Raw genomic sequence first — 288,358 nt, 5'->3', positions numbered from 1 at the left:
GAGAACATGGCCCTGTTGTTACTTCTGTTTCTGATATGTTCATTCTTTCCTGCTTCTCATGAAGGAAATTAGAGATAAATAGGACTGTAAACTTCAAAAGTACAGGAAAACAAGCCACCAGGAGGTCCGAGAGTTGAGACCAAGCTGGCAGACGATCATCAAGGTTCAAAGTAATAATGTTCGGTACCCAGCACAATTGGACTGACCCATCAAACAGTGATGCAACATTTGAACTTAAACTTGTTGGGACCAAGGCTATGTAAAGTATGTGTGAATTCTGAATCCAATCCCCCCACTCCCCCCCCCCACCAGGGATGGAGATAGTATAAAGAAGAGTATGTCACTCCTCCCTCCAAACATATATATTCAGGTAGTGGTAGGAAGGAGAGAAATTCTTGCTTTATATGCAAGGTAAATATCTCTTTCTAAAAATTAATCAGAATTAATTGGATAAATGAAACGGGGAAGAACAGTGGAAAAAACATAACAGAATGGAGGCTCAAGTTAATAGCATTTGATAAAAGCATTTCTAACTTCTCAGGGACATACCTAGAACACTAGAAGGAAGATTTAGCTGACCTTGATCCATCCCTACATAAGTATGTGCAAAAAATACATTCAATAAATGTGAGATAATTTGACAGGGAGAAATTGGAAGGTGAGGGAATTAAGAAAGACTTCTTGGAGAAGGTTGAGATTAAAGCCTTGAAGAAGTGAGGAAGAAGAGCATGACAGGTATGAGAAATATGAGAAGGGTAGATTAAATGCTGAGTATGAGGAATAGCAAAGCAACTAGTCTAGTATCCTTTATAACATTTTTTTCTTGCTACATCTTGCCTGACAAAACATTTCTACCTCTTTAATTTTTCCTATCATTCTTCAGGTTGCTTACAATTTTAACTCTCCTGAGATTAGTATTCTGTTTGGTTTTTTTATACTGGTTAGAAAAAATAGAGTTCATCAGTGTAATAGACTTGATATATAAAATACAAAAGCAAACAAACATAATGTCTGATAAATCCAAAGACCCCATTTACTTGGGTAAGTAACTGCCAAGGAAACTGAATAGCAATTTGACTGAAATTAGATTTAGATCAACATCTCACACCACACATCATGGTGAGATCCAAATGGATATATGACTTGGATATAAAAATTCACATCATAAGCAAATTAGAGTGGCAAAGAATAAAATTCCTTTTGAATATATAGATACAGGAAAAGTCCAAGTCCAAATATAATTTCTAAGCTGTGTGCTAAAAACAATAGGTGTATTATGAATACCAAAGAAAAGACAGAGAACAAGTGATAAGATCACATAAAATGGACAGTTTTCATTATGTAAAATTTAAAACTTTTTTGTATAAATCTAATGTAAGAAAAATTAGAAAGGAAATAGGTCATTGAGAAAAAAAATCTTTGCAACAAGTATCCCTGATAAAGGTCTCATTTCCAAGATACAGAAGGAATTGATTCAAATTTATAAGACCATGTACCATTCCATAAGAGATAAGTAAATGAAGAGATAGCTTTCAAAGGAAATCTAAACTTTCAACAATTCTATGAAAAAATATTCTAAATTACTAATAATTAGAAGAATTCAAATTAAAGCAACTTTGAGGTTCTATCTCACCCTCATCAAACTGGCAAAGACAACAAAAGAGTAAGTTGGAAAGACTATGGGAAAACAGGTACATTAATGCCATTCTGGAAAGCAATTTGGAACTAAGCCCAGAAAGTTACCAAATTGTGTATAGCCTTTGACCAGCTTTACCACTACTAGGTCTATGCCTCAATGAAGTCAAACGAAAAAGAAAAGGATCTATGAATACAAAAATATTTATAGCAGTTCTTTCTATGGTAGCCAATGGGCATGACTAAACAAACTGTGGTTATATTATTGTAATGGAATATATTGTGTCATAAGAAAAAATGAAATGTATTATTTCAGAAGGAACCAGGAAAACTTTTATGAACTGATGAAGATGAGGTGAGAAGAAGAAAATATTTATATGATAAAAACATGGTCATGAATATGGCCTTTTGTTTTTAAGAAAAGCTAAATTATTCTTTGATACCCTCAAGTCAGGGGAGGAAACAAATCACAATTTAAAAAGTCTTGGAATGGGGGCAGCTAGGTGGTGCAGTGGATAAAGCACCAGCCCTGGAGTCAGGAGTACCTGGGTTCAAATCCAGTCTCAGACACTTAATAATTACCTAGTTGTGTGGCCTTGGGCAAGCCACTTAACTCCATTTGCCTTGCAAAAACCTGAAGAAAAAAATTTACATCAAAAAGAATTTTTTTATTTACTTATCTTGTGCAAATTACATATGCTCAGAAAGTATTATGCATCAATATGATAAGAGGCAAAGTGATGAAGGAGCTCACAATCTGAATGAGAAGAGAAAAATTAGGATGTGAAACAAATGAGGGAATAATCCAGGTCAGAAATATAATTTCTAAGCTGTGTGCTAAAGACAATAGGTGCATTATGAATACCAAAGAAAGGATAGAGAGATCAGCTTTGAATGGACTGATTAGGAATTTCAGTCTTCATCCTTCATTTCTACTTTTTTTCTTCATATTTTCTTTTGATAAAGAAAAATACTGAATATAGTTATGGTGACCACAAATCCCAGGTTTTCCAGGGCAAAGTTCAATTTTAAGAAAAGAAAGTATATGAAATTTTACAAAATGATTTTTTCAGGTCCTAATTTGGGGGTTGGAAAATATGATCGTTGTAACTACAGCAAGAATATAGGCAGCTCAAAGCACATTAGTGCCTGCCAAATTATAAAGGGGAAGAGAAGAAACATTTCAGCACTACAAAGGCAGAGATAATTAGTGACTCCATCTTCTTTTTCCCTTCTACAATATTTCCTTGGTAAAATAAAGTTGGAAAGTGATCATCATTTATCTTCCTCTAATCAACTGCTGTAATAAGCAATTCTTTTTTGAAAGATCTACTTTCCAGGTTTGTTGTGAGATCAAATGAGGGAATGGATGTAAATAATTTTGCAAACATTTTTTGTTATTATTCAGTCACATCTTATTCTTTGTGACCCCATAGACTGTAGCATACCAATCCCTTACAGTCTCCTTACCTCTCAAAGTCTATGCAAGCTCATGTTCATTGTTTTTTTTGACACTATCTGGTCATCTCATTGTCTGTCAATCCCTTCTCCTTTTGCTTTCAATCTTTCCTGACTTTTTTCCAAGGCATTCTGTTTTCTCATTCTGTGGCCATAGTATTTAAGCTTCAGCTTCAGTAGTTGACCTTCCATTAAATAGACTTTATAAAACTTAAGAAAGATTGACTTAGACTAACTAGGGCACCTTTTATAGATATTTCTAGTCAAGAGAAGTCAACAACCATTTATTATCTATATTGTATAAGACATTGTGCCATACACACCCCAAAGATACAGAGTCTCTTTTCCTTGACGAGCTCATAATCTAATTAGATGCTACCCTCTTATCAAAGCATCATCTCCCCATTCTATTACAACTACAGGATATTGTAAGAGGTGATGTACATTGAGGAAGGACCCATTTATGAAATAATGATAATAACAGGGATAGAGATTGGACCTATGATTTCATTAGTAAACTCCCTCTATCAATCAGCCCTTTCTCTCCATGTTATAGACACAGAATTTCTTAAACATTTCAGAGGACCATCAGTTTAAACAGACCTTTGGCAGAATCTTTGTCAAATTTGCTTAAATTATTATTTTAAATGTCTTTTAGCAAATAACATACAGTTCATTTAAAAAAAAAAAAAAGAACATAGGGTGTTTCAAGTCCCATTGCAACAGTTTGAAAAACTCAGACTTAGAGCAAGAAATGACATTGACCAGAGACTATACCAGGAAAAGGTACTGAAACATAGGTCTTTCTCTCTCTCTGAGATCAAGCTATTAATGTCCTATTAACTCTTTAAAGTTTATAAAGCTCTTTACACTTATTCTTTCATAAAAGCACAATTTATGGGGGGGGAGAAATAAAACCAACTGTGAGATAAAGATGTATTAAGATAAGATTGTTATGAGGAATAAGAAAGCAGAGACAAAAGAATAATTTAGAGAGAGAGAGAGAACAAACATTTAAATGTTATTCTTGCTGAGTTGTTTTTCTGTCATGTCTGACTTTTCATAGCTCCATTTGGGGTTTTCTTGGATAAAATCCTGGAGTGTTTTGCCATTTCCTTCTCCAGCTCATTTTACAGATGAGTGAACTGAGGCAAACAGGGTTAAGTGACCTGCCCAGGGTTACAGAGGCAATAAGTTTCTCAGTCTAGACTGTAATTCAGGTTTTCCACCTCCAAGCCTGGAGCTCTCTCCATTGACCATCTGGTTGCCTCTTGATCAGTCAACAAATATTTATCAGAATTCAAAATCTTACAAATAATTAATGTTGAAAACTATTGGTTGTACATATATATGTACACACACACACACACATACACTATATATGTGTGTATATATATATGTATATATATATATATAAAATCAATACCATTACTCACTGAATGGGGAGGAAGGCAGAAAAATGTGGAATCCAAAACCTTACAAAAAAAATCAATGTTGAAAATAAGTATTTATCAATCAAATATTTAATATATTAATTTTAAAATTATTAATATACCAGGCACTGTGATTGATGAAACAATCCTTTTTGCATGGCCAGAGGTAACTTCTGACTAGAAATGGACTGGAACACAGATCTTTTTAATTTTAAGGAAGCTCCATCACTTCTCAAGACTGGCCCAAACAATCTTAAACTATCTGCATAAAGGGTGAGCTAATACTTGATTAGCAAATGGCTAAAGATACAAGGTACACTTTTTTTAAAAAAAATTATTTGTTTATCTCATTAAATATTTTCTAATGACATAGCAATAATTTTTTTTAAATGTTGAGTCATGGCATAATTTGAAATTTAATCTGCATTATTAAGATTTTTTTCATTACTTTCTTAATTCCAAACAATCAATAAAACAATAGATCAAGTCTTGATTTTACTTTTGCCAATTTCTGAGGTATAAATGTTCGCCTTGAAAATTTAATAATCAACTATTATGCACAAAGAGTTTTCCATGTCAGAGAATTTTTAAAACTAATTAAGATTTGTAAAGCACTTTTAGATATCTCATTTGCCCCTCACAACAACACAATAAGGCAAGCTACTCCAATTTTACTGTTGGGGAAATTGAGGCTCAAAGACATTGTTCAGGGTCATGCACAGCTATAATGTGTCTGAGGTAGGATTTGAACTCAGATCTTCCTAATTGCAGGTCCATCAATATCTCTACCATTCCTTCCCAGCTGCCTCTAATAGAAAAGTAGCCTGTGAATGACTACAAACAGATTACAGATGCCTGGCCAGTTCATCTCTAGGTTCCATTATAAATCTAATATTTTTGGTTGATTGAAAGAACTGGAAAAGGATCCTCAAGGGAGTGATGATAATTCCATTACAATTCTGATCATTAAACCTCTGCTCCCAGTGTCTCGACTCTTTTTTTTGTACTGATTATTCAACAAACATTTGTTAAGTTCTCTGACCTCATACTAGGAAGGGGAAAATAGAAACGAGTTAGAACAAATGCAAACATCATGTAAAAATCTACCTACAGAATAAATTGTAAATAATCAAAAGAGAGGAAAATATTAGAATGAAGGGGGATTAGAAAGAGCTTCATGTAGAAAGTGGGATTTTATTTGGAATTTAAAGGAAGACAGGAGGTTAGCAGTCAGAATTGGGGAGGGAGAGCAATCCAGGTGTGAGAGACAGCCAGAGACAATACCCAGAGTCAAGAAATGGAATGGTCTTGAGGCCAGTGACACTGTATTGAAGAGGACATAGGGAGGTATAAGATATAAGAATAATAGAATTGTGTTATTCCCCTGCCCCCAAGGCAGGAGACCAGGCTGGATGGCATTTCTCCTTGATAAATGGTGTTTCTTCTCTCTTCCAGAGGAAAGCAGGACATCAGACAGGAGACCTAGCCTTTGAATGGCATCCTTTCTTCCTTCCTCCAAGGTCAGGAGACTGGTGGATGATGGAATGACATTTTTCTCCCTCCTGAGGTAGGCTGAACTCCACACAGGAGACCTGAACCAAAGGAAAAGCAGTTCTTTTCTCATTGAAGAGGCTGAAGATTAGATAAAAGATCCTGATTGATGGGATACTGCATGTCCTCCCTCATTACAAAGACAGGAGACTTGATAGAAATAGAATGGTATTCCTCCTCTTTCCCTGGAAATTTGGAGAACAAACAACCAATCAATATACCTATTTTTAATGATACTTCTTTGCTTACACAAAATGTCACTTTCAAATTGCTTCTAAGATAAGTTCTAGAAAAAATTCCTAAGAATTTATCCTAAGAACTAAGGTAAGTTTTTAAGCAGTCAGCATTTGTTGCATGCCCATAGAACTATGCTATGGGGAAATAGAAAATAAATATATTACCAGGGTCTTTTCCTTAAAAAAGCTCATAATTTTAGAAGAAACAGGACAAAACTCATGAAAAAAGCATAACAGTACCTATCAAAAAAATGAAAGCTAATAGCACTATGTTCGAAATAATTCACATTCCTATGTGTAAAAATTGCATTCCTGTCTGCAACTCCATGAGTTAGGTAGTACAAATACTATTATCCCCAACTAGATATTAAAAAAACACAGCTTTTCAAGATTAAATGACTTGCCCAAAGTCACTAGTAAATGTCACAATTGAACTCAAACCCAGATTTGATGACTCTAAGTTCAAAATATTCCAAGTTCACTCCATCATGTTACTTGAGAGTTCAGAAATGAGCAAAAGGAATAAAAATGACCAATTTCTTAAAAGTAACATAATTTGACCTAAGGAGGGGGAAAAAAGAAAAATAGATTAAGGGAATAAAGGAAAATTAATGTTTGCCTACATTCAAGGCAGTAGAAATGATAGTGGGTATATATGGAAGAAATTATAACCAGAGAGTCCAAATCACATTAAAAACAGTATGAGTATGCATTAAATTGTCAATGTAGTAGAAATAGACCCTTTCTCGAAATAATATTTTATAGTAATAATGATTCTTTGATCCCAACTATTTCAAAGCAGTCTATAAGCATTAATTAAATATTGCAACAGCCCAGAAGGGAAATACTATGATCCTATACTTAGGAGACAGGAAAACTGAGATATGTTAAGGGAATTGTCTGAGTTATAGATTGGATCAGAAAACTAACCAGGAAACAAAGACCAAGGGTTAAAACTTGCTGGTTTCCCCTATAAATACTAGAGTATATTTCTTCCTCTCAGAATAGGTCCTATCATAACATTTTCTAAAATAGAAGCAACAGTTCTGAAGGATAAAAGTATTTAAGTTTGCATCAACTAAATTGAATTAAGAAGAGATAACCTTAGATGTTTGACCTTGATCAATAAGTCATGTAACCTCTTTTTTTAAAAATCAAATTTAATTCTATTTTCACATAATCCATCAACTTTAGTTTCATCATCCACAAAAGAAAAAGTTGAGCACTCAAATAAATTTTATACACAATACAGAGAAGTAAACAAATGTAGAACTAGCCAAAAACTACAAGTACTGGGATAAGAACTCAATATGCAACAAAAACTACTAGAGAAATTGGAAAGAAATCTGGCAGAATTTAGGTATAGACCAGTATTTTATACGTTACACCAAAAATAATCTCCAAATGGATACATGAGAAACATAAAGGTCATATGATAAAGAAGTCAGAAGAACAAAGAAACAAATACCTCTGGAAGAGTTCATGACCAAATAAGAGATAGAAAGGATCACAAAAGACAAAAATAGAGCAATTTAAAAGTTTTTGCACTCACAAAATCAATGCAGTTAATATTAGAAGAGAAACAGTTAATTGGGAAAATATCTTTAAAGCAGTTTTCAGGCCTGCCTGAATAAAAGGGCAATGGTTCACACAATAGCAGGCCCTTTTTCACTGTCTATGAATCAATAACTATGAATTTTGTATATTGAGATCTCAAACAATATTGGAAGGACTGTAGACCCACCTTTGTTTCTCTTAATAAAGATTGGTTTTCAACTATGAGGTTGAAACCACCTCACACTTATCAGATTGGCTAAGATGACAAAAAAAGGGAAAATAATCAATGTTGGCAATAATGTGGGAAATTTGGGACATTTAATGAATGCACTGTTGGTGGAGTTGTGAACTGATCCGGCCATTCTGGAGAGCAATCTACAACTATGCCCAAAGAGCAATAAATGTAATCACACCCTTTAATCCAGCAATAATACTAGGTTTACATCCCAAAGGAATCATTAAAAAAAAAAAAAAACAAGAAAAGTCTTACATGCTCAAAAACATTTATAGCAAGCTCTTTTTGTAGGAAAAAAGAACTGGAAAGTATGTGGGGGGGAGCCCATAAATGGGGGAGTGGCTGAACAAGTTATGATTTATGAACACTATGAAGTATTGTTCCATAAGAAATCATGAGCAGTCAGACTTTAGAGAAGCATAGAAAGAATTACATGAACTGATGCTGAGTGAAGTGAGCAAAACCAAAAGAACATTGTACACATTAACAACATTGTGAGATGATCGACTATGATAAATGCAGCTCCTTCTCAGCCAGTTCAGAGATCAAGGACAATCCTGAGAGAACTGCTATGGACAATGCCATTCATATGAAGAGGGAAAACTATAGAGTTTGAATGCATACTAAGTTTGCTTTTTTAAAACTTCTTTTATGTTTTTCCTTCCTTTCTCTTGATTTTTCTTTCCCCTTAATTCTAATTCCTCTTTCACAACATAACTGATATGTAAATATATTAAACAGAAATGTACATGTACAACTTTTCCCAGACTGACTGCTGTCATGGTCAGGGGAGAGGGAAGGGAGAGTGATAGAAAAATATGCAACTCATAAAATTGCGAATGGATGAATACTGAAAAACTACCATGGCAGGTAATGGAAAAATAAAATTTCAAATGAAAAAAAAAATTTTTTAATTTAAAAAAAAAGCAATTTTCTCTTATAAAAGTCTGAGAATCCAAGACAACTATTCCAAATATGTCAAAAAATTGGTTCTTTTTTTTTTTAGATTTTTTCAGGGCAAATGGGGTTAAGTGGCTTGCCCAAGGCCACACAGCTAGGTAATTATTAAGTGTCTGAGTCCAGATTTGAACTCAGGTACTCCTGACTCCAGAGCCGGTGCTCTATCCACTGCACCACCTAGCCACCCTGAAAAAAGTTGGTTCTTTAATAAATAAATAAATGGCTAAGAGATACAAAGAATCATTTCTCAAAGGAAGAAAGTCAAGTACTCAATAGTTATGTGAAAAAATCCAGATCAATAATAATCAGAAAAATTAAAATTAATACAACCCTCAATTTCTATTTTACACCATCAGATTAGCAAAAAAGACTAGGGGAAAAAAAGAGACTGGAAGAAGTTTGAGGAGTTTCAGAAGTACATATTAATAATTATTGATAGAATTATAAACTATGAATCTAAAAACCATTTTGGAATGAGATTTGCAACTGTGCCCAAGAAATTATTAAACTATGCAAGACTGTGGGCCCAGTGATAGCCCTACTAATAAAAGAAGTTAGAAGATCATATATGTTTCAGAGTTTGAATAAACAAGGTAAAAAGGTAATTACAAAAGATAAAATAGGTCATTTTTATTGTATATATATATATATTTTTGAAAGCTTCGGAATGAGCAAAACTGGGATAAGTTTATATCTAGGATAAGAAGGAAAATGATCAACTGGAGAAAAAAATCTTTTTTATCAAATATCTTTTACAAGGGTCTAACATTCAAGATACATACATATTATATTTTAACCACACACACACACACACACACAAACACACACACAAATGAACATATGAAGTTCCCAGAAGTCTTAAGTGTTGTTTTCATAAACTTCACTAAGGTTTTTGAGATATCATGTCTGTATCTATGTATATATATGTAAATATAACTTTTATAAATAACAAAAATAGATAAAACCAAAAACCATTCTCCAAAGGACAAGAGGTCAAAGCATATCAACAAACAATTCTCAAAAGAAGAATTATAAATTATGAATGACCACATTAAAACATGGTCCAGATCGCTAGGCAAGAGAAATGAAAATAAAAAGAATCTCACATCTGGCCAAAAAAAAAAAATGACAAAAGATGGGAATAGAAGTTAATTTAAGGAGTTATGGAAAGACAGGCACACTACAACATTGCTAGCAGATCTGAAAATTGGTCTGATCATTCAGGAAAGCAATTTGGAATTATGCAAATAAAATTATTATACTGTCAGTACCATTTGATGCAGAGATTCCATTGCTGGACAGGAATTCACTGGTTCACACAGGTTTGGCTGAACTGATACCTAACTTTAAGTTGAGTTTGGCAAACTGGTTTGAATCCCATCACTGCATATATACCAAGGGTATTATTAAAAAAAAAAAAAAGAATAATTCCCTACATACCAAAATATTTATAGCACCCCTTTTTAATAGGCAAAGGAGATAACCATTGTTAGGGAAATTGTTAAACTGTGATACAAGAAGATAACTGCTGTAAGAAACAATATGATGGCTTCAGAAGCAGGATAAGACCTATGATTTGGTGAAAATAAAGTAAGTAAAACCAGCAGAAAACAATATTACACAATGATTACCAAAAGGTAAATGAAAAGAACAACTATAAAACAATCAAAGCTGAATGTTGTAAAATAACAAAGAACATCCTTGACCCCTAAGAAGAGATTTTAAAAGAAATACCACAGTCTTTGCAGAGATGGGAATCCACTTTGGAGAGTTAGGGAGAAACACTATCTTTAATCCTTATAGAAACATAATTTCATTGATTAGGGGCATTCTAAAACCCTTGTCCTTCTATGTGGATGGTTTTTATGAGTTGAGGTGATTTTAAAATATCATCCTTTGATAACCACCTACCTACTGATAGCCTCAGATAATAGCCAGTATATGAACCTTAATAGGACCTTACAGCTTTTTAAGTTTGTGTTCCATTGACATATTTCCTAAGGTAAGATATAGAAAATTTGGAGAAGTTTTTCTCCAGTTATACAACATTTCGCCTAGTTTCTAGCTATAATAATAGTGTTTGTTACCAGACCCTTGGCAGTGGAATTATCAACATCTAATCAAGCCAGATAGCCACTCCCTTATCTGTAACTGCCCAGGTACCTACATGACTATCTAGGTTGCACATAAAAGGTTTTGTCTTGTTTAGGTTCACTGAAACCTCTATCTAAATAGATTTGGTAACAATAGATAAGAACTTCTTGGAGAGTTGTTAATGGAGTTTCCCTGCTCCATGAGTCATGAGTTTTCCTTATTTAATCTTTGATCTCCATCACCTTTAATAAATGTTCCTATTGCTATGTTTTGGTTTTCACTATCCTGGGGCTACTGTGATTTGAATTTAGGCTCTGTATGGGTTCCACAGTCACATTCCTAACAGGATGAAACTAGAGAGTAGAACTTTATAAGAAGTAGACATATTTTTAAGGGGAAAAAATGGTGGGAATGTCAGCTAGGTGGAGCAGTGGATAGAGGATGGACCCTGGAATCAGGAGGACCTGAGTTCAAATCTGATATCAGACACCATGAGACCTTGGGCAAGTCAGTTACCCCATTGCCTTAAATAAGTTTAAAAAAAAAAGAAGTAAAGTTATGGGGGCAGAAAGGTGTTATAGTGGATAGAACATTAACCCTGGTGGCAGGGGACCTCAGTTCAAATCCAGTTGCAGACACTTGACACTAACTAGCTATGTGACCTTGAGCAAGTCACTTAATCCCATTGCCTCACCGGAAAAAAAAAGTAGTAAACATCCAACCACTTAGGGGGACTTATAAATGAGTTTAGGTTCTGGTATTATAGCTAAATTAGTATGATACTGTCACTACAGCAACTCTACTTGTGTATACCTTTACCATAAGGATGCTATCCTTGCAAGATGTCTTTGTTGTTCCTTTTCCCTTTGTTACTAGGGTCTTCTGAAATGTGTGGTGCTTAGGAACCTACCACCAATGTACTCTCTGGCTAAGCAACTATGGCTTCTTTTTATCCTCACATGTTCTCCTTTTTCTCTACTTTTTCCAAGTTCATATGCATAAATGAAACTAATTTAAGTGGTACATGGCTAGAACACCAGCCCTGTATTCTAATTTTAATCTAGCCTCAGATATTTTACTTTTTTTGGCTGTGTGAACTTGGGCAAGTCACTCAATCCTGATTGCCTTGCATCCAGGGTCATCTCATTCATATCTACTTGACCACTGGATCCAGATGGCTCTGGAGGAAAAAATGAGGCTGGTGACAGCACAGCACCCCCTCACACAAATGCAGTTCATATCATGGCATCACCTCCCTGATGTCATGGTCTTCTTTGAGAATAAAGAACAAACATCATCATCATCATCATCACCATCATCATCATCTCAGGTATATTTGTCTTTCATTTTTTTGATTGTTGTAATTTTGTTTAAGCATAGTATGTATATAACATGGCCCCTCATCTCTGCTTCTCTTGGTTCCAACTCCCAATTAAACCCAACTTCACAAAATGTCTCACGTCTAAAAAGAGAATGTCTCTCTTTTTTATGTTATCCCTCTATCTGTACATTAAATATACTTTGGATTTTTGTTGACCAACAAATTTATCATACTTGAAAGGCTTAGAGGTAAAAGTGAAATTAGAAAAGACTGAAGATTCCAGATACCCAACTGCCTTTCATGTGGCCTAACAGACACAGATAGAAGTAGAGAGTAAAAACTGGATATATAACCCAGGAGAACATTTAGTTCCCTCTTGGGGAAAGAGAAAAGGAAGAGAAGAGAGTATCGCTGTCCCATGACCTGGATTAGCAGTGCAGATTTCAGCTAGTCCATAATTCATAATCATATTGGCCCCAGATCAGGAATTATTGCTCCACTCATATAAACAAGCATGACTCCCAGATCCTCTAATAGCTACTTTTTCACCAACCATCCACAGTGCTCCTCTCTGGCATCTTCCTCTTTACCACAAGCCTCTTCAGCTTCAAGATCAGAGTCAAAGAGAAACATGCTACTGCTCAAGACTGTTGGGTTCCTGGATCCCAGGTACAGGACAATGATACCTGAGTTCTTTAAACCTCGCAAGTCAATATCATGATATACAATGACCTAAAAGAGGGTTACATACATATTTTTTTTACAAGACAATGGGGTTAAGTGACTTGCCCAAGGCTACACAGCTAGGTAATTATTAAGTATCTGAGGCTGGATTCAAACTCAGGTCTTCCTGACTCCAGGGCTGGTGCTCTATCCACTGCACTACCTAGCTGCCCCTGATCAGGTGTTTTTTTTTTTTAAAAAAAAACTTAACCTTAAGAGATGAAGCTATGTTTTAAATTTCTGATTTACTTCTTCCCTTTCCCTCTGACATACTTAAAAGCCTTATATGTAGCTAGGGATTCCAGGAAGCTGGTTTTTAACTATTCTGTTGGAAGCAAGAGTTGTAGAAAGTGTAACAGGAAAACCAATCTTTCCATTGTTACCCTTTTTGTTCATTTAGTTGAACTCATCCTTAGTAGGGATGCAGAATCCTTGCACATCAGTACAGGAAGATACCAAGGTAATCACCTAGACCAATCAATCCTCTTACTTGTCAGATGCAAAAACTAGTCTTGTCTAACAACCTTACTGTGAAAAAGAGATGTTCCTAGTTATTTCCAAGTAATCATAAAAACTCTGAGGACTACCAAGAATCCTTCAGACCAGAAGCACGAGAGGTCATTTCTTGCCTTGCTTGGAACATTATTTCCTCATCTGGAATAAGCAGAAAAAGGATGGTTTGCTTCAGTTTATTTCACCCAGACCCGGAGATCTCGTCCTCCTACTGAGTACTGGGAATGTACCCTTTAACAAACCAAGTCTCAGTCTAGTCCATCTCAGAATCTCAATATATAAAGTACCACGGAGGGCCTCTTTGTGGCTAGGAGAATTTGGTGTGTTGTTGTTTTTGTTATAAAGATTTATAGAGCCTGTTTATAATACTGTATTCTTAATTGTACGGTTAATATATTTAAAACACATGTGGTTACTGCAGCTCTGGTTCTATTTTGAATGGCTTAGTGAGTTCTCCCTGTCTATTCACAGAAGCACCTACATCTGGAAACTATCATAATATCCAAAAGACAACACAACGAGTATGGCTAATTAAAAGGCATAGACACCAATTCGACCATAAGCAAGACCCTTGTATTTCACCATGGTGGGCCAAATAAGTTACACTGGGGTTAGTGAGACCCTGTGTTCTTATGCTTCTATGCTTAGGGATGGACTTATTGAATGAATAAAAAAGTATTTATTTAAGTAGTTATTAGGTGCTAAGCATGGGTGCAATTTCATAATAGATATAAAAGTTATTTTCAGAATGAACAAACTTTTGCAGCCTCAGATGTCTGAAAATATTTTGCAAAAAAAAAAATTTTAAGTACTTTGTATCTGAATTAATTTTTAAAAATTAGAGAATACTTTTGAACTTTCCGCCCTTTTTCACATCATGATTATACCTTAAGAATTTTTCAAATTTTTGATTAAAAAAAATCCAACATCCCTGTCACAGAACCCAGCCTTATTGTTTCCTCTTAGCCTATCTAGCATACAAAATACCCACCTCTGGTAAGTAAGTAGTATAAGACATAAAATGATGGTGGGGTCATTTTATGCACTGATGAGATTTACCTTACCATTCAACTATCAGAACTAGAAATTCCAGGCATAGATTCTTTGCCACCTACCTACTCACACTTACCTAATTTACCTCTCATTGCCCCAAGTGGAGGTTTCACAATCTCTGGTCAACACAGTAGCCTTCAGAAAGTCTGAAACACCTTGGGATTTCTGTGTACAGTGGAACCTTTTATAATAAGACAAATTCAAAATTTGGGTGGTATTGAACAGAAACCAGTGTTGTCTATTTTTGCTTTTTGTTTCTTTGTTTTTTTTTACAGAAAGTTTTTGTTATAGAGTACCTTATTTTCTTAGTTCTTCCTATACTTCATTTGCAGTTCAAAAGTCATTTAAATAGGATGCCTTTTGCAAAGAATTTTTATTTTTAGAGTACTATAAGTGGCAAATGGGATCACTCCTGAACGTGGTTCCAATATGACTGACTAAATGAATGAAGAATATTTATTAAATGCTTATTCTACAATAGGTGTAATGTTACTATAAAGGAAGATACTCTGATCTTTACTTTGTGTTTTTTTAAAGTTTTATTTGTTTGGGGGGAAAGGATCATTAAAAATGAGGGGCTGGGAGATCAAAGAGGGAAGAATTTGAGGATTCTTGTTTGTCAAAAAATCTTGTGCATTCCAAGATATCAATTCTTTTTTGTTAGAAGCACATAAATACACTATAATCCAAACTACCTATAGTTATATGAAAAAAGGTTTCCAAATCACTAATAATTAGAGAAATGAAGAGTAAAGCACTCTAAAGTTCTAACATCACATCCATCATATTGATGAAGTTGAAAAAAAAAGGAAAAAGGCAAATATTGGGAGGAGAGGGAAGAGACTCATCACTATTGGGGATACTATAAATTGCTTAGCTATTCTAGAAGGCAATTTGGAATGATGTTTTGAAAGTTACTAAACTGTATATGCCCTATGACCCAGAAATACTTCTACTTAACCTATATCCAGAGATCAAAAGAAGAGGTAAAAATGTACAAAAATAACTATAGCAACTTTTTTTTTGTAGTGGTTAGGAACCGGAAAATAAAGGGATACTCATTAATTGGGAAATGGCTGAGCAAATTATGGTACATGAAAATAAATATTATTTCTATAACAAAGTTAGTTTCAGAGAAATCTGTGAAGACTTGTATGAACAGATGCAAATGAACAATTTTTACTATAACAAGGTTGTAAAAAAAGAATTCTGAAAGACTCAAGAACTTTAATCATCATAATGATCAAAGAGAATTTCAGAGGACTGATGATGAAGAAAGAAGGCTGCTGATCTCATGAGAGAAAAGTGAAGAGCTAATATGAGACATTTGTGGCCAATGTGGAAATCTGTTTTGCTTGATTAAATTTATTTGTTTTAGATGGTTAATAATTCTTTTTTTTTTCCCAAAAGGAGAAGGGGAAAGTGAGGAAGAACAAAAATAAACAATTCAAAACAACTAAAATTTTTAAAAATTAAACATATGCACAGATGACAGAAGCAGATAATCATTTTTAAGAACATGATAAGAATGGGATATCCTAGGGAAAGTATGCCCACATCTATTGTAGGTAATTTGTTTTGTTGGGGGGGTTTTAGGTTTTTGCAAGGCGGAACGGGGTTAAGTAGCTTGCCCAAGGCCTCACAGCTAGGTAATTATTAAGTGTCTGAGGTCAGATTTGAACCCGGATTTGAACTCAGATACTCCTGACTCCAGGGCCGGTGCTCTATCCACTTCACCACCTAGTCGCCCCTATTGTAGGTAACTTGAATCACCAAGGCCTAGCAGGATGTCTCACACAAAGTTGTTGTTGAAATGAAAAGAATATATATTCATATTTATATATAAATATATATTTATATAGAGACTTACAATTTTAAAGGAAAAAATTAATACAAATTAAAGCTAAAACAAAATATTTCCCATGACCATCTTTGCCCACCTCAGCCATGGTCAGTTTCAAATGGACGGTATGATAGCTTAAACACTGGCAAGGGTACCCTTATCTACATTTTAAGCCTTAGTCTAAAAATCTAGTGTGGGACATCTAGGTAGTGTGGTGGATAGAATACCAGCCCTGAAGTCAGGAGGACCAGAGTACAAATCAGCCTCAGACACTTAATGCTTACTAGTTATGTGACCTTGGGCAAGTCACTTAACCCCATTGCCTTGCTAAAAAAAAAAAAAACTGGAAATGCTCTACCATTAGATTGTTTTAACAGATGCTTAATAGATACCTGTCAATATCTAACAGGTTATTTCTAGAGTCTATAGTCACAGTATATTTGAAAAGCATTTTCAAGAAAACTAAAATAAAAAAAAGATATTTTCATGGTCATTTTTCTGACAATGAAAAGGAAGACAGATGATTTTAACTAGTTTATTTTCCAAGTCTACCACTCCTTTTGAAATGTGATAGAAGACACTCCTTTTTAAAAAAAAAGGAATATTTTTGGGAGGAGAAGGGAGAAGGAGGGAGAGAATTTGGAACTAAGAATTAAGTTTATCAAGAAAAAGTAAATATTATTTTTTTATAGTTTAATAAAAAAAATCTATTTTCTTTCTCCTACTTTTCCCCCTCCACTGAAAAGGAAAAAGAAAGAAAGAAAACTAACCCTTGTAATAAATATGAATAGTTAAAGAATAGAAATTCCTACATAGCCAAAAATATCTGCCTGTTCTCTATCTTGAGCCCCTTAGTATGGGTTGTATACAACATCATTGGTCCTCTGGAGTATTTGGATAGTCATTGCATAGGTCTTTATTATTTCTTCTGATTCTACTCATTTCACTCTGTATCAGCTCATATAAGACTTACCAAGTTTCTCTGAAACCATCTCTTTCCATTACATTCACAGATCATATTTGTTTAGTTATTCCTCAAATGATGAGCAATTCACTCATTTCCAGTCCTTTGTCATTTCAAAAAGTTGCTATAAACAATTTTGTGTGTGTGTGTGTGTGTGTATATATATATATATATATATATATATATATATATATATATATATATGAAACCTTTTCCTTTTTTTTTTTTTTGATTTCTTGGGGTTATGGACCTGGTAATGGTATCTCTGGGTCAAAGGTGTAGTTTAAAAAGTCACTCCTTTCTATAAGAGTCCATAGTTTTAAGAAGATAGGACTGGAAGCCAAGTAATCTATGACCACCCATCGTCATAAGAACTCCTCTCTGCCTCAACAACAATAGAAACCAACCCCACAAATAACTTTGGGTAAACTTTAATGATCTTCCAAAATAGATAAGATGCACCCTCCCTCCTTCCCTCTCTTCCCCCTTACATAAACCTTATCCCTGGCAAATATGAGGAAGCAACATTTGCTTGAGAGCTGGGGGCAGGCAGGGATGGTATCCCAGCAGAACAGCAGCTGTGGTTTCTGAAGTTGGGGAAACAGTGAGGCAGCAGTCCCATAAGCACAGGCTCCTTTGGTGTCAGATAGCAAATATGCAGGCAGCGTCCCAGGAGCAAGCTTGTCCAACACAAGACTATAGGTAAACTAACTTCCCTGGGATACCATGAAAGGAAGGTGAGGGAGAGGAGAGCAGGCAACAGAGGAGGGTACCAGCCCCTCCTTTTTCTTTCCTGCCTCAGCTGCAGACTTGTGGAAATGTGAGGGCTTTTAGCTTAAAAGTTAGAAGCATGCCTTGAGAACTGGCCCCCTGCCAGTAGCAAAGACTGAAACCAAGATCTCCCAGAAAACTAAGGCAAGGATGCCTCTGCTGTGCTCAAAATAACTGTTCTAGGGGTCTATGCTTGGCCCCTTCTACCTTTAGAGCATCACTTTGTAACAAACAGCATTCCCTCCAAGGCTGGCAGAGTGGAAATAATCCTGGTGACCTTCTAAGTTTCAATGTGATACTTATCTAGCTGTGTCTGCTCTCTAACCCTCATTTCTTTCATTTGGAAAATGAAATATTATCCATAGATTATGAACTCTAAGTATGGAAAGGGTAAATGAACTCCCACTTTGAAGAGGACCTGCCTTCCAGTTCTAATCATCTAATTACTAATGGTGTGGCCTCTCTAGAACTCAGTTTCCTCCTCTTTAAAATAAGGGCAATGAAGTTAAAGACCCTGGTGTCTGCTTTCAGCCCTCAATGGATGATCTTTTGTGGAAGAGACTCTTGGATTTTTTTCTTTATGTTCTCCAGAGCTTGGCCATTAGAAAGTGCTCAATAAATGATGGTGAAATTGACTATATCATGGAGAAAATATTTTTGAATGAGTTATTCATCTAAGTAGGTAGAATAAGTGATTTTCTCTTATTTTTGCACATAAAGTTTATAAAATAAAATGACTAAAAATGCTTTGAATTTGTTTAGTTTTGTTTACATGTCCAAAATGAAGTCTGTTGAATTACAAATTCACAAAATTAGGATCCTTTTTTGTTGTGCAGAGGTAGGTAGATGTTGCCCTTTCCTTGGCATATTAGGCTCTTGTCAGTTGTACATTGATTTGTTATCACTACACATGTCCCAGGTAACGGTCTCAGATGGTCTCAAAATAGTACAGGCACAGATTGCTGATAAGATCCCAGTGTTCAGAATGTAATGACACACCATCTAGGACATAACCTCCACAAGGATCACTGCTACTCTTTGCTCTGGAATCTTTAATACATTTAATTATTTTTTTTAAAAAAAGGAAAAGTATTTAGTTGGTTGCTTACCCTATATTTGCTTCCTTGAAGTTGGTAAATTTTCATTCCCATAAAGAAGCAACATGGTAACCCCCATGCATTCTATTTGTTTTTCCTTTAGCAAAGCATCACCATGCAAACTTTCTGATATCAATTAAAAAGGTGTTGGGAGAGGAGGTTTCTCCCTTGAAGAATATGCCAGCATTTTACTATGTATAGAGCATATAGAAGAAACCTTCTTTACAACTGAGTTTTAAAAACACCTGTAGCCCCAAGGACATAAAATACACCATTAATTTGTATGCCACACTGCTCTAAAACTTGTCTGCCAGGACTTGTAGGAACTGATGTAAAGCAAGTAAGTGAAACCAAGAGAATAATTCATATAGTAGGAAAAATATTGTAAAGAAAACTAGAGAGTACTAACGATGAATCATACTACCCATTTCATATGGTACAGTAATAATTTGTTCAGGCAGTCCTCAGTTGATGGACACTGACTTTGTTTTTCATATTTTGCTATCATAAAGAGAGCTGCTTTAATTATTTTGGTACATATGGGTCTTTTTCCTCTTTCTCTGATTTTTTTTTTTTGGAGGGTATAGACATAGTAGGGGAAATAAATCCCTAGTGATGCTCTGGTCTTGAATCCAAGATGTTTTCCAAAATGGTTGGACCAATTCATAGGCTGACTAAATAATGTTCTAGTGTGCCCATCTTTCTGGAAACCCTTCAAAAAAATAGGCTTCTTACCTTTTTGATGATTTTTGCCAGTCTGATGTGTTGGAATGGAACCTCAAAGTTTTAATTTACTTTTATCTCTTTAATTATTATTGATTTGGAGAGTTTCCATTTAGATACTGACAGAGCAGCTTTTTTTTAAGAACTACCTGTTCATATCTTTGGATCATTTTCTATTGGGGAATAACCCTTGTTCTTATCTATTTGAATCAGTTTTTTTTAATTGCTTGGATTCTCAGACTTATTTAAAGAAAATTGCTACAAAGACATTTTCCCAATTGTTAGTTTAAAAACTTTTCAGTTTAAATCCCAAAAACCCAACTTCTACAAGAAGCTTTCTCTAACCCCTTTTAGTTCAAGTGCTTTCCCTCTTTTAAATATTTCCTATTTATTCTAAATATAGTTTGCTTTACATATATATTTATTTACATTCATTCAACTGTAAACTCTTTGAGGACAGGGAATGTCTTTTGTCCCATGCTTAGACAGTGCCTGGACCATAGTAGATGTTTAATAAATGTTAATTGAATTATTATTGAATAAATGTATTAAAAATTTTCCATTGAAAGAAAGGTTAGGATTTTTCGGGTTTGTGCATTTTGTTGCCAAATATCACAGTGCCTGGCTGATATGGAAAAAAATGAAACCAATTGAAGACCAAGAGACTCCCCAGCAGCCAAACTATCTCCAAAGAACCTGGTTCCAATCAATCAGGCCACAGGATGGAATGATTCTGATAAAGGTAAGTGAGAAGGATGCCTTTGCACAGCATACCCCTCACTATAATAAGTATAATTGTGCAACTCATGCAACCTATCATGTGGTTGGTTGGTGTGTTCTTCTTTGAGACGGAAGAACCAGTAATAGTAACTGAATTCATACAAGAATTGAGTGTGCTTTGATAGATTGACTTCCAAATATATTTTGTATATATTTTTAAATATTTTGAATGGGACTTTCCCTTCTATCACCGACTTCTGTTTTTTTTTATCAAATAGATATTATACTTATTTTTGTGGGCATATTATTTTGCAGAAGTTATTCAATCTTAATTATTTTCTTTGCTGATTCATTAGGATTTTCTAACTGAGCTATCATGTCATCAGCAAAGAGGGATAATTTTGCCTTTAATATCTATCTCTGGTTTTATTGTATTAATATATCCATGTATTAATCATTTTTTGTAATGGGAACATATGTTGTGAAAAAACATCTGAATTTAGAAGCTTAGATTTTAATCCTAATTTTTTTGCCACTAATTGACTATGACATAAATTACTTGACCTTCGAGACTTCTTTCTCCCCACCAGTAAAATCAGAGTTTCAAGTATAAGTCTACATGTCTTGGGTTAATTTCAGCTCTAGATTATTAATATAAAATATTAATTTTATGTTTAGAAATTTATAAATTTCTTTGGTGGTGATAATTAGCAAGAATAAAGGACATTAGTTCAAGCAGGATAACTGATTCACATACTGCCCCTAATCTTTGTTTTGATGCACAGAATTGAACCTCATTTGTCATCTAATCAAACCTATCTGAAAAGAGTCTCCATTATAAAATATCTGAGAAATAATCTTTGAGTCTCTGCTTGAAGCTCATCAGTGAGGAGAAACCTACCACTTTTTTTTTTTTTTTTTTTTTTTTTTAGTTTTTGCATGGCAATGGGGTTAAGTGGCTTGCCCAAGGCCACACAGCTAGGTAATTATCAAGTGTCTGAGGTAGTCGTGACTCCAAGGCCAGTGCTTTATCCACTACGCCACCTAGCCACCCCTGAAACCTACCACTTCTTGAGGCATCCCATTTCCCTTTTATAGTTAAATTCATCTTTGAGCTCATTAATTAGGGAGTTCCCCCCAATGATGCAAATTACCATCCTTCCATTCTTTTTAACTCTTGTCCATGATTTCTTTGATTTGTCAGAGTAGATCCCCTAATATGCTGGAGAGCCTTCTCAATTTCTCATGACATCCTGAGGATACTAAGGAGCATTCTGACTTTTTTTTTTAATCTTTCCTTGCCCTTACCATATGGTTAACTGATTTTTTTTTCCAATCACACATTCCCTTGATTACTTCTTTTACTCATATCTTTCTTCATTGGTTAAATGTTGCACCCTGTTCGTGCTCATCATGGGTTTCTTCATTGCTTTTTGTGAGATATATTTGTTTTTAATTTCATATTTATATAAAATACATACTTTTGTACATTTCTTAAAAAAATGAGAATCAGAGAATTTTTCCATTTATGCCTTTCCTACAACTTCAAGTAACACTAGAGCACATTTTACCTAGCTGTGTGGCCTTGAGCAAGCCACTTAACCCCATTTGCCTTGCAAAAAAAAAACAAAAAAAAATTATTTTCTGTATCAGTCTTTTGGTAATCTTATATAAAGCAACATGTCACTGAAAGGTCATTTTTAAAACCACTGTAGATAGTTCAATAAACTGTTATATTAACTATCTAGCTCCATAAATAAATTCATGTATAAAGAAGAACTATATAACAGTGGCTATGTGATCAAAAAGTTTTAATTTCCCAGCTTGTATTAAATAACACACTGGAATCTATATACTCTAAATTAGCTTCTTTCATCTTCAATCTGTACAATGGAAGCTTTAACATTTCCTTTAATAAGTATGGAATATTATCAAGTGTAGCTCCTCACAAGCTTTTGCTAGGACTACTATGATGTCCACCTAATTGATCTACTTCCAGTCTCTGCCCTTTCCTTCATCTTTCATATTTCCCTAATTTTATGAATACACAACAATTATAGCTTACTTTTATATAGATCTGCAAAGTGCTTTTCAAATATTATCTCCCATATAAATGCAGAGCAAAGCTTACTATCTTCAATTTTTAAAAGTTGTCATATATTATGTCATATTTTTCTGTTTTCCTTTCCATCCATTTTTACAAACATAGAATCTATATTAGATTGCTTCCTGTCAGGTGGAAGAGAGAGGGAAGATGGAGGGGCAAAACTGTAAAACTCAAAACCTTGCAAAAAAAAAAATGACTGGTAAAAACCATCATCGCATTTGTTAGAAAAACAAATAAATAAAAATATTAATAAAAAATTATTTGCATTGCTAAATCAGGTATTTTGCTACCCTCCCAAAACAATGGTATATTACTATGTAAATACTTCCATGTCATCTTATACTTTATTTGAATGCAATAAAATATTTTTAATAAGATTTGAAGTTTTCTTTTAAAAAAAGCAAATATTGAGTGGCTAGGTGGAGTAGTGGATAAAGCACCAGCCCTGGAGTCAGGAGTACCTGGGTTCAAATCCAGTCTCAGACACTTAATAATTACCTAGCTGTGTGGCCTTGGGCAAGCCACTTAACTCCGTTTGCCTTGCAAAAACCTAAAAAAAATAAAAGCAAATATTTTCCTTTTAAAATAGATGTTATTGATATTGTTTAATTTTATATTACCTGCATTTCCCAATGTGTGCCCCAGGTTGCCACATTCAATTGGATAGGCAGACTACTGAATTAGTCCATTAGCACTTTTAGCTAGAGAGAAAACAGAATATAGTGGAATAAACATTAGATTTAGAATCAGAGGACCTGAATTTGAATTCTATCTCTGTGGCATACAACCCAGTGTTACATTGAGGGAGTCAGGTGACACTTCTGGACCTCCTTTTTCTCATCTGTAAAATTAAAGGGATTCAACTAAATTAAGAACTCATTCAGTTCTAAATCTAAAATACCATGATCATGGATAAGCATTGCAAATGAACAGTGACCTGGGCCCAGGATAGGTGGGAGGTCCAGAACAGGGAGAAGTGGACCAGCTCACAAATTATCCAATACTTTCTAATTCCTAAATTGCTTCTTGACACTTTTGCTGTTCAGTCATTTCTGACCCTTTGTGACCCCACTTGGAATTTCTTGGCAAAGATACTGGAATGGTTTCCCATTTCCTTTTCCAGCTTTTTACAGATGAGGAAACTGAGGTCAAAAGGATTAAGTGACTAGTCTAGGATCACCCAGCTGGTAAACTGAACTTAAATTTGAAATCAGGGGTGGCTTGGTGGCATAGTGGATAAAGCACCGGCCCTGGAGTCAGGAGTACCTGGGTTCAAATCCAGTCTCAGACACTTAATAATTACCTAGCTGTGTGGCCTTGGGCAAGCCACTTAACCCAGTTTGCCTTGCAAAAACCTAAAAAAAAAAAAATTTGAACTCAGGAAGATAGGCCTTCCAGGCTCAGCACCTATCCATCACCTAGCAGTCCCTACTCTTTGCCCCTAAAGCCCATCTTTTTAATGCTCATATTTTCCTAGTAATGCTATGTAATTTCAAATCAGAGAACATCCCAATTTCAAAAGATCCTAAGGACAATTGTAAAACATAAGAGTGGGACAAAAGTAGGCTCCAATGTATTATCACTTGTACATGAGAAATACTCAAGTGACATGATCAAAGGCCTGTTTGACTAGAAAAGGAGATGAGGCTAAAAGAGAAAGGAAGACAAATTTCAAACATTGTACTGGTACAGGTGAAATATAAAATGACCAAGAAGGGCTCTAGTGCATGGGAAGATCTTTTATGAAGGATTCATGGAAAGACATGGATAAGAATTGCAGGGATGTGAGCACAAGTGCTGGAGTCAGAAGAACCTGGGATCAAATCCAGCCTCAGACATTTAATAATTACCTGGCTGTCTGACCTTGGGCAAGTCACTTAACCCCACTGCCTTGCAAAAACCAAAAATAAATAGACAATATTATTTTTAAAAAAAGAATTTCACAGGATGGGAAAAAAGAATGAGCTGTGAGCCATTTTGATGGATCATACCCTCCCCACACTGATAATCATGGAGCCATTGAAGTATCAAAGCATCCCAAGTCTAGATGTCTTTTATCCACATACTTATCACTATTTTATAGAAGTTTCCTGGAGAGCAAAGACTGTATTATTTTTATGTTTATATTCCTAAAGCTTAGCATTGCTCTCAGATTTGTTGATGAGTATTTCTGCAGTGGGTCATTCTTTTATTTTGTATCACTGCATCTTATTTAAAAACTACTCTATTGCTTAATTTCTAGTTTATAAATATGTGATTGCTAGTTAAACTCAATTGTTTTTTAAATGATTTTCCATGATTCAACTGGTCAATCTTTCAATTCAATTCAGCAACTATCTAATAATTTTTTTTTTTTTAGGTTTTTGCAAGGCAAGATTTGAACCCAGGTACTCCTGACTCCAGGGCTGGTACTTTATCCACTACACCAACTAGCCGGCCCCCTAATAATTTTCTAAGATAAAGTATTATTCCAGGTGGTAGGGATACTCAATCAATGAGTATTTATTATGCGTAAGCTTTGTGCCAGCCATACTTTCTGTCCTCAAGGAATATACATTCTAATTTGGGATACATTAAGTATTTACAAGTACATAAGTATTTACAAGTAAATGCTAAGTATAAAAGGTGGACAGAATGTTGAGTTAGGGGAACCAGTAAGAAAGGTCAATTTGAAGTAAAATTCACCAGGGGAATTAAAAAAATTTTCAGAAATTGAGTTGTGGAGGAGGGGTGGCTTTTGAAGGAAATTTGAGTTGCAATTTGTATGCTTAGAAGTGGTAAAATCTAATGAGGAGATTAGGGCTGGATATGTAGATCTGGGAAACATCAACCCAGAGATTGAGCCCTTGGACAAGATTAGGTCAGATAATGTAAATTTGGGAAGCATCTACATAGAGGTGATCTTTGAACCCAGGAGGCTGTTTGAGTCACCAAAGGAACTAGAAAAGTAAGAGACTCAGGGAGGGGAGACTGGGAGAGGGATGTTACATATTCTTGAGATGCCTCTTCTCTCTGCCCCTTACCATAACACTGTGGTTATAGAATTGCTAAGGAGCTGGAGGTCCTACCAATAGCAAAGCATTAATTGATTTCATTTGGATGGATGAGATTTAGGCGTTCCCTTTTATGGTTAATGCACACTGAAACAAACTCATACTCTAAAATGATTCCAAGTCCACACCAGAATGGAACTATTTAGTGAAGGTCCATGACCTTCTATTTCTAGTTAAAATAATTTGCCGTAAAATGAAATTAAGAGAGTGACAAGTCTAACTTCAAAAAAGAATAAATACACTAGAGGCAGAAGCATCAGAAGGAATGGACCCTCACACCTTTCCTGGCTCGGGATTTTATAACTTCAGTGTTTTAAACCCAAACATTTCACAGCAAAGGGGGAGGGGAGAAGGTGGAGTTGGTGGTTCCATCTCTTCATATAAATGGAAAATGGTTGGGCCAAAGTGGCCCTGGGCGGGGGGCTCTGCTTGGCAGCATCCTCTCTTCCATCCCCCGCCGACCTCGGCTCCCGAGTCGCCTACGCAGCCGGGTGGCTGCCGCAAGCACGTCCCCCGGCCTCGAGATGCTCCCTCGGTCAGACCAAGGGGCTGGGCCGAGCGCCCCAAAGGCCCTCTTCTCTTCTGAGTCCGCGGGTCTAAGGGTTGGCAGCGAGTCCCGGGAGGGACTCTCCGAGGCCACGTGCAGGCCTGCTGTGGCCCCGGGCCTTTCCCCGCGGCTCCCCGGGGTTGGAGCCAGCGTGGCCCCCGATGGCGGCCCAAGAGCTGGAGATTGTCGCTGCCCGGCGGTGCCCGCTCCAGGGCTGGCCCCGGGCCGCATCCCTAGGCAGAGCAGCCCGGGCTGCCCTGCGGGCTGGGCCGAGCCGGCCTGCGCCTCGCGGACTCGGGCCCGGCTGGGCCTCCTTCGTCCTCCCCAAGCGGGGCTGCGGGGGACACCTTTACCCATACTTCTGCCCACCCCCGGGGCGGCTCTTGCACAAGCCTCTGCCCGGGGCCGGGCTGGGGGGGGCGGGGCCGCTCTGCCCGAGGCGCCGCCCCCTCGGCCGGCTCTTTTCTCCACAAGTGCAGTTTCCATGACTCCGCGCACCCCTTCCCTCGCTCCCCCCAGGTCCGGGCAGCCTCGGGGTGCGCCGGGACCCCGAGCCCGGGGGGGGGGGTGTCCAAACCGTGAGAGGCGCGTGCGCCCGTGCTCGCGCATCCCTCCCCCCCCACGCACCCCCACGCGGAGCCGGGCTCCCGGTGGTCCCCAGCCCCGGAGCCGCTTCCCGGGGGGCGCCGGCGACACGCGAGGGGAGGAGGGCTGCCTCGCCGCGAGGAAGTCCCGGCGGCTCGGCGGGACGCCCCCCGCCGCCCCGCACCCTGCCGGAGCCCGGGGGACCCGGCCCGAGCGCCGCGGGCGCCCCGATGAGCAGAGGTTTCCACTGCTGCGGGGGGCGGGGCCGGCGCCTCCCCGCCTCCCCCCGGGCTCCGGCTCCGCTCTGCGCGGCTGGCCGGCGGCTGGGCTCCGAATGACCGCAGGAGCCGCCCCCCGGGTTCCCCTCCCCTCTGGGGCGGCGCGGCGGGCGGGGGGAGGTCGGGGGTGGGCAGTGCCAACAGGTGCTCGGCCGCCGGCCCGCGAGACGGGGAGCGGGGCAGCCCCGGACCGGAGCCCCGGAGCCCCGGCGGAGGCCGCTCCCCGCGGGCCGCCGGCCCCCCCGGGAGGTGTCTATTGGCGTGGCGCTAAAGCCCGGCGGCCGTGTCCTTGCCGCTCTCCCCCGAGTGGGAGGAGGAGGAGGAGGGGAGGAGGGAGGGGATGCGAAAGTGGGTCAGGAATGTAACTAGACCCTGCCCCCCCACCCCCGGCTGAGGAGGAGGAGGAGGAGGCGGCGCTGCCTCCGCTGTGCAGAGCGAGCAGTTTGCTGTTGATGTTCCCCGGCATTATCGGTTGACGGTTACCAGGGGATCCTGAAGGATGTGTTTCCCTGTGACCCTTTGAGAAGAAAACTTAGTTGCCTCAGTAACCAAGTTTGGCTTGGATGCAATGATGCAGTAAATATTATAGGTGAACCTTGGTAATGGAGGAGGCCACAGTTGCATCAGGCTGTAGATTAACTTTCAGCATTCCTGAATTCACACATAAAAAGGAATGGGGAATTGGAGGATGAATAGTGTTTTTTGGAGTTTTTGTTTGTTTTTTATACGTTTTGAATGAATCCAGGCCTGAACTAACATAAATTTAGCAAGTTTTTTTTTAATAAGATGCTGATTTTGTTGCTAAGGAAATTTAAGTGGAAGTAGGGAGGAAGCAACAAAGATACCTTTACTTCCATCATCAGGAGGAGGAGGGCCTAGTGAAGCTTTCACCCTCGGGAAAGGTCTGAGAATGTGAAAAACAAAAACATGAAAGGAACATTTTGAAATGTTTCTATTCTTTAATATCACAGTCCCAATGACAATAGCATTGCTTTCCCCCAGGAGAGCGGTCTCATGAAAATTCCTATTAAAGCGGAAAAACTATAATCATCCCTGAAAAAGGACCAAGCTTTGAATTTATGAACGCCGTCATGTAAGTTAAATCTGTCCAAGTCATGGGAAAAATCTGGAGTAGATGGATTCTTTGCCCATCTACTTATTTTGCACTCTTCATTTCTTTTGTTCAATCAACCTTAGTCACAGGATGCAAGACAGTGCTTCCCAACTGAGACTGGATGGGCAGTGAAGCAGCAAACTCAGAAGAAATGTGTAACTGCTACAGTTTTATTCAAAAATCAAATCAGAAGGGGGAAAGAAGAAGGAAGAGAGGGGAAAAAGAAACCGCCTCCCCACATCTTAGATCAGCATTTTCTTAGTTCTTTATTCTCCACAATGTAAATAAGAGTTTTATAAACAAATTCTGATCCTAGGGATTTTTTTTCCCCACTCCAATAACAATGTAAAATTCTTAATGTTTCCTAAAAATAGGAGGTACAGCAATTTTTCAGTTCTAAAATGGGCTTAATTTTCCCAGCTTTGATACCAAATTTCTTATCTCAGGAGTATTTTGTATACCCATTTATAAGTTGAATCAATATATTTCAGACCCAACTCTGTACTGGAACCAAATTAATTGACAAAACACTACCTTAGATTAGAGAGGAAAATATTACATTAGCTGAGAAAGTTTGAGATACTTTTGATGCCCATAGCATAAAATGTAAATATCTGTTTCTAAAGACAATGTTCATCCTATGTACAGATATTAGAATAGAGGTATGCTGAATTAAATGAAAGAAAAAAGATGCTATTCTTGGAAGTTGACTGTATAAACAAAATCATAATTTAAATAAATAGGGGCAGTTTGCTATTGAAGTTATTCTGTGGTGAATCCTTTGTTGAAGGGAATAATCATTTATATCTTTAAAAAACCATTAGCTAGCTGATCTTACAGAACTTTTGTTGCATTGTTTTTAAAATGGGGACAATGGTACCCAAACCCTCCCTAAGTCAGCCTGCTAGATTGAACTTTTTTATTCATTTCAACAAACATTAGGAACTGGAGATGCTAAAGTTTTTTAAAACAGCAAATCAGGGAAAAAAAATTCCTACCTTCAAGGAGCTTGCATTGTCCTACATTTTCTTCTTGATAAATCTAGAATTTCATGTATCATTTTTGCTTAAGGTAGAGAGCAAATAGTTGAAAACTGATATATGTAAATTTCATTAACTGAATGGCAATATTTAAGAATTGGGTGCAGCCATACTATATATATGTTACATATATATTATATATATATAATAACTCTTCTCTGAACATTTTAAAAGCTTAGTCTTATCTTTTCATGATCTCAGATTTTTCTAGATTGCTAAGGAATCTGACTTCTTTCTTATAAGATTCTTGACCAATAACATTTGGGCTCCAACAAAATTGGGACTAGTAGAATTGAAGTAAAAGGTACTCTCTAAAAGTTTTCAGTTTTGAATTCTTAAATTACTACTTAAATATCTCACTTTAGATGATCCAATAAGCAAAAATTCACATAAATAGAATCACAGAATTTTAGAATTAGAAGCTACTTCTGAGGCCAACTAATCCAATTCATCACTTAAAAAAAAGTCCTCACTATAAAATAGTTTAGAAATGATGGTCTAGGCCATGGGTATACAACCTTTTAGCTCTTCTGGGCTGTATTGCCCAACAAAAAAGTTGACAAGAGCTGCATTTAGAATTTAATATTTATATATGACAGCAATGTTACCCATATTACAAATAAGTATAATAATAAAATGTAATTATGTAATAAATGGGCTTTGCAGGCCCTGGGTACAATACACTACTAGTCTAGCTGTTCAAAGATCTCCATTGTGGGGAAACTCATCACCTTCTAAGGAAACCTGGTCTACTTTTATAGATTGTTCTAAATGGTAGTTTTTCCTCATACCAAATCTAAATTTACCTTTTTTGCAACTGCCTCAAATTACTCTTGATTCTCTGACCCCTGGGGCCAAACAGAACAAATTGAATCTCTTTTCCCACACCCTCCAAAACTTCTCTCTCTCTCTCTCCCCCTCCCTCCCCATTCCCCTCCCTCTGTCTCCATCTCTTCCTTTCTTCCTTCCTTCCTTCCTCCCTCCCCTCCTTCCTATCTTTTCTCTTTCTCTCTCCTTTCTCTCTTGCTTTCTTTTTTTCTTTCTCTCTTGCGCTTTCTTTTTTTCTCTCTTCCCTCTTTCCATTTCTTCCTTCCTTCCTTCCTTTCTGTCTTTATTTCTCTTTCTCTCCAACTCTCATTCACTCTGTCTCTCTGTCTCTCTCTCCTAAATTTCCTTTTCTCCAAATTCAAAACTACCAAAAGTCCTTTAATAGATCATTTGCCTTTTTCTGAATACTCCCCAGCTTATCAGTGTCTAAATAGGCTAGAAAAAAAATTATTAAGAGGTGATCATTGCTATTATTGAAGAATTGTCACAGAATTCCTTTGGATAATCTAGATTGTGTTAAAGACTGTGATTTGATATACAAAAATTTGATTTCCACCTATTCACATTTTCAGGAATGCATGAATTCTTACCCAGTCTTTAAAGGCTACCTCTTCCAATCAGTCAATCAATCAATCAATCAACAGGCATTAAGTACCTATTGTATACAGGAAACTTTCCCTGATTCCTAAAATTATTAATCACATTGGGGTGGAAAATGGATTGGAACAGAGAGACCCCAATTAGAAGAGTATTACAAACATCTGAGCTTGAAGACCTGGACTCAATAGAAAGAGAGGTCTATCGATTTTTCTTTCTTAATTTCTTCCAAATATATCCCCTTCTATTCCAATCTTTTGCCAAACCTCAAGCCTAGATTATTAAAATAGGTTTCCAAATGGTCTCCCAGTCTTTGGTTTCCATGAGTAATTAGAACTCAATGGAAATCACTTGACCTCATTTTGCCTCAGTTTCCTTGTCTATCAAATGGAAATAAGATCTACCTCCTAGTAGTGTTGTAAGGATTAAATGGGGTAATATTTATCAAGCACTTAGGTCAGTGAGCAGGCACTTAATAGATATTTGTTTCCTTCCTTTATCAAATGATTATTTTGATGAAAATAATGAGGAAATCCAAGAGCTAATAAATGAAAAATGAGAATGCCACAAGGTTTACCAGCAGGATAGTTTATCCATCTCTAAGAAGGCAGCATTTAATTCATCAAAAGTACAAGTGAAACTTAAATGCAGAATTCAGTTAAAAGACAGATGAAATTCTGTTTTTTGTAGATAATAATCCAAAGCACTTTTATGATGCCCTCAAGGTTTTTTATGGATCAAAGTGGGTGTATCTCAACTACTCAGTGCTTTTAGAGTCATTGATTAGTAATAGGCTAAACACTTCCAAAGTGTTCTTAACAGACCATCATCAATCAATGCTGATTAATCTTCCTAAAAGTTTGCTTTGCTCATCTATAGACCCCTTTCCTTTAAGACCTTCATTGATTCCAAAATTTTCTGTGTGTTAGCCTGGTATGTAAGACCCGCCACAAATTGGACTCAACCTATCTTTTAAATCTATCTCACCTATCTCCCACTCCTTTCCTTTTGGAAACCTCCACTTTAATCAAATTCATTTTTTTTCTTTGTTTCTTCAAACATACTTTACCATTTCTTACATTGGCACTTTTACCCCATACCATCTCCCTCCTCTAAGATACCCTCTTCTCTGTTTTTTATGTATCAAAATCCTGTCTCCTTTTCAAAGGTTGGCATGAGTTCTTCCTTAAAGGCTTCCCTTAATGATTGTATCTAGTTCAGTCTCCTGGTTATCCAATGACCAGTTCTTTCAGATTCTCCTTATGATGATTTACTTAGAATATTCTTGCAGTCCGTGATACCTTCTTGGTCTTCTTCTGATTCAAATTCTAGTTATTCTAGAAAGCTCAACTCAAACCCCAGCTTTAAAAGGAAGCTGTCCCTAACCAAAAGAATTCATCACCTTGCAGCCAACCTTATCTTACAATGAGCCTTTTCAAACTTAACTAGGCTAGTCCCGGACTAAGAGATCTAAGGTCTGTATTTCCCTAATCCTTTCCAACTTGGTAGGTCCTGCCAGAGTCTATGTACTCAGAGAATCCAAAGTGACCTCCACATCTGGATGAGTTATTACAACAGGGTTTCAGTAAAAGAACCATTTATATAAATTGGTACCAAAAGTAGAAGTTGTACAGTTCCATTTTAAATATACTGAATTTGAGGTGATATATGTGAGAATACCCAGTAGACAGAAATACAAGATCCGAATAATTCAGTTATTCCAGGTGTCATATATAATATATGAAGATGAACAAAGAACTTAAACCTTTGGGGGCTTCAGTTTCCTTATCTTCAAGATAATTCACACAGTCTAATTGACAGGGCTGTTCCAAAATTAGAGGTAATGATTTGAAGGAGGTGACAGTAGAAGTGGAGAGACAAACATATAGTGGGAATAAAAGCAAATTTAGATTTAAGCATTAGGGACAGTTTAATTATTAGCTTTGAACAATACCTTAACTTAAGATGCTGAAAGCATTTACCAGTAGAAATAACAGTGCTCAGCATAGTAAACAAGGAATAAACTAAAAGGGATGGTTGGAATGACCTCCCCTCAGCCCCACCCTATCTTCCTTGCCCTGCCCTTCCTTGCCCTTCAGCAGAGGATTCATTTACTTCCACTGGCCCTGAGCTTGGTTTGTGATCATTAACCTAGGTCTTTTGAAATTTAGTTACTTTGACTGATAACAAGTAGGTTTGTAACTGTGAGCAAATCACTTACTTGCTAAACTTCATTTTTCTTATGCATAAAATGGGAGAAAATAATATTTGTACTATCTACCTTGCATAGCTGTGGGGAGTAAAGTCCTTTGTTAAGTTTAATGTGCTGTATAAAATTGAAATAGTACTGTCATGAATGTTCCATGCCTTAAAAGAGATCAAGAAACTCTATTTAAGACATCACTTCAAAATGTATTTTATAGACTTTCTAAAATTTTCCCACTTCTACATGAAACATGATGCAAAAACCTCAAACATTTGGCCAATTATTCCAAGGCTCAGGGTAAAGGAAAGTGTTAAACTTAGACCTAGCTTTCAGTTCAACTGCTCAATAGCAAGTCATTAAGCCTCAGTTTCAGCCATTGTAAAATAGTTTAATAACAACTCACTGTGATGCTGTGAGCATCAGATTAAATTCCTATGCATGAAAGTGATTTATAACTGTGAGATGCTATCTAAGTGAAAGTTTTATTATTGGTGAGTTAACTCAATAGATACAGAGCTATTGGAAATCTTCTAGCCCTCCTTCTAGCATCATTTGTCCAGGAATCCAAAAAAGGGTACGGTCTGAGAATCCTTGTAGATGAAAGAAGATAATCTTAGTCCTGATTTCATCATGGTTTTGTTTCTTATATTTATTTTGTTGTGCAAACATAGATGAACTGCTTGAAGTTCCTCTATGTCCTGCCAGCCAATGCCTTCCAGATGTAATAGTATTTACATGCAGTGGATTATGACAGGAACCTTCTGCCCTGCTTGGTAGGAGATGTGGGCTTAGGAGCTTTGTGTACCATATTTAACCACTCAAACAATAATGTACATCAAATATGCTAGAGGTGATTGATTAACTCTGGCTTGATGAACCTCCTGTACCTTTGGATGCTCAGCCCCCTAGAATAGCATTTGGCATTGTTCACAGGAGATGGCATGTTTAGTTCCTCTCCTTCTAGTTAGGCAGTTTGAGGTAAATGACAGTATTCCTCAGGAGCACAATGGACCATGGAATGAAGATATGGGCCAAAACCTTAGCTCCTATTTTGGAGGCAAGAGATTTAGAAAAAAGATTGATAAAAGACAGTAACTTCTCCAAACAAACCCAATTCAACTCAACAAGCATTTAGTAAGCCCCAGAAGTCTGGCAGGCAATGGGCATTTCCATATGTAAGTGTTAAACAAGAGAAATGCAAAGAAGAAAATAAAAAAAAAATTTGTCCTTAAGGAGCTTATATCTTAAGGAGAAATATCTTCATAGATAAATAAACAAAAAATACATACTAAGTAAATGCAAAATCATTTGGAGAGGAGGGAAGGCAGTCCTCTGTCCAATGGGAAGAATCAGGAATAGCCTAGTGGAAGAGGGAGTATTTAGGCTGAGGCTCACATGGAGCCAGAGATGAGGAAAGAGAGCATTCCAAACATGGAGACCAAGAATTGGAGAATGGAATGTCATATTGTGGGACCAGCAAATAGTCCATTTTTACCTAGAAGGCAGTGTGTGACAAGTGAATAATATGAAATAAGTCTGGAAACAGGTTGTAAAGGGCTTTAAATTTCTATAGCAGGGGGTCTTGACACAGGGTCTAATTTCTATTCTCAGCTCTTTTCCCAAGTATTGGGAATTATAATGGTCTTTGGGGATTGAATAAAGAATAAGACAGAATCCCTGCTTTCATGGAGCTTACAATCTATAAGTAATGAAAAAATAGAGGAAGTCTTATAAGTAATAATGTGAAAGTGAAATGAGATCAAAGATCTTCTGGAAATTACTTCTAGTTTGGGAAATTAGGGAAGGCTTGGAAGGTGACTTTTGAGCTGGGCCTTGAAGGATGGGTAGAAATTGGATATAAGAAGGTGGCCAAAAAGAGCATTACAGGCAGAGGTGGGAAGGCACACCTAATGTTAAGGAATAGCAATTAGTACAATTTGATTGAAGCATTGATTGTTCAAAGTGAAGTAATGGGCAATATTCAAATATTGACCATTTCTTCTAAACAGCTTCCTTGATCCCCCAGCCCAAACAAAAGGACTTTTTTGTTCTCAGAACTATTATGACACTTTGTTTTGTAGTCTCTTAATATCCTTAAATTAAAATTAAACATCCTTAAAAAAAAATCTTTACAATATCTGCATATGGGTCATGTTTCCTATTACATCATAAACTCTGTGATGATAAGGACTGTGTCTCCTCTAAACTTGTTGAACAAAATCAATATATAAAGTTAGGCTGAAGCCAAATTATGAAGGAGTTTGAACATCAGGCATAAGAAGTTTCAATATTTTGAAGGTGTTTGAAGAAGATATAAAATGATCAGAACTGAATTTTAGCAAAATTAATCAATTATAGTAGATATAAGGGATTGGGAAAGAGAGTCTGAGGTGAGGAAAGAGAAAGGGAAAGGCAGAATTCCAGTTGCAACAATACAGAGGAGAGATAAAGAATACCTGAACTATGGGAATATGTAAGTCAACTGGCAGAAACAATAGAAGAAAAGGTCATAAAGATCTGAGATTCAGAGCTGGAATGTATCTTAGAAATTATCCACTACAGCCCCTTCATTTTACAGATTAAGAAACTGAGGACCAGAGGGATTAAGGACTATGGAAAGTAGTAAATGATAAATGGGATTTAAACCTAGAACTTCAAACTTTTAAGCCAAAGATTTTTCTACTTCACCCAAAATGTATGCTCTAAATCCACAATAATGAAGAATTTCTAAATCTGTTGCAGTATATAAAGTAGTATTATAAAGTTAAATTTTTTTATATTAAATGTTCAATTACATTTAAGAAAAACAATACTGTACACTGAAGCTCCGAAGCAATCAAAGACAATTTCTTTTTACACACTGAATAACTCATTTTCAAACTCACTTGCCATTTGGACTCAGTCACTCATAATACCTACAAAACAGGTTTAAAGGTAGACAGTCTAACAGGATGTAAGAATACTGTTCCAGAAAAACTGTTCACTTATGTATTACAGGAGAAATCTCTTTCCTAGTTTCAAACTATTTGGGATGATTAAACAGTCCCAAGTTTTAAAATTGCTATCTACTTGAACAAACTTCTAGGATGATTCTGAATTTATCCTATTCAACACTACCTCGTCAAACTCTTGCTTATCGGTCTTGAAAAGATGTGTTAAAACCAGTTTGACAACTTTTTTTTATAATGCTGTGTGCTAGAGGGCCTTGAGAAAACAGTTTTGAAACAATATCAGCATTGGAACTGAAACTGAACACTGTTTTAAACACAAGAATGTTCATCACACATGTTTCTCCAAGTTTAGTAATATCCAGCAGACAAACTCAAGAATTTCATTATGGGAGTTCATAATCTTCACACTCCAGCAGGAGAACTGACCTTAGGCACAAGTATTTTATCTTTGCAAGTAAGAACATGAGGAGATTTCAATCCTGGTACAGTAATTCTGTATTTGTATTCCCTCCTACCCCTTTCCAATACAGCTTTAGTGAATGAATTTATTAGATTCTCTTGGAAAAGATCTAATGCAAATTCTAATTCCCCATATAACTCTACTAATTTGAATACTCTAGAATAGAATGTAATTGCAGTATTCCTAAGGAGACTCCCCAGCACAGGACAAACTTTGAAAGATGCTTTTTGTTTAGTGAGTATTTAGCAAGAAACAACTCTAGGAATATTTTCTTAATACATTATCAGAACAGACCCAAACTTATTCTTTAAAAAAATGCTTCAAAAAGGATTGCCCAAGGAAAGAAGAGCTGTTAATTTTATAGTTCATAAAAATATCAGGTTGAGAAAGAACTTGGAAATGAGTTCACATTGCTCATCTTACAGTAGCAGGGAGGTTAGTCGACTTGAACAAAGATAACTGGTTAATTTGGTAGCATCATCAGTAGTATATTGCTATTTAGCTAGAACTTGAGGAAATGGATTTTTAGGGTGTATAGAGAGGCTGAAGGGAGTTTGGGAAAATTTTTTAAAGAAAAGACTAACCCAAGTATGGCATATGGTAACTTCTTCACAGTTCCCTTAAAAGCTCTAATGCTTTGTTGCAGAAAAAATAAAATATATTATATATGTATATGCATATATAATATACATATAATATATATATATACAAAATATATAAAGTTCAAAGTCAGAAATCCACAAAAGAATATTTTTAGAGAAAAAAAGGTGATGATAATGATGATCTGAGAAAAGACCCTCTTTTATTTCACATGTTTACTCTGTATAAATTTATTATACTAAAACCATACCCCTTGTTTTGTCAGGACTCTCTTTAGCCAAATCCTTTTGCCTCTTCTAATGTCTGCCCATCTCTTGAGCTTACCTGTGTTGTGTTCTGATTACCTTGATATTCAGCCAGCCTCATAATATTTGACACATTTCTGTCTGGGTAGTATATTTGATTCTTGATATTTAGCAGTTAATCTTTTCATTATTTCCTGTCACTCTTCCTTCCTTATGATGGATATTTGGGAAAGTGGGGAGCATAGAGCAATAGGTAGTTAAAAATAAGACTTTGAAAACAGTTTTTGAAAAGAATAATTAAAGATGGACTTATGTGTTATCTGGGACTTGTATAACTGATTTTTTAAAAAAGTACCAGGTTTGGTAAGTCAAAGGAATCCTAATGTTATCAAAGTCCTTATGGTTCCAGTGAAGTAGAGCTAAGCATCAATGATGTTAGTCCATCAGTTAGAGAAGATCCAAGAACTGTAGTAGTGAGTGTTCAGAAAATGCTTATACAAACTAAAGTTATATGTATAAAATAGTTGGGAGCCAACCTAGTATAGAAAGCCGGGAGAGACTTGAATTCAGATCTTATCTACCTTTAACCTTGAATAAATCTGAGTCTCCAACAATTTCCAAAACCTTACTTTTACTAAATTATAAAAAGTTTGAAATTGGGAAACATATGGAATAGTTATGGAAAATTGAAGATATTTCCTTTATGAAAGGGAAAGCTTCATAGTAAAAACTAAAAAAAAATGTAATTCTTGAATTCTTGTGATGTTGACTATGCTAAAACTCAGGCATTTACATTCCCAGCCCTCTCTGCTGATCTCAATTTCATTTCTCCAACAATCTATTTAGACATCTTGAAGTGGACATCCCTTAGGCATCTTAAATGCAACATGTCCAAATTGAACTCATCTATCCTCCTCCAAACTTCCCTATTACTTTCAAGGGCATCACCATCTTCCCTGTCCTTTTAGCCTCAGAACCTATGTGTTATTTTCAGTTTTCTCTGTCTCTCACTTTCTCTTTTTTCTCTTCCCCCCCTCTCTATCTCTTTTTCTCTCTCTTTCTCCCTCTCTCTCCCATTCTCCCCTCTCTCCTTTTCTCATCTCCCTCTCCTTTTCTCCCTCTCCCTCTCTCCTATTCTCCCCCCCCAACATACACACACACACACACTTTTCTCCTTCTCTCCCTCTCCTATAGCCTATCAATTTCACCTTTGTCCCATCTCTTGAACAAACCTTCTTCTCTGAGAATACTACTCCCTTGGTCAAGGCCCTCATTTCACACCTGGATTATTTAAATAGCCAGCTTTCCAGTTGTTCTGCTTGCCACAAGCCTCTCTCTACTCCAAGCCATCCTCCATTCTATCATCAAAATGATTTTTTCCTAAACACCAGTCTGACCATGTCATTCCCCTCCCTACTCCTCCCTTACATACCCAGTAAACTTCACTAGTTCCTATCACTTCCAGAATTAAATATAAAATCATCCATTTGATATTTATTGCCCTTCCTCCCCACCCCCAAGGCTTTCCAGGCTTGCCACACCTTATATCCCTTGTCCTGGGCAGGTACTTTTCAATTCAATAGTACTGGCATCCGTAGTATTCCTCAACAAGACACTCCCATCTCCTGACTTTGGTCATTTTTTCTGGTTGTCCCTCATGCCTGACATTCTCTACCTCCTTAATTCTCTCTCCTGCTTTCCTTGGATTTCTTTAAGTTCCAGCTAAAATCCCATCATCTACAGGAAACTTTTCCAAATCCCCCTTAGTACTAGTGTCTTGCCTTTGCTGATTATTTTTTCTTGATCTTGAATATAGTGGGCAAGTCTATTTTTTCCATGTTTTTGTAACCCCAAGATTTACTACAGTATCTGGGACATAGTAGATGTTTAATAAAAATGCTTATTGATTGAGAGATTGATTTCCCCAGTCCCATAATTACCCATTCATAATTCCAATACATTTTCCTCCTTGCCAACAGTCAACTCATAAATCAACCACTGAGTGCCAGTGGCTTAGGAAGTCAGTTGGAGAGGTAGGAAAAATATACTCTTATTACAATGTTCTAGCCTATTTCACTTTCTAGAGCAGAGATTCTAAACCTCTTTTGTATTGTACCCCTTTGGCAATCTGGTGAAGGGTATGGACTCCTCAGAGTAATGTATTAAAATATACAAAAATACAGCAAAATCCAAAGAAAACCAAAGATTAATTAAAAAAACAAAGATTTGTCTTTTCTTTTCTATTAAAGTTCACTGATCTTTTGAAATCCATCCAGGAGCCTTGGATTAAATACCCTGTTCAAGAGGCTTATTCTTACAGTAAATTAGTGACTTAGATTTTTTAATTTAATTTTAAATTTTAAAATAATTTCAATTAAAATTTTAATTTAATTAAAAAAATAAATTTTTCCAACTACTTACAATGATAGTTTTCAGCATTCCTTTTCTAGTAAGATTTTGATTTCCTCATTTTTCTCCCTCTCTCCCTTCCCTCCTGCCTCCCCTTGACAGAAATTAATCTGATATAGGTTATACATGTATAACCTATGATAAGCATATTTCCATATTTGTCATGTTGTGAAAGAAGAAGCAGAACAAAAGGGAAAAACCATGAGGGGGGAAAAAAGAAACACAATGCATAAAATAAATTTTAAAAATAGAAAATAGTCTGCTTTTGGTCTGCATTCAGACTCCATAGTTCTTTCTCTGGATATGATATCACAAGTCCTTTAGAACTGTCTTTGATCATTGTATTGCTGAGGAGAGTTAAGTCTTTCATAGTTGACTTAGGTTGGTTTTTTTTTTTAAGCTTTCCTAGAAGCAAAAGAGCTCTAGGTCCTGGGTTTAAATCATGACTCCCTTATTTGGTCAAATCTCTTACTCCATCTGGGCCTGAGTTATTTGATTTGTGAAATATGAAAGTTATATTAGATGATCTTTAAAGTTTCTTCTATCCCTGAAAATAACCTCATTTGTTTAAAAAAAAAGTTTGAAGTTGTCCTTCTGGTAGTTTTCTTTGTTTTTGCATTATTTTTTTGGCTTCCTGCCTTAGAACCTCAGGTTTTGAAGAGAAACCCTAAGAAGATATGTGTATAGGTCATTGCTATACTTTGCAAGGTGGGTGCTCTGTTTTCTTTGATCCTGGCTTATTTCATCACTGTAGAGAAATCCCAGGATGAAAACTCCCTCTTTCTGAGGGCAATTTAGTGTGTAACTTTTCATTTTAGAGTCACCTGGAGCACTGAAAGATTAAATGACTAGTCCAGGTCCCATATAATCTATCAGGGACAGGACCCCGAGTTAGCCTGTCTACAAAACTAGCCCCCTCCTTCCTTCCTTCTCTCATGCATAGACAACATTCTTTGTGTTAGGACATATTTCTCAGTGAGGTCCCTTAGCACTTAAGTGATAGAACCTCCCAGTTGAGTTTCATGATAAACCTGCTATAAGCGAGATTCAGTTATCTAATGAAAACTTGATGATTTTTGAGGCCTTCCCCCAGCTTTAACATTCTACAGGTCCCTGAATAATGTTACATGACGTTTTTAGTTTATTTCAATAACAGATGGAAGAGGTACTAACATCTTTCATTTGAAGTTTTTAAAACACATTCAACTTAAAGAAAAGTTTATCCCTACAAGAAATTGTTTTTGTGTTCATTATAAAGTGGTTGTTCTATCCAAAGAGATGAACTTGCAGAAGAAGTCACTGTTATTATTTTAAAATAATTTATTAGCTTCTGGTGTATGTAGTCATTCTGTTGAATGATCCTGTAAACAGAATTGAATTTGGGGGAGAGATTTTGTTTTCTATATTTTTCTGATTTTAGAACTTCTGTTAAATGCTCCAAAAATGAACTATGAAAAAAAATTCTCAGAATTATAAAAACATAACACTTACCTTATAGGCCCTATAATTGCCAGCTCTCATCAAGCATATGACATCACTATCCCAGTACATCCTGGTGTGTTACTTGGATAGCTTCCACACTGGCAGAAGTTTTCCAAATAAAACATTTGTTTCAGTAAACAACTGTTTTATCCAGAAGCCCAAGTAGAGAATTTTAAAACCAGAGTTTGTTTTGTCAGCCAACATTTGGTTCAGTCTTTGCAGCTCTTCCCAAGTAACTAAGATCTAAGAAACTTCCTGGTATAAAGCAAATCAAAAAGGATTTCTAAAACCAGTGGCTAAGCAAAAATACTCCTTTGTTTGTCAAACCCCATGATTTTGAACATTTGGGGAAATAGCTGACACTTTTTTCAGAATCCAGTTTGCCAATGCAGATTGATGTAAAATGTCTCAGATTTTGATGGAAACTTTAAAACAAAACTAAAGCAAAATATTAAATATGGGAATAAATTATTGAAGAGGCTATATTACTTTTAAGTTTACAAATAAATTAAAACCTTTCAAATATATGAATATACAATATCATCTGGCATCAGGTTGATCTAGAACTGTTACATCTTTTTTTTTATCATTTGCATGCCATCCAACTCCTTCCAACTAAGGCTTGTTAACAAACTTCATCCTTTACCTCTCAAAAAGATAGAAGCAAAAATTCCACATGGACGGGCAGTTTCTGTTTTACCTTATCTGTGATTCCTCTGTCACCATTGGTGATGCTGTCTTCATTGTAGCCAAAGGTTTGACTTGAGTGCCAAACAGGGGACCCTTATAGATTATTTATTTTGTGGACCTAGTGAAACCTTTGGACCCCTCCTCTGAATATTTTTAAATGCATAAAATAAAAAACATAGAAATAAAAAGAAAACGAATGATATTGAAATAAAGATGTATTTTTTTCCTATCCAAGTTCATAGAATTCCTGAAAACTTTCTATGGACCCTAAGTTAAGAATCCCAGACCTAGTTCAAATTTTTAATTTTCCAGCTGAGGTCTGAAGGTGAAATGGTTTACCCTAGGTGATATAAGATAGTAAGAGGTAGAGATGGAATTTGAAGCCAAATCCCATTAACTCCAAATCCAACATTCTTTCTATTAGGCTGCACTACCTCTCTCTTTAATGCCATTCTTATCTTTACACTTGGATACTTTGTTTTTTGTATCTTCATTCATGCAGCATCCTTGACCCTGGGCAATGGGGTACCATCCATCACAGCTGTTCCTGTGTTTCAGTTATGATGATTATTTTACACTTTTCACATGATGTAAAACTACCTGCTTCAGACAAAGCCACTGTAACCAAGATCAAAAGAAATATAGTAAATTGGGAGTAAAATGTAGTAAGTGTAGTAAATTTTACAACTGGTATTTCTGACAAAGGACTCATTTCTAAAACATACAGAGAACCAAGTCAAATTTTCAAAAAAACAAAACAAAACAAAACAAAACAAGGGGCAGCTAGGTGGTGCAGTGGATAAAGCACCGGCCCTGGAGTCAGGAGTACCTGGGTTCAAATCCAGTCTCAGACACTTAATAATTACCTAGTTGTGTGGCCTTGGGTAAGCCATTTAACCCCATTTGCCTTGCAAAAACCTAAAAAAATAAAAAAAAAAAAACAAGCCATTCCCCAACTGACAAATGGTCAAAGGATATGCAAAGGCAATTTACAGATGAGGAAATCAAAGCAATTTATAGTCATATGAAAAAGTGCTCTAAATCACTACTTATTAGAGAAATGCAAATTAAAGCTTCTCTGAGGTACCACCTCACACCTCTCAGACTGGCCAATATGACCAAAAAGGACAATGATCAATGTTGGAAGGGATGTGGGAAATCTGGGACACTATTTTACACTGTCGGTGGAGCTGTGAACTCATCCAACCTTTCTGGAGAGAAATTTGGAATTATGCCCAAAGGGCAACAAAAATGTACATACCCTTTCATCCAGCAATACCACTACTGGATCTATACCCTGAAGAGATTATGAAAAAAGGGTAAGAATATTACTTGTACAAAAATATTCATAGCAGCCCTGTTTGTGGTGGCAAAGAATTGGAAATCAAGTAAATGTCCTTCAATTGGGGAATGGGTTAGCAAACTGTGGTATATGTATGTCATGGAACACTATTGTTCTATTAGAAACCAGGAGGGATGGGAATTCAGGGAAGCCTGGAAGGATTTGCATGAACTGATGCTGAGTGAGATGAGCAGAACCAGAAAAACACTGTACACTCTATCAGCAACATGGGGGTGATGTTCAACCTTGATGGACTTGCTCCTTCCATCAGTGCAACAACCAGGGACAATTTTGGGCTATCTGTGATGGAGAATACCATCTGTATCCAGAGAAAGAATTGCAGAGTTTGAACAAAGACCAAAGACAATTTACCATCAATTTAGAAAAAAAAAACTGCTATCTTATGTAATTTTGCTATCTCTTATACTTTATTTTTCTTCCTTAAGAATATGATTTCTCTCTCATCACATTCAATTTAGATCAATGTATACCCCGTGAACACTGTAAAGACTAACAGACTACCTTCTGGGGAGGTGGGGGGAGGAAGCAAGAACAGGGGGAAAATTGTAATATTCAAAATAAATAAAATCTTTCTTGAAAAAAAAATAAATGAAAAAAACACCAAAACTACATGCCTATTTCATTGATTTCTCTTGTTGAAACCCTTTTAAAACAAAACAAAACAAAAAAGCATTTTAAATGTTTCTCTCTTTGCTCACTCAGATAATGTTGCATTTTCAAATAAGATCATGTTGCTATTTAGTTTTAGCTTCCTAATGATATCATGGCAGGTTAATATGTTATTTATTTTCCACCCATCTGTGATAGATGGCCTTATAGAAGCCCTTTTCTTATTATTTGTTTCCATTCTGGGAGCCACAACCTTTGAGACAATATCATTAGATGTTTATTAAAGTCACTGTATCATAGAACTGTGTTGGGGATGTACTGAAAAACAAAGTCACAAAGACAGTCAAAGAACTTAAATGCAATGGAGAAGACAACATGAATCTAACAAGGTATAGTCAGGGTAGATAGATGCCTAATCAATAGAGTGGCTCTAGCCACTGGAAAGAAAGGAAAAGAGTCACAGAAGGCACTATTTAAGCTAAGCTTTAAAGGAAGCCAGGGATGTACTTCTAAGGTGAATCAAATTCAAACAAAGTAGGCATTTTCTGATATAAAGATGAATTGTATCTTTGGCAAATATGCCTTTAGCAGCCCAGGGTTGACTCCAAAAAGCTATCATTATAGATTTATTATGTCACATTTTCCTCTTGGTTGGTCATTTAAAATTAATTTCTATATAAGAAGCCTTTAGTTTCAGTATTTTAACTTTAAAACTGCCAAGTGATAGTTTATCACTTGTGTCAACAAGACAAGGACACTGAACCACTTACTGAATTTACTTTGAATTGTTACAGTGAGAAACTCAAATCGAAACCATTCAAAACCAATGTGTTGTTCATGGTTTTCACCCCAAACCATAAATCCTTCTCTAGGAGGAAAAGGGAAATCACCCAAAATTGAGTCCAATTTTATAATGATGCTCTAGGGCCCATAGTGTAGGCAAATGTGGGCCCAGATTTCCTGTTGATAATCAAATAAGGCTTAAAGGTAAATTATATGGAGTAAAATGAACCCACTGTGAATGAAAGTGAATGAACGAATGCATGGTGACATTGAAGATAAATTGAGGGATATCTATCAAACTTGGTGGTGAAGAAGTCTACTGATTGGAAATTTAAAAATTAACTCATAGTTCATGTACAAATTGTAAAAGATATAAAGGCAAAAATTATCATCCCTCATCAAGTCTCTAGCTAGGGGAAGAGAGTAAATGATAGGTATATGACTATATACATATATACATGTGCATACATATATGCATATCTTCTTTCCTTTCTATGCCTGAATTTCTGTTCATTCTTTAAACCCCAACTAGAATACTTCTCTTTCATTAAGCCTTTCCTCATTTCTCAGTCTCTAATCACTTTGCCCTCCCATGATATAAATCTGATTTATACCTCTCTAATGCACCTATAATATAATATTGTGAATTGTACTAGATGTTTCATGGACAGAGACTATGTCTTTTTTAAACTTTATTGTTCCCCAGGTATCTATCAGTGCTTTGAACATAGTAGGTACTTAGTAAATATTTATTAAACTAATGTAACAAAAGTTTTCTCTAAAATATTATAAAAGGGCTTTGAAAACAATGTGTAGGATTTACTTCATAGTTTTTTTCTTCAAAGTGAACATAAGGGCCCTCTGCCTCTCTCCTCTGAATCCTGCAGAGCTAGCCTCATCCAGAAATTCAACATGTCTATTTTGAAGATCATTGCAAGAGAGATCTTTGACTCTTGTGGAAACCCCACCATTGAAGTTGATCTCTACACTTCAAAAGGTCTCTTCAGAGCTGCTGTGCCCAGTGGGGCTTCTACTGGCATCCATGAAGCCCTGGAGCTCCGAGACAATAATAAGACCCACTATATGGGGAAAGCTGTCTCAAAAGCGGTTGAGCACATTAATAAAACTATTGCTCCAACCCTGATTAGTAAGAAACTAAATGTTGTGGAGCAGGAGAAGATTGACAAATTGATGATAGAGATGGATGGTTCTGAGAATAAATCTAAATTTGGAACAAATGCCATATCGGGAGTGTCTCTGGCTGTTTGTAAGGCTGGAACTGCAGAGAAAGGTGTCTCCTTGTTCAACCATATTGCTGATCTTGCAGGCAATGAAGAAGTCATCCTGCCAGTTCCAGCCTTCATTGTGATCAGTGGTGGTTCCCATGCTGGTAACAAGCTAGCAATGCAAGAGTTCATGATCCTCCCTGTTGGAGCATCAAACTTCAAGGAGGCCATGAGCATTGGAGCTGAGGTCTACCACAACCTGAAGAATGTGATTAAGAAGAAATATGGACAGGATGCCACCAATGTAGGAGATGAAGGTGGCTTTGCTCCTAACATCCTGTAGAATAAAGAAGTTCTGGAGCTGCTGAAGGAAGTGATTGGCAAGGCTGGCTATACTGACAAAGTTGTAATTGGCATGGATGCTGCTGCCTCTGAATTCTTCCGGTCTGGGAAATGTGACTGTGACTTGGACTTCAAGTCTCCTGATGATCCCAACAGATGACTCTCACCTGCCGAGCTTGGGGACCTTTACAAGAGCTTCATAAGGGACTATCCAGTGGTGTCTATTAAAGATTTGACCAGGATGATTGGGAAGCTTGGAAGAATTTTATTGAAACTGCAGGCATCCAGGTTGTAGGGGATGATCTCACAGTGACCAATCCCAAGCACATTGAAAAGGCTGTGATTGAGAAAGCTTGCAATTGCCTCCTGCTCAAAGTGAACCAGATTGGCTCCATGACCGAATCTCTCCAGGCATGCAAGCTGGCCTAGTCCAATGGGTGGGAAGTAATGGTTTCCCATCATTCTGGAGAGACTGAAGATACCTTCATTGCAGACCTGGTGATGGGTCTCTGCACTGTCCAGATCAAGACTGGGGCCCCCTGCCGATTTGAGCATTTGGCCAAGTGTAACCAAATTCTCAGAATTGAGGAAGAATTGGACAGCAAGGCTAAATTTGCTGGAAGGAACTTCAGAAACCCTCAGGTCAAGTAAGCTTCATGACCATGAAGCTTCAGAGCTAGTAGGTGACCGTCACCTCAGTAGAAGTCCTCCAAAGAATGGGCAGCACCAATTAGTAGACCAGTTTTGTTTTGGGGATGGGGGCTCTGCTACATAACTCCACCCCTCTCTCTTCCACCTTTCTGTGTTCTCACTGCTTCTTCTGGTACCTGATCATTTGATCCTTTTTTTGGAAGACCTCATGTTGTGACTGGGTAGAATGATCTGTTCTCACTCCCACCCCCCCGTGTTGATGTGCAAAGTCATATACTTGTGATGCAGCTCCCCAACAAGCCCACAGGCTAGATCCTTTAGTGGCTTCTATGTGCAAAATAATAGTATTTAGTAAAAAAATAAACAAATAAATAAATAAAGTGAACATAAGGGGTGGCTAGGTGGCACGGTGGATAGAACACCAGCCCTGGAGTCAGGAATACCTAAGTTCAAATTCGGCCTCAGACACTTAATAATTACCTAGCTGTGTGGTCTTGGGCAAACCACTTAACCCCATTGCCTTGCCAAAAACTAAAAAAAGGGAAGAATCTGAAACAGAAATTCATGGTTAAATATTGAATTCTCTATGCTGTACCGGAAATGTTCTTTTTTTTTTTTGTCTTATATTTAAGTTCAAGTAATAAATAAATAGATGAATGAATGAAATACAGTAAAAGGATTCATACCCAGCCCCAGTCAAAAATATAGATATATATGAATAACAATTGTTATGTTAAGTTAATAAAAAGATGCAAAATGCTTTGATATTTTTGAAATTTTTTCCCGTTCTTTGCTATGTTTATTAATATTAAGCAAGTCAGCTACAAGGAACAGATAAGAACAATTTATCAATAAAATGTCCTTCCTATTGTTCCTCCTAAAGCAAAAGTCTTCAGAAAGCATTAGCTTATTTTTTATTAACTATCAAAAGAACTGACTTCTGCCATCATTTTTCCCTTCCCATTTTAATAAAGGGGCAGCATAGAGCAAGATGAGCAGAACCAGAAAAGCATTGTACACCCTAACAGCAATATAGGGGTGATCATCAACTCTGATGGACTTATTCATTCCATCAGTGCAACGATCAGGGACAATTTGGGGCTATCTGTGATGGAAAATACCATCTGTATCCAGAGAAAGAATTGTAGAGTTTGAACAAAGATCAATATTGGCTTCAATTTAGGAAAAAAAAGTTATCTTATCTTATGTAATTTTGTTATCTCTTATAATTTTTTTCTTCCTTAAGGATATGATTTCTCTCTCATCACATTAAACTTAGATCAATGTATACCATGGAAACCATGTAAAGACAAACAGACTACCTTCTGTGGGGGGTGGGGGGAGGGAAGCAAGAATATGGGAAAAAATGTAAAACTCAAAATAAATAAAATCTTTCTTTAAAAAAAATTAAAGGGGCAGCATGTCAAATGCTCATATCCCTTATGTGTGATGTCCTATGATATATTATTTGTAGTCAATATGACTAACTTGTTGATTCATTCAGTCATCCAGCAAGCTCCTGTTTGTCCACTTAATTTAACACTTAAGAGATATCAAAAAAGTTGGGGGCGGCTAGGTGGCACAGTGGATAAAGCACCAGCCCTGGAGTCAGGAGTACCTGGGTTCAAATCCAGTCTCAGACACTTAATGATTACCTAGCTGTGTGGCCTTGGGCAAGCCACTTAACCCCATTTGCCTTGCAAAAAAAAAAACTTAAAAGAGATATCAAAAAGTTGAAAACAAACTCTCTGCCCCTGAAAATTTTGTTGTATAGTTGGGGTGATAAAACACTAGAGAATGTTGAGATACATATTTAGAAGTGGATGATACACAGATGAGAGAACTTTACAAACTCTTCTATCTCCTCTTTTTCTCTCTAATTTATTCTTATATTATTTTATTTTAAAATAATAGAATAAAACATTTTCTTAACATGCTATAATAATAAAAAAGATGATTGTACATAAATAGCAAATCTGCTATCTATAACCCACTATTCTTTTAAAATATACAACAAAGTTATTGTGTAAATTTTTTTTTGCTTTTTTCTCCTCTTTCCTCCAAATTTCCCTAGAGATTATTGCCATTAGACACAAAATAAGTGTTTGTATATGTGTGTGTGTGTGTGTGTGTGTGTGTGTGTGTGTGTATGTACAGGTAAAGTTATTCTATACTTTTATTTGTCAGTTCTTTCTGTGGATGCAGATAGAGTATTACATTTTAAAAATTTTGACCTAAACAAACTACAAAGATCAGAAAACTGACCTTGCTCCCTATACTTCATTACTTTCTTTTTTCCTAAGAAAGTATTGACAGAAAGTCTAGTCATCAAGATCACTTTTTGGTGTTTGGAGACATTTTAATAGCAAGTAAAATGGAAATTATCATGCTCTGTCAATGATTTCCTGATCACCTTTTTGTTTTTTTTAAATCCTGGCCTGATACCAAGGACCAGGTTTAAACCATTGGCCTGCTTCCTATTTATCTTCCTATTTAAGCCTCTCCAGGGAACTAAACCAAAGGTTAGCCCTTGAGAAAGCCAAAGAATTCTACTGCCACTAGATCAGTATACACTATTATTTAACTCTAAAAACAAACATCTAAATTGACATCTTCAAAAATAACTTATTTTTTTGCAGGTTATAAAATAAACCCTCATAAATCCTTAACTTTTCTATATATGTCTAGCAAGATATAGCAAGAAGAGCTAGAGAAATCCCATTCAAAGTAACCTCAGGGGGCTGCTAGGTGGCCCAGTGAATAGAGCACCTGCATTGGAGTCAGGAGTACCTGAGTTCAAATTTGACCTCAGACACTTCATAATTACCTAGCTGTGTGGCCTTGGGCAAGCCACTTAACCCCATTGCCTTGAAAAATCTAAAAATAAAAAACAAAAAACAAAAACAATCAAAGTAACCTCAGACAATATAAAATACCTGGGAGTCTATTTGTCGAGACTGACACAGAAACTTTTTGAAAACAATTATAAAATACTTCTCACACAAATTAAATCAGATTTAAATAACTGGGCTAATATCAACTGCTCGTGGATAGGTAGAGCTAATATAATAAAAATGACAATTCTACCAAAACTAAAGTACCTGTTTAGTGCCCTACCAATCAAAATTCCAAAAAATTACTTTAATGAGTTAGAAAAAAATTGTAAGTAAATTCATATGGAGAAATAAAAAGTCAAGAATTTCCATGAATTTAATGAAAAACAGTGTAAAAGAAGGGGGCTTAGCCCTACCTGATCTAAAATTATATTATAAAGCATCAGTCATCAAAACTGTCTGGTATTGGCTAAGAAATAGAGTGGTGAATCAGTGGAATAGACTAGGTGCAAAAGCAGGAGATGATTGTAGTAATCTGCTGCTTGATAAAGCCAACGAGTCCAGCTATTGGGATAAAAACTCTGTCTTTGATAAAAAAAACTGCTGGGAAAATTGGAAGTTAGTATGGAAGAAACTTAGATTAGACCAATACCTAACACCCTTCGCCAAGATAAGGTCCAAGTGGTTACAGGATTTAGACATAAAAAAACAATACTATAAGCAAATTAGAAGATCGAGGACTAGTTTACCTGTCAGATCTATGGAAAGGGGAGCAGTTTATGATTAAGTAAGAGATGGAGAACAACACCAAAAAAAAAACAACTAGATGATTTCAATCACATTAAATTGAAAAGCTTTTGCACAGATAAAACCACTGTAAACAAGATCAAAAGAAATGTAGTAAATTGGGAAACAATCTTTACAACTAATGATTCTGACAAAGGACTCATTTCTAAAATATAGAGAACTGAATCATATTTTTTAAAAAAAATCCATTCCCCAATTGACAAATGGTCAAAGGATATGCAAAGGCAATTTACAGATGAAGAGATCAAAGCAATACATAGCCATATGAAAAATTGCTCTAAATCATTAATTATTAGAGAAATGTAAATTAAAGCTTCTCTGAGGTACCACCTCACACCTCTCAGACTGGCCAATATGACCAGAAAGGATAAGGATCATTGTTGGAAGGGTTGTGGGAAATCTGGGACACTATTACATTGTTGGTGGAGCTGTAAACTCATCCAACCTTTCTGGAGAGAAATTTGGAATTATGCCCAAAGGGCAACAAAAATGTGCATACCCTTTGATCCAGCAATACTGAGTCTATACCCTGAAGAGGTAATGAAAAAGGGTAAAAACATCACTTGTACAAAAATATTCATAGCAGCCCTGTTTGTGGTGGCAAAGAATTGGAAATCAAGTAAATGTCCTTCAATTGGGGAATGGGTTAGCAAACTGTGGTATATGTATGTCATGGAACACTATTGTTCTATTAGAAACCAGGAGGGATGGGAATTCAGGGAAGCCTGGAAGGATTTGCATGAACTGATGCTGAGTGAGATGAGCAGAACCAGAAAAACACTGTACACTCTATCAGCAACATGGGGGTGATGTTCAACCTTGATGGACTTGCTCGTTCCATCAGTGCAACAACCAGGGACAATTTTGGGCTATCTGTGATGGAGAATACCATCTGTATCCAGAGAAAGAATTGCAGAGTTTGAACAAAGACCAAAGACTATTTACCATCAATTTAGAAAAAAAAAACTGTTATCTTATGTAATTTTGCTATCCCTTATACTTTATTTTTCTTCCTTAAGAATATGATTTCTCTCTCATCACATTCAATTTGGATCAATGTACAACATGGAAACAAAACGAAGACTGACAGATTGCTTTCTGTGGGGGGGGGGGAGTAAGATTAGGAGAAAAATTGTAAAACTCAAAACTCAAATAAAATCTTTAAAAAAAAAATAACTTATTTTTTAACCCAAAGATCTCACTGGTAGGCACATACCCCAAGGAGTTAAACTGAAAAAAGCATCCTAGGATTGAGGTCTATACAGAAATAACTATTATTATTATGAACACTAATGCAAGGATCTTACCTATAAAATGGAAGAGGACATCAGAATGCATTAGACTCCAATGTTATATGAAATTAGGCCAACTAGTTGGTAGAGTGGATAAAGCACGAACCCCAGAGTCAGGAGGACCTGAATTCAAATTTGGCCTCAGACCTTGAAGTTATGTGACCTTAGATAAGTCACTTAACCTTGATTGACTTGTATCCAGAGCCACGTCCAGGCATCTTGATTGATATCTGGCCACTGGACCCAGATAACTTCGGAAGAAAAAGTGAGGCTAATGACTTAGCACTTAAATCCAATTCACCTTCAGTCATAACATCACTTCCTTGATGTCATGGTCTTTGAGAACAAAGGACAAACATTATCATTATTTACATGAAATATATTTGAGACATACAGATTCACAAAGAGTTAAAATAAGAGTCTGGAGCAAAATCTTTTATGCTTTGCATGAACAAAAAAAAGTAGAGGTAGCTGTCTTGATTTCAGTTTAGACAGCAATAAAACTAGATACAATAAAAATATATAATCAAGGTTGCCACACTAAATATTAAGACATAACAGAGATATCAATTCTACATATTTGTGTATATATGAGTATGCTAAATGACATAGCATTGAAATATTTTATGGAAAAGTTAATCAATTTTCAGGGAAATATAGACAGTAAAATTATATTAGTGGGGAAGCTTCATATATCCCATTAAGACCTAGACAAATCTAAGAATACAAACAAGAAAGAAATTAAGGACCTGAATAGAACTTGAGAAAAGATAAATGTAATAATTCACTAATGATTTTTGAATGGTTCTAAAAAGAAGAGAGGTATATTTTCCATATTTCTCAGCTAGGCATATCACCTTAATAAAAACTCAGAAAAATGTAGAAAAGCAAAAATATTAAATATATTATTTACTGAATATGATACAATAAAAATGTTATTCAATATAGGGCTTTTGAAAAATGGATTAAAAATTTATTAAATACTAAACAATTTAATCCTAAAGAATTGGTAGGCAAAAGGACAAAGCATAGAATAATAGAAAATGGAAAAAGTGACAACTATGGAAATGTATGGAAATGTTCACTTAGGGGAAGATTTATATCTCTAAATGCATTCAGCAAAGAAAGAGAACATGAATAGATTGCATTGGGCATGCAACCTAAACAAGCAAACAAATAAAATAAAACTGAGTTGAGCACTATAATTTTTAGATCAATCAAAAACCAAAGTAGAAATTCTGAAAACCTAATAAGAAATTGAAAGAAAAAAGCCCATTAATTGATAAATAAAACAAGGAGTTTGGGGAATAGAGGAAAATCATATTATTGGTGTGAAAAAGGGAAAAACACAATTGAAAATGAAATACAGAACCATCAGAAACTTTTTCTTCTCATGGCAATAACTACTTTTTTTATGAAATGGATGAAATTTTCAAAAAATATAAACTACTTTAACAAAAAGAAAACAAAGAATGTTTAAATAACAATATCATTTAAAAGTTGAATAAGCAATAAAAGAACAACCCAACAGGACCAGAAAGTCTTATAAGTGAATTTTGCTATTCAAAATATTGATTCTGATATGGTGAAAAATTGTTTTCAAAAGGATCTTCCTTTCATTCAAAGTTGCTCTTGATACCTACCAAGGAGAGACAAAGAAGAGAAGGATAACTTTAGAAGACTACCTTTAATCAATAATAACAATAAAGTTGGATTCACAATCAGGAATGCAACACTGATTCAATATGATGAAATTTTAGTATAATAGAACATAATAGGGCTTCTAGGTGGCGTAGTGGATAAAGCACCGGCCCTGGAGTCAGGAGTACCTGGGTTCAAATCCAGTCTCAGACACTTAATAATTACCTAGCTGTGTGGCCTTGGGCAAGTCACTTAACCCCGTTTGCCTTACCAAAAAAAAAAACCTAAAAAAAAAAAGAACATAATAACAGTTACGCACAAATATAACAATAATTGATCCTAAAGAGATCCTACATAAGCTTTGGACAAAAATCAATACCTTTTCCTGTTAAAAACACAAGAAGGCAAAGGAATAAACAGAACTTTCCTTAATATAATGAATGGTATCTATTTTTAAACCAGGAGTCAACATGATAAAATAAAGGAAAAAGGTTAGAAACCTTACCAGTAAAATCAAGGTTAAAATAATAATGTCTATTAATGCATTATCAGTAGAATTGTGAACTGATCCAGACTTTTGGATCTATTTGAAACTATGCCCAAAGGGTAATAAAAGTGTGCATACCCTTTGATCCAGCAATACCACTTCTAGGTCTGTATCACAGAGAGATCATAAAAAAGTGGAAAAGGACCCACATGTACAAAAATATTCATAGCAGTTCTATGCTCATCAATTGAGGAAGAGGTGAACAAGTTGGGTCTATGAATGTTATAGAAGACTATTGTTCTATAAGAAATGATGAGCAGGCAGATTTCAGAAAAAAACCTTGAAATACTTGCATGAAATGATGCTCAGTAAAGTGAGCAGAACCAGGAGAACATGGTGCACTGCAACAGCAACAATGTGTCATATTAGCTATGATAGACTTAGCTATTCTCAACAATATAGTGATAAAAGACAATTCTAAAAGACTTGTGATGGCAAAATGCCATCTGTTTCCAGGGAAAATACTATAGAGTCTGAAGGGAAATCAAAGCCAAATATTGTCACTTTTAAATTTTTTTTCTTTCTCATGAGTTTTCTCTTTTGTTCTAATTCTTCTTTCACAACATGACTAATATGAAAATATAATTAACATGATTATACATGTGTAATTTATCTTAGATTGCTTGCTGTCTTGGGGAGAGAGGAGGGAACGGGAGAGAGGGAGAAAACTATCTCTACATGTAATTTGGGGAAAATAAAATACAATTAAGCTAAAAAGAAAGAAAATAACAATAATATCTGTTATCACCACGATTATTTGATGTAGTTCTATAAATGCCAGCAATAGTAATAAGAAAATAAAAAGAAATCAAAGGACTATATTTGTAGAAAAAGAAAGAAAACAATCACTTTTTGAAGATATGATGATCTATGTGAATAAGACAAAAGTTACCTAAAAAATTAAGTGAAACAATTATTCAGCAAAATTTCAGGACATAAAATAAATTTACATAAATATCAGCATTTCTGTATGTTATTAACGAATCCCCGAGGAAATAAATAGAAAAAAGAAATTCCACTAAAAATAGCTATAGAATGTATAAAATATTTGGGAGTCTATCTACCAAGACATCAAAACAAGAATTATGTGAATCAAACTATAAAACATCCTTTACAGAACTAAAGACTGATCTAAATAATTGGAGAAATATTAATTGTTCATGGGTAGATAAGGAAAATATAATAAAAGGTAGTACTATCTAAATTAACTTCAGTATTTAGTACCATAAAAATCAAATCCAGCATTTCAAAGAAAATCATTTTTTTAGGTAGGACTATGTATCAGATCTCAAAATTTGATATGAAGAAATCCTTAAGACTATTTGGTAATAGTTAAAAAATAGAAATATTAATCAGTGGAATTAATTGGTAAACAACAAAGAGAAACAAAAGTAATATGACTCTAAACAACTATAGGGGTAAGAACTAGTCAACAAAAACTGCTGTAAAAACTAAAAAGAAATCTAATGTAGAAATTATGTACAGACCAATATCTCACCTCATATACAAAACAAATTTCAAATGGATACATGACTTAGAAATGAAAGTTCATTTCATTATCAAATACAAGGAACAAGGAAGAAAATGGCTCTCACAACTAAAGGAAGACTTCACAGCCAAACATAGACTGGAAAGGATAAGCAAATTCTGATAACATAAAATAAAAATATTTTTGTACAAATCAAACCACAGCAATATTTTTAAGCTTAAAGGGGAAATAATTAATTGGGGTGGGGAAGGAAATCTTTGAAAATTTTTTTTCTTATTAAGGTCTCATTTAATTATCTCACAAGGTTATCACCTCAGGATATTTAAAGAATTGATTTTTAAGAACTATTTATAAGAACCATTTCCCAATATCAATTGCCATATAAAAATGCTTCAATTACTAATAGAGGAAATGCAGATCTGAAGTTCTACCTCATATCTATCATATTGGAAAAGATAACAAGAAAGGAAAATTACAATTATTAAAAGAGCTGGAAGAAATTAAGCATAGAAAATCTCTAGCACTGAAACTTTGAATTGGTCCAGCCATTCTGGAATGCATTTTGAAGCCATGTCCCCAAAAATATACTACACACAGACCCTTTGACCCAGTGAGCCATTATTAACCTATAGCTAAAAGAGATCAAAGAAAGGGGAAGCACACTCACATGCACAAAAGTATTTATAGTAGCCCTTTTTGATATAACAAAGAACTGAAAACAAAGGAGGTACCAATCAATTGGGTGTGTTCTGAATAAACTACACCAATATAATGTAAGAAATGGTGAAAAAGAAAGTTTCAGGGAAAATTGGGAAGAACACTATGAAGAGATGCAGTGTGAAGTAAGTAGAAATGGGAGAATAACTTTTACAATATCAACAATAATAAATAAAATGACATTAAAAGACCTGAGAGATCTAATCAATACAATGACCACCCATAATCCCAATGAAATGATAAGGAAGCATGCTACCTGCCTCATGACCAAAAGGCAGTAGCATCAAGACAAAGTATAAAACATACAACTTTGGGCATTACCAATGTAGGAATTGATTTAGCTTTACCGTGCATAAAATACTTGGGAGTCTATCTACTAAGACACAAAGACAAGAATTATATGAATCAAACTACAAGGAATTTGTTTCTCTCCCCACTCTACCACAATCGGAATAGCAGTATTAGAGAAGAGTGAAGCTAGGACTAGGATGATCAAAAAAAAAAAAGAAGAAAAGAAAAAGTCACTGAGCATTGTTAAAATACACATAAAAGGGGGGAATAATATTTCTGGACTCAAACTACATAATTGAGTAGTCAGCATCAATACCATTTGATATATTAATGGAATTAAACAAAGAATTAGAAATGCTGAAGGAACTCATCAGGCAGAAATTAGGTTTAGACCATCAGTTCCCATTTCGTGGTTCATGAAGCCATTGGAGTATTGCAATGATAGTCCAAGGAATTTGATCTAAAAAATGTTCTTTATTGTGCCTTATGCAGTAAATAAAGGCTTAATTATGTAATAGATATATATTTTTCATCTATGACAACTATGCATGTACATGTTTAAAACTTGTTTGTTTCTGTGCCAATTTGAAACCCTCATGATTACATGCAGAACAATTTTCATGTTCATCTAATTTCTTCTGACTGAGCACAATATATTTTTAGTTTCTCAACCTGTTGTCAAATTGTTTTCAAACCATTGTTTACTGTTGAGCACAAACCAATTCCCAAAGGATAGTCAAACACATGGGTATATATCCTCATTAACATTCTGTACAATGCATGCATCACAGTAATTCCCTTGTTCCCCTCCATTACCTTGTTCATATCTCATTAGCTGTGTAATTGTATGTTCAAAATGCTATAAACATTTGGATTCTTATTGTACAAATGTCAGGCTGTTTGAAAACTATGATAATTGAATCTATTCATTATAAGCTCTCTTGAAGACATTGTGGACCTTCACAAAGGTTCTATGGAAACAAAATTTTTATCATCTCTCATTTCAGAAGTAAGGTTATTTCTGATTTAAAATTACTCTTCCCCTCATATTGGGTGTCAAGGTGATTCAATGGATAAAATGCCAGGTCTAATGTCAGGAAGACTCATATTACTGAATTTAAATTTTGTCTCAGTCATTAACTAGCTGAGTAACTAGCAACATATCACCTCTGTTGTCCTCAGTTTCCTCACCCGTAAAATGAGTTGGAGAAAGAAATAGGAAATTACTCCAGCATCTTTGCCAAGAAAATCCCAGAAAGGGGTCATGAAATCAATCATGACTGAAATGACAGAACACAGTAACACTTCATATTATTTTTGTTCCATTTGGTGAATTTTTCAAGGGAACTGGTTTGCAACAGTAGTCAGAGTGCCAATGGTAAAAAAAAGAAGAAAGTCCTGTCTGAAAAGATTATTTCATTATGGAGTTTAGTTTATATATAAATATTGTTTAAAATGAAGCATTAAATCCAATTGAATTTTAAATATATTTATAATTTTGTGCTTGTAATAAGACTTTAAGAAAGTATTAATATTGAGGGGTGGCTAGGTGGTGCAGTGGATAAAGCACCGGCCCTGGAGTCAGGAGTACCTGGCTTCAAATCTGGTCTCAGACACTTAATAATTACCTAGCTGTGTGGCCTTGGGCAAGCCACTTAACCCCATTGCCTTGCAAAAAAACAAAACAACTAAAAAAAAAATAAAGTATTAATATTACAACTAATTATTCACTTTTCTTGATTGGTAAGATGGCTAAAAAGCTTAAAATTTAATTTCTATCTCTCACCAAAAGATCTTATAAAATTATCCTATTTTCTTCCACATATTTGTGTGAACAAGAATTTGTATTCTCATTTTAAATCAAAATACAAAATTAAACTTTATTTGAAACCAAACACAAGACTGTACTTGTCTCATGTTGAACCAAATATTGCCAACATTTGTTAAAATAAAAACATCCAATATCAAAATTAAGTTTATATGTGATTAGTATTGTAAGCATCCTCTAAGTTGTAACTTTATTGAAAATGTTATTTACATTAAAAAAATTTGTAAAATGAAATTTAATATGAATTCTTACAGATAATAGTAAACATATATGGTCTTGCTGGATTGCTCCTTTTAATTTTTATAGGATAAACCACGTAAAATATTTGTAAGTGTTTTAGAATTTTTTTATCTACAGTTATACCCATTACATATAGGATAAAAATTTACATGTTACAACTACATTGCATAATATAAATTTTAATCTGGAGTTTTGAGGGGCAAAAATTAACATTGTAATTATTATAAGCACTTAATGAATAAACCTAAAATACCAATATGAGTAGTATATTAAATTATACTAGAATTTCACAACACTTTTTTTGTTGTTGAATGGGGGGTCACAGAACATGATATATTGCAGACTACTGACTTAGACCAATATTTTACAATGAACTCAACATGGATATATTAACTTGGTACTAGAAGTCACACTATTAAAAAAATAGAAAAGAAGATCATGTACCTTTAACAGCTATGAGTAGATGAATTTTTTAACCAAACAATGTAATAGAGGCAATCACAAATCATAACATAAATAATTTTAATTATTTAGAATGGAAAACTAATGCAGCTAAAATGAGAAAGGAAGCAGTTGCTTGGGGAAAAATCTGAGATTTTTTTCAAATATCAAAAATCTCAAACATCTCTAAGAGGATTTTATATTCAAGATATACTGGAAACTAACAGAAATATAATAACAATAACCACCATTTGTATAACACCTTTGCAAAGCCCTTTTACATGTAATCTATTTTGATTAATAATATATAATATCTGCTAGTTGTATTGTCAGGTGAAATAGAATGCAAAGTTTTATAACCTTTTGGAGTAGATTGTTCTTCAAAATGATTGGATCAGTTCATAATTCCACCAAGTGTATACTAATGTACCAGTTTTTCTACATTTCCCACAACATTTGTCATTTTTCTTTTCTGTTATACTAGCCAATATGATAGTGTAAAGTAATACTTCAAAGGTGTTGCAAATAGTGATTTAGAATATTTCTATATGACTATTTTATCCTTTGACTAGTTATCATTGGGAAATGGTTAGTATTTTTATAAATTTGACTCATTTCTCTATATATTTTAGAAATAAGATCTGTATTAGAGAAACTCTATAAATCCCTCCCTCTTGACTCTAGGTTTCTTCTTTCCTTCTTATCTTGGCTCATTGCTTTTTTTTTTTTTTTTTTTTTTTTTTAGGTTTTTGCAAGGCAGTGGGGTTAAGTGGCTTGCCTAGGCCACACAGCTAGGTAATTAAGTGTTTGAAGTCGGATTTGAACTCAGGTACTCCTGACTCCAGGGCCGGTGCTTTATCCACTGCGCCACCTAGCCACCTCAGCTCATTGCTTTTTTCAAAACTTTTTTAATGTAATCAGAATTATCTAGTTTTGATCTTATTTGGTCATAAATTCTCCCCTTATCCATAAATCTTGCAGAGAAAATATCCAATGCTCCCCTAAATTATTTATGTTATCACCCTTTATTTCTAAATTATGAATCCATTTTTGACCTTATCTTGATGTATGCATTGTGTGAGATATTGAAAAAAAATCTTTGAGATTTTTTCAAATCTCAAAAATCTCAAATATCTCAGAGAAGATTTTATATTCAATATATACTGAAAATTAACAGAAATATGACAATAACCATTTGCACTTTTATATGTTATCTCTTTTGATTAATAATATATAATACCTGGTAGCTATATTGTCAGGTGAAATAGAATGCAGACCTAATGTCTGCCAAAAACCTTCCTAGTTTTTCCAGCAATTTTTGTCAAATGGTGACGTTTTGTCCCCAAAATTTGAATATTTGCATTTATTAAATGCAAAATTATTATACATTTACTACTGTGCATTGTGTACCCAGTCAATTCCACTGATCCATCACTCAATGTCTTAGTTGATATCAGACTGTTTTGATGATTAATGTTTTGTAATACATTGTGAGATCTGATTCTGCTAGTCTACTTTCCTTTATATTTTTTAATTGATTTCCTTGATATTCTTTTTTTTTTTTTTAGATTTTTCAAGGTAGTGGGTTTAAGTGGCTTGCCCAAGGCCACACGGCTAGGTAATTATTAAGTGTCTGAGGTCAGATTTGAACCCAGGTACTCCTGACTCCAAGGTCGGTGCTCTATTCACTGTGTCACCTAGCCGCCCCTTTCCTTGATATTCTTAACCTTTTGTTCTCCCAGATGAATTTTATTATTTTTTTCCTAGTTCTATAAAATAATTTTCAGTAGCATATCCTTTGACCCAGTAATATCATTCTAGGTCTGTGGACAAAGAGATTTTTTTTTTAAAGGAAAAGGACCTATATATACAAAAATAGTATGTTTTTGCAAGGCAAATGGGGTTAAGTGGCTTGCCCAAGGCCACACAGCTAGGTAATTATTAAGTGTCTGAGGTCGGATTTGAACCCAGGTACTCCTGACTCCAGGGAAGGCGTTTTATCCACTGCACCACCTAACTGCCCCACTCCTTTTAATTTTTATAGGATATACCACATAAACTGGAAATTGAGAATTGGTGATTGAATTGATGCCCATCAATTGAGAAATGACTGACCAAGTTGTCTCTGTGTTTTTGTTTGTTTGTTTGTGTGTGTGTGTGTGTGTGTGTGTGTGTGTGTGTGTGTGTGTGTAATTATGAGGGAATACTACTGTGCTTGCCTTCTCAGGGAGAGGAGTGGGGGGGATGGACTGAATTTGGAATTATTTTAAAAAACAACAAATTTTTTTTACATGTAATTGAGAAAAAATAAACCAAAAACATTCATAGATAGATGGTTTGTGGAGTTATGAATTGATATGATCATGCTGTAAGCAATTTAGAATTATGCAAATAAAATGACTAAAATATTCATATCTTTTGACCCAGACATCCCACTGCTAGATTATGACCAAAGAAATTCAATGACAAAAAGAAGGCACCAGATACACTAAAGTATTTGTGGCAGCTTTTTTATAATAGAAAAAAATTGAGAGTAATTACCAATTGATTAGGGAATTTCTAAGGAAACTGTAGTACCTGAATATAATGAAATATTACTTTTCTGTAAAAGTGATACATACAGAGAAGTATGGAAAGATTTAAAAGAACTAATTTTAAAAAACTAACTAAAGTTGAGTCAGAAATATATTCAATTTCTACATCATAAATAGAAAAAACAACAAAAACAAAAATGAATGTTGTGAATTATAAGGAATTAGCTTCGTCTCAAGAAGAGATAAGTGAAGACATCTTCTCCTGCATCTTGGTAGAGGAAGGAGTCCATGGGTGACCTTATTCTGTATATAATATCTTTTTTGTATTTATTTGGTAAGACTTGTATTAAATAATCCATAGGATTGTTTAGCAGGGAAAAATAAGATATGCCATTTTAGTTAATAACTCATAATAGCTTAACAATTCAGGAAAGACACTTTCCTCAAAGGGTAGAGTAATGAAGCATAATAAAAATGTGGCATTATTATTTAATAAACTATTTAGAAGTAGGCATTTCATGTACAGGTTGCTACTTAGGAGAAGGCTGAGAGTCAATACTATAAATTTATATTAGAGAGGAAAGCCCAAATTTGATAACTGGGAGTCAAAAATTCAAAAATTATTTATATCATCAAAACCCCCAACAGACATTAAACTTTCATCTGACTCAGGGGTTCTCAGGGGGTTTTTTGGTGTGTGGGTGGGTATCATGAACCTCTTTGGAAATATGATGAAGCTTATGGACACCTTTCTAGAATAACATTTATAGACTATAGTTAGAATTGTAAGAAATGCTAAATTTCAGTTAAAAGTTAATGAATATAAACATATGTTTGCTTTTTTTGGCTTTTTTTTTTTCAGTGAAGTTCCCTAAAATCTATCCACCCATCTTTGGTCACCAGGTTAAAAAATCTGATTTGGTAGAATGGACCCTAGCCTCAAGTTAAAGAACTGATGAACCTTTTATTCTAGGTCAAATAGGGCATCTAGCTCTAGACCCTCTATTACAAATACCCATTTCCGAAAACTTTTATATATATAAATTACATCTAAGCACATTAACAGGTGCTTAAATATCACCAAATGTCAATTTTATTTCATTTGCTACCAATGGCTTAAAGTTTACATAGTTCTTATATTTATTCATAAAGATATGTAAGCAAGAGTATCTTGCAGATATCTCCTGAATGAGAGTATACATGAAAAAACAAAAGATAAGAAAATACAGGTTAGTGCTGAAGCTCAAGTTAAGCATTGCTTTGTAAACTAAAACCACCCCCCCAAAAAAAAGAACAAACTGGAAGTTATTTGTGACCATTTTATGTTCATCAAAGGTTTACTTGACACTTTTAATAAGTGATATGCAAAGTAGGCCTAGTTCTTCTGTTCTCCATCATAATCTAATGTAAAACACTGATTTGGCACAGACATATAAATATATATTCATGGCAGAGAAAGAGACAATTATGCACAAACAAATAAACTTAGATTTAAAATTCAATATTTTTTTTTTGCAAGGCAATGGGATTAAGTGGCTTGCCCAAGGCCACACAGCTAGGTAATTATTAAGTGTCTAAGGCTGGATTTGAACTCAGGTACTGCTGACTCCAGGAGCAGCACTCTATCCATTGCACCACCCAGCCACCCCTAAAATTCAATATTTTACAGAATGAACAATGCAATGCATTTTTGTGAATCTGGAATTTACAGAACTGGGGAAATAGTGTAAGGTAAGAATCCCTGACTGCCTTGAGTAACTTATTTTACTCATTTCAACATTAGTTTATTCATCTGTAAAATAGGGACAATAATTCTTATAGAGGCAACATGGAGTCAAGGCTAGAGAACTGGTTTTAGAATCAAGAATTAAATAAGAAGTATTTATTAAATTCCCATTATGTGTTACACATTGTGTTAGGGACTGAGAATAGAAGTACAAAGAATGAAGCAATCCTATTCACAGGGACCTAATGAAAGAGATAAATATAAAAAGATATGCAGCATAAACAAGAATGTTAATAAATACAATTATATATAAAGTAGTTTTGGGAGGGAGGGTGGATACTAGCAGTTTAGCCAGGTTAGAAAAGGTTTGTCCTGAAGATGGTGCCTAGGAAGAAAAAAAGGGAAAGCATTCATTATAGGGTTAGGGGATGGCCAATGTGAAGGGATGGAAACAGGCATGTCTGTCTCTTAAAATATATAGATTGTGTGACCCTGAGCAAATCATATAATCTCTCAATGTCCCAGGCAACTCTCTAGGATACTAAATTAAAGAGGTGCTAATAAATAGTTAATAGTAGAGGAAATTGATCACCAAGAACTCTTTTTTTTATCTTTTATTTTTTAGTTTTTTTAGTTTTTTGCAAGGTAAATGGGGTTAAGTGGCTTGCCCAAGACCACACAGCTAGGCAATTATTAAGTATCTGAGGCTAGATTTGAACTCAGGTACTCCTGACTCCAGGGTCAGTGCTCTATCCACTGTGCCACCTCAAGATCTCTTTACAATGATGTAATCGAAGTCCAAAAATTTTTACACTATCTAGCTCACAGGCTTGATGTGAGGGCAAGTCCTTTGTAAACTTGAAATTCTTATGAGAATGTGAGTATCTATTATTTCCATAGCATGGAGATTTTTCAACAGAGTAGTAGTTAAATTTTAAAGAACTGTGTAATTTGAGGGCCATTTTGCCTCTCTTTTCCTTTTCCTCACTAAGAAAACCTATTATAATAAGAAAGAAATCATAGCCCCCTAAGAAATATATTATTTAAGAATCCAGGGATGTCTTTTCTGGACCCTCTCCTAAAAAGATATACAACATACAGTCTCCTAAGCTGACTTTCTATGGGTGGGTTCAGACTTCCTCTAGAAATGTCTCCTGATCTAGGATTTAGATTTCTTGTATTAAAATCTTTACTAAACTCCAATGACCTTGGACAAATCACTTTTTAACTTTGGACAGTGATTTCCTCATCTGCCAAATGAAAGAGTGGAACTTCCTTTTACCACTAACATTTTAAAAGCCTATGAAATCATGGTGATTGTAGAAACAGGATGAAGAGGAAGACGCATTCAGAATAATTTCATACCTCATTCTTGTCTGCCACTGGTCAGAAGTAGGAGAGAGGAATTAAAATAACCCAAAAAAGAATGATTTGAAGATCTATTTCCTCCTCTGCCTCAAGTACTAAATAAAAGGTTACTGAGGTAGGTGAGTGGCAAAGTGGATAGAACACTGGTCTTGGAGTCAGGAGGATGGGAGTTCAAATCCAGCCCCAGACACTTGCCACTTATTGTGTGATCTGCCTAGACCCATTTTACAGATTAAAAAAAAACTGAGGCTGAGATATTTGTTGATCTATTTTTTACAGAGCTGAGACTAGAATCCAGGTGTTTTTATACTCCAAGCTCAGAGCTCTTTCCCCATCACACTAGAATATGAACTATTTAAAAGGTAATTAAACTTTTACAAAGCACCCAACTGATACTTGGAAGCAACCCTACAGATTCAGTAGTGTAACTTTTATCATCCCCATTTTATATCTAGGAAAACCAGAGACTTAGGGACATGAAGTAAATTAACTAAGATCATGAACATAGTCAAAGACAGATATAGAATTAAAACTCCAAATACTATGTTCTCTCCATCATGTTCCAATAGTCTTTGTACTCAACTCTTTCAGGTAGACTGAGACCTTAGCAGATACTGATGTTGATATAGTCATACCAGAGTAGGGATCTGTCACCACAAAAGCAGCTAGTAGAATCGAAGTGATTTTATCTACAAAGTAGTTGGCAAAACTCCAAGTACATAAAGGTTTGAGGCTGGGAAATGTGAAGAACCCTGGTTAACCAAGTTGCCCGTTATCCAAGAATCCACAAGGTGAGTGGTGAGCCTTGGCTGATGAACTGATGGACATCAGTTTTTAAAAAGACAAAACTTTTCTTGGCCTACCACTCTATTAATATTGAGATTTCCCATCACTCTCCTTACTTGTAAGAGTAGAAGCTAGTTCCATCATCTCTCTCCCAGAGTCATCCTATCAAGATTTCTAAATGGTTTTGATTTGAAGTCTGCCTTTTAGACTAGTTGCCTTCAGAGGTTATTGAGTCATATCTAGAGATACCTAAATAAGAAGCCAATAAACTTTGTCAATTCATTTGGTTAAAAATAGTTAGGACCTGAGTTCAAATCCAATATCAGACACTTAATAAATACCTAGCTATGTGAATTTAGGCAAGTCATTTAACTCATTGCCTTGCAAAAACAAAAACAAAACAAAAGATATAGTAGTCACTTCTATATTCTAGACAGCTTGGTGTACTGGGCTTAGCAGCAGAGTTCAAATACTGTTCCTTAAATCTCTAGCTGTGTAGTTAGTTATGTGATCCTGGGCAAGTCACAATTTCTATTTACTTCCGTTCTTTTTTTTTATGTTAATAAATATTTATGAATAAAACAAGCATTTCCATAACATAGAATAATAAAAAAGTGATTGTACATGAAACTGCAAATCTACTAAGTATAACTTAATATTCCTTTCAAACATAGCAAAATGTGTTTTTTTCCCATCTTTTTTTCTATCCTCCCCCCTACAAATATATTTACACACACATATTCTATACATTTATCAGTTCTTTCTCTGGATGCCGATAGTATCATTCTTCATATGGCCTTTATAATTAATTTTGGGGTTTATAATAGTCAAAATAACTTATTCGCTCGAAGTCATTCTTAAAACAATATTATTCCTGTCACCATTAGATATATATTTCTCTGGGAATAACTTGTAGAAGATTGGGATCTGTTTCTTGTGTAGAGAGCTGTCCACATAGAGGAAAAATCATAGGTCTTTGCTGGAAATTCAAAACTAAAAATGACTCAGTCTCTGCCCTCCAAATGTTTACACTCTACCTTAAGGGATATGAATTTCCTGGAATCATTGGTTCTGAATGGTTAGCTCCAGGTATATACCCTTACTTCCCCTTGGAGGACTGAGCCTAGAATTTCAATGTGTTTGCTAACTGGAGTAAAACTCAGTTAAATACAGCAAAGGGCCTAGTCCTCTGGAGAACTCGAAGAGCCAACCTGGAGAAGACTCAAAGACTACAAGAATTAGAAATAAGACTTCCCTGACTTCTTTAAATATCCTCAAACAGATCTGGTTCTTAGGAAAAGGAAAAGGGCCTCTCTGCTATGACACTTGAATGAGAAGGTGGCTTCCTGTCATCTCAAGATCTGCAACATTTATTCTAGGGGAAGCAGAACAGTAGAGAGCCAGCCTTTTTTACCACAGAACATCCAGGAAGGAGTAATCGTTTGGGATGTGTTGAGGTTCCCAAAATTTAGTTTTACTCTGGTCAGAAATGGGAGTTCGGGATTTGCCTGGTGAAAAACAAATCCTCTTAAACTGTGGATCAAGCCCTATCTCCACTACAGAGTTCTTACTGGCTGCAGCTCCATCTTCCTGCATTCTCCTAAATCTACCTCCTGGCTTCTCTTTTTAGAACATATATTTAAACATCCACAAGGAAGCAAGTATGCGGCTGCAAATCTCTTGCCCAATTTGCCAGCCTCACTTTGACCTTTGTCTTGTGTGTGAGCTTGCTGCTTATAACTCATTAGCAGGGCAGACCGGAAAATAAAATACCTCCATACGGGTGAATACTCCTCTTTTTGCACTCCAGAACTATTTCCCGTTTGCATTCAACCACAGCTAAAAAGAGAATCTTCAATTCTGGCTAAGACGGTCCCCCCCCCCCCCCTTAGGTTTGCTCTCTTTTTTTTTCCTTAGTTGTTTTGCATTTTGGGGGAGGGGAGAGGAATGATAAAGAGTGAAGAGTTGGTAGGGAGTGAAACTGGACCCCCACATCCTTTTTCCAACATGGGAACCCTTGCAACTCCTCTCTTCCTTTGTCTCATCTAAAATTTCCGAAGCCCTCTTTCCTTCCGTTATCATGAAGGTACACCCAGAGCGATGGAGCTGAGAGAAGTGTGGAGAGCTGAGTGGTGCATGCACAGGGCTGGCTGAACCAGGTTTCCGCCCATGTGACACAGCCCATTAGATTTATTTGCACGTGTTAACCACCATAGTCCCTTCTAAGGGAGTTAAAAAATCAGTTCATTAATTCACTTTGAAAATAAGTTAGGTAGAGTTAAGCGGGATTTCCCATGTTTGGTGTGAGTTCTGGATTTTTAATCAACTTCTGGTGTGGTCACGCCACTTTCTCCTATTGCTCTGTTATCCCAAGGCATGATTTATAGCTTTTACATTACAGCTAGCTTCCTTGTGGCGTCTCTAAACCCTGCCCTCACCCCTAAGCACACCACTCCTACCACCTACTTACTTAGAAAGTCTAGGAGGAACACAAACTCTAGTGGAGATGAAAAGGGAAAGGAAGAGAGGAAAGAAGGAAGGAAAGAGCAGGGAATGAACTTTTGCCTCAGGTTCTTTGTTGGTTAGAGAGACCAGGCTCTTTTAAAGGTTCAGTTTCTCTATCCCCAAACCTTTAACATCTGAGACTGGGGAATTTGGAAAGTAAGGGGGGGGGGGGGGAAATACAATAATATTGCACTTCCTAAAAAACACAGGACCTTGGGTAAGGGTTAGACATCATCATGACATCAAATGGTATACTTTTCTGCATTTTGAATAAAACTTGTGCACAGTGGTTTATTTTCAGACAGGGGCTGTCAGATCTAAATCAGTCCACTCAGAGTAGTACAATCAGAATTAGCATCCAAGCTTCAGAACTTCAGTGTTTGAAACCGGTCATCAATGAATCTTTCGTTTTCAGTGTCTTCCTGAAAGAACAGGAACTCTTATCTTTGGCTATCAGATCTCAGGCACCACATCTAACAGAGCTCACATGAGAGAATTTTTTTTTCTCTTAACATCTCCGTTTTTTATTAATCAAAAAAAGCTTTGTGTAAATGCAGTGCACAACGTTCATTTTTTTTAAATCAAGAGAAAGTGAAAATAGTTGGTCATCCTTTCATATTAAAAGGCTAGCTAGTTATTTAAATGTTGGGTCCTTCAGGAGAAAAACCTGTAAACTTAAAGATACCTAGCTTCCGAAGTTTTCTTTGTCCTCTGAAAGGCCAGATTATGTAAAAATGCTATGTTAGCTCTCTTTTATCTTACACTCTTCAACTAAACTCTTTAGCTAGTACAAATAACCAGTTTCTTCCCAAGAGAAGAGGGTAGTAACATACTGAGTCTGAGCTATTCTCTTGTAAATCTCTCTGGGTAGCTGAATAATCAACTGTCTAGCTTGCTGTCTGCTACTCCAGTCCCTTAGCCTGAGAACAAGGATAGCAAATTGCTCTTTTTTTTTTTTTTTTTGCCAGACTCTTGCTACAAAATCCAGTAGGTGGGCAAGGAGTCTGACGAGGACCGACAACTCTAGAGAGCTAGACCCTTACAAAAAGAATTATACTTGTACCTTTGTATTTGAAACAATGATGGTGGAGTTGAATAGGGCCTTGGGGCATTGACTTAGAGATGCAGGTGACTACTTAGACTAGTTGCAAATTAACAATTGGCTTTCAGTAGTTAAATTATGCCCTTAAAATAGTTCCTGAAAGTTGAATTCTGGCAGTTGAAGCCTACACTTTGGGCTAGTTGGCTCTCCTTTTTTTAACTCAAATGCAGAGCAGAATAAATGCATCATTTTTAATTTGATGAGATTACCACTAGTGTGTTCTCAGGAGATAAAAGAACTTTCCATTCAATTCAAAAAAACATTGATTAAATAGCTATTATTATTCCCTAGAAAGGCATTGTGTTTACAAGGCATCAGATACAAAGACAAAAGTAATCACACCCTGCCCTCAAGGAGCACTTCTCTGTAATGAATTACTCTGGAGTTCCTTAGGCTGAGAGCTTCCAGTATAGTTGGGATTTCCACAAGTCTTACTAAAGCTAGGAGGATCACTGTTAATTACCCTACCCCACCCCCACCCCAAGTCTACATCATTTTAAGATACTGGGAGAAATAATTTCCTACCAGCTTGAATATTGGGGTTTTTCCCCTGATCATCTTCCTGGATCTGAGTCACATGAAGTAAACAGGCATCTTTGTTTATAACAACAAATGGAGGATGGAGTAATGGCTGTGGGTCTAGATATATCCTAGACTTAGAAACTTGTATTTGAAAGCAAAACTATATTGGTTGCTTATGGCTAGGTCTTTCAGCATTAAAGAGGCGATGGGATCCTTTTAATGATTCCGAGGAATGAATTATATAACAAAGGATCATAACACTTTCCACTTTGTGATGGGGGGAGGGGGAAAGGGAAGAACCAATTTGCTTACTAATTTACTTCCTGAATGCTAGGCGACTCAGTTCAACAATTAGCTTCTAGGTGCTAGGCTAAGGTTTGTAATCTGAGGTCCCACGGTTTTCAAAGATTTTTTCCAAAACTACATACATATATATATATATATATATATATATATATATATATATATATATATATATACATATATATGTACATATATATGCATGTGTGTATACATATATACAATTTAACACATTACTGTCATTTCATTCTTCGAGTCAATATTTTAAATGGTAAATTACATGGTTTGATTTTGGGTTTTTTTTGTTTGTTTACCCTCCACAAATTCTTACTATGCTAATCCATTTCTTGAACAATATAAACTCTGGAAGGTGTTCTTGTGATGCAAGGGTGCAGTTCCAGTGACAAAAAAAGGCAGATGTCTGAGGAACAACCTAAAGTTAACAAACAAAAGAAGTTGAGAAGTTCTATAAAGAATTTAATCAAATAGAATTTCAAACAAAGTCAAAACATATTATCAAATTCTTATAGACTTAGAATACGGAGGATTTTCCAGTCCCAATCCCTTCTTCAAGTCTTACAGGTAGGAAGGCCCAGAACTGATCCTGCACCTTCAAAACTTGAACTCTTTTTCACTGTACCATGCAGTCTTTGATTCTTGGTGACTTCAGTATGAATATAGGTACAGAGGAAGATGGAAGTATAATGGAAAATATGGTTCATGTTTTAGGAAACAAAAGATGCCAAAGGTTTTATATACATATATATATATATATATATATATATATGTATATATATATATACACATATGAGAATTTCCTTTAGGAAGAAAACATGGAGGCTTTGGACATGACAAGCACCAAACAATATCACATAAAATTAAATTGACTACATTTTAACAGCCAGGAAACAACTGGTTCAATAATGAGGGATTCACTTTCTAATTGTTGTTTGGTTGTTTTCAATCCAGTCTGACCTTTCATTACCCCTTTGTTTTCTTGGTAAAGATACAATGGTGGTTTGCCATTTCCTTTTCCAGCTCATTTTACAGATGAGGAAACTGAGAGCAATAGGCCAAAGTGACTGGCCCAAGGCCATATAACTAATAATTATTTGAGGATGGATTTGAACTCAGGAAGTGCAGACAAGCTGACTCTTAGTCTGGCACTCTACCCACCATGCCACCTAGCTGCCCTACTTTCTAATTAACTGGCTGGATATAGCCAGTTAATTAATACCAAATTAAGAAAAGTGAAACTATAAGGAAAAAAATCTCCAACCTAATCTGTTTAAGAAGCTATTAAATCAGAAAATATGGAAATAGATGAAAGGCATTGATAGTATCACCTTTTCCTATAAAAATTTAACTTATGAAAAAATTTTTGTCACAACAAGAAACACTAAAAAAAATCTAGAAACTACTTAGCCAGCAAATACTCAAGTCTCTTTGCTAGGAAGACTCTATAATACTTCAAGGCAAAACTGTGTTAGAATTTAAACCAAGTTTATTATTATTTTTTTTTGCAAGGCAATGGGGCTAAGTGGCTTGCCCAAGGCCACACAGCTAGGTAATTATTAAGTGTCTGAGGTTGGATTTGAACTCAGGTACTCCTGACTCCAGGGCCGGTGCTCTATACACTGCACCACCTAGCTGCCCCCAAGTTTATTATTATTGTACCAAAAACTTTTATGTCTAAAATTGGAACAATTAACATATATATGTCAACATTTTTCACATTTTTTCCATCAATAAAAGAGCCACCAGATTTAGACTTATAGTTCCCAAATTGTCACATGAAGACAGAGAAAAGTCATAAATAGGACAAATATGTGAAGAACAGCTGAATCAGATCAAGAATATATGAAAGATGAATATTAGAGATAGCACAGTTTTAAGGGAATTGGCAGAGCAATTCTCATGATATCTGAAAGAGGAGAAGATACCAAAAGACTTGGGGGAAGGGGAAGAGGGGAGGGAGGGATCACAGATGTTATTATCACTGAGAAAAAGTGAATGAAAGAAACATCAGTAACTATAACACATACGCCTATTTTACCATCTTTATGAGAATAATATATACAGATTGATCCTTGATGAGGTCATGAAAAGGCTTTTTTTTACAGAAGATGCCAATTTTGTCATCACATAATTTACTGAAAGGTTCAATCAAAGACTAGAAGTTCACACTTTGTTTATTGTATAATGATCACAAAAATACTTCATTAAGTTGGACAAAATGCTCTATTAAAGGATCTCCTCCAAAAATGTTCTTCGGTGTATATGTTAAAATCACAGAAGATACTTTGAAAGATGTAATCATAAAGATAACTTTTGTTTGATGATCTTTTGATAACATGAGATGTAGAATAAGAATTCAAGTCTACTTAAGCCCCAACTCTCTGTTAGGCACTACTCAGGGAAATACATATTAATAGAACAAAATAACTAATATAACAAAATTAAATGATCAGATCAGAGAGTACAGTGTCAGGCCAGGAGTCTGAAAGACTCATCTTTCTAAATTCAGATCTGATCTCAGATACTTAGTTACTGTGTGAACTTGGGTAAGTCACTTACATTGTTTCCTTCAGTTCCTCATCTGGGAAATGAGCTAGAGAAGGAAATGACAAACCATTCCAGTATCTTTGCCAAGAAAACCCCAAACACAATTGAAAATGACTGAAACACCTCAAAAACTACAAATTAATTTTAGGCGTGGGTAATAATGGGAGGAGGAAGGAATCAAAAGTATTTGTATAAGAGGGTTCGATTAAGCTAAGTACCAGATGGAGCTAAGGATTCCCAAGAAGAGGAGGTGAAGAGAGAACATTATAAGAAGGGCATTTGTGCAAAGGAATATCAGGTATAAAAAAGAGCAAATAAGTAGGCAATTTTGGCTAAAATGCCTGAAGGGGTATAACATGAACTCAGTCTGGAAAAATATGTAGGAGTCAGACTGTGAAGGACTTTAAATGCCAAACAAAATAGTTATGTTTTATTCTGAAGTTTCTTGAACTGGAAATAATGTGATAGTACCTGTGTTTTAGGTCTCTCAATTTAACAGATTGGTGGATGGATTGGAAAAGGGACAATTAATAGGCTCATACAATAGTTCTGGCTAGAGATATTCACCTCATTGAGATAAAACCCCAAGTGAATACTTAAGTATGATTTGTATTAGATGACTGAAATATTGAGATTCAGTACCACATAACACTTCCATGTGAAGTTCATTGAGGTTTTTCAACATAGTGATCAAAAATATGAAAATACAAAATGGAAAAGGAAATAGTTGGTAGACAGGAAAATCCTAAATTATAGCATTAGTGCCAAAGCAGTGAACCAGTACTATAAATGTACAGTACTGATGTACTCTAGCATTACTGTGACTAGAGAGGCCCAATCCCTTATACTCAGACCATTTCTCCTAAACAACTGGTTCCTATAATTAGACACTTGCTATGTATGTGACATGATGGAGTCTCAGCATCCTCACTTATAAAATAGGAATAATATTTTGCCCTACCTACTTCATGGAATTATGAAAGGAAAATCCTTTGCAAACTTTGAAGCACTATAGGAATATGAATAGTTATTTTCATCATTGACTTTTAATGATCTGAGCACAAGACAAGAAACTTGGTCTATGGAGGAAAATTTTTCAGAGTAGCCTGTCCAGTTGATTTTTCTTAGAATTTATGTGTATCCTAATATCATCTTGTGATAAATATATCTCTTCTTTTATCATTCATTCTTATGTTAAGAAGAGGACCAATGAACATAGGGGATGATGTCTTGACTTGCTTTGAATTGGATTTAAGTGAGACAGTTGCAAAAACTCTCTCTCCCAGAGACATCAAAGTCCAGTGGCAAGACAAAAGTCAAGACAACCAACAATAGTCCTGGATTCAGTGGATGCCCTTGACTTTTTTGATATCTGATGAAGTGATAAATGCTCCACAGGACTAAGTGCTCCCCTTCTTCAGCTGCCCTCTTGACAGATCACCTGATTATTCTGCCAGGGAAAGTCTTCACATCTTTAGGGTAGACTTCCCCCTAACTCACTGAAGGGTCTGAGGTATATCAGTTCCCCTCAACCTGGTTTGACTTGTCTGCAAGTCATTTTTACTGGGGTGTAGCTGCTGGACAAGCTGTAGCTTCTTGAAGCCACAGGTATGAGTTGCATGAGAGGCAGACACCAAAGTTGGATGAATCGTCTTTGGAAGGACTTGGCAAGCCTTTCACCAAAGACACAAGACCTCCTGGAACAGCCCATATACTCCATATCATTAATTTGATCATTGGTATAACATACATGAAAGATACATTATAGCTTAGATGTTTCTTTGCCATTTGAACTATTAGGGATATTTGGGACATAATTTTAAAGAAAAATTCATATGAAGCTGCTTGTGCCTTATGCAACTTGGGAAATAGTTTAATAATATGAATATTTCTTCCATTTTTCAGGGACATTTAAACCTCTTTGTGCTTCTACCTATTCTTAAACTCATTTTGTTCTTCCTAACTAGGACTATATATGGCATCCAAATTGAGGATTTGAACAATTTATTACTCACTTGTTGTACAAGGATGACATCCATCTGTATAATTTCCACTGAGAAACACACTAACTACCTCCTTCTTAAGATCACCTCTTCTCCAATGATATCAAAATATCATTTGGACTTGTTAAATATGAAGACATTAATATGTGCCTAGGAAGAACAAAGACTAAAAATTTTGAGATTGAATCAATGGATGAAGATTATTTTTAGAAACATGTTGGTCTCCTCCAAGTAAGACACATTAAATATAAAGCAACAAAGAGAAACAAAGGACTAAATATGTTAAGAGACTTATTGGCATCGTGAAATCAAAGCTATATGGGAAGAATAGGTTTAAAGCAATTAACACTTATCCAACACCTGTCTTTATGTATGTTTTTGGAGTTGTAAAATGAACCATAACAGATTTGGGAAGCATCCTAACAAACATCACTATAATATCAGTAATGCTAATATATAATAATAATAATTGGCCTTTCATTACAAAGTATCTGTTACTTTCTGACTAAATATGGGAAAGAGAATTGCTAGGTATTCCTAGAGGACAGGAAAAATTTTTCACAGGTCAAAATACTAGAGAACTATTTTTTTGAAGTAATGTAAAACACATTTCCATATTAGCCATGTTACAAAGGATAACAGTCAAACCTAAGAAAAATAAAGTTAAAAAAAAGTATTCCTCAATATTCATTCATTGTTCTCTCTCTGAAGTTGGATACAATTTTCTTCATGCATCCTTTAGAATTGTATTGAATCATTGTCTTGATCAGAGTACCTGAGTTTCAGTTGCTCATCTGCAATATTGCTGTTACTGTGTACAATGTTTTGAGAACAATTTTTGAAACAAGCATATAGCATTTAATGAAGCAATAGTAAAGGCTGATGTGAATTGAATTTATTGAGTATACTGAAAGTGGTTCATCTCTGGATGGATACAATCAAATGACTAAGAGGTTTTCTCCATGGGCTGTATCTGAATTAACTCAGTCAACAAAAAACAAAGAAGGGTCAAATAAATGACTAGGTTCTGAAGATTCCTGAGTGGGATTGGAAAGGTTTACTACAGCAGTTTAGGGCTAGCTCATCCCCACCAGAAAGTACAGAAAGGTTATACTAAAGGAGCCTAGACCTAATGATCACCATGGATTATACCAGAGAATAAGTTTAAGAGATCATGCCTTTCCTTGGTCACAAAACTATTAAGTTTTTGAAGAATGAAAACCATTAGTTTTGGGTTTGCTTCTTAACTGTGAAAAGGGTATTCTCAGTATTCTTACTGAGCTACAGTTTCTTTTTCTGTAAAATCAGGATGATAGCTACACCACTTAGTTCACAGGATTGGTTGAGGTGATCAATTAAAATAATTTTTGCACAAGTGCTTTGTAGATGATAAAGCATAGTAGAAATGCTATCAATGATAATAATCTAAGATTCCATATCATCTCATTTCTGAAGTTGTTTTTGTTCACTTTTTTCCTGTTAGAGCCAAGCTTTATTTCATCCATTTGAGGAACAAAACTGTAGCTATAGAGACCAAGAGGAAATGCCTACCCCTTTGATAGTGTAGGATGCAATTTCGTTTTACATTATATCACAGAAGGTATCTCAAATTAAGCATTTATTAGTCATATACAATGTTCTAGGTACTATATTGAGAGTACAAATAGAAAGAAAGCTTCTAGAAGCTTTCTTTCAAATAGGGGAAGACTGAACATAAAAAGAAGCTGAAAAGGGAAAGAGGGATTAGAAGGCATGAAAGAGAAAGATGTTCTGAATCAGGAACAGAACTGGGAGAGGAATGTAGATTTGTCTTCCAATAATAATTTCAATGTATCAATCAACATTTATTAGACACCTAAAGCACATAATGGATAGTGTTGGGTTTGGCATCTGGAAGATTCATCTTCCTGAGTTCAAATCTGGTCTTAGACACTTTCTAATCGCTTCACTCTATTTGCCTCAATTTCCTCATCTGTGAAATAAGCTGTAGAAGGAAATAGCAAACCATTCTAATATCTTTGCCAAGGAAACCCCAAAAAAGGCTTATGATGAGTTGGAAGGATGCAACAACAAAATGAACTAAGCATTTTTTCTCAAAATGTTCCTGTGTAGTTGTGTGAGCATTATTCTACTTTTACATAGGAGGAAACTGAAAGTTGAGTTACCTAGGATAAAACAAGAGGCAAGTGTTAAAGCCAGTAAACTAAGCTGCCCCTAAGTCCAACATTTTCTTTTATACTGAATTATCTTTAAATTCTGAAACTCCATTTTTTCAAACTGATCTCAAGACAGAAAGTGGATCGTGGGAATCATATAGCAAAATAAGTTTCTATTTATTATTCCTGTGGAAGGAGTTTTTTAAAGCATAACATTTCATTCTTCCAGAGACATGCATGGTATAATGTTTGCATTAAAAATGATCCTGCCTTGAAACATAATAATTAAGACTAGGAACTGCTAAAAAATGAGAAATTCTCTAATTTTTAAATGATCTCTTGAAAAACAAATGCAAAAGAAATGGGAGCATCATTATTGTTTATATATAAACCCCCACTATAGCATGTCCAGGCATGCGTAGTTAGCATTAGAAGAGTCACGGGATAAATGCTTATGAACATACTGTGTGTGAAGCAGAAACAAGAGAAGAAGGTCTCAGGGACTATAATGATGTACCATGAGAACAACATGAAAAGACAGCCAGACTTGGATTATATTTTGACCAGTCTTGGATCCAAAAAACAGATAATAAACTACACTTATCTTGTTGTTGTTCAGTTGTATCTGATTTTTTGTGACCCTTTTGGGGTTTTCTTGGCAGAGATCCTAGAGTGGTTTGCCATTTCCTTTTCCAACTCATTTTATAGATGAGGAAACTGAGTCAAACAGGGTTGATACAGCTAAAAAGTGTATGAGGCTACATTTAAACTTGGGTCTTCCTGACTCAAGACCAGCATGCTAGCCACAATACCACCTTACTGCCCCGTATATTTACCTCTAAAATTAGAAAGACCATAGGATCATTAGATTTAGAGCCAAAGGACAATGCAAAGATTATCAAGTTTATCCTTATTTTACAGATGAGGAAACTGAGGTCTAGAGAAAGAATTTCCTTTCTATCACACAGGTGCCAAGAGGAAGAGCCAGGGGTGGAATCCAGATTTTCTAACCCCAGATCTACCCAAATCTACCCTCCCTTCCACCCTGTCATGCTATCAATTCGCTTTACACCTTTAATATTTTGACTTTGAAGATTCCCTGTGAAGGGAGACTGACTAGTCCCTCTGGCAATCAGTTCCATTATTTTGATATCTCTAATTGTTAAGAAGTTTTTCTTTCTATCAATCCTCAATTTGGTTAAGCATAATTCTCATACATTGTTCTTCATTCTACCCCCTTCAAATGTTTGGAAATAGTTATCATGTCCTCCTCCCAACTACCAAGTCTTTTCTGTGTCAAGTAGTACAGTTATTACAACTGATCTTTGTATTTCAGGTTTTCAAGTCCTTTCATTAGACACTATTTTCTAGATATCCTTGTTGGCCTTGTCCCACTATCTCACTTCCTTGTTTTCTCCAACTGAAATGAAAGTGAAACCTAGGCATTTAATGCTCATTCTACTTATTGGTAGTGATACATTTTCCATCCAAGAACAAAAAACACTAGTGTGCCCAGAAGTCATAATGACCAGGATTAATGTTTTAAAAAATGTTTTGATGCTCACCTTTTCTTTCCAACAATCTTATTTCCCAATGAATATGCCCCCGAAACTCTCCCTGTAAGAAATGAGTCAAATGAACCAAAAACAAATCAAAATTTTGAAAATATAACCTTCATTCTGTACTCGTAAGTCCATTACTGCCATGTGAGAGGCAGAAGTCATATTTCACCCTCAGTATTCAAGTCATATTTGGTCAGTGAACTGTTGAAAGTTTCAATAAAGTTTTCTTTTATATTAGTGGGATCATCACTTAAATTTCTTTCTTCATCCTGCTTACTTTGTTTTGCATCAGTTCATATAAATCTTCACAAATTTTTCTGAATTCTCATAATGGTCATTTAAAAACATTGTACAATAATATTCCATTACATTCATATGCCATAGTTTGTTCAAGTCATTCCCCTATCAATGGACACTCACTTTACTTCCAATTGCTTTCTGTGTAATAGAAAAAAAATATTGCAGCTCAAAAAGTAGTGTTACAAATATTTTTGTGTACATGAAAGCAAGGTCTTTTTCATGGACACTCATGACTCATAGCAGTTCTTTGAGTCACAGCAGCTTTTCTCTTGACCACAGCATCAGGCTATCCTATCTTCAGGGTTAAAAGTAAAGGTTGTATTTCCTGATCCTTTTACCTCTTATTTGACTCAGAAACATAGAACTCCCATGTTTCCATGAATAAGATAATAGTGAGTCAAGAACATCTGAGGAAAGGACAGATCCCTCTTCCCTACTCTTACCTGGGAGTACCATCTTAGGTAGAATATTTGTCCCTGGATCCGTGTATCACCTTTGCATATTTAAAGGTAGGCAGATATCTTCATATGTTATTTATATTGTTTAGCTATAGTTTGGTTCATGGACGAGGAGCTATTTTCTCACCTTGTACTCAAATCAGCCGAGTCAATAAAGATACTTCTGGAAAGGCAAGGTTCTTATACTTTTTCTTTTGTGATTGCCTTGATTTCTTTGATCTTAAGATTCTCTTAGGAAAATCTTCTTAGGCCAATTTACTTTCACTTTATGCAAATTATAACCAATTTGACTACTTCTTTCCTCCTCAAGAGATTAGAAATAAGGAGATTAGAAGTAAAAAGAGGGGTTTATAGTTTTCAGAGAGGCTCTTGGACAGTGGTGTGAAGTGATAGCTAATAGTGAGGGAAGGGACATGGAATCTATTAAAAGGACACAAAAACTCAAGAAGCACAGGAATCTGTGAAAACACACCTTAGAATTCTGTGAAGGGATCATTATATTCCAGCAAAGTACAATAACTGATTTTTATAATGGTGATCCTGAGTCACCAAGAAAAAAAGGTTAAATCATGTATTCTGTTTAAGAAGTTAAAGGAATCTGTTATACTTTTTTGGTAAAAGAGTTACACTTAAAATGGCTATTTTTTTTAATGGTTTAGTGTTTATAAGTGAAAACCTTGATTATTTGGGGAACTCAGCAGTAGGGGAGAACTTTTCTTCCAAGGATCCTAGACAGGAAAGATTCTATAGTATTTCAAATAGTAGGATATATATGACTGTAAAAGGAAGTAGGTTAATGTCACATGGAAAGAATGAACACTAACACAAAGTGGAATTAAAAGAACAAGAGGAAGAAAAAGAGAATTCACCAGTTTGGTAGATTCATAATGGAGAAATTGTGGTTAAAAACAAAACCCCAAATCCAAGGATGAAATAAAGGATCTTTCAAGGTATTCAAGGTAGTACCACTAAAAAAATTGTAATGTTTTAAATGAACATCTGGTAACTCATATTTGAATGTGTTTGATTATCTTGGAAGAAGATCTAACTAGCTATATATATTATGAAAAATTTGACAGGCATTATCTCTAAAAGTTGTGCCAGTCTATTTTTCTTTCTCTTGGCTCATATCCTACTTCTCTCATTTCACTTATCCACATTTTTTTTTTCCTTCTTGGAAGACCCCTCTCATCCTTTTCAAGTCTCATCCTTTTCAAATTTATTCTAGAACCTAGGGTTCTACTAATCCCTTCCCAGATCTTCCACAGCATCCAGGGTCATCTACAGTCATCTTGATTCACATCTGATCATTGGACCCAGATGGCTCTGGAGAAGAAAGTGAAGCTGGTGACTTTGTACAGCAACTCCTCATTAAAATCCAATTTGATTGCATGTCATGGCATCACCTCCCTGATGTCAGGATCTTCTTTGAAGGACAAAAACAATAACCTTTTGTCTAGTAGAACCTTTGTTCCATTATGAACAAATTCCTCTTTATCCTTGACCTTTTTAAATAAATGGCTTTCCCTTTAGGACACCAATACTCTTTCAAGTCTTTCCAGTGAAATTGGGTTTCTTTCCCTCTCCCTTTGGAAGACCAGGAGGGAAAATTTTTTTCCCCTTAGTTCCATTTCTAGAACTCCTCTTTCTCACCCAACCTTCCCCTCTTTTGAATTTCCCAATCTTGGTTAAGGGTTGCTATCAACATTCTCCCAGTCACCCAGATTCCCAACTTTGTCATTCGAATTCTTTTTCACTCTTATATATCTTATCTGTTGCCATATTTTTTCATTCTGTTTTTCACAGTGCTTTTCCAATAAGTCCCCTTCTCTTGAGTCACACAATTTCAACTCTGTTTCAGGGCTTCACCGGCTGAGATTATTCTAAAAGGCTCCTATCTGATTTCTCTACTGCAAGTCTCTCCCACTCTAGTCTTCCAGGCTACACATTTCAAGACTCTTTACTCAGGAATGCCTAGAGTATCTTTATTACCTCTAGGCTAAGAAATAAAGCTTTTTGTTTGGTATCTTGAATTCTTGTTACCAGGCCCTTTCCCATCTTTCCAGGCTTCATACACTATACTCCTTTGTATGTATTTTATAATTCAAGTAATAGCAGTTCCCATGCCTTTTTACTTCTGCATCTTAGGAATCCTGACTTCTTTTAAGATAGTTAAATTGGAACTTTTCAGAGGAAGCCTCACCCCCCCCCCCATCGAAGCTAAAACTTTTCCCTTTAAGGTTATTACCTTTCCATATATTTTTATTTATTTATATGTTGTTTGCACCATTAGAATGCAGTTGTGTGGGGGGCAGGAACACTTTCTGTTGTTCTTATATATCTCCATGTGCTTATCCAAGGTAAGCCTACAGTTAGCACTTAACAAATGATTGTTGATTGATTGATGTAAACACCAATCAAATAATCAACAAGTAGTTATCAAGCACATATTAGGTGCTTTCTAATTTCTAAGTACTGTGCCACTGGACTCTGATGTCTTGGAGAAGAAAGTAAGACTGTAAACATATATGCATTCAGTCCTATTATATGGCTTATTTGGGGAAGTAAAAACCCATGACTTTTTTGAATTTCTTCCAACTAAGTTGATAAATTAGTGATTTCATTCCTGAGAAACAATAATTCGTAAGTTGCATCCCTTTTGATGTCCTCTTTTACAAGCAAACTTAAAGTCTTTTTCAAGGTAAAATGTCACCTTTAGTGTTGTCTATCTTCTGGTACAGTAGGAACTGTGGATGAGAGGCACAAACTCCACCTTCCTCTACCTTCACCATAGCCTCCTGAGGCAGGGTGATTGTCCCCAGTCCCAGAGAGGCTATCCTTTTGCCAATAGCCAGCTACTGAATTTGCCAGTCCAACCCCAGGAACAGCCCAAGATTGGCTGAGGCTGTCATTATTTATTGTCATTTTTAGGAATTTCTTAATCATTTAGTATGTATAAAACTATGGTACTATCTTAATTAATTAGATTCCTATTTTTATGTTACTGCTGAAGTTTTTGAGAATTCTATCTGAATTCCATTTTCCACATTTAAGTCCTGTAGTTTTTATCGCATAGTGAGATGATTTTTAAGACTGTGTAAGTCAATAGCAGAACTGATTGAAATAAGGGAAGAACAAGGGCAGAGAAAGTTCATTATTATCCCCACTTAGACACTGAGACAAACTGAGGTAAGAATAAAAAAATATCTTAGGCTTTATTTAAAGAGAGGAATTTTTGATTCCAGGTCTATGATCTATTCATTTCACTCAACTGCCCAATATAATTATCAGTTAGCATTCCTTTTCCACATGATATCCCTTTGAATACTTGAGGACAGTTATATTACCCTTAAATCTTCTCTTCTTGGGCCAAATATCCCCAGTTGCTTCAACTGAAAGTAGGATTATCATCCTAATAATATAGCAAATTAAATGGTATCCTAAAATGACTCCTAGAAGGACCATTTTAAGAGGAAACAACCAAGACTAGGCCCACTGGGAACTCTAGTAATTCTCATCCTCCTTATCATTGTAGCTAGTTAGGGTACACCATGGTAGAGAGCTGGAATTCCTAAGAGAAGTACACTTAGAAGTAACCTGGCTTCTTAATGAAGTTGAAACAGAAGAGCTTTGAGAGAACAGATATTACATGGGGCTTTCCTGATGGGATGAGGAGTAAATGAATGACATAACACCATTCAGTTCCATCTAAGGATAGTGACATAAAGGCCAGTTTGCATTCATCATCATCTATGTTTTTATTTTAACTGCCTTTCAGGGGGTTGAAATGGGCCAAGAGGCAGCAGGTTTCATTCAGTAAATATTTATCAAAGAAAAACACTATGTTAGACTATGGTTGGGAATTTAAAAACCAAAGCAAAAAAAGTTTTTATATCTGCTAAGTTAAACTTTGGTGGGAGATATGTAGTTAGATAAATCAATACAAGATAGTTTGAGAGGAGGGAGAGAGAGAGAGAGAGAGAGAGAGAGAGAGAGGTCTTGGGCAAGTCACTCTTCCTCTGTGGGTCTTGTTCTGTCCTGTGTAAAATGAGAGGATCTAGACCAGATTGCCTTGGAGGTCTATACATATCTATATCAATGTGGAAACAAGGAAAGGCTTCCTGTGGGTGATGGCACCTAAGCTGAATACTTTGAAGCAAACCAGGGAATCAATGAAGGAGCAAAGGTGAGGCAGGGAATAAATTGTCAATTTAGAGAATAACTAATAGTGCAGAGTACATGAAAGAGTAAGATGAAAAATCAATCTGGAAAGGATCCAGATTGTTGTTTTTGTTTTTTGGGGGGGCGTTGAAAGGCAATGGAGTTAGGTGACTTGCCCAAGGCCACACAGATATGTAATTATTAAGAGTCTGAAGCTGGATTTGAACTCTGGTCCTCCTGACTCCAGGGGTGCTCTATCTACTGAGCCACCTAAGCTGCCCTGGAGGTGGAGTGTGAAAGACTTGAAATGCCAGATGGAGGAGCTTCATTTTTGTAAGGAGGACCATTGTTACATCCTAAAGGCAATAAAAAAAAATCTCTAAGATTTTTGAGTGGGGGAATGATATAATAAGATCAGTGATTGAGAAATATTAATAATTAATATTTGAGACTAAATAGAGGCTAAAAAGAAGAGTAGTAGGAATTGTTAAGATTTGTTATTCATTATCAATGGGGGAGGAATAAGAATTAAGGGAAGTGAGAGATTCAAGGATGAATTGAAGTTGTAGAATGGAATGATTAGAAGGATGGTGGGTACCTTTAACAGATAGTAGAAACAGGTTAGGAAACAAGTGGACTTAGGGAAAAGATGCCAACCCTCCATTTGGACATTTTGAATTTGTTAGTCGGCTAAGAGATATTCAATCAGCAGCTAGCAATATGAGATGAGAGAGCAATCAGGTGTCTCTAATATATAGGTTTAAGAATCATCTGCATAGTGAGGACTACTAAACAGAGCTGAATTTCTGAGATCACCGAGAGAGAGAGAGAGAGAGAGAGAGAGAGAGAGAGAGAGAGAGAGAGAGAGAGAGACTGAGACTATATAGAGATTGGTAGGAACCCATGCCACCTAGGAGGATACACCTCCCTTCCCATCTCCCCACCCCCGCTGTTAGTGAGAGAAAGATAAACTTTGATCCAGCCAAGGAGGCTGAGGAGTGGCAGCATAAGGGAGAGTAGCATCACTGGCTCCAAAGGAGGACAGAGAACATAGTGGTCAATGGTGTCCACAGTACAAGTTCTCAGCTATTGAGGAGAATGAGGGCTGAGAAAAGACCATCAGAGAGTGTTGTTCATCCTGGAGAGAGCAGTTTCAGGCAAGTGTGGGGAATATGAGGTCAGATTGCAATTAGAGGAGAAAAACGGAGAGGGTATAAGTGTAGTTTTTTTTCCTTCCTCCCAGGGATTTCGTAAGCAAAAGGGAGGTCGAAAAACACGCTTCAAGGGATGTTCACTCTGGTTTGTGCTCCCCGGCCATCTACTCCAGTCTGAATATTATTTTCCTGTGCTGTGAGCTGACAGGAAGTGTCAAGTTAAGAGAGAGTCAGACAGTACCCCCACAAAGCGAATTCATCTGGGAACTTCCTCCCACTCTGAGGTGTGGTGGGAGGGCCTAGTGGAGGTGAACTGACTCGAAGGAGGGTGGGGTGGTGTTACTATTGCCTTTATCTCCCGTTCCATCACCTCCAGACTCTTCCTGGAGTAAGATGGTGAGCAGGATGTCCCGGGGAGGCGCTGCCGGGGGGCCGGGGCCGCTGGCCGGGGCTTCCTGAGAGCCTGGAGATGAGCGTGCGGCGGGGCCGCGGAGTCCAGGTGCTGCGGCGGGGCCGCGGAGTCCAGGTGCTGCGGCGGCGCCGGGGACCGCGGGCCGGGGAGGCGGCGGGGCAGCAGGTGGCCCGGGAGGGCCCGGCGGCGGCTCGGTCCGGATGCTCCCCGGGCGCCGAGGAGCATCCCGACGCCGCTGCCCCTTGGCCCCGGGCAGCAACGCGGCGGCGGCGAGCCGGGGGGCCCCCCCCGGGCCCGCGCCCCTCCCCGCGGGGGTGAGGGGGGGGTCCCCGCGGCGGCGGCCCCGGAGCACGGCCCCGGGAGACTCGCGGGAGCAGCACGTGATGCGTCTACTTATCAGGGAGAGCCGCGGGGGGGGGGGGGAGCGGAAGGGCCGGAGGCGTCGCCCCCTCCCAGCGGCCGCGGGGCCAGGCCGGGCCGCCTCCGAGGCTGTGCCCATCTTCCTCCTCCCGGGAGAAGGGGAAGGAGGGAAGTTACTGTGGAGTTGATGAACTTTGCACATCCAGAAACGCCATTTTGATTCCTTTTCCGGAACAACTTTGCATCTCTCCTTCTCTCCTCCTCCCTCTCCGCGCCGCGCTCCGGCCCCTCCGTCACCATTAAGTCACGCTCCTGCCCGGCAGTCACCCACCGTGAGTACGAGAGCGCGGCGCTGCCCGGCGCTGCCCGGCGCCGCCCGGGCGCAGCCGGGAGTTTGGCAAAGTTGGGCCGGGACCGTGCGGCGCGCTCCCTTCACCTTTAGCCAGAGTCTGCGAGCGGCGCCTCCTTCCCCCTAAAGTTTGGTTGGCAGCGGCGGTGATGAGTCTGTGCAGCCTCCCCCTCCCGCCCCTCCTCCTCCCCTCCCCCTCCCCTTCCTCCGCTGTTCCCTTCCCTGTTGCTGACTCTCCACCAACCAGCTCCCGGGCAGCGGCGGCGGCGGCGGCGGCGGCGCTCGGGCCGCGGGACCTGATGCTCCTCCACGCTCAGCCGGCCGAGCTCAGGAATCCGGCCGGCCCGTCCGCCCCGGCCCGCCGCGGGCTGGCCCCGTAACCGCCCGCCGCCTCCTTCCAGCGCCGCTCTCCATCTTCCGCCCACCCTCCTCCAACTTTTTTTTTTCTTTCCTGAAAGGGGAGGGGAAACTTTTCCCCCCTTCCCTCCCCCCTCCACATAGCCGAAAGTCATCCTCCAGAGCCTTCTCTCCCAAAGCCCGCAAAGTGGGGATGAAGACGGCCGCTGCCAGGTACCGAGGGCTCAGCGTCGGGGCGGACCGGGGCATCGCCTCTCGCCCCCCTGCATTCGGCCTGTGATCCCCGGCTGGGTGTCCCCCCCCCCCCAGCCTCGGAAGCCCCACACTGCGGGCCGGACCGGAGGGGGAGGGGAGGGGCAGGACCCACTTGATGGAGGGGGGGGGGCTTTTTTCTAAACTTCTCTCCCCGAAGGGAAGCGTTGCGCGTGAGTGTGAGTGAGTGTGCGAGACATCCCGGGGAGGAAGGGCCACCCCGCGCACACGCACCATCACGAGCACGGGAAGAGCCGCAGGAGCATCCGAGCCTGGGAGACTTGTGGAGATGGATGATCCTGGCCCCGGGGGGCGGGGAGGAGGGGAGGAGGGGAGGGCCGCGGCCAGCGCCCGCTGGACCAGCCGCGCGGCGTGGGCTCCCGGCGCACCTTCTCCCTCGCATCCGCGACTTCACGGCTCCCGGGAGGGAGGGCGAGGGCCGGCGGGGGCGGGAGGGGGAGGGCCGGCGCTAATTGAACGTGGCAAGATGCCTTTTGATCTCCGCATCCACCCCGCCACTACCCCCGAAGTTTTCCTGGCGTCTTCCTCGTCTGCCTCGCCCTCCCCCCCACCTCTCCCCCACCCCCACCCCTTGGTCTCTTAGGAAACTGCGACCTTAATGGTTGCTAAGAAGCAGGGGAGGTCCTTCCCGTCCCCAGGCCACCCCCGCCCCCACCCCTCCCTCCCTCCCTCCCTCCCTGTGGATCAGCACTTTTTTTCCCCCTCTGGATGGGGTCGCCTGAAGGATGTAGCTCCTCCGCCCGTGGGCCCGGGAACGCTGGCCCTGCCCTGCCCAGCCCGGCTCGGCGGTGAGTACCAGCGGCAGCAGCCCGTGCCCTCGCGCCGCCAAACTTCGCCGAGTTGTGAGTGCGTGAATGTGAGTGTGTGTGTGTTACTTTTTTTGGCCCCGGCGAGCTGGGGGTGGGGTGGGAATGCGGCGGCCCCGCTGCCCCGGGGATGCGGCGCGGGGCCCGGGGGCCCGGACTGGCCCGAGCTGCCGTCAGGCAGGGCCACGGAGGTGGCGGACTCGGTGATGGCCAGGAAACTTTTGTGTGTGTCGTGTGGGAGTGCGTGCGCGCGCCCGCCCGCAGGGAAGCTGTGCCTCCGTGCGGGACTGCGGGGGGCAGAGCCGAGCCCACTTTGTGTGGACCTCCGGGGCGGACCGGGTCCCCTCCGAGTCCTCCGGGCGCCGCTGGCGTAGACCAGGGCTGGGTCCTGCCAGGCATCCTTGATGGGTTATAAAAAGAGGAGGAGAGAGTTTCTCCTTGCTCAGCAGATTTGTCCTCCCCGGCCCTCACTGGTTAGGAGATAGAACGTGAGCCCAGATCCGGACGAGCAGTTCACATTCCATTACGAAATTCTACACGGCTTCTGGAGCAGCAGCAGCAGCAGCAGCAGCACACAACTCGTGTCCTGGGGAGAGTTTGGGGAGAGGGGGGAGGAAGAGTAGGACCCAGCTCAGGAAAAAGCCGGACTCCAAACTTTTCTCATCCGTGGAAAAACGATCCTCCTCCTTCTTTTCCCTGGAGAGTTTAAAGTTCAACCTTCTCAGAAAGCTCATGGAAATAAAGTTTGTTTCTTGGATGGATGATGCTGGAAATAGTAAGGAGAGGCTTGAAATGATTGCACGTCTCAGTGTTTTTCAGGTTTGCCCTCTAGATAGATAGATAGATAGATAGATAGATGCAGTTCCTGTTCGGGAATTAAACTGAAATTGTTGCATCTGATGTTTTATTGAGAGATGGAGGGGGGGAGGAGCTGTTTTCATCCAATATATTTCTTTTAATGGACCTACATAAGGCATCCTCTAGAGGTGACTACTTAAAAAAAAACTCCAAAAAGTCAAAGACTTAGTTTGATAAGGTTCTGAAGTTACAGGCTTTGGCTAAAAGCTAGGATTTTAAAAATACTTAGTTCCTGCTATTCCTTGGAGACTCCCACAGAGGTTTTGGTTGAATGACTTTAAAGGATGCTTAAAGTAATCCATGCTTACGTGAGCCATGTTAATTTTAGAGTCTTTTAGCTTCTCAACTTTATATGACTTAGATACAAAGTCCTGAAATGCACTGTTTTAATATAGAATAGTTTTTAATTGATTACACTCCAATCGAGTGGAAATTCACAACTTTTCTATTGAAGTGGAGTTTTCACTTGAAAAAAGCATACTGATAAATTAGAAGGGCATCACTTAATCCATTTTAAAGCAATTAATGTTTTCTATTATTTACTTAATTAGTATAAGATGAACTTCAGTTCCATATCTTATTTTGGGTGGTTTAGACAACTTAAAATTAACCAGATCTTTTCCAATCATTGAAAAGATAGACTTCCTCTTGTTAATTAAAGTTTACTTTTTGCATTTTTCTTGTTAAGAGGTAAGTTAATGGGAGATGCTTATGGGGTTTGATATGTTATGAAAAAAAATGACTTCTTACAACATTGTTTCAGAGTTTTTTTACTCAACACTTTTTTCATCAGTCTCAAAATGTAAGTTGTTTATCTGAAAAGTTTCTGTACCGTGTGGTAAAGAGTGTGTGTTAGACTCGGCAAATTGGTCCAGGTGGTGCATCTATTCCTAAGTTTTGCACATCAAGCAAAGTGACCTTTCTTCAACTGGTCTTTATTTAGATGTGTGTGTGTGTACAGTCGAGTTAGAAAGTTCCAAGACAAAAAAATTCCACTAGCTATGATGGTATGTGAATTGTCATTTTGGAAGTTTTTTCTCATGAGCTAAGATTTGCATATATGAGATCCTAACAAAGTTTTTCATCTAACTAGGTTTTTTTTTTTTTTGAGGAACTCCAGATGACATTGTTAAGTAATATAAATTTAAGGCATGAGAATTTTTGTAGAGTCCTTAAAATAAAGAGAAATGTGTGTAAATTTTGGGAATTTTCATTATTATTCAGAGTGATTCAAACATGGTCACTAGAGACTCTGAGGTGAACCCTTTGATGGTTCTATTCATTATCCTTTTTAAAAGTAGGTGGTGCTTAGAAGGTCATAGGATAAGTGTTGCTAAGCAGCTAAACAGAAGGATGCTAAAATTAACCCAGCATTTTTGTCAGAGCATTCACTCTTAATAATATTTATTACATTTAATTTCTTTACTCTGTTTATTTTTTGATATTAGGGGGAAAGTTATTCGTTTTTTTTCAGTCATTACATTAAAATAGCCTTTTCTCCTTTCTAAGTGCCTAATTGATGTTTATTGCTCTCTGACCATGGGAGAGGTGTCAGATGGCAGCCTCTTCAGACAGGCTCCCTAAATAGAGATAGATATTACCAAAGTGTTGGGTTTATTATGTGTGCAATAACATCCTATTTCATGGAGTAGTCGACTATTTTATTTGGATCTTTCACATAAGCCATAAAGTGATCTTTCCTTAAATAGAAAAGATGTGCATTCAAAAGGAAAAATGCAGTATATAGCATCAATATGGACAGTGTCTCTGCTGATAATCTGACAGTAGTTTTTCTCCCTTTTAACTGTGATAATCATTTATTCTCTAAGATGAAGTCTAGACCTAGAATGGCTTTCCCTCACCTCCTTCCACCCTTCTCCCCTTCCACCTTCAATCTCTCACTTTATTCAGAACAAAGATTCATAGATAACTTTTCACATCTAATTTTCTTAGCGTCGCTATATTAGTCTAAATATACCTTTCAAATAAGACCTTGGATCTTAGGGGGAGAAATTTGTAAAGGATTATTGCCAAAGGTTAAATTCCATCTTAAATGTCCTTGCTGAATGAAATGTGGAACCTAATAGAAGCCAGAGTTGATATGATAGCCAGCATCATTTCTTGGTTGAAAGGTAAGCCCAAATCATTGGGTGGTGATGTGGCTTAAAATTTTAAAGTTTCTTAATAGGACAACAACCTCTTTGCTCCTATCAGGTGAAATTTATTAACGCCTTTAATTTCTAGATATAGGCAGGAGTTGAATTATATGATCTTAAGACTCTTAGGATTTAATCTGAATTGGAGATCAGATTTGTTTTCACACCTATTGAAATTTCTTTTCGTGGAGAAATCTCACAAACCAAAGGGAACAATTTCTGAAGCACAGAGACATGATCTCAGTTTCTGCAAATTAATTAAACACATAAGTTTCCCCTCCACCAGGAGGGCAAAATTCTCTGGCTTTATTTTCTTCACTGCTGAAGGGAGAGTGAATAAAGTTCAGTTTCCTAGGATAGGGGTAGAAAGACCTGTTTGAAAGTAGTACCTATCTTGCCCTCAGGGAGCTCCTATTCTGAGAATCTGATGGGAATGTTTTTCTTACATATTTGCAATCCAATAGATGCAAGGTAAAACAATTGAGTTTATCTGTCTCATTTTAGGTTACCTTTGACATGGAAATAATTCTCTTCTAGTCACTCAGCTTTGGTATTTTATATTTAATTACACAGTCTTTGTGAGTTTTCTGTGTGTTCCTCTTGGAGAATAAGATGGAGAGAAAATAAATCTCTTCTCCTTTGGCAACCTAGGAAGCATTCCTGAGACTCTTGTTTTTGATGCTGCTTCTCTATGGTGGCTAATCAATCAAGGTGGTTCCCAGTGAAAAGGTACTTCAGACAAAAGAAATAGGAATTGGGTGGAGATGTTTGTTCTGTGTGATTCAAACAAGTAAAGCTGGGAGAATTTGAAGGCCTAGAGACTAGGGTAGCTGAATAGTTCTGGAAAGATTCACCTGCAGACTACTCTCAAGAGTGGGTAGTACTGATAGGGGGTGGAGAAAGCAGAAAACAGCCCGAACAGCCATTTGTCAGACTTTAGAGCACCGGGAGAGGAAAAAAGTCACTGGAGTGTTAACTAGATAAAGCCCTTGTTCACTACTGTGTATGTTTTCATCTTAGTTTGTTTAGTATTCCATGACTTTTTTTTTTGCAATGGAATAGAAAAGTTAAGTGGTGTAGTTCTTTAAAAGGATTCCTTTTTAATTTGATCATTCCCTAGTTTCAACCTGGAAGATTCAGTAAAGTAATTCTGTCATTCCCCCTTTCATTTTGTTGAGCTCTTTAGCACATATTCTAGCATATCCTCACCACCACTCTGAGGTGGGGCTGCCAGCATTTTACAAATGTGTCCAAGATCAGTTAGAACCTCAGTTCTTCAGCTCTGACCCAGGTTTACCCTTGTTTCCTAGTGCTGCAGACACTGTACATTGACTTTTTAGAAAGTCAGCTTTGATTATTAGTATACATATTCTAGGGATTAAAACTTTCTAATGACTTAAGGTTCTATTGAAAGTCATTTTATGTGGCGCAGTGGATAGAGCACCAGCCCTGGAGTCTGGAGTGCCTGAGTTCAAATCTGGTCCCAGACACTTAATAATTACCTAGCTGTGTGGTCTTGGGCAAGCCACTTAACCCCATTGCCTTGCAAAAACTAAAAAAAAAAAGTCATTTTATTAGTTGCATTTGATGCAATTGTATTTTTTTAAAATTTCAGTTTTTCCCATCACTTTTTTATTGATGAGTATAAAGCAGAACCACATTTAGTTTCCCATTTCATAATGTTTTAAGTATAAGAGAATTTATATAGAAGCCTTTTAAAGAGATGTATCATTTTATTTTTAGGTTTTTGCAAGGCAAACGGGGTTAAGTGGTTTGCCCAAGGCCACACAGCTAGGTAATTGTCTGAGATCAGATTTGAACCCAGGTACTCCTGACTCCAGGGCTGGTGCTTTATCCACTACTGAGATGTATCATTCTTTGATAACTATATAGATTTAGGTGGGGTGTGCATTTTTATTTTTTATTATGTGTGTGTGTGTATGTACACACATGTGTTTTCCCCTTCAGGGGGGCTTTTCAGCTATCCATCTATTCCTTAAGCAAAAACTGCCCTGATGTTTTCTGGTCCAGATTGGGGAAACTCCAAAATTCCTCATTAATTGAATGCTAGAGCACAACTTAATTTTGGCAGGCAAGTTGCTAATGAGAGACTCACTTAGGTATTTTATTTTGAGAAAATGGAGAATCAGAAAGTATATGGTCTAAAATTCCAAAAGGTAACCTACAGGTGAATTTTTTTCAAACCTAAAAAAATGGATACTTGTTTAGCTTCTCACTTCATTGTTTTCTATCTAATATATTTAAAAGCCTGAAAGTTTATAAGGAGTATAGCAAGGATGAACAAGTTTTTTTTTTAACCTTTGAGTGATACCATTGTTCCCAGGAGCCACTTGAGAGACCAAGTTAAAAAGGTAGCAAAAAGAGGAGAAAGATGAGAAGGAAGTAGATCTGAGAGGAGGGCATGAATTAGCAACATTTAGATTTCTTCTAAGCCTTGTTGAGACGGATAGAAGTAGGCAGCTAGGTGGCGCAGTGGATAGAGCACTGGGCCTGGAAGCCTTAGAAGACTTGAGTTCAAATGTAGCTTCTTTGTGACTAACTGTGTGACCCCGGACAGCTCACTTCACCTCTGCCTCACTTTCCTCATCTGTAAAATGGGGATGATAACACTTCCCAGCCTTGTTGCAGGATCAAACACAGTGTCTGTCACATAGTAGATACCATGTGAATTTAGCTGCTATTATTACTCATGATTATTCTCTAATTTTACAGATGAAGAAGCTTATTTACCCATGTTCTCATAGTTAAATATGACAAGAGATAGTCTCTCTTCCAAAGTCATCCCACCACTCTGGAGTTGTTGATCCTCACCTATAATTGGTGACATACCCCTTGCTACAGATCTGTTGTTCAGAAGTGTGATTTTCTTTTTTTCTTTTTTCTTTTTTTGCAAGGCAAATGGGGTTAAGTGGCTTGCTCAAGGCCACACATCTAGGTAATTATTAAGTGTCTGAGGTCGGATTTGAACCCAGGTATTCCTGACCCCAAGGCTGGTGCTTTATCCACTATGCCACCTAACCCCCCCCATGTGATTTTCAAAAACAAAAACAGCCATTTATGTTAGGGAGGCAAATGAGAAGCAGCAGCTTTTTTATATTTATTCAAACCAGTGATAGAGAAGTTTAAAGTTATCCCTTTAACCAATCTGAAAAGCTCCCGATGACAGATTACTTGATCCGGAAAATCTAGAATAGTATATAGAGAGTTTGAAAGAGCTACCAGTTTACGTGTGAAAGCATAAATGTGACCCAAAAGTCATCAGACTTGATTGGATTTAAACATTAGGAGGTTGTATATTTGACTAAAGGAGTTTTAAATTGTAGGATTAGGGATTGACCTGTGATTTCATTTATAGGAAATTATGGAAAGGTTAAAATAAGAGTTTTACTAGATGGGTTTTTTTTTTAAATTAAAAAGGGAAATTTTACACTGTGTCTAATTACCTTGAGAGTTGTCACACTATGGTCTTTCCTAATTAGAGCCATGTTTCATTGCTCTCTGTTTGAAGTTTACATAAATTGGGAGAGATGGGCAGGCAGATCAAAGGCAGGGAATTTCATAGCTTCCAGTGTGTGTGCCCATTTTGCTATGCTTACAGTTTTTATTTCATTAATGGTATGAGTTAATAGGAGTCTTGACCTGCACACAATTTGACTTCTTTCTGCTATCTGGGTTTGTAAAAAAAATCCACAAAACTGTTGGTATGCTTTATTTTACTCATTATATAATCAAAATGGATGTAGTTGCTTTTTTATAAATTGAGTTTTCTTAAGAATCTGGGTGGAATTTCTTAAAGGATTTTATGCTGAATCTCTGGAATACAAGCAGTTACTTCAAATTAACTTTTAAGCTTTTATGGCCATCTCAAGTTTGGATCAGTTAGAAAAAGGAAAGATGGTTTTAAGTGGCAGTGGATTGTTAAATGTATAATTGTATATAATAGTATATTTAATGGATTGTATGTAGTACAAAATAAATTTTCGTATATTGCTTGAATTGTAAAGGACTAGAAATAAATTGAAGATTTGTTGCTAACTTTGTGGTTTTATTCTTTATGCAGCCATTAACTAGAGGTTGGACTTAGCAATATGTAACTAGCCACAGTTATATTGAAAAGTAATTTTCTGTTGTAGAAAACTGCATCAATTTTGTACTGATGTGAAAAAAAAGTATTTTGAAACAAGTCATTCTTTTGCCCTGGGGGGTAGGGGGGTGAGGTAAGAATTTGGCTGCATAAATAATACCCATGGTTTATGGATATGATTAGATTTCAGGGTAAATGTACTCAGCCATTTAAGAGTTGTAATAACTCATTTGTAAATGGTACAACAACCCTTTAAAAGTGGTAATGGAAGTATTCTTTACAGATAAGAAAACTGAGACACTTGAATAGTAAATATACCACTTAAGTTTTTCAAAGTAATATCTTGTCAGTCAAAATCAACTTAATAATTATTGACTAGGACCTTGAGAATGTAAAAAGAATAGCAAGACCTTTTTTCCCAAAACCTTCCCATTTTCATGTCTTCCTTACATAAACAGGATATTTAACACTATATACTGTTTGCTAAGGGAATACCTCAACAAATTTCCTGGGTTGAGATTTGATTAAAACTAATTTGTCTTAAAATCTTTTTTTCCCTCCACTTACCTAACACTTCAAACAGTGACATCACAATAACTTGTTCTTAAATGTAGCAACCTTGCTTCCCCCATCCCAATTCTTGTTCTCTCACTACCACTGACTGATTGCCCATGGGCAGTATATGCAATTCTTTCTAGCATCTTACATATTTCATGTTTTAGAACTGCTTTATCGTTATGATTGACTTAAAGTTTATATTCATACTGTAATTTAACCATAGATTTATGATCAAAAGTAATTAGTCCTATGATTACTTTTGATTATAAATCTATGGTTAAATTATAGTATGAATATAATGTATTTATGAGAGGAAATGTTACCTGTAGATAGAAAATAAGATGTACAAATAACATGTAAGATTCTTATTTTGAATAATTTTCAGGTGAAGTATTAAAACCAGTTTTAGCAAGTAAGGGGCTTAATTGGCATCAGGAAGCTTAGCCACTAGCTTGCAAGTGATTATGTTTCAAAGCAGTTATATAGCAGACAGTTAATTGTCTATGTAATCAATATACAAGTTTTTTGGCTAAATTATCCTGAAAATCTATTTATTCCACAATTACCACAATTGAAAATTGCCCTAACCTTGAACCTTGATGTCAAGAATCTGGCATTCCAAACAAATCATAGCCTGTCAGCTGGAGGTTAAGATCATAAAAGGCTTTTGGTGGTAAAAATGAAAGTTGGCCAGTCAGTGGGCCCCCAGATTCAGTCCTCTTTTCCAGTAGACCAGATTCTTAATTTCTAAGATTCTTGCATTCTTTCTACAGTTTCAGATATATTTTAGTCAAGGTATAACTAATAGTTAGCTCCTATACTCCCTTGGTATCCTTGTGATGCCAGGAGGAAGGGAGGCTCTTCAGTTCCTATGGGAGAACACTGACAAGAATCCCATGGGTTGGGCAAGCAGAAATATAGATTGTGATGCCCACATTGACAATATCACAGGTCCTTTTGAATATTGGAGAACTTGTTTTTATATGTGGCAGGCTAAATCTATAGGTATTTGGGTCAGACACAATTCTTAATTGCTTAGTGCTTTACAGTTTACAAAACTACTTTCCTTCAAAACAATCCTGTGGAGTAGGTGGTTATAAGTATTATTGTTCCCAATTTACAGATAAGTAATAAGCCCAAAGACACCCAGCATGCACTCAGTGTTGGGAAAGGAGCCCAAGCCCTCTCTGATCAAGCACAGCAGCCATTTTCACTACACTCAGTGGTGAACCCACCTCCCTCCCATAAAATAAAGCTTCTTGTGGTAGAGACTGGATTTTTTTCCCCCCAGGCTTAATAAATGTTCATTTTTCTGTATGATAGATAGCTTAGCTTCTGGAATGATGAAAGATAATACTGGTGCAAAGATACTCTTTTAGAAATTATTTGGTGAAGATGATATTGAGATGTGGAATTGAGTTTAGTTCCAGACCTTGGGGTCTGGAAAACCTGTGTTTTAAGAGACTAACTCTGACCCTAGGTAAGTCACTTAACCACTTGATGCCTCAGTTTCCTCATCTGTAAAGTAAAGGGGTTGGACTTAAAGATTTCTTAAGCCCCTTCTAGTTTGTTATAATTCTATGATATATGTTAACCTCTAGTCTTTCCCCAGCTGAATTGTTTTAATGTATTTGGTTTTCATTTAGAAAGCATAGTATTTTCTGAATTCTCTCCATGCTTGCCCATCTTTGATGATCCAAAGACAAAAGTGAAAGAGTTCAGTCATCCATGGTGAAATTGAGTAATTACTTCCTATAAAATGTAAGGAAACCATTAGGTGGCCTCAGGAGGAAGTTTTAGTGGTGCCTCCTGATCAGGTTTGGTTAATAGTTGCTTCTTAGATTTTCCTGACTCACCTTAATCTCAGGTGAGCTTGAAGCTTGTCCAGATACAGGACCTATGCCATTTGAGCTCAATTGACTAAAGTAAATCACATCTATCATTTGAATCGCAGATAATTGGCTTTTGTTCAAATTGGGGAATAAAATAATTAGATCATTTTTATGTATATTGAAAACTTGGGACATAAATTACATGAGATAAGCTAGAACTTACAGAATCTGTACTAGTCTGAATAATATATTTGATGAGGCAAATCCAGAAACTTGGACAAAGTCATTCACTTGTTTCAACCCTGTTTGGGGACCTCAGTCTCTCACCCCCAGCTCCCCAAGCCCCTTGCAGCTCAATGGGATAGTGTTTTGAAAAGAGAATTCTTTTAGGTAATTAAACTTCCCCTCCACCCCTCTCCCCATCCCCATTAATTATTGAAGTGTGCTACACTGGTGTTCAAGATATCCTAGAATGTTCTTATTTAACATTCCAACAAACAAATTCATTAGATCTCATCTGACCCTTGACATTTTGCAATTCTTTTTAAGGGGGTTGGGGATCTGGTTTGGGACCCTATCGAGACAGAAGGTGCCAGAAAAATCATGTTGGATGAACAGGCCCTTGTTAACCGGTGTTAGAGCTAATGTATTGTGTACTTTGTAATGAGTCACCAAACAGTACTCTTATACCTCAGACACATTATTATACAAGAGAGCAACATTGTTAAGTTTAAAAAATTCTCAAAATATATTATTTTCAGTTACTTTTACTTTTTTCAATGTATTAAAGTAGTTGTGAGCCAGTGTAGTTGCAGAGCTGGTCTCCCGATTCATATTGCTCTGTGACTTTAGATAAGTCACTTTTTAAAAAAATAAAATTTATTTATTTAAGGCAGTGAGGTTAGGTGACTTACCCAAGGTCACAAGCTAGGCAGTTATTAAGTACCTGAAGTCAGGATTTTGAACTTCCAGTCCTCCTGACTCCAGGGCCAGTGCTCTGTCCACTGCCCCATCTAGCTGCCACCCTGGACAAGTAATTTAACACTTCATTGCTTTATGCAGCTCTCTTAAAACTATAAAGCATAGACAGATGAGTCTTGGCAGAAGAAGTTAGGAAAAGTGAGCCTTGCCAGATTTCAAGCTATTCACTGCTCTAGGTTATTATTCGTTAATTTGTTTTATGGTGCTTTGTTTTTGACTTTTTCTTTTTGGTAAAATGGTGTCCTTTAAAAACATTACAGGAACAAATACTGAATTTGAAGTCATGTGACCATAAGCTCATAGATAGACTTGGAAAGGGCCCTCAGAGAACATTAGTTCAATTACTTCATTTTACAATTAGGGAAACTCAGGCCCAAGGTGATTCAGTTACTTCATACAGGTAGTAACTGCAATATTCCATTTATTTAGCTGTGTAACCTAGGGCATCTCACTTTGACATGAGCAGAGATGAATTACATGATTTCTAAAATTCTTTTCAGGTCTAGTTCTATATGAACTACTTAGATAGAACAAGTCTATGATATATTTTGTTGAAGCTGAAAAATACAGAAAAAATTCAGAATATAAGTTATGAAGTAAACTAGTAGATCAGTGATAATCATTATTATAAAGCATTGAGCCAGATTTCAAAAGAGTACAGTGATAGTGATAGTACAGATGAAAGAAAGGTCAAAGGTTGCTTGCTTAAGGTAAGTTGTCCTTTCCCCCCCAAAGCCCTTCCCAAATTGCTAAAAAAAAGTGTGGTATTGTGACACATGCTGTTGAAACTGCTCTACCCTTAGAAAATGGATGCTCTCCTGGAGATTAAGTGTACTAGCATGTTTGATCTTGTTTCTGTAATAAGCACTGAGAACAGGAATGGGTCACTTCCCCTCCCACATCCCCCCAAGATCTCCATATAGATTTGAATGAAGATATTTGACAGGTCTGTTTCTCAGTTTCTTTCTTAAAAAAATAGGTAAATTGTGTACTTTTTTTAAAACAAAAAATGGGAGTGTTATGTGCTACACTAGGAACTGGTCAACTTATCAATGGATAGAAAATAATTCCAAAGGGGGCATAGATCTCATTTCTGTTACTTTTATGTGATGACACCTTGGTCTTCAGAAAGTTTTTTGTGGTTGGAATTCCTGGTGTCTGGATCTCAAGATTGCAGATATATTTATGTCCCTTTCCTTTTTTTTTAATAGATGAAAATTTGATTTCTATTACGTTCTGTATTTTAGGAAGAAAACGGTACATAAATTTGCTTTCACTCAAACTGATAAATCTCATGTTGTGGTTTTTTTTAATAGTTTCTCCTTTTTTTTTGTTGGTAAGGCAGATGGGGTTAAGTGGCTTGCCCAAGGCCACACAGCTAGGTAATTATTAAGTGTCTTGAGACCAGATTTGAACCCAGGTACTCCTGACTCCAAGGCCGGTGCTTTATCCACTACACCACCTAGCCGCTCCAGTTTTTCCTTTTGTAATGATAAATTTACCCCCCTCCCTTTTTTTGGTTAAATGTTTATGCCAATACAGTATGGATCATAAGACTGCAATTAGGCAGTTTGAAGAAACAAGAAAATAAAATTAATATCTAACACTGATGGGTGAGGTGATCCATGGAGCCTAGGCCTAGTTTCATTATTACATTCCAAATACAGAAGAAACAGAAACATGAAAAGTTACCTATAGTTTGACATTTTTTCGAAGTTTTTCTGTTTTCTCTTTTTCCTGAGAGTCAACCTCTTAAAGAATTTAAAAAAGTAAGGGTGGCTAGTTGGTCCTGGATTCAGGAGCCACCTGAGTTCAAATCAGGCCTCAGACACTAATTACTTAGCTCTGTGGCCTTGGGCAAGCCACTTATACCCTATTACCTTGCAAAAAAAAAGAATTTAAAAAAGTGAGAATTTTTTTGTATTGACAAAAGTCTTAACATTATTTACAGTGTTTCACATAGTTCCCATAGAAGAACCAGGGAGGGTAGGTGCCTCTTATAGCTATACTTTGGAGCCAAATTTAATTGTTAAAATTTCTGAAGCATGTTTTGTTGTTTTATTTTTTTCCATTTATGTTGTTGGTGATTGCATCTTGTTTTCTTGGTTCTGTTTATTTTGCAAAACTTCATAGAAGTCTTCTTGTGCTTTTCTGTAGTCATCATACTCATTATTTCTGACAGCCTAGGAATATTCCAATATAATTTTGTGCCACACTTTTAACTATTCTTCAATTGACCAACATCTTTGTTTCCAGTATTTTGTTGTCACAGGAAGCAGTTTATTTGTATTTTGGTGTATGGAACCCTTCTGTTTTGTCATTGACTTATTTGGGGGTGAAGAGAGGGTAATATACCTAGCACTGATCAAAAGATATGATTGTTAATAGGTTTCTTGGAACAGTTGGGTCATCTCCTCTTACCAAGAAGCTCCTGGAGAGCAAGGACTAGATCAGTTTTAGTCATTTAAAATATTTTTTATCACTTATCTTATACCATGGGAACAATTCACAAATTGATTCATTCAACAACTAGTTATGGTATGAGTCACTGAACAAGATGTTGAAGAAATGTGACACTTTTGTCCTACCAGATCCTTAGCTGAGGTTGGCACAATGCACATGTGAAAATAATAGGTAATAGTGTATGTGTCTGAGTTGTCAAAGTAAATGGTCGAATTTTTAATCTGTGTCAAATAACACGCTTTCTCAATGAGAGGGATTGGGGTGGGAGGAAGGGAGAGAATTTGGAACTCAAGGTTTTATTGTTTTAGTTTTTTTAACTGATATTTTATTTCTCCAATTACATGCTTAAGGTAGTTTTTCAACATTCCTCCATTTGCAAATTTGTAAGTTGCACATTTTCATACTTCCCTCCATTCCCTCCCCCTTCCCCACATTGGTGAAAGAACTCAAGGTTTTAAAAATAAATGTTAAAACTTGTTTTTGCATGTAACTGGGGAAAAAACAAAAGAAAATAAAATTTTTTAAATGGTTGAAAAATAGTGAGAAAATGGAAAATCATTTTCCTCCCTCTACTTATTGTTGAGGGCAGAACCACCAGTCTCATAAGCTCACACACTTGGAGACATCCTGGAATCCTCAGCTATCTCTTTCTGCCTCTTCCCACCATGTGCAATCTATTGCCAAGACTCTTGCAACATCTCTCAAATTTGCCTCCTTCTAGGTCCTCATTACCTCAAGTCTAGATGACTGGAATAGCCTGCTTGCCTCAAGCCACTTCCCACTCCAAATCCATTTCTCCCTTCAGCCACTAAGGTGATTTTTCTTTCCTAAACTGAACACCACCCGCCACCTCCACCCCCCCAATCCTGAGTAAATTCCAGTGCTGCCTTCCTGTAGCCCCCAAGATCAAATGCAAAATTCTGTTCCAAGTATTTCTACCTAGCCTCCTTGTCATTTCTTATCTTTGTACACCTTCCTCTCCACTTTGTTCTCTAGTCCTATAACTGGCTTCCTAGATGATCCATGAACAAGATTCTCCATCTCACATTCCATCCCTCAACTTGGGACATTTTTTCTGACTTCCATGCCTGGAATGCTCTTCCTCTTCATCTCTTACCTGTTGACCCCCCCCCCCTTCCTCCAAATCTAAAGTAAAAAAAAAATCCCATTTTACAAGAAGTTTTTCTAAACCTTCATAATAATGCCTTCCCTCTTTTCATTATTTCCTATTTATTGTTTACATATTTGCTTATTATCTTTTCCATCAGATTTTTGTCTTATCCCCAGTGTATATAGCATAGTATCTGGCACAAAATAAGCACTTAATAATTGTTTATTAACAAATAAATCAATATGGGTGAGATTTGGATTGGAGGAAATTTGGGTCAGCTAGAGTAAATTTTTTAGGAGTAAGTGGGGAGTAGGAGGGAGCTTATAAAATAGTAATGGAAGACAAGAGTTAAGGTTTAGCCACACTATAAAGAACCTTAAGTTTTCTTGGTGATATAAGGTACAAGGACCTATAAGATATGCCGCAAATTTTCAGCAGAAGGACCAGGGAGATTTGAAATTATCTGGTATCAAGTCATACCTCATCGGTCCCTGTGAATGGGAGATCATTAATCAAAAGCAAGGATGATCATCAGGTGAATTTAGACTGTTTCTTTTTTTTTCTTTTCTTTTTTAGGTTTTTGTAAGGCAAATGGGGTTAAGTGGCTTGCCCAAGGCCACACAGCTAGGTATTAAGTGTCTTGAGACCCGATTTGAACCTAGGTACTCCTGACTCCAAGGCTGGTGCTTTATCCACTACGCCACCTAGCAGCCCCTTTTAGACTGTTTCTTGAAAAAATTATATTCCCTTAAAATCTGAGGATCTGAAAGCTATTTGAGTTAGAAGAATTTGTAGAAGGGAAATGGTCTTGCTGAGGCCCATTGTTAATGTGTTTGAAATATTTCTTTAGTAACTGATTGTTGACTTGTTATTTATATAGTAGCTGTAGTTGGACTGCTTTGAAAATAAAAGCAATGAAATACAGAATCTAACTGGTAATCTACATTTGCATAATACTTTGCATATAATAGATAATCAGTCAATATTTGTTAAATGAAATACAACTTTTAGCAATAGTGAATGTTACAGTCATCTAATTTTTTCTTCTCTTCTCCCTTTCCATTTCAAAAATGAGTGACTTACAGAAGAAATTAAGTGGTTTGCCCAAGGTCACACAACTGAGTTAATTGGAACAGCCGAGAATCTCTCCTGGTTCTCAGGCCCATATTCTTAATTCTTTACTTGTCCTTATTATCACAATTAGGAATTGACCTTTTAAAAAAGTGTCTTTTTTTCCTTATTTAGCTTATGGATTGATCTTTGTGGAGAGAACATGCCATCTTCCTAGAAAGCTATAGGAAGGAGGTGTTAATGGGCCACTGTCCTTTCACTATCCTGTGCCTCCTAACTTGGAGTAAAGGTAGCACCTGGATAACCAGCCCATTTCTGAGTTCCTCTTTCTAACAGGAGTGCTCCCAAGGATTGAAATGAGCAATAAACAATCTGTAAATGCTATTCTTTATTTCTTTCAAGACCCGTTAATTTATTTTAAACATGTTGCTATTTTTAATTACCAAAAATCTATTTTTGCTTTCCCATTTGGGGAAATATGAAAAAAATCAATACCTATGTAACAAATAAGCATAGTCAAACAAAACAGATCACCTGATCCTCACATTGGTAATGTCTCAATCTGCAACTTTTCCATCTGCAGTTGGTCAAGAGATGGATGTCTTTATCATGCTTTGGAAATTAGTGATTGATCATGGTATTGAGCTCCTTAAGCTTCTAATTTGTCTTTTCATTGCTCTTATTATCACATAACATTTCCTACTGCCTTTTCTGGGCTTCAATTGGTACAAATCTTTCCAGGTTTCTCTATGAAATAATCCCCCCCTTTTTTTCATAGCACAATGTTATTGTTACACTTTAATTTATTCAATATTTCCTCAACTGATGGCCCATCTCTTTTCAGTGCTTGTCAGTATGATCAATTTTAGCAATAGAATAGCAAAGTAGAAAGGAAATTGGATTTGAGTGGGCAATAGGAAAATCCTGGCTTTTGTATTTCAGCAAGTCCTCCTCAGTCTCATACCTGTTCTAATTGGCTTACCATGAGCTTTGGATGAAGCAATATGTGTATAAGTTCACTCAAGTAAACTTTAGTAGATCAGATAGAGTTCTGCACAGAAGTTCTTGTACTTGGAAGCTTGGAGCCATATTTAATTTTTTTTTAACTAAGAATTTTTAACTAACTTCCCCCCCCCTTTTCCTGAAGATGTTTTAAACCTAAAAAGTATAGCTAGAAGTAGGTTTTCTGAAAATACAATAAGAGCAGTTGAAAAGTGGGAACACTTCTAGCAAACGGTATTGAATTAAACACTGTTCACACTTCTTTTCATTGCCCTTACCTACACCTAGGAGGCTTGAGACTGCCTCTGACAATTGTGGCCTGCCGGGTCCTAATGTTGAGATGACTCACTTTTCCCTCAGGTAACTTGACACAGCATTCAGTAATTGGAAATTTTTTGGTAATCTCAAACTCATTTTAGCCTCTATTGCCACCAAGCTTTCTTAAAAAAATTTTTTTAAATTTGATTTATTTTCTTTATCCATCCCACCTTTAATTGAATGGCCAAATACATTAATGAATGGATAGCAGAAACAAGATCCGTTGGATGACTAGATATTAGCTTATAAATAATAGTGATTCTTTGTTTGACCATACAGTCCAACTTTCTACCTGTCCTTTTTTTTATGGCATACTCATTAAGAACCTTGGCTTACTAACTAGAATCTGCCCAGTGACATTGGCTCATTTGTTTTTTTCCTTCCTCTCTTTTAAAGTTCTAATTTTGAAATAGAATTGTAAGGGAACCTATATTGCTTGCCACAAAACCTGTATTTGTTCCTTGAATTTGGATGCTGTCTGCCCCTGTCATTTCTACTCTGCACAGAGTAGACCCAAATGACCAACCAAGTCAACATTATTTTCACTTAATATCTTAGAATCTGCCCCTCTCCAGTCATTCCACTTGACAAATCCAAACCCTGATAATTCCTTCTGTGTGTTTGCCTACAGAACATCCTTAAATGTGCTGTTAGGATCTATTATAAATTATTACTCTCTTATTTTAGTGGTAGTTAATAATACTTAAATTGATCTCTTTCTGATTTCCTATGACCTGGTGAATATTATTGTAAACCCTTCCCTTTGGCCTTTACCTACTCTTCCCCCTCTCCCCTTGATTTTCCTCAGCAGATGAGTGGTTCCTCCTTTCCTGAGTAGATCCAACAACATATACCCTCTCATTTTCCCATCTGTCTCAAATTGTGTTTTACATATTTTGCTTTTCTCTTCTTTGCCTCTTCATTTTGAGAAAGAACTATACCTCCTGCTGATCAAGGCTTACCCCCTGGACCTTGCTTCTTGATCTCATTTATAATGAATCCCTTTCCCCTTCTCTCTCCATCTTTTTCTCTCCTACAGTTTCTTTATCTAGCATTGGGACCATAGGGTTTCCAGTTAATCTTTATTCCCTGTCTCTGCTTTTTCTTTGATATTCCTTAACAGTTTATCTTTCAATTCCCTCTTCTATCAACTTTTCAACCCTTAGTTGAAAACACAGCCATAGCAATCTAAATCATTAAACCAGCTGATTTTCCATTCTTTACCTTCTGCAGCTTTTTTGGCATTTGACATAGTTGCCCATCTCTCTTCTTCATAGGATTTAAAACTGGAGAAGAGTGTACAGGTCATCTGGTCCAATGCTTACAGAAAGGTAAAGTGACTCCAAATCCAATAATTGTTATTATATACTCCTTTTAACTATTCTCTTGACTTGTGTGACAATGTGGCTTGGAATCCCACTTCTTTGGCCATTTTTCTTTGTCCTTTTATAAATTCTCTTCTTGAATGATTCAAAAAACAAAAAAGAGCACCTCCTCCTCTGCTCCCAAGAACTGTTTTACTTCAGGTGGATCCTTTCCCTTTAACTAATCTCCTATGGTCACAGTTTTCCACTATATTTTCAGAGGTCTTAAAATTTGTATGCAGCTCTGACCTTTCTTCCTAACCTAGCAATGCATGTCCAACCATCTGATTTATGTCTTTGCCAGGTTGCCCTGTGGCAACCAAACTCATCTTGTCCAAAACCCAACTCTTCATTCCCTTCCCCCCACCAAAGAAAAACCGATTCTCCTAACTCTTAACAGTCATTCAGTTATCTTTGTTTGAAATTTAACAGTCATCCAGTTATCTGTACTTGAAACCTTAGAGTCATCTGTGTCTTTCTTTTCCTTTCTCCCTCTTCTTTGGTGATACTCTGGAATATTATTCACATTAATCCATTTCTTTGTATTGGTAGTGTAGCCAAATTAATCTTCCTAAAGTATAGTTTGAATAATGTTACTTTTCTTGGATAGAAAGTCTTTCTTAAATGATTTTTGCCATTGCTTATTGAATCTTTGAACCCTTCATTCAGACTTAGACAGACCCAGGCTCTTGCAGCCTGGACAATAACTTGTCTTTCTAACTTTATTACCAGTTACTCTTCAACATGTGTTTTATGCCCTAGCCAGCTGACCTACTTAATATTTCTTAGACATGCTTAATGCTTTCCTACCTGCTTACATGGCTCTCTCTACCAGAAATGAGTGTCCTCTTTTTGCTCATAATCTTCACCCATTAACATTTTCATACCCCTCATACAGTTATTACATTGTCCATTGTCCTGTCTTAGATGTTAGCTCCTTTATGAAACCTTGGCTGAGTTCTTGTTTATCTACAATCCAGCTTTGTGACCTTGGGCAATTCACTGAATTTCTCTGAGTTTTCGTTTTCTCATTTGTGAAATGAGATGAGGTGATCTGGAAGATTCATTCCAACTCTTTAACTTCTGTGGTACATCTTTTTGTGGATGTGATCTTATCCTGTTGAACTTCTGGTAGTGCAGATTGCATATAACTTGGTTGTCTCCTCTCATCCTCTCCTGAATTGTAAGCTTCTTTAGGGCAGGGACTGCTTTGCTTATCTTTATTTTCTCTGTGATAAGGCATCCAGTTGGTGCTTTCTGCATACTGGTACTCAAAAGAATGTTAACTGAATAGAATTAACTTCTCAAAGTTTTTTTCGTGTTTTAGAAAGAATAAACCCCACTGCCTTTTCATATGTTATTCATTAAGATTTTTTAAAATGCTTTTTGTTTGTTCCAGAATAATTAACTTTTGCTTATACTTTCATTTTGTGCTATGCCAAAGCTCCAAGAAAATAAATCTTATATCCATTACACCCTCTTCTGTTGTGTTAACCCCCCAGATAGTGAAACTAACATAAATTGTCACAGACCTTGAACAAATGAATAATTTTGCTTTGCAAATTGGACCAATTGTTCATTTCTTATATTTAGTATTGTAATATTTAATTTTGCTTTAAATGTATTTTATACTTTTGGCATCTAATTTAGCTTTTAAATTTTGTTTTGGATAGATTAAAGGAAATTTGCATCTATTGCCTTAATATTGCTGTCTGTTAACAGGAAAACCATGAGATGCTTTAGATTTGGGATTAAAAATGCACTATGAACTGTCCACAGCCAGATAATTGAGAATTGACTTCATTCTGATGGAAAGAGGTGTTCACTTAAATTCATTCTGTATCAAATTTGTCTTGAAGAGATATGATTGAAAATTTAAAAATATGTATTTAACATTCATAATTAATAATGGGCGGGGACATGGAGTACTTTTCAAATATACAGATACTAAAACCAAGAAGAATCAGTCTATGATTTTAAATTTAAAAAAAAAATTACTGACATTTCCCATTTAGCTTTCTTTATTCAATAAATAGTAAATGTTAGGTATAATATGTTATTCAGATTTAGAAAAAATACTATGTTTGAAAGTTATTATTTTTCTTGTTAACATCATTCTTTTGGCCTGTAGTTTCTTTATTTTGACTCCCATATCCCCACGTGACGTAGTAACTTCAGTTGGTTTATTTCTGTGTTAGAGAAAAGAAGGCAAACACGAAACATGTCAAATACAGGAGCAACACTTTGAACATATGAATACTACTACCCTTCTACTCACTGGTTGAATGAACCAGGATTTTAAAATGAATTTTACTTTGTGTAAAACAGTCTGTAGCATGATACACCTTTCTCTTTTCTTTTTCTGTTTCTTTTTCCTGTTTAGTTAATTTGCCTTGATCTTTTTAGAAGGAGTATTGAATTTTAAGTAAAGAGATGGAAGGATCACAGCCTGGGAGTTGGAGTCAAAACCTATTTTTAAAATCTTACATAGACATTAGTTGTGTGACCAGGAGCAGTTCCCTTCATTCCTATACACTACAATTTGCTCATCTATAATAGTTATATTACATGATTAGTTAATCCTCAGGTTATTTATTAAATGCCTACTATTTGTCAGACTCTACTAGGAGCTGAGGATGCAAATATAAAATTGTAGTAATCCCTTTCAGCTCTAAAATTCATTGGTAATATGAATCCTAATACTAAGTCTGACATTGTCTGGTGCCTGTGTGACAATGAACAGATTTTCACATCCCCTGTCTCTGTCTGTAAAATGGCTTTCTCACTTTAATGCTTATACAAAGCTCTGTAATTAATAAAATACACTATGATTGAAGTTACTTATGTTGTTAGTTTTGAAATTGAATAAAAGGAAACTTATAACCATATTTTAAATTATAAAAATTTAAGGTAAGATAGTTTTAAAAGAGGAACTGTGAATTATACCTAACTTGAATGAACTTGCTCTCAGAGTTAGTAGTTGGTATTAATTCACATAAGATATGAAATAAGCTTGCATATTGTATTTATAATTTAATAATAAACACTCACTATATACTGAGAACTATACACACACAGTAGGATTTGGTAGTGTTCTGATGGACCTTGTTGGTCTTGAAATGGGTTAGGACACAGATTATTTAAAATATACAACATTATGTGTTCATTAGGAAAGTTTTCACCTCTGGTAGATGGAAGAGAAGTTTATAGAAGAGCTCTTGGATGTTGGCAATATGTAAATTGAACTTAATTTAAGCATAAACTCAAACTGGAAAATGTGGAACATTATTGCCATAAGGAATAAGAGACTAAAAATAATCATGATAATAGCTATCATTTATAAAGCATCTACTTTTGCAAAATACTTTACAGATAACTTTTTCTTATATCCCAATTTATAGTTGAAGAAACTGAAAAGTGCAAATATAGGTTAAATGCATTGAACAGGGTTGGATGTCTAGTATCTTGTTTGAAATCAAATATGAACTTTAAGCCCAGCTACCTCCTAAGAATAGGGCATCCTCAGAGTGAAGAGAGTCCAGTTGTTTGGTTGGATACTAAGGACTTCAGAGAGGAATATTAGGAAGATAAATCTTTATAGAAGTAATTCACTTTATCCTTTCCTCCTCCAGTCCTGTAGTATCCCATCACATTTATATTCCATAACTTCTTAAGCCATACTCTAGTAGATGAGTATCTCCTCCAATTTCAATTCTTTGCCACCAGAAAAAAAGAACTGCTAAAAATACTGTACTTTTGGATCTTTTTTTTAAGCTCCTTTTTTTTTGTTTTTTTGTTTTGTGCAAGGCAAATAGGGTTAAGTGGCTTGCCCAAGGCCATGCAGTTGGGTAATTATTAACTGTCTGAGGCCAGATTTGAACTCAGATACTCCTGACTGCAGGGCCTGTGCTCTATCCACTGTGCCACCTAGCCATCCCTTGATCCATGATCTTAATGATACTCCTTGGGACATGGAAGTTAGTGAGTTTATGAAGTGCCTGCCTTTTGGGAGAGACAATATGCAACTATTATGTACCAATAAAATACAGGATAAATTAGGGTTTTACGAGAACTGGGAGAGACCCCTTGTTAGAGGGGTGGGCCTTTAGTTGAAATTGGTAGGAGCTGAAGTTGAGGAAATGGTTCCAGATTTGGGGACTGCCTTTGAAAATGCTAAGAATTACAACTTGGAGTCACTGGTTGGGGGGGGGATAATACAAAGTTTAGGTTTTGGGTATGTTTAAGTTTGAGGTAGAGATGATCTATTTGGGAGTTAGGAATCTAAAATTCAGAATTGTCAGGACTTCTTTCTGAAGGGACATATTTGGAAGTCATTTGAATACTATTGAAACAATGACATTATTTAATAATACTCATTCTAGTCATTTGTGTTTTATTTACCTGTATAGACTATAAACTCTGAGGACAAGGACTGTTTCTCTCCCAGGACCCTTGGACATTGTTCAGTGCTGTGTAAACTAGAAGAAGTAAAAGGATAGCTGTTGAGGGGCTCATCACTGGACTGGCATACCAGAATAACCTTTATGACCCTTTCTAGCTCTGGTATTATTTGAAGGGACTAGATATGTATGTATGTATGTATGTATGTGTTTTTAAACTGTTTTCAATTTGTTGGAATTTGACAAGCATGCATCAACTCAAAAAAGAACAGAAGAGCATATATTTCTATACATACATATTAACACTTTTAATCTATTAGTGAAAGATTGATTTTGGAGACCTATTTTTAAAATAGAGGTGTAGTGGACAGAGAACTGCCCAGGAAGCCAAGAAATGTAGGTTCTCACCCAATACTTGACTTTGTGACCTTGGCCAAGTCATGTATGTTACTTTTCAGTTCTCTGGGCAATTTTCTAAAACTGTTGTAGAAAAGTGCTAATGGGCATTGATAAAGGGAATATCTTTATGAATGAAAATCAGATCTAGACCCAGGTCTTTATAATTTTTTTAAACAGATTGTTTTATTTCACACTTAATAAACTTTTCAAAAACATGGAAGTGTTTGTATTTTACAATCTTCAATATGATAATAAAATCAGATGGGTAAGTAGCAGTAATCTTCAACTCTGTTAACTAAACTGAAAGCATTGGGACTTGGGGTAGAGGCAATTCATGATTCAGAAAGGCAAGGAACTATTGATATAATGAGAAAATGAATGTTTTTCTCTAAACTGATGGTGCATTTTATGATGTGGTATTTTACAAAGCTTTCCAAAAGCTTCATAGGAGTTCAAAGTTATTTTGTAACTAATTCTATTCCGGGGGAAAGAAAAAAGCAGCACTTCATCAGAGTCCTCCTTTGGGGGGGGGTGTCTTTTGTAAGTATAATTCCTTAGCAGCAATCTTACTTATTTGGATAAGACAGACATAAGATTGATGTTGTGACCAAAATTCATACTTGTTTAACCCTTATAATTTTCTTTTCTTGAAACAATTACTTGCTTCTAGCACTCTTAAGACTTTTGAGGAACTTGTTTTCAATCTTGCAATCTGGATATTGTGATAAATAATTGAGTTCATTCTATCAAAGATGCTGGTAGAGAGGAATGGATGGACATTTTAAGTGTAGTTTTCTTTGAAATGTTAAAACCAGGTGCAGCTAGGTGGCGCAGTGGATAGAGCACCTGGTCTTGGAGTCAGGAGTACCTGGGTTCAAATCCAACCTCAGACAATAATTACCTAGCTCTGTGGCCTTGGGCAAGCCACTTAACCCCATTGCCTTGAAAAAATCTTAAAAAAAAAAGAAATGTTAAAACCTTTCATATATTATGAAGTAATTTATAGAGCATAAATATCACAAGGTTAGAAGTTGAAATGAAGCTAAGTAAATTTCAACAAATCAAAATCTAAACAATTCTGATTTCAAAAAAAATTGTAAAGTTTAGATGCTAAAGAATGTTTCAATCTTAACAAGATGCAAAAAGACTTTATTTATTAAACCTTTTTCCCCCCTCTACGGTTGCTTTGGATGCATATAATGATGCATAATAGCTTCAGATCCTCCTTGTGTGAAATGAGGAAAAGGATAAATTAGGAGTGGCACCAGAGTTGTCTCTTACTTCTGTGGCTTCCTTTTCCAAAGAGCATAGGCTGACACTTCCTTATTTGATCTTAGGGAAGATGAAAGGAAACTGTTAAGATCCAAGCAATCATTCTAGACTTCTTCATGGCCAACTTCCTCTAAGAGGGAGGCTTGGTGGAAGGCAGGGAGGTCCATGGTGTGGAGGGTAGGGAGTTCACTTGAACCATAGTGTCTCCTCACACAGAAAGTGAGGGGAGTACTTTCAAAACATGTGCAAGGCCTGTTGGAGGGAACTTTTGGGAGGATGTATGATACATGCATGCCCAGTAGGGAGAGGCAGTTTTCTGGGCAGGCAGATGGCTGCCGAGTACCAATAGAGGAGGCATGGGGGGGGGCTGGTTCTTTTCTCTACTGACTAAGCACTTAGGTCAGCTGACAGCTCTGAGACCAAGGAGTTTCGATAGCTTCTGAAAGGTGGGAGTGGTTGTAAGAGGGAGTTTGGAAGGAGGGACGAAGGAAGAAGAGCTAGCAAGGGCAAGAGAAGATTGATGAGCTGCGACTGTGGGGCTAACTTCCTCTAGTACCTTAGCTCTAGTTCAGAGAAACTTTTAGCTTTTTTTAAAACCTGAATTATTTTGGCAGGGATTGAAAGCATGTGATGACTATATTAATATTATATGCATAATATATATATGTCTAAATGTTTCAGATAGATTAAACCTAGAAGTTTTTAGTAGCTTACTATCATAATTTTTGTTGTATTTTTTTTAAATCATATTTTGAAATCCATTTTTGTTCATCCTATAAGGTGGAGATGAAATCTTTAACTTCTGCTTGGGTTTGTGCCACCTCCATTTCACAGCTCTGTTCACTTTAGACCTTTCACACTATTTCTGAACCTAGACTCCCTGGCTCATTGCCTGGCCTTCCATCTCTCCTTCAGTTCCCTGCCTCCTTTCCCCACAGAAAATTTTCTCCTCTCTACTTTGCAGTTATTGTTCTTCCCTTTGCCTCAACTCCACAAATTGTTGGCAAGTCTCTATTTGGGATCTCCCTCCTGAACTCCAGACTTTGAATCTCTAACTGTACCTTCCCAGAACCACATTTTCCTGGATATTCATGGGACACCTCAAATTTAAAATAGCCCAAATCTTAGAATGAAAACTTCAGAGTAGGATTTTTTTTTCTTGAGTAGGCCGTTAAAAAATACTTATTGGTGGGTCTCTTCACAAACTTGTTCCTCCTTTTGACTTTGTTTCTGTCTGTGGTATCACTATTAATCCAGTATTCTTTGTTTATAATCTTAGTGTACCCATTTTTGATTCTTTCCTCTTATTTCACCTCCCACATTCTGGTGGTTCTTCATATTAACTTTCCCATCTACCTGGTTATGAGACCCTCTTTTCTCCCCCCCCCCCATTTATCTTGTATGAATCCTGTTTGAACATAGTCATTTACATATCTTGTCCCCCCCCCCCAATAATGACTGAGCTCCTTGAGAACAGGGATCCCTTCCCCCCCACCTTTTTATCCTCAGGGCTCAGCATAGTGTCTGGCTCATGTGTCAGTAGGCATCACTACCCTATGCTGTAGTTCTAGAACTTCTTCCCTACACACCTTTTATGTGCTTTATGTATTAATTTTCTGTGTGTCATTTGCCTGCTGGTTGACGAGGGCAGGGATCCATGTGTTCTTTAAAATTTCTCTTTGTTAATCTGGTATTCTGGGAGAAATTTAAGAAACCCTTGTTGGAATGATTTTTTTTTTAATGGACAAGCATTTATAACTTAGGCAAGCTTATCCCTTTTCCTGATTGCTACTCAGTTACTATTATCTTTATTTCAGAGATATTAGACTGTTGGACTTTGAGCTTCTATCTGTCACCATCATCAGAGTCCCTTTACACTTCCAAAGACAACTGAAATAACTGTTCAGTGCTTTGAAAGTAGTTCTCACTTATTTGTGCTGGCTCTCAGAAAGGCATAGTAATGTTCATTGTTCTGTGGTCATTGTAAAAGAACATTAGTTAATTGAACTTTGATACTCCAGTCCAATGGCATTAATTTACTCATTCTTTCTGCTGTTATGCTAAGGGGATTTCAAGACAGTTATTTTCCCAAGCAAGTTCTATGATGGTCCTTATTGATGAAAAATTTGTTCTTTGGCCTGAAGATGAAATCAAAATACCAATTATTGTAGTACTTAAAATTGACACCCAATTGTTCTCCAAAATGATTCAGTTGGGCTCAGGTTTTTTCCTTAAAGGACAACTCAGGCACACACACCCAATGAGTAAAAGGAGGAAACTAGTATTTAAACCTAACATGAATGTACTCTCATTTGATGACTTATCAAATGCATTTGCTTTGGGGGGGGGTAATCTTTTTGCTTTTCACTAAGTGGATTACTGTCCCAAAAACATATACTCTTTCCCTCCTTCCAGAATTTCTTAAAATTTATTCTGTTCACCCTTCTCCAAAAATGATTAGCTTTTGTAAGTATCCAGAAGTTAAACAGCCAGTAGCTATTGTTTCCAAGGTCAAGAAAAGTAGTTTCTTATATGTTCATCTGCCTACCCCACAATTCTCCACTAAATAACAAGTTTAGAAAATTAGACTTGTTCTCAATTTTCACACCCTCTGGTTTTTCTTTACTGGTATCAAAAGTTATTAAGTAGTCTGGTTTAAGTAAATTTTAAGCTAGCTATAATAGCATATTTTTAAAGATCCTATATTTCTATGAAATTTCTACATATAGAAAAAGATGAAATGCACTTTAACATTTTTAAGAAGTTTTTTACATTTTAAAGTTTTAGTAGCAACATTCCCTGCTGCTGGAAAAGGAAAAACTGATGGGTTGGTATAGTGCACCTATATAGTGCATAGCAAAAGGTGTGTAAAACAATTAAAAAAAATAATGGATGGTTTGAAATGATCATTTCTCACTAAGTATAGTCTTATTTGACCTTAAACCTTATGAGCTTTGTCTCTGGTTTCCAGCCAGGGGCTTTCACTATGAAAGCACATCATTTTTAGTGCTGAACTATTTTTTGACACACTGAATGAATGCAATATGTTAACACTCCTGTAAGTCCCAGAATTGCTTGGCTGCCCCTTGCCCTGCCTGCCTGGTACTGGCTGAAAAGGTACCATTGTTTGTTCTGCAAACACTGGGTGATGTTTGTTTCCAAGGTGACTGTGGTTCTATTGCTGCCGTTTAAGCAAGGGGGGGATGGGGAGAGAGAAAGTTGGCCTTAAACACCTGAGAGCATCCTGTTCTGACTAAAGAGTATGTATGTTTGGGGAAGTTGGAGTTTTTTAAAAAAACTTAGATGATGTAAATTAGAGAACGATGAGTACTTTGAAAATAGGAAGAGGAGGCATTTTATCAGTAAGTCTAAACCATGGGCTCTGCATGTATAATTTAATGTACTCCAAACAAAATGAAATGTCTTTAAGAAACATTAAGATAAAAGAACTATTCGAAATTGTTATGCAGGTTTTCTGTTTAAGAATGATGAGATTCAGGTGATGTAACATTTTAGGGAAGCAATAGCTGTGAAGTGTTATGTTCTAAATTTTATTAGAAATAAGGTTATTTTATATCTTGATGACCTGTAAACAAATGTTTACATGAAAGAAAAAGGTCTAGAGGTATTTCTGAATTAGCTAATATGAACATGTACTTGTGTCTTTTAATGATTTCAGGGAAATAGAATTCAAGGTAGCATCAAATATATTTAACTCACCACTACTGAAAAAACTCAACTCTGGATGTAATTGAAATTCAAGGGTTCAAATTGTGGATCACATTTTTAGGCAAAGTAAAATAAAGTGATCCTAGAAATCTATTCACAGGAAATTAATCTTTCTGTTTAGTTTTTATACCTGTGATAAATTTCCTTTTCCCTCAAGCTTCTAATATTTTCATTTAGTCAGTGAAGAAATTTAGTTGCAAAATAAAATTTCTTTTCTCTTCCCCCTCCCCACCTTTTTTTTTTTATTGGACATGGATGCTGTTAACAGAACTTTGCCTTTTCGGTCCTATCAGGTTTAGTACAGTTCATGCGCAGGTTTCAGTAAACATTAACTACTTTTATCAGGGCTTGCAGTATGCTGAATGGTTAGCAAAGAGAATGTACTGCGAGACACAGATGAAAATGAAGTCCAAGGTCAAAGGGATGATAGAATTTTAAAAAATTAACATGGGGAGGGCATAAGTTACATATTTTAGGATTTTTATTGTAGTGAGACTATGCAGGTACAAATGAGAATTGTTGATTCTTCCTAGAATTTGAGAGTAAATTAATTCAGCATTACATCTTATAATAACATAATTAGTGAAATGGTGTTATTTGAAAATACATTGTCTTTTTTTAAATTACACTTGGGTTTGGATGAAAAGTTTGCATTCTCAGCAAAGAGATAATGTTAAGTCAAGCAGTGTGGTATATGGAAAGAATGCTAAATTTGATGTTTTAGAGTTCCTTGATTGAATCTCCCCTCCCCCCCATCTTGGGCAGGTCATATAATGACTTGCTCTATATCTAATTTTTTGACATCTATAGAATCAGACAATTCAACTAGATGAGTTCTAAGTTCTCTTCTAGCCTAAAATTTAGGTTCTTAATGGTAACTTAAATTTTTTTAGAGGATGTGGGGGTAAAGATTTCCTTTCTCCCCTTCTCCAAAATTACTTGTATTAGTATGTGATAACTGATTTTTATCATTCCTTGAGATAGTAATTGCTGGTTTGAGATAAAGTCAAATTTTGTGTTCAGTATAGCTTAAGCCAATTTACCTGAAATCATCTAATATTCTAATATATTAAAAGGAAGAACAGAAATTATTGGCATTTTTTGTATTTTGATCCAAAGAAATTCATGTTTATAGCCTTCTTGGTTGCAATTTTAGAATATTCTTCCATAATTTATCTTGCCTTTAAAAGAATACAGATTGTTTAGTCAAAAACTACCACCTTGTGCAATTTTTAAAAAGCACCCTTTCTATTCGAGCCCCACATTGGGTTGTAGAAAGAGGAAAAGAAATGAAAGCAACAACTGCACCCGCAACGTTTTGGATATCTTCAGACATAGTGCCACTTGCAAGTCTGCCTTAAGTACTATTAGCAAACAACTGAGAAGTTTAAATTTGTTGAGGGAGGAGAGAAAATATTTGTTCTTTTAAAAAGTACTGCTGTTTAATTAGATTGGTTATTTAAGCCGTTAAATTTTTTTCCCATTTAGCCATATAATCTATTTAGCCATCCTAAGACTCCTCCTGCCCAGGTATGTTTAAAGTGTCAGTATGTATGCATGAATTTGTTGATTTTTAGACAGAAAACACTTGGGCAGTCAGCGAGCATATTCAGTAAAGGGTTAGCTCCCTCACTCAGCTAATGTATCATTTATCTTCAGTACTTTTTGAGAAGAAAAGGGAAAGGACCAGAAGAAGTGGAGGTTAACTTTTGTTTAACTGGGCCTACTCTGAAAGGAGGGCACATCATAGGTACAGCTTGCTTTCATACTAAGTGCAAACCCATCTGTTGTAATATGAAACCTGAAGGCTTGAGGCTTCAAGCTTTTCATTTGCTTTTCCTATTCCCTTTTCCTTTGGTGTAGTGGGGTGAAGGAAGAGCTGGAGAGATAAACTGCAGATGTCAGCTGAAGTTGTCCATGGCTAAAGTTTCTGGTAGACCAGGAGGGCCTGGCGCTTCTTTCCCGGGTGCGCTAGCTTGTTCTCCTTCACCCCTCCTGCCTCGGTCCCCTCCCTCCTCCCTCATGATGGATAACACCTTCTGCTGTAACAGAGAGCGGCTGTCAGTCAGTGGAGTGAGACTTAGGCTGAACAGCTGGGTGGAGATGGCTGATTGGCTCCCCAGCACCACATGGGAAGGGGGAGAGGAGGCTACTGCTGCGACAGTTGGCTAATGTTCTTTCCTTGTACTTTGGCCTGCATCTTCATAGAGGGAAGGAGGGAGGAGCTGGGGAGGAAGAGAGATTAGTTAGAAAGGCAGTATCCCGGCCGTCTAATGGGGCCGAGCTCTCCCAGTTGTTACCTAGCCTGTCCTAACAACTGAACTCAACTTCCACTTGCTACCAAAGTAGTAAAGCCTTAACAAAGAGTCAAGCATTTTTTTTTAAGTGCTTTCAGGATCCTTCTTGATCCCTCCCACCCTTATTTGGCTAAGTTTTAGTTGAGCCTTGGAAGAAGAGAAGGGAGTTTTGCAGCCAGAACATTAAACTATTGGTTTTAAATATTTTTGTTTTTCTTGTTCTTTGAAATTTGACCCACTTTTCTTTGGGTCTATTTTAAACTTGCAGGAACATTGCCTATAGAAAAGCTTGCTCCCTTCCACTTGTATTTATTTTTCAAAAAGATCAGAAATTTCCCTCCCTGAAACGTTGTAATAAAGCAGATTGATTTGTGAAACAGTAAAACAAGCCTGAAAACAACAAAAGTTCCTAAGATGGACACATTTGTAAGTATATGCAACAGAAAAGGCATTTGTGCAGGAGAAAGGGAAGGGTAGCTTGTCTGGGAAGCCCCCATCTGCTTGGAAGTAAGCTCAGCCCTTTCTGGACTGTTAATTCTTCTTCCTTAGGTTTTGGGGGTGACACACCTGATCATTCCTTTGGCTCCAGGGTTATTTTCCCCTCCATAAAGGCCAGTGATAGTTACTGGCCTTGTGGAAGGTTCCAGAGAGGCAGGACAGATTCAACAGGCAACTTATATATGCTGCATGACAGGCTTACTGTTTTCTACACCTTAGGTTAAGTCACAACTACAGCCGATGTCTGAGCTTTGCATTTTGATGCATCTCTAGAAAAGTGGAGTTTTCCATGAATTTGCCATATTTTATTGAACTATTTTACCACAGCCAGCCTCATGATACAGAATAAATCCATGCTAAGCCTTTCAGCTGGGATGCGATATCTTGATGTTCTGTATTTTTTCAACTTCCCAAGTACCACAGGTTGTAGTTTGGTAAATAGTAATGCTTTTCTGAATGTCTGTTACGGTGCCTATTCTGTGTACTTTCTCTATTCAAATACAGCCTATGTGGCCCTGGTTTTGGCTCCTGGAATTATAGCAGATCCCCTAGAGCTGAGAACCAAACACCTGTGTAGAGAGAGCCATGAGACTTTTAGCTTCTCATTTACAGATATACTAGGGAGACTAGGTGAGCAATACAGAACAAACTGCTTGCTTTGTCTATTGGTCAGTAAATCTATGACATCCTGACTGGGGGGGGGGGTCCTTAGGAAAATTATACTTATAGGGGCCCATGTGGTACAGTAAAAAGAGAATTGATTTTGGAATCCTGGGTTTAGAGCCTGCAACTTACTATTTGTGGGACTTTGGCTACACCTTAGTTTCCTGATCTACAAATTGAGATGGTTGACCTAAATGGTTTCTTAAGGCCCCTTTCAAATCTATGATTCTATTATCCATAGAGAATTATTTTAACAGAAGGTGATTTGTTTTAAATGCATAGCCTCTTCCACTTCTTTATTTCTTTCATACTTTGGAGGTGTTTAATATATTTTTATTTGGCCTGCTTTGAATTTAATACTTGAAAAACTAAAATGCTTTTCAGAGCTCCTAGAAGTGATAGGCTCTCAAGCTTTATGACCTTTAACCCAAAAATTTTGAGGAGGAAATTCATGGGTCTTTGAAGGGGGGGAATCAAGGCCAAGAAAAACTAAATGATTTTGCCCAGGGTCTCAGAGGTAATATTTGTCAATATGGAATTCAAATCTAGGTCCATCTTCTTCTTCATTGCCAGTTTTCTTTACACTTTTTCATTAGCATTCAAAAACTTTGAAGATGGGGCAGCTAGGTGGTGCAGTGGATGGAGCACTGGCCCTGGAGTCAGGAGGACCTGAGTTCAAAAACTTTGAAGATGCAAATTGATTCTTTTAATTCACTTGGAATTTTTTAGAATGGTTAAGCATGAGTCTGTCTACCCAAGGGTCACAAATTATGTTCAACCTAAGAATTAACTGGTAGTACAGATCTGAACTTAAATTTTTCTGTGAGCTAAGGTAGTGTGGTATCTATGGTGGAAGGAGAATAAATGCCAGTGATTAATAATTTATGAAGTGGGAGCTCTTTTGGGATTGTCTGGGATGATACATAGCTGGTACCAGATGTTCCTTTTGTTAGTGGGGTACTAACTGAAGTGATGCCACAGGCATCACTCAGGAGTAGTATCACTTATTTGATCTAAGGCTATGGATCTCTTTGTGTTAAGGATTTTTTCCAAAATAAAACGGGGATTTACAGTCCCACTCCTATATCTTATAATATCTTGAATGGAGATGTTGATTGCTCAGTCATCATTGGGTCCTGCTCATATAAGAGGAGTATGGTTGGTATGCAATGCCAGTTTTGTAATTCCTTTTATTAACTCACCGTTTTTTCCCCCCAGAGTGACAACTCCTGCCTGAAATGTCAGCCCTTTCTCTCTCTATCTCTCTTCTCTATAGCCAAACAACAAAAAAGTCAGCCGCTCATCATTTCATTTGCAGACGTTTACAACCTCGGAACAGAAGCTTTTGCAATTTATGAATGCACCATTTGTTGCTTGGGGCACAACTGTTGGATATAACTGGCTGCAGCAACCCACTCTGCTGGTTGGGCCCCACGTGCATCATGACAGACTTCTGCATAGGCCAGATTTTTGTTCTAAATGGCACCATTTTATCCCTAATAGGGTCTCCCTTTTTTACCCAATTCACATTTTTTCTGATGTATATTTTCAAAAAGAAAGAAATTTGATTTACTTTTAATTATTAATGTAGATACTATAAAAGAAATATGGGTTTGTTTTCTCTTCCCACTCCTCCCATCCATGAGAAATGGCTGCTTTAGTTGCTTAACTTCTTGGTGATTATCTTGAAGTCTCTGTTGCTTCTTGATTTTGAAATAATTTTAGACTTCAACCTTTTTTTTCTGTTTGAAATGAGATTATAGCTGAAAACTAATGATTTTCATTTCCCTGCTTTCCCTTTCCCCCTTTCTTGTATTCAGTCGATAACTTCTCAAAAGTCCCCTTCATTATTCTTTATTTACAGTATATAAAGCATTAATATCTTTTTTTTTTTTACTTTTTTTTATGTTGCTGTACCTTTCTTTCACCAATTGGGGCACAATTGTCCTAATAACATTCAGACCATATTCTAACTCAGGAGACTAATTTCTGTGTACATGGCGGTAAAACTCCTAAACAAGTAACATCTAACACTTACAGAAAGGAAACAGATCCATTTGTTAGAGAGGAAGATTCTTTTGAGTTGCATTTTAAAATGGATGTTTCAGTTTCAAGGAATACATGTTATTATTTTTCCTCCTTTCGAAGTAGTTTTCGGGAAGGTTGATTAAAAACCACCAGACTCCAAGTTGCAGTTATTTCATTGTCTCCCACAGGCTGTTTTGGTAAAATTGAGATGAGCAAATATTTTTTTTGAAAATTTAATTTTATGCTTTGAGCTCTCCTCTTCTTCCTCTCTCCTACTCCTCCCCTCTTCTCCCTCTTTCTCACTTCTCCTTTCTTCTCATTGTCTTATGAGTGGGAAAATGTGATTTATTACCAAAAAAAAACCCCAAACCGTAAGACTGTCCTAGGACCATAAAGACTGTTAAGAATGCATGTAAAAACCAAACAACTGAAACTGGAAGCATGAAATTCTCATGTTTTGCTGCCTCCATGCAGTGTTTTACATACATGATGCTTCCTCATGTTGAGACTTGGAAATCTACAGATGTTATTTGGCTTTGTATGCTCTTAGTTTGTACTTTCTTATCCTCTTACTGTTATTCCCTAATCGCTATACTCTCAGTAAAATGTCTGTTGCTTAAAATGGCCACTGAAAACGGCACCAACTTTTCTCACTAGTCAGAAATTGTTTTTCTTGTATCAAAACAACCAGCACAGCCTAGTTGATGCTTCTATTGCCAAGCAGGTAAATTTCTGGTCCGCAGGCTATCTATCTATTAACCCTGTAAACTCCCAAAGTAAAGCTAAAATGCACCCAAGCCAGGATACTAATGTTTTGGCCTGCTGAAAATTAGAAGTAGCTCAAATTCTTTTCTATTTGAGGAAATCTTTATCTGTTTTTTAATTCAGGGTGGGGTGAGCTGACTAGAAGATGTGGAGAACTGGGGAGGTAGTAATGTGACACAATGAGAGATGGCAATCCCAAGCAGCTGATAGTGACTGAAGATCCAATACCATATAGTAAAGATGCTGTGAGTCTGATTCCAATCTCTGATAGTCCTAGCTATTATCTCTTGTGGTTTCTTTCTTCAAGTCTGTCTGCAATTAGGGTGTGTGTGTGGGGGGGGGGAGAAGAGAGTAAGAGAAAGGAAGGGGTTGTTTGTATCCATTTGCCAGAAAGGAGTTAAACAGAACATACCACAGAACAGGTTAGGCAAGACTGTTAAAACCTATGATGAAGCTTTTCGTTTGCCAGGCTTGGAGGCATCTTCACTAAACTGCACTCCCCCCACCGCACCCCACCCACCTCTACAATATCCTTTACTTCTCACTCCTCTCCATTCTCCCATTTTCTTTTTGCCCTCTCCCATGAATTTTTTTCCTCTTCAGAAATTGAATTATGAAGATGGGGAGTTTGAATATGGAGGTGTATTGCTCGAACATGTGCCAGTTAAGAAACTGTTAATGTCGTGGTCTGTGTTGTACGTACATGTGAAATAAGGGAATATTCAGCAGTAACATTCTCGCTGTGCATTCATGCCCTCTATGGGGCTTCTATGCGAATGGCCTTTAGGGGGAAAAAATGAGGAAAGAAGTTTGTCCTCAGAAGAAAGTATCTGTGCTGAGAATCAATCAGAAGGGTGTAAAGGAGCCTGTGTGGAGTTAAAAGACTATTTAAAGTCCAATGTAGCTTTCTTGAGCTATCTTGGCAGATAGAAACCAGTTCATCCATTCAGAAGCAAGTTTCCGAATAAGACTGAACAGATATTTCTTCTGCAACTTGTTTGTGTCTAATCATTCAGTAAACACACCATATATAGTAATGTTTGTCTTCACCATATAACATAGCATTGCAGGCAGTCTTTTGTAATGTACAGATTCCTTTGCTCTTAAGAGTCAACTGACATAGGCAGTGTCAGTGTACAGCATAAAAACCCTGCAAGGTTTCAAAGATTTTCTTCTTTGGGGAAGCATTTTCTTTTTCTCATTATTCTTCTCCCCCCCCCCCCCCCCATTCAAGCTACCATCATTTGAGACAATGTTTTTGATACCACTATTTTAAGTCTGTCAAAAAAGAATAAAGAGCAAAAAGAAAGGGGAAAAAAAGTTTTGTCCCTCCCTGAGATACTTAAGGGATGTGGTGTCCTCATCTTCTGGCTGTGGTGGTGTAAGACCCTTGATAAAGGAACCTTTGTGGTTTTCTTACTCTTTAAATGGATATTGACTGCATTTTCATCTCAGACCATTTTATAGATATATAATTTGCTTTGGAAGAGAAAGGTAGCTTGCTCCTGCTGGGATGTTTGTTTTTTATTACCATGTAAAAGACAGGCACGGCATTTCCTCTAACTTGTCTCTTCTCATTGTCCTAATCATAGTGAATTATATCTGACTGTATGACAGTTAATTGGACCTCATTCCTTTTCCTAAGCTGATAAGTCCATCTCTGTCTGTCCTGATCAGGCCTCTTTATTTGAGCAGTTGCTAATGCTGGAGGAAAACACTACTGAAATAAAATGATTTTCTAAGACATCCTTTTTTTTTTAATAACAGCTTTAAATAATTGGATCTCTCTGTTCATCAGTGCTGTTAAAGTTTTAACAGGCACCTATCCGAATGTAGTGAAGCAAGGAAAATAATTCAGTAATTTATAGGACATGAGTGTGGAGGATCTTAACTTCAGACAACTTATAGTACTTTAGGTTGTCTCAAGGTCTTTTCAAGGAGAGTAAGAAGATATCATTGAATGGAAAGTAAGATATCCTTGAATGTAAATCGGTCTTTTGGGTATAATTTCATTGAGGTTAATAACATAATAATAATAGTTCCCAGTTGTAACTCTTGAAAGTTTACAAAATGCTTTTCCTACTACAGTGCTGTGAGATGAAAAGTCTTAAGTAGTTGTATCCCTATTTTATAGTAGAATAAATGGAAACTCAGAGAGGTGTCAAGGTCACACATCTTTTAAGTATCAACTAGAATTGGAAACAGCAATTTATTAGCTGGTACCCTGCTGGCCCAAAATAATTACATTAATATCTCACTTATCCCGATTTATCAGACAATCTCTGCCATCTGGAATACAGCTGAAATTCAGAGAAAGGGAAGAATGTCTCTGAGCAGCTCTAGTAGCTGGAACAGAGCCTGTCTGGTGAGTTCCAGAATTTTACCCCTCAAGAATCCTTTAGGTGTTTTTTCTTAGATCCCACGTACTTCAGCATTCCTCTCAGTTTCAATAGTTGTGGTCCATAGCAGATGAAAAACTAGAAGATCAGGAGGAAAAAGGCAAAGTAATATTGCCACCAGTCATTTAAACTGCATCGATATTGAGAAAGAATGATGTACAAAGTGAGAATACTATATTCTAGGAGCCCTTATATAGTAAGATTCAATCCTGCAAACATTCTTCATATATTTTACAAGGCACTATGCTAAGTCTTGGTTCATTCTCTTACAGTACGTGAGAATAATTGATGCTCATAATGATGACCCTGAATCATAAAGAGGATTCCATCTTACTGTTTAACAAATGATTAAAATGAGAATTTTCAGATTTTATAAAGTATACTGATGCAGAATACCTGGTAAGCACAGGTATTGCTATATTGCAGTATTCTTTCAACTATTTATAAGATCAGAGGCATTGCAGCTTGAAGAAGGCACTTTATTTCACCCGCAAAGAAACTCAATCTTGGAGAGGCTCCTATGCCAAAGGAGGAGAGAGAGGGAGCAAGGGCTGGGCCAGGGCAAGGATGTTGGTAGTAGTAATAGTTGAACCTGAATACAGTGTATAGTTTACACTTCCTTGAGGTATATACTAGGTCAGAAATTCTAGGAAGTAGTTTATTTCACCCTTATTTATGTAAGCCAAAGGGAGTTAGTTATTCATTAACAAGTTTGAAGGTTGTTTGTCTTTAGTCTTCAACTATTCATTAGTATTTAGAACAAATTAAACAAAAGAGAATTACTTCTTAATGGACTGGATTTTTTTTTAAACCCTGGGAATTAAAAAAATATCATAAGGTATTTAAATACTATGGGTAGAACGCAATTAGGTGCTTTGCAAATTATACAGAGAATAAGTGTGACTTGGTCCTTGCCTGTAGGGAATTTCAACAGTAAACATTAAACCAACAAATGCCAGAAAAGGAGGGAACTTGTTCTTCCATTGTATAATATTCTATTGAAATTTTTACTCCAATATTCATGATGTACACCTCAGAGAATAAGGCATGCTGAGAACCATTGGCAGCAGGGAAGAAGCCAGTCCATGTTGCTGGCATTGCCTCTTGTAGAGATCACCTTCAACACTCTATAACCATTAGTATTTAGACTTAGGTAACCCATCAGAAAAAGGACTGTTATAGTTCTGTCCTGAATTCTTACTCCTCTAATCTGTGAAAACATTTCAGATGTTTGAAGATAGCCTTCTCTTTTTTATTTTAAGCAATAATAACAATTGACATTTATGTTGCACTTATTTTGTATCAGGTACTGATAAAATACTTCACAAATATTAACTTATTTGATCCCCAGAACCACTGTGTTGCTAATAGTCCCATTCTCATTTATACTGAGGCAAAAATTAAGTGACTTGTCCAAGGTCACATGTCTCTTACTAGATTTGACCTTAGTTTAGTTTCTTCAAAGAATCATTGTCTAAAACAATCTTGATTACCTTACCATCTTGGTTTTCATCCTGTGGGTAGATATATAGCTTGTCAGTATATCCTTTTTAAAATATGGTACCCAGCTTCCTAGTAGCAATAGCTCCCATTTTACCAACACTGATGTTGTAACTTAATGCCAAATCATAATCTGTAGTTCTCAGATTACATTAGAGAAATTCATATTTTTGGACATTATTATAAAAATTCTGTTTTGGAACCAATTAGATCAAATTTGGAATGGAATATTCATAATTCCTATGCATTTGGTTTTCAATACAATGAATGCCCAATGGAGGGTTGCTGGGTCTTGAGTTGTAAAAACTGAACACATTAATAATTAATTAGGCATAGCTTAGTATAGTTGAAAGTAAGGGGAAACTTGAAAGCAGGTAAATCGCAGTACCTTCTGAAGGTTGGGTAGTGTAGTGTAAGCAACATTCCCATATATAACTAAATGTTAGATTTAGACTATGAGGCCAATGAAAAGCATCCTGGGAAAAGTGTTTGTATGTGTATGTGTGTGAAAATATGTGCTGTGGGATGAGAGGCGGTATAGAATGGTAACTTGTAAATGCTTTCATTCAGTCTTTGCTCCAGTTATTTTTGATAACCTGTGGAAAATGACCTAGAGTTTATTTTTATTGTAGCTCAGTGTGAGTTGGTGTTCTTACAACATCTGCTGTATAGGTAGAGAGAGCCACAAGGTCAGTTGTCAGAGAAGAGAGGTTGGCACGAGGAGGGAGTAAGCAATCGAGGGAGGAGGGAAGAACTCCTCCATGGGTTTGAACAGCTGCTGGCAGCCTTGAGTTCAGCCTCCTTGATCAAGGGTGCAATGAGCTTATCTGCTTTATTGAAAGCCAGCGGGGTGGGGGAGAGGAAGGAGTGTGACTTGAGTTAGATAAAGTGACTTTAAAATTGGTTGTCTTCTCATTTTGAAGCTAGGCCTTGCATTTAATGAAGATTATTAAATATTAGCTTCATTGTTACTGTTATTTTTGTTTTTTTCTCATCTCTCCTTGGTATTATTGATGTTGGCCTTTAAGAATTGGGCAGATAACTTAGTTCATTTATTGGTACTAGAGGGAAAGAGGGGTAAGGGAAATGGTTACATTTGAGTTGTTGTGAATTGGAAATTTGATTGTTGGTTTCAGCCAGGATTTCAAGGAATACATGGACAATGACAGCTTTTATTGGAGGATTACAGCAGTCATATGATCCTTGTACTAGCCCCTTGGGAACAGTAAGGACTGGCTGCCTATGTCCTGTGAGAGAGCTGAAAAGGAGAAGATTCAAAGAAGGATGTGTTGCTTTTAGAGTTTCTTTGATAAAGAAATAGGGCTGAGCCGGTGGCTATATTTGTTTTACAGAGCAAGGAGGGACATACATAATACATGAATTACCTAAGATTTGTTTGGGTGCCCATTGGTGGGGGGTTAAAGAAACAAATTATCAGTGATGCCCAAAAAGATGAACCTCAATGATACAGAACCTATGGAGAAAGTGAGGTTTCTCTCTGCAAACTTGAGAGGGAGAGAGGAAAGGGAGAAGAAAGCTTATAGATAGTTAGGCTGGGTTGTGGATAGAGAATCCAGCAGTTGTTTTAGAACTCTCTTTAGCCCTTGAAAATAAATGACTGCCAGGTGGACAGTCTAGAGTGATATGCAGAAGTAGACCTAAACCATAAGAGGCTTTGGGCATAACTGAGGGAGTAAAGTAGTTAGTTATTCACTATCTAAAGCTTGTTTGGGGATCTTCAAATGGTTTTTTCATATAAATGTTTCCCAAACAGGAACTATAGTAGTAAGCTGATTGATTAAATTTGTACATACAAAATACAGCATTTGCAGAGATAAGTAAATATTAGTTAATTTGGAGAGTAAAGACTACTAAGTAGAAAGAGATCAGGAAAGGCTTTCAACAGAGGGGGAGTGAATTTCAGGAGAGGACAGGGTTAAAGTAGGCCAGTCCAGGTTGAGTATGAGGGGTAGTAATATGCCTTGTATGCATATTGTCATTTGTTAGGATAGGAAATGGGGCCTGGGTTCATTCATTCATTGAGAGATTGTTTTAAAGCTTGTCTTAATTTTTCAAGTCTCATGAACAAAAAAAATTCTTTAGTCTTCACCTGAAGAGAGTAAAGAAAGAAATGTAGAAGACACCATGTATTTTGTGGCAATTTTTTTGGAGGATGAAAAATGGAGATTAAGATTTTTTTACAGCTACTGTTATCTCAGGAGTGTTTACCTTTTTTTGTCACATAGCAGAAGCACCAAAGGTGTTGGAATGTAACACCTGGCTGGCTCTAAGGAGGTTGGAGAGCTGTGACCTTGAGCAGGTAGTAAAGTAGGGTGTCACCTCATCTTTCATCTCCCCTCTCCCAGAAAAGCTCAATCAAGAGAAAAGGGGTACCTGCACCTTAAGCCTCCTCCTCCTTATAAACCTGTACACTTAGAATCAGGAAGATGGAGAACTTAAACTATCCTGAGTGGAAAGTGATAGGAAAAACTCCAGCCCTCCTCCTCAGCTCACCCTGAGAAGTCCCAATAGATCCCCACATGTGTCTATCCACAGAACTTTCTTTTCTTGTTTCATGGGCTAGTCTGATAAAAAATACAAAATGTAAGTTCCTAATCAAAATGTGAGTAACTTGACTTCAGGTTTAATTTGTGTAGCTTTTTTAAAAGAGGGAAAAGAAGTTGATATCCTTGTTCTGTCCACCTTTTCTTCTCCAGTGTAGAGAGAAAAGGGCCTGTAGTGGGGTTTGCTTTCACACTGGCTGGCTGACAGCATGTTAAAGCATAGCATTTTCCTAGGATAAAAGCTATGATCTTTTTGCAGGAACAGATCTTACTGGTGTTTTTCCTCCTTAGTCTTGTAATGAAATCTTTATTTCATTACCAGGAGGGAAACTAAATCAAATCTAACCATTTTCCCAACTTTGGAGAGAACCTATGACAAAATAAATAAAACCAAGTCTCTATCATGATTCTACCCAATGCTCCTACCACCATCTGTCTGTCCTATATGAGGCTGGATTTAGCTTCATCCTTGGAGTCCCTGGATGAGGAGCATGCTTGCCTTTATGTCTTTGTTACTCTGTGGATTCCTTGATCTCTGTATTTTTGAGCAATTATTATTAGGATTTATTTTGGAATAACTGTAGAATTATCGTTTACAGTGAAGAATTTCTTTGCAGAAAAACCTTGACATTAAATGGCAAAAAAAGCTAAGAAAACTACTCTAGAGAAAAGAGTGATAAAAGCAAAGCAGAATTCTTTCTAGTTGTTTTTAGGCATCAAAAATAATTGCCTGGAACATATTATGATCCTATGGAATGTGGTGTAAAAAGAACTAGAGAGTTAAGCTTTACTATTGTTTGTTTGCATAATGACCTTAGGCCTCAGTTTCTTCCTGTGTAAAAATTAAGGGGTTGTAAGAGATTTCTAAGACTTCTTTCAGCCATTAAGTAGAGATGAGGTTTGTTGTGCCTAAGCCATCCACTTTCTCACTTAGTCTCCAAAATGATTCAGGGAGGGGTTTGGGCTAAGGAAGAAATAGTCAGGAGCCAAGGAATACAAAACTAACTGCCCCACAAGGGAACCTCGTATAACCAATTAAGCTGATTGGCCAGCTTAAGGAGAAGAGCTTAAGAACTGGTTTTTTTCATACATGGTACAGAAAAACACAAACTTATCTTGTTTTTGTATTTTTCCAGATTTGGGAGCAAATTATCAGTCCTTTAAAAATTTCAGACTGTAATTTTGGAGCTGTGTAGTTAGTTCATCCTTGTGTAGTGGACTAATGGCAGAATATTTGCTTTGGATGCATGCATGGTCTTCATGAAGCAGTTGCTGTTAAAATTATACAATAATTGTATTGTTGGTGAATGGCAGAGGGTGTAGGGTGAATAGAGATAATAGAGGTGGTTTTCAGAAGCAAGGAGTTCACTTAGACTAAAGAATCTTCCCAGTTAATGGGAGTACAAATTTTCTGCCTGTGAGGAATAGTAAATACTACCTTACTATTACTGACTTGATTCTTTCCCTTTCTTTGTCCTTGCACTTGTCCATCTGTATATCTGGTTCTAGAGTGGTTTTGGGAGGGTTTTTAGAGAATCAAATGTTCAATGAGATGCATACCCCCCCGAAAAAAAAAATTATAACATTCAGACAAAGAAGTTGGTTGTAACTGTGGAGACAAGGAATACTTTTTTGATCTTTAACTTCTTAAAATGAAAATTATTGTTCAGTTGATACCCAGAATTACTTTTCAAAATAATTTTAGTTCCTTGATCCTTTTTTTAAGAATTTTCCATTTTAATATCATATTTGAGGTTTTTTTGAGTCTTTTAGGTAATTTTATTTGTTGTTGTTTAGTTCCACTTTGCTGACTCTATGCATCTGCTCCTTTGTCTCTTGTGTGCAGCAGACTAGAACTGAGACAGCTTCTTGGCAGTTATGCCCTGGATAGTACCAGCTTTGACTTTAGGTTTAGGAGGTAGAGGATAAAGATAGCATCAACCCTTTTAGTTTTCTTGCTGGAACAGCTGTTAAACCTTGTATAGCTCTGAACCTAACATTTCATTCCAGAAAAAGTATGAATTTGCTAAAATTTTTATTTTCATTTCCTGCAAACCAGAACCATTTTAAGGTGTGTGTGTGTGTGTGTATTTTGCATCCATAATTCTTATTTCAATAGATAATACTTGTACTACATTGTGATCAATTTAAAAGAAAATTGAGAAAGAGGAAGTCCTGTTTGTATTAGTTGTCTAATCACTTCTATTCCCTAGTTCCCATCCCATCCTCTCCCGCTGTTTTAATTTGGTTAAGTATTCTAGCAGATCATTGAAATGTATTTTGAGGCATATCAGAACAAAAAAAAAAGATGTGACTTTAAAAGAGCAACCTAATACAATATTGAATCGAATTGCCTCTTTATGCATATTTACTCTGACCAGCTGAACCTATGAGAAAGTTCTGTAATTGTTTGTAAATTCATCATGGCTTAGTTCCTTGAATCGGAAATGGAAAAGTAGACAAATATATGACTACTTTTTAAATTGATGTTTTCCCCGGTTTTTCTCCAACTTATTGAAATACTAGGTATTCTATTCAGGCACAGTGTCCATCCAACCAGTCAACATTTACTTTCTGGCACATTGTAGACACTTAATATAATCCTTATTCTAATGATGCTTACATTCTATTGTGAAGATAATATGTATATGTAAATGTATAATCAAAATAAATACAGGGTTTAAATTTGGGAGAATCAGGATAGACCTTATTTGTAGAAGATTTTGCCTGTATCTTCAGGTGTGAGGTTTTCTGTGAAGCAGGAGGTGAGAAAGGAATACATTCCAGGAATTAGAGGCAGACAACCTAGTCAAAGGCTATATGTAGAGAATGGAGAAGGACACTGGATAGGGTTGTGTAGGACCTGGAGACAAAAAGGAGTTACGAGATTTTAATGAGTATGAGAATGACATAGATTAGCTCATCATATAAGGATATATTTTGGAATAGTGTATAGGCATACTCTCTTTTAAGGAGAGGGCTCTGCAGAGACAAATTGTAATAGGGTCCTCAAATGAGACCCTATGGCTCTCTATCTGAATAGTGTAGATGTAGAAGAAACACTATTTATCAATATCTGACTGAATAGGTGATATGAGACAGGGCAGAGAGTAGAGAATTATGCTGAAGTTACTAGCCTGTGAGGTTAAAAAAAAAAGATGATGACCTCAAAACTAGAATTTATGTTTTGGAGAAAAGAATCAGATTTATCATCAGATTCAAAATGTAGAGTATGTGGTTTGTGATTCCAGCAGAGAGAAACTAGGGCTGAATATATTTATGAATCATCTACTTAAAGATGGTCATTAGAAGGTAATAGAGAGAGAGAAGGGGGCCCAGGACAGAATCTTGGGATATAGTTAACCATTTTAAGAAGTATGCCCAACCTAAACTAAAGCACATTCCAAGAGAGCATCTTGAGTTAAATCACAAATTGAATTCATTTTCAAGCTCTTTCTTCTGTTGATAGAGTAGGGTGTCATACATGTGGACCATAATAAGTGCTGTCCAAACCAGATTAAAATATAATTGGGAAGTAGGCAAAAAAACGTGGATAATGTTAACATCTGATTTTATGATATTCTAACTTTGAGGATCCTTTTTGACTCCTGGTAAACTTAATCTTAACTGGAGGTTCTTAAATCTTGAGTATTGGGAATTTGGGTTTTTAAAAATTTATATATTCTGATAACTTAATATAGTTTCCTTTGTAATCCTATGTATCTTATTTTTATGCAGTTAAAAATATTCTTAAAGAGGACTCTTGGCCCTTGTGTGAAGCCACTTTGGGGGTGGGGTGGGGCCCAGAACATTTAAAAAAAAATAGAAGCTTCCCCTTTCCCATGCCTTAGGCTCCTAGTTAAAATTTTTAAAGCTCTGCTCTGGGTCACTTCCTGGGGAAACCTTCCCTGATTCTTACTGTTCTCTGCCTTCTCAATTTTCTTTTCTCCTCCTCCTTCTTTTGGACTTTACAAAGAAATGGGGTTAAATGAGGCATAATTTGATCTCAGATCCTCCTGATTCTAGGGCTAGTGCTCTTCCATTGTGCTACCTTGCTGCCCCCTCAATTCTCTTTGTATTGTACTCATGATTTATATATATTGTAACTGCCCAAATTGAATATGAGCTCTTTCAGGACTCCAGGGAATATTTTCTTTGAGTATTACTGTCTTAACTGGCATTTAATAAATGTTGAATTTAATTGAATCAGTTGAACCCACTCTGTTCTGCTTATATATTTCCTTCCCTTCAGCATATTTCTCTCTCTCTCTCTCTCTCTCTCTCTCTCTCTCTCTCTCTCTCTCTCTCTCTCTCCCTTTAGCACAAATCTATCCAGTTGCATTATGACCTTTCAACACCTAGCATCCACACCTTTCTGCTTGTTTCTCCTCCCTCCCATTCCTTATCCCCTGCTTCTTCCTCCCCCCTTCATGCATGTGTCTTGATCTTGTTCACTTGAAGCTACCCTCTATCCTTTTCTCCTTATGTATTCTAACTCTTGGAAGTGACTTTTCCCCAGAGTTGCCCCAAACCTCCCAACCAGCCTTTCCCCCCTGAATCCCCTTGTTTCTATCTTCACCATTTCCTTTTAGCTCCTCTTTTGAAGGCTGCCTCATAATCTTGTGAAATCTGGTAACTTTATCATCTTCCTTTGACATGTTTTATTTCTTGAATCTCTCTGCCCTTGGCTTTCATGACATTTTTATCCCTTCATTTGGGTGGGGAGTGGGGGAGGTCTGCCCCCAGGGTTTTACTCTCCTGCCCTCTGGTCTTTTCTCACTTTTAGGTTTAGTTCTTGACTATGTAAATCAAAACCTAACATTAACACCTTTAGCCCTGATCCTCTTACATTCAGTTTAGTTTCTTGCTTCTAACAGTGAACATAATATCTTCTGGATATTACCTCAAATTTGGTGCATCAAAAATACAGTCCATTATAATATAGTTTTGTATAATTTACTTTGGTCATTCCCTGAATTTCATGTATTTAAAAACTTTTCTTTGGAATCTGTAGGCCCTGGTTTTGTGCCACATTGCAGCACCAAATATTTTGTATTTGAGTGTCTTAATATTAGCCCCCTTGCACAGGGCGGGGGGGTGAGTGAGGATTGATTTGAATCATTGATATTTTTTTTTGTCCTATTGTCACAAAGCCTTGGCATTGCTTTCCTGAAATATCTTTGTCTTTTCCTCTCCTTTTCACTCCTATTATCACCTCATACTTAAGATACTGTAATGACCTTTTAGGAGATCTGACCTTGCACCACGATCACTGGTAGGCTAATTTTGATAAAGCCCCATTTCATATTATTTACTCCCTTAACTATGTTGACTATTATCTAAAGTTTCTAAATTCTGTATAATCTGATCCAGTCTATCCAGCCATTATCACATCCTTTTCTATCTCTTAACCACCTAATCATAACACTTGATCCTCAGCTATAGCAGCATGCCCCTGCAAAATCCTAATTTAGAATCCTAGTTTAGTGTAGAATCTTCTCAGATAACTGCTACTAACATATGTAGATTCCTAGCAATCCATTTGTGCAACATTGTAATGTTTGGAAAGGGCATTAATTTTCGCCTTAATTTGGGTTAAAATCCCAGTTCTCTTGTTTTTATTCTGTGACTTTGGGCAAGTCCTCTGAGTAATTGAAGCAGGTTGGACTAGCTAGGTCTAGATTGATGTTCTTTGGAGAACATTTAAGGAGAGGGACTGGATCTGTGATTTCAGTGGTTCCCAGTAAATAACTCTGCCAAATATAGGTTAGCACTTTCTCTGTTTTTTATATAATCTTAGAGAGTTGCCTGAGAGTTTATGTGAGACCCTGGGAAGGTTGAATGATTTACCCAGGTTTATAGGAGCAGTAAGTGTCAGGCTGGATTTGTACCCAGCTTTTTCTGATTCTATGGCATACTAGCTATGCTGCTGCCATCATTATCAAGCTAAGCCAGGTTGTGCCTGCTGTTTGATAGGTAGTGTGGGCATGGCAGTAATGACTAAGGTGGGAGCAATCAAGGCGGCTTAGCCTCAAGTCAGTTACTTACCTGCTTGTTACTTCCCTTTGTACTTTGAAACTATTGCCTGGGACTGAAGAATTGTGGATCAGGAAGCTAATTAGCTCCAGAATCCTCTAGTAGTCCAAGCTCATCCCAGTTGCCTTTGAGCAGGACCACACCCAAACCCTTGGTGGGGTTTTTTTTTTGTTTTTGTTTTTTTGCTTCAGGCTTTTAAAACTTTAAATAATGGTGAAGACTTATGGTCCAGAAACCTGAAATTCAAGCATACAGGATAACTAAAAACCTTGGTTGGGGTCAACTAAATTATATTTTTTATTCTATTGAATGCTGGTTAAATTTATGTTTGTCTTTTAAATCTCAAGTTGTGACTGCCTTTTTGAACATTTGTCGATTTTCCCCCTTCCATCACATTTTTTACAAACCAAATTTATGAAAGCATCTAGAGAATATATACAGATGACTGCTTTTGCATATTCAGCAAACAAACTCATTTATCCATCTCCTTCAGATTATTCCAATTTTTTAGTCGTTTGCAATTTAAAACTCTCCCACCAGAAATTTCCTTTCTTCTTTGTACTCAAGTTCAAGTGCCTGCCTCTTATCCTCAACTTTCCTTACACTTAGAATTGCCTTGTCACCTGGACTATTCTAATGAGTCATCTGATACTTCAAACTTTTGCTGACTCTATGGCCCTAAGCAAAATTTTTAACCTCCTCTTAGCCTTAGTTTTCTTTATCTGTATAGAAATGAATAATATTTTCTTGTAAGGAAAATCCGCTATTATTCTAAAAGTACTATGTAACAATGAAGAGTAGTGATTTGTTCTCTAAGCCAAATACCTCCATTTTCTCATCTTTCATTCATTCCTTAGCCACTTAGAAGTGAGCATTTTCCTTGACTTACATTAATTTAATTGCACTTGTTTCTACCTGTTTTATGCATATTGTCTCCCCCATTAGACTGCTCCTAGAGAGCAGGGATTGTCTTTTTATCCCTAAGCACTTAGCACATCATAGGCACTTTATCTGGTAGGCAGATTTTAGGTATGTAAGGACATGTATATAGATAATTTTTCAGAGTTTTAAGGAAACAACTTACAACTCTTTATGTTGTCTGAATTTTAATTGAGGGGGTAGATGGAGTGTTGAAACCAGTGTTGCATCACTAGGTTAGGATTTATGGGGGGTGGAGAAAGGGACAGAGGGCAAGAGGAGGAAGAACTCAACTTGCCTTCTAGAATTGAAATGGAGCCCTCTGAGATGCCTCCGGAAAGTTTCTTTAGACATTCACTAAAATATCCTCGTGTGAGTACCTTGGAAGCCGTTGTTTCAAAAGTCTTCTGTTTTCTTTGTCTGTACAATCTGTTAGAACCTCTTGAACAACCTGTTCTAATTCTAATGGCTAAGAGGAAATTGAGGATGCTGAAGGCTACTGTTTGACTGATGGAGTTAGACCAGTTAACCAGCTCCTGTTCTTTTTCTTGCCTCCTGGGCAAGACAGTAAACTCAAGGCCTCTTCTCAAAAAAGATTTTATTTTCACCATTCTTTTGCCTTGAAATTTGAGTTCCAAATTTTCTTTCTCATTCTTCCCCTGCCAACAGAGGTAAGCAAAATGATAACTATATAATACATGTGGAAATCATGCAAAACATTTCCATTAGCCATATCACCAAAAAAATTAAAAAGCAAGTAAGTTTAAGCTTCATTTTTTTTTACTCAGAATTCATCGATTCTCCTCTCTAGAGGTGGATAGCATTTTTCATTTTGTGAGTCCTTTGGAATTGTCCTGGATCATTGTGTTAGAGTTAATTAATTAGGTCTTCCAGTTGAGTACAATACTGTTGGTATTTACAATGATCTCCTGGTTCTTCCAACTTATCTTTACATCAGCTCATAGGTATTTTCATGTTTTTTTGTTCCCTGAAATCAAGTACCTCTTGTCATGGGAGGACAATGGTTTGCCATCACAATTATTATAGCCATTCCCCAATTGATGAACATACTCAATTTCCAGTTCTTGACCACCACAGAAAGAACTTCTATCAGTCCTTTTGTATGAATAGGTAATCTTTCTTTTTTGATTACTTTGGGTTACAGACTTAGTAGTGTGATATTGTTGGGTCAAAGGCTATGCAGTTTTATAGTCCTTTGGGCATAGTTCCAGAATGATTGTACTAGATTGAACTGACAGTTTATTAGTGTACCTATTTTTCCTCAACCCCTCCAACATTTGTCATTTTTCTTAGGTGTAATGTGTTACCTCGGAGTTGTTTTAGTTTGCCTTTTCTAATTCAGAGTTGTTTTAGTTTGTCTTTTCTAATTTAGAGTTGTTTTAGTTTGCCTTTTCTAATTTGGAGTTGTTTTAGTTTGCCTTTTCTAATTTGTAGTGATTTAGAACATTTTTATCGTGAATATAGGTAGCTTTGAGTTCTTCAGAAAACTGCCTGTTTATTTCCTTTGACTATCAGTTGGGGAATGGTGCCTGTTTTTTATAAATTTGACTCAATTCCCTCTATAGTTGAGAAATGGGAGCAGAAATACTTGCTGAAAAAATTTTGCCCCTTTTTACCAAATTCTGGTTTCCCTGTGAATGTCTTTCAAGTTTCCATGTCCTTTAATGTGAAAACTTGTGAAATCTTGTGTGATCTTGACTGTGATTTGAATATTTGAACTGTTTCTTTTTGTCTGCCTGTATTATTTTGTTACTAATCCAGGAGTTTGGAATTTGACTGTATTATTTCTGGAGTTTTCATTTTAAAAGATTTTTTTGTGACTGTTATAACAGTCTTTCATCATACTCACTTCTTTTCCCAATTTTTCCTTTACCACTTGTATCTCTTTAACTCTTCTAGAAATTCTTTTTGGGCTTGGGTTCAATTGGTGTTTTTTTTTTGAAGTTTCACTTGTATATGTTTAATATTATTGTCTTTTGAGTTTATGTCTTGGTCTTTTCTACCACTGTAGTAGCTTTTTTGGTCAAGTCCTTTTTATGTTGTTTGCTCATTTTTCCAGTCTATTTCTTGATTTTTAACTTTATATTAAAAGTTAATTCACTCCTGGGGTAGGGAGTCACTGTTCCAAGGTTCAGGCTCTCTCAAACTGCTGTTTTTAGAGGGTTTTTTTTTTAAGTTTTTGGTACTTCCAAGTCAGTTTGATGCAGGAAAAGATGTGGTTGCTGTCCCTTTTGGCCTACACCCTGGTCTTGATCCAGGAAAGACGGTAGCCTTCCTTTTTTTGCAGCAAGTGGCTAGTACTACTCCTTGGTTTGGGAACTGTGACCAGTGTCCCTGCTCTCCTGCAGCCACAAGAAGTGGTCTTCTCACCTTTATGATTGTGATCAGGCCTGATCCCTTTTAATCTACCTCAAGCATACCTTTCTGCCTTGGAATTGCAAGAGAGTCCCTAGTTAAAACTGCTTCACCCCAGGGTTAGCAATGAGTCCTCATGTAATCTCTTTCCAACCAATTGTTCCAACCCCCACCCCATCTCTGGACTGAGAGCTCTTAAAGCTGCTGTTTCTGTCACCACCATCATCACCTGGTACAAGCACTCTAGCAAGCCTCTGCCCTGGTGTCACAGATCTCTCTTGATGACTCTTCTAAGTTGTTTTAGGATGGTAAATTGTCTCACTCTGACCTTTTTGTTGGTTCTGCTGCTACAAAATTTTATTTGAGACATTAAAGTTGTTTGAAGGAAAATGTTAGGAAAGTTTGGCTGAGTTGAGTAAGGGGAAAAGAGCCTTCCCTTCCCAAGTGTCCTTGTCAGGTGCTCTTTTAGTTCATTTTTGTCTAGCTTCTCCTCAATTCTGGAACTAAGGTGGAACATAAGCATGAGTATAAGGCTGTTACGAATTTCTTGGCCCACAAACTTGTTTTCATAGCTAATGTTGCACCATGTTTTAATCTGCCTTCATCGCCTCCATGCCTATTCTTTTTTCCTTCCCATTTAATTGTCTTTACTGATTTAGAAGCAGGAGAAATCATAGAGGTTATTCAGTCCAGGCTCCTCAATTTACAAATGAGGTTAAGGAATGATCCTAGACTTTATCACTCTTTCCTTCTCCATTTTAATATTCCTTGTTCCAAATAAATGAACTGTAGTATTGTTTTAAAGTTAATTTGCTTCAAAAAAAAATGTTATTCCCCAGCTTGAAATACTTGGGTTTTCAGTCTAACCTCCAAAAGAAGAAATAATCATAATATCACTCATAATTCTGTAGTACTTTTTAAGTTGTGCAAAGAGCTTTCTTTCCAACATCCCCCTCCTGCAGGGCCCATTCTCAGGCTTCTGCAGATAAGGAGACTGAACTGTTGTGAGGTGGATTTCAGTCCAGGTCACCTGACTCCCAGGTCCAGCATGCTATCTGCTGCACCATGTGACCTTAGTCAGAAACCTTGGGTGCTGATGAGTGGAAGATTTCGTGTTTGTTCTGTTGACTGTCCAGCTAACCGATGCTGCCGGAAGGCAGCCCTTACTGTTGACTGCCCCAGAAACTCCTCCTCGGACAGGAAGTCCTCCGCATTTGGCTTGGTTGGGGGAGGAGAGAGTCACGCTTCAGACCCATCTTGAAGAGAAGTTCATGCAGTTAAAGTAAAGCATCACCACAAGCAATTCTGTTTTTAGATTCCTTTAGTTTTCAGACATTAGCAAAATAATAATTATAAACTTAAATTTAACCTAGTAACTTATATGTAGTTGTGTTGAAAATAAAAATGTAGGTGAACCTGAAAAAGGTCACCTTTCTTAAAGCATCAAAAGCCCCTCCTGGATTGAAGCAGGGCATAGTACATCGAACTTTGGAGATTTTTAAAAGTACACGTTGAAATGAATGCTGGGTAGGTGTTGCTCGGGCTTTGATCCAAGGCTCTCTCAGGCAAGTAATATTTAAACAAGTTGAATAGCCTCTGTAGGCAAGCAGCAGGCAATCTAGTCCTGGGTCAGCTTTAGGGTGTTGCATGGTCAGCTAAAGATAAAAGAGTGGACTGGTGCAGCTGAGGGGTCCCCATGTATCACTGGGTGGCAAACTGTTAAGAAAAGATAAAAGGAATGTAGATGATCTAACAGAACAACAGTGTATATCCTTTTCTATCATGTAATTTTAAGTGATAGGAGAGTTGGATACCATAATTCTGTGTGGCTTAAGTACATTGAAAGAACTTATTAGTACTGAGAGGATGAATTGTTTTAAACACAGTTTAACTATGATAGAGTTTGTATATTGATAATGGATAGCATAAGTCAAATGCTTGAATTGAATTTTGTTTGTATTGGCTATTGCTTACAATAAATGATTTTTCAGCTGGGGCTTTGGAAATCTTTGCTCATTTCACAGAGATATTCAACTGTCATATTTGACCTATAGCAGAAGATGGGACTGAACCAGTATAAACTTTAATTGGGATAGGTTTAATGAAATAAGTGAAACTACAATATAGATAATGGTAATTTATGAATAAGTATGTGGACAGTAGGGATGATTTTCTGTTTTGAGTTTGACATTTCTGAACAGTCTTAAGGCAGTCATCACCATTCCATAAAGGGTTTAATGGTTTTTTTGCTTTGGCTTTCTTGTGTGCTGCTATGAAGATAGCTGCCACTTCCTTGACTTCTCAAGGCTGTGGTGAGTCATAGGTTTATTTCCGATGGCAGATTGATTTCTCCTTCAGGTATAAGATAGTTTTAAGAGAGATGATGCCATGACAAGGAAATAAATTGGATTTGAGTGAGGTGGGGGTGGGGAATGCAGTGAATAGAGGTTCAGCCCTGAAATCAGAAGGACCTGAATTCAAATTTGACCTCCATATACTTAACACCTAGCTTGGGGGACCTTGGGAAAGTCACTTAACCCTAATTGCCTCATATCCAATCAGTTTGATTCATATCTGTCCACTGCACCCAGATGGTACCAGAGGAGAAAGTGAGAATGATGATTTAGACAGGACCATTCCCTCCTTGATCCAATTCACATGCATGTCATGGCATTACCTCCCTGATATCATGATCTTCAAGAGCAAAGAACAGATGCCATCATTAACAGATTAAGGGAATTCACATGAAAGATTGATATTTATTTCTCCCTATATTTTTCCTTCCTCTTTTCTTCCGGGATTGTCCAGTAGAAGACAGAGAAGGTACCTATAAAATCCTCTTGAGAAGAAGGGATGGAAGTCTATATTTAAAGGTTTTTCCATTTTTAGCTAAAGCAACTAGTTTCCATATCCAGTCTCCTACACTTAATAGCTTTGTGATGCTGGGCAAGTCATTTAACCCTCATTTCAGTTTCCTCATCTGTGAGTAAGGATAATACCCCTCTCTCTACCTCCTTCCCTGGGTGGTTGTGAGAATCAAATGAGATAATTGTAAAGTACTTAACAACTGGGACCTGCCAAATAGTTAGAATTTGTTAATATTATCAATTAATACCAGTTCTGTTCTTTGAGCCAGGATCATGAGTGCTGATCAGCATAAATGAACAAATTATATATATATATATATATATATATATAATACATATATATGTATATGTATATATATTAGCATATACCACAAAAAAATTATTCCTTTTGGCACCATATCATACTGACATTTACTCAGGGGGAGGGAAATATTGCCCTTTTGTATTAGAGAGAAAATGAAGCAATCAGACCTCTCTGGAGTGAAGTATTAAGATGTAAAGCAGAGCTAGGAGAACTGGTGTGTGTCTGATTTACTTTAGGAGCGTAATAAACCTTACAATGACTCCATCGTTTAGAGAAGCTTCTCTGGTATTAAAACTTATTATATGAGAAGGGTAAAAATTGGCAGTGGAATGGAACTTTTTGTTTTCTTTTTCAGTTGAACAAACTTCCTACCCTATGTGATGGTCTTACCAGTTTTTATCCTCAGAAAATCATTAAATATTTGCTGCTGTTTTATGGTAGCTTATTTTAATACTTATTTTCACCCCCCCCCTTATCTCAGCAGTTTTTGCCCCCCCCTTCCCTCTCAAAGATATACCATATATGGGATAACTTTGGACTCTTATTTGGAGACAGCTAGTTGGCTCAGGAATGCCTAGTCCTGGATTCAGGAAAATCTGAATTAAAAACCAATCTCAGACTGTTATCTTGGATAAGTCACTTTAACTTCTGTCTGCCTCACTTAATAATAGCATCTTCCTCCAAGGTTTATTGGGAGAACCAGAGATAATATTTGTGGAGCTTTCTGAACTGTTTTCTTTCCTTTTTCTTGGTAAGTCATTTCAATTGTGTCTGATTTTTTTTTTTAAGGACCCCATTTGTTTTGTTTCCCCCCCTCCCTTTTGGCAAAAATACTGGAGTGGTTTGCCTTTTCCTTCTCTAGCTCATTACAGAAGAGGAAACTGAGGCTGTATTTGAATTCAGGTCTTTCTAACTCTAGTAGAAGCAGGACTTCTGGGACTCTTAGCACTGAGTCACCCAGCTGCCCTGGTTATCTTTTTTTTTACCTATTTTTAAAAAACCTGGTTGAAACTGGAACTAAAAGTTAGCACTTGCCATTTGAGAAGGGAAGGCATCAATGACAATATTCTGAATGCACACCCTGTTGCTAAGAATCTTTTTTTTTTTTTTTTTTTTTTTTTTTTAGTTTTTTGCAAGGCAAATGGGATTAAGTGGGTTGCCTAAGGCCACACAGCTAGTGTCAGAGGTCGGATTTGAACTCCTGACTCCAGGGCCGGTGCTTCATTCACTGTGACACCTAGCCACCCCAGCTAAGAATCTTAAAGTACAGCTTTAATTCTTTGAGCTTTTGGTTAGTTCTTTGAAGACCTGGCTTTGAGAACCCTATATTCCACCAGAATGTGGTGCCTAGAACCCAAGCCAACCCCTTATTTTTGAGATTCCTTGGTTCTCCCTTATCTAGACCCTAATTTTAGGGAGGAAATGTAGAAATTTTTATGTTCCCAAGTGTCAACACAGTTGGGGCAGTTCATACAAGTCTGGGTGGAGGTGCTGATATAGGTAGTGCTTAATTATGTCTAATATATATATATATAAAACAATGTGAGAAAGAGCTCTAGTTCTCCAGCCAAAAGACCTGGGTTCAGAGTCTGCCTCTCATGCTGCCTTACTGAGCCTCAGTTTTCTGATTACTAAAACAAAACCCTTCTAGGATTAGATCTATGATTTTTTTGAGATTCAGAGAAATTAAGACACATCTAATTAGCTGAAGAGATAAGATTTGTCCCCCCCCAAGTTTCTTCTGACTCCCAAATTCAGTAGAATGACACCAAAAAGAAAAATTGTCTTCTTTGGACAAATGACATGCCAATAATTTATCTTTCTGTGATTGGGCAAATTTTAAATTTAATTTGAACTAGTAAGACTAATGGGAGTCCTGCAAGTGAGGTGCCTATAGCTCTTAGGTTTATTACTATTGCCTTGGGATGAGAGGCCTTGAAAGCCTTGAATTCAGGTTTTTAAATGAGCTGTGTGACCTTGGGTAAGCTGCATTACTGATCTAGGCCTCTGTTTCCTTATCTACAAAATGGAAACATTTTGTGCACTACTTACCTTGACAGGTTACATGGAGAAAAAATGCCTTGGCAGTTGCTGCATTCACTACCCAACCTAGCTGCCCTAAGAACCAAATTTTGTAAACATCAGTGAAATTAAGGTTAGAACTTTTTTTTTTTAGTGAGAGATTGCCATTTTTATGGATATTTGATAGTTCTGTCGTTTGACTTTCTCTTGAACTCTGAGTGAAATCAGTAAAAGTAAATTTTTGGTTATGTGCTGGAAAAGATATGATAGAGACAAGGAAAGAGGTCTCAAAGCTAGCTGGCTATTGGAGCAAGACTTGTGCATCTGATATGAAACTTAAATCCCAAATATTCTAGCTCGATTATGTTGTCCCACCCCATTGTAACTGTGGGGTTCAGGGCTTCTTCAGCTCTTCAGGAAACATCCAGGCAGGAGGAGCCTGGAGTGGCAGTGAGGAAGGGGCTTTACAATTTGAATCTACCCTAATGAATTCCTGTTGACTTCATTTCCTCCACAAATTAAAGGTCCTTCTCCAAGAGTTTTTGAGCTTTAAATGTAAGAGAATAATTTCCTAGCATCCTCTATAGGTTCTGCAGGCCTCCCCTTCCCTCCCACCCACCCCCCCCATTTGCTCCTTTCCTGCCCCAGACTTCTTTGATTGGAATGCTAAGGCAAGATTCAGGTGTTCCCATAAGCATTAGATGATGGTGATGACAGCAGAGGGCGATGGCCAGGTAAATGGGAAGTCTTTAGAAAAGGCAAGTTACTGAGGGGAGCAAGTTCTCCTTGATAGTTGAAAAGCAATGGGGGCTATCTCTTCCTGTGGTGCTTTTTAAACAAATGGCTGCCATGTGGCAGCTGTCTCCTGCCTTCCTGAATCTGGCAGTAGTTAAAATCCTGTCCATAAGACATGCTCCCTGGAGTAGAGCATCAAGATTGGGAGTAAACTTTTTTTTTTTTTACAATTAGTGCTCTTTCTCATTTCCTTTCCTCCAAGAAAGGAGGGGCATGAAGGAAGAAGGAATGGAAGGATTGAACTTGCTGTTTGTTTTTTCTTTTTAAAAGGCAAATTATTATTAAATTAAAAAAATTTAAGGATCTTTATAGCTCTAAATCTATGATCTGATAACTTTGGATGATAAATTTAGGTAAGAATCCATTACTGTATATTATATCATTAAGTATACAACCCACTGGTCAAATGGTAGGACAATTAAAATAAGTATAACAAAAGAATTTTTCTTAATTTTTTGGGGAAGTTGCCCACTGATTGGGGGGTGGGGGGACATTTACACTGATATGTGGCAGAATCTCATTGCACTAGGGCATTTCATTTTCTCTTAATGCTTTACACTCCCAAGTTTGTAAAATTCTGAAATCTCTTCATTATCATCCAGTTCTATCCTATCCTTTATCTCCATTTGTGGATACATCCATATGTAAAAAGTAATTGGTAAGAGCCACATGTATTTATTTCTCACTCTGCATTTTTGTGTGTGTATATTTTCCCTGTAAAGCTGACATGTGTTTTATATAGGTCATAGTCTATTCTTGAACTGTGTTTTAAGTTGAAAAAGATTTGCTAGCAAAAATAGACAATCTTAAGGGAAAACTTTTTTCCCCCTTTTGCCTATTTACTGCTCACTAAAAGACCAGTATTATCAACAAAGGGTGCAAATCCAGAAGTTGAATACCTTTCTGGCAAAGGGTGAGGGATCTATGTGCCTGGCTACCAGAATCTTAGTCTTGAGAAGTTTGGAGAATTGTTCCACAGCACCCTCTAAGGAGCTCTTCCGGGACTCACAGCTAAATATGCAAATACTATTTAGCTTAGTTGCACACAACCTTGGGAGGACTGTTGGGTAGTGAAGGTCATGACCAGGGCAGCCCCTGGAGATCCATACAAAGGACCAGCCAGAGTGGTTTTGCTTCCTGTACACATAACTTTATAGGCAGGCTGGCTCTCTAACCAGCCTAAATTTCATATCTGACTTGTCTTGTGTTCCTGAGGAAGTAGCAAATGAGCCCTAGATAGGTTTGAGCATTTTCTTTACTTTTTAAGAACCCTGAAACATGGATACGCAGTACACACTTAGAATTGATAGTTCATAGGATTTCATATCTGGCAAGGGGGCCACCTTAGTGATCATTTATCCTGCTTTTTACAAAGAGAAAACTGTTTCAAGTCTTAACACTGCAGGAAAAGTTTTCAGCAATATTCCTGATTTTAAATCATTTGGGTGGGGGAGTGGAAATGGGGAGGTGGGTACTGCTATACCTTATTGAATTAATTTTTCTAGCTTTTGGTTTCCAATGCCTCATTGATTTTGATGTTGCCCTCTGCCCCTCTTGTTTTATTCCACCTGAATCAAGTCTATGTGGATTCTCTGCTCAAATACATTTATAGACTAGTCTTTTCTTACTCCAGATGAAGAAGCTACTCATAAACACATGGCTCAGCTTCTGTTTATAGAGGACCCAGGTAATTAGGAGACAGCAAGCTAAACTTTGGGGGGGGTACCTTTTGACTTTCTTTGCTTAGTGATTTTTATGCAGAAGTAATTAAAATAAAGTGCTTATCTCTGATTACTTTCCCACCCAAATACAGTTTTCCAAAAAAAATTTTGGCCCTAATTTCTTGGTGTGATTTAGATAATTTTCTTTTATTCATGTCGAAGGATTATGTTGTTCATTTGTATGCTCTAAATCACTACTAACTTTGTTGTTTCTGTTGTGACCAATTATTCCTTAACCACATTTGGGGTTTTGGTAAGGATACTTGAGTGATTTGCCCTTTTCTTCTCAAGCTTAATTTACTGATGAAGAAACTGAGACAGACAGGGTGAAGTGACTTGTCCAGGGCTCTCATCTCAAGGTCTGAGTACTCAATCCATTGTGCCATCTAGTTAACCAAAGCTTATGGGGCAGACAGGAAAGAAAAGAGGCTGAAATATGCCCCAGTAAAGATTGAGTACTGAATAGACTAGAAGGGCAACAAAAGTCTTATCTGGATCCCAAATTGTAGAGGTAAACTGGGCTATTTGAATTTTTATTGAGAATTTAGTAAAATCTAGAGAACCAAGTAGTTGTAACTATTGAATTTAGGAGTAGAGACCATACCTGTATACACGTAGAAACCTGCACTTCCCTTCTTGTTTTCAAAATGGATATTTTCTTCCTCTTTGTAGAGTCTCTGGGAATAGATACATCTTCCATCCTTTTCTAAGTAGTCTTCTCTCCTACTGGGCCCAGAGCCAGAATTGGCTAAAGAGCCAACTCATCGTGCCTGGGATTGTGAAGTGCTCGCTCATTTGGTGAAAGGCCCTGCATGTCATTGGGAAGATCTGGTTTACTATGGAGTCCATGCCAGCCTGAAAGGGGGGGCTGGGGGAGGGGGAGGGGTGGGTGTGGCTTTCATGGATTGCTTCTCAGTCCGAGGAATAGACTGGTCTTGAAGCCAAGAAACACATCAACTTCCTGGAACTGAAGCCATCATCACAGCTGTCTTAGCCTTCAGAGCACACGCGAGGCAGCACTTATTAGGACAGACAGAGTTGCTCTTGTCCCTCTGTTAACAAGCTGAGGGAGAGCCTAGGCAGTGCCGTGTTGGAGGAGATAAAGGACCCATCTTTTCTGACTTTTGCTCACAAACTAGCAGCTGGTTCCCACTCAGTTCTGTGCATGGCAAGGATTTGAATGTTTCCTTGCTTTCTCTTGTAAATGTCTGGCCTGAAGTCTTTTCTTAACAGGAAATACGCTTTTTGCCCCCTTTCTATAGTTCACAATACTAGAAGTTGAGATGATTTTTAGTGTGAATTTCTCTTGTCTAAATTAGTCTCTCAGAGTTAACCCTGAATTACTCTTCCACCCAGGTTGTTCATCCATGCCATTCAATGAAATCCTGTATGTTCCTAACTCTCCAACCTGTCTCAAGGCCTCTTGGCAGTATTCAAAGTATGGGGCTCCACAGAACTACCCTAAACTTTGGGTCTCTGGAAAGCCTTTAGATTTTTTTAACTTAGTCCTTGGAGATTTCCTCAGCTCCTTTTGTTTGGGGCATCTCATTTTTTCATTGCTTTTTATCTGTTACCTTTCAGGGTTATCTGGTCTGTCTGGATGGGACCACTCTCCTTAATCTATTCTTGCTGGCCTAACATATGATTGTTCTCTTATCTTTTCTAGGTGGGGACATCCCTTGGTAGGATGGGAGGAACCAAACCAGTTGTTTTATCTTAGCTTTAACTTACATCAATTTACATTACTCTTTCAATTATCCCCTTTGGACTCTATGTGAGAGAAGCCCTTAGATGGAGATTATATTTATTCCTTTATCCGTTCCCAAATTTACTCTTCATTTGGGAAAAGGGAGAGATAGTCTAGAATGCTTGTTTTTTTGTAACCTTCAACACTTAATTCTTGAAGTCTTTAAATCAGTAAACTTAAAGGAAACAATGAAGTTGCTCTCAATTTTAGGTAATATTGAGACTTAAAAACAAGGGTCAAACTTTCTGTATGAAGGATGAAATGATGATCTCATCTTGGACAAAAATCTTTAGTCCTGGGAGAATGCCTACTTAAAATTACCTTGAATCTTTGATTAGCTATTAAAATTTGACAAAGTTTTATCCTATTTCCTTTTTTAGAATTATTTCATAGATTTTACAGCAAAAAAAGACATTCTGCCTACAGTGGAAAGTATATAAGTAGATCTTGTCATCTGCATAGTTGGGAGGATTTGACTGGTTTACCATTCTATGTCTCAGACTAATTAGATCAACCAGAGAAGGAGGATTTCTCTTCTTTTAACCTCATTTTGCTGAGAAAAAGCTTTTGATACTTATTTAGTTGTTCCTCACAATAATACTAATATTGTTCTGCTAACATTAACTCCCACTCTACGACCCCAGACAAGAAACCTCATCCCTTTATCATTCCAGTTATCCAACTTATAAAAAAAAGTATTTTGGATCTGTGACTTGAATATATCCTGCCATAAGAAGTTACAATCTTTTTATTCCTCACATCCTATGCAGTTCTTTTAGTCTTTGTAAATTCTTTGGCAGCAGAGGAATTGGGATTTTGAAATTGCAAGGAAAAAAGTTAAACAATTTAGTCCTCTACCTTCCCATTTGGACTGTTATGGGACTTTTAAAAAAGGAAAATATATATAAATATATGCTTTTCTGAAATCAACCTTTCTTTCCCTTTCCCAAATCCATCTTCCAGGCATTAAAAAGTAAAATAGAAACCTCCACTGACTTTGAGTGTCCTCTACTTTGTTTGACCTTAGGCATTGTTCTTTAGTTTGGCTGGGTGGGGTTGATGATCTGAAAAGGAGGTTCTGTTATCTAGTTTTGAGATTAAGGTGGAGCCTTTTGATAAATTGTTTTAGATGGCATCTTGAATGATGGCATGAGCCTGTAAAAGAACTTGGTGAAGTTGAGGTCCTCTATCCATCTTCTTGAGAAAAAGGTGAGGATATGTGTGTGTAAGGGACTAATCCTTTTGAACATTCTTTTTTCTTCCCTGATTATATTAAAATGCCCTGGAAGGCCATCAAAAGGAAGGTTAGAGATAAGAAAGTTTGAATGTAGAATATTTGTTGTAAAGATTAGGAGCTGCAAGGATGGGATCATTGACCCCAATCTCTTAATCCTTTCATTATTCTCTTGTACCTCCCTCTATCCAGACTTGATCACCAAACATATTTTGGCTCTCATTGATGTATAAAATTCAAGGGTCTGAGAAGGTTTTCCTGAAGACAACAAACCCTTTTAGATATTATTTAGTAACTCATGAGAATTTTGCTGGTTTCTGAGGGAGATCAGTTTAATCCCTTTCCTTTCACCTAGAAGGGAAATGAAGAAGTGATACACTTGCCTTTTCTTGATTTTATTGGGCTTATGCCACAGTTTCAAATTAGCTGTTAGCAGTGAAAAAGAAAGTGAAGAAAATTTTGTCTTTATTACTCTTTTATCATTGTTTTCTTCCTAGGCTAGGAAGTATTAGTTTCATCTTAATCTTTTTTGTACATTCTGCTATCATTAACCCTTTTTCCTCACTCCATTTTTTTAAAGGAAAAAATTTTTAAAGAAAAATTAATACTTTAAATAGCTTTTCTATGATAACCTTGTTTTTCCCCTTTCTTAAGCTTGGCTAAGTTAATTTGTCTTTTCCTTTTTTGACCCTATTCATAGTTACTAAGCCAATACTTTCTTACCTTTTTTGCTGCCCCTCTTCCTGCCATGTGAATTTTTTTTGCCCACAAAAGATATACATACTCCTATCTTAGTTGTTTAGTCATGTGGAACTCTTTGTGATCGCCTTTGAGGTTTTCTTGGTACTGAATTAGTTTGCTATTTCCTTTTTTTTTCCTCAGAAGAGGAAACTGAGACCAACAGGGCTAAGTGACTTTGCTAAGGTCATACAGCTAGTAGGTGTCTGAGGCCAGATTTGAACTCAGGAAAACTTATTTTCCTGACTGTAGACCTGGCACTCTGTCCACTGTACCATGTGTCTGTCCCTCTAATGTCTTAGACCTGGGTGAGAAATGCTTTTTCTGCCAAGGGCCATTTTGATATTTATGACATCGTTTACAGGCCATACAAAAATTAACAGCTTTAATTTAGCCTGCTATATTTGGTCAAACAATTCATTAATTCACCTTTTGAAAACAGCTAGATTTATTGAATTTCTAGAACTGCCTGTGGTTGCTTCGGCAGCACTAGACCAAATGATGTGTAGACCAGACCTTTCTGCCCCTGTCTTATCAGGAGTAAGGTATAATGGTTCTCCTTCCTGCTGGTGCTAGAAGACTGAATTCACACTAATTTTTTAGCTTGTTGCCAAACAAGCCCGAACTCCACTTTCAAGGAGGGACTGCTAGGGAATGGAATTTCTCTTGAGATGATTCTATGAATCTGGTTTTTGGTAAGCGAAAACCTTGCTGACAAAAGCCAGTGATCTGTTGAGTAATTTTTTTTTTTATATTCTTTTCTTGTAGGTTGCTCTTTATCTGTGCTCCAACCTTTGTGGCATTGAGGTGACTCAATCCATCAACTCCTTTACTACTGGGTCCTGCTAGTGTCAGCTCTTCAGTGAGGTCTGCTGGTTCAATTGAAAGGAAGAAGATAAAAGGTTGGTTAAACTCTTGGTTTAGTTTGAATGATAGGAACCTTTTTTAGTTTGTCCTACTACCCCCATACATATAATACTTTTCCCTATTGATTCCTTTTTTTAATTTCTCCTCCTGAGGTCTGGTTATAAGTTTCAGCCAGAATTCATTTTTGTTAATTGTGAAAGTGTTCTCATACGTTTTACTTTTTAAAGTGATCTTTTACCTCACCACCATTTTTCATCCCCATCATGACAGAATTGGAATTGTTTTGTTTGTTTTTGGTGACCTCCTATAGCTTTAGATATTCACTGTAATGTAGTTGCACATTTTTAATAAACCTTTTTTGCAACTCATTCTGATTACTGTAGGAAACATTGACTTAAACCTCTTCTCCTCTACAGATTGGGAGGCTCAGAGATAATTTACCCCCACCCAAAGGCAACATTCAGAGTACCAAATCCAGGCCATTGTAACCTGTGTAACAAATATGGGGTCAAAGGCTCTTATGATTGAAAGCTAAAGGGACTTGCTGAGTCTCACATCTTTTGGCAGTCTGTGTAAAGATAAACCTTCTCAGAAACCTTTTTTGAAGCATATAACATAGGGATTATAGAGGGAACAAGTTTTATCAAAATGTAGTCTAAACAATGCATGGACTCTAGCTTAAAAATCCTATCTCTAATGGTAATCTCCCTCATCCTAGAGAAGCAGAGGGACCAAAGGGATTCGTAAGGCATTGCAGGTATTGATTGACACTAGGTCTAGTGTATTTTTATCATCATCATCATCATCATCATCATCATCATCATCATCATCATCCAGTAAATTTTGACAAAGATGATGATATGTTTTCATAATGATCTGAATATTTCATATTTGTGGATATTTTATTTCTTGGGAATGATAGGACAGATCTATGTTGCAGATGTGGCTAGTTGGAGGAATGAAGTTAAAAAGAGAACGACTTTGCAAATACATTAACTGGGAATGTGAATGCTTTTTATATCTAGTTTAAAACATGTATATATATAAACATACATGCTTGCACACGTGTGTACACACAGTGTTGATTTCCATAGACTGATGGGGGTTGTGTTTTCTCCTTTAACAGAAGAAAATGAAGTTAGTCAATATGATGAAATTACTCTAGTTCAATTAATGCATGGTTGATACTTGAGGAGGTTTTGGGGTTTGTTTGTTTATTTGTTTTTTTGCTTTAGAACAATGAACTGCTTTATGATGTACATCAGGTTCTTTCTCTTGCTTGCTCTTTATTGTGTACTTCTCCCTATCTGTCCCAAAGAGAGAGTTCATGTACAAGACAATAGAACAAACTTGAATAAAAATTTGTTCTAGCTCCAAGGTACATGCTTTTTGCTTTGCCGTTTTCTCCATGAGTCAAAGCACCAGTCTCTTTTCCTTTTTCTGAAGAGCCTAGCTGAGGTTCTCTTTGTTTTATTACTCATATGCTTTCAAGTCCAAGCAATAAGAGAATGCTTTCTTTAAATTTTAAAGCAATATATGTTGTCTTACCTTTAGCAAACCAAAGAATCACTTTGTACATTATCCCAAAGGAGGAAATTGATTTAGCAAATGTCTTCCTGTTCAGACTGAATGGGAAATAACAAATTTTTGTGAGTTTTTTCTTTATTCTTTTTTGGTTAAACTTTTACAATATTTTTGTTAGCAAGTTAATTGGCACTGTTAGTATCTCTCTTGCATGAGATACTTAGCCAGATGTGCAGTTTTAGCTTTTGTTATTGTTAATTATGAAAGTGTTCTTATAAACATTGTATAATGTTATTTCTTTACTTTCAAAATGATCTTTTACCTCACCACCATTTTTCATTCCCTTCATGACAAATTGGAATTGTTTGATTTGATTTTTTGGTACACTCTAGAGCTTTAGATATTCATTGTAATATATTTGCACATTTTAATAAGCCTTCTATCAGGATGTTTTTGTAATTCATTCTGATTACTATAGGAAACATTGACTTAGCTCTTCCCTGTGACTATTTCTTTGCTTCTTTTCCAGTATTAGTGGTACTGAGAGTGTGGAAGAAACTGAGTTAAACAAAGATATTTAGCCTTCCACTTCTAGTGGAAGGTAGTCTTGAGGAGAAAATCTTGCTGTGCATCAGTTGGAGAAGATGAAGGTGATTGTTTCAAAATTAAATGTGTTTGAACTTCATTTCCTATGTCTTCTTTTGTGAAATGACTCTTTCAAATAGAAGATTTTGCATTTTCTTCCAAACTCTGTTGTATTTTCTCACCCATATAAGTTGTTCAGATGCCTTTTCAAGATTTAATCAATGATGGTAGTTTAACCTTCTCTTCATACTTATTTCCATACTTGTGAGCATTTAGTTTCAATGTGGCCCTTGTTTATGTCAAACTCATTCTGAATTTTCTGTACATTAAGACCAAAAAATCCATGGGAACCCCTGGAATTAAGCTAATGGTCTAAAAAAACTATGTGGTTGTCAAAATCATTTTTTAAAATTTTTACTTAGTTTTGATGATATGTAGTTTGGTAAATGAACAAATGTTCATTCTTGGAGCTGATGGAATATTTTCACAAATGTACCATTCTTTTGTATTTTGTAAGTTTATAAGATTGCTAAAACAAATTCATTAAAATTTGTTAATAAAATTGCATTAGCTTGTTACCAAATATTTCATTCATTAAGTTACTTAAGATATATATGCAAGGAGAAATATTTTGACTTAAAAAATTTTGGTTATTGGTGTTCTACAGCTCATTGTCTTTGTTGTTGTTGTTTTTAATACTTGGTTATGTTACGTCACAGGTGAGTTGGATTCTCAGACCACTAATATAATTGTAACATGGCAGTAGAGTTAACGACAGAGTTGGCACATATCCACCTTTAGATCAAGAGCTTAGTAATTTTCATTGCTGCCACTACTGTCCTTAGCATTTTAGCCCACTTGTTGGTGAGGAGGGTAAAGAAAGCCATTTTGCTCTTTATAGAAGCCCCCCCCCCCCAAAACCACTTTCATTTCTACCAGGCTTCTCAACATTTTGCCTTTCTCTATAAACTTACCCTGTGATTCTCAGTCCCAGAAAGCAAGAATTTTTACTTTGTGGTTTTCTTTTTGTCTGACATTCTTTTATATTTTACATTTCCTCCCTTTAGTTTCAGCAAAAAGACTCCTCAGCTTAAACTATAGCCCTATGACGTCAAATTCGCCCAGCAGTTTAGAAGGTTCAGATTTAGCTTCCATCAACACCATGATGTCAGCAGTAATGAGTGTAGGGAAGATTGCAGAGAATGGCGGCAACTCACAGGCCATCAAGTCCCCAACAAAGTCCTCAGGACCGAATCGGATTGGGAGGAGGAACCAGGTCAGTGATACCAAATGTACTTTGGAAGTCTGAGTGATTTCATTGAGTCAGAACTTTGGGGAATCTGTACCACATTAATCACATGTGGCTTTTTTTTTTTTAGGTTTTTGCAATGCAAATGGGTTTAAGTAGCTTGCCCAAGGCCACACAGCTAGGTAATTATTAAGTGTCTGAGACCCAGATTTGAACCCAGGTACTCTTGACTCCAAGGCCGGGTGCTTTATCCACTATGCCACCTAGCCACCCCTACATGTGGCTTCTTAATAACTATGAATGAACATATCTCCCAAGTCATGCCAATGTTCTCTTGAAGAATAAACCTCTGTTCCTGTAGGATAGATGTTGCTGATGGAGCAGTATGCCTTTTTAGTAAATATTGGCCTATTGTGGGAATTGGGGAAATTAGATGAATCCTGAATTCATATGCAGATGGAGCACTTTGGACAATATTTGTCCTAAGAGCAGTCATACATTCAAATTGGCTCCCACCATTTAAGGTAGTTATAATAGTGAATGAATGAATGATCCTCAATACTTTTCTGACCCTTTTTGTGTCACCTAGCACCCTTAGACAAAGGGATCTCTACATTTTACCAGGAAGATAGATAAAAAGCCTGTATTTTAGATTAAAGAATTTTTCTAGGTATGTGATTTGTTACATATTCATTAAAAACAAATATTAGTCTTTTAGTATCCTAATTTCAGAATTACTATTTACATAAACCTAGTTTTCAGAAGATGTTGCTCACCTTTTCCTAAGGTCTAGAGTTGGAAGAAACTTTAGAGATTGCCATAAATCTCACTTTATGGATTGGGAATCTGATACATCATACTTACACTGATATAGCTAGGAAGAATAAATAGAGGGATGGCTAAGTGGCGCAGTGGATAGAGCACTGGCCCTGGAGTCAGGAGTACCTGAGTTCAAATATGGCCTCAGACAAGCCACTTAACCCTTGCCTTGCAACCCCCCCCTCAAAAAAAAAAAAAGAATAGAGCCATGATTTGGTCTTCTGTTGCCTGACTTAAATTTAATATACTTTCCACAACATTACAATGTTTTTATGGCTTCTCAAAACAGATGAGTATTTTTTTAATAGTTGATGGTTGTTTATATTTATTCTTCATTGAAATTCCCATTCTTTGTTAAAGGTCTTTGCTTTGGATATTCTTTTCAGTATGTCCTTTGGGAATATAGGATAAGAGGGCCTCATTCATAGGGTCACAACATAGTATCAAGAGAAGAAATGGTTATTATTTCTGGCATTATAATATTGTGGAGCATATTTGGGGTGCTTTGTCAGCTTGTTCATTTGTTTTGCAGTTATATGACTCTTCCGTGACCCCATTTAGGGTTTTCATGGCCAAGATAGTGAAATGTTTTGATATTTCCTTCTCTAGCTTATTTAACAAATGAGGAAACTGAGGCAAACAGAGCTTAATGACTTGTCCAAAGTAACAGTTAGTGTCTTATCTGTATTTCCCTTTATGTAGCTTATCTGGGAGCTGATCCAGCATTCCTGGAATTAGAAAAGAAGTTAATTTATTAGGAAATGAAAAACCTCTCTCTTTTTTTTCCCTGTAGAAAAGAGATAAAAGGGAAAACTGTAACTTAGCCTCCTTCCCATTCCTTTTCTGCACTCACCCTTCCTACCCAAAGCTATTTCATTCACATTCTGATCCATTTCTATTTTGTTAGGATGAAAAAGAGGGTTTAGGAGGAGGGGGAAGGGCAAAAGAAAGTTCTTTTTAGTAACAACTTTTAAAATAATAATCTGCCTTTCTAAACTACAGGTGAGAGAGTTCTAGGTTTCTTCTGAGGTCTGTAAAAGTCCTCTGAAGTGTTTCATAGTCATACCATTTAAGTGATATACATCAATCAAAATATGATAGTTTAGCTCTAGACCCTTCCTGTGTTGATAAATGCAACAGAGAGCTAATAGAGCTTGTTCTTGAACTTTAATTCTTGTTCTTTTGCTGATCCCAGACTGTCTTCCTATAGGATGATTTGGTCTTTTTTTTTTAAGGAAAGAATATGCTAGGATTGATGTGAGAATCTTGTCTTCCTCATGATTCCCCAGGAGGAAAAAAAAATGGAGTTCCAGAGAGATGAAAAGGAGCCCTGGGAATAAATCTCCTAAGTGCTCTCAGACTTCCAGAACAGATTAGCCTTTAGTGAATACCTAATAAGGGTGTCAGATTGCTTCATTATGGAATAGTGAGTTATCAAATTAGCTGCTAATTTTATCTTTAAGCTCAGGAAGTGTTCCTTTCACCAACCAGACTTTAGTAACTTGATTTTAAGTTCTTCATCAACACTAGTGATGCTCACCTTTTGTGGCTATATAGGGGTAGAACAGAGAGTCCAGTGCGTCAATAAAGCCATTCACTCCAAGCTGTATTTGATTTGGTTGACCTGCATTATGGTATGTAGTACACTAGAGCTAGAGACGAGAGAAAGTTTGAGTTTCAGTTAATAATAAACCCTGGGGTCAATGCCAGTCAACTCATGAAGTCTGATTTCTGCTTCAAGGTGAACTAGTAATTCTTCTGTTGTGTTAATTTGTCTATTTAGAGGACAGATCATGTAAAATACTGATTGTTTGGAATTGCATTTATTCATATTTATGTATTTACATATTTACCCCATAAAAAGTCCAATTATTATATTTAAATTTCTTGATTAATACCCTACTGTTGGCATCATCTCTGGGATTTTCCTCATGTTTATTATATGTTTTCTGTCCTGTGATCTGAAAACATTTTGATTCAGATTACTTAAGCTCAGTTGTTGTCATTCTAGTATTATGTGGGAAAAATAGGAAAGGTTTATTTAGCTTTCTAAGTGTCACCAACTCTTTTTCTTAAAGGCAAGGGTTCAAAAAAAGTTGGGCCATTAATACTATTCATCATTTTCTATATAAAATCAGGAACAAATTTTTTTTGTGTATGTCACTGGGGCTGATCTTTGAGATAGATGGTCTGTGGGATAGTAGAAATGGGGATGGAAAGAGGAGCTCTCTTATTTCATTGAGAATTCCCTGTGGATTCTTCTTTCATTAATGAAGATTGGCACCTCCAGGTTCTAGAAACTTGTTGGGGACACTGAGTGATTTACATATTTCCAAGCCTCTTCCCCATTGTTTTTTTTTTTTTTTTAAGTTTTTTGCTAGGCAATAGGGTTAAGTGACTTGTCCAAAGCCCATACAGCTAGGTAATTATTAAGTGTCTGAGGCCAGATTTGAACTTAAGTACTCCTGACTCCAGGGCCTGTGCTCTATCTGCTACCCCTATCTCTTCCCCATTGTTGTTTATTCACTTTATATTTAGACTGTGTGTTTTGTTTTAAATATTTATTTCTATCTTTAAAGTGTGGTTAGAGATGTGGCCTGGAGTCAGGAAGACCTGAGTTCAAATCCTTAGGCACTAGCTGTGGCGACATTGGGCAAGCCACTTAAATTCTGAGTTTCCTCAACTCTAAAATTCAGGAAATAGTAGTATCTTCCTCCTAGAGTTGTGAAGATCAAATGAGATAAGATTTGAGAAGCCCTTAGCACAATGTCATGTGTTGTATAAATACTATTATTAATATCATTTATGTAATTTCCTGGTGAGTTTCATTTTTCCCTTTGTGTACAGGGTCTGGTCCATGGTCTGGTCCATGGTAAGTGCTTAATAAATGCATACATAATTAATAATTTAAATTAAGCATTCTCACCACTACTGGGTCTATACTCTGAAGAGATATCTGTGATGGCGAATACCATCTGTATCCAGAGACAGAATTGTGGAGTTTAAACAAAGACCAAAGACTATTACCTTTATTTAGAAAAAAGCAATTGTTATCTTATGTAATTTTTCTCTTATACTTTATTTTTCTTCATTAAGGATATGATTTCTCTCTCATTACATTCAGCTGAGATCACTGTATACCATGAAAACAATGTAAAGACTAAAAGACTGCCTTCTGGGGGGGGGTGAGATTAGGGGGGGAAATTGTAAAATTCAAAATAAATTTAAAAATTAAACATTCTCATTGTGTTAGACACTGTGGTAGAAATGGGGGAGTGACAGGGCACATAGCTCCTTGTCTCAAGGAGCTTACAATCTATTAGGGGAGACAGACATCAGTATATCTTAGGGATTAGAGAGACAGTAGACTGAAGCCCCACAAGAGCTGCTCAGGAGGAGGTAGCATTCTGGAGAAGCAATGTCCACTGGCTGAAGTCACTTTGTCACTGAGGATAATCTTTATGAAGGGGCAGTCTTTGGAGCCCCTGCTGTGTTTATCTTGATACTGAAGGCTTCCCCAGACCTGGGAGGGACCCTGGAAGTAGTAGAGAAAGCCCTGGATGGAGAAATAACAGACCTGTTTCCTTATTCCATTTGTGACTTGCAGTGCTCATCTTCCTCAGTCACTTTCCTTCAGCATGCTTGTTCTTATATGTTAAAATAAGTTAAAAGGGGTTACAGATTTTAAAAAGAATGTCATGTGGTAGATAACAGATTTAGCATTTCATGTACTATAAATATTCCTTTTCTGTTCGATTTATGTATCTAAAGTGCTCATTTTTACTTTATTAATTTCAAAATTTAAATTTAAAGTTAGTTTCTATTAGCTGTATTAGGATTAGTGTTTTCTTATCAGAATGGTGCTGAATTAAAGTTAATCTCCTTGTTCCTGACTATAGGAAACTAAAGAGGAAAAGTCTTCCTATACTTGTCCCCTGTGTGAAAAGATTTGCACTACTCAGCATCAGCTAACTATGCACATTCGCCAGGTATGCTGGGTGGGATTTTGGTTCTTTTCTGTTGAATGAAGTAGAATTTTGTAATTTGTAATTTTCTGATCATATTTCATTTCAATTTTTTTTTAAGGAATGTTTTGGTGTATGCTCAGGTTTATCTGTGGACTTCCTAAGTAGTCAAAGCCTTTGGCTTTCAATTTAGGGGCGGCTAGGTGGCTAGTGGATAAAGCACTGGCCCTGAAGTCAGGAGTACTTGGGTTCAAATCCAGTATCAGACACTTAATAATTACCTAGCTGTGTGGCCTTGGGCAAGCCACTTAACCCCATTTGCCTTGCAAAAAAAAAAAAAAAAATTGAGGAAAATATCCTAGACTAGGCAGTTTCATTTCCTTTTCACTAGCAGTATTGAGTCATGAAGAGACAGTATCTAATTCCTTCTGCCTCTGAGGAGCCAAATATGATCTCTGGACCTATGCACTTCCATTCTGCAGGAGTAGGAAGTCTCATAAATTATCATTTTTCTGAGTAATTAAGTAAAAGCAGTGTTTTATTAGGGAAATTTATGAAATTGTAAAGGTTGGGGGATGAAACATTGGGAATAAACCTGGCAAAAGCCCATCCATCCAGAGTCCTAACTTGCTTATTTTGACATTAGGAAAAAAGCAGAAAGTAAAAATCCAGCAAGTATAAGAACATGGTATAAGAGTGTTGGGAGCAGAGTAGACTGTAATGTTTGGGGAATTGCTTTATTAAACTTAATTTTTATAATGTTTCCTTGAATGTTGACAATGATATAGAATGACTCTAATAAGATCATTGCTTTTGTTAGCATAACACGGACACTGGAGGGACAGATCATTCCTGCAGCATCTGTGGAAAGTCTCTGAGCTCTGCAAGCTCCCTGGACCGCCACATGCTGGTGCATTCTGGTGAAAGACCTTATAAATGTTCGGTTTGTGGACAATCCTTTACGACCAATGGAAATATGCACAGGTAAGACGGGCTGAAATAGATGGGTAACTGGCTTTTAGAAGGAGAGGAAATTTTCTCCTAGTACCCCCAAAGAAGTTTGAAGCTTCTTGTTCTCAGCTCTGTGAGTTACCACAACAATATTCTTGATACTTCTTTAACATTTTTGAAACAGGCACAGTGCCACACATACTATGGACTTCATCTTACCTAGAGTGCTTGGGTTCAGTCTTTAAACTCTTCAAATATCTCTAGAGCTCAAGTAGAAGAGGCATTCCAATTGAACCATTTGAATTTTCTTTGTGAGGATGTTAGTGGTAGGGCGCTTATCTGAACTTCTGAATACTTTGCTTTTCTTATTGTCCCTTGTATACCCACAAATGTTTTACTTGCTATAAGACTTCTTTAGTCCCTTTCAATAAATAGTTAAGTGGCATAGTTAGTATTGGACCAACAGAACTGGATGAAATAAAGAAAAGGAAAAAATTTGTTATCTTGGCTACATGTCAGAAAAGTATTTCCTGATAGTGAGATCTATTGGATTGCTGTCTGAGAAGTGGGAGTGAATAGTATGAGGGAATGTCAAAATTATGTGGGACAGATCATTTGAAAATAAATTTAAATGTTACCTTCATAGATTCTTTTAACTTTTCATTTTGTTTGGTTTTAATGAACTTGATCTCAGTCCTAAAAGGTGATTCTCTCCCCCCCCCCCCCCCCCCCCCCCATTTTCCCAACAACATTGAAAGAGGTTTATTTTTGGTGCACAAAAAGTAATATAATTTGCTAGCTTCACTTCATATGATGTTCCTTAGTCTCTGTTTTCCTTTATCCACCACCATTTTCATCAGTTAGCACCATTCATCCATCCTTACTTTGTTCTTTAAGCAGCCATAAGACCCCTTCTCATCTTAGGCCATGCTTCTTCATTCCCCACTTCTTTACCCAAGTCCTTTCCTTTTGATTTGGCACTGATAGTCTGACTACCTTCCCTTCTCTGCTCAACTCTGCTTTTCTTGGGGGGAGCCCCTACACAAGAACAATGAAAAAAAGAAGGAACGTACTGGAAGGGGGTTAGTCTTTTTCACCTTTCTGAGGTGTTGTTGAAGGTTATCTTTGATGTTAGACTGTTTTGAATGGCTATGGTAAACTGACTTATGCCAGCCTTCGACTTCAATTTGCTAAATTTCCATCATTATAAAACTTCCTTTTTATAATGGTCCTTGAACCATAATTATAAGAGCACACAATAACTTGAGAGAACCTTTGAAAGATGTGATATAAAGTAAAAGGGAGGATATTTCAAGCAGTATGGAAACAACAGCATTTTTATTGGGATTTCTGATACACAAAACGCTATTCATATATTATCCCAACTGATTTTCATAACAACCCCATTTGACAGATGAGGAATCTGGAGCAAATGGAATTTGTATAACCTGCCAAAAGTCACATAGCTTATGGGCTGTGTCTCAGGCAGGGTTCTTGAGAGTAAATACTCCTAGCCACTGAGCATAAGCAGGCAGAGGGTGATAGAAATCTTGTTTAGTTAATGCATCTCTGGAAAAAAATCATCTGAAACAAAAGTAATTTTGTGTTTGAAAATCCTAGATAAATAAATGAAAGGTGGCTTATCCTCTAGCTCTAATCAGTTTCATTTAGATAGAAAACAGGTTTTCATTAGAATATGGGTACCCTTTGCAGTGATGCAGATCAAAATTCATTAAAACTCTCATTCTGTGTGTACTGTCCTCCATAAAGTTGCTTTCCACTTATTCTCATGAATAGCATGTGTTCCATCATCTTTGCTATATGACTAGTCCATTTTATTTTCTGGCCATACTGTCCTTTCCTTTGCTCTTCTTTCCTTGGGTAACCTTCATCTCCAGTCTTACTGTTTTCTTGTTTCTAAACACTTAACAATACTTAATCCTTGCAAAAAAAAATATTGTGAAAAGATGGGCTTGCTTCCCCCCCAAAAGGAATCTGATCTACCCTTTTCCTCTTTGGACCCAGCTTGTTGTTCATGTATGGTGTGTATCTTAAGATTTAGGTCCTGATGGTGTGTTACTACCTAAGTGCAGATGTGTCTTTAGTAACCTGGACAGTGGCTTTCTTTTTGTTTCTCTGGATGTTTTGGCTGATTTTGAGTGGTTGTGGATTTGATCTATTAAGCATCTTTGGTATGTCAGACGATGTGCTGAGTTTTGTTAACATCTCTCTGAGGACTTCTGTGTCATCTAGAAACTGATCATTAGATGGCAGCTAGGTAATGCAGTGGATAGAGCACCAGCCCTGGAGTCAGGAGGACTTGAGTTCAAATTCGGGTTCAGACACTTAATAATTACCTAGCTGTGTGACCTTGGGTAAGTCACTTAACCCCATTGCCTTAAATAAATAAAATTTAAAAAAAACCTGATCATTGGTTCACCACTGACACAAACATGACTACTCCACTGAGGTCCATTCTAAAGTTATCTTGGTCATGATTGGCTATGCTTAAAGAACTGAGGGGCCACCCTATTGTAGTGATGAGCCTCTTCTTTGGAAAGCAAGAGCCATAATTTAAGCAATATCATATTATTATAGTGATCATTATATTATATTATAACTGGTCAGATCTTGTTCTCCTGTAGCCTAAACCTTGAGATGTAAAGAAATAATGACATGGCACAATAGAGTTGGGAGATGTTATCTTTTCATATCTTTCTTAAATCATCATCAGATTTTCAAAACACTTTACAGTAAACTTGCTCAATAAATGAGGTTAAGTGACTTGCCCAAGGTCACACAGCTAGCATTATAATTTTGTGTGTACAAAATTAAGTGTCAGTAGTCAAATTTGAACTCAGGTCCTCCTGACTCAAGGATCAGTGCTTTACCTTCTGTGCCACTTAGCTGCCCCAAGTAATTCTTTCTATAAACTTAGTTTAGTAGTCATAGCTCACTTAGGAATTTTGAGGAAAATGTACCAAATTGATTTATTTTTATGACAAAGACTGAAAATTATGGTTGTTTGTAAGCATTTATCCATATCTAGAGTTTCCATAAAGAATAAGAATTTCATCTCAGATTCCCTTAGAGGGCTTTAAAACATTTAACGATCTAAGTTCTGTAAAGTTTCAGTTCTAGATATTTTCCCCTTATTCCTTCTCATGTTAACTACTGATCTTTAGTGTCCACTGTAGTGTGAGACGTGAGAAGTTTCTTGGGAGATGGTAATAGTAAGCCATTTGACTTTGTATCTTGACTATCACACAAGAAACAACAGGGCTGAAAGTTAGGAAGCTTGGGTTTTCTAGGTTTCCAGCTCTGAGAATATTTTTTATTATTCTGTTTTGGAAGTAGCACCATGGAGCTGAGATGAATTCACTGGATCTAGTCTATCTCAGCTCACTCAATGCTGGGTATCTTCATCTTTTAATCCAACCTGGCCATCTTGACATTGGTTATGCCACTATATATATTCTCCCTTTCTACATCTTATTTAGGTCTGCCACTTAATGTCAATAAAATACTCTTCATATTAACACACCAATCCATGTGGTCCCCATCCCTCACCCCTTTTTTTCTGTCTTGTTTTTATTTGTTGTTCAATTGATATTTTATTTTACTTTTCCAATTACATGTTATGAAACATTTATCCATGTGCATATGCATATTTTTTAAGTTACATAATTTCCTTCTACCCTTCCTTCCCACCCACCCACCCACCCTCCTCATTGGGCAGCAGTCTGGTGAATATTGTACATACTTATTTGTATTTAACATGTTTACAGATTAGTCATTTTCTATATAAGGAATTAGGATTAAGGAAGAAGGAAAGTTAACTATTAGGAGAGAAAAAATTTTTTTTAAAGGGAATGTAGTTTTTCATTAAAGATATTCTGTAGGTTTTGTTTTGTTTTGTTTTTCTTCCTCTGGATGTGGACCTTGTGGTCCATAGCAGGCATCCTGGGGTTGTCTTAGATCTTTGAACTGCTGAGAAGAACTGCATCCATCAAGGTTGATCAAGTCACAATGTGGCTGTTAATGAGTACTGTGTTGTCTTGGTTCTACTTCCTTCTCTCAGCATCAATTCCTGTAATTTGTTCCATGCTTCTCTAGTTAGATCACTTTTCCTGTTTGAGAAGCCCAAAGACATTAGCTTCTATTTGTCAAAAATTAGGAGGTCAAAATGGGTACAGGATTTAGACATAAAGTGGGATACCATAGACCAATTAACAGATCAAGAAATAATGTCAGATCTATGGAAAGGGGAGAAATTTATAACCAAGCAAGAAATGGAGTAAATTGTCAATTTCAAAATGGATGATTTGGACTATATTAAATTAAAAAGATTTTGCAATTATATAACCAGTGCTTCCAAAATTAGAAGGAAAAAAAGCTATGAAACTATTTTCACAACTATGGGTTCTGATAAAGGTTTCATTTCTAAAATATAAGGAGAATTGCATCAAATTTATAAGGTCATTCCTCAATTGATAAATGGTCAAAGGATATGAAGATAGGTTTCAAATGAAGAAATTAAAGCTATATATATAATCATGTGAAAAAATTTCTTAAAATCATTACTGATTAGGTAAATGCAGATTAAAACAACTACAAGATTCCACCTCACATCTTTCAGATTGACTAAGATGACAAAAGAGAAAACTCATCCCTTTTGAATAAAGCACCTTGAGGGGAAGGAAGGAGTATCTCATTTTTTCTTAGTGTCTTGCCTAGCACAGTGGCTTTTCATTCATTCATATCATATTGTTCAGTATTTAGTTTTAATCTTCTGCAAATCAGTACCCTTTTCAGGAAAGTTCCTAAAAGGTCTCATTATAACATATAATTTCCTGAAAAGAGACTATTTTTAATTGCTTTTCTGATTGGTTACTAACTACCTCTCCTACAGAGTAAAACATTTATACTCCTTTCATTCATTGCTTGTCATGTATAATTTTTTTTTTAAGGAAAAGCACAATGATTTTACTTGCAACTTCATAGATTTAAAACTGGACAATGTTAGAGGTCATTTGGGCCAACTTGTTCCTTATACAGGGAGATTTGCCTGTGATTGAACATGTATTATCTGTATCAAATTGCTTACTTTCCAGAGGAGAGAGGTGAACTGGAGGGAAAAAATTGGGAACTCACTTTTTTAAAAAAAATATTTAAAAATTGTCTCTATATGTATTTGAGGAAAAAATAAAATATTTTAAAAGAAAGAAAAATTTGCCAAAAGTTGCAGTCTAACTGTGCCACTTTGTCCCCTATATGGTCACCCCTTGGTAGATGCTAGTAGCCTATTTTGTAAATAAGTAAAGCCTCAACACATAATCAGACATGATAAAATAAAATCAAGTTCCAGGTTACCAAATATAACCTGCATTTTTTTTTCAGTGAGGTGGAATTTTTTTTTTTTTTTTTTGGTTTATAGTTAGCATTTATGAAGTACCCAATTTATTATACTTGATTCTACTGTATTAACAAATTTATTGGTTGAATATGTTAAAAATTATGTCTTTGCTTGGATTGAAAATTGCTTTTTTAAAGTAAAAATAGATTTCAAAGCAATAAAAATAGTAGCCAAATTTTAATTGTCTATTGAAGCCATGACCACTTGAGTGGATGAACTTTTGCTATATTTTGATTTTTAACAGGGATATTTTTGAAAACTTGGTCACTTTAGATGTGCCTCTATAGGAAAGAAAATTTAGCAAAAAAATTGAATAGAAAAGTATTAGATATGTTACAGAATCCTGGTACAGTTTTAATAGCTGCCACTTCCTTGTCTGTGGATTCTGAGGCTTTGTAAATCCTACAACCAAAGTCTTGCTAATCTCATCATTTGTTTCCAGGTCAGGAGAGTGAGTCTGCAATCAAGTACAAATCCATATATCATGAATTACAGTAGCAATGATTTCTGGTTTCCAAGAGTTCTTTATCAGTCACTCCTACATAAAGATTTTTAAAACAGTTTATTTAATGATGCTGGTCTTCCAAAACAAACTTGAGAAACTGAGCCAGAATCCTTTGGTAAAAATCATTTCAAGGGAGAAGTACAGCAGTATCTAGTTGGAAATATTTTTGATTCACAGAACTAGGCAGTAGGCCCATCAAGAGACAGCACAGAAGAGAAAGGCAACCCAACATAAATCTCTTGTCTTTTAGATGGTGTCTTCAGATATTTTTATAGGGTAGAGAGATAAACAGTAGTTTATACTTAAACTGCCCCCTTTAAAAACTAGGCTTTTGAGCTGAAAGTAGGAGGGGAGAAGAAAAAACCAATCTAGAGAAATGGTCAAGATGTTGGCAGTAGCTGTCGACCACAACCAACTTCTCAGTTTTATTCTCTGTGGAAGAAAGACTTGTTCTCATTGTTTCATCAGAAGGGGAAAGGAAAGAAAGAGGAAGGAAAAACCTCTTGGAACTGCAATTATTTAATAGCTGTTGAGGCCTCAAAAGCTTACCAAAAGATGATCAGAATGGGTATGAACAGTGGCTTAGGTTTTCAGAAAAAAAAAAATTGAGAGTCTGCTTTGAGCGCATGTCAGCTTCACGCTGAATGCACAAAACTGGTCAAATCTGAAAATGAGCTGCTTTCATCATGTTAATGAACAATGCTGTCCTGAGGAGGATGTAGGAGTAGTCAGAGGATCATTGCAAAGGAAAGTGGGGAGTCATTCTTTGCCTCAATTTTCATAGTGAATAAGGGCCTTGTGAACTCATTATAGTAATACAAAGTTTCTGAGTACAAGTGAGGACAACCCGTAACTTGTTCTGGTACTCTGTGTTTCTGAAGGGTGGAGATGACCACTGAATTGTCCCAGGCAGTTGCATCTTGAAATAAGAGTCTTAATCATCAGGTACCTGAATCACTTAACATGTGTTGCCAAGGGAATGAATCAGGTCTAGCCACAAGGGAAAAAACATTCCTGTTTATTAAGAAAGAAAGGTGGTGGGTTAACAGGGCTTCTCTATTTATGTAGTTGGTTTTTATCAAAATGTGGAATTGGGAGAATTTATGGCAAATTCACATTAAAAGCTAGTTAATTTCTAGTTATAGTAAAACTTATATAAGTATTGTTTCCTTTTGCTATTCTTTAAGAAAAAAAGACAAATCACCCCAAAATTAGCCAAAAAAGTGATATCTTAGATCTCACTAAAAAATGCTATGAATGTTTTAATATTTATTTTGATGCTTAACATCATATCTGATAGGATAGTGGGCATTCAATTGTTATTTGTTGGTTTAATTTAATTTCAGGATAATGACCTTGAGACAACCAGAACCAATACTAATACCAAATCTAGAACCACAAATTAAGGAACCAGTGGGGATTTATTAAGTTTTCCAGGAAGGGAGCCCTCACATGCAGGGATGGAGACTCCCTGAAGGAAGAAAATCACTAAGTTTATATAGCTTTCCATTTAGACTGGAGATGAATGAGGTGACCTCATACTTTAGGATTGAATGAGGCTGTTCCTGGGAGCTAGGAGGGTAGGAATTGAGGAGGCAGTATCCTTTGATGAGATACATGTTGGAAACTCTTCTTCATGGGAGCCATCTCTTGTAACCATGTCTGGCATATAGGACCATTTTTGCTGTTTGCTGTAAAAGGTGCGTTAGGGGCTGCAATATAAACAGATTCTCAGACCAGATGGAGGAACTACCTTTGTACAGACATTTTTTAATAACTCAAGTTTTGTAACGTGGATGGGAATCCCATGTTAGCATTTGGATCATATTTGTGAATCTAGTTAAAGCATACCTAATAACAGAGTGTTCTCTGAAGAATAGAAAGATAAACATCTTTTTTCCCTTACAAAATGTTTGTTAGTAATTTCTTAATGTGCGTTTTTCAGGATGCCCAGATTGTCTGTATCTGGAGTTATGAAAGCTGTGAGGCTTAGAAAAGAGATTATACACATTGTATATCATGACCTCAAGGAATCATTGACTGAGGACTAGAAAGGATCACAGATCATGGCTATTTGTTTTATAGACAAGAAAATTAAGCCCCAGAGAGATTCTATGAGCTAGTAAATGGCAGAGATGAGTTTGAATCCTAGGCCCTCTGACTCCCAAATCCATTACTCACTCCATTGTACCTCGTGGGGTACTTCACATGTAAGCATTGTCCTCTTTTTGGGGGAAGAAGAGATATTATTTTCCTTTTTTTTTTTTTTTTTTTGTAAGGCATTGAGGTTAAATGGCTTGCCCAATGCCACACAGCTAGGTAATTTAGTGATTTGAGCCAGATTTGAACTCAGGTACTCCTGACTCCATTGTCAGTGCTCTATACACTGCCCCACCTGGCTGCCCCATTATTTGCCTTTTTAAAAAAAATTTAAGTTTTTTGAAGTTTACAGACAAGTCAAACAGCTTAAAACACATGTCCTCAATAGTTTTCAGCTTGACAGAACCACAGAATTTCAAGTTCAAACTTTGTTCTTCCACAAAATAGACCTATGCAAAGTATTGGCATTTCTTAACATCTCATCAGTGTAAACAAACTCAATACTCTAGATCTGAATTTCCTTTTTTCACCCATAGATGTCCTCATTTTTATAGGAGCATGACCTTGACCTCACAGTGTTACCTTTCCAAAAGGTGGAACTGTTTTCTATGGTCTGATGGCATTTCAACATCATTTTCAGAGTAATAGTTAAGAATAATCCTTACTTTTCATATTTCTAGATATGATGTTACTTATTTATTGAGGATTGGAGGCTGCATTAGGGAGAAGTAGTAGGTATCCAAACTTCAGAGCTAAGAATGTTACATTGCTGTTGTTGATCATTTTTATATTTGAATGCTCTGCTTTTAGTTTAATATCTTCAGTCATTTGGAATTAAAATTTAGGTTTTGAGGATCGTGTTTTGAATATATCTATATCTGAAGAAGGTGTAGACATTTTAGAGTTAGCTTTCCATATCATTAGATTTCAGAAAGAAAGAAAGTTAAATGCTCCATTCACAGAATTGTTCCACAATATCACATGATTTTTGAAGTTAGTCAGATTTCTTGTTTTCTTCCATCATTTCACAGATTTTGGTTTTGGTTTCTAACTAAACACTATTCTTAATCCCCTGACATAAAACTAATACATCAAGAGGGTTTGCAGTTTCTTTTCATTCATTTGGGTCCTTTCTCCTAATTAATGTCTCTAACCTTTCTAGCCCCCCTTCCTGCTATCCACTCATCTTTCCAAACTCTGTCTCTCTCTCTCTCTCTCTCTCTCTCTCTCTCTCTCTCTCTCTCTCTCTCTCTCTCTCTCTCTCTCTCTCCCTCTCTCCCTCTCCCCCCGCAGGGGGAAGAAAGGTAGCAAAATTATCTTTAAAATGCAGTCTATTATGGAAATTTTGGCAGACATTAAGCAAACCTTTTTTAAATATAATTGGTATTAGATACAGCAGTAAAACTTATGACATGGCATCAATATCTGGAGCACTCCTGCTTGCTGGTACTTGAACAGCTGGGCAACCGTGCAGGATAGAAATCAGGTCAGTGAAAGGTGTGTGTTTGGGGGGTAGGGATGATGGATGATGACTGTCATCAAGTATTCAGTATATAATACACCCACTTATTTTTCCCCCATCATTCCAGTTGCTGGATGTCCTGAGAATTTGGAAGTTCCTGGTGGTGTATTTACCCTAGGAGGAGAGCCTAGTTTTCCGTGTTAGGTCAGAAACTTCAGTAGATTGCCTTCAAGTCTACCTTAGCACACACTTGCTTTATGAGTTGGATTCCCTACCCCCTCCTTGCCTTCTACCACCACTACCTTTGTTTAAATATCCAACCTGTCCAACCTGTTTGGGCTGAACAAGCTGGTGCTAGCAAACATCATAATGTACCCACTCATTGTCAGCTTTTTTTTTTTTCTGGTTTGTTAGGAAAGGTCATTAGAAGTAAAAAGTTCTTCACCTAATTTTTTTCTTCCTCTCCCCCCCTCCCCCCATTCACCATTAAGGATTAAGATACAGTCTTAACATTTCGTTGATAGAATTAGGTCCTTTTTTGACCTTGCCCAAGTGTATCTAATGAATATTTTTTTCTTCTTTGAGAACTTGTTGGCCTTCAGTGTGGAAAAATTCACATTTCCGTAAACTGGCAGTGCAGTTATATAATGGGCTTGTGCCAGGATCTGACTATTGTATAGTAGTAAGTTTTTGTACTTGAATAACAATTCATTCAACTGTGTCCTTAGTCTTATTTTGATTTTACAGATGGCTAAAGTGAGGTACTGAGATATTAACATAGATTTAAGCTAAGGTCTTAATTGAATCATTGGGGGTCTGATACCATGAATTGAGGACTCCTGAACCTGCTTTGCCTTTCTAATTAGAAGCTTTTAAAAAGCCCTTAATTTCTGCTCATTGTTTTCAGAGCTACATATGGCTCAATCACCAGGAACAGATTGATATTATTTTAGACAGTGTTCTTTCTGTGAAGAAAAAAGGACTGAAATGCCATATTCCATAAAGAAAACAAATAGCAAAACAGGCTTTGCCTTCATGAAGTTTACATTCTAATAAGAGAAATATAAGAACTTATGTAACAAGACATTTGAAATGATTTCATCAAATCTCCATGTTTCATAGATGTCTCTAAACAGACTTCATAATGGTAATTTGTTGAAGGTCACAAACTGACTCTTCCCCCCAAAGTAGTTGTCTTTCCGCTGCTCCCATCAACTTCTTATTTTGTTTTTTTGGCAAACTTTTGATTTTTGATGGACTGAAGGTGGGAGAGCCAACATGCCTTTCTTTAAGGTTTTGTTTTTGGTTTTGCCTGTAAGTAATATAATTACTAATACTCCATGCCTTTTTCCATTCACTGCCTTGGAGGCTTTCACTGATTTGATTCACTGTTTCGTACTTTGTGTTTTTCTCTCTGTTACATGTAAATCATTCTGTATGGCTAAGCCCAGGTATTTCTCTATGGAAAAAAAAGATTGGAGTTTATGCTTTCCCTCAGATGCACTCTCTCTCTTTTTGCCCTCTTCTGTTACTGTTTCTCCTATACTCTACTACTCTTTTCTAAATGTAGCTACATATTCCTTCTTCTTTTTTACAGATTGTAATCTTTTTAAGTGCCTTTTATTTTGAAGGTTAGAGTTATCCTCTGAATTTTAATTTCTGAGTCTTGATAAATGCTTAGATAAATAAATAATAGGTATGATGGATCCCTTGAATGTGGTAATGAGTAGCACCCCCATCAATGTTGACCTGGAATCAAAAAAAAAAGGAACTTCAGACTTTATAACAAGGACCTTTTGTGATCTCTAGCCACCAGATCTCTGTTACCTGTCCTACTTGAACTATGGGGTCTCCTCCACCTCTAAATGAATTCTGTGAGTTTGGGGGAGGCAGGCAATTCCACAAAGATATCCCCTAGGCTCACTTTTTCCTTTTGTGAGTGTGGGAACTTAAGATGAGTTGTCTGAGGACACTTGTAATTGTCTACAAATTAATGAAAAGAGTGCTAAAAACCTTAGAGCACATTTGATGCAATCTTTGGAAGAAAAGAGGTCAGACACTTGGGATGCTCAGGATTTTTAAAAAAGGAAAAAAAACGTAGAGGCGGCTAGGTGGTGTAATGGGTAAAGCACCAACCTTGGAGTCAGGAGTACCTGGGTTCAAATCTGGTCTCAGACATTTAATAATTACCTAGCTGTGTGGCCTTGGGCAAGCCACTTAACCCCATTTGCCTTGCAAAAAAAAAACCCCTAAAAATAAAAAAAGGAAAAAAGTGGAAACAGTAAAATTCTTTTGCCCTAAATCTTACCCTAGTATCAAGGAATATGGGGACCCAGCTAATACCATTAAGGTAAATTACTTTTCAAATAGCCTAACAAGGTTATTGTAGAGGATTGTTGCACAATATGACAGGTCAGCCTAAAGACCAGTCTTGATTGTAGCCTTAATTTTAATGTGACATTTATGAATTCTTCAAAGAAGTATTATTTTGATTTCAGTTAAACTAGTATGTGGCAGATGTGTAAAATAATTGGGATTTTTTTCCAGAAAACAATAGTAGACCAAATAAGAAATAATAAGAATAAGAATAAGAAAATACAGGCTAGTAAGTACAAATATGAGTGATACCAAGTTAGGGGAATACTAACAGAGACAGTTATACAAAAAAATGGACCCTTAGGGACTAATTGTTATTCCCTGATCCCCTTTTTACTATTTTTTTTTTGAGTTTTGCATGGCTTCTAGAGCTCATACTGATTTGTATTCCTCATCTTAAAGTCACTAACTATATATATTTTACCCTCATTGTACTGACAAATAATAATTGGACATTTGTTTTCACATCTTGGCATATCAAGCAGAAAAGAGGTTAGCAACTTGTTATAGAGCAAATCTATAGGCTCAAATCAAGATCTGATGAGATCCAAGAAAGTTTGGGGACCTGGAACAGAGTGGAAAACCTGATTGCTAGGGCAGAAACCAGGAGGAAACTACCCTGAGGGAGCTGAGGGTGTGCATACACTAAGAATAGTTTCAAAAACTAGAATATGTCTGCCTAAAGCCCCTGAAGGAAAAGATTTTATCCTCTGGAAGCTAAAGGCAAAGCCTAGAAGTTATGCGACATCATCTTAAACCCCTGGAGCTGCCATTAGTTAGTTATTGTTTACCCAGCTTTCTGTATAACTGTTGTGAAACAGCTCAATTAATGATGTAGCTCAGGAGTCTAGTTTGTCCCCCAAGATTCTCTGACAATCTGGTAAGGCTTCTCTGTGCACTTGAACTGGTCCTACGTTCTGGACACAATGGGAAGAAACTCCTTCTCCCTCTCTTTTTTCCTTTGCCATTAAAGATTTAGTGGGAAAAGACAAGGACCAAGAGATTCAGCCTAGGGAATTTCCTCTTCCCCCTTTTGAGTGACAAGGGACTTGAGATGGTTTAATTCAGCACCCTCATTTGTAGATTTGCCCTCATTTTGTTCCACATTCCATTTTGGGTTATGAAAATGAAGCCAGATTATGAATTTTGCTGGGGGGGGCTCTGTGCAAGGGAGATCAAGATTGAGAGATCAGTTTAATTTACTAGCATTATCCAAGGGTATTTTCCAGGACCATCATAAAAAGCCCTGTACATACAGCATTCTGACACTGCCAAAAAAGTAGGGGAAATCTCTCTTCCTACGTTCTGGATTTTTAGTCATCAGAATAGCCAGTGGCCTAGACAACCTCTGCAAGCTGCCAGGCTGATATGCCTGTGGATAAGCATGACTGGACACTTGAATTACTAGAAGGTGCCTTTGAGCCTATTTGAGATCAGAGGTGGAGTGGCCCTGGGAAGCCCTTCTTGGACTCTGCCATCCTTCCCTCTCCACCCCTCCCCTGCCAGTCACTGCCAAACACTCACACTGTCCTTACCTCTTCCTCCATTTCATTTGCTGTTGTTGTTGTTGTTTGTTGTTTTTAATCAAATATTTTATACCAACACCATTCCTCCATTTCCCACTCACCTATAGTCTAAGAATCGTTTCTTCCAAACCTGTGCTGACTGTCACCATGGGCACTTTATCCTATAGGCGAAAGATGGCTTGTTGGGCTAAAATACTTTGTCTTATTCTCATGTTCTCCTGGAATGTTATCACAAGACTTTTTGTGGGAGGTGGCCACTGTCAAAAAGGGAAAGTGATTATAACTTGTTTAGACCTGTTGAATTCAGTGCGGTGGGTCAGTTGTAGTTTTTTTTGCTTAGTTGTCATATAGCTTGACTGATTATAAAATGAGCCATTTTTTTGCTTCCTCATAGAGCCACTCAATTTAACATTCTTAAGAGCTTAAAGGTTCGCAAATACTGGAATTATCTGAGATTCAGCCTGTGTTATAATTAGGTGAAAGCTTTGTGGTGTTTTGAGGACCAGCCATCAAGACCCACTTCTGATGGGGGATCTCTGTTCTTAGTAACATGTTGAGGCCTCCAAGGAATTTTTTTTTTAACCCACCTTCTTCAGTCTCTCCACATTTGTTGTTGTCTTGGTTGAAAAGGGAACTTCTCTTTCCTATTTTTATGTTTGTTTGGTATCTGACCTGAAGAATGCTTCAGGCAAGCTAGGTGGCCATAGAGTCTTAGGGACCTGAATTCAAATTTGGCCTTAAATACTTCTCCCACACCCTCTCTCCCTCAAAGTGAGTTCAGCAGTACATACTTTGCTTTGAAAAAATCTAGATGATCTAATCTGATAATTTATGGAAAATTAATCCAGGCTCTACCTCATCCAGTTTGAGCACTTATGGCATAAAAGTTGATTAATCAATAAATAAGCATTTTTTGCTGACTATGTTCCCAGCAGTGTATAGGAGAGAGTAAGACAAGGCCCAAGGGACACTGACACTGATTACAAATAACTTGTCATTACTGAGTTGAAAAATGGGTTTTAAAGCTTTTGGATAATGGTGATAGCAATTCTTATGAAACATTGGTTTATGAGGTTTTCTGGACAGTGGTGGATAGAACTTATACTTTCTATTCCCTCCCCCCCTCCAAAAAAAAACACTCCAAAAATCTTGTTTTTGCAATTTTTAAGAACAATGTTAGGGTGTCCCTTGTCTGACCTGTCTTTGGAGTTACTTTACAGATTTAGTGTTTTGGAGATTCTTATGATGAGCATGGTAGGATTTCCAAAAAGAAATTGTTAGTGTGCTAATTTTTACATGGTATTTTCAGGCCTAGAATGTAAAGTTTATGGAAAAGAATGCTAGATTTTAGTGTGAGTCTATTAGTTTAAATCATGATGTTGCTATTTTTGTTACCTTGGGCAAGTCATTTTAAGTTCTCTGGGCCTCCTTTGTAAAATGAGGTGATTCGTTGGATAAAATTTAGGAACCCATACAATTCTCATCTTTGATGCTATGAATACAAATGTAGCATTTCATGTTGTATAATTAATTAGAGAAAGACAAGAGATACTTTTAAAATGCTAAATATCAATCAGTACAATATAAAATTAAAAAGGATCATAGTAGTATACTGAAAGGGTCCTAATCATAACCATAGGGGATACTAGGTATGGTAGGAATAATGGATTTAAAATGTCTCTGATATGGATAATGTCTCTGATAATAGCCTGGCCTTAGGTGAATCACTGAATGCCATGGGTGGGGTGTAGGGGGTTATGATTAGGTCCCTTTCAGTAAAGGCCCATGATCCCTTTTAATTTTATATTGTACCGATTTATAGCTTCCCAATAGGATATGCAGTATATTTCACTTCTTTCTACCCTTCCTGCTATCCTTCCTACTTTTTCCTGGGCAGAAGGGCCCAGAAATGGGAAGAATTGCTTTAAGTAATGAAATTTCTCTTTTAATAGGGACCATCTCTGATGGAGAGCTTACTTAGGTAAACTGTCTAGGGAGACACAGGTGTAAAGAGAAAAGCAGTGCCCATAGGAAAATGTATGGGTTGGATACAGACTATTTCACTAATACAAGATTGAGCCAGGGAATCAGATGGAGAAGACCTTGACTTCTTCTGAGAGTGGCTAAAAGGGGAGCTACTGCTAAGAGTTATATTTAGGTATGGGAAGGTGGAGATGGGCTGTAAGCCTAGCCCTTGCCATAATGCCAAGGGTCAGGGACTAGAGCAGGGAATCTTAACTTTTTGTGTGTCGTGGACTCTTTTGACAGAATAATGCCTATGGCCCCCTTCTCAGAGTAATGCATTTGATATATAAAAATTATATAAAGATTTCAAATAAAATGAGTTGTAATGAAATTATTTTTTATTTAAATCCACTTAATTGTTTCTCTTTGTCCAGCTAGCTAACTAACTTACCTAGTTCACCAATCCCAGGTGGAGAACCTCTGGCTTTAAGCAAGGGCTTCTACATAAAAACAAAACAAATTAAAAAAAAACCTTGATGGACTGCTCCTGGAAGTGAGGATTTAAATGCCGTATACCTAAGCCCAGCAAACTATGTAGTGTAAAATTACTGGAGATCTATGTTTTGTAGTAAGATTTGTTGTCTGTATTGTTGTATGGTTGTATTGGCTATAAAGAGTGGACACAGTGGAATGGGTACCACTCTGAAATGAAAGAGGATTTGCAACCTGACTGACCACTCGCTGCCCTTGTGTCCTTGTGCCATCAGTTAATGGACCTCCTGTTTCTCATTTCTAAGGACTGGATGGCCTGTAATGTCCCTTCTAGCTCCAGATTCTGTGGCTATAATGACACAGTGGGGTAGGGGTCGGATTCCAGGCTATAGCCATTCCATTTTATCACATGGTGTGCTTGGCAGGTAGACCATCAGATGGTTATTTTCATTTGACATGAGTGGTGCTGAATCCCAGTCATTCCTAGCTTTTATGCAGATGACTAATGTTCTCTTTCCACTAAAGATGGGACAGAAGAAAATAATCTTGAGATATTCATATTATATAAAGAAGAGAATTTTTAAAGAAGGAGAATTAAAATTATAGCATGTTAAAAATGAAGTTGTAAGCTAATACAAATACAAAATAAAAGTTATTTGAAATTACCATTGTTTTGCCAATCAGGCAAAATATAACATTAATTATTGGCTATTTTTTCATCATTACTTTGTTTATTGGTTGCTTATTGTTTATTGTTTATAGATAACTTAAGCCTCTTTTTAATGGGAAAATTCTGTGCTCTTTAGTTTATTGAGTTAAGTAATATACTAAGAACTTCAACTTTAAGTAGTGATTTGGAACACCAAATTTATTTTACAGTGGGTAGAATCTTAAGGGACAGAAACCAGTTAGGAGCTATAGTAAATTAGGTAATATAGACTAGGATTAGAGTAGTAGAAGAAACGAAGAAGATCACACAAATCTAAGAGATATTTGTAAAATCAGTAATGTGTCAAGTAAACTCTCTGAGGATGGAGATAGTCTGTTCCTTTTTTTTAAATTCCCAAGACTGCAATCTTTTATTATGAAATGTGGCCTTATGGGTTGCTGTGGCCAAAATTATTTAAAAAAAATATTATTTCATGTAATAGTCAGCCTCATAAAAAATGCCACTGAACTAACTATAAGAATTATTTCCAGAAAAGAATAACCCCCCCCCCCCCGAATTACCAAGAAGGGTAAAAAAACATAATTTTTACAGCAAAATTCTAAGGAGGGTGTCATAATATGATACATTACCATCTATTAATATTTTGAGGAATTGTGAAGACTTGAGACTAAGGATTCTCTAATTTTAACTAGGTGAGGAATACCTGTCCATCCTCCTACAAAGTAGGAGTAGTAGTAGTTGTCTCTGGCAGAATTTCTAATATTTGTTTAATCTGACATGTGACTTGTGAGCATGTAGAAAGAGTCACTACTAGTTAACATAAATCCATTATGCAAAACTACTGTTAATGGGGGGGGAATAGGTTAAGTTTATTATCATGAGAATGCTATATAAATCCAGTAGTCTATCTTGGTTCAGCAAAACATTTGAACAAATGTTTCATATCAATGTGAACAAATTATTAGTCTTGGATAGCAAAAATCTTTGAGACTGGCTTTCCTATTTTACAGATGATGGTAGCTTGATTAGGTGAATTCACAGCTGCTTGGACAAATTTTCAAAAAGCAACAATTACTGGATTGATGTTACATGATTCAACACTTTAAATTTGGGAATATCTTTAGACCTGACGCTTAGTAGAATTGATGGAGATTTGTTCCTTTTGTTTTTTTCCCTAATTTTCTTTCTTTCTTCTGGCCATGCTCAGAAGCTACCATTACATAGCAGTCTAATGATGTCTTTTTCTCACTTATTGTAAGATATTTTGTGAGGAAAAGAATAGCAGTTGTTGATATGCCAGCTATAAGGAGTTAATAACTAGATAAGTAAGGGAGACTAGCTTCATAGGACAGATCGGAGCAGATCTGATTTCAAAATTTAACTTCAACTCACAGTTAAAATTGCCCCAACTATTAAGTGAATTGGACCTAAGAAAGTAATTACTGCTATTGGACTGGAAACATTGGAAAAACAGCTTCACAGGTTACCAAACAACTGGGGACTTAATCACACTGGGGTATAACTGGGAATTGGAGGAATGATATCAAGAATATTTTTCAACCAGTACAGTATTTGCTAAACCTAAAAATGCTCAAAGTTTTCTTTTCTTTTATAACTTTAATTCCTTTCACATCTTCTAATCCATATATAAAATAGCGTCTCCTTCCCTTCCCCAGTGAGACAGTATTTTAGACCATATGAATGTTTGACTTTTATGGAGCTGAGAAAGGGACGCTAAAGGTGGAAATGGAAAGATGACAGAAAGTCCGAAAAAGAAGAGTTTAACCAGTTTTACTTATGATGTGATATGCACAGCTTTCAGGGTCTTGGCAGCCTTGGAGTAGAGTTAATTATAAGGAAAGAGTTTGGTTGCCTGCTAGTCTAAGGTAACGTAATTTTACCTAGTTTGCTCTTCTGACTTGGGATCTATCTGGTTTTTTGTCAGTGCAGTATCCTGGTTTTATCTCAGAATTCATCTATCTCCGTACTTTGCTGAATTTTTGGTTTTCCCATTGAATATTGGGGACAACCATTGTTGTCCAAACCATAAGTCCAAAGTCAGGATTTGGGTTAGGAGTTTAGCTTTTAAATAATCGTAAGATGCTGAACTGTGTGCTCTAGGTTCAGCTTCTTCAGCTGAACCTATCATAATGACCACAGCAACTTGAAAGTTTTTATATATCTGCTTTATGTGACTAAAAATTGAGAAGGATCAATGCCATTGGATATTTATTAACCTTATATTCTCTGAAGTTGGGAGACATGTCCTCATGCTACTCAAACTCTGGCAAGGGTATATAGCTCTATTTGTATAATTAGAGGATCCTTTCCCTGCCTGATTCCTGGCACCTTCTTCAAGTTTAATAAATATTACATCAAGAAAGTGCAAAAATCTGAGGGGTTGTGAGCTATTCAACTTGGGATGGAGGGCTAGGACAGGAGATGATTCAAGACGGATCATTAGAAGAAGAAATGCTTTGTGGAAGTTGTTTTTGGCTAGATAGCTTAATTTCATCTTGACCTAAGTTCTCATTTATAAAATAAGAAGTCACAGGCATCTCAAAAGCACAAATTAATCCATTCCTATATTGGCATCCCTGTTCACATTTTTCTGTAAGGACTGACTCAGCTGGGAGTGTGAAGGGAAGACCTAGGTTTTAGTCTCAGGTTCTATCACTTTGGGAGTCACTCTTTTCACTTCTCTGCTTCTTTATCTGATGAGTTTCCCCATCTATGGACTAGATGACCTGAGGTCCCTAGCAGATCAGTTGTAGGTTGAAACTGGCCATGTTTTGGCCAGTATCTTTCTGGTTTGGACCTTCTCCATGAGGGAGGCGGAAAACTGGCATTTCAATCAAATCCACGCAGAGAATTATTTGGAAAACTTAGATAACAAATAGGAAGCATTGGGAAATTGTAAAGAGCACATGACTTGGCAGCATCAAGAGAGATCTGGGTTTGAATTCTGTATTGTGTTACTGATCTCTTTGAAATAATTTCCTAGACCTCATAATAATACTGGCCTCTCGAGCTATTCTGAGGTTCAAAAATGATATAATATGGCTATTGTATGTAAATTGCTTTGCATTTTATTTTTAAAGTATTAGATAAATGTCAGTTACTGTTATTGATCTTATTATTGCAAATGGCCCTGTGGGTTTGCCACTGGCACAATAGAAACCAAGGGCATTAATAATAATAATAATATTAATAATAAACATAAACATTTCATTAGTCTTTTTGTCAATAGCTAGTTTTTCAAACTCTTAAATGAGAGGGTGAGAGGAGATAGGTAAACAAAAGCATGTCAGAATACTGTGAACTTCTGTCTCTTTAAGTTGTTTAAGAATGAGCAATCTTGATTTGTAGAACTTGTCATTGGAAAGAATCATAAACAGCTATTCTCTTAGTTTACAAAGGAGATAAAGCCTGGCAAGTTTTTAAGTGATATACTCAAGGTCACCTGTTAGGTGTTTTCTCCCCCCCCCCCCCCCCCAATAGACCATGCTATCCACCCATCTGTCTATCTCTCTACCTCTCTCTCTCTTTTGATCTATTTTTCAGAGTCACTGTTCACTCCCTTCTAACAAAGAATCCTTCTAATAAGAGATAGTGACTATATTCCTGTTTCTGGTGCTATTCAATGTTAGTTGAACAGGGATTTCAGGGAGTATAACCATTTTTATGCTACAGTGTGGGATGATGAAGGTTCCTGTTCTTTGTACACCTTGGGTTCTTGTTATTCTTGGGCTGTTTCTTTTGGCACTTGATGAAGTGAAGTCCGTTACATAAGTCTTCCACAGGATAAGAGCACCACCAGAGCTCTACAGATTCTACTTATCTAACCTGAAAACTGCTTGTTTGGAGTTCTTTTAAAGTAAATAATTGCATATTTCTAGTAACATAGATGATTAAGATGTCTTAGATTTTGATTTAGGCAGTACAAGTCAAAACTGTGGTTTACCACCTTTTTAAATTACAGATTTAATTATTTTCCTTGTTACTTACTGGATTACACATTTCAGACCCACATGATTTTTTGAGCAAGGTGAGCAGTATGGAAAGCTTGTACTATGATAAAAATAAGTCATTTGGGCCTCTTGGGTTCCCTATGATTAGGTGCTAAGATTCTCTATTAAACACCTAGATTTAAGAGATCTTCTGTGTGCTTGGTACATATCCAATACTTAGCAGGAGATGCATGCTTTTTGGGAAGACAGGTTACTATAAATGAAAAGTTGGTGTAAAATGGAAATAAGATCTTTGCTTTTCCCATTTTCTTAATAGCTTTACCAAATGACTTATGCAGGCTGACTGCTTTGAGAAATAGCCGTTATTGAGCTGATTTTAATAGGTCTGACAGTGTATAGTATCTCTAGAATATGGGCCAGATATTGTTAATAAACTGTAGATAAGAAATGGCATGGACCTGTATTGGTGAGATATAAAATTTAGCTATATTGTGGAATATGGTGGAATTCTGGTTACAACATGATGCTGTTAGGGCCATGGCCCCATATTTGATAACTCTTTGGGATATTTCGCTTTACTGTGCTTCATGTATGCATAGACTCTTCTGAATGCTGACCCACCTGCCTGCCTGCCTTCGGTCAAATGATAGATTATGAACAGATCAAAGCAAAACCGTCACATGATTTCAAACATAAAACCATCAAAGAGCATGTCCCTACTGATGGTCAGAATTATCTTCAAATGACCACAACAGTAGGTATATTACTTAACCAATACCCTGTCCTCAATCTGAAGCTTTAGTTTTTGAAATAATAGAGCATTTTCACACCTTTTGTTTGTTTAGGTTTACAGAAATTGTGATGTGTTTTAGTTTAACCTTAATTCCTTTTTTTTTTTATTTAAACAATTTTTGATTTTGGAAATTTCCCAGTAATATAAATTTTATGAAAATCATATTTAAAAAAATATCCTTTTTCAGGGTCCGCTAGGTGGCTCAATGGATACAGTACTGGCCCTGGAGTCAGGAGTACCTGAGTTTAAATCTGGCCTCAGACACTTAATAATTACCTAGCTGTGTGGCCTTGGGCAAACCACTTAACCCCATTGCCTTGCAACCCCCCCTTTTTTTTTCTGGTTATTTCATTGCTATTAAGTATCTTGAAATTGTTTAAATTTTTTCTTTCCTACAGTCCCAAAGGTTATAAGGTAGCAAATAGTGGAATCTGGATTCAAAGTCTGACCCTTTAACTTAAGCTCTTTCTATTTCTCAATATTAGCATATTTCCTCCTTTTCAGGATAGTATTTTTAAAGCAGCCAGTGAAACATTTTAATTTTGAATGCCAAGAAAGACTAGTGTGTTTTCATCTTGAAAAAAAAACTGACTTATTTATATTGTTGATGTTGATTACATTCAAAAACAATATCTTGCATGCAGCAAGAATTTCCATAACTTTTTGTTTCAACTCTGTCACAAGTAGAAGAGGAAGGGAACACTCAGAGCTAAGAATGTTTGTTTGAAATGAATGAAAGCATATGTGTAAATTAAGTGAAAAGTCTTCAAGTAATTACATTTGGACTTTGACTTTAAAACATTTTAATATTCCTTTATAAGAATTTAAAATTGGAAAATAATACCTGAAATGGATTTTTGTGACTTACCGTTAAAATATTTTCCTGGGTTTTTCCTCATCAGACATATGAAGATTCATGAGAAGGATCCCAATAGTACGACAACTACAACACCCCCATCCCCACTGAAACGCAGACGGATAACCTCTAAAAGGAAACTAAGTCAGGAGGCTGACTCAGAGAAAGAAGATCTAACTCCTGCTAAAAAGGTCTTTTGTGTTGGACAGTTCAACAATTATTAGCATGTCTGAATTTTAATTCATTCTTGCTTTCTTGCTTTTCATTTTTATGACCTTTGATAGGAAACTCTTCTCATTAATTGGACTTACTGGTATGTGTCTGACACAGTCCATCCAGTATTAATTTGATTTTTTAACATGTTCTTACCTGTATGGTATACAAAAATGTCTTCAGAAAAGGGGTCTTTTTGTATGTTGTTTACAGACACCTGATCTTCTGATATATTAAAATGAATTAGTCGAACGTTTATAGAGAAATAATATGAGTGAGGACACCTTGACCACCTACCCATCCTTCTACCCACACTGAAAGAAGGGCAAATTAAGTTTACCTTTCTTTGTCAGCTAATGTCCTTTGATCAAGTGAATTTGCTTGAGAATAACTCTATAAAAAGTCAGTTTTAGTGATGGCTTACATTCGGTTTTTTCTTTCTTTTTTTTTTTTTAAGGTGATAGAGGATTCTCAATTAGGTGATACAGAGAAGAAGACAGATGAAGTTTTTCACTGCCCAGTGTGTTTCAAGGAATTTGTTTGCAAGTATGGCTTGGAGACTCACATGGAGGCCCATCCAGATAACTCCCTGAGGTAGGGAAAGGCTCTAATGTGGTAACCTTATTATATAACCCCTGGCTTCTTTACTTTTTATTTTGCACACGACTTAAATAATCAAATACTTATTTAACCTTTTCATCAGTTTTCAGTTATTTTGATTGGATTTAAATTAAAAGACTTCTCTTTGGTTCCATTCTATGACTTAACTGTGTTTTCAGCAGGCTCTTGTCATATTGTCCATCACTATGCTTGGGACATACCACCCATTTTTTCCCACTGATGCTATTCCAAGGAAGCAAAATGTTTGTTAATTAAATGTGCAACAACAACAGTAAAAAGAATGAAAGGGTTTTTGTGTTAAAGCATTGGCAGAGTTTTTTTTTTATTTGTTCTGTTATGTTGTATTGAATATGTGAACGTACGTATTTTTAGACATACATGCATACTATATTTATGATTTCTCAAATTCACAGAATTGTTGATTTAATAGGTTTTTATTAAACAGTTAAAAAAGCAACTTATTATGGACTGCTAGCTGGTACAGTGGATAGAATACCAGCTCTGGCGTCAGGACAAACTGAGTTCAAATCTGACCCCAGACACTTAATAATTCTCTGAGTGATCTTGGACAAGTCAATTAATCCTATTGCCTTGCAAAAATGGGAAAAAAAAATCTGTTTTAAAGGCTATATATTAGGTCCCAGATAAATAGGGGAATGGGTTAAAACACAATCCTTGACCTTCTGTGTTTAATAGTCAAGTAGAGTGAATTGGCACAAATAATATGTATTAAATACAAGACAGGTAGCAAAAAGATGCTTTGACCTCTATTCAGGAAAAGTTCAACCAATGGGAGTAGTTGGGGAAGGCATTGCTGAGAAGTAGGTATTTGAATTAGCCTTCATTGAGAGGGTAGCATGTGAAAGATGCTTTGAGCACTGAAATACTGTTGGACTTAAGTGAAATCAGGCAATCAGTCAACAAAATGTCTGAGGGGTTGTGAGCTCTATGGGAATAATAGAACATTCACAGTAAGTATTGATATTAGATGTCGAGGCTGAGGTGAGTAGATTTGTTGCCAGCTTGTGGAAGATTTTGAATATTGATTAAGGACTTGATTTCCTAGGAATGGAGCCATTAATGAATTCTGAATAAAGACATGGCCAAATTAAATCTGTGCATAAAGAAACTAAGAGTGCCAATGGTCAGTAGGCTGACTTTGCTTGGAGAATGACAGAGAAGGAGGGAAGGGAAGCCAGCTTAGGCACCTGTTAACAGTAGTCTAGGTGGGTGGATGGCTGCCCAAGATGTAGAAAGGAGGGACTTAAGTTCAGGGAGATTTGAGGAAGAGAAGGGAAGGTATTTGGCAGATAGATGATGGATGTGAGAAGTAGGGAAGATTAAGAATCCAAGATGTCTTCAGAGAGAGTTTTTAAACTTGAAAGAGTGGGCTGGTGGGGGGATTACTGGTATAAATAGGGAAATTCATAACAAGGAACAAGTTTTGGGAACCTGGAATATAAGCTTTAGATAGGATATTCAAGTAGACCTATAATAGAAGCAATTAGAAATGTGACTCTGGAGCTTAGGAGGAAAGCAAGTTGCATATCTCTAATTTCATTTCCCTTTCCTTGATGGAAGCTCCTCTATCTGTTGAGAAGTAAAACTTGGTGATCTCGATTTCTCTTTACTATATTGTCCATTGCCATGAATGAAATATTTACATCACAACTGTTAACATTATTTCAAATGATTTTTTAAAAGAGCAAACATCTCTTTAAATCTGAGGTATATAGTATTTGAATACAGAGCAGGCACTTTCACAATCAGAAATCAAGTCAAGCAAAAAAGATGATAAATGTTTACAAGAAGTTGCACATTTTTATTTGCTTATGAGATAGCTTTGTGCATGTGAAAAAATGGATATCTCAAGAGTTTACTGGTTTATTTCCCTGTCATGTCCTCAGAAAAAATTTTTTCCTGGGGATACATGTTTAATCATAGCTCTAAAAATGAAAAGCATTTATTTCTAAAAAATTTTGATGCTTGTTTGCTGCTGAGTCAAGCCCAAATGTATGGAAGCAAGTCTGACATTGCCCTCAATCACATTATCATACTGCTTTTCTGTTACAAGGAAAAGTTATGAGCTTAAATAGACCGTTTACCTACTCTGGGTACGTTTCCATAAGACGGGAAAGAAACAGGGCAGGATTAGGGGAACTACAAATATTTCCAACCATGTTATGACCTATTTCCCAATATTAGCAGTTTTACAAAGAAAATCCTTTCCCTGTCATATTTATAGTACTTTGTACTTGGCCTTATAAGTAAGGCCTGAGTATTGTATTGGTCTGCCATTGCCAAGGCTTCTACATGAAGGACTCAAAATTCAATAAATCTAGTTGTTTATTAGGGGTAATTAATTTTTTGATGAGATATAACCAATGAATGATGTTATAAATTTCCAAATGGCACTTTAGCAGATAAAGGTTCTCCATTCCTAATCTCAGAATCAGAGAGGCAGGAAGGTGCTTTGTAAATAGTATAATAATTTTACAGCCAGAGGATTTTATTTTAGTGTTATTAGAGGGGCACAGGCAAAGGAGCCTCCCTTGTACTGAAAATTACCACCTACATTGATTTGGACCTGTGTATGTCCTCTATGGGTCAGGTGGTTCTGTTGGATGTCAGAGCTATCATATAAATAGATATGTATCTTTTTTTTTTATCATTATCTTGGTTTACTCCACTCTTAATATTCTAAATCCTTGCTTTCTGGCTAACAAACTGAAATTGCATGGAAATTAAAGCAAAGTAAATTACTATTCGTTTCTGGTTTCTTTCTAAGGAAAATTTCTGTTGCCACATCTCTTAATCATTTAAAAAAGTATCAATAGAATATAAGTTCTTTGAAGACAGGGACTGCTTCATTTTTGTCTTATTCACAGTCACTGACACTTCGTTCAGTTAAGTGCTGGTTATATGCAGAGGAATATAGAATAAGGGCAGAAGGGAGTGCCCAGGCCATCACAACCTTCCTGCTACTAGACAATGCATGTTCATATTGACTATCCATATGCTCATTAAGTAAACTACTGAATCTATCAGAGGGAAAAATGCACTTTGTAGTTCACAACCAGAGCAGCTATAAGTAAGGTGGAAATAACATTGGATTTAGATTTGAGAGACCTGGGTATAATAGAATTGAAGTGAAAGGAAGCGTCTTTAGAGGTAATCTATTCAGTCTTTCATTTTTTTGGTTGAAGAAATTAATTTTCAAATAGTTTCAAGACTTGCCCTTTGTTAAACCGGTAGGTGGTTATCAGGGTTGACTCCTAACCCAGTGCCTTTGCCACCAAACACACTTCATTTCAAAAGGTTGTTGTGAACAAATTACTTTATGAATGCAAATCATTGTGAAAGGAAAGGAAGAGCTGTAAAGAAAAGTTGCCTTTGGTCCTGGGAAGAAAGGGTTAGAAGCAGAATCTCCAGTTCTTCATGGCTCTCTCTCTCTGATGGTTACAGGGACAGATGTCCTTAGCTACATTATAAAGGTGTTCATTGTTTTTGAGGAGTTGACTGTGGCTTCTTCTTGGATATGGCCCCTCCAGGCAGTCTTTCATCCTGTTGAACTCCCTGCAAACCACACCCTGGCTTGTGAACTTTGCCTAGGTAGAAGCAGGTTGGCTCCTACCCATGATGAGAGCAGGGGGAGCTTTCTTTCCATTAGGGACAGCTTGTTGGGGAGTGGGAATAGGCTTTATAAAAGAACAGACCAAGAAGAGTCTGTTATAGAACAGTACATTAATTAATTCTCATCATTGACTGCTTTTGGTTGAATATATTGCTTTAGAAGACCAACTTTAGTATAAAGTGTATGGCTTAGTTACCAAGAGAAATGAGCCTTGATAATTGTTGGGAGGGGGGGGCAGAAAGGGAATAATGGATAGATAATAAAGATGGGAGTCACAAGTATAAATCACTGAGTTTGAATGGAGAGTTTTGGCTGACCCAAATGGCAGTGGAAGTCCATCATCATAGACATTCAAGTCTATTCAGAACATAAGGAATGACTCAAACGTATCCAAGGGTGCGCTGTTTTTTCCACGCTCCTTGCACTGGACATTAGTGATATCACTAAATCACAAAACCCAGAAAATATAATCAGTTATATACACTTTGAAAAATGTATGGCCACAATAGTGCACAGGACTGATTGATTTCCAACCTCTCTGTTAACTTGGAGAAGACAAGGAAGATCATGGGGGGACCAGACAGAGTAGAATGAAGGGCTTCTAGCAGGGCAGTAATCAAGGGCTGCAACAGAGGATACCTGCTGTATTGAAATGGCACATTCATTGTCTTGTACATGAGCACAGCTATAAGAACAGAAAGGGGTAACTCCAGGCAGAGTATGGCTATAGCAGAAATGAAGACAGGGTTTGGGGAAATTCACCTGGTGGTGCCGTTATTCCCTTTGCAGTGTCTTGCACTGTGACTTTTAATGGAAAATAAGCTATTTGGTAGATCGATGTTCTGCGTTCAAATTTTATTTGGATAAAACATTCATCTTGTTTGCCTCCGAGAAGATGGAATTTTCAAGACAAAATCTTCAATCCGTCCAAGTCAGAAGCTTTCAAACTGGGTGCTGTGAACTTAAAAAAATTTTTTTTAGATAACTACACTTCCACATAATTGGTTTTTATTGCAAACTTAAGTCTTTTAGGCATTTAAAAACTTTTATTTGTGACTTAACAAGATAGGGATCCCTGTTCTAAGCAATAAATAAGGAAGGGACAAGCTTATCTAGTGTTTTCTTTCATCAGACTGAAAAGTTCCTGTATGAGAAAATAGAGAAGTTAAGAAATTGAAGGAGCTCATAGCTTCTCTAGATTTTCTGGAAAATTACAGTGAAAATTATTCACTGGGGACCTCCAAGGTAGGAGTGACTGAAAGTAGCTTTTGGAGTCATCCAGAGGTTCCCTCCATCCAGCTCCCCTTCTTAATCTGCATCTAAATAATATAGATTGATTTAGGTACAAGGAGAAGTTGATTTGGTTTGGGGAATGCACACACCTCATGCATCTTCCTAGACATAGAAGAAATATAACAGCCCCTTCCTTCATCCAGGGAGTAGGACAAAGATGGATGGGCAGTGTCCGGAGGGAAGTGGGCAAATGGAGCTGGGAACCTGGAAGGCCTGTCTTGTCTTTTCTTCTTTTCTTTTCTTTTCTTTTCTTTTCTTTTCTTTTCTTTTCTTTTCTTTTCTTTTCTTTTCTTTTCTTCTTTTCTTTTCTTTTTTCTTTTCTTTTCTTTTCTTTCTCTTTTCTTTCTCTTTTCTTTTCTTTTCTCTGATATGCCAAAAATCCTGGGTTCTCTGATCTGGAAAGTGATCCTTTCTCCAGGTTTTATGATCTGCCCAGGCTCTAACTTCTCCAGTTTCTCTGCTCCTGCTTACATAAGCTCTTTGTGAAACTAGTCAGACTCTTGCTACTTTGAGTTGAGTTTGAAAAATCCAGCTGGGTGTTAGAATTCTGTGTGGATTCCTAGGATCCCCTGGAGGCCGGCAGCTAGGGGGTTCTCACTGTTCCATCTCTCAACCAGCAACTGGGAAGGGAGATTAGTGCAGCTGTTTGATGTCTGTCCTCCAGAGGAGGAGGGGATGGGAGCGAGTGGGAGCCGAGTGGGGGAGGGTCACATTCTGAAAGAAGAAGAATGTCTAAAACTGGGTGGGGCTACAGGGGAGGAGAATCTTTAGCACTCCTCTCTTCTGTAGACTGGCAAAGAAAAAATGAAGCATCTCAAAAAGCCACTATCTTTAATTTTTAAAAAAGCCTGGAATTTCCCTCCGTTTTTTAAAAGAAGTAATTGGAGAATGCCACTTTTTAAAACTTAGTGATGCTGGGAACCAATATGTGATTCTGATAGTAATGAATTGTCTTGGGAATAGCGGCCCTGTTCCGTCCTTCTTGTGTATCCAAAGTGAGTCATTGACTGTCACATCTTGGCTCTAGGGGATGGGATAGTGCAAAGTAATTAATAACTCCAATTCACCTGAATTTGGACACCAGCCTGGGGCAATTCATCTTAATGACAATACTTGATTATTTTTGTATCTTAGATAATTTCTTTATATATATATATATATATATATATATATATATATATATATATATATATATATATGAATTCAAATAATAATTCCCATTTTTATATAGTGTTTTGACTTATGACCTGTTTTCTTCTCAAGTCTGTGAAGGTATTAAGAAACATTGTATTATTACCATTTTACAGAGGAACCAATTGAGATCAAGAACATTTTAGGTGATTTGGCAGTCATATATCTAGTGACTGTCAGTCTCCATATGAACTTAGGACTTCTTGCTCCAAAACTTTTTTTTTTTTAGCTTTTTTTGCAAAGCAGCCACGGGTTAAGTGGCTTGCCCAAGGCCACACAGCTAGGTAATTATTAAGTGTCTGAGACGGGATTTGAACCCAGGTACTCCTGACTCCAGGGCCAGTGCTTTATCCACTGCACCACCTAGCTGCTCCCATTCCAAGACTTTTTAAATTGTGATTTGTTTCCTCCCCTGACTTGAGGGTATCAAAGAATAATTTAGCTTTTCTTAAAAACAAAAGGCCATATTCATGACCATCAATTACTTTTTTGCTTTTCATTTGTTGTACTCTGAAACCAGTTGATCAATTTTCTTATTTTATGTAAAATAAGCAAAATATAAATTCTGATTGTTTAGATTTTTGTGACACCTTTTATCTGCCCAGATGGGATCCTCATTTAAATCTTTATTAGTGAGGTAAGCAAGTTAATGATTTAAATTACTTAAGCTGCCATATTCAAATGGAGTTTTGCATACTCTTATTTTTCATTTCTGTAATTTACATGGCTTTCACATTCACCTTGGCTCACATTTGAGAAGCTGAAGCCAGAAAACAGGCCCTGTTGATTGTAATTTTTGTTTCATATCTCTTGCCCTTCCCAAAGGCACTGAAAATCACATACAAACGGCGACTGTGCTGGACATTAATTAGGATAGAGGTGGGGATGGGACCTGTGGTTTTCACTGACAGGGGAAACTTCTTGAGAAAAATCTCCACCCCTGGCAGAGTGAAACCTCCTCTGCACTTGATTGTTTCCTGGAGAGAGGTTCCTGGAGCCCTGAGGGAAGATGAACAACTTACCTAAGGTCTCACAGTAGAAACATCATAGTAATATACATGAATTTGTTTTATATTTTTATAAATATAGAAAAAGGCAAGAGTGGTGAAAGGGAAAAATGATTGAGGAAAACTGGGAAGAGTGTGTCAGGGCTCCAAATATCTATTATTTAGAATTTGTGATTTATAAAAAGAAAAATGTTGGCAGTTATTGCTTGCTCTATCATTGGTGTGTTATGAGGTTGAATTCTTCCTGAATCAAATATGTGTCATAGGATCAGAGATTTAGGGCTTGAATGGATCTTAGACGGCTTCTTATCTCACCCTCCTTAATATACAGATGAATAAACTTAAGTCTCAGATAATCTAACCCATTCTAACCCAGACACATTCTATTGCCCCTTCATCTGCCTTTCCTTCCCCCTTTCCTCCAGCATGCTTCTCATTACATATATCAGCACCCTTTGTTTCTACATAAACATGTAGAAAAGACCAGGAATTTCACGTCCTTCTTCATGGGTAATAACATTTTTAGTCACAGCAACAGAGAAATCTTGGGGCAGTTAGGTAGCAAGCCACTTAAACCCATAGCCTTACAAAAATCTAAAGAGAAGAAAAGAGAGAGATTTACAAAATCTCCCACCTATCTGGTTTTCCAAGGCTATATCTGCACTCCCATTTTCTATAGGCCATAGGTCAAAACATTAAGTGTAGTAGAATAAGTTTATAGCTAAATATCTTGAATTGCCTTTATTGGTAAGCTAGGATGTCAGTATGTGTTGGTTAGTGACTCTTATCCTCTGCCTGTGTTGGATCTTGAAGATGTTTAAGTAATGATTTGTTTCTCAGTAAGGGTTTTTTCCACCAGTTCCTCTTGATTTGATCTCTTTACATCCTTCTTCCCTTCCCATTCATTGACTGAGGTTATTAGTGTTTGTTGTCCACAGGAGAGGCAAACCTTTCTGTGTCACTTGATCAACAGACTATTTTTAAACTCTAACTATAAAACAGAGTGGGGTCCTGAGAGGTCATTGTTCAAAATCCCATGCCATCCTAGAATCTATATTTCCTTTACTGGGTAGAAAAAACTAAAAACTCTCACGAATATATATTTTTGGTTGGTTGTTTTCTGAGGCAAAGGCATTAACTATTAACTATCTGAGGCTGAATTTGACTTCATATCCTTCTGACTGAATCCCAGGCTTGTGCTCTAGCCATTGTACCCCTATGAATGTAAAGTTCTACAACCTAAATTTTACCATCTTTATGGGCATCTGGAAAACCTCTAATCCTATAAGGACTACTTTGTATTCAGTGTGATACCATATAGGGGAAGGGAAGAAATGAGGGGGAGAGGGAGTAAACATTGCTTTACAAATGTTTATTTCATTTGATTCTTAAAGGAACCCTTGGAGATGAGCTCTTAATTGAAGCAGACCAACACACCTATTGTCTTAGGCCAATTTTGAACTGACTCTCCTTGACTTCAGGCCCAGGCCTCTCAATCCACTGACATCTAGCTGCCTTAAGGATTCTGGTTTTGGAGTCAGATTTGCCCTTGACAAATCATTTAAACCTCTCTGAGATTCCTGGGTTTTTTCCCCCCCATTTGTAAAATGAGGTTGTAGGACTGGAAGATTACATAGGTCTCTTCCAACTCTAGATCTGTACTGCTATGGTTCTTGATTTCATGTCCCTTAAAAAGAAATGGTAAACCCAGCCAGTTGTCTCAAAGGCCTCAGAATTCTTTCTCCTACTAAGGCTCCCCTTTCACTTTGTGACTGCAAATCCCTTTGATTCTCCCTGTTTCCCAAATAGTCTGTGCTGTGATTGATAGGCAGGGTAGAATTGCATGGGGAGGGGAAACCAGAGTGAGATAAATCCTTGGAAACATCATTTCCCACATCCTCAAGGCACATACCCCCTGTTTATGTGAGGAAATGCCCCAAATAATCCAAACCTAAATTTCCCTATGAAATGGAGACAAATTCTCCTAATGTCGGAACTGAAAGGGATTTGAGAGAACAGTTTAATCTAATCCCCTCAATTTACCACTGAAGAAACTGAGGCTCCTGCAGTTTAAATATTTTGATAGAGGTTATAAATATGCCTAGTCTCATCATTTGCATTTGATACTACTGTCTTTCTCTGGGGTTTAAGTGGGGGAAAGTATAGGAATGAATTTTTTAAATCTACTTACCCAGGTTTCTTGCAGTCAAAACCTTGCAAGTCTTGTTCCTTTTTTTTTTAACATGTTTCAGAGAGAGGAAGTAAGAAGATAAGGAATTGCTATTCTACAGTGTACCAGGGATACAGATGGGTCTGCCTGCCTCACTCCAGTCTATCCTCTGTTCTGCTTACAAGAGTGATTTTTTCAGTTAACTCCAGTAGCTCCCAATGACCTCTAGAATAAATGCAAAAAATCCTCAGTTTGGCATCAATACTGCCTTCCTTGCTGCTGAACAAACAAGCTTTGGGAACTGGTGTCTCCCATGACTGGAATGCCTTCTCTTCCCATTTCTACTTACTGCCTTCCTTTTAAGTCCCAACTAAAATCTTATCTTCTACAGGAAGCTTTCCCCATCCTTTCCTGAGAGAGAGTCTTCCTCTCTTAATTATTTCCAACTTACTGTGAATATAATTTGTACATTTTGTCTTTGTTGTCTCATCCATCAGATTTCGAACTTTTTGAGGGTAGGGTCTGTCTTTTGTCTCTTTGCATCCCGTGTGTTTTTCAGAGTGTTGGCACTAAAATCAGTGCTTAATTAATGTTATTGACTAACCTATCCTATTTTCAAGCCACTGGAAGCATGTAAAACAAGGCCGAGTTATCTAGGAAGAACACAGTGGGCATCCACAAAAGTGTCCCCTCGAGCTTGGTTGGAAATTCATTTCATACCTTCCACAGGACCCTAACTTCCCTTTGGAGCCATCGTCTGCAAGTCATCATGCCTTTGAAGTTTAAGCCAATCACTTGATTTCTGCTAATTTTATGACTAGGGTTTAGGGAAGAGAAGGTGCTTGCTTCAAATTAGAACTCAAGTGATATTATGAGTACAGTTCTATACTCCAATTACCTCATTTATATTTATTTTATTTTAGATATATTACGATACCTTAGTTCCTAGAGATATTAGGATGGAGTTGTTTTGGCCCAATGTATCAGTACAGTTAGCATTTGTAAAATTGTTTTCTGTGAGGAAACACTTTAAGATTTTCACAGATTGGGGGATAGCCTAAAGGTAAATTAATTCTTTATTTGTTGTTTTATTTAGTTGTGCTGACTCTTCATCACCCCATTTGGAATTTTCTTGGTTAAGATATTGGTTTGCTGTTTCCTTCTCTAATACATATTATAGATGAGGTAATTGAGGCAAACAGGGTTAAATGACTTGCCCAGGGTCACACAGCTAGTGCTTAAGTTCAGATTTGAACTCGGGATGTTAAGTGTTTTTGATTTCAGCACTGGCACTCTTATCTGTTGCATCCCCTAACTCTCAATAGCTTGAAAGATGAGATAGGGCTTCAAAAGGAATGAGAGATATTAAAGAAGATAGAAAGCTAACTGCTTTAGTGCTTATCTTTTTTTTTGTTTGTTTGTTTTTCCCTATTTTATATTACCTGTGGGTTAAATATTTATGGTCTAGAAAAACTTTTTGATGGAAGGGGGAATGTAACACTTTTTTTCTTTTTTCCTTGTGGCACATTTTCAAAATCAGTTGCAAATGAAATGGTCCTTCATTCCTTCTGAGGGTACCTTCTTGCAAAATCCTTCTATCTTCTATCACTGCTACTTCATTACTCAAGAGTGTAGGAGATAATGCATTCTATAAAAGTTCTCCTAAAACTTAGATTTTGCTGCATTTTAGCTAGCTTAGTTTTTAGAGGTATTAGGATGGAGCTGTTCTGGCCCAGTGTATCAGTATAGTTAACAGTTTAAAGTCATAATGAAGACTGAAAAGTCCAAGTGAAGTGTGTGGATCCTCTGAGAACTCTGAGCCTGCAGCACCCTCTGTATCCTTCAGCATCAGAATCAGCTTTACAATGACCTCCTTTGTCCTTGGAGCACTGCTGAGACACAAGTTTCCAGCCAGTTCTGCCTGAGGTCTTGGAGGGTGGCAGGATGGACTGTCCAGTATCTTTGTAACTGATAAAGAGTGTTTCTGGGGGATAGTTTTAGGTCTTGAGTTTGAAGTGACATTTGGTAAAAGGTGTTTAGTATTTATTTTACTTGATTACTAAAAATATTCCTTTTAGTTTTACTTTGGGATTTTTGAAATAACCTTCTTTAGCAGAGTTTACTCATCAGATGAGGGTACTCTGCTGCTGTTGTTTTTGATCTCCCTGAGAAGGGGAACCAGATCTGTCCTTAGAACATTCACATCTAGGATCTTGGTATTCTTGCTGATGTCTTTGCCAGGTCAAATCCCACCTTCTTCAAGAAGCTAGAGGTGGGTGAACCTGGACTTCTACTCCAGGCTCAGACACTTCTTAGTTGGTTGAACCTGGGCAAGTCACGTAATCACTGTCTGCCTCAGTTTCCTCTGCTGTAAAATGGGTATAATAAATAGCATCCAACTCCCAGGGTTGTTGTGAGAATCAAATGAGAGAATGTTGCTTTTTCCCTTTCTAGCCTCATTAAATGCAAATAGTTCTTCCTGCTAACACTCCCTTCTATGATTAACTCCAGTTTATCCTGTCTATATCTTGTTTGTACATTCTTTTTTCCATGCTCTCTTCCATTAATGACTGTGTGCTTGGGAGTTGAGTTGGCCTTGGCTTTTCTTTGTGTCCTTAGCACTCAGCACAGTGCTGGTTACATGGCAGGAGTTTAAATGCCTATTAAATGACTTGGGCATATTTCCCTTTTATGCCTTAAGTCTATACATTTGTCAACCATTTGTGAATTTTTGTGCCTAGGTCTTTCTAAAACTAGGCAGGATGATGCAGACACATGTTGTATTTCTAGGCCTATGTTTACAGCATTTCCAGTTTGGTGTAGGACCTGTCTAACCTCCTGTGCCATTATTAATGCATACTTTTTAATTTTAAAATTATTATATAAGTGTTATTTTTTTCAGCTATATACAGTTGTATTTTTTATCAATTTTTTTTTTTAGTTTTTTGTAAGTCAAACAGGGTTAAGTGGCTTGCGCAAGGCCACACAGCTAGGTAATTATTAAGTGTCTGAGACTGGATTTGAACCCAGGTACTCCTGACTCCTAGCCGCCCCCTTTTATCAGTTTTTGCAAAATTTTGAGTTTTAGAATTTTTCTCCTTAACCCTAACAAAAAAAAACTGATATAGTCTTCACATTTGTAATCCTGCTAATCATAAAAGTATTGGAAGAGAAGAATCAGATTGAAAAGGAAGAAAAAAATTAGAGATAATAAATTTACATAATATATGACAACTTAAAAAAATTTTAAGATAAGCTTTGGTCTTCATTTAAGCTCTTTAGTTCCTTCTCAGTACAGATGGTATTTTTCATCACAAGTCCCTTAAAATTGTCTTTGATTATTGTATTGCTGAAATGAAAACGTCCATCATAATTGATCATCATCCCATGTTGTTATTAGTGTGTATAATGTTCTTCTGGTTCTGCTCATTTCACTCTATCAATTCATACAAGTCTTTTCAGGTTATTTATGATTTCTTATAGAACATTAGTATTCCTTCACATATATATACCACAATTTGTCCAGGCATTGATGGGCATTCCCTCAATTACCAATTTTTTGCCACTACAGAGCTGCTATAAATATTTTTGTACATGTGGGATTTTTTATCCTTTTTCGTTATGTCTTCAAGGTTTAGACCCAGTAGTGGTATTGGTGGATTAAGCGGTTTGCACATTTTTATTACTCTTTCAGCATAATTCCGAATTGCTCCACAGAAAGGTTGGATGAGTTCACAGCTCCACCAACAAGGCAGGACATGGACTCTCTTCTTGATTAGAAGATTTAAAAGAATACAAAAAAGCAGTGGTGTTCATTGTATAGCCAAAGCTTATTTAACTCAACTTCTCCTTTATGAAGTTTGTGTTTTTTTAAGTGTTTGTGTGTGTGTGTGTGTGTGTGTACACACACACATACTAATGTCATTGTATGACTTTCCATCATCATTACTGTTTTCCTTTTTTAATTTACATTATTTAATTACACATTACTAAAATAGTCTTACTGTAAGAATAAATATAATCCCCCTCCCCCCACAAAAATTAAAAACATCATGAGAAATGAAAGTGAAAGAAAGAGAAAACAATATGCTTCAGATTGTGTTCAGAAACCATCAGCTCTGTCCCTGGGGGCTGGCATTCTTTATGATATCAGAGAAGTTACTTCCATATTTTTCCACAGTTGCTGTTGCTGATTGTAATTTCCTCTATCCATTCCTCCCCACTACCATCAATTATACTTTCTCTCTCCTTTCACTCTGTCCCTCTTCAAAAGTGTGCTTTGGGGTAAGCTGCATGGCGCAGCGTACAGAGTCAGGAAGGTCCCAGCCTACATCCCACCTCAGAGACCAACCAACCACCTGGTCTTGAACAGACCACTCAATCCCACCACCTTGCAAAAAATTAAGAAAGAAAATGTGTTAATATCTGTCTATCCTCTCCCATGATCTACCATCATCACCTTTTTTCAAGTGAGGTAGCTGAGGCTGATAGAGGTAACTCTTCCTTTCTCAGGGTTATACAGCTAGCAAAAACGTCTGAGGCCAGATTTGTTCTCAAGTCTTCTTGACTACAGATCCAGTCTTTTGCGTAATTGCTATAAAATATTTTAGTACAGTATATCCTTTTCTTTTTATTCAGTCTCTTTAAGTATAGGGGTTAGCAAACTGACCTGAGAGACAAATAACTGTCCTCCATTTTCAAGATATAGTTTGCTAATCCCTATTAGTTGGGAGGTGAGGGAGTGTGGGTCAAAATTGATTTGCAGCATGACTTGACCGTTTCAAAGTTCCACTAGCAGTATATGAACCTAATGAACTTATAGCTGCTACAACAATTGTCATTTTCCTTTTTGTCATCTTTGCCAATATGATGCAATGGGGAGAAACCATAGATTTGCTTTAATTTGTATACCATTGCATATTATTTGTAAACCATTAGTAATTAAACCTAAACCTCTTCTTGCTCCACACCTGTAAAAGACTGGTTAATATCTTTCTGTTCAAAACTGCTGCTTCATTTTCTCTGACCATTTATCTGGTGTGTTTATAACCATGTAAGTCTCATGTTTTGAGTGGGTGTATTTATTTTGGGTGGAGGAGCAGTTTAGGAAGGATCTAATTTTCTCCTTTTCCTCTAGTTCTCAGTTCAGTAGAAGTACTTGAAGTAGAATCTACAGAGCCTTAGCTTGTCTGAGATATCCTAGACAGAAGAGAAAGAATAACTTTCTAGTTAGCAGATCTGATTGTAAAAGTCTGCCCCTTTTTTTTTTTTTAATATTTTTGCAAGGCTATGGGGTAAAGTAACTCGCCCAAAATCACCCATCCAGGTAATTAGTGGCTGAGGCTGGATTTGAAAGCAGGTCCTCCTGTCTCCAGGGCTGGTACTCTATTCACTGTGCCACTAGCTTCTCCTAGGGCTACCCATTTTTAATTAAAAAAAAAATGACAAGCTGATCCTTTTCCTTTTTTTTTCTTCCCTTAAACTCTGGGTCTCACTTTTATTTTAAAGAGAATGATCACTAAGAACCATTGCGTGTGATCAATTCAAGTCACACAAGGAGAAGGGATCAGAGATAATGTTTGAAAATATACCTCTTACCATGTTAACTTTTTAACATTCATCAAATAGTCTTGAAATAGGATCATGGCTCAAGAGCAAGGATCTCAAGTGATCATCTAAACTTAATTGCCTCATTTACAGATGTGGAAAGCAAGGTCCCCAGAAAGTGGTTGATCCCGAAATCACATAGGTAATGAGTGTTAGAAAAAAAATTGAAGGTGATGTAGTGGTTTAGCACTGGACCCAAGTTCAAATGGAGCCTCAGACACTTAATAATTAGCTTTGTGACTTGGGCAAGTCGCTTAACCCCTTTAACCTTACAAAAAAACAAAAAGAAATGAAATTAGAATACAGATCCTCTGAAGCCTTAGTTATTGTCTTTTTCTATTCTAGTACATGTAAAGGTCATACAGCAACATACGAGTCATGTGAAGCAGAATTAGTGCCTACTGTGTGATAGTTGCTTAGCCTGTAAACATAAAAGTATCATCAAAGAGGTGTTAGGAGACTTCATCAGAGGAGAGCAGATCATGGCATTTTCATTTTACAGGAAGAGATATTGTGAAAGTGAAAAGGAATGTATTTTTGATAGTGCCTTAGAGGTTACTTTCACTACTGTAGCAGGATTTCTAGGGAGTAAGGTATTGGGAAACCTCTGAATGAAGCTTGTGAGCTTCAGAAGGAGATTTAAACTCTACTCACATGTTCAGAGTTTACTACATGCAAGATCCTTGGGGCAGCTAGGCAGCATAGTTAATAGAGCACCAGCCCTAGAATGAGGAGGACCTGAGTTCAAATTCGGTCTTAGATGCTTAATGATTACCTAGCTGTGTGACCTTGGGCATGTCACATAACTCCATTGCCTTGCAAAAAATAAGAATATTTAAATGAAAAGTCCTCATCTGGGTCAGTCCTAAGGTAAGTGATGTCTATTTTCTTTTAATCCATTCTTACATGTACTCACCAAGGTAGTAAAGAAAGGGGGGGGGAAGACATGCTGGAAGTTTTTTTTCTGAGGTGGGGACTTACAACTCTATTTTTAAAATTATTTGGAATTTTACAATTTCCCCCTTAATCATTTCAATGAAGGTTCATCTTTGATCTTTGGTCAAACTCCACAATTCCTTCTCTGGATACAGATATCCCCAAATTGTCCCTGATTGTTGCACTGATGGAATAAGCAAGTCCATTAAGATTGATCATCAACCCCATGTTGCTGTTATGTTGTACAGTGTTCTTCTGGTTCTGCTCCTTTCAGTCAGCATCAATTCATGGGAATCCTTCCAGGCTTCTCTGAACTCCCATCCCTCCCATTTTCTAATTGAACAATAGTGTTCCATGTACATATACCCCAATTTGTTCAGCTATTCCCCAACTGATGGACATTCATTCAATTTCCAATTCCTGGCCACCCCAAACAAAGCTGCTATGAATATTTTTGTACAAGTGAGGTTTTTACCCTTTTCATGATTTCTTCAGGGTAGAGACTCAGTAGTGGTATTGCTGGACCAAAGGGTACGCACCTTTTTATTGCACTTTGAGTATAATTCCAAATTGCATTCCAGAAAGGTTGGATAAGTTCACAGCTCTACTAACAATGTATCAGTGTCCACGATTTCCTACATCCCTTCCAACATTGATCATTGTCCTTAGTCTGAGTCGAGATGCTTTAATTTGCATTTCTCTAATAAGTAATGATTCAGAGCAATTTTTCATACGAGTATGGATTGCTTTGATTTCTTCATCTGTAAATTGCCTCTGCATATCCTTTGACCATTTGTCAATTGGGGAATGCCTTGGTTTTTTGTTTTGTTTTGTTTTTATAAATTTGACTCAGTTCTCTATATTTTAGAAATGAGTCTTTTGTCAGAAATACCAATTGTAAAAATTGTTTCCCAATTTACTATATTTCTTTTGATCTTGGTTACAGTGGTTTTGTCTGTGCAAAAGCTTTTTAATTTAATGTAATCTAAATTATCCAGTTTGTTTTAATAATGTTCTCCATCTCTTCTTGGTCATAAACTGCTTCCCTTTCCATAGATCTGACAGGTAAACTACTCCTTGATTTCCTAGTTTGCTTATAATCTTATAGTCGTTTATATCTAAATCCTGTATCCATTTTGATCTTATCTTGGCATAAGGTGTGAAGTGTTGGTCTAATCTAAGTTCCTGCCAGACTACTAATTTTCCCAATAGTTTTTATTGAAGAGAGTTTTTATCCCCAAAGATGGACTCTTTGGTTTTATCAAACAGTAGATTAATATAATCATTTTGTGCTGTTGTACCTTATTACACTGGTCCACCACTCTGTTTCTTAGCCAGTACCAGGTAATTTTTATGACTGATGCTTCAGAATGTAATTTTAGATCTGGTAGGGCTTAAGTCACCTTCTTTTACAATTTTTTTTTTCATTAAATCCCTGGAAATTCTTGACTTTTTATTTCTACATATGAATTTACTTGTAATATTTTTCTAGCTCAGTAATTTTTGGAATTTTGATTGGTAAATTCAGGTAGAATTGTCATTTTTATTATATTAACTCAGCCTATCCACGAGCAGTTGATATTTGCCCAGTTGTTAAATCTGATTTTATTTCTGTGAGAAATGTTTTTGAGTTATTTGTTTTTAGTTTTTAGTTTTTTGCAAGGCAAATGGGGTTAGGTGGCTTGCTCAAGGCCACACAGCTAGATAATTATTAAGTGTCTGAGGCCAGATTTGAACTCAGGTACTCCTGACTCCAGGGCCAGTGCTCTATCCACTGTGCCACCTAGCCACCCCTTGAAATTGTTTTCATGAAGTTTCTGAGTCTGCCTTTGCAGGTAGACTCCCAGGTACTTTGAATGGGATTTCTCTTTCTAGCTCTTTCTGCTGCATCTTTATATACATATATACATATATATATGTATATATGTATATGTGTGTATATATATATATTTTATATCCTGCGACTTTGCTAAAGTTGCTAATTATTTCTAGTAGTTTTTTAGGTGATTTCTTTGGGATTCTCTAGGTGTACCATCATGTCATCTGCAAAGAATGAGAGTTTTGTCTCTTCCTTCCCAATTCTAATTCCTTTAATTTCTTTTTCCTTCTCTTATTGCTGAGGCTAACATTTATTCCTATGCTCTCTGGTGTTTTTAATAGGAATGGGTGCTGTATTGTGTCAGACTTTTTCAGCATCTGTTGTATAACCATATGATTTATGATAGGTTTGTTATTGATATAGTTAATTATACTAACAGATTTTCTAATATTAAACCAACCCTTCATTCCTGGGATAAATCCTACTTCATCATAGTATATTAGCCTAGTGATAACTTACTGTAATCATTTTGGTAATATTTTATTATTAGGAATTTGATTTTCTTTTTTTAAATCAAATTGGCCAGAGGTTTATCAATTTTACTGGCTCTTTTAGAAAACCAACTCTTGGTTTTATTTATTAGAACATTAGTTTTCTTGCTTTTGATTTTCTCAATTTGTCCTTTAATTTTTTTAGAATTTCTAATTTGATTTTCAGTTGGGGGGGTTTAATTTGTTCTTTCTCTAATTTTTTTTTAGTTGCATGTTTTGTTTGTTGATTTCCTCTTTCTCTAATTTATTCGTGTAAGCATTCATTATCCCCTGACAACTGCCTTGGCTGTATCCCATAAGTTTTGATTTGTTGTTTCTTTATTGTCATTATCTTGGATGAAATCATTAATTCTTTCTATAATTTGTTGTTTGATCCACTCATTTAAATAAGGTTATTTAGTTTCCAATTAGTTATAGGTCTGGTTCTCCCTGGCCATTATTGCATGTGATTTTTATTGCATTATGAACTGAGAAGGATGTAGTCACTATTTCTGCCTTTCTTCATTTGATCATTAAGTTTTTGTACATGGTCAATTTTTGTGTAAGCAGGAAAAAAGTATATTCCTTTCTATCCCCATTCAGTTTTCCCCAAAGGTCTACCATGCCTGGGTTTTCTAATAATCTATTTACACCTTAATTTCCTTCATTTTAATTTTGTTAGGTTTACGTCAATCTGAGAATTCGAGGTTGAGGTCTCCTACCAGTAGAATTTTGCTGTCTCTGTCTCCTTGTAAATCATTAAACTTTTCCTCTAAGAATTTGGTTGCTAGGGGCAGTTAGGTGGTGCAGTGGATGGAGCACCAGCCCTGGAGTTAGGAGTACCTGAGTTCAGATCAGGCCTCAGACACTTAATAATTACCTAGCTATGTGGGCTTGCCCTAGCCACTTAACCCCATTTGCCTTGCAAAAACCTTAAGAAGAAGAAGAAGAATTTGAATGCTATACCACTTGGTGCCTACCTACTTAGTATTGAAATTGATTCATTGTTTATGGTACCTTTTAGGAAGATATACTTCCTTATCTCTATTAATGAGATCTCTTTTTGCAGCTGCTTTGTCTGAGATAATGATTGCTACCCTCTTTTTTAAAATTTCAGTTGAAAATATATTTTGCTCCCGCTTTGTACCTTTACATGTATCTCTCTGCTTCAAATAGTTTTCTTTTAAGCAGCATATTGTAGGAGTCTGATTTTTAATCTACTCAGCTTTTTGCTAATGTTTCATGGGAGAGTTCATCCCATTCACATTCAAAGTTATAATTACTAACTCTCTATTGCCCTCCATGCTATCTTCCCTCTGTTTGTATTTTTCCCCTTTTTTCACTTTATCCATATTCCCCAGTATTTTCCTTCTGAATACCACCTCTTTCTGTGAGTTTGCCCCTTATATCCCAACCCTCCACTTTCCCTCTGCCCTTTCTTCCTCCTCTTCCTTCTGTTAGTTCCTCTTTTCCTCCTCCCTCCCCCTTTCCTTTTTTAATACTTGAAATTTTCTCACTGAGTGAGTGAGTGAGTGAGTGTGTGTGTGTGTGTATGTGTGTGTGTGTGTGTGTGTGTGTGTTTAACTTTAGGTCTAATCTGATGAGAGTAAGATTCAGGCAATTCTCACCTCCTCCCTTCCTCCCCTCTACTGCAATAGTCCTTTGTATCTCTTTATGTAATTTGATTTCCCCCATTCAGTCTCCTCCATCTTCCCATCTCTTTGATGTGCCCCTTTTTAATGAAATATTTTTTTTTAATCATTCTATCAAGAGTCATGGTTAAGTCATGAATGTTCATTTTTTTCTCACTAAGTATATTCTCTTATAGAATTACAATTCTTGAGAGTTATGAGAGTCTTTTTCCCAGGTGGTGATATAGCCAGTTTCATCTTATTGGATAGCAGTTTTTTCTTTATCCTTTTTTTTTTTTTGCGCCTTTTCATGTGTCTCTTTGAGTCTCCTGTTTGAATTCCAAATTTTCTGTTTAGCCCTGGTCTTTTCATCATGTAAAGTTGGAAGTCTCCTATTTCATTAAATGTCCATCTTTTCCCCTGTAAGAGAAGTCTGTTTTGCAAGATACTAAATTCTTGGTTGTATTCCAAGCTCCCTTGCTCTTTGGAATATCTCATTCCAGGCCCTCTGATCCCTTAATGTTGATGCAGCCAGGTCCTGCATAATCCTTACTGTGGCTCCTTGGTATTTAAATTGTTTCTTTCTGGCTGCCTGATTTTCTCTTTTATCTGATAGTTCTGGAATTTGGCCACAATGTTCCTTGGTATTTTCATTTTGGGATCCCTTTCCAGAGGGGATTGATGTAGTCTTTCAATAGCTATTTTGCCCTCTGGTTCTAGGGCAGTTTTCCATCACTAAATCCTGTAATATTGAGTCCAGGCCTTTTTTCTCTTCAGTATTTTCAGGAAGCCCAATGATTCTTAAGTTGTCTCTCCTGTGCTTTTGATTATGAGGTATTTTATATTTTCATATATATACATAGATATATATGGTTTTAACCCCCATTCTTTTTTTTTTTTTCAGAGGAGAATTTTCTTTTACCTTTTGCAACTCCTTTTCCAATTGGTCACTTCTTATTTTTGAAGGGATTTTCCATTTTTTCAGTTCAGGTTTTGAGAGAATTATTTTCCTTTTTGCATTTGTCCAATTGTATTTTCCAAGGATTTGTTTTCTTGTTGCAAGTTGTTAAATTTCTCTTGAGTTTCTTTTCCCAAATTTTTCATGTGGTTTTTCCCAAAATTTCCTTTTGGTTTTTAAACTCTGGCCTGATTTCTTCAAGGAAGTCTTTCTGGGTTGGAGACCAATTCATATTGTCTTCAGAAGTTCTAGATCTCTGTGGTTTAGAATCCATGACTTCTTTGTAGTTTGCTATGGACCCCCTTTTTCTTCTGGCCTTTCTTCATTTTCTTAAGATCTTGTGTTGTGGAAGGGGCTGGTTCACAGAGATGTGGTGTTCGAGATCCCTTATAAGCTTTGTTCATTGAACTTAGGAACTCCAAGTGGTCTGGCCAGTAGGGGGCGCTGGTTGCTTCCTCTGGAGTGTGATCTTAATTTAAGACCCTCTCCCTAGGCTTGGAGGGGGTGGCAGTGCAACTGGATACTGTTTTCCTTGAACAATGTGGGTTGTGCCCTGGAGCTAGGTAGTTAATCTCCCTATTCAGCTGAGGCTGCTCTGCTGCCCACTGGGGGTGGTAAGCTGTTACTGTGTTTTTTCTGGGAAGAGAACTCTTCTGAGATGAAAGTAAGGAGCCCACAGCCTAGCTGAGCAGAGTTGATAGATGTCCAGCCGAACTCTGCAACTCTCTGTGCTGGAACTCGCCCTTCAGTCTCATTGGAACTCCCACAGCCAAAGCCTCTGCTGCTGATCTTAGGTTAGTCCGGCTTTCCCCCATTCCCCGCTGGCTCTCTGCTCTGCCCTGTTCACCTGCGCTTTCCTGAGACAGACCTTGCTGGTAGATGTTCTTCTCCTAGCCTCTTTTTTTCTGGCTTTTGTCGATCAAATTTCTGTTAAGAGGTTTGTTTCGTAATATTTATGAGGGAAAGCCAGCAGACCTTAGCACAGTGCCTGGCTTCTCTCTGCAATCTTGGCTGGAAGTGTCCAAAGTTTCTAAATCTTTCAAAAGTTTCTTTTCAGTATTGTTGTTAATTGTACAAATTGTTCTGGTTCTGTTCACTTTACTCTGCATCAGTTCATTCAAGTCTTCCTAATTTTTTCTATAACCACCCCTTTCTTCATTTCTTTCATCACATTATATTCCAGTACACTTGCAGATAACCACTCCACAGTACATTTCCCAATTTTTTGACAGTCTTTAGACTCTTCTATGAATATTTTTTGTATTTATGGGTCCTTATGCCCTTTGGAATGTGATCTAATAGTGATAGGGTTAGATCAAAGTATATCCACATTTAGTTGATTTGGAGGCCTAGTTCTGAATTGCTTTACAGTATGACCAGATAGATTCATAACTATTCACCTATTTTCCCACAGTGCTTTCAGCATTTTCCATTTTCTTCTTTTGTCAACCTTAGCAAAGGTTGGAGATCATTTTAAGGAATAAAATATATGTAATTTGTATACAAGGCCAGAGCAGTTTTATGAAAATTAAACTGTACTGGTCTATTTGTATTTAACATTTGCCAAAACACTGTAATGATAGGTGTAAATCTCACCAAAATCTCTTACCGCACCCTAAATTGCTGCTTAAATGACATGTGAATTCCAGTTATTCTAAATTGAATTAAATACTGACAAAATAATGAGGATGAGTAAGATAAAAAAACGACAGAAATAAAACAGGTTGATGTTTAAGAGAACAATAGTCTGCCTTGTCTGACCCCATAGTGATAAGAAAAATCATTATACCAACAACAGAAATTTCATTAATGAATGAAATTGAGTTCATCCGTCTTGCAGTGTTTTGTTACCTACTTCTGTGAGGGAAAAAGAATTTAAAAGCCAAACCATTTCCAGTGAAGTTGCACCAAGACTGTCTTGAGAGGTAGCAGTAGAATGCAAAGACCTTCTTTGCACTTAAGGCATCTTTTTCTTTTGCCAAACAGATGTCACATGAGGAATAACTTACAATAGTTCATCATAATCTATTGCCATCACCAGGGCTTGGGGAAAAAAAGCAATTTTCAAAGTGTGCATTCTGTTGCTCTTGGCTCCATAAGTTTATCTTCCCATATGCAACATTTGGAAAGTAGAGTTCTTTTCCACAAGATTGTAGAATTCCTCAATTCTGTGAGAGCACAGTCTTCTTGATAAGTGTTTTATGCACTTGTGTATGGTCTACAAAGTCAGCTATAGTGTAAACAACTCTCTTCAGCACAGGACTGTTTGTGAAAAGTTGCCAGAGAAGAAAATACAGTCTGTGTTGGCAAAATGCAAAAACAATAGGCTCCATTTGCTGGTCTTGATCTTTTAATCATTCTCTGTACCTAGAAGTTGCTTTGGGGAAAACTCCACCAATGGGCAGAAATCTAAAAACAAGATTTTTTTCCCCTCTTTAATTCATTCAGTTTCATGGGTTTTTATTGAGTGCATGCTGTGTAATACAGTATGCTAGACACTATGCATGATAATGAAGATAAATGAGATGTGATTTATTAACTTAAGAAGTTGACAATTAGAAATCAACACATTGCTATATTGTACATGGACAAATATGACATGCCTGAAAAGCCTTATGGAACATAAGCAAAAGAAAAAAAGCAAGTCTTGCTGGGGACATAGGGGAAAAGCCATCTTGGAGGAGGAGAAGGCAGAATCTACACTGGATTGTAGGCTGGGCAGTATTTCATTAGATAGTAAAGTCCAGGCATTCTAGAGGTACTTTCAAGAGCTGAATGGGGAGATAGCTCTGTGTATTTGTCCCCAATTGATGGAATCCAATTTAATTACTATAATTTGCATTAATACATTAGTGTGTATTGTTTGTTTGTTATTGGGACCTTTCTCCAGGTCCTTTGGAAAATAATTCCAAGTCTTTTGACTTGTCAGATGTCACTGGTGTTAACTTGATTCCTCTGATTTTGAATTGATATATGTCTTCTACAGGATTAGCATTCATGGAGAGAGAGAGAGTTAAAGAGGAAAACATTCATCTCCTACCCTTTGTACCCATCACTTCATATGTTGGTTTTCTGCAGTTCTTTGGGTTTTAAGGTTACAGAAGTTGTTAGTCTAAAGTGGTAATGAATCAAACAAGTAGCTGGTGGTGCTGCATATTCCACACTGTCTTTCTTTTGTGATTTTAACAAACACAAAAGTACCACCTGGACCATAGGCTTCTCAGATCATTTTCATGCTTGCTAGTAACTTGAATGCTTTATGATGTTTTCTCTTTTGTTTCCAGGTGTGACATTTGTTGCATTACCTTCCGCACACATCGGGGTTTGCTGCGTCATAATGCAGTTATTCACAAGCAATTTCCAAGAGACCCAACAGGAAAGCCTTTTATTCAGAACAATCCTTCCATTCCTGCTGGTTTCCATGATTTAGGATTCACTGACTTCTCTTGTAGGAAATTTCCTCGCATTTCTCAGGTATTCTACCTCAATTAAATTAAGAAATAGCAATTCATTTAAACTTTGAATTTCCATTTTGGCACTTGTTTAATTGAAACCTTTCTTCTGAGAACACAAACTTCCTTTTGCTTAGAGACTTTTGTATAGACCCTGAAAATATTTTTACAGATTTATGGAAATCAGAACTTAATAATGTAAAGTCCTAGGATGTGTTTTTTTTTTCCACTTCATATTTCAGCCATCTCTTAAGTGTTCATAATTTTAAAGTAGTGTATCTGGATTGTAGCTAAAATTCACCCTCCCTCTCTTTTTGCCTTTTTCTTAGCCCTCTGTTGCAGTGGTTGTTAATCTGGTTCTGTGAACTATGGGGTTGTTGTTTTTACTCTTTTTGATACTAAAATATTGATCAATATTGATATTTCAATATAATTAGCTTCTTTTGTAATCTTGCAGGTTTATTTTATAAATTAAAAAAAAAATTTTTTCTGAGAAAGGATCCAGAAATGTCCACAATAATTGGAGAGGTATTTAGTTTTCATGGCCAGGCTATCTAAATTATAAATGTGCTTAGTGCTGCACCAGTCACATTACCACTATTAAATTAACTAATAGGGGGCGGCTAGGTGGCGCAGTAGATAGAGCACCAGTCTTGGAGTCAGGACTACCTGGGTTCAAATCCGACCTCAGACACTTAATAATTACCTAGTCGTGTGGCCTTGGGCAAGCCACTTAGCCCCATTGCCTTGAAAAATCTAAAAAAAAAAAATTAACTAATAGAAATAATTTATAACAATAATAAGGAAATTTATTTGGACAAGTGACAAAAATAAAAAATACAAAACAAAAAATAGAAACAAGAAAAAAACAAGAAAATTCTTAAAAGCCTTAGAGATCTCCTGTCTCAACCTGCTTATTTTCTAGATGAACAAATAGAGACAAAAAAATTTAGTTGTGTTCCCATACTTTGCCAATGGACTGATCATATAGCCCCATCAGGAGTCCCATCTTAGCCTAGTATTCAGTTTATCCAGAAGATCAGTACAAGGGTAAGAATATAAAGAAAATATCTCTATTAGTAGAATTATAAAATGAGAACTAAAAAGGGGTCTTAAAGATCATTGAATCCTAAAACTTTCCATTTAATAGATGAGGCAGTTGAAAGCTGAGTTTGGCCATGATCATACAAGTAGTACCAAGTACCAGCCAAGTTCTTAGCCCAAGTTCTCCGACAACAAATGCAGTATTTGTCATAGTGGCCAAGGATTAAGTAGCAGTCTAAAGTCTAAAAGGTGTGCATCATTTAAAAATACTTTTAGATTGGAGCCAAAACTCCTTCTCTCCTTTGTCCTTCTGGCCTTCTTGAGCTTGATTCTCTTTAGTTTTGTCCTCTCCACTATGACTTGTTTTTCCATGCTTCTTGCAGGTCTGGTGTGAAACAAATTTGCGAAGATGCATCAGTGAATTTCATCGTTTTATATGTGAGACCTGCAACAAGGCCTTCCCCATGCTCTCTGCACTCAAACTCCACACACAGACCCATGGAGGAGGGGATCCAGGTAGTGAGAAGCAGAGACTGCAGTCCAAGTCCTTGACTGATGAGACCCCCAACCAGAAAGCCTTCATGGCAGCCCTGGGCCTCCAGTCCACCCAAGAGCTGCACCTCACCCCCGCAGAGGAGCCTGTGCTGGATGACAACCAAGCCATCCAGCTGGAGACCCTGAAGAGCGGCCTCCCCCAGGACTCGGGCAGCACCGGCTTGCTCACCTTGTCCCCTCTTAGTGCAGCTTCCCTGGGGAGTTCTCTCACGGTCCTCCCCCCCACCAAGGAGAACATGAAGCATCTGTCCCTGCAGCCCTTCCAGAAGGGTTTCATCATCCAGCCCGACAGCAGCATTGTTGTCAAGCCCATCTCCAGCGAGTCAGCCATTGAGCTGGCAGACATCCAGCAGATACTGAAGATGGCATCCTCAGTTCCTCCCCAGATCAGTCTTCCGCCTCTCTCCAAGGCCCCTGCCACCCCCATGCAGTCTATTTTCAAACACATGCCCCCACTGAAGCCAAAGCCCCTGGTTACTCCTCGGACAATTGTTGCCACCTCCACCCCCCCACCCCTGATCAGCGCCCAGCAGGCCTCACCTGGCTGCATCAGCCCCAGCCTTCCCCCTCCCCCATTGAGGCTGATCAAAAACTCCGTGGAAGCGGCCTCCAACTCGCACCTGCTGCAGTCCAAGTCTGTGGCCAAGTTGTCTCCATCCTCACCGCTATTCCTCCAGCCTCGGGGAGAGGCTTCAGGTCAACCGGAGATGAAGACCCAGCTGGAGCAGGACAGCATCATTGAGGCCCTGCTGCCCTTGAACATGGAGGCCAAAATCAAGCAGGAAGTGACTGAGGGGGAGCTCAAGGCCATCATCGCCAGTGCGGCTGGCAAGAAGACCCAGGCTATGCGTAAGGTCCTCTATCCCTGCCGCTTCTGTGACCAAGTCTTTGCCTTCTCGGGTGTCCTACGGGCTCATGTCCGCTCCCACCTGGGCATCTCTCCTTATCAGTGTAACATCTGTGACTACATCGCTGCGGACAAAGCCGCCCTCATCCGGCATCTGCGCACGCACAGTGGAGAGCGGCCATACATCTGCAAGATCTGTCACTACCCCTTCACCGTGAAGGCCAATTGTGAGCGGCACCTGAGAAAGAAGCACCTCAAAGCCACGCGCAAAGATATCGAGAAGAACATCGAGTACGTGTCCAGCAACGCCGCTGAGATGGTGGACGCCTTCTGCTCCCCAGACACAGTGTGCCGCCTCTGTGGGGAGGACCTGAAGCACTATCGGGCCCTGCGCGTCCACATGAGAACCCACAGTGGAGTGGCCCCCAATTGCCAGAAAGGCCGCAAGCCCTTCGAGTGCAAAGAGTGCGGCACTGCCTTCTCCACTAAGCGCAATTGTGTCCACCACATCCTCAAGCAGCACCTTCATGTGCAGGAGCGAGAGATAGAGAACTACGTTCTTGCAGTGGACTGCGGTGGGGGTACTCGGGAATCCCAGGCTCCAGAGACTTCCATGTTGCTTGAGGATGGTGGCTGCAGTGCCTATGGGGATCGGAAGCCCCTCACTGCCTTCTTGGAGTCCCAGAATGGGTTCCTTCGAGGGGCCACCCAGCAGCCCTTGCCTCCCCACATCTCCATCAAGCTAGAACCTACAAACAACTTCCCCATGGATTTCAATGAGCCTCTGGACTTTTCACAGAAAGGAAAGGGCTTAGCTTTGGTCCAGGTAAAGCAAGAGAACTCGTCTTTCCTTGGTTCTTCTCCTTATGACTGTTCCATGGAACCCATTGATCTCTCCATCCCCAAGAGCCTTCGACGGGATAAGGATACAACAGTGCCAGGTGAAGCCAAAAAGCTAGAGCCAGGACCCAGCTGTAGTGACCAGCTCTATGCCTGTCCACCACCTTGCCCCACCCTGCCTGTGACTTTTGGAGCCAATGGGAGTTTGGAGAAGCCAGCTGTGACAACAGCTGCCACTGCCACTGCCACCACCAATACCAATCTTCCACAACCTGCCCAGCCCCTTCAGGCCCCCCTCCACCTGGCTGTCCCTATCATCTCCCCAGCCCTCCTGAGCAATTCGGCTCTGCTGCGTCCTCTTCGACCCAAGCCACCCCCACTCTTGCCAAAGCCCCCTGTGACAAAGGAGCTGCCACCCCTGGCTTCTATTGCTCAGATAATCTCATCTGTGTCATCAGCCCCTGCCTTGTTGAAAACTGAGGTATCCGACCCCACACCCAAGACCACCAACAATCCCATGGTCCCTGAGAAGCTAGGAGGCACAAAGCAAAAGGCTGCAGCCATCGCCACCACAGGGAGCCCCAAAGAGCCCAGTGATCCATCTCTCCAGGCCAGCAGTCCTGGTGCTGCCTCTGCCGTGGAGCAGGGGTCAGCTGGCCTGTCAAAGAAGAGGGGTCGAAAGAAGGGGACCAAGAACCGGCCAAAGACAAACAGTGGCAGCGTGGATTTGGAGTCCAGTGGAGAGTTTGCCAGCATTGAGAAGATGTTGGCCACTACAGATACCAACAAGTTTAGTCCATTCCTACAGTCTGCTGAAGATGATGTCAAAGAGGAGGTCATGCCTGCTGACCAGAATGGGCCTAGTGATGACGAGCAGGAGGGTCCTGATGAAAAGCTCCTGAGGGGAAAGCGGAATTCGTACTCTACCTGCCTGCAAAAGATCAGCTGTCCCTACTGTCCCCGAGTGTTTCCGTGGGCCAGTTCGCTCCAGCGACACATGCTTACACACACTGGTAAGAGTGTCCTATTTATCTCTCCTTCTGTTTTTCCCAGGCCACCATAGAATCATATCTTAAAACTTTTATGTGGAGCTGAAGCAGAGAGTATGCATTAATGATTACCTCCCCTTCCCTGTAAAGTTTGCTTTGGGCAGTAGTAGAGGGGTCCCTGTGGCTGTTCTCTCTCTTCTCCAAACCCTCGATTCTTTTCTCTCCTGCCTTCTTAAGAGTCAAGCATTTGCCAGACCACTCATTCTGTTTTCCATAGGAATGTTTTCCATCTGTTTCTGCCCTTGGGTCCAACTCTTTCCAGTTCTGTTCTTGCTGATGTGATAGGCTAAATTCTTATCAAAGTATTCAGAAGTAATTGCACACTAATCTGTGATACCCTCTTTCTGATTTACCTGAATTTTTCGATTGAGAATTCATTGATGTTAATTGTTTGAATTAAACATGTAAAGAATCAAGTTGAAAAGAGACTTTGTAATAAGGTATTGAAGCATAATTAACCCCTGCATTGAGAGGAGACTATGTATTCTAGTGTCCTTTATCAGGAAGCGTTTTGGTGAGCAGTGAGTTAAGCGTTCTTTTTTTTTTTTTATCACACTACCCTTTGGTTGTCCTATAAATGTATAGCTAGAGTTTGTTTAGACACACAGATTTCTCACAAGAAAATTATTAATTAACAGAAAGGAGGGTTTGAGATCTTTAACTTTGGTAGGGTGATATAACTGAAGCCCATTGTATTTTACCAGTTCTGTTGCCTCTTTATGTTGACTTCAGATCATTGCCAGCATTGTTTATGTTATTTTTCTCTCTTCAAATCTTCACATGTTCCTGTAATTTTTTTGGTCCATCATTTTCAGAAATCAGAAATATTATCAGAAATATTCTATGACATTTATGTGCCACAGCTTATTAACGAAAACTTAACGAGAAATAGTTGATCTTGCAGGCAGCAAGAAATAATAATCCATAAAAAGTATAAGAAGAAAGAAAGAAAGAGACTAACACTTTAAATAATTTTGTGCAGTATGGAATAAAAAGAAAATTGATTTCCCAGTATTATTTGAAAGAGCTTTTAAAAGTATGCTTCAGGTAGTTTTTGTTATTGTTATTCTAGTTTTTCTTAGAAGATCTTTAAATAAAAAAGTAAACTTTAGATTCACCTAGAATCCATAATTGAGCTGAATTGTTGCCCCTTGTGGTGAGGAAGAGGTGTTCCTGTCTTTGTGACAATTCATTCTCAGGAATCCTATGACAGAATGATTTGAGAGTGTGGGGAAATAGCAATGACTTGGAATTAGAAGTGAGTCCACACCCTTATTACTATAGAGAAAAGACTTAGTCAAGAGATTTTTCCTAACTAAGCTTTGAAGAGAAGGGAGTTAAGTGGGGAAAGAACAATAACAAAAGATAGAAAATGATAGAGAACTCTCTAAAAAATGGAAAGAGCACTTGTTAACGTCAGGGAAAAGGGTGGAAGAGGTGAAGTCATGTAGCAGAGGGGAGAGGAAGAAAAGGCAATAATTTGAGAGTGGAGTCCAGTGGCATCATGAAAGTCATATTTAGCTGAGGTGGTGGTTATAGTGATAGAGGAGCATTGGGGTGTTGGAGAAGGGGTGCAGTAGAACCTAGGTTTCAGTCTCATTTCACCAGACATACTTGTGATCCTGTTTGTTAGCTGTACAAGTTGACTTTCCTAAGTCTCAAGTTTCCTTACCTCTATAGAAGAGGAGCTGGTATACACCACCTGCCTAGCTCATAGCACTTTTTCAGGAAATCAAAGTTACTTAAGCATTATAGGATTGGGAGGAGGAATAGAAGTTTGCTAGAGGCTAAAGGATAGTTAGAGAAGGTTGGGGGAGGGGGGAACTGGGAATCAAACTAAAACTCAGTAACCTTGTTGACACCTGAATGGAAATATTTTCATCTAATCATGTTCTGTTCTTGGAATTTATACCAACCATTCATTGGCATTTTTCTTTCCTTGTTGGGTCGTAGTGTCGAGCAGGGAGACATTAGGAGAATCTGTCAATATAGCGCTCTCTGGTGGGACTGTGTGGTATTTAAGTTTCCAGATTCATTATGAAAGTTGGCGTTATTTTTACCTTTTCCATTCAAAGGAGTTTGTTTGACAAAGAGCAATTTAAAAGTGATAAGGTAAGAAGTATTAAATGCCATATGATCCATCCTGCAATCTCCTTCTGCAGCAGTTTTGAATGACAGTCTTAATCACCTGTACAGTTTATTGAGAAGCAGGTCTTTCAGAGAAGGAAGTTTGCACATTTCATGAGGCAGATTGTTCTGCTGCTCTAAGTATTTAACTCAGTTTCTGGATGGGCATTTTGTTCTTCATATTTTTCTCCCCTCTTCCCCACTGTCAAAGTCAAATACCACATCTGTTAGGCCTCTTCTGTGTCACCTCTCTGTCTCCAGCTAAGAATCTTTTTCTTGGTGGAGATGTTTTAAAAAACATTTTTCTTGTGAAAGTTATTTTACCTTTGGCCATTCTTCTCTAGGCAAATTGATGTTATCCTGAAATACTACAGCAACCAGTGTCTCCTTTCAGGAGTTTTGCTTATGTCTTTGCAGGTGCAAATTACCTGTCCTTACTTGCCTATTAAAGGTGTTGAATCAAGGTTAGTTTCGATTGTTTGGTTCTGGGTGCCAAAATGTCACCTTGGCTTAAAATGAGTCAGTGATTACACAGAAAATATATAGGATCACCAATTCAGAGCTCAATAGTAGCTAAGAGGCCATCAAATCCAATCCCCCCTCATTTTAGAGATGAGGAAACTGAGGCACAGAGAGGATAATGGAGATATCTTATATGTTTCTTTGCTATACATAATATATAAAGAATATGTGATGATGTTTATCCTTCATATTCAAAGAAGACCATGATGTCAGGGAGGGGATGCTATGCTAAGTCACCAGCCTCACTGTCTCCTGCAGAACCTGGGTCCAGTGGCAAGATTGAATTAGAATGATTGGAAATGGCTCTGGGTGTGATGCAATCATGGTTTAATGATTTGTCCGAGATCACACAGCTCATAATTGTCTGAGAATGGATTTGAGCTCATATCCTCCTGACTCCAAGGCTGCCACCACCACCACCCCACACACACACACCCGTTTTAAATTTTTGTAGCTTGTTAACTGTCTCTTATCTCTCTTCTTTCAAATCTATCTGTAACACTGCTTATAAAGTATAATACATATTTTGACCATACTGATTAGAAGCTTTTACTGGTTCCTTGTTATCTAAAGAGTAAAAAAAATACAAATTCCTTTCTCTGAAACTCCAGTCTTCTATGTAAAATGCTTCCAGTTTTATTTCACTCTACTTTTCTTCATATGCCCTACTTTGCATCCAGACCTCATTCTTCTTTATGTACTTGATACATTTGCAAATACTTTTTCCAGGTCTCTGGTTCCTTCCTTAGGGGCTTCTTCTAATGCCATATTTTCCCTGAATTCCCTCCAGACACCTTCCCTTCCCTCCCCTGATGGCAGATATTCTTCTCTCTTTGATCTTTCATACCTTTTTCATGTTTATTTTTCTGCTTATATAACACATCTCATCGATTTACAACTTACACTTAAGGACAATCTCAGAATACATTTTCATGATTTCATTGCTGTTTCCCTTGTGACTTGTACATTGTGGATCAGAAGTATTGGATTCCTTGCTGGAAACAGATTGCATGTGGCCTATAAGGATTCGTTTCTGTTTGAGTTTGACAACACTGCCATAAACTTCTAAACAAAAATTTATTGAGGTGAAATGTTTTGATTAGTGTGTGATATACCAGCAGCTTTCTTGTATTCCCATCTCAGAGCATTCATGGTTGATACTGTTCTCCATAGGCAGAAAAGTCTCCAGTGATGACTAATTGATGTTTGGGAAGAGATCACAGTGATGATTATCAAATTTCCCAGTCCTCCAAATGAATTAGCCCTATCAAGATGTATGGAACATACACATGTGCTTATCAAAGTGTTCTCTACAATCTTTGACATTTCAAAGGGCTTTAGAATCTATGGTTTAAGAGCAGAACAGTATGGATCCTCACAGCCTTTGGGATACTCATGGAAAGTCTCAGTTGAATTTGAGTTTAAGCCCAGGTGGTGGGCACCTTGCTGAGGTTGGTTTATATTTGGATATAATTCCAAAACATAAACTGAATTTTAGCACCAACCCAAAGGATCATCAGCAAAGATGTATAGGAAATAAAATTAGAAGGAGCTTTGGAGTCTTCTACTTCAGTGTCCTCATTTTTCAGAGGTGGAAACTGAGGCTTATGGAGGAAGTATCTTTCCTAAAAGTCACACAAATGGAAAGTATGTAGAAGAACTAGGATCCAGGATTCTTTAAAAACTATCTTTAATAAAATATTTAACAATTATTATTTTCATAACCAGGAAAGTATTTGACCTTTTACTATCTCCTGTTCCAGCTTTATTTGACATTGTATTCAGAATATTGTGTCTTCTTAATGGGTGCAATATTTACTCCTTCAGGATTTAAAGATGAACTTCTATAGTGCATATGTCTCAATTCTTGTGCTAGCTTTAAGATCTATGTGTGAATATATGTGCATTATGTACATGCTATTTTTGCTCCAACTTGTAATATCAGAATATAGAAAGCCCCTTTTGCATTCTGTAACTTAGTCTTAAGAGATTTGCCTAGGGCATAGGTGTCCAGTGTCCCAGGATCCTGTTATCAGTAATTTCAGATGTAGAAATTGATAACCACTTCTGTCTGCTTTATTGCACTCCCTTTTTAAGAGTATTGAAATTAACTTTATTTTCTAAAATGTTTTTAAAAAACAATGTTTTACAAATAAAAGTTATTTAAATCTGCTTTAACAGTTTTTAAATCAAACCAATAGCCAAGTTTTAGCAAGTTATTACATTATGCTGATGGTACTCTCTTGAGTACCATAGTAGGGTCTCTACTCTTCTCCCCCTTGTGATATTTATTGCAAGGAAAACATGGTGTTTCCATGGCTTACAGCCCAGGAACCCCCTAATGCCTTCTTTAGGAATCAGGAAGTAAGTTACTGGACTGAAATGCCTTTTTTTTAAATGTCAAATTGGTCTTCCTATAACCATCCTGTTTTTTCTTTCAGTTATCCACTCATCCATGGTGGATACGTTTGTCATTTTGACTCTTCTGTTCCTACATTGTAATTTATTAAGGGTCTGAATAAAAGTAGAAGTGTTTTTGAAACAGAAGAATTATGGAATATTTTAGCAACAGATAGTATTTATCATAAGCCCTGAGGATTAAGGGTGGGGTGTGTGTGTGTGTGTGTGTCTGTAGTGTATATGTACATGGTATGTGGTGTGTGTATATTTGCATCTTTTGGGGGGCAAATTGCTTAGCCTCGTGCCTATAGTTTCCTCAACTGTAAAATGGGGGCGTCTTTTTTGTCTAGACCTCTGGTCATCAGCTTAGTGACCTCACAGTCTGGAAACTCTTTAGTGATCAGCAACTCACCTATAGTTTTTTGTGATGGAGTTGTCTTATAATTTACAAAAGTACACAAAAATATTTGGTTTAGTTTATATCATTTAGTGAACTAATAGTTGAGATTATCTGCTTACCTCGAGAGACTTAATCTCTCATATTTTTCTATCAGTGTTGGGGTTTGTGGAAAACACACCTGTGGACAAATAAGATTTTTCACATTTAACAGTCAGGAACATTGGAGTTTATAAATAAGTTTTGTCAACATCTGTTTATAAGCATTCAGTACCTGCTGTATCCAGAGGACTGTGCTGGATTCTGAGATTGAAACATGGTCCCCTCCTCCAAACATAAGTGCAATATGACATAACAGAATATCTGAAAGACATGAGTTTTGAGGGGCTCCTTGGAAGACACCTCATGGGACTTTCAAGGAACAGTGGGAGTTGAAGAAATTAAGAGGGCATTCCCAGCGCCTTGAGAGCAATGACCCAAAGGCAGGACTTGGCTGCTAAAACCTAGTCCTTGCCAACAGGCATCAACGTATCTTAACCTAAATGGTTTTCTGAGAGAATCAAAACCAAATATTAGGTTTTTTATATTATCTTTTAGATTAGGTTTTTGTATGTATTCACTCCATCTTACAAATGAAGAAATGAAATGACCACACTAGGAGGCTTTAGAGGTGGCAGCTCCCACTCCCTCAGAAATGCTGCTTATGCAGTTAAGTCATTTGTAATAAATTCATTATTGCTTTTGAGCTTTGATTATTTGATCTATCAACTTGGCACTGGCTTTAAAATACAGAAAATTAGCATTTAGCTTCTTACTGAAGACTTTTTCTTTCAGTGGTACTTTGATAAAAGTCATAGGGACAGCTTCTTCCCATAATGGCAACAGAAAGAGGAGAGGGGAAGAAAATTATAGAAACTACAGTGATTAATAGATGATTCTATATTTTTAGAAAGCAGTTTTATTATGAATATTTCTATTTGACTCTGATATCATTTTCTACTTGACAACATTTGTTTTTAATGAGTGTTTCATCACTGGTAATTTCCTGTGACAATCACTAGAACTGAAAAATTAAAGATTTATTTGATTTAAGATAGATAGCAAATATTAGAATGTTTTTACACATCACACCATAAACATCTTACTGAACTTAAGAAAATTTTGAAGTGTTCTGATTTCGTTCAGTGAAGCTTTCATGATTTTAATAAGAACTCAGGTCTGCTCTCCTGGAAAGAGAAAAGAAAACAAGATGAGGAACTTGGGCTTAGAGCTGCCCCTGGTCTGAGTGACTGTCCTCTAACTCAGACACCTGGGGCTTTAGTATCAGCTCTGACTTTATCAACTGTGCAAACCAGGCATTTCCAAAAGATTCTGCAGATTCTGAGCTTTTGCTTGTTAAGGAAAGAGTGACAAAAATCCTTTGGTTTTTGTGTTAAGAAAAGCAATAGGATACCTTGCTGTGTGACCTTGGACAAGTCACTTAACCCCATTGCCTTGCCAAAAAATATCCAAAACAAAAGAAAAGCAATACAAGAAGATCTTTGAGTTGTACATTGCCCTCAATAATGCCAAGACTAGGGATGGCTAGGTGGCGCAGTGGGTAAGAGCACTGGCCTTGGAGTCAGGAGTACTTGAGTTCAAATCCTGCCTCAGACACTTAATAATTACCTAGCCGTGTGGCCTTGGGCAAGCCACTTAACCCCATTGCCTTGAAAAAATCTAAAAAAAAAAAATTAAAAATAATGCCAAAACTACTGAACAAAAGGTATTGCGACTTCAGCTGTTAAAAGTCTGTTTTGTTACAAAGACAATCATACAAAATCTTTCCCTCTTCCAGATTGGGAGCTTTGACCTTAGAAGTTGGTTAATAAGTATTAATATTTAATCACAACCACATCCAAAAACCCAGAGTGGTTCTCCCATTCCTGTTCTTTTTCTTTATTGCCCCTTTCCCCCTTATACAAGGACTGGCACATGGGATTGTTATGTCACAGGGCCCTTAACCTGGACTATGGTAAATGTAAGAGAAAAAGGTGGGGAAAACCTGAAGAACATACATAACATGATTGGTGTGAATGGCCTATCCTTTTTCATCATTATTTTTTGAGGATTTTAAACAAAACAGGAAAATTGATAAGAAAGGGGAGGAGGTCTAGAATTGAAATGGGATTTACCAGACATTTTCCCCATTTAGGTAGAGAGGAATCCTTCCTAGTGGTTCATTCTTTTGGAAACACAAATACATTAACTAGTTTCTTTTTTTTTTTTTAGGTGGTTTTTTGGGGGGGGGTTGGGGTTTTTTTTGCCAGTCAATGGGGCTTGCCCAAGGCCACGCAGCTAGATAATAAGTGTCTGAGGCCGGATTTGAATTCAGATACTCCTGACTCCAGGGCCGGTGCTCTATCCACTGCACCACCTAGCTGCCCCTACAGTTACTTTCTTAATGCAGAACCAGCAGGGATTAGTACTTAACCTTTGAAAAGTGAAAGCAATGGGGGCATCTGGGTGATGAAATGGATAGAGCACCGGCCCTGGAGTCAGGAATAACCAAGTTCAAATCCAGCCTCAGACACTTAATACTTACGTAGCAGATTCTGAGCTTTTGCTTGTTAAGGAAAGAGTGACAAAAATCCTCTGGGTGTGTGTGTGTGTGTGGTTAAGAAAAGCAGTAGGACACCTAGCTGTGTGACCTTGGAAAAGTCACTTAACCCCACTGCCTTGTTAAAAAAAAAAGAAAGATTAGAGCAAGGAGATCAGTCCTCTGCTTCACTTGAAAGGCTAATATGTCTCTGATCTGTCTTTACCTGCTCTTGAAGGATGAACCTGGGTGGCTGGGACTTGAAACAAGGTGATTTCTCTACCTTTTGGTTGGTCTTCTGAGTTAGCTGCCAGAGAGACATCTTTGGGGCCAGAGAATTCTTGGTGTCTTCAAGGGACTCATCATATTGTTTTGTCTGATTGTGACTGTTATTCCCTTTTCTACTATATCTTCATCCTCTTAATTATCGAAAAATGTCTTAGGGTCCATTTATCTTGTAGAAAGAGAAATAACTGTTTATTTTCTTGTCTGATTTTAAAATTCTTTACAGTATTTTATTCAGTTGCATTTACTCTTTATCATTTATAGTAACATGAAGTTATTTTGCTAATTAAATGATAATTTTGTACAATTATGTGATAATTGTAGGTTTTGTATGAGATAGCATAGCATTATAGTGTTAGATTGTTGGCTGGCTTTTGGAATCCAGCAATCCTGGGTTTGAGTCCCCGTATTTCTGGTATACATTGACTATGTGGTCCTTTTAGCAGGCATTTATTAATTTCCACACTGGGCGTCCCCTCATGCCAAGACAAAACTAAAATGTTTTAATTGTATGAGATGATATTCAGCTTTATGAAGAATAAAAGCATGCTTTGCTTTGTTTTTGAGACATTAGATATTTCATTGTTTTGTATTTAAAAGTTTACATTCAACCAAAGTAAGGGGTGGGGGGGGATAAAGTAGCTCTTGCCTTTCATTAGAAAGTCAGATAAATCTATCTTTTTTCCTGCTTCAGGTCAGAAGCCCTACCCTTGTCAAAAATGCGACGCCTTCTTTTCTACCAAATCTAACTGTGAACGACACCAATTGCGCAAACACGGAGTTGCCAACTGCTCCCTGAGAAGAAACGGGCTTATCCCCCAGTCAAAAGAAAGTGATGTTGGATCTCATGATAGCACAGGTAGTTTTTTCAGGTTATTCAGAATAAAGAAAGAAAGAAAGAAAAAAAGACCATTCATGTGCTTTTGATTAAAGTTTTTATAGGAAGCCACTAACCAGTCCATTTATCCTGGGACCGGTTGTCAGGGGCCTGCCTGAGAGATACAGGTCAGGAAGATATAAGCTACTGAGACTGACTGAGCCAGACCTGTCCTGAACAAACGTGATGGGTGGCTTGGTAGCCAGGGCAAATTTGGAAATGATTTTTCCACTTCCCTTTATGATTTTTTTCAAAGCCCTTGCTAATGTCAGTGCTACAGGCACTTGAAAGGGAGATTTTATATGACTCATGAAAGAAGGTGTTAAATATTTGGGTTTCTTTTTTTTCCCACCATATAGATGCAAAGTAGAGATGTTTCACTCTGGCCTATGTGGCTTGTAACCTTCAGGGTCTTGATTTCCAGGTCATTGATGTTCCACCTCTCTTAGGATAAATAAGGTGACCCATTATTGGAAGGGTCAGTGCTCTGGTTAGAACCTGCAAACTGAGGGATGCTCCAAGCTCGTTGGCCGGGGGGGGGGGAGGGGGGATTTTATTTTTTTCCCTCCTTAACTCTCTTCTCAATGCAAAACTGTAGAGTTATTTTAGAGCATTCTGCATGTTCTTTCTTCCCTAATCACATTTCTACTCTACCTAAACAGAGTGTCTGGTGCTGCCATGCTCTTTGTTTCTCCAGCCCTTTGCTGAGCATTGACTGGCTGCCACAATTTCCTCCCTTTTGGCTTGCTCTACTATAGTCTACTTTGTGTGCTCATGTCCCCCATTCTCCTACATAAACTTTCCTCCTCTCTGCTCCTCACCTCTGCCAGGAGTTGGGACAAATCTGTTCAGTGAATATGGCTGCTTGTTGTTTAGTAACAATACTGCTGTTTTTTGGTAATAGTAATGCAAGAACTGATGATATTCTTGAGAATATTTTAATAATGAAATCATTGATATTGACCTTTTGAGAGACATAAGATGGAAAATCTGAGGGTTATCACCTCATAAAAACAATGCATTTGCAGTAGGAAGCCTTGGGACTCTGGCAGTCCTTGATTTCTCTTGCTCCGACTGAGTGGTAGTTTTCCTATTGCACAGGAAGTCAATGGGGCTGATTCTTCCTTAAAACTGCCCAGTCTTATCAGTTGGGAGGAGGAGGAGGAGGAGGACCACCTTAATGAATCAAAATGTCCATTTTCTTGGGAGATCAATTTTTCTTCTATTCTTTGCATATAATGCAAGAATGAATAATTGTGGAAAGACTAGAATCTTGGGCTCTCCTTGCATAGTTCCCACCTCCCTAGCCTAACCAACTTTACTGTATAAGTAGTTTACTAGTTTATTCCCACTTAATTGCACTTTAAATTGGAAAGATAGCCAGCTTTCTTGATTGCTTAGTAGAAGCAGATTCAGAAATTTTAGCCAAAATTAGTCATCCTAAGACCTGATCTATCATCCTCCAGGAAATCCAGGAGAATGCTATGAGTGACTACTGTTAATGTTTAACTTAAGTCCCTGATGCTAATTCTGTATTCATGGCTTATGGATTCTCTGAAGTCACTCAGAAACAGTAGTTCAAAGTGGATAATAATACTGCTGCTAAAGAGAATGGTAAAGACAGCCCTCAGATTTTAAGATACATTTTTTATTAAATACCTTATTGAATAAAAGGAGGACAATTTTAACCTATCTAATGATAGAAGCAACTTGTAGGTGCCTCTCATGAGGCATTAAAGTTTAATTAGCAAATTTTAAGTTGTTTCTTTTTTATGTTTCTAAAATTTTCCACCCAAAGCATATTTATTCTTTTATCTGACAGCACCCTTTGAGATGATCATAGGGAAGCCAACGAAGAGAAAGTGTGTTTCTGCTTTAATGGTGGTAATAATCTATAGTATGAAAGATAGACTGAGATATAAGGTTAGGAGAAAGAAAAGAGATACAGAAAAATAGAATGCAGAGATCTCACTTAGATTATTAAAAAACCAAGGAGATGGCAATAGAAGAGACAGGTTTAATTTAGCTTAGTTTTTTTTCCCTAAGATTCCTCTTAACTTAAAAGTGGAACTTTGGGAAAGCTATTTAAAAAAAATTTGTAATAACTTATGGAATTATTTTTCATGACTACACATATATAACCTATATCAAGTGCTTGAGGAAGTTGGTGGAAGGGAGAGAATTTGTTAAAAAAAAATTTATATGTACCATGGGGAAAATAAAGTACTAAAATAAAAATTTTTAAAATGGGAAAAAAGAGCTGTAGATGTTAGGTAGGAAAGGTTTAAGGATTTTTGTACTACCTGTTGCATACATTATCAAATAGACCATTCTTCTGAAAGTCTAAAATGTGCATCTTATTGTTGAATTTGAATGTTGCTGTAGTTAGAAGATTAAGCAGATGCTTAAAGACAGTTAACATCTAAGTCTCCCCCCCCCCCACTTCTGCTTCCCAGCTCTCCTTCAATGAAAAAGAAAATAACAATAACAATAATAAAACTTTGAAAAAGATAGCTTTAAATGATTGGGTTAAGTCAGAGCTAAACTGAAACTTGGGTTTAAGTTTACTCAAAATAGTGTTCTTTTTCTGACATGGCTGATTCCAGCATTAATCTATGAGGATATAAGTAGTTGACACCATTCAGATGTACTCTTTTCCAATCAACTTTTTAAAAATCTAAGATTTATGTCCAAGAAACTTGTTTTCCCCTCTTTGATCCCCTGATCCCCTACTGTGACTCCAGCCTTCTTTGCTTCACATTATGAGTAACATTATGAGGATCCTCACACCTTTACATGCTGATTTTTAAAGAGACTGGAGAAAAATGGATTTAATAAATGGTATTAGCCAAGTCTGTTGACTTCTAATATTTTAAAACAACTTTACCGTTAAATATAATGTAATGAATATAATGTAACATCGTCCTGTTATGCCAAGGTCTGGGATTAAAAAGATTTAAGACCTTGCTCTCAAGAAAACTATAGTCTAATAGGGAAACTGACAACTAGGTGAAGTGACAAAATATAGTGGCATTTAACTGGTTATTTTTGTGTTTTGTGATCTTAAGATTGTATTTTTGGTTTCTTAGACTCAAAGAATGACTTTAAGAGGATGAGTTTTAGCCACTCTGCTATAAAACCTTTCTATTTAATATAAATTTTTTATTGGATTTTATCTGGAATTTTAGAATATTTAGAGAACTCAGTTATTTGTGATAGAGTAGAACAAATGAGAATTTATCAATAATCTTTGATTCTAGAACCGTTTATTTACAGATTTCATTAAGAAAACTGAGGGAGATGGGAGACAGGAGAAGAAGTAATGTTATTTAAATATGATAAAAGAATCTTTAAGAAAGCATCAGTGACAATAGAGAATGAGAGCCTAGTCACAAAAGTGATAGAAGAAAAATAACGCCAGCTTGGAAATAACATGTACAAAATCACAATCTTATAACTTGTAAAAAAGGTAAACATTTAAAAGTTGAACATAGAGAAATGGGGGGGGCACTAAAAGGGGGGAAGAGGGTATATTGAATTATAAAATTTTAAATGTTTTAGCTATAGTGAACTTCTTTGATTAATCAATATTGAATACCTGGACCCCAGAGTATTCATATATTAAAATGATAATTCTTTTTTAAAAAAATCATTTTGTTTTTTCCAGTTATATGCAAAAACAAGTTTATTGAGAAAGCAAGTTATATGATTTACATTAAAAATGTTTAGTCATGTAAATTATTTCCATAATAGTTAATGTTGTGGAAGAAAACTACTATAATATCCCCCCCCCAAAAAAAAAAGAAACCTCAAGAAAAATAAAGGGAAATCTGCCTTCAGACACATCAGCTCTTTCTCTGGAGATGGAGAGCATTCTTGATTATAAATTATAAATCCTTCAGAGTTGTCTTGCTTTTGCTGCTGAGAAAACTGTCATTCACAATTGATCGTCCTACGATATTGCTGTTACTTTGTATTCAGTTTATTTTCCATTACATCTACTCATGGAAGTCTAGGATCTGAGAAGATCCTGGTCATTTTTTTAATAGCTGAATAGCATTCCATTAGTCACATTTTTGATTTGTTCAGCCAGTCCCTAACTGATGGGCAAATCCCTCAATTTTCAATTTCTTGCCACCAGAAAAGAGCTGCTTTAAATATCTTTATAAGTCCCTTTTCTTTCCTGTTTTTCATCTCTTCAGGAAAACAAACCTAATAGTGGCATTGCTAGGTCAAAGGGTTTTATAACCCTTTGGCCATAGTTTGAAATTGTTCTACAGAATAGTTGAATTATTTCACAACTCCTCCAAAAGTACATTACTGTCTCATTTTCTCCTGTATCACCTCCAACATTTGTCATTTTCCCTTTCTGTCCTATTAATCCAATCCAAAAGGAATAAGGTAGTACCTCAGAATTGTTTTAGTGTGCATTTCTGTAAACAATAGTGAGCACTTTTTTTTTTACTATGGTCATAACCTCATCTGAAACCTGTTGATATTTTTTGATCATTTATCAATAGGGGAATGGCTCTTATTTTTTATAAATTTGACTCAGTTTTCTATGTTGAGAATGATGATTCTTTTTAAAAATAGAACTATCATACATGTAATTTTCAATAGAAGACATTCAGAATTCTCTGCCAAAATGGAAATTCTCAAAGTCTAGGCATAGAAGAATAAAATGGAAAGTCATAATACAAGGATGGACTGGTTCACAAATTCTTCCTCCTCACAGAAAAAGACTGACAAGCAATACAGCACATGAAATTTAAGAAGAGTGATAGCTTTAATTGTAATTTTTACAGGATCCTTTCATAATATTCTCAGATTTAAAAGTCTCAGTATAAAACATAATTGGTCAGTTCTATGATAACCTTAGAATTTATGTAACTCAGTTGTAGAGCTTTGAGAAAGAAAGCACAATTTAGAATTATATAATTACAGTTATTGTAATTTTGATATTTTTACATTATAACAACAAAATAGAATTTTAAGAGACCCATAGCCTAATGTTTATTTAACTGAAAAAATTTATCTAAACTCAGCAGTTTGTAAAATCTGACTGCATTAACTGAGCTATTAGCAATTTAGCTAAATAGCAAATATAAGATAGCATTTTCAGTGGTTTTGCTTCTGTGGTATAGAAGCTTGGACGAGTACATTCTCTGTGTAGCTGGTGCTTTTTTTTTTTTTTTTGCTATCACTTATTACCTTAGTAAAGGAAGGATGATGATAGCAGCTAGTAATTTATCGAGCACCTACTTTTTGCCTGCATTTTGCTAAAAGCTTTACATGTATTATACCCCATTTGTTCTCAAAAACAGATCTAGGAGAGTGGATGCTTTTATCCCCATTTTGCAGTTGAGGAAGCTAGGGTAAACAAATTTAACAAATGCCTTGCCTAGAGTCCCATAACTTGTAAGTTTTGAAACCAGGTCTTCCTGACTCCAAGCCCAGTCCTCTTGCCACTGTGCCACCTGGCTGCCCCAAAAATCAAACTTCTTTCTTTAAATAGGGTTGCTAGCAAAAGTGCTGATTAGTTCATGTAGGGTATCTAATTGGAAATAAACATAAAATCTTGGACCCCAACAATTGTGTAGCAGCCACAGATAGAAATTCTTTAGCCCCATAAACTTTTCATAATCCTTATTTTTCCATGTTTCACAAAGCCAATCTTACAGCATTGTTTCCTTTACTCCATCAAATCTTCCTCCTTTCACATAACAATTATCACAACATATTGCCTCCAAAGTAATTCCAATATTTTAATTCTTTTAAGATTTATACCATACATCATCTAAATTTGTTCCTAAAAATGAGAAATACTTTTCAAAGAAGTCGTATTTACTTTTACCTGTGAAATATTTTGCCAGGGGATTTTTGTCATTTAGAGTACCTTGTTGAGTTTCAGAATCCATGCTTGGGTTTCATTCCATAATACCCTTAGCCAGATGGGTATTTTAGCATTTTGGAGGAGAAGAAAAGAGGATATATATGTTTGTGCATGCATGCTTCAGTCCTTCGAATGCTTAGTTCAGCAACTTAAACCCTACTCACCAAAGTAACCCCAAGGCTGTGACTGCCCTGAATGCACAGAGCTCTCCTTTCTTAGAGATTCACTGTCTCTGTCTCCTGAGTTCCTCACCCCTCCCTTGTCTGTCCACCTTGGGGAGCTGGGCTTCCTCCACGAAGCAGTTTGGTGAGGAGGCCTGGGGTAGTTTGGGTAGAAGGACTGACTAAACTGCCTTCCTTGTCAGACCAACCTGAAAATGGAGCCCACCTGGCCTTGAAGAAGGTGCATGCAGCAGCCCTCCACGGACCACCCGAGGTGGCCTGTGGCCAAGAAGGAAGATAGCTTTCCTGGGACTGGGGGTTGGTGGATGAATGTTAGTTCGGGCCCAGGGCCCAGGTTGGCACACATTCTCATTGATTCTCCTTCTTCTGTGTTTTTCCCCTACAGATAGCCAGTCCGACCCAGAGATCCCAGTAATAGGCAACGAAGTACTTGACCTCACCTCCAGAGATAAAGAGCAGCCGCAGCCACAGCCAGAGGCTGCTTCTGAAGGCGGGCCCAGTGCAGAGGCTGAGAAAGTGCCCTCGCCTACGGGAAGAGAAGAGGTGGCTGAAGAGGGTCAGGGGGAAGAAGCAGGAGAAGAGAAGGAGGAGGGGTCCGAGGAGGAGGATGCTGAGGGCCTAGAGGATGATTCCGTCAGCAACAAAAGTCTGGACCTCAACTTTGCCAGCAAACTGATGGACTTCAAACTGGCTGACAGTGACCCTGGGGTGTCTGGGGGTGTGAGCTCTTCTGAACAGGATAAGAAGCATGCCTGTGACATCTGTGGGAAGAGCTTCAAGTTTGCCGGGACCCTCACACGCCACAAGAAAGCCCACACTCATGAGGAGCAGAAGGAGGGGCAAGCCGGCGAGGAGGAAGGCAGGAGCCATGTTAGCGTTGAGGAGTCTGCAAGCCCCTCTGCTGCGGAACCAGCCCTTGACCAGGAAGACAGCCCAGTGGACTTGAAGCTGGTAGAGTCCCCATCGGGGGGTGATGTCCCTGGTGGGAGGGACAACGAGGAGAGCGAGAGCGTCTCAGAGGGGGAGGGTGCATCAGAGAGGAAGTCCTCTGAGAAGAGCGATGATGACAAGAAACCAAAGACAAATGGGACAAAGAGCATCATCACCAAGGCAGACAAGAGGAAGAAGGTCTGCACAGTGTGTAATAAGAGATTCTGGTCCCTGCAAGACCTGACAAGACACATGAGGTCCCATACAGGTAAAGATACTGAATCTGAAGGGGAGCATGAAATAAATCTTGGACTCAAAATAAAATAAAAACAGCATGGGGCCTCACCTGAGAAAGAAGACTGCCAAATATAGATCAATTTAACCTTTTCCAGTTCACTTTTGATAAATTCTTTTTTCTCTGTTTACTTGGGACCCTGGTGGGACCCTTTGACTCCCTTGGATTAAAAAAAAAACTGGTTCTTTGGAAAGGGCTGGCCTACCCAGTATGTAGAGACCCTGATCTGATCCCTCCAGTTCAGGTTTTTGATTGTGTTTGCCATGGAAACCAAATGATTCTTATCCCTTCATTTGGAATCAATTCAGTTGGAACCTGAAATAATAGTGGTGTCAGGCTCAAAGAAGGAAGATAGCTAGCTCAAATCTGTCATCATTCCCCAGATCTTCACAAAGGTGTGTGCTGCACATTAACTATCATTTCACACATCTTTTTCAATTTAAGTTTCTTCTTCAGTTTCTTGGTTTTGAAATAGGTTTAATTATACAGACTGATAAAGAGTCCATATTCTGTAGCAAAAAGTATTTTGGTTTAGGGATTTTAGCATGTTGAAATTCGCATTCTCCTGACCAGTGTATTGTCTGGCATTGACTCAATCCTGTCACCTCACTGACCCCAGGTAATATGGGGATAATACCTTTATGTAATAGGGATTGTTAGAGGATCAAATGAAATCGTGTATGTGAAAGTTATTTGTCAGTGATAAAGTACAGCGTTGAAGTGCTGGCTTATTAATTGCACTTTTCCAGCAGCATTATTATTATTATTAGCAGACTTTTCTTGCTTTCCACTCTGGCATACTGTCCTACCCCCAAGGGCAGGGTGTAGGTGGGGTGAGTGCCTTTCACTTATACATATTCCTGCATCAAATGCGTTGATGTGGTAGTACCAGCCAGTGGTACCTTGTGAGGAGCTGGGAAGGTTCATTGGGAAGTTTCTGCCACTGTTTTCCCTTGGGTACATAGACTCTGCTTTCTTGAATGTGAAAGTAGCTGAGTTGGCCTATTGTGTTTGCACCCCAAAAGAGTTTTTAGTACCTATTATTGGGGTGTGTGTATAAGTTTGACCTCACTACTCTTCTGCTCTTATCTCCGTAGGTTATACTATAATCCTCAAAAAAAAATCAGTCAGATCTAGTAAATTAATTCCTATGACCAGTGAAATGAGTCCTTGAGACTTCTAAAGCTCCGAAGATGCAGGATGCAGTTTCAAATAATTAGGCCATTTCATCTTTGCTACATTTTCATCTTTACTTTTTTTCTCTCTCTTCTCTCTCTCTGTCTCGCTGTCTCACAAGCATGGTGAACTAAACCCTAGTGTTCCTTCTTGGCCAAGAAAGGTTTTAAACCATGGAATGTGAACCTCTTCAGAGGAGATATTCTTAGGTTTCTGAGCAGGTGGTGTCCTCAGCTGCTCAGTAGGAGCTGAGAAATGCAGCTGTTCCGTTACGAGCCCACAGAGTGTTTCCCAGGAAGTCACTTATTTATTAAATGTTACTTAAAATTTCTGTTCATTTTCCTTGAACTTGCCCTGAGAAGAAGAGGTGTGTATGTGTAATATATACGTGTGTGTGTGTGTGTGTGTGTGTATAATATTTCCAGATGCTTCTCAGGTATCTACATGGAGTCTAATAAATAAGTATTTATTCCTATTAGGACATTAATCAAGAAGCCTAAACTAAGATTGTGGATCTTGGTCTGTATCAGTAACAAATGAGATTGGGGGGCAACTAGGTAGTGCAGTGGATAAAGCACCAGCCCTGGAGTCAGGAGTACCTGAGTTCAAATACGGCTTCAGACACTTAATAATTACCTAGCTGTGTGGCCTTGGGCAAGCCACTTAACCCCATTTGCCTTGAAAAAAAATCTAAAAAAAACCCAAAACAAATGAGATTGGGAAATTCTTAGAATGATAAAACATCTCCCCAAATAAAAGCATAGGAGAATCTCTCCCAAGTTTAAATGAGTTTTTAACCTATAGTATGTATATGTTTCCTTATCAGTTTAGGTATCCAGTATATCCCTTCAGAGATGCTGTGTAATACACTGAAGATGCTATTCTTAGAACAAGACCAATGTGTGTGAAAATTAATTTCTTTTCTCCTCTTATTCCAGGGGAAAGACCATATAAATGTCAGACCTGTGAGCGGACCTTCACCTTGAAGCACAGCCTGGTTCGTCATCAGCGTATCCATCAGAAAATAAAAAACACAAGGCACCATGGAAAGGAAAGTGATAAGGAAGATCGGGGTGAAGATGACAGTGAGAACGAGTCTATTCACAGCGGCAACAATCCACTCTCGGAAAACGAGGGAGAGTCCACTCCCAGTCTCAACAGCCATTCAGCCATTACTCGAAGTCGGAGAGAGAGCTTGGCCAACGCAGCCAAGGATTCGGGTCGTCAGGAGGAAAAATCAGGAGTAAGGACGGCAGGCATTTGTCTCGCCGAGTCCAGCAAAAGTAGCCAGAAGCTGGCCGCGGGGGCCGGCCCCAAGGAGCCGGAATCTCAGGGTAGTGCAGATCCCGAGAGCCCCTCAGGTTTCATTCAGGATCTGTTGGACATACACGGCAAGAGGCCCCCTTCAAACCACATCCTTGCCTCTTCCGATGGCACACCCCAACTTGTGGGAATGGAGTGACTCAGGGGGAGAGACCCAATCATCTGTCCGTCCCCAGCACCCAGACTGAAGCCAGCAGAGCAAAAGTACCCCAGATCAGCAGCTCCCTGGGTCTCCTCAGGGACTCTTAATTGTTGGGGAATGAGAGAGGGAAAGAGGGGAAGGAAGAGAAGCCCCATGGCAGACTGCCTCCAGTGCCAGAACCCTGTCAGTATAGTGATGCAAGAGACCCCAGGATATACTGATTCCGAGTGCCTTACTACTTTATTAAACCTTTTGGTATCATTGACTTTTTTTTTTCAAATTGATTTTTAAAAAAAAATATTTTAATGAATTATTTGGAGAGGACCTTTTTCATTTAAGCATTAATGTTACCTTTTTGTATTGGTGTGCGTGAGCCTGTTCGCGTGGAACTTTGATAGTTGCCGTGTTTTGTTCTGTGAGCCGGAAATGGGGAAAAGAAACCAATGCCCTTGGACACCACAGCTAATAACTGGAAGAAAATGATGTGAATTCTATGTTCCAGAGGAAAATTCAGATGAGATCTTAAATTCTCAAAGACATTTTTGTACTTAACTACATGATGGAGCTCTGATCTGGTTCCAGATATTAAGACAAGTGGTTGATGAAGGTATTCAAAATTGGTTCAAGCCAAAACCAGGAAAGATGCGAGCTTCAGCCTCATTGTAGTTTCCACTCTTTTCGGCATTAGAAATGGTGTTATTGTTCAATGTTTTAAGACTTTTTTTCTGGACTGAACATACAGAGAAGAGTTACCTTAGCAACTTAACCTATGGAAATTATGCACAGCTGTCATATGTTTGATTTTTTTTTTCTTTTTTTGCTTCAATATATGTATTATTATTATTGTTATTATTATTATTATTATTATTATTTTAAAATTCATCAGTTGCTAGTCTCTGCAGTCAGCAGAAACCAATGGGCAATATTTGTCCGCGGAGATCTATGATGCAGCTTTGGATCCCTGTGTAAATGTTCGATTACAGCTTTCACTAGTTCACTAGCCCTCATGTGGCAATTCTTCTACTGAACATAAATGAACCCTTCCTTCCTTAGTGGCTGGAGAAATAGAGTGGAGGCCAACCAGTAATCACCACCAGTGTACAGGGGACGTCTCAGCAGTGAGAGAGAGAGAGAGGAGTGCCCCCTGTGGGAGGTGGTAGAAGTAGTGGCAAGAGAGGGACCTCCACGCGCATCAGGAAAGCACCGCAAAGAATTATTGTGGAAAGAAAGGCAGTGATGAAATCTGTTACTCACAAATAAGGTATTCAGTCTTCCAGCTCAATGAAATGCAAACCATAACCCCCTTTTGCTACTGTCATGTTTGCAAAGCAAGGAAATACTACTACTGGTAATAAACTCCAAGTACAGTCTGGGCTGGTGCTTGAACAACAGGAACATGTCATTTCTGATTTCCCTCTCAGAAGCTGAACCCCCAGATGCAGAGAGGAAAAATTGCTTTTAGAGGCATCCCATGTAGGCAGTGGAATTCACCACAGCCACCAATGTATCCTACTGTAGCTGAGCTTGCTCGGCATCTTTTTTTTGTCCTTCAGATATGACCTCTAGGACATAGAGCCAATAGTATTGCCAGGGATGTCCTGTGCCGTTCCTCCACTTGAACCCCTCATGCCCCTCTCCCACTGCAACTACAGCTGTAGCCTTCCCTCTCTTCTTCATTTCCTTTCTAAGATTTCTTCCTCTTTTTAGCCTTAAACCATCCTCCTTTCCCTCTGTTTGTACATACACAGAAACATACATATGCATCCTTTTTTAAAATTTTTGTCATCTGATTCTTCAATTCCTGAAAGTGAAAACTCAACTGTCCAGACTTGACAAAGGAAGATACATGTTCTTGAGATAATGGAAAGTGATATGAAAAGAAAAAAGTTGAGATATGTGATTTTTTTTTTAATGTATTGGGGATGTCTGAATCAGTTTTAAAAACAAGGTTTTACTCCAGAAAAAAAAAAAATCAGAACCAATGATTCCCTTTCTGCCTTAAATAGGGTGTGATCTCCAGAATCGTAACCCAAATTATACATCCTCCATTCATTTTACTTTGTCGTTGATGTTACTGTTTGGGGTTTCTCGTGGGCCTTTTTTGTTGTCGGTTTGTTTCTTTTTGCGACTCTCCACACTAAACTGCGCAATATTGGGTGGGGGGAGCCATCACTAATCTCTGTGCTGCAGTGAGATGTAGCATTCATCAGTTCCCAGCAAGTGCCGCCGGGACGTCAGCTAGCAATAATCACTATTGATCTAAAGCTTTACTTAGTCTTTATATCCTAGTAGATGAGAAAGTCTTGCCACATTTTTTTGACATTTTTATTAGTTGAATTTGAAGATTTGTTGCTGTTGGTCTCCCTCCTTTTTCCCATCCCGTCCCGAATATTAAACTGTGAAGTTTATAATGTGTTTAAACTATGGGTGAATCTTAGACTTAGTTTGCATGTTTAGCTAATTTGTCTCTATACATTTTGTTTGATTCTTTTTTTTTTTTTCCTCTCTCAGGGCTTTTACAAAAAAAATGGATCTTCTGAAATTTTTTTGTGTGTCTGAGGTGCAAGTTTTTTTTGTTTTGTTTTGTTTTTTTGATTAATGGACTTAATGCTGAGATAATTCAATCACTACATTAAACACTTGACTGTGAAGCAAAACAGAGAAAACTCTGTGGGGCTATTTTTTTAATAGCTTTGGGGAGCTACATGACAGTCGAATGCCAGTTTCAGGAAGATTCATGATATTCTCTGACCCTTGTTTGTCTGTATCCTCTTTTCCTCTCTTTCTTCAAGAAGGAAGTTAATCTTAGTGATTTCAGCCCATACATTAAACAGGAACAATAATAAATGTGTAGAATTCATATTTTTCTAAAGGGAACTTAAAACTGCTGCTACAAGTTGTATACAAAACTGGTCTATGCCACATGAACAGAGAATCACAAGTTTTGTTTTGGTACTTTTTATTCCTCTTTTTATTTAGTTGTACAGTACTTCCAAATTCAGAATGAAAGTAAAAGCTGTTCTGTATTGAACCATCTAAGCAATAAAATGTTATATTTAAAAATTACAGGTTACCAATTTCATGAGACTCTTCTTGAAAGTTTGCCATAATCAGACCACCTGCTCTTTTATGTTCTAAACCTCAGCTTCCAGTGGAGAAATGAAATGAACCCTGTTGAGAGACTGTCCAAGGTTTCTCACCTCTAGGGCTCCATTCTTAAATTGGAGCACAAAAGTTGGTTCGTCCCAAGTTTGTGGTGTCTTTCTTAAGGAAGAATGTCTGGCTTTTGTTCAAATAACTTTCCTTGGAGGTGGTCTCTTTGAAGAGTCTTGGCTGGAGCCCTTGCTTCTCTATGGAACTGATATATATATATATATATATATATATATATATTTCTTGGAACAGTGAAATGAAATTCTTAGTCTCAGAGGCACAATCTACCCTCAAAGAACTTGTAGGTATCAGGAAAATAAAATTACATTAATAAGAAACTTGTGGTCCAGAACTGAAGCTCTAGGATTACGGTGATCAGTTCAATATTAGAAGCTTTTCACATAGTCACATGGTGTCAATCCTTCTGCAATCTCCCCCACCTCCCACAGCCTGTACAATTATTTTAGATTTATTTCCCTCAGGATGAGATACTCTCATCTAGGAAATGACTTTGTTTCGCTATAGTTGACTTGCTTGGGGCATGGTCCACCGCTTTGAGAGGTAGCTAGGAATGGTCTAGTCCAGACTTAGTCTTCTATATCATGCTTATCTCTTTTCTTGCTAATTAATAAACTCCCAGGATATTATTCATGATTTCCATTGTTGCACTATTCACCCCATTCTCCATTCTTCAATCCTTTGTTTGCTGGTCCTCTCAATGATCAACTCTCACCTACCTTGAATTAGCCTCATCCATATCTGGTGCCCCTCATTTTCCTAAATGAGAACTGACCTGAATCAAATATTAAAACAGCACATCACACTACAAATATGTTGTCTGATCTCAACTTGGCTAGAAAATATTTTTACTCCTCCATAAAACAGGGCTGTCTAGTGTGGCCCCCTGTGGGTTCACTAAAGTCAAGCTAGCTCTCCCTAAAATGGCAAGTCAAAATTGGTTGTCTGTGTCAATAAAGGTTTTAAAAGACTGGACAGCCCTTCTCTAAATGATTCACTATCTCACTCCACAGCTTCTTGCCTTCCATGTGTCATAACTTCACTGAGAAAGGAGGAGTTGACTGTAAGCAACCAATTTTGTCGTCCTGTTTCTCCTCCATCCAAAGAAACAGTGGCCCTTTTTGCCAAGAGCAATCCTCCACAGAAACCCTTCATCCCATCACTTTCCAGACTTCTTCACAGTCATTTATCCTCTTACATTCCTTTAGTCTTTTGCTGTTGATTCCTTTGGGCTACAGACATTCCTCAGCCTTCCCCATGCTCTTGTTTTTTTATTTCCCTTAGTCTCAAGAGTTGGCTCTTTTCCATCCCAAAGGCCATTTAGATATAATATCATTAGAGGACTGTATTTGGTCAAACATTTAATTCACTCCTAAAAAGCCGATAGATTTATTGAATTTCGAGTTCTGCCTGCAGTTGTATTGGCAGCACTCGACCAATATTGCTGGAAGTTCCTCCCCCTTCTTAAAGCTACCATTCAAATATTTGCCTTTTCTCAAACTACTAAAAACAATCTAATTATACTAACAGCCTCCACTTTCCTCTTATCAGTCCTTTTGCCATTTGGCTTTCTGCCTCATCAGTACTATTCATTCTCACTGAATATATTTTTCAGCGTATGTAGTTTTTTTCCATGTTGTCTCAGTGAAAAGAGAGCAACTTGAACATAGTGAGTTTTTTTTTTAATGAAGCAATGGGGTTAAGTAACTTGCCCAGGGTAGCACAGCTAAGTGAGTATTGTGTCTGACGCCAGATTTGAATTCAAGTCTTCTTGACTTAAAGGCCAATGTTCTACCCATTGCCCCACCTAGCTTCCCCCCAGTTGTTTCTTAATTGCCAAATCTGACGTACTTTCATCTTCGTCTTTCTTGATCTGCCTTATACATGACACTTCACCAACTTCTAAATAATTTCTCTGGGTTTTCTTGACTCATCCTAGTTTATCTGTCCTATTACCTGCTACATTATTTCTCCTTTGTTGAGTCGTCCATCTATATTACACTCCCCAACTGGATGATTCCCCAAGATTTTGCTCCAGGTGCTTTTTTCTATACTTTCTTATACTCTAACCCAATTCTTCTAAATTAACCATAATCTCTAAACCTTTGAGTCTCAGATTGATGTATCCAGTCTTAATCTCTCCCTAGACTTTCAGCACCTCACCAATAAGTTACCTATTGGACATTTCAAATTAGTTGTCCTAGAAACATTTTATACTAAATATTTCCAAAACAACTCAATCTCTTTCCCCCTAAATCCTCCCTCTTCAGACTTAAATATTTCTGTCAGTAGAACCACCATCTTACTAACTGGTAAATAAGTAAAACCCTGCACATCTTAAATCCTAAACCCGTCTTTCTAGATTACCCTTCCCACACTGATCCACTCAAAGTGGTCCTCTTTCAGTTCTTCACCTCCATGTCCTTTGGGCCTTTCCAATGTCCTCTATATTATTATGTAAGTACTTTTGTCTCATTAGCATATGAGTGGAGCTTATGAATGGAGATTCTTTTATTCTTTGCTTGAATTCATATTTGGCACAGTTGATTTTAAAACACTGAATGCACCCTAGTTACTCTAATTCTTATCTAATATTTCATTTCTAAAGCTATTCAGCATTACTAGACCTTTTCTTTGGCACATCTCTGATCAGTTCTGATTCTTTCAGATATACATGCACCATGCACTGTTGGCCACCATGTCCTAATCTCAGTACACTGTTCTCCCCAGGCTCCCCTCTTTCCTGACTCTGCCTCATGATCTTTTTGTAGGTCATCATCCATGGCCCATCCATTGTCCCACTCAAGTTGCATTCCCAGTGGAGCTTTTGCCTTAATAACATCTTTACATCCTCTCCCCTTTCCTTCACTCAGCCACCATCTTCGTTTGGGCACCTTGCCTATGCCTCATCTTTCCTCTTTGACCATGACTTTATTATTATTTTAAAATCGCTCAATGTGAGGCCTTTCTACCCTTGAAGACTACCTAGTATTTATTTTATGTGATTCCAGTGTACTGTCTCTCCCCTGATAGAAGGTGTTCTTTAGACCAGCACACTCATTTATGTCTTTGTATCTCCAGTACTTGACACATAATAGCCCTTAATAAATGCTTCTTGGTTGATTGAAAGTCTGCTCCACTTCATTTTTGCTCCAGGAATTCTGGATCACAGGTTTGGCTATGGAATTCCTTAGTGGTTGGTTCTCCTACTGCTGACTTGCATTCTTTCAACTACAGGTTTGACCTTGGAACTCATCAGTTAAACCTATTGCCGTAATTACAGGTATTTGGTTCCTAGTTTACCTGTGTGATGTCACTGATGTATAGCTGACAAGGTGCTACCTGGAGAAGGAGACTTCAGCAAGTGGAGATGAAGACAATCTGTCCATCACTAAACCAAGTGCTGTAATATAAAAAAGGCAAAAGTAGTACCCTTAATTGAGGAGACAATAAGCAAACAAATCTATACAAAATAAATAGGAAACATGTTTCAGAGGGAAGGAATTAGAATTAAGGATTAGGAGAGGTTTCTTGTAGGTGGGATTTTAGTTAGGATTTGAAGCCAGGGAAGTTAATAGGCAGAGATGAGGAAGGAGAACATTCCAGACCTGGGGCTAGCCAATGCTGGCAGCTAGGAAATTTGAGTAGCTTGTTTGTGGAATAGAAAGACCAGTGACACCAGACCCAGGAGTATATGGATTTAAGAAGACTGGAAAATTTAGGAGGGAGCTAGGTTATGAAGAGCTTTTAATACCAAACTATTTGCTGCTGGAGGTAATCTGGAACCATTGGAGTTTGAGTGTGAATGAAGGTGTGCAATATGGTGTAATCCAAAGGGGCCTGGAACCAGTGCAGCATGAAATGGAAAGCACAAGATCAAATGGGAGACTCCGACTTCACTATTCTTCCCTCATTAGGCTGGAAATTAGGCAGTAAAGGGCACGGTAGGAGATGAAGAAAGCCAAAGGAAGACTCCTTCCCCACTGACTCCCCTTTTCCTCTTCCCTGAAAGGACAGGAGCTGTAGGTAACGAAATTGAGGTTAAGGGTGATGTTGCTCCTCTGCAATTAGGTTGGAGGATGGATTGGAGTGGGGAGATATTCTGAGATTGGCAGACCAGAGAGCCAAAAGAAGGTCCATTCCCCACTGACTACTTTTCCCTGAAAGGACAGGAGCTGTAGGCAATGGAAGGCTTGAGGTCAAAGGTAAGGTTGCTCATCTGCACCAGTAGAAATTTTCCTTGTGGTTGATCTGGCTCAGCTCCTTGCCAGCTTCCCTCAGGGGACACAGGAGAGAATAGAACACAGCCGTGGGAGAAGATGGATATGGGGGAGCGTATGATAGCAACAGGAGTTGAAGATGACAAAAGACTGAGGGACTGAAAGTATAGTGCCCTCTTTATTTTTGAAGAGTATCGGGGGTATATCATGATTTGAAGGTAAATAGGATTTAAGTGAGGCAGAATTACATAAAATCCATCAGCCTCTCAGTCATTGAAGTCCAATGGGAGGACAAAACTCAAGCCTAGAATGTGGTGGATGACTTTGGTATCAGAACCCATGTTTAGTATCCTTCCTGACTGTTGGAACAAATTGTTCTCATCTTTCCATTCTGCCAGGGGAAGTTTTCACATGCTTGGGATAGACCTCCCAACCCAAGAAGTTTGATTCCTGTCAGTTACCCTTGACATGGTTTAGCCCATCTGTGGAGGTTTACTGGGGTGCAGTCACTGGGCAGCTACAGTTTCTTGGAGTCACAAGTGGTTGAGCAACCCTAAAACCATCACACCAGAGAAGCACCCTAGTTAGAAGGTGGGAAGGGTTAGGGGAAAGAATGAAGATGCAATGGGGAGCAAAGTGTTCCAGTGTCACCATCTCAACCAATGAGCTCTTTCATCAGAGGGCTCCAGGTTCAATAATAGCTAGAGAATAGGAGTAGGAAATGAAGGGAAATTTGTGGTCTCTGGAACAGACATTCCAGAAGCCATAGTGGAAGGGGAGGGATAATGTTTGATTGGAACTTTGTACTGGAAATGGGGGAGGGATGCAGAAATGCAGTGGTGGGGATTAGGGAACAAGTTTTGGATGATGACCTACAGGAATGTGTAGGTCCTTGGAATGTGTGAGGTAGGACCAGGTGTAAGAATATTCATCACTGAGCAGAAGGTGTCACTCTTCCCAAAGGACGCTGGAACCAACCAGTGCAGCATCAAATGGAAGGCACAAGATCAAATGGAAGACCCCAATTTCATTTTTCTTCCCTCAGTAGTAAAGAGCACTGCAGGAGATGAAGAAAGCCAAAGGAAGACCCCTTCCCCACTGACTCTCCTTTTCCCTGAAAGGACAGGAGCTATAGGCAATGAAAGAGTTAAGGTCAAGGGTGAGGTTGCTCCTCTTTGCAACGTGGCCAGCTTCCCTCAGGGGACACAGGAAGCATAAAATGAGGTCACTTGGTCAGAGCTCTTTTTTTTATCTGAAGCTAGACATTAAGTAATAAATAATAAGTCATAGATTTCAGTGCAGGAGGAAGTTATTGTGGGACAAATGGATGTTGCCTGGCTTCTTCCCTGACCACTTCCCTCAGGAAACGAGAGAATGAGTTCAGATGAAATTGGGGAAAAAAGTTTAATTTGACCAGTACATAGAGGGTGAGGAGGGGAATGGTATCAAGTAAGACTGGAAAGAATGCCCAGGTGTAGATTAGTGAAAACTTCAAATGTCAACTCAAATAAGGTAGAGTCAGTGGCACAGTGAATCTGGCTTAGGTAAGTCATAGGCTATGTCTCCCTCAGTTTCCTCATTGGTAAAATGGAAGTAATAATAGCACCTGATTCCTAGGATTGTTGGGAGGCTCCAATGAGATTATAGTTAAGTGCTTTGTAATCCTTAAAACATCATGCAGATGCTAGCTATTACTATTTTATGGGTGAGGAAATTGTGAGCCAGCATGGTTACTTATTTATAAATAGCAGTAGCTCTACATGAATGTTAATTACTATTATTATTGTTATTATATTACACATAATCTGTTATGTATTATAAGACTAGGGGTCTGCCTGCTGATAGGAGTGTTATCCCAGAGATATGTGGGTGCCATTATGAAGGAGATATTTAAAACTAGAGGCCGAAAGACCCTTTTAAGAGACTGTTGGGATCATCCCAGGAAGAGGACTTGAGGGCATGAACTAGGTGCTAACAGTGGGAGCCGAGAGGAGGCAGATGGTACAGAGCTTGTTAAAGTAATTATAGCTGATGTTTAGATAGCTTTACAATGGTGCTCATATTGATATCTCATTTGATCTGCACAACAATCTTAGAAGGTAAGGACTAGTATTGAATTCATTTTTCTGATGAAACTAAGAGTAGTTAAGTAGCTGGCTCAATCACACTTCAGCCAGGATTCAAAACTAAGTTCTCTCCTCCAAGACTAATACTCTCGCTTCTACCCTATAAAAGCACTCAGAAGACTCCCAAGGGGCAGCATTTCTCTTACTTTTCTCCTATCCCTAATTGACATGTGCCTCTTTTGTTTCCTATTCCCCCTAAACAAGGGCAACTAGGTGGCACAGTGGATAGAGGATAGTACTACCACCCTAGTTCATGCCCTCAAATCCTCTTCCTGGGGTGATCCCAACAGACTCTAAAAAACAGTCTTTTGGCCTTTTTTAAATATCTCCTTCATACAAGCACCAATATAACTCTGACCTAACACTGCAATCAAAGGAGAAGTTCTGGCCTCAGACACTTACTAGTTGTATGATTCTGAGCAAGTCACTTATCTCTGCCTGTTTCTTCAGCTGTAAAATGAGCTGGAGAAAGAAATGGCAAACTCCTGCCCCCAATATCTTTGTCAGAGAAATCACTATATACATTATGTGTGTATATATGTGTGTGTGTGTGTGTGTGTGCATGCATATTATATATATATATATAATATATATACTAAAGTTTTCAAAATGTAAATTTAATTTTATTATTAAAGTTCTATAATATAAAAATAAGCACAACAACTTGGAGGAAGGAGAAGAGTCATTGGAGTTAATTGAGCAGTATGTGAAAAGGTCAAAGCTGTGTCCTGTGGAAAATGAATTGGATGGTAAGAATGGAGAGAGGGGGACCAACTAGGAAGATATTCTGTCGTACAGGTGAAGGGTGATGAAAGGTGAAAGGACCTGAACTAAGGTAGTTATGGTATGAGTAGAGAGGATTGCCAGAAGTGGGAGATGCTGTGAAGGTAGAATCAATTGTTCAATTGTTTCTGATGGCTTCTTGACCTCACCTGGGATTTTGTTGGAAAAGATCCTAGAGTGGTTTGCCATTTCCTTCTCCAATTCATTTTATAGAAGAGGAAACAGACAAACAGCACAAAAGTGGCTTACAAAGCAAGCTGGTAAGTGTCTTAGACCAGGTTTGAATTCAGGGAGAGGAATCTTCCTGATTATAGGTCTAGCACTCTATCTTGCAACTGTTTGGAAATATTGAGGTGAGAAAAAAAGAAAAGTCAAGGAAGATTTCAAGCTTTGAACCAGGTAACTGGAAAGATAGTGGAGTCCTTGGGGAAAAAATATAGAAATTTAGAAGAGGGGAGGTATAATATGGGGAAAGGTAACTAGCTCTATTTTGGACATGGTATCTTGGATAAGAAGGATGGACTTGACTTGGACCTGAGTTCAAGTCTATTCAGTTGCTTACTTGTTTGTTTGCCTTTTGAACCTCTAAATCACTTAACTTCCGAGGTTACTTATCGTTAAAATGATGGAATTGGAATGAATGAAGTACTTCAGGACCCCTCAAGTCTAAAGTACTTGTATGTGTGACACATGAGGCCTGTAGAATAGCTATACAAAGGACATGATCACACAAAAACAAAACTCATGAGCCTACATCTGTATGTTTGCTTGTTTTCTTTAGTCAGTTAGAGATTTTAATGCAAAAGTATTTAATGAAAAAACAAAGTGAGAAAAATGCTAAGAGAACATTCCCACTTAGCTCCAGTAAGCCCCAGGCAAACAAATGTTTGTGCAGAATGAATCAGGACCACAACTTTGGGGTACACTTGTAAGGAATGCAGAGCTAAGACCTAGCTACAGAGGACCAACTCTCACCTTCAACCCCTCAGTGCCCGGTGTCTTCTGGGGCTGTGCTTGCATGGGTCTCATAGGGCCACTCCCCACTTACTCCAGGCCATTGTTACTGAGCCATCTTGGTTCCAGTTGGTCAGGGTAGAGCAGCTGGAATCTCTCCCTCACCACTGGTCCAGGTGAGCATCTACAGGCTAGGTCAGTGTCCTCTTAGGGATAACTACCTAACTTGAGTGAGGACTGGCTCATTGTTAGACCATGGCTAATAGAAATGATTCCCTGTTTGATCAATGATTGACCCATCAGTGGGAATTCCTTTGTACACAGAGGCTGATTTTAACCAACTTCATTTAGGCAAAATTCCTGAGGCTCTCCTAATCATAATCCATTTAACAAAGTTCACTTTATATAGTTATGCAAAATATGCTAGACTCTCACAATCAGTTTAGTAAACTTCCTTAATTAGCAATGTTCTTGTGGCCAATAAGTAAATGGGGGGGGGGGGTTGTCAGCCATCTACTACTTGCTGATTGACTTTTTCCAAGGGCCTCTGACCTCTCAGACTCTGTGAATCTACTCAGCCAAAACCTTGGGATACAAGGGCAGAGGATCGGTATCTGAGCCCCAGAATGGTATATGGATCCCCATCTGTTGCTTGCATCACCCCCCGGGCTTGCCTGTAGGACTGGAGGGCTACAGAGCTGCTTATTTGTCCAGGAGTATTAAACTGCCCAACTTGTGATTTTTAAACATTTATGTTTCCTTCTGATAAACCTCACTCACTATCCCCTCACATTAGTGTTAGATTTCCAGAATCTGATTTTGCATGCTAAGGAATTTGAATATGAAGAAAAGGTTAGCAAGGGAGCCAAGGCCACTGTTCTCTACCCACCTAGTTCACACTCCTACCTTCCATAAACATCTTTGAGTTTTGAAAAAGACCATGATACCAGGGATGTGATGCCATGATACCCATGTGAACTGGATTTGAGTGAGGGGGGGGCTGTGCTAAATCACCAGTCTCATTTTCTCCTCCAGAGTCATCTGGGTCCAATGACCAGCTATGAATCAAGATGACTGGCCCTGGATGCGAGGCAGTCAGGGTTAAGTGACTTGTCCAAGGTCACACAGCTGGTAGGAGTCAAGTGTCTGAGGCCTGTCCTTCTGACTCCAAGACCAGTGCTCTATCCACTGTACCATAATCTAGTCAATCTTCTATTTTACAAACCTGTCAGCTTCAACTCTAAGTCCCTATATTTTTGTCTCCATAAATATGTATGACTATAGAATACAAAGGGAAATCATTTAACCTTTCACCTTTTGTCCCCAGGTTTGTGCTGCTAATTCAGGCTGTTATACTAAGGGTCCTCAGGGTCCTCAATAATCTCTTTTTCTCGGGTTTATACCTCTTCTGGCTTCATTCATTTGCTTAACAAATATTTAATGCTTTTATTTATAAAATGCATAAATATTAACCCTATGTGGAATATAAAGAAAGCATATTCCCTACCTTCATATATATGGAGCTTCATAAGCTTCACTCTAAAGAGCTGATCTCAACCTTTTTGGTCTCAGACCCTTTTACAAACTTTAAAAATGATTGAGGATCACAAAGATCTTTTTTTTTAATGTGGGTTATGTCTATCAATATTTACTGCATTAGAAATTAAGATAAATCATTTAAAACATATCAATTAATTTAAAATTATTAAATCATTATATATTAACATAAATAATTTTTTTAAAAAATAACTTTTTCCAAAAGAAAATTTGACAAAAATAATAGTAGTGTTTTAAATATTTTGCAAATCTATAATGTCTAGAAGATAACTATAGCCTCACATCCTGCTTCTACATTCAATCTATTGTGATAGGTTGTCTTGGTTAAAGTATATGGAGAAAATATAACCTCACAGATATGTATTTGGAAAAGAGAGAAGTATTTTAGTAAGAAAATAACATCTTAGTATTGTCATGAAAATATTTTTTTCCTTTATGGACTCCAAAAAAGGTTTTGGGGGCCCTTAGGAGTCTTCAGGCTTCACTTTGAAAGTTGCTGGACTAAGAGATATGAAAAGAAAGATGTACAAACTATAATATAACAATATATAAAAATGATATATAACACTATAGACAAACTACAATAAGACAACTTGCATGTATTTACTATTTCATTTTGATGCAGGGAATTATGAACATAGGAGATTTATAACTTGGAAACAGATTTTTGTAATCCTTTATACTGTTAAATTTTGTAAAAATGTAAAATGTTATCTGATCCTGGGATGTAAATTGACTCCTTTTGTTCCATTGTTAATTGTAAAATTTGTACCATCTTCTTGGTGGGTCAGGCTTACATGGGCATGACAGGAGATGACATGTTGGACTTAGAGGTCAGGTACTTTGGGACAGAAAGGACTAATTTGTAGTTTGTCTTTTGGAGAATACCTGCTAGACCACTCCCCAAGTGCCAGCCTTTGTCCAACCCACTACAGTAGTGCATTTAAGTCTTGAAGAGAAGTACCAGCCTTTTCTCCCTCTTCTTGACCCTACCTTCACCTTGCAATGATATCTACCTCTCTCTTTCTTAGGCCACAAACTTGTGGCCTAGGCTGCTGGAGAACCATGGGCCACTATGCTAGACTAAGCCAGCCCTTATGGCTATCTATCCTTTCTCTTTGTCTCTCTCTCTCTCTCTTACCCCCCTCCCTCCCTCTTCCCCACCTCTGACTCTCTCTTTTTCCCTCCTTCCATCTCTCACTCACTTTCCTCTGTCTCTCTCACTTTCTCTCTCTGTCTCTCTCTCTCTCTGTCTCTCTCTCTGTCTCTCTCTGTGTCTCTGCCTCTGCCTCTGTCTCTCTCTCTGTCTCTGCCTTTCTCTCTCTCTCTCTCTCTCTCTCTCTCTCTCTCTCTCTCTCTCTCTCTCTCTCTCTCTCTCCCCCCCCCTCTCTCTCCCTCTCTCCCCCCTCACCTCCTCCTTCCCTTTCTCTCACCTGCTCTCTGTTTCTCTCTCTGTTTCTCTCTCTCTCTCTCTCTCTCTCTCTCTCTCTCTCTCTCTCTCTCTCACATTCTCACTCTCACTATCATTCAAACCTTACCTAGCCTGTCCTCAAAGTGTTTACTGCTTCCCTGGGAGGAGAAAAGGTTTTAATCTGTATACTTTGTAGAACTGTATAACAAATCCTGAGCAGTTTTAAATTCCAGGGATGTATGTGAATTGATTCACTATTCAAAAAAATTCTCAATCTTCATCTCTCAGTCTTTAATTGGCAATCCTAATCCCTCCCACAACAATTTAAAAAGTTATAAAATGTTATACCTCCATTCTCATTTAATCTTCACACTACCATAAAGGAAATAGTATAAGTATTTTTGTCATTTTACAGATGAGGAAACTGAGGTCTCAAAGAAGTGACTTACTGAGGCTAGTCACTGAATACACAGTAAAGTTTCAAAACCAGGTTTCAAGACAGGTTTCTAAGCCAGTTCCCTTTCTACTCTAGCTGGCAGCCTCAGGGGAGACCAAAGGCAAAATACAAGTTCAAAAAAGGAGAAGGAAAGATTACTTTTAGCTACTGAATCTTTAAGAAAGATAGAAATTGTTCAGGCAGTTACCATAACCTAAATAACATTTTTATGACAAGTATTTTTCCAAACCAAAAATTTGGTGAGAAGAGTGGCATTGTTTTACATAATTTTTGTAAATCTCTTAATACCTAGGTAGAAGAGAGCAATGAAAAGATAGAAATGGGGGAATTAGAGCAAAGAGTTAGCATTCCAAATGTCAGCAAAGTGTAGGAGATAGAGAAGTATGATTTGTGTTTGGGGAACTTTAGAGTTTGGCTGAGGTATAGGGATATCTGAAGGAGGAATGATAAACGAAAGTAAGCTGAGACTATCCAGTAGAGTCCACTGTATGCCAAGGGAAGGAAATTTGTTGTCAATGGGAAATCACTGGAGAATTTTGAGCAAGCTATTACCTTAATGAGGATTACAATTTGATAGAATAACCTAGTATGCAAATGCATATGAAGAACTGATTAGAACAGGGTCCTTAATGTGTGTGTGTGTGTGTGATGGATCCCTTTTCCAGTCTGGCAGAATGTGTGTACTCATATATTTATATATGTATATATATATATATATGTATATATATATATACATATATATATATATATGAATGTATATTTATACAGAATTTAGCAATTTGTTTCAACTATGAACTCAAAAAGTCCAATACATTGTTCAGTTGTAGGTTAGTAAAAATAAATATGTAATTTTTCTCCCTCCAACTCACAGGCCCATCTGTGGACCCCATGCTAAGAACCTAAGGATCAGAGGAAAGACAATTGGAAACCTGAGAAACCAGTGATGAAGATATTGCAATGCTATAGGGGAGAAGACCTGAAAGAGGATGGTGCAGTGAAAGTGGAAAGAGCAGTGGATTTGTCATCAGATGTTCTGAGTTGAATCCTGGCTCTACCCCTTATATGCACTGGGTGATCCCAGGCACATCCCTTAACCATTTAGTGCTTAATTCCTCATTTATAAAATGAAGGGATTGGACTAGATGATCTCTAAACTTCCTTCAAGTATAAACCTATAATCCTATAATTTTATGACAAATAGGAATGATACTAGGGATACAGAACAGGGTTCGTTCTAACCAACCCAATTCCGCTATGCTCACCACATATGCATGTGCTCTTCATATTCCGCATTCGAAGTTGGCCCTGCTTCTTCTATCTTTTCATCTTAATGAGGGTGAGGGAGGAATTGGGAAAAAGTCAAAGGCCTAGGCAAGACTCCATGAAAGAATGGGCTGTCCCTCTACCATAGAACTGTACTCAACTATAAGTGCTCCCCAAGAAGGCAACACTCATAGGCAACAAGGGTAGAGGCGAAACCCATTGCCTGTATCCCAATACCCTAGACAGGTTCTTCCCAGTCAAAGCCCTGCCTTCATCTCTTCTTGTGACTAGTCTGGAGCTCTCTCCCCTGGCTCCATAACTCACTTTATCCCAGGTACAAGAATTCCAACTTATGGTTCTATGGACAATATAACAAAGAACATTGTACAGTTTACAAGTCATAAGATCAAAGGATCATAAATGTAGATCTAGAAGGGACCTCAAAAGTCATTGAGTTCAGTCCTCTAATTTTATAGATGAAGGAACAGAGACCAAGTTGATTTTAAATGCTTTGGCCAAGGTCACACAGGTAGAAATATCAGAGGCAGGATTTGAACCTTAGTTCTTTTTAAAATTTTTTTATTTTATTTTTTCTTTAGAAAGATTTTATTAATTTTGAGTTTTACAATTTCCCCCCTATTCTTGCTTCCCTCCCCCCCATCCACAGAAGGCAGTCTGTTAGTCCTTACATTGTTTCTTTCCATGGTATACATTGATCTCAGTTGAATGTGATAAGAGAGAAAGCATATCCTTAAGGAAGAAAAATAAAGTATGAGATCACAAAATTATATAATATAATGATTTTTTTTTTCTAAATTGAAGGTAATAGTCTTTAGTCTTTGTTCAAACTCCGCAATTCTTTCTCTGGATACAGATGGTATTCTCCATTGCAGATAGCCCAAAATTGTCCTTGGTTGTTGCATATAGCCCACCATAGCTCTGGTGTGGGTCTGGACATGAACTTCCAAGAGTCAGGTCGGGTAGAAAAACATACCCAAACAAGAAAGGTTGGGAAGTGAAAATCTACCAACTTTATTTTTGGAAACTCAGACTTTTTATAGCAAAAACTTATCTCAGGAATGACCTGTTAAAGGAGACCCTGTTTCAAAATTTCCTGGGTAAATTTACAATTTTTTTTCTTAGAAATCTGTATACTTCTCTATCAGAAAAAACCTTTTACAACCACCTCTGGAGCCACAGATTATCCCAGGTCAGGCTTCACTGATGAGCCAATGGTTCCATACAATGAGCAATAATCCATACATATCTTCGATGGAAAAAGTCACCAAGGATATGTATTACTCCCAGGGGCTGGGAGTGCACTGATGGAATGAGCAAGTCCATCAAGGTTGATCATCACCCCCATGTTCTTGTTAGGGCGTACAATGTTCTTCTGGTTCTGCTCATCTCACTCAGCATTAGTTCATCCTAATCCCTCCAGGCTTCCCTGAATTCCCATCCCTCCTGGTTTCTAATAGAACAATAGTTGAACCCTAGTCCTTTGATTGCAGAGTCAATGCTTTTTAATTATTTTTTATTCTGAATTTAATTCCAAATCAAAATAATATTTTCATATACAAAGTAGAACAGAGAAGACCTGGGAGTACCTTCTGTGTACAACTTACTTCTTTTAAACATAATAAATTCAAAATATAACTTACAAAGCTTTCTTGCTTTCTTGTGTTTTCTTCTCATGTTCTCTTCTGCTTCAATTGCTTAATTTCTCTTTTCTTTTTCTTTTCCTATTTTCCCCTTCCTTCCTTCTTCCATTCCTTCTTTCTTTCCTTCCATTGCTAACTCCCATCTCCCTTCTAATTATTCATCCTTAATGGAAAAAGACTAACAAAACCCTTTTTAACAAATATGTATAATGGAGTAAAAAGAATTTCCATGTTGGTCATGTCCAAAAATGTACAACTTATTCCACATACTAGAACCATTGTTGCTTATTTCACTGAATACAATTACTGTTTTTCTTTACAGTGTTATTGTTGTTGTGTAAATTGTTCTCTAATTCTGCTCACTTAATTCCACATCATTTCATATTGGTATTCCTAGGTTTCTCTGAAAATGTCCCCTTTCTCATATCTTATAATACAATAATATCCCATTACATTCATTTACCTCACCTTATTCAAGGAAGGAAGAGAAACCACTGAGATGAGATTTAATTCATTTTAGACCTTAGGAGAAAGGTTGCAATTATACAAATGCAAAATACCTAGAACTACTAGGCCATCAAAGCCAATGTTTGAGCTAAACAAAAGGGATGTTCCCCTGCAAAGATGGAAACTACAGCCTAAGGTCAGAAGACACTGGACTCCAGCTCTGCCTTTATGAGAATAGGTGACTGGTTTTTGAGGTGTCTTCCTCCACTCGAAGGCTATGAAGATTGCTCCTTCTGCCAAAGCTAAGCTACCTTGCAAGCCCTTGAGTGAAGGGGGCCCTCTATTGTAAGCATTAGAGATAGGCCCACCTTGTTGGTTTTCCTCCCTTTTTCAGTTTGTGTTCATAAATACCTTGTATCAAGTCCCTTGTTTTACTTTTGCTCCTTAAGATGATGTCAGATAGAGAAAAAGGCCTGCCCAGAGTCACTGGGTTATTAGAGGCCTCCTGGAACTAGGATTAATGACTACAAGTGCTTCAGGATGGCTCATGTCCAGGATGTGAATGGGCATGGCTTTAAAGGGGAAACATTAGCTGATGGGATGCTATCCTCGGCAAGCTGAAATCCCAAGGGCCTTTCATTTGTATCTAGTGGGAGATCGGGCCTGTTGTCCACAGTTGCAGGGCTTTGGTGCCCAGGCCCAGGGCCAACTGTAGGGGAACAACTTGTTCCCTGATTTCTCCCTTGGACAAGCTCCATGAAGGCTGGGTGAGGGACCCACAGCAACTTCAGGAGACAGGTGGGGAAACATGCCTCCCATCACATGGCCAAAATACAGGGAGTTCTAAGTGCATAACAAATTGTGTTTGGCTTGCATAAACACTCAATCATTAAAAATAAATATCACCCCATTAAAAAATAGCACCTATCTCACACAGTTTTATGAGGATCATCTATAGCAGGTTCTATAGAAATAATTATTCCCTTATTGAAAGACAGCCAGATAGCACAGTAGATAGCACAGAACTCAGAGTCAGGAAAACACAGATTCAAATCCTCCCTTTGACACCCACCAATTCTGTAAGTCTGGGCAAATGACTTTCCTTTTCTCAGTGACAATTTCCTCATTTGTAAAATTGGAACTGAGAGCCCTCATTTCATAGAATTGTTTTAAAAATAAAATAAGATTAATATCTGGTGGCGGCTAGGTGGCGCAGTGGATAAAGCACCGGCCCTGGAGTCAGGAGTCCCTGGGTTCAAATCCAGTCTCAGACACTTACTAATTACCTCGCTGTGTGGCCTTGGGCAAGACACTTAACCCCATTGCCTTGCAAAAAAAAAAAAAAAAGATTAATATCTGTAAAGCATTTTGAAATCCTTAAAGCTCTCTTTAAATGCTAGATATTATTATTGTTTATGGAAAATTCTATAGGGAAATAATTAGGAAGGGACAATAATTTATTTAAAAAAAGCACCATGAGGGGGCGGCTAGGTGGCGTAGTGGATAAAGCACCGGCCCTGGAGTCAGGAGTACCTGGGTTCAAATCCGGTCTCAGACACTTAATAATTACCTAGCTGTGTGGCCTTGGGCAAGCCACTTAACCCCATTGCCTTGCAAATACTAAAAAAAAAAAAAAAAAAAAAAAAAAAAAAAAAAAAAAAAAGCACCATGAGACATCAAAGAAGGTTTAAAAAGAAAGAAAGGAGGGTGAGAAGGAAGAAAGAAAAGGAAGAGAAGAAAGAAGGGAGGTAGAAAAAAAAGAGGGAGAAAGAAAAAAGGGAGGGAAAGAAAAAAGGGAGAACATGGGAGAAAGAAAAAAGAAAGATGGGGAGGGTAGGAGGAAGGAAGGGAAAAAAGAAAGGGAGACAAGAAATAGAGATTGGGCAATGTTTGGTCAAGAATCATCATATCCTGCCCAGTCTTATATTTCTAAATAGGCCCTGTTCCTCTATCCTACATCCTTTCCTTTAACATTGAATGTGTGTATGGGGGCTGACAGGGATGGGGTAAGAGGGGCAGGGAAGAGAAGGGAGGGAAGGAGGATGACAGGTAGGAAATCACCTTGTAGCCTCTAGTTCCAAAAGAGACTACCTGGCAGAAATAGGTACAGGGCCAAGATGAAGAGTAGAAACAACCCAGCTGAACTTTTCCAATATTTCCCTCCAAATAACTTAAAAAGGATGTTTCAAATAGAGTTCTAGAATAACAAAAACAACAAGATTAGGGTGAAACATTTTTCCAGCCTGGGACAATTTAGAAAGTTGGTGAGAAGAGGTCTGTGACAGGGAGGTGACATGTGAGGTGACACATCATTCATTAGAGTATAAGCTTCTGGAGGGCAGAGCCTGTCTTTTACCTCTTTCTATATCCCTGCTTCAGATACTGCCTGTCATATAATAGATGTGTAGGTTAATAAATATATATATATTGATTAATGTGTAGATTAATAAATGTTTATTGATTATTCTAGATTACTTATAATTTATACTAATCTAGATTGCAGAATTTCTTCCTTTTCACTCTGCTCTACCTGCTGGGTCAGATATCTATGATTTGAAATTACCTAAATGGAAATTATGAAATTTAGAGATGTGGGGAGAGTTAATTTTAGAGCCTAATTTCACTCTTAAAAATAGGAAATTTTTAAAAGGCATTTTCGAGCAACTACAACAACAATAACAAAAAGAATAGGATGTCATTTTGTCCACTTATGTACTGTGTTGTTGTCTCAGTCCAGCTGGAAGTACAGAAACTACTCCTGGACCTAATCCAATTGCTGATCGGCATGGAAGCTTTGGCTTGCTTCAGTTCTGACCTGTGCCAATTCACCCCTCTGGAGGCAACATAGTCCCCCAATACCCACTTAAGTAAGCCCTTAAGGGGCTTACTACATTGGTGCCATTCTTTATGCAAATTTTCGATTACTTTAGTCCATTGTAGGTCAGAACTTCTGTTATGCCCAATAGTGGGGTTAACAAGTAAACACTACTAGGCTTACCTGCCTAGGCATTTTTTTTAAAGAAAAGGGAAGAAAATGAGCTTAATTGAATCAAAGGAGGAAGCAAGATTTTGTTAAGTTTAGGGAATGTTTTTTTTTTTTTTAACAAGTGGTCTTTGTGGGCCGGCTAGGTGGCGCAGTGGAAAAGAGCACCAGCCCTGGAGTCAGGAGTGCCTGAGTTCAAATCCAACCTCAGACAAATAATAATTACCTAGCTGTATGGCCTTGGGCAAGCCACTTAACCCCATTTGCCTTGCAAAAACCTAAAAAAAAAAAGTGGTCTTTGTAATTGTTTTTGGATTTGAATTTTAGGAGTATGGAATAGTTTAGTATAGGAGATTTTTAACCTGATATATTTCATGGAGTCCATGAGGTTGAATTGGGGGGAAAATTACATCATTTTGTAGAAATTTGACATTTTTTTAGTCATGGATATAGGCTATACACACTATTTTGAGGAGTCCATAGGCTTTATCTGACTGTCAAAGATGTCCATGACACCAAAGGGCTATAAGAACTCTGTTCAGAAGAAAATGTGATCAGAGGAATTGAGGGAGGAATCCCAAAAGGTGCAGCAAGAGTTGTGTTACCTTGAGGAAATCAGGTTAGTTGCTGGTTGGTTCTTGTCCTTCGTTATCAAAGAAAACCAAAATGACATCACTATGTTTGAGGCAAATTACAGTGTGTTCAACTGTGGCTGCTCAGACCAATATGAGCTCAGAATGTTCTATCATAGGTTGGGCACAAATAGTCCATGTGAACACCTGTGTACTCTAAGCTTACATATGTAATGTTTCCTTTGAGCTGCTTCCATTCTTCCTTCCTCATAAATTGCAGCCCCCTCACTGATGAGGGCACACCATGCTGGGCAGTCCTGTGCCAGTATCTCCCATGCTGAACAATCAATTCTAAAGTTCTTCAATAAGACCTTTAGGGTGTCTTGGTATATCTTCTTCTGACTCCTTTGTGAGCACTTATCCTCTGCGAGTTCTCCATAAAATAGTTTTATTGGCAAGTGTACATCTGGCATTCTAACAACATGTCCAGCCCATCTTAATTGCACACTCTGTAGTAACATTGGAATGCTAGACAGTTTATCTTGAGAAAGGACCTCAGTGTCTGGTATCTTCTCCTGTCAGGTGATCTACAGAATTTTCCTAAAATGATTTAACTGGAAGTGATTCAGTTTCCTGGCATGGTCCTGGTAGACTGTCCAGGTTTCACAGGCATAGAGCAATGAGGTCGGCACTATGGCTCTGTAGACCTTCAGTTTGGTCTGGAAGGACACTGTCAAGGTAAATGAACTTGTCCACAGTACTCAAAACTTCTCCATGTGCTGTAATTGATGGTTCCACATATGGATGGTGTGGTGCTGGCTGATGGAGTACCTGAGTTTTCTTGTATTACTTATTAGATAAAATTAGTACAAGCAGCAGAGAATAGATCCATACTTCGTTGCATCTCAGCTTCAGAGGCTGCATTGAATGCAGTCATCTGTAAACAGAAGATCACACACCAACACTCCTTCCACTTTGGTCTTGGCTTGTAGCCTTTTCAGGCTGAAGAATTTGCCTTCAGTGCGGTAGCTGATCTTGAGGTCATGTTCATTCTCACTGAAGGTGTTTGATAACATGGCTGAAAACATCATGTATGGGAGCAAGGACACAGCCTTGTTTCACTCCATTGGTGATTAGGAAATTTTTTTTTAATTTTGCTATTCTCTTTTTAAAAATTTTTAAAAATTATTCTTTAATTTATTTACACATTACTAAAATATTCTTGTTTAAGAGTAAACATAAGAGGCAGCTAGGTGGCACAATGGATAGAGCACCGGTCCTGGAGTCAGGAGTACCTGAGTTCAAATCCAGTCTCAGACACTTAATAATTACCTAGCTGTGTGGCTCTTGGGCAAGCCACTTAACCCCATTGCCTAGCAAAAAAACTAAAAAAACAAACAAAAAAAGAGTAAACATAATACCCCTCCCCCACAAAAATATAAACCCTCATGAGAAATAAAGTGAAAGAAAGAGAAAAAAATGTGTTTTAGTATGTGTTCTTATACCATCAGCTCTGTCTAGGTTGGATCACATTCTTTATCATAAGTCCATCATAGAAGCTATTTCCATATTTTTCCACAGTTGCTGATTGTAATTCCCTCTATCCATTCCTCCCCACTATCATCTATTATATTTTCTCTCTGTCCCTCTTCAAAAATGTGCTGTGGGGTAGCTGAGTGGCACAGCAGACAGAGCACCAGCACTGGGGCCAAGAGGCCCCAAGCCTACATTCCGCCCCAGACACCCAGCAACCACCTGGCCCCATGGTCCCAGAAAGGTCATCCAATCCCACCATCTTGCAAAAAGTAAAAAAGAAAATGTGTTAAATCTGACTATCCTCTCCCATGATCTATTCTCTCCTCTATCACCCCCCTTCCCCTCCCCCCCGTTCCCCTTCTCTCCTTTTTCTTCTAGGTGTCTATACCCTATTGAGTGTGTATGCTGTTTCCTCTCTGAGTCAATTCTGATGAGAATGAAGGTTCCCTCATTCCCCCTCTCCTTCCCCCTTTCATATTATTGCAAAAGCTACATGAAATATCTTACCTATTCTACCTCTCCTTTCTCTTTTTCCCAGTACATTCCCCTTTCACCCATTGACTCTATTTTTTACCATATATCTTCAAATTCAGCTCTCTCCTGTGCCTCATCTATAAATGCTCCTTCTACCTGCTCTATTAAATGAGAAGGTTCATATGAGTATTATCAGTATCATCTTTCCATGCAGGAATACAAGCAGTTCAACATCATTAAATCCCTCATAATTTCTCCTTCCCATCCACCCTCTCTATGCATGACCTGAGTCCTGTACTTGAAGATCAAACCTTCTGTTCAGCTCTGATCATTTCAACAGGAACATTTGAAATTACCCTGTTTCTTTGAAAGTTCACCTTTTTTCCCTGGAAGAGGATGTGCAGTTTTACCGGGTAGTTGCTTCTCGGTTGCATTCCAAGCTCTTTTGCCTTTCAGAATATTATATTCCAAACCCTACAAGCCCTTAATGTGGATGCTGCTAAATCCTGTGTGATCCTGACTGTAGCACCACAATATTTGAATTGTGTCCTTCTGGCTGCTTGTAATATTTTCTCTTTGACTTAGGAGTTCTGAAACTTGGCTATAATATTCCTGGGGGTTGGGGTTTTTTTGGGGGGATCTCTTTCTGGGCGAGATCGTTGGATCTGAATATGGTCAAGAGTCCTGTCCCAGGGACAGAGGACAGACCTTGGCAGTCTCCTTCCACTCCCTTACCTTCTGTGGGCTGAGCAATTAGGGAGCAGCTGCCAGGCAGCTCCTACTAGACCTGTTTCCTGGGATCTGGGCTGCACTATGGCAGAGGTCTCCCTGCTGATCTTCCAAGTTGTGCTTGGTGCTCCCTGGGGTGGCAAGTCAGGAAACGACTTCAACTGCCAGGAGTTGGGGCTCCCAGAAACCCAGGCACCCTGGGCCTGTTCCGGGAAGGTGGAAGCTCCTTTGCTCCAGCATGCTGCCTCCCGTCCAACCCCATGGAATAGAGCCTCCACTATTTTCCAGGTTACCTTGGGCTGGAGAATTGCCTCACTGGATCTTTCTGTGGGTTCTGTCTCCCGAAAATTTAGTTAGAATCATAATTGTAATGTTTTTGAAATATTTTGGAGAGAGCACCTAAGAAAGGCTGTTCTGCTGCCATCTTGGCTCATGCGCCCCACCCCCCACCCCCTTGACTGGAAAATCTTGAGAGCATCATCCACTATCCAGAACCTGGCCATGCATATGTCATGGATTGATGCACAATACCGATGAACTCTGGGTAACCAAATTTTGACATAGTTTTCCATAAACCCTTGCAACTGATGATATTGAAGGCTTTGGTCAGATCTACATATGTTGTATATAGACCTCTGTTCCTGGCATTTTTCCTGGAGTTATTGGACAGCAAACACCATGTTGACTGTTCCTCAACCGTTTCTGAAGCCACACTGGCTCTCAGGAAGGTGACCAACTTCCAGGTGAAGGATAAGCCTATTGAGAAGGACTCTGGTGAGAATTTTTTTTTTTGCGAGGCAGTGGGGTTACATGGCTTGCCCAAGGCCACACAGCTAGGTAATTATTAAGTGTCTGAGGCTGGATTTGAACTCAGGCACTCCTGACTCCAGGGCCGGTGCTCTATCCACTGTGTCACCTAGCCGCCCCTCTGGCAAGAATCTTAACAGCAATGACTAAAAGAGAAATATCCTTGTGATTGTCACAGGACAATCTATTCCTTTTACCTTTATAGAGATGGACAATGGAGGCATCCTTGAATTCTTGAGGGATAAATTCTTCATACCATATAATCCAGAAAATTTCAGTCAGTTTTTGGATAAGCCAGTGGACCCCCCACCTTGTGAATCTCAGATGGAATAGAAAGGAGCCTAATGACATTCAGAACCTCTTGTTCAGTTGGAACTTCAGCTAGGGACTGATTGACTTCAACTTGAAGTAAATGGTCAGTAGCTTCTGCATTGATTGATGACCATCTGTTAAGAATTCTATGGAAATGTTCAGCCCATCTCTCCAGGATCAAGTCCCTATCTTAATCAATGTGGATCCATCAGCATCGAGTAGTTGAGATGCATCATATGTCTTTGGCCCATAAATTGCCTTCAGGGCATCATAAAAGCATTTTAGCTTGTTATTGACTGCATAAGACTGAATTTCAACTGCCTTCTTACTGAGCCAAGAGTCCTGCATCTCTCTAAACTTTGCTTGGACTTTACTTTTGATGGAATTAAATACTGCCTTCATAGAAATAGATGAACTATACTGCTGGTAAACCCTGTGGAGGTCTCATATTTTCATTTAGCCAGCTTAGGACAGTAACTACAGTGAATTTGTTTGCCCTGAGTGGAGAGTTGTGTGTAGGCACCACTGGATTTGTGTATTCTTTTCCCATAAAATGAAGCCAGCTGGGATGATGTGTCTATATTTGTCTTCCCCCTGAGGCAGAGATACCATGAAACTTCAAATAAAGCAGTGTGGGCTAGCTTAGGACCATCTTTCTGTGTTAAAAGATGATGACTTCATTCTGAGTCCTTGTGTAAGAGAAGGGATAAATAGTTTTGTAAACAGCTCTTTAAGTAGAGACTTTCTGTCTTCCACCAACATGGAGACCCCTAGGGGCAGGTGAGATCAGTCTTGCATATTTTGTATCACTGTGCTCTTTATCCCAGGCCATTGCAATAGATTTTACAGGTTGCCCTTAAGATAGAAATCATTGCAAAACCAATAACCTAATGTCTGTTCTCTTTGCTGCAAGCACAATGTATAGTACTAAAATATTAAGTGGACTAGAAAAAAAGGAAACAAATGCTCTAGGTAAGTTGCTTATATATTTAATTACACATGTTATACACTTAAATCTATGGTCAAAGAATTGACCCCTACTCTGCCATATTGAAAGCTATAATTTCTGAAAAATGGTCAGAGAGGTTACTTTATTTGCATGAATATTATCTGAGGGCAGAATTACACTGAAGAAAGGCAATTTTTGGACAGTTCAAAGTTCAGTGCTTCACTAATGCTGTTCAAGTTAATATGCTAGGGACAGCTAGGTGGTGTAGTGGAAACAGCACCAGCCCTGGAGTCTGGAGGACCTGAGTTCAAATCCAACCTCAGACATTTAATAATTACCTAGATGTGTGATCTTGGGCTAGTCCCTTAACCCCATTGCCTTAAATAAATAAAAAAATTAATAAAGTTGGTATGCCAAGTGCTGACCCAGGAGTCATACCTCTCTTCAAATCTTCCCTTACTTTTCTGACTCTCAGAAATGGCTATACAAGTGGTGGTACATGAATTGAATAGAAATAATTGTTGTGCCAAAAACTGTTGGGCAGCTAGTTGGAGCGCAGACTTATCTTCCTGAGTCTGAACCTAGCCTTACTAGAACACTTATTTTGTGACCTCAGGCAAGTCACTTAACACTATTTGCCTCAATTTCTTCAGCTGTAAAATGAGCTGGAAGAGTAAATAGCAAACTACTCCAATATCTTTTAAAAAAAAAAAACCCAAATTAGGTCACAAGGAGTTGAATATGCCTGAAAACAACTGAACAATAATTGTTATGTCCTAAGAACCATTGAATAGGTCACATAAAAAACAGCATCAAATCAATTGAAACTGAATACTGTGAGGTTATAAGAAGGAAGAAAGGAAAGAAGCATTTATGAAATGCCTGCTGTCTGCAAGACTGCTGCTAAGCACATTGCAAGTACTATCCCATTTGATCCCTACAATAAACTTAGGAGTTTGGTGCTGTTGTTATTCCCATTTTTATAGTTGAAAAAATTAAGGTGGAAAAAACCCAGTGACTTACCCAGGGTGGTACAACTAGTAAGTGAGGCTGGATTTGTGCTCAGATTGTCTTGATTCTAGACCCAGTGTTTTAACTACTACATCCCTTAGCTACCTTCCCTCTTTTCCCCTTCATCTCCTCTTCTTTGCAAAGGTATATTGAATGTGAGTGTGGAATACTACATACTTCAGGGTCTTTTGATTTGTTAGCAATATTGATTTTTTTTCTTAAATGTGAGGAATTGCTCTCTGGGAAGAGGCAAGGGAAGAAATGCAGTGGGAAATTGGGATATAAAAACAAAATATGGCAATAAATATTTAATTTTTAAAAGCTTCTAAAGTGTGCTTGATGGCAGCTAAGTGGAGCAATGGATAGAGCACTGGCTCAGGAGTCAGCTGGACCTGAGTTCAAATCCGGACTCAGACACTAGTTGTGTGACTTTGGGCAAGTCACTTAGATTCATTGCTGCCCCACTCCCACATGTATACACACACACACACACACACACACACACACACAAATAATTCTCTACTGAAAATAACTTCCTCTAATTCCTGAAACTGACAGATCTCTTGAGCTCTGGAATTCGAGGCTGCAGTGAGCTAAATCTGATTATATATATTAAGTTTGGTTTTGATAGGATGGGCCCCAATGAGCAGCCAGGACCACTAGATTGCCTATTGAGAGGCAAACCAGCCAGAAATGATGTAGGTTAAAGCCCCTAGATTGATCAGTAGTGGGACTGGCTGATGGGTAGTCTCTGTTCTTCCAGTCTGGGTGAAAGACCTAGTCTTTGTGTGTGTGTGTGTGTGGGGGGAAGTACCTGGAATATCTTATGAGGTTATTTTGAGGTTCAAATGAAATAATAAATGTTTGTGTATGGGGATGGGTTGGGGTAGACTTGATGAGATTGATTAGGAATTACAAAAATAGTAAGACATTAATATGTTAAAGTGAAAAAATGGTTTTCACTTTACCAGCTTATAAGTAGGAAATTCTCTTTCGCAGCATTAAAGTACATCTTGCCATTGGCTGCTTGAAGATGGGGCTAGGTGGAGCATTGGATAGAGCACCAGCCCTGGATTCGGGAGTACCTGAGTTCAAGTCCAGCCTCAAACACTTAATAATTACCTAGGTGTGTGCCCTTGGGCAAGCCACTTAACGCCATTTGCCTTGCAAAAAATCATATTTAAAAAAAAAGATGGGGCTCATAGTCCAGAAAAATCTAGTTTGCCAGCTCTAGAGATAATCCAGGCAGGAAGCAACTTCAAAGTGTCTGTCCACTGGCTGGCAGGTTAGAGGAGAATCATGGAGGAAGTACCCAGTTTCTGTGAGGGAATTCTCTCTGTTGTTGAGAGAGGAGAGGGATTTCTCCCTCCACCCCCATCCCTCATCTGCTAAGTAATATGGCAGTAGAGCTATTTGTCCCTCAGGAGATGCTATATCAGTAGAAAGCCAGCAGAAAGACAAAGACTCCATGGAGGCAGCTGTTGGAGTATGGCCTCCTGCAACAGAGAAGAGAGCCAACTATGGATTAATGAGAGATTTAGCAGTTGAGAAACTAACTGCATAGACAGTCAGGAGTAGAGCCCAGGTCAGTAACTTGCCCTGCCAAGATACTGTACCCAAGCAGTGGCAGAAGGGCATGAAAAGAAGGGAAATGCTCTCAAGGCCCAGTAATGTCAGAGGTCCAAGTTGCCTTGACCATATGATCCTCTCATGACCAATGTATTCTATGTGTCCACTCTTTCCATTGATGCTGTGTATTTGTGGCAGAGTAGATCCCAAGTTTATTTGGAGGATGTTGTATAGCTATCATACTTATGACACTGTCTTGGTAAAAGATGATGCTTTGAGTTGATTGTGTTTATTGACTCTTAAATGTATGCTCTGGTGCAGAGCTGCAGTTTTAGGAGTGCAGATTTACAAAGATCTCTTCAATTTGGGAATAAAACCCCAGGACCCCACCCAAATTCTAAGTGTGGGGGGCTACCACTAGAGGAGGCCCTCCATGTGTATAGTGTTTTATAAATTTTAAAGGGCTATATAAATGTATATAATATATAATTATTATTATAATTATTATTATTATTTTACAGAATTAGATTTTGGAAGGGAACATAGCAGTAAAAGTCACAGAAGAAATTATATCTCAGACAGAAGAAATCTGTATTAGAATACATCTAACAAGTGGTTTTCCATCCTCTGCTGAAAAAAATCTCCAAGGAAAGGAAACCCTTTACTTACTCTCAAAGGTAAAGATGGAGAGCCTAAATTTAACTGTCACTTCCTTTCAGTCCTGAGGGGCTAAGCAAAACAAATCTAATCCCTTTTCCACAAAGCCATTAGCTATCTTTATAATAGGGAATCCCTTAGTCTTCTTTTCTCCAGGCTAAATATGCCCTGTTTTCCCTTCCCCCTTGGAGTGACCTCCTAGCAACAGAGAAGAGAGCCAACTATGGATTAATATATGACACGTATCCAAGATCCTTCTTCATCCTGGAAACCCTACACTGAACATTCTCCAGTTTATCAGTGCCCTTAAATTGAGGTTCCCAGAACTGAACACAGATACTTCAAAGATCTACTAAGAGCATGGTACAATGAGACAATCACTTCCCTAATTCTGTAAACTTCTTGTTGCTATTCAGTCATGTTGCCCCATTTGAGATTTTCTTGGCAAAGATACTGATCAGTTTTCCTTTTCCTTCTCCAGTTCATTTTACAGATGAGGAAACTGAGGGAAACAGGTAAAGTGAATTGCCCAGGGTTACGCAACCAGTGTCTGAGGCCACATTTGAACTCAGGTCTTTCTGACTCCAGGCCTAGTACTCTATCTCTACTGTGTCACCTGGTTGTAAAGCTATAGCTAAGTCCCTCTTAATGTAGCTCAAGATTATATTCGCTTTTTCAGTTGTCACATCATACTACTGACTCATATTGTCTTCAAACACTAACACTCTCACATCATTTTCAGAACTGTTGTCTAAACATGTATTTGTAAATACTGCACCCCTTATTGAACTTGTGAAACATAGTAATTTTTGATACCTAAGTTTTTCATTTATCCTTATTGAATTTCACTTTATTTGTTAGATTCAGTTCAATATTCTAATAAGCTTGTTAAGGTCCTTTTGGATCCAAACTCTTTCTTTTAGTGTCTTAGTTAACTCTCCCAACTTTATATTATATGCACATTTGATGAGCATTCCATTTATACCTTTATCCAAGTTTTTGATAAAAATGCTTAATAGCTCAAAGCTAAGCCTGGCACACTCCACTAGGAACCTCCTTTCACTATCTCAGTCTAGTCCATCCAACTAATCCTGAATCCATTTTATCATATTATTATCTAGTTCACATATCTCCAATCTTTTTGGTTGTTCTCAGCTTTCCCCAACAGTCTCAGCCTCTTTTGAGTTTATAACACTATTTACTCTGTCTTTATTGCTTCTATATCACTCCTCTGCTATCTGATCTTTGCTCCTTATCTTTGTTGTTTTTGTTCAGTTGGTCAGTCACATCTTACTCTTTGTGACCTTGTGGATCATACTGACCATGGAGTTTTCTTGGCAAAGATATTGAAATAGTTTGCCATTTTCCTTCTCCAGTAGGTTAAGGGAAACAGAGGTTAAGGACTTAACCAAGGTCATACTAGTATCTGAGGCCAAATTTGAACTCATATCTACTGAGTCACCTATCTGTCTCAGCCTTTATTCCACACACTTCTTTTTAATAGTTAAGATGATTGCTACATTTTTTGTATCCACATTGGCCTCTTCTGACAAATCTCATTTTTCATTCTTTTTCTTTGTGTTTCTAGAATTTCATTTTTGAGTACTTCCCATACTTCTTCAGTTGACTTCCCCTTAAACATTTGTCCATGGGCTCCTATACATCTTGCCTTTGAATGCTTGGAATTTTTTCCAAAATCTAGGACTACATGTCAGCCCGTGCCTGGAGAGAGAGAGTGTTCAATTTCCTATATTCCCATTATTTCCACCCAAGTAAACAGCTCCTCCGAGTTCATGAGAATCAGATCAAAAAAGAGAATTTTCCTTTGTAGAGTTTATCACCTTTTGGTGGCTGAAATTATCATGAAGGTAACTCAAAAGATTATTAGCTTCTTTGTTTTGGCAGAAAGCTCCAAAGTCCCCCATCATTACTGTATTATTCCTCTGGTTCATATTTATGATCTGTCATCCAAACTCTCTTCTGTTTCTTCTTTCTGAATAGTTGGTCTATGTGGTACTCTGGAAATAAAAATAACTTCAATGTCTCCTTCCATTGACCTTCACCTAAATATTCTGTTGTATTCCCAATTCTTATTCCTGGATTTCTTATACACCTCCCCTTTTGCTTATTTTTTTCCTTTTGAATTAGATATACCTATTCAGAGTTATGGTCAGTCATATGTTTATCTCTGTTATCTGGCCTTGCTTCCTTATTCTATTGTCCATTTCAGTAATACCTACAAATTCTATTTTTTCTCCTTCCATTAAGACCTCCAGTTTTTCTTCTTTGTTGACTATTATGCATTTGTATGTAGAAATCTGTGACTATGGATTTTTTTTTACTACTGATTGCTTTCTCTTATGAACAATTGCTATTCCTCCTCTTCTATGATATCTAATTTTGAGGATATAGAGAAGCAGTCTTCTCATTCCCCTATCCTTATATTTAAAGTTCTTTTGATTATATTTTTAAGACACCAGACAGATACATTCTTTCCAAGCTCTATTTAGTGTTCTGCATTCTGGACAGGAATATTTCAGTCATATATTTTAAGCCATAGTTCAAATCTTATTCTCAGTGCCTCTTTAACTAGCTGTTCACTTCCTGAATTATATTTTCTCTTCTGCATCATCTACTTTAAGAAAAACACAACTTATGCCTCTTTGGGCTTTAGTTTTTCACTCCAGATTTAATTATATTTGCCAGTATTTTTAGGACTCTTTTAGCAATATCATTTGTGCCCACTTAAATCACCAGAAATGGGTAGTCATCATCCATTGAGAATTCTTGGGAGTCTTGTATACACACTCTTAAAAGACAAGACTTTTGTTATTGTTATTTATTTGACAAATAGCTGTCTCACCACCCCCTACTTTTTGCCTCTTTCTTTGATCCCCTACTGGAAGATCTCTCACCTAGAAGTTTCTGTGGCTCCACTTTATGATTCTTTAAAGGAAAGAACATCTAGCTCTCTTCTTAGCAAGAACAGCCTCTGGGAAAAATTGACATACTAATATACTCTAGTAGAATATCTGACCATTGTGGGGAGCAATTTGGAACTATGCCCAAAGGGTTATAAAACTGTGCATATCCTTTGACCAGCAATACTACTACTAGTTATGTATCCCAAAGAGAGTTTTTAAAAAAGGAAAGGGACCTATATATACAAAAATATTTATAGTGGCTCTTTTTGTGGTGGCAAAGAATTGTAAATTGAGAGTATGCCCATCAATTAGGGAATTGTTAAGCAAATTGTGATATATGACATATAATATATATATATATATATATTATAATGGAATTCTATTGGACTATATAAGACTTGATAAGCGAAAGGGTTTCAGCAAAACTTGGTAAGAACTGATGCAAAGTAAAGTAAGCAGAGCCAGGAGAACATTGTATGTAGTAATAGCAATCTTGTACAATGATAAAACTGTAAATAACAGTTATTCTCAGCAATATAATGGCTCAAGATAATTTTGAAAGTTTTTTGATGAAAAAAAAATGCTATCAACCTCCAGAGGAAAAAAATTGATGGAGTATGATTAATGATCAAAGAATTGTTTTTTACTTTATTTTTCTTGGAATTTTGTTATTGGGTTCACTGGGATTTTTTTGGTCAGGGTTTTCTTTCACAACATAGCTAATGTGGGAATATTTTTTTGCATGCCTGAATATATATAGTATGTAAAATATGGAGAGAATTAGGTACTCAAGATTTTATTTTATGTTTGATTTTTTGCAAGGCAATGGGGTTAAGTGACTTGCCCAAAGTCATACAGCTAGGTCATTATTAAGTGTCTGAGGTTAGATTAAAACTCAGGTCCTCTTGACTCCAGGGCTGGTGCTCTATCTGTTATACCATCTAGCTGCCCCAGAACTCAAAATATTTTTTAGAAAAATTTTATTTATTTTGTTTTACAATTTCGCCCCCCCCATTCTTGCTCCCTCCCCCCACTCCCCACAGAAGGCATTCTGTTAGTTTTTACATTGGTTTCATGTTATACATTGATCTCAGTTGAATGTGATGACAGAGAAATCATATCCTTAAGGAAGAAAAATAAAGTATGAGATAGTAAAATTACATAATAAGTTAACGGTTTTTCCCCCTAGTTGTTCAAAGTCCATAATTCTTTCTCTGGATTCAGATAGCCCTTCTCCATTGCAGATAGCCCAACATTGTCCCTTATTGTTGCACTGATGGAATGAGTGAGTCCTTCAAGGTTGATCATTGCCCCCATGTTGCTGTTAGGGTGTACAGTGTTTTTCTGGTTCTGCTCATCTCACTCAGCATCAGTTCATGCAAATCCCTCCAGGCTTCCCTGAATTCCCATCCCTCCTGGTTTCTAATAGAACAATAGTGTTCCATGACATACATATACCACATTTTGTTAAGCCATTCCCCAACTGAAGGACGTTCACTTAATTTCCAATTTTTTGCCACCACAAACAGGACTGCATCCCTTCCAACATTGATCATTGTCCTTTCTGGTCAATTGGCCAGTCTGAGAGGTGTGAAGTAGTATCTCAGAGATGCTTTAGTTTGCATTTCTCTAATAAGTAATGATTTGGGGAGTGGCTAGGTGGTATAGTGGATAGAGCACCGGCCCTGGAGTCAGGAGTACCTGGGTTCAAATCCGGTCTCAGACACCTAATAATTATCTAGCTGTGTGGCCTTGGGCAAGCCACTTAACCCTGTTTGCCTTGCGAAAACCTAAAAAAAATACTTAAGTAATGATTTGGAGCAATTTTTCATATGACTATGGATTGCTTTGATTTCCTCAGCTGTAACAGAACTCAAAAATTTAAAAATAAATGTTAATTTTTTTCAGTGAATTAGAAAAAATGTATAAAAATTAAAAATTTTTTTCTGTGTAACATTTTTTCCAATTTCCTGATGAATGTGAAATCTCCCCCTTTTCACCTAATATCTCTTTCCTCTCCCCTCCATGGAAACTTCATTCTTGTGTCCATTAACAATCTGGGGTTTCGCAAGGTATTCTTTGAGTCTGTTCTATCTTCTCCTCCAGGAAGAACAATTTACACTTGGAATACAGATAACATTGCATGTGAGGTATAAGTAACTACATAGTTTCTTATACTCTATACAAGGTTGAGATGTTCAGTCTAGTTTTTTGAACAATATATACAGATGGATGGTCATACCTAAACTAGTTCTTTGCAGCCTAGTGATAGATTTGGAGATCAATTCTAGCTTTGGTTGTGCAATGTCAGTCATATTAAACTCTAATTTCATCCAACACACTGTCACCTGAATAATCTTCCTAATATACAACTTTCATTGTTTCTCTCCCTTGCTCAAGCACTTTCAATGGCTTTCTTTAAATAAAATTCAAATTCTTTAATCCCTATTTGCTTTTTTACTTCCCCTACATGAATGGTTTTTGCTAGCTAGCCTGGAGAATTTCCCATGTACATTTTTTTTAAGGTTTTCACAAGACAAATGGGGTTAAGTGGCTTGCCCAAGGCCACAAAGCTAGGTAATTATTAGGTGTCTGAGGCTGAATTTGAACTCAGGTACTCCTGACTCCAGGGCCGGTGCTCTATCCACTGCACCACCTAGCCTCCCCCCATGTACATTTCTGTCTCTGAATCTTTGCAGTACCATTATCCTCTCCTGGAAATACTCTTTGACTTCTTTGGTGCCTATCTACCTCATCTTTCACACAACTCAATTCCATGAAACCTCTTAATCTTTTCTTATTTTGGATCAGTGTTCTCTCCTTCTCAGAACCTCAGTGTGAGGAATATGGGGTTGTTCAGGTTCCACAAGAATGTGAAGGGAGAATTGTTAGTTTTTATTACAAAGACTGGGGCCTGCCTATATTGTTGCCTATGGGCAGGTAGCCTCAATCTGATCAAAAATTGAGATTAGAGGGGGCAGCTAGGTGGTACAGTGGATGGAGCACCAGCCCTGGAGTCAGGACAACTTGAGTTCAAACCTGACCTCAGACACTTAATAATCACCTAGCTGAGCTTAGGCAAGTCACTTAACCCTATTGCCTTGCAAAAAAAACAAAAAAAAATTGAGATTAGGTCAGGTGTGCCCCACCTATTTTTAAATTAACCCAGGGTCTTGACCTTCTCCTTTGCACATGCTCAAGGAGATAGCTGTTTTTGCTCATTAGTATATGAGCAGGGATGGGAAAGTGTATGGGGACCAATGTATTAATTAGATTGTGACACCCAGCTATGGTTGGCATGAAGAGGTAGGAACAAGGCCTTTCAAAGTGCATAAAAGAACTAGCATTTTGGGATTCCTTGCCCCTCTCCCACCTTGAGAGGGGTATGCCATTTATTAAAATATCTCAATAAAAAAATTTTAATCACTCTGGACTAAGTATTCATGAGCCATTTATAACAATTTGGGGGCTTCTTCAGGATACTATAATGTAAATCTCTTCCTGGCATTTTCCCTAAGCACAAACAGCTTGATTTCAAGCCCACTTTCTTTGTGTTCTTTGCTAGGAAAATATCTCAGAGATACCTGAGAAGATTCGCCTAGGTTTGGAGCTGAGAATGATTAAAATGTCTGGGGGTAAGGAGCAATCTCCAGGGTGATGGGGTTGGTGGCCAGAACTACCCTGGATGACTGAGAAGTCCTCCAGGTGGGATATCTATCCCGAAGGAAAGGCCAGAGAATGAGAGGGTGCCCCAAAGGGAGGGAGGAGGATTTGGGTTCCCTCTCCAGGAATTTCCCCCCCAATCTTAAAGCCCACCAAGGGGAAGGTTGCAGGCTGGCCACGGGAGGGAGGCAAGGGAGCTTGTGGTCGGTAGCCAGAAGCCAAGGAACTCAGGAGGAAGGAAGCCGATTGGATCCAGTCTGATGCATGAGTGAGTTTGAATGTTCCCACAGAGGTGTGTGTGTGTGTATGTGTGTTTGTTCTCCGTCCTGTCTTGTGTAAGTGGTCTGGACTAGTTATTTCTGGGTCTGGGGACTCAGTCTAAGTTTCAATCTGGGGGAGCTGGGAGTTGGACCCAGGAGTTTCAGATGGTTGGGGAGCTCCTCAAGGAACTCAGCCTCTCCCTCATTGAGTCAGTAGTAGCTGTGCTGGTGTGCAGAGTTAAAGAGAGAAAAGGGAGGGAGAGCTGTGGTTTGGGGAGAGTTGAAGAGAGAAAGAACTTTTAAGGGAACTATTGAGAAGTTATAGGAGGGAAGATTTCTTATTCTTATGCCTAGGAAAGATTCCATGTTTTCTCTCTGGGTTGGGAGAAGGAGGTGGTGGGTTGGACATGTGATAGTCTTGATCCCATCCATCATCTTGTTAACACTCGAATTCTAAACTGAGTTCAGCTGAGGATCCTGCCCACCTGTGTGTGGGGGCAAAGGACACTTAAAGTGCTTAAGCCTTAAAGGGAAAGAGACCCCACCACAGGTGTGATATGTGATTGGAAAAGGAAGAAAATATTAAAAAATCCAGGAATTAGGAGATGCATTCATTGGAAGGAAATCAAGTTTAATGAATGTCTCTGCTCTGGCCACATGGCCTAAAAATGTTGACTCTATTTTTAAGGTTGACCCCTTTCTGAACTGGAGTTTTGGGAAGCATTTTGAGGATTTTTAAAAGAGGGATATTGGTGTTGTTACATTCTGACAAAATTTGTACAGAATGGGAGGAATGAAATAATTTAGATTGTTAAACTGGTTTGGGATTTTAAACTCTATCGTAATGCCTTTGAATTAAAGGAAAGTGGTCTTGTGTTATCAAGAAGAAAAATACATAATTACATTATCGCGGATATTTACTGATTTCTTTTGGAAAAAGCTCTAATTTGCTTTAATGTTAAACCTAATAATGATAACAATTGTATTTTTATCTTGGATGGAGTTTTTGGATTGTGAGTGCTGGATTCTCTGTACAAGATACTCTAAAGCTTTTATCAAACTAAACTGTTGGGGTTTAGTTGTATAGTTGATAGCAAATTAGATGAACTGAGGTTTCATCTAATGATTTAGTCCTTTGCTCTTGGATTAACCATGGTATGAATAAGAATTGCATTGGGGTTTTAAATTTATGAGCTTAGATTCTTGGAGGATCTGGGGTACAACTGATGTTGGGGGCTCTGACTGATGATTGAACAAATAGAAATTGTGTGGTTCCACTTTAAGGTAACTTATTGATGAATAAGATGTGTGTATCAGTTATGATATTCTCTTATAACTACAAAAAGATTATATTTGCAATATTTGGTTATCTCTTATGAATATTTTAGCTATTTAAATACTATAATGTTAAGGTCTAGAATTAACATGTAATTGCTTTGAAGGGAAATAAGGAAAATATCAAAAAATTATTACCCCTTTTGGGATAGATCTGTAGGTTCACTCATAATGTAATAAGGAAGGATTGTTTTGTATAATCTAGTAATTTGTGTGATATTCTTATTTCTGTTTTGTTATATTGGAATTAATAACATGTTAGGAATTTAAAGTCACCTAAGATATTCTAATGGTTTTAAAGAATTCTGAAAAAAAAAAGAATTCTGAAAGTAATAATTTGTAAGTTAGGGGGCAGCTAGGTAGAACAGTGAATAGAGCACTGAACCTGGAGTCAGGAGGACCCACACTTAATGAGTACTTAGCTGTGTGACCTTGGGCAAGTCACTTAACCCCAATTGCCTTGCAAAAACAAAAATATTATAATTTGTATATTAAAGATAGCTAGTCGCTAAACAAATTTCACTATGTGTGAATTGGGGATATTTTGGATATACATGTTATTCCAAAACTATGGTTGTTTACTTTGAAGTAAAAGCAGCTGTGTAATATGAGCTTGTTATGTGAGAATTTAGGAGATGATAGGCAATCTTCTGGCCAAAGGAGGTGTTTAATTTGTTGTAAAATGCAATAGGCTAGAAGGAGGATTCTCTACCAAGGGGAATCTGTGCCATGGTGCACCTCTGATCAGGAACTGAGAATCTGGTCTGGACCCAGGAGAACTAGCACCCAAGGCCAATTCTCAAACTTCTGTGGCCCACTGCAGTTCCAACGGTTAGCCAAACCAAAAGACTGGGCATTGAGAGAGGTGTGTCATTTATTAAGATATTTTAATTAAAAAAAAACATTTTAATCATTCTGGACTAAGTATTCATGAGCCATTTATAACACTCACTTTCTCCATTTGTAAAATGAGGGGAGGTTGGACCAGATGATCTCCAAACTCTTTTGGCCCCCCACATTCTAATTCTATGATCCTCTATATTCTTATTGCATGAATTATCTACATCCATACTTAGCTACATGTACTTTAAGAATCTGTACTCATTCCACCCACAGACCTGCCTTTTCACACTTAGTTATTTTTGAGTTGTCATGGGCTAACAAAATTTGACATCTGTGCCTCACTTTGTGGTGATGAGTCTTTCTACCATGCAAGCGATCCCATGCACACACAGAGGAATGCCAAGTTCCTATGTGAAGCCTTTCCAACATGATGCTCTATTGACACACCTTTTAAGAGTTCAGGGTTAACCCAATCCCATGATAAGGTTCTGGGGTGGAACTTTAGTTTTACATTTTTTTTATATGTTTATAACCTGCCTCTCTAATTAGATTATAAACTCCAAGAGTGCTGGGAACATTTCTTGGTGTGCTACACAACAGGTAGCATATAATAAACCCTTGATGAACATTTGTTAGTTGATTAATATAGTCTCAAGGTTATCTTGGATTTAAGAATTCCTAAGAAGGGATACAAGTTTTATTTATTTAACGTGATTGTTCACGACATTGGAAGATAACATGGCAGGTTTCTCTGGACCTCAATTTCCTCCTCTGTTAGGTGGGAGAGTGGATTCATAGATTCCTAAGATCTTTTCTGTTTGAAAATCCTTTTTATCCTATGTGGATAGAGGTGGCACAGTGATCAGCTCTTCCTTTATGGGGTCCAACTAGTGCCTATTTCCATTTTCACAAAGACCAAATTAGTACTGCAAAATCTTCAAGGAAAGGTTTTTAAATTAGCTTCAGCACAATGTAAGTTGTAAATGATGCTTTGACTTTTCTGAGGGTTTTTCCTCAAAGTACTTATTTAGCTGTTCTTGGTGATACTGGGGTATCATTTTTTTTTTTTTGTATATGAGATAACTGAAGGTAAATGTCAGCCAATGCTATCCACAGTGCCTTGCAAAGCTGGGAACCCATCTGAGTTTCAGATTTCATGTATGATTTAACTTAAAAAACATTTTATAAGCTTCTACTCTGTGTGCTAGTGTGGGATTCAAAAATAATCTGCAAGGAGCTTGCATTCTATTGAGGAGATGCAACATGTATAAAAAGTAAACACACACACAAACACATATATATATATATACAGAGATATGCTCAAATTTACATAATGAATTTAAAGCATTTTTGATATCTTAAAAGACTATATAAATGGTAATCATCATCAGCCCCCAGCCACTAGGCCTTCAAGTCAGGTGAATACTTTATTCCCTGACTTCTACTATACTACTGCTAAACTCAATTAATAGAGTAAATGTTAAAGAACCAGGTTCTCCACAAATTAAATGTGTTTAATTTGTATTATTAAACCTTTATTATAAGTCTAAACAATGAACACAATAGTAAATCAAGATTTGAATTAATTTGTAAAATGCCAATCCCTGAGGTATAAATGCTCACATTGAAAATTTAACAATCAGCTCTTGAAAGGAACTTGGAGTTTGTTCCAATACTCCCTTTGCATATATACAAGGTAATTGTGTATTTGCTGCAGTTTAGAGCTGGAGCAAGATCAATAACAATCTGTGTATAAAGGGAAAGCTGATTTTTGACTTAGAAGAAAGTCAGGACTTTTGTAATGCTAAGGAAAGTGCTCCAGATAATTGCCTGCTGCAAAAATAGGAGACAGAAGGTAGGAAAAACTACTTGCAGGTCATTTGGACCAGAAAAGAGTGAATAGAAGTAAAGTAGAGAGAGAGAGAGAGAGAGAGAGAGAGAGAGAGAGAGAGAGAGAGAGAGAGAGAACACAACAATATGACATTCAAATTCATCAATTCAGAATCATTCCTCTTATAATAAGGTGCCATGCACCTTAGAGATGAGGCTCAGAGAGGATAAGGAATTCTCCAGGGTTAAATTCACAACTTTATAGTCTAAATCTAGAGTACTTTTATGCCATTTATTATTCTGGATTCAAAATGTAAGAGTATATTATGTAATTGTGAATTTGGGAAAATGAGGGTAATTCTGTTTTTTGAACTTTTACAGGTTTCAGAGAGTAAAACAAAGAAAGTCTGGTGTAAGTTTGTAGAAAATTTTGGGGAGACACTTAATAATTACCTAGCTGTGTGGCCTTGGGCAAGCCACTTAACCCCATTGCCTTGCAAAAAAAAAAACCCTAAAAAAATTGGGGGAGGAGAGGCAGCTGGTGGGAAGGGAGGATGAATGGTTGAGGGTGTTCAAACTTGCTGCAGAGTCCCTCTTTTGATAATTTTCTGGTATTACCCTTAGAAGGCTCAGGGTTTGCATGCATTTATGGTGACAGACACACCTGACTTTTTCTGTCTCTATATTTGGTGCTGCTGCTCCCCCTTCACCTTCGCTTGCCCTTTGCAATGGGAACTGTATGACAGAACAGACATTAATAATCAAGCCAGTCCAGACACTCAGGGAGTGCTTGCTGAAGGTTTCTGAAGATAGACACTTGCTGATCTGTAGCCAAGGGAGTCAAAAACACTTGGCATGATCTCCTGTGAGGAGGAGCCCTGTTCAGGAAAAAGCACAGACACTCTGGGAAGAGATGGGGGAATGATGGTCTGAGAAATCTTAACTGATACCAGAGGGTTGTTCAAGGATATACCTAAAATCTTAAGGCAGTAAGAACAAAGTCCTGTTAGGCATCACAAATAGCTTTTCAGAGGTTCTAATTTGTTGAAAGTATTTTTTTTCAACCTATTCTTATTTTTATTTTGTTTTTTGCATGGAAATGGAGTTGTGACTTGCCCAAGGTCACACAGCTAGATAATTAAGCATCTGTTCTATTTTATATTCATTTATTCTCTTTTTGTACAAATGTTTTTTTATATACAGTAATAAAATATACTTGTTTAAGAGTAAACAGAATACCCCTCCCCCCAAACAAAATATAGACTCACTTGAGCGATAAAGGGGAGAGAGAAAAATTAAAATTAAAAAAATAATAGTAATAATTATAGGTATGGCCAGGTGGCACAATGGATGGAGCACCAGCCCTGGAGCCAGAAGCACCCAAGCCCACATCCAGCCCCCATATACCCAACAATCACCCAGCTGTGTGTCATGCAAGCCACCCCAACCCCAATGCCCTGCAAAAACCAAAAAAAGAAAAAAAAAAGACCCAAAATAAAATAAAATAGTAATAATAGTAGGGGTGGCTGGGTGGCAGACAGAGCATTGGCCCTCGAGCCAGGAGCTACCCGGGTCCAATTCTGGCCTCAGACACCCAAAGATCATCCTGCTATGTGGCCCCAGGCAGACCACCCAGCCCCATTTGCCCTGCACCCCCCCCAAATAATAATATTAAAAAATGTGCTTCAGTCTTTGTTCCAACACCAACACCTCTGTCGCGGGGGGATCACATTCTTTATGATAAGTCCATGGCAAAAGTTACTTCCATATTTTTCCACCGTTGCCATTGCTGATCACAACTCCCTCCTTTCGTATTTCTCCACTACCATGTACTCTATTTTCTCTCTCCTGTCACTCTGACTCTGCTGTAGGTTCACTGAGTGGCGCAGCAGACAGATCCCTGGCCCTGAGGCCAAGAGGCCCCAAGCCCCCATACCACCCCTTAGGCCCAGCATCCACCTGGCCCTATGGTCCGGGACAGGCCATCCAATCCCAGCCCCTTGCAAGAAATAAAAAGGAAAATGTGTTATATCTGACCACTCTCCCCCCGTGGTCCATCCTCTCCTCCTTTATTCACATCCCCACCCCTTCCCCCTGCTCCCCCCCCTTCTTACTCCAGATGTCTATACCCCATTGAGTATATATGCTGTTTCCTCTCCTAGCCACCTCTATGAGAGCGAAGATTCCCTCATTTCCCCTTGCCTTCCTCCCCTTCCATATCATTGCAATAGCTCATTGTAATAAAGAAAAACTTATTATATGAAATATCTTGGCCTATTCCCCCTCTCCTTTTTCTTTCTCCCATTACATTTCCCTTTTTTTCCTATTGACTCCATTTTTACACCATATTTTATCTTCGAATTCCTGTGCTTCAACTATAAAAGCTCCCTCTACCTGCTCTATTGACTGAGAAGGTTCATATGAGTATTATCAGTGTCATTTTTCTATGCAGGAATACATGCAGTTCATCATCATTAAGTCCCTCATATTTTCCCCTTCTCCTCCAATCTCCATGCTTCACCTGAGTCCTGCATCTGAAGATCAAACCTTCTGTTCAGCTCTGGCCATTCCAAAAGGAACCTTTGAAATTCCCCTGGTCCATTGAAAGTCCATCTTTTTCCCTGGAAGAGGACATTCAGCCTTGCTGGGTAGTTCATTCTTGGCTGCATCTAAGCTCTTTTGCCTTCCAGTATATTGTATTCCAAGCCCTACGAGCTTCCAATGTAGCTGCTGCTAAGTCCTGTGTGATCCTGACTGCAGCTCCACGATATTTGAACTGTGTCCTTCTGGCTACTTGTAATATTTTCTCTTTGACTTGGGAGTTCTGGAACTTGGCTATAATATTCCTAGGGGTTGGTTTTTTGGGATCTCTTTTTTGGGGGGATCGGTGGATTCTCTCCATTTCTATTTTGCCCTCTGCTTCTAGAATATCAGGGCAATTTTCCTGTAGTAATTCTTTGAAAATGATGTCAAGGCTCTTTTCCTGATCATGACTTTCAGGTATTCCAATAATTTTTAAATTACCTTTCCTAAGTTTATTTTCCATATCAGTTGTTTTTTCAATGAAATATTTCACATTTTCTTCTAATTTTTCATTTTTTTGGTTTTGAAGTAATGAATCCTGGTTTCTCGTAAATTCATTAATCTCCCTGAATTCTATTCTTTGTCTGAAGCATTTGTTTTCCTCAGAGAGTTTTCTTATCTCTTTTTCCATCTGGCCAATTTTGCTTTTTAAAGCATTCTTCTCCTCAATAACTTTTTGAACTGTTTTATCCATTTGAACTAAGCTGTTTTTTAGCATGCTATTTTCTTCAGCATTTTTTTTTGGATTTCCTTAACTAGGCTGCTGACTTCATTTTCATATTTTTCCTGCATCTCTTTCATTTCTTTTCCCAGTTTTTCTTCTAACTCCCTCATTTGATTTTCAAAGTCTTTTTTGAGCTCTGTCATAGCCTGAGCCCAATTTCTGTTTTTCTTGGAGTCTTTAGATGCAGGAGCTTGTGCTTCCTCATCTTCAGACTGAGTACTTTGATGCTTCTTGGGCTCATATGCAAAATATTTCTCAATGGTGTTCCTCTTGTTTCTCTGCTTGCTCATTTCCCCAGCCTGAGCCTGTTTTTGGGGTGCTTCCTGAGCTTTTGGGACACTCCCACAAGGGTCTCAGTGTGTGAGGTTCTGTCCTCCCTTCTGGTCTGTGAATGACCATATGCACCCCCCTCTGCCACAGGGCTGAGGTGGGGGGGCCCTGCTGTTCTATGGGGGGGGCCTAGACTGCAATCAGGATCTGAATGTGGTCAGAACCCCAGAGTCCTGTTCCAGGGATAAAGCTGGGCCGTCTCTCTTCACTCCCCTCCCTCAGCTCAATGGGCTCATGCCCTGGGGGCTCCTGCTTACTGGCTCCACCTGCTTCTGTTCCTGGATCTGGGCTGTGCTGGCCAGGCTGCTCTCTGTGTGCCCTGAGGGCTGGGCTCCATGTGCTCGCTCTGGAAGAGGTCCCCCGCTGTTCCCCCACTTTTGTGCCGGTGCTCCCCAGGGCGTAAACCAGGAAACTCCCCGTTGTTGAGCTGCGGCTCCCAGCGCCCTGGGGCTGCCTCCAGGAGGCTGAAGTTCTCTCGCTCTGGCCGGCCACCCCTCTGGCCGACTGCCCCTCCGACCCTGGGGAGCAGAGCCTTCCTTTCTGCTCTTTTCCAGGTTACCTTGAGTAGGAGAACTACCTCACTGGGTCCCTCTGTGGGTTCTGTCTCTTGAAAGTTTACTTAGAGTCCTTAGTTTCAAAGTTTTATGAGAGAGCTTCTAAGAGAGATTGCTCTGTCACCATCTTGGCTCCGCCCCAAAAGTATTTTTTTTAACATGAAATTCAGTGGGATAAGATGAATTTTCAGCCTCTCATAAGGCACATGGTATAGTGAAAAAGACTGTTGACTTGGAGTATGCCTCCAATAGAGGCCTTGTGACTATGGTAATGTTATACTCTCTTTTATTTTTCTCCTTTCTAAAATGGAGATAATTACCAGGTTAGTCTGAAGATCAAAGGCATCACAATTCATGGAATGGGAGAAAACATGTTGAGTCACAAGATCTGAATTCAAATCCTGTTATTGAGAACCTGTTTACATTAGCCTTCCTGTGCCTCAGTTTCTTTACCTGTAAAAATGGGTTGGAGAAGGCCTCTAAAGTCTCTTCTAGCTAAAAATCTATGATCCTATGTATTTTTAAAGCAAACAACCTCAAAATACTATGTAAATGGGAACTATTGTCCTTTCCCTTAAGGATTCCTTAAGTGATATTTGGGAGATTATGCTTCTTCTGTTATATGATTTAATCCAAGTACTTGAACAGGCATCTTATACTTGCTGTTCTTTGCAGCAACATTTGACTTTCTAGGTAAATATATGTATCATTTAAGAAATGAATAGAAAAAAGGCAGAATATAGTCAAGGACAGATTGGGATCGTAAAACTGATGACAGGCTTGGCCATATCATGTTCAGGATAACTTAATCATTTTTTGCATTAAGTACCTATTATTGCAAAGCCTGAAGCTATAGTGGAATGGAAGCTGGACATTGTCTTGAGACTAGAAAACTTGGAATCAAAGCCAGTCTCTGACACATACTGATGGAGTGACCCTCTAAAAATTATTTAACTTTCCAATTCCGAGCAACAATCTTAAGGCCATCAGAAGGGGTGCCAATTTCCTTACTCGGTGTTCTTTATACTATCCTATTCTAGATTATGTTGTAAAACCTGGTATTTGAAAAGGCCCAAGAGTCACTTCTGAAACTGCCCTTTCATAATTGTTTCTTAAGCCTTTTTTTAGGAATCAAAATTAATTTTAATAGAATGTCTCAGTTCATTTCATCTTGATTCCAGTTTCATCTTTAAGTAAGACAGTAATAGATTTTCTGCCCACTTCTTTTTCTCTTGGCACAAAAAATTGTTCCCAACTTAGACCCAACAGCTTTCCACATTTTTTTTTTTAATGTTTTTGCAGGACAATGGGGTTAAGTGGCTTGCCTAAGACCACACAGTTAGGTAATCATTAAGTGTCTGAGACTGGATTTGAACCCAGGTACTCCTGACTCCAAGGCCGGTGCTTAATCCACTGCACCACCTAGCTGCCCCCCCTCCACAAACGTTCTTAAATCTCCAAACTACAACTCAAGTACTCCGCTGCCTTCAATGGCAGCTACTGTCATTAAGGAAGTAAGAATGGCCCAGTGGTCTAAGGTGGCTGTGTACAAGTCTCAGTGTCCCCTGGAGGCATGGGTTCAAATTTCACTTTCAACAGTTGTGTTTCCATGCAGCTAGTTGATGCAGTGGATAGGGTACTAGCCTTGGAGTCAGGAGGATGGGGGTTCAAATCCAGCCTCAGATGCTTTTCATTTACTTGCTGATTGTCTCACATCCAGGGCCATCTCCAGTCATCGTGATCCATATTTGGCCACTGGACCCAATGACTCTAGAAGAGAAAGTGAGGCTAGTGACTTAGCACAGCCCCCCCCCCCACTCAAATCCAATTCATGTGTTTGTCATGGTATCACCTCCCTGATATCGTGGAGACCAAAGGACAAGCATCACGTTATCACTGTCATCATCTGACATTGTTTGAGGGGCCCATAATAGCAGGTTTATCTTAGGTGTGTTGTTTAGTTTCTGTGAGCATAACTATGAGTATAGTAATGTTTATATTCTTGCCTGTGCCTTAGGTTTGTTTGAAGAAAGCATCTTTAAGTTTACAAAGTACCTTCTAATTCTGAGTTATTGAGATTTTTTTTTTTAACCTTACCACCATCAGCTTTTTTTTTGAAAGGCAAGTGGGGTTAAGTGACTTGCCCAAGGCCACACAGCTAGGTAATTATTAAGTGTCTGAGACCGGATTTGAACCCAGGTACTCCTGACTCCAGGGCCGGTGCTTTATCCACTATGCCACCTAGCTGCCCCAGAAAATGCCTATTTGTTACAGGGGTTTTCTTTTTTTGGTGAGGTGGGGAAGAAAAATGGACTTTTGTTCATTGGAAAATATGACATTAAGTAAAGGAATAATATAAAGTATTTGAAGGGTGCATAGTTTTATCAGTATTAATACTGATGCAGATGACAATGATTAAGTAATTGTGATGTCCCAGAAAAATCATCATTTGATGGCCAGCTCTCTGGTGATGATTCTTTGAGCCTGACATTCTTATGACAGGGTTTTTCTTGCCAGAATTGTTAGTCAATTTGGCTCACTTGGATTCAAGATTCCTGCGGTTTCTTCAAAAGTGACTGTTCTCCCAGAAGCTCTTTGACCTGCATTCTCTTGTAGGTTTTCATATTGATTGAGGGTGATGTTATGCAAGTCTTTTCAACTTTGGACCTCCTTTCTCCATCTGAAAGATTAGCCTTCAACATGCTACTGACTTGAAGGCAGTGAAAGAAGGTAACTGCCAAACACTCTGACCTCTGGAGAACAAAGCAGTCCTGGGAAATACTCTTGATAGTTTTCATTCTGTACAGAATGATGTGAGACATGGAACAGCAAAGTGGGTAGAGGACTAGAGTGATCTTGGAGTCTGGAAGGACTGGGTTCAAATCCTGCCTCTAGATATGCTGGCTGAATGAACACAGGAGAGTCACAACATGCTGGGGCTTTACAAATATGATTTCATTTGATCCTCACAACCCTGCAAGTGCTCTTTCAGTCCCCATTTTACAATCGAGGAAACCAAGGCAGAAAGGTTAAATGATTTGCTAGAAAGTGTCTGAGGCTGGATTTGAACTCAGGTCTAGGAAGACCTGACTGACTCTAGTGCCCTAGCTACCTTGCGGCTTCCAACTATTCTGGGCAGCTAAGATTCTTAAATTTCAGAGGCATTACTGGTTTGCATTGATGGAAGATGCTCCTCTATAGATGAAACTCCTCCCACCCCCCAAAAAGGATACTAACAAAAGACCAGGTTCATAAATATAATGCATGGCATAAAACTAGCCACCATAATAGAAATTAAATTACATTTTAAGATTAGCCACATAATGGTCAAAAAGTTATAATATCAACTTTATTTTGAAATGATTTCTGAGGATGAAGATTTAGAACATGTGAGACAGTACCAAAGTGCTGTGGGTGATGGGAGACAGTATAACCAAAAGATCAGCTTTTTTCTTTTTTAAGATATTGTTGAAATGGAAAAAAAAAGATTTAGAAACTAAAGTGGCAATGGGCAATATTTACTGTATACAATATAGGTGTAAAAGAAAACAGTATTTAACCAGAATACAGCTCATTTTCTCCCACTTAAAAGAGGTTTATGAAGGTATGAAATTAATGTTCTTAGATCCTATAGTCTCTTAACCCTTCAGATACAAGTATTGACTTTGTGCCCAAGATGCTGGCATGATTATACCCATATCAAGGGAATTTGGCAATATACCAAATGGCCTATGGAGAAACCTGTTGTTTTTCTTTTCTTTTCTTTTTCTTTTGCTCAGGAAGAGTAGCAGTACACTGTCACTAAGAACTCTGACAAATGACCCAAATTCACAGTATTCTACCTAGCTTGCTTTGGTGGAAATTTTAGCCCATGTAAATGAATTCTGGCAGAATGGTGGAGACTCACCAAGCCCTTCCCCCTTTAAATTAGCTGTAGATAAACAATGTAATACTGAATACTTCCCCTTTACTCCACATGAGCGCACTTTCAGGATGTAGAGGGAAAGGGGCATGGACATCATCAAAGAAGTGTTTAACTGAAAAGAACATGGCCTGGTCATGTGGAACAAGCAGGTGATAACTTGGACAGCTCACATACTTGATTAGTATCCTCTCAGTAACAAGAATTTAAGGAAAGCTCCTTGCATGTCAGGTGGACTTACTTGTGAAAGATTTTCATAGGGACATAGAGAAGTGTTGCATAGGATAGATAGACAGGGATGGACTGTGATCTGCATCACAGGAGAGCTTGGAAGAGTTGGCAGATCCATTGGAGTGCTGCAGGAGGTGGACAGGGATGGTGAGCTAGATGTAAATCCCATTTGTCCCTTAGGATCTAAGGATAGCCTGTGTGGGGTGTTTTTCTTTGAATTGGCTGGATGCTATGGCAGGTATTCATTTAATAACAGATCAGAGGAGGAAAGAGGATTCTGTCCTCTGTCCTCTGGTCCTCTGATTCACTGTTTTCTATCTCTATATGCAGCAATTTTAGCTGGAGAGAACAGCAAAGAGCCCTTTCAGAGTGGCAGCATAACTACACTGGACCTTAGGAGAAGAATCATAAAGTAAAAAATCCAATTCTGAAGCATTGTATCCTGAAACATTACTCAACTTAGGTCTTACCGTCTTTTCCCACATAAGTTACTGTTTAAATTGACTAACCTCCTAAGACATAAGTTCTTGAATATTTCCCAGGATGAAACTGGTTTCTTGCTAAGACTCATGTTGCAACCACCAATATGAATGGGCCAGCTTACTTGGTAAGGGGCCATTTGTCTCCCTGAGGGCTGTGACTGAGTTAAGAAACAACAGGACTTAGTGAACCTACAAGTTATATTACACAAACCATAAAGTAGTATCTGACAGTGACCACCACCCTGCTTGCTGGCTGACGAGGTGAAGTGTGTTGCTGCGATACCTCCATCTGTAAACGAGATATGATGATTATTCTTCATAAACCACAGACTGTGAATTACAGAGGAATTCCCTAGGGTTGATCATCCTAGACCACGATCCAGTTCAGCATGTTGTAACCACTGGAGTAAATTCATAGAATAGCAAAACAGAGGAGAAAAGTGTATTCTGTCCTCTGGTCACCCCAACCACTGTACTCTATCTCTACTTGTAGCAAGTTCACCTGGAGAGAATTGCCCTTACACCTGGATCCCTTTCAGTGGTACAGTTGCAGGAGAGGTCTGATTACATCAGTGCATCTCCTCCTTGTGAGTCTGAAAAAACAAAGGGAAAGAGTGCTGTATCAAAAGCCTTAAAGGAACCATAATAAATCAATCACTTTCCTGCCAGTATGTGCAATAATATGTTGGTGGGAAAAGGTAAAATCAGACTTAGAGGCATGGCATATATGATTCACTTAAGACAGTTTTAAAAAATAAAATAATCCACATAAAACATTGCCCATATAAGTCTCCTTCTAAATGCAGGACCATCTGAAAAGACTTCATTTGATTGGTATGTAATGTTCTGAGCACAATGAATTACTCCAGATAACCCCCAATTTTATTTTACCTATTAGCATTAACTACTTTCTCTCTCCGAAAAGGATAAATGACTGGAACTTTTAGTGTTTTTTGCCTGGTTTAAGTTTTATCTCCTATCTTTACCAAGTTCCCCATGCATGGGATGTTCTCCCCACCTCTGTTAGAATCCTATCACGAGTTCAAAGCCAGCCTCATTCACTTTAAAAAAATAAATCATTGCCTGTCTGTTTTCTCAATTGTAAAAATGGGAAACTAAATTTGAGGATACCTACACCTTGTGAGGTTGCTGAAGGAGATCAATGAGATAATTTGTAAAAGGGCTTGCACAGGGTCTGGCATAGAGTAGAAGTTAAATATTCTGTACTCTGTATTGACCCTGTATATTCTGATTGATCTGGGTTGTCTCCCCAGCTGGATTGTCTTTGCTTTTCTGTGTGTACCCCCAGTACTTAGCACAGTGCTGGCATTTCAGAATGGGAGGCATTTCAGAAATGCTTCTTGATTGACTGAAAGGATGAACAAGCAGCAGAACAACCAAAATGCATCTCAGACTAGGAGACACAAAGGGCCACTCAATATTACCTACTGACTATATGTCTTTAAAACAATTCATTATGAGAAGGGGGAGGAAAAAGCATTGATGAAGCTTCATCATGATGAAGATGATCCTCAAGGCTTTGATCCTCACTGCCACATCCGGAGGTAGGCATTATTATCCCAGTTTTACAGATGAAGAAGATGAGGCAGGCAGAGGTGAAATGACTTGCCCAGGGTCACAGTCAGTATTTGAGGCCAGACTGGTACTCAGGCTTTCCTGACTCAGGCCTGACCTCTCCACTGGACCAAACTGCTTCTGGCTCTGGGGGGTGGCAGTAGAAACTATGTCCAGAAGGGTCCTTGTCCGACCTGCCCCTCATTCCACTTCAGCCACAGGTCGGCAGGGTCACGGATGTCTCTGGGGCCTTGACTTTTTAAGTTTCTTTCTTTGTGAAGTCCCAAGCTTCCCATCTCTCACTCTGCCTCACTCCTGCGTCTATTCTTCTCACTACTACCTCCAAATCCTTTCACCCCATCCATTCTCCTTTTCCAGTCAATCACTGCTGCTGTGTCTTCTCTTCATTGTCTTGATCCAACTTAGTTCTTAGATCTCATGAATCCTATTGCTGCTCCCATCTTGCTAACCCCTCACCCTGGTTGTCCTTCGAACATCTACCTGCCTTTCTACTCCTATTTCAGTGATGCCAGAAAAAAATAAAATTTCCTATATGAGGGGGTACTGCATATTCACCTAATCTCAACTCTACCCTAACTGTAATGCATGAATTCTATTATTCTTCCTTGATTTATTCTCTACATACTTCCAAACAGTTTTTTCTCTTCAAGGTACATAAATCATCCTTTCTTCCTAGTCTCTTTGATCCCTACTTTTAAGAGGTATTCCATTTGAGCACCCTCTCTGTTCCTCTATACTATACATCAAATCCCTTCAGTTTTTCTCATTCTTTCATGATGTTGTGGAGTGCTGTGTTGGCAGTAAGAGGATCAGAATCTGCTTCTGTCACTTACTACTGAGTGATACCAGATAAGTTACTTAACCTGGGCAGCTAGGTGGTACACAGATCCTGGAGTCAGGAGTTTAAATCTGGCCTCAGACACTTAATACTATGTGACCTTGGGCAAGTCACTTAACTCCAAAGCCTTGAACCCCCCCCCCCAAAGTCACCGAATCTCTGTGGGCCTCAGTTTCCTTGTCTATCAAATATAAGGATAGGATTAAATCTGTTCTGTCAAATTTAAATAGACAAGATCTAGCATATCAACTGAGAAAGTTACAAATTAACATTATCTAAGTTGTATTGTACTTTTAATTCTTTTGTTAAATATTTCCCAATTCCATTTTAATTTATTTTGTCTTGTTTTAGGTTTTTGCAAGGCAAATGGGGTTAAGTGGCTTGCTCAAAGCCACACAGCTAGGTAATCATTAAGTGTCTGAGGTCACATTTGAACTCAGGTACTCCTGACTCCAGGGGCAGTGCTCTATCCACTGCGCCACCTAGCCACCGGACTGCACCCCACCCCAATTAAATTTTAATCTGATTAGGGTAGCACTGGGGAGTTTGACAACAATGGAGGTGACTTTTAGGTTCCCTTCCAAATTAAATCTATGATTTGAAGAAGAGGTGGTGCTTCTCTTTGTCAAAGGCAATACTCCTCTCTGTTCCCTTGGGGCTTTCCTTCTACCACTCATCTTTAATCTCTTTTTATCCACTGACTCTTTCCTTGCTATCTCTGATCATGTCCAGGTCTTTTCCTCTCCTTTAAAAAACCCTTCACTTGATCTTACCACCTCCTCAAGTTTTCCCCTTATATTTCTTCCTTCTCAGACAAACTCTTAAGAGTTGTCTAAATTTGCAACTTCTCAACTCCTTTGCAATCTGACCCCTGATCTCCCCACTTCACTGAAACTGCTGTCACCTGGGTTAGCAATGTCTAGCAAGCTGCTAAATTCAAAGGTCTTTTCACAGCGCTCAGACTCTTGTTAATCTGCAGTTTTTGACAGTTTACCACCTCCTCCTGTTGCATAATCTACCTTTCCTGATTCTCCTCTTTCCGACTAGTCAATCCCTATTGGTTCATTAGCCACTTCCTGCTCACTCAGCATGAGTGTCATCAAAGTCTGCCTTAGACTCTCCTCACTCCCTCAGTGACTTCATCAACTCTAGTTCAGCCATCTTGTACAGAGGATTCTGAAATCTATATACCTAACCCGAACCTCTCTCCTGAATGTTAGTCGTCTATGGCAATCTTGGAGAAGCACGGTGGACCCAGGTGTGGGGCTTAGCATCAGGAAGGCTCTCTTCAATCCCAGACTCGGAACTCTACAAGATGACAATGCCCGAGTCACTTAACACACCTTTTTCATTCGTAATAACTGGTACTTACTTTACACATGGTTTTTGTGTGGGCCAAATGAGAAAATAAACATACATAAACACTGCAAACTTTAAAGCACCATATAAATACTAGTCATTGTTCTCAGGTAGCCTGGTGAATAGAGTGTTGGGCAGGAGTCAGGATAACCTAAATTCAAATCCAGCCCCACTCACTCATTAGCTGTATGATGCTGTTTCCCTCAGTGTCCTCATCTGTAAAATGATATGGAGGAGTGGCTAGGTGGCGCAGTGGATAGAGCACCAGTCCTGGAGTCAGGAGTACCTGAGTTCAAATTTGGCCTCAGACACTTAATAATTACCTAGCCGTGTGGCCTTGGGCAAGCCACTTAACCCCATTGCCTTGCAAAAAACCTAAAAAAAAAATGATATGGAAAAGGAAATGACAGACCACTCCAGTATCTTTGTCAAGAAAAACCTAAATGGGATCACAAAGAGTCAAACTTACGAACAAACAGCTCTCTCCACTTTTAGCTGTCCTGTTGGCAGTTCATATTCAACAAGACACAAAATAGAACACATCATCCTACATAAAGTCATTACTTTTCTAGAAAACTTCCCTACATTATCTTTCCCATTTTTCCAGATTTACAACCTTGGAGGCAGCCTTGATTGTTCTTTTTTCTCTCTTAGAATCAAGAAATCAGTGGCCCAGTCTTATCAATTCTAACTCCAACTCCCTAGCATCCTTCCCATTCTTTCAAGAGGCACCTTTTACCTGGACAACTATGATTATTGTCTCTTAATCCTCCACTTTCACATATCTGCAAATTGGTCAGACTATGATACTCTTTTGCAGAAAAAACCTTCAGTGCCTCCCTACTGGTCTTTTAGAGAAACATCTAAGAGCTCAGTCTAGCATTTAGAGCTTTCTATAACCTGGCTCCCACCGACCTTTCCAAATTTCTCTTCATTTGACTTGTATTTTGACCAAACTTACTAGTAGTTGCCTGGAATAAATTCCCTCTTCACCTCTACCACTTAGGATCCCTGGTTTCCTTTGAGGTTCCTTCTTTTTCATAAACTTATCTGTTTATGTCCCTAGTAGATATACCCCTTAAGACCAGGGCCTGTTTTTCGTTTTTATCTTTGTATCCTAAGTACTTAGCCTAGTGTCTTGCATATAGTAAAGGTTAAATAAAAGTTTCTGAACTGAATTAAATATTTCTTTTGTTTTCCTTACTTGGCCCTATACAGTGTCTTGTACAATATATCAAATATCACACTGACCCACAGAGATGTCTTGCATTTTTCTCAAAACTTTTCTCAAAATGAATGCACATTCTTTGTAACATAGATTTTAAATTAAATCTCAAAAGAAGGAACCTGGAAGATTTGATAGTTTTTTTTTTGCAAGGCAAACGGGGTTAAGTGGCTTGCCCAAGGCCACATGCCACGTAGCCGCCCCTGATAGTTTTCTTAAAAGAAGCCTTTAGCTCTCTGGATCAGTGCTGCTGGTTGCTCTGTAAAGTTATTGTGAAGTCAGAGGTAACCAGATCTGGGGGGGCGGGGATCTTGTCTAGAAGGAGGATTAGTATTAAGATACAATTATTATATAAATTTTTAAAAGCAGTTATTCATTATATTTTTTCTACAAATAGCAGGGTAAGAAAATATTTATGAAAAGAGTGGCACTCAACAAATACATAAGAAAAAAATTCAGAATGTCAATTCCGAAGTTAATAAAGCAACCAAGATAAAATGGAATGCTGATCAGCCTATAAGCATTCAATCTGATATAGACTTGGGAATTGTAGAATCCAGCTAAAAGTGACTGAATGCATTTACATCAATCAAGAGATGGTGCCAGAGATTTGCAAAGAAGTCCTCATGTAGGACACTTTCTATTACCATCCCTTTTAATTGAGAAGGTGGCAGACTAGCAAGTCCTTAGCCATTATAAAATATACAAATATCACTTCAACATTAGAGAAACAGTCTAGTATAGTGGACAGAAGGATAGACTCTGAAGTCATGACAACCTGGGGAATTTTAAGCTATGCCTATAACATATATCATCTTTGTGGCCATGTGCTTTCAGTGGCTCAAAGCTATTTAATGTCTCAGACAACTCTCAGACTAGAAGTTACAAATACATTGCTGATTTGCATTAGGGGAGGGAGTTTTAGTACTTGTTTCCTACATTGATGGAATCACAGATCCAGACCAATCCTTCTCCATCATTTTTTTTTTGCAAGGCAATGGGGTTAAGTGACTTGCCCAAGGTCACACAGCTAGGTAATTATTAAGTGTCTGAGGCCATATTTGAACTCAGGTTCTCTTGACTGCTCCCTTTCTCTAGCATCTTAATCAAATCAGAAATCCTAATGAAATTCATGCTCTTCTATATATTGGGCAACACAACTATGAGATGTAGAAATCATTCTTTTGACACCGCAGCCCCTGAAAATAGGGAGGTGGAGGGTGGGGAAAAGTGCCTTAGAGAATGTTAGGTATGATAGCTGAAAGCTGCCACTGAGGTTGACAAAAATCCTTCTAAATTCCTCAAGAGAGTGATTATGAGATATCCAAAAAGAATCTGGATTGTGACTGACTGGCCAACTGGTTATCAATTCTAAGGAACTAGAGGCTTTAAGTTCTGTTTTCAAAAGAGGGCAATGTTAGATCTGAATTGTATTTAAAGCGTATCCAACCCCTCAGCTAAAGGCTTGAATCACCATAATCAAATCAAATTAATGTCTGCATGGAATGGTATCACAACTATATGCCCTTCAAAGACAACCTCTAATGTCAGACCTCAGATGGTTTTTGTTGGAGGGAATGTCCCATCTTGATTCAGTGAAATAATTAAAAAGCCATAGGCAGATATTCTGTACAACTAGGTATGAAATACACAGAAAATACTAACTCCTCAAATCTATGATCCATTGCTTAAAAATTGCAATGGTAATAAAGATGGCATATTGTGGAAAGATTGGGAAGAAGAGAATAACGACAAGTGACAGAGACAGCAGCAATGATAAAGATGAATAAAACATCTTTATTTGCATTTTTAAAATGAAATAAAATTGACAGTAAATACACTTTATATGGTAATTTAATGTATTTTTCAATGTATGCTTATACATATTTTTGTAAAAATATTAAAATATTTGTACATATTTTTCCTTTTAAAGAGCTTTCATATTAAAGGGGGGTTAAAAAACCCAACAAATCAATATGGTATTTGTTGAATAAGAGAAAGAGGAAAAAAAGATAATAGCAGATTCATCCTTGGCTTCAATCATTCTTTAAAGTTTTGGATGCATGGAAAGGGACCATCTTATCAAATGTATTTTTACTTGAGAAAAACTACCCTTTGGTATTAATTTTGGTACATAGGTGCAGTTACAACTGAGTCTTTCCACTTACCCCTCCCACCCCACCCCTGCCACAGTATCTGGAAAACAGATCATGGGAGTGAGAGTACTTATCTTTGTCTTAAAATATATTTGAAAAGCTGTCACGTGGAAGAGTGAAAAAGAATTGGGAATCATTGAAGGAATTTACTAGGAGGTCAATCTCAGTTAAACATAAATGAGACATGTTTAATAATTTGAGTTGTCCAAAAATTAAATGAGATAGCCCAATGGATAATGGACTAATCAAAGAGAGGCTATAACAAATGTTATTCAATGTATTCCTTCACTGAGTGGGAGGTTGAGCTAGGTGATCTCTAAGGTTCCTTCCAATTCTATGAGCTTAAGTCTAATTTTTTTTAAAAAATGAGACTTTATAGTAAAATTCTTAAGTCAGACATTTGTATGTATATCTATAGATTTACAAATATATATATATAACATATCTATTATTATTTGGGTTATATTCTGGAGAAAGGTTGATTTAATGGGTGGACTAATTTGAACCCAGTTATTAGGTAGGTAAAAGAGATCCTGATTGTTTCAAAATCTACATTTCTTACTTTGCTTTCTAGCATGGATAGATTATTTTTGCATGAGACATGTTGTGTTCATTGATACTGGGATCTAAGATGAGGAAACTTCCTCTTCTGCCAATGCAGATCAGCAACTACTCCACAATTTATACTCTTAAGAGAGTTGCCTAGGACAATGAGAGATTAAGTGACTTGCCCAGTCACAGTCAATCTGCATGAGACTTGATCCCACTCAAGTCTTACTGGTCTTAGGGCTGTCTGATGCTAGGTATAGAAACTAAAAATAATTTACTTGTATTTGATGAAATCCTGGAGCACTTTCTTGGTGTCTTTATCAAGGGCATTCTTCCCATGAATTCTGGTCATATTTTGTGTTGGTTTGTTGAGGCAAACAAGAGTTAACTGGAGTTTGGGGCATATGGTTTGGTAGAGAGAATCTAGAGGAGGGAACTACTTTCTTAGTTACCTTTGCTATAGAACAGGATGGTTCCTGGAGTCATTCTTAACTTCTGAGGTCACCAGTTTTGTTTTGCTTTTCCTGTTTTTGGCAACTCGGAGAGGCGGCCCTGGGGACGTTTTGTTCCTTCTGTGAAATAAGAAAGCATAAAGGTGGCGTAGTGGATAGAACACAGGACTTGGTAACAGGAAGAATTCGGTTCAAATCCCACCTCATACTTACTAGTTGTGTGACACTAGGCAAGTCACAATCTCATTAAGCCTGTTTCTTATCCTTATTTTAAATCAGGATAATGACAGGACACCTACCTCATAGGGATGTAGTGAGGATCAAATGAGATGTGTGTAAAGCACTTCATAAATTTCAAGGTCAACTAAAAATGCCAGCTTTTATTAACCAGTGTTGCACAACATACCAGGGAGCACAATATGCCCACTACAACTTTGGGTCCCCAGGGTTTAGAACAACACTAATTCTGCTTTAAGATTCTTAATCCTAAATCTGAACTCTTTGGGGAATTTGTGCAGATGGACAATACTGGTGTTTGAAACAGAAAAGATGAATGGTTCTTAAGCTTTATGTGGTGCTCCTAAGTGGTGATATTATTTCTAATATTGGCTACAGAATCAGAGTAAGCACATTTTTATTAGTTCCTGAGCACTGCTTGGAGATGAATTCCTACATCTGAATGCTTTCATTGGTGGCCCTTTCATCTCAGCTTATTCCTGCCTTGGACACTGAGTATCCACTGCTGCTTGAAGGACACCATTATGTCATTTGATGGCTCATTTAATTACTTCAATTTGGTAGATGGTTTTTCAAACCAAGCCATCATGTACTGAAAGATATTATAAATTTTAAAACAAAATTTGTCCATTCTTTCACTGATGCTGCATGGAAGCCTGTTATTTTATAGCTTGAGGCTTAAGGAATGTCATCAGGGTCATGAAATCAGACTGCTACTGAGCAGTGGTCATCTACAGTTACTAGACAATTATTATTGAGCTGTGGAACTCTTTGGCTTTAAGCATTTCTGGGAGACGTTTTCTGGCTGGACAGGGCCTAAGTGTAGTTTATTTTTAAGGGTTATGTCTTTCATGTTTCTATAGCAATCCCAAAACATGGGAAAGTGCTAAAGCCATAAAAGACTTCAGCTCAGCTGTTCGCCACAGAATGAAGTATACTTATATTTTTTTTAAAAATCACTACTATATAGTTAAAAAATCTAATTTATTCAAAGTATTATTTTGCATATCTTTAAAGTTAATTTTGTTTTTCTGGAAAGGTCTCGAGTATGGTAAGAAATACTTGGAATTTCAGCTCAGCACAAATATAGCTACTTCACTAGATTCCCAAATAACATAGCCTATAGCTATGGAATGATTTTGTCAGTGGACTGTTTTTCTCTCATTTGAATACTGCATTTAGTAGTCAAGATGGCTGCTTATGAGTTATTACAATATGGGAAATATATTAAAAAACAATCTCCCAACTTCAAACTTAAATGGATATTAATATCTAAGCATATAAAGAATGTTTTAGATGTATTTTATGAGTTCAAGATGCTTTTAGCACTAAAGAAAAACTACCTGCAACTATGGTGATAACTATTTATTCTAGATATTTACATTATATAGATAAGAAAATCAAATATCCTGTCTACAAAATCTAAATGATCTATTGATCCTACTCTGTATTTTCATTAAATTTAGTAGTCAAGCCAAAATATATTCCACTGTTAGTGATTAAAATCTTCAAGTTTTCAAGACATTTTTGTAAAAAATTTTTAATGAAAAGTCTGCAACACAAATCTAAATGTTCCCCACTTTCTCATCTGAAACTCTAGAGCAGTAAGTGGTCTCCAAACTGTTTTGATCATTTACTCCATCAGTAAAAAAACTTTTGAGTGTATACCCCAATATATGTATGTTTATTTATAAATTATGTACAGCTACTATTGTAGTATGTTTATTATATAATTTACACAACAATGTAAATTTTAAAAGGGTGAAATAATATTTGATGTTCAAGTCAATAAGGTGTCATGGTTGTTCAGGCATGTCCAATTCTTCATGACCCTTCAAAATCCCAAATTGGGCTTTTCTTGGCAAAGTGGTTTGTTATTCCCTTCTCCAGCTCATTTGACAAATGAGTAAAGTGAGACAAACAGGGTTAAATGACTTGTCTAAGGTCACATAGCTAAGTGAGATCAGTTT

At 37.7% G+C, this 288,358-nt stretch overlaps 1 protein-coding gene and 1 pseudogene across 8 annotated transcripts; both read left to right on the top strand.

Annotated features, from left to right (window-relative positions):
- The first annotated feature begins 45,746 nt into the window (after positions 1 to 45,746).
- Positions 45,747 to 47,053, top strand: LOC141499333 (alpha-enolase pseudogene; annotated as a pseudogene).
- A 37,518-nt stretch (positions 47,054 to 84,571) lies between these two features.
- RREB1 (ras responsive element binding protein 1) lies at positions 84,572 to 230,912 on the top strand. Of its 8 annotated transcripts, none has more exons than XM_074208282.1 (13): positions 84,572 to 84,778; positions 148,799 to 148,932; positions 150,951 to 151,071; positions 152,074 to 152,282; positions 156,974 to 157,063; positions 157,860 to 158,023; positions 180,169 to 180,313; positions 180,793 to 180,929; positions 205,017 to 205,206; positions 206,612 to 209,483; positions 218,523 to 218,687; positions 225,166 to 225,978; positions 228,120 to 230,912. In XM_074208282.1, the coding sequence occupies exons 4-13, from the start codon at positions 152,112 to 152,114 to the stop codon at positions 228,641 to 228,643; spliced, it is 5,271 nt and encodes a 1,756-aa protein (XP_074064383.1). In that variant the 5' UTR covers positions 84,572 to 84,778; positions 148,799 to 148,932; positions 150,951 to 151,071; positions 152,074 to 152,111; the 3' UTR covers positions 228,644 to 230,912. The 8 variants fall into 8 exon arrangements, with proteins under 8 accessions (XP_074064383.1, XP_074064382.1, XP_074064380.1 ...); XM_074208281.1 differs by lacking the exon at positions 84,572 to 84,778 and adding an exon at positions 84,832 to 84,908; XM_074208279.1 differs by lacking the exon at positions 84,572 to 84,778 and adding an exon at positions 85,255 to 85,486.
- The last annotated feature ends 57,446 nt before the right edge of the window (positions 230,913 to 288,358 follow it).

The sequence above is a fragment of the Macrotis lagotis genome, chromosome X (genome assembly GCF_037893015.1).
Source record: "Macrotis lagotis isolate mMagLag1 chromosome X, bilby.v1.9.chrom.fasta, whole genome shotgun sequence".
Taxonomy (NCBI): Eukaryota; Metazoa; Chordata; class Mammalia; order Peramelemorphia; family Peramelidae; genus Macrotis; species Macrotis lagotis.
Note: the sequence above shows the minus strand (reverse complement) of the source record. Positions and strands in the feature narration are given on the sequence as shown.

What these genes read in the sequence shown, in the direction of transcription:
- RREB1 (XM_074208282.1), top strand. Translation starts at nt 152,112, where the DNA reads ATGACGTCAAATTCGCCCAGCAGTTTAGAAGGTTCAGATTTAGCTTCC. An exon ending in ACCAATGGAAATATGCACAG is followed by an intron (nt 158,024 to 180,168) that starts GTAAGACGGGCT and finishes TTTCCTCATCAG; the next exon opens with ACATATGAAGATTCATGAGA. An exon ending in ACACATGCTTACACACACTG is followed by an intron (nt 209,484 to 218,522) that starts GTAAGAGTGTCC and finishes TTCCTGCTTCAG; the next exon opens with GTCAGAAGCCCTACCCTTGT.